This window comes from Antechinus flavipes, chromosome 3, assembly GCF_016432865.1.
Source record: "Antechinus flavipes isolate AdamAnt ecotype Samford, QLD, Australia chromosome 3, AdamAnt_v2, whole genome shotgun sequence".
In the NCBI taxonomy this organism is placed as follows: Eukaryota; Metazoa; Chordata; class Mammalia; order Dasyuromorphia; family Dasyuridae; genus Antechinus; species Antechinus flavipes.
Window position 1 is genome coordinate 574,871,931 of NC_067400.1, and position 260,131 is coordinate 575,132,061.

The 260,131-nt window shown below is 37.7% G+C and overlaps 2 protein-coding genes across 21 annotated transcripts; one reads left to right on the plus strand and one right to left on the minus strand.

Moving 5' to 3' along the window:
- Positions 1-7,317: 7,317 nt before the first annotated feature.
- Positions 7,318-11,604, plus strand: TMEM200B (transmembrane protein 200B). 2 transcript variants are annotated; one of them, XM_051988025.1, is made up of 2 exons: positions 7,318-7,547; positions 10,560-11,604. In XM_051988025.1, exon 2 carries the CDS (start codon positions 10,580-10,582, stop codon positions 11,504-11,506), a length of 927 nt encoding a protein of 308 aa, XP_051843985.1. In that variant the 5' UTR covers positions 7,318-7,547; positions 10,560-10,579; the 3' UTR covers positions 11,507-11,604. The 2 variants fall into 2 exon arrangements, with proteins under 2 accessions (XP_051843985.1, XP_051843986.1); XM_051988026.1 differs by lacking the exon at positions 7,318-7,547 and adding an exon at positions 8,405-9,982.
- Positions 11,605-12,376: 772 nt separating this feature from the next.
- On the minus strand, positions 12,377-222,533 carry EPB41 (erythrocyte membrane protein band 4.1). 19 transcript variants are annotated; one of them, XM_051988017.1, is made up of 22 exons: positions 222,376-222,533; positions 121,387-121,847; positions 118,520-118,732; positions 104,415-104,519; positions 95,157-95,199; positions 94,526-94,601; positions 92,232-92,450; positions 82,068-82,155; positions 80,818-80,970; positions 78,204-78,301; positions 76,028-76,200; positions 65,032-65,243; positions 60,899-60,955; positions 60,691-60,732; positions 59,715-59,777; positions 53,805-53,981; positions 30,561-31,019; positions 29,197-29,325; positions 24,913-25,014; positions 21,812-21,892; positions 16,923-17,026; positions 12,377-15,608 (listed from the first exon to the last, which is right to left on the minus strand). In XM_051988017.1, exons 3-21 carry the CDS (start codon positions 118,571-118,573, stop codon positions 16,928-16,930), a joined length of 2,430 nt encoding a protein of 809 aa, XP_051843977.1. In that variant the 5' UTR covers positions 118,574-118,732; positions 121,387-121,847; positions 222,376-222,533; the 3' UTR covers positions 12,377-15,608; positions 16,923-16,927. The 19 variants fall into 19 exon arrangements, with proteins under 19 accessions (XP_051843977.1, XP_051843966.1, XP_051843979.1 ...); XM_051988006.1 differs by having other exon boundaries at positions 121,387-121,864; positions 222,376-222,529; XM_051988019.1 differs by having other exon boundaries at positions 222,324-222,444.
- Between the last annotated feature and the right edge of the window lie 37,598 nt (positions 222,534-260,131).

The following is a 260,131-nucleotide window of genomic DNA, read 5'->3' on the forward strand; positions in this document are numbered from 1 at the left end:
GAGCGCTTGCCATTGGGGGAGGCCTGCAGGGAGGGGAAGGGCAGCTGGCATTTTCTCTCTCTTACTGGGCTAGCTGAGAATCTACGAGTGATCTCCCAGTGGTGCTCCCCATCTCTTCCTGGGGATCCTCCTGCTCACTGAACATCAGGCACGTGGGGGCTGGACCTCCCATCCCTGCTTACTTTGGAGGTGAAACCCACTTGTTTCCAGTCCCTTGGGTCCACAAGTGTCTTGGGAACAGCTGAAACACCTCTCCACCCAAGCCATCACATGCCCTGGTTCACATCCTGTTTTACCGAGCCCTATATAGGCTAAGGGAATCAATGAAAGCTCAGAGGTAATAAGTAAAAAAACAATTACCAAGATGAACATGTCCCAGGCCCTGGGCTAAGGGCTCAAGGTCACCCAGGTAAGCTGGGGATGACCAAGGCTCGGAGTCGGCTAATCTGATTCCCATTCTCAGCTGGGGGAACTGGCCAGTGGGGCAAACCCCTTTTGTCCTTCATCTGTTCCCTGTGGGATCCCAGGTTCTCTGTCATCCACCTCCATCACACTCTTGGGAAACACTCGTGGTCTTCACTGGAGAAGGAGCAGGAAGCTCCATTCCAGGGAAGGAGTGGAAGGCGGCTGGAGGAGCGGGGCCGACTCTGCTTTCCAGACTGGGTCGCCGGCGGTTCCGAGGCATGGATCAGTTTTAGTGTTTCTGACATTCCATCTCCAGCAGGGAGTTTACTTTAGAAACTCCAGTCTTGCTTGGGGGGAATCCAGGCAGAGCACAAGCGCATCAGCCAGGATCACACCGCAGGGTGTGTGTTTTCTGGCTCATCAATCTTTTCCTCTGGGTCTATCTTTGTGAAGATGAAGGGGTTGACATCTCTTTCCTGAGTGGCCACCGGGCCTGGGTGACCACAGATAGGACTCTATGTCCCGGGGACATGGGATGCCAAGGCTTGGGCCTACAGTTCCCCCGAGAGGCCCATCCTCTTCTGCCCCTTCTCTCTACAGGACCCAGCCCAGAGAAAGGTTCACCACCCAAGCCTATTTCACATTGGGAGACTGATAAATGTGCAGGGCCAAAGGATGATTAGACAAGGCCTGTGTCTTCCCCTCAGACCTGACACTGCTGCCTCACCGGCCTAAGGAAGCACATTCAGAGCATCCAAAGGAGGGTCCTAGAAAATGACTCAGCCCCTGATTTTAGAATTAAAGAACAGAGAATGACAACCAGGAGAGACCTCAGATAATGGAACCTCAGAGTTGGGATTCAGGGCTGGGAGGGCCCTTAGAACCCAGATTGTCAAAGCTGGGAGGGCCCTTAGAACCTGGATGTCAGAGCTGGGAGGGCCCTTAGAACCTGGATGTCAGAGCTGGGAGGGCCCTTAGAACCCGGGATGTCAGAGCTGGGAGGGCCCTCAGAACCCAGGATGTCAGAGCTGGGAGGGCCCTCAGAACCCAGGATGTCAGAGCTGGGAGGGCCCTTAGAACCCGGGATGTCAGAGCTGGGAGGGCCCTTAGAACCCGGGATGTCAGAGCTGGGAGGGCCCTTAGAACCCAGATTGTCAGAGCTGGGAGGAAATGGAATAGGGTGGGAGTGGTAGGAAGAACCTTAGAATGAGGGTTCTTAGAGACTTTTCAAAGTCTTTTTCTTCATTATACAATTATACATTATACAAACTATACAAATATACACTATACAAAAAAAACAGATCAGAAGAGAAGCCGGAGAGAGCCTTAATCCAAGGTCACCCAACCAGTTAGAGGCAGAGCCGAGGCTCAGGGTCAGGTCTCCTAAATCCTAGCCCTGAGTCTTTTTCATTATTCCTCACTACCCCCGTGCCCCCCCCTCAGGTTGGAGGGCTTCTATCTGGGAGGTGGCTCTTTGACAGAGCTGGAGATTTGTAAGGGGTGGAATGAAGGCAGGAGGGACTGTGTGTGTGTGTGTGTGTGTGTGTGTGTGTGTGTGTGTGTGTGTGTAAGACGAGATTACTTTTTCTGGGAGAAAGTGGGTGAGTAGAGGAGTAAAGGCCCAGAGAGAAAGAGGCAGGTCTAAGGCCTGGGTGTGTCTGGGGGTGACTTTGGGCGTATCCCGGGCTGTGTGGGAGCCAGTTCTTCCCGGATCCCTAGAGTGAAGGTTACCTTTTCAGCATCTACAGCTCAGAAGTTGGCAAACACTACAAATCAGGGCATGATTTATTGCTTTGTTGATTGTCTAGACTTAAAGTGATGGAGAAAATGCTAATTGTGCAGATGAAACAAACGTGCGCCACGCTCTGTGCAGAACTAGTTGTTACCCGCTGACCAGCACGGCTCTGCCCTTCCTCCTCCTCCTCCTCTCTAGATCTTCTGTGTAAAAGTAGGAGCAGGGACTGGACGGGGGGCGGGGGGGGGGGGGGTCAAACACTCAAACACTGACCTGGACCAGATAAAAATGTAACTAGAAAATATTTACAAGATGAATAATACAATAAAACTTAGCTAACTTTACATATTAAAACCAAGCCAATGTGCCCCCCACAGGGTTCTCGGGCAGGGTTTCTGAGGCCAGATCAAAGTTCTGTCTCCGATAGAAAAGCCTCCCCTCTTCTCCCCACCCCCCAATTCTGGGCACTCTTCCTGAAGTCTCTTCTGTCTCTTTGGGTTGGGGTCTTCTCAGTTCTGCCATTCCTTTTCTGGCTTGATCCAGTCATTCTACCCTGCCCTGCTCCTCCTCCCTTTTCCTTTTCTTTCTCCCCTTCTTTCAACTCGTTCTCTTATTCCTCCTTTACCTCCTCCTCTTCTTCTTCCACCTCTTCCTTTATCCTCTTCCTCCTCTCTTCCTTTCTACTCCTTCTCCTGTTCCTCCTCCTCCTTTACCTCCTCCTCCTTTTTTTCTTTTTCTTCCTCCTCTTCCTCCTCCCCTTCTTTCTCTTCCCCTTCTTTCTACTCCTTGCTCCTCCTCCCTTCTCCCAGCCTATAAAATACATATTGGGGAGAAGGGGACAATCTGCATGTTTCCGCTGGGTATGGCTTCTCCCTTGGTATCCCAGGGGAGAAGGGGCTTCCTTGGTGCCCTAGAACCTGAAGCTTTCTCCTTTGTAGAATTTAGGTAGCAAAATGCTTGAAGATGAAGTTTGAGGCAGGGGATGCAGAATAGGATGTGATGGAGGAGGGGAGGGGGGGACGGAGAGGTTTAGAAGAAACAGAAGCCCCTCCCCCAGAGGGCAATCTCTCTACCCATAATGCTGAGGGTCCGTCCCCTGCTGAGATCCACCGGCCTCCACCCGGAGTTCTGTGCCCACCGTTCCCTCCCCCAACCTTGCCTCTTCTGTCCCCTGTCCCACCCTGTCCTAACGGCTCCCACCGCCATTCTCTGGCTCTCTCCCTCTCTCCTAAACCTACCGTTTCCCATCCCTATTGCTTTCCACCTCCTTCCCTGCTCTTCCCTGTCCCTGCCCCCAGGCTTGGTCTCTCTCCCATGTCCTAGAGGCTCTGCCCCATCTCTAGAGTTCTCTGCCTCGCCCTCTCCCTTCCCCTTAGAGCTCAAGTTCTCCCCCCCCCTCATCCCGAAGCTCTGGGGAGCCATGCCCCCCTTCACCTAATGAGGCCGCTTACATAACAACATTATCATATTTTCCATTCCCTGCAGCTGCTAATTGAAACCTTTCTGGGTCTCCCAGGCTCAGAGAAAGTTCTCTCCCCCTCCCCCTTCCCGCCCTCTCCGGGGGACAAGGGGCCTGGCTTCCTCTCCAAAGTTACTTTGGGGGAAAAACTTTCCTCTGATGTGCTGGGGGAGGAGAGCACACTGAGCAGGACTCCTCCTCATGGTCCCAGCAGCCTCTGATGATCTTCAGGAAGCCCTGGGTACCTACCCCAGTATTCGGTCTGCCCCCACCCCCAGTCAGAGCCTCCTCTCTGGTTCCGTGTCAAAGCAACAATGCACTTTCTATGGAAGATGGAAGCCAGGGCTGGGGAGCACCTCTCCAGGGAGGAGTAGTTCCTCCCTCTACTATTCCAGAAAGAGGAAGGGGCCACTTCTGGGGTACCTGGGTTCTCTGAGTACCTGAGGGCTCACATCATGTAAGGCTCAGAGAAAGCCGAGACCCGAAAAGTGAATTGATTGGCTGGAGATCGCTCGGAAGCAGCACTAAAATCCAGGTCTCCCGATTCAGTGAGCAGAACTCCTTCCACCGCTGCCTTCATCCTTCACACCTCAAAATTGAAGGGGGGGGGAGGGTCCTTAGGAACAGGAGTCAAAAGGCAGCTGGGTGGTGCAGGGGACAGAGCCCCTGCCCTGAAGTCAGGAGGACCTGAGTTCAAATCTGGCCTCAAACACTTAACACTTCCTGGCTGTGTGACCCTGGGCAAGTCACTTAACCCCAATTGCCTCAGGGAAGCAAGCAGCAGAAATGATTCCTGTTGGACAAGAGGCACCGGCTGGTGCCCGTTAGAAAGACTGGCACACCCTCAGAGACAAGGAAGGCTGGGAAGATCTTTTGGGAAGACCCTAAGGCTCTGCTGTCCCGGGCTCGCTCTGGACGCTTTCCTGCAGCTGGGCTGAGGTGGCTCTTTCCAACTTGTCCCCAAAGGTCAGAGCCGGGCCGGACGGGTCCCCGATGGGCGGCTCCCGGGCTTCCTGCCTCGAAGGCTCAGCTCCTTCCCTAGCCCCCGCCCCCTTCTCCCCGCCCCCAGCCCCGCATCATGGAAACTGGGCTCGGAGCCCGCCGGGGCTGCCTCTGCATTCCTGAGCCCCCTCCCCTTCCTCCCGGGATTGGGGGGAGGGGGACAGAGCCTGGGAACAGGCCGAGGGGCGGGACAGGGGAGGAGAGCCAGAAGAGGAAGAAAGGAACGGGCAAGTTCCAGAGCCAGGACAAGGGAAACCCTGCCCCATCCCCCAGATTCCCCCTCCCCACCACACACACCCAGAGCAAAGTGGAGAAAGGGGGCAGCCCAAAGGTCTTCAGTCCCTGTCCCACTAAATCTCCCCCACAACCCCCTCCCAGATAGGGAAACTGAGGCTCAGACAGGCAGGGATTTCTCTGAAGTCACGCAGGAGAAGGGTCTTGTTCCCAGCTTTATGGTGAGTTCCTTGTATCACCTCAGACAAGCTGCTTTCCTTCTCTGCACCTCAGTTTCACTCTCCCTAAAAAGAAGCAGTTGGTCTAAATGGACTTAGGACCTTCTTCTTCCCTCTCTGGCATTTTGTGGTCTAGAACAGGGAGGGTGTTAGCCTTTCAGGTGTCACAGACCCCTTCGGCTGGGTGTGGTACTATGTGGCTTGTTGCCTATGCTCAGAATAGAAGAAGCCTCAATTAGGGGTTAGTGACAGTAAAGATCAGCTTTTTCTCTTTCAGGGTTCCAGACCCTGATGAAATTCCCATTAAGAGCCCCTAGTCTGGAACAGCAGCTATCTCTTGGTGGGGAGTAGCTAGGGGGGACAGAGGAAAACCCGGTAGTCCCACAGGCAGTGTGTGGACACAGTAGGACCCTAACCCAGGTCTTTTAACTGACTCCGGGGCTGGCTCTGTAGCCCTCCCAGCTGTCTGTTAATTGCTGTAGGGACCAATTAGAAGTAGGGCCAGTAGGACCTGTGGGGTAAGGGAGAGAGAAGTCTATGCATCTCAACCCGGGTTACCTGCAGTCTCCTCTGAAGCCAGAGGACGGGTCCCCTGGGGAGGGCTTTGGAATTAAATCCCGTGTGTCTGTGTGTGTGTGTGTGTGTGTGTGTGTGTGTGTATGAGAGAGAGAGAGAGACAGAGACAGAGACAGAGACAGAGACAGAGACAGAGACAGAGAGACAGAGACAGAGACAGAATGAATGTGTGTGTGATATTTTGGCCACAACTCCATTCTTACCACTGATAGGATGAGGCTGAGACAGAACGGGGATTTATTTACAGGAAGCACTCTTGAGTCTACAGTCAGCACATAGAATGTGCTTAATAAATGTTTTGTTGTTTAATTGAATTGAGTCTGGGTAGAAGTGTACAGGACTGGCCTGGATCAGTTCTCAGAAACGAGATATTCATGAGGCTTCCTGATTTTTCACCCCCTCCGGTAGGTCTCCCAGATTCTGAATCAGACTGAATCCAGACCCCTTCATCATCACTCAGTTCCCTTTTTGTCCTTTCCTTCCTTCTTTTAAAAGGGTTCGAGTCACCGAAGCCCCTTTGTGCAACAACAATCGCGGGCTTCGCAAGATAAAGGATCCGAGTCCCAATCCCAACTTCTCTATTCTTGCTGATGCATCCTGGAACAATTCACTTAATCTCTTCGAGCCTCAGTTTCCTGGTTTGTAAAATGAAGTTTGTGTACTAGATGAAGTCGAAGTTCCTTCCAAGCTTTAAAGCCGTGACCCTCTGTTTCCCAGTAGGTTCTGAGAGAGGCTGGGCTGGGCTGCTTTGGGGAGGGGAGAGGGTTTGAGCAGGAAGGGTAATGGTCAGGCTAGAAGGCAGAGGCCCAGCCCAGGCCTGGAAGGAGGGGGAGGGTACGGGCTCCTGCCATTAGCGTTACTCACTGGCTTCCAATGTTTGCCAGAGTTGACTGGGGCCAGATGGATGGGGCCCGGGTTGAGTGGTTCCCACTTAGGCAGGAATGCATACCCGCTCCAGCCAGGCTCATTCGAGGAGCCAGCCAGGAAGAACAACATCCCAACCTTTAGCCTCGAAACCCACTTTCTCCTTCAGATTGCAGGGCACCCTCTCTTTGGGCTCCGGGGCCCACTCGGCCTTGGCAGCTCGGAGGCAGCAGCAGTGCTAGGAATAGTTCTTACCTACTTCCCACGCACCCCTCTCACCACTGCACCACCCACTGCTCCCCCCCTTTCTGAGGGCCTGGGGGAGGGAGAAAGTGTTCCCCAGAGGAATCCTTTGCCCCCCTAAGACCCAGGCCTTTAGTCCTGTGTGTTGGGATTGGCAGGTGAGGATCTGGGGAGCCAGGAGTGAGGGGCTATATATGTATACATATAAGGAGGTCCGACATGGGGGTTCACAAGGAAATCCCCACTCTTGCTTTCACAACATCCTTCCCCCAATCTGATTCTAGGGCTTGTCCTGGTCAAGGGAGTGGGTCGCCCTCCTATCACATCCATGACTTCTCGCCCCCTCCCCTTACTCCAACCCCTTCCCAGGTCCGAAGGTGGGTGACAGGGAATACTGAATGCAGCTCCCATCTTTCTAATGAGGGGACCTTCGGCCGGGCCGGCGTCTCCCATCCCGGCAGCCTCAGGACTAGGCTGAGGTGTCCTGAGGTTTGGTGGTCCCCCACTGGGGGGGCTGGGGGAAGCGGGGAAGAACTGAGATTCCTAGGACCATCTCACAGCCAGCTTGAGAGGTTGGGGGCGGGGGGAGGAGGGGCGAGGCCGCGGCGGCCCCGGCGTTTGCCTGGACAGGGGGTGGGGATAGGGAGGCAGAGGCGGAGCTGGGGGACGGGGCAGACGGGAGGCGGAGCCCTCGGACTGCAGGGGGTAGCGGGGGAGCGCTTCGGAGAGGCCCTAGAGTCAGCGATGGAGAGGAGGCGGCGGGAGGGGAGCGGGGCAACTGGGCCCAAGCGGGAGGAGCCCGCCTGACCAGGTGAGTCGGGAGGGGGCGGGGGCGGCCGGCGGGAGCCTCAGTGCGGCAGTGGGCCGGGGAGGGCTAGCAAAGGCCCCGCTTACGTCTCCCCCATCCCATCTTCATATGGCAGCGTCCCTCGCACGGAGGGGAACCGGGTCCGGAAACCATTCAGGAGCCGAGGCCCAGGGAGCGGCCGCCAGCCCCTCAGCCTCCGGACTTCCCAAACTTTCTCAAACTTTGCCCCTTTCCCTCCAATCCGGCCCATCTCAACCTGGCTCTGACCGTCGCCTCTCCTCTCCCCCACCTCCCCGCCTAGAGAAGCCCCCGCCGCCGCTTGGGTTCCAGCGCCCCTCGCTCTGAGCTCTGCCTGTCTGGGCCCAGCCGGATTCGGCCCGGGATCTCCCTGCCAACTTTTGCGAGTGTCTCGGACACTTGGACCCACATGCTATTATCTCGGGCTGATTTGGGGCAAACTCGGGTCCCGCCCCCGTCGGCCGAGCTAGAGGGAGGGCCCGGCCTGTGGGCGGAGGAGGACACCTAGCCAAGCCTACGGCCTCTGCACCCGCCCCCACTCTCCAAGCTTGGAGGCAAAAGGGGAGGACCCTGTTGTCTTATCTCTTATTCTGTCTCTCACTCTCATCTCTGCGTTTATCACTGTCTTACCTTGACTTTGCTGGAGCCCGGGGTCTGGACGGGATGGGGGGTGGGGGGGAGTAGGCGCTGGTCTCTCCCTGTCCGAGCCACTGGGCTGGGGGGCCCTAAGGAAGTCGTGAGACTCCTAAGAACTCCTGTTCCTGGAGCTAGGGAGTAAAAAATGTGCGTGCGTATGAGCGTGTGTGTGTGTGTGTGTGTGTGTGTGTGTGTGTGTGTGTGTGTGTGTGTGTGTGTGTGCGCGTGTGTGTGTTTGTATAGGGAGGAAGGTTCTTTCCATATTACAAGGAGGACACCTATTAGGGAGGAGGCCCGTAGTTATCATTAGATGTCTAGAGCCAGGTGTTTGTCTACCCGAAGGCAGATAACAATCTTAATGAAACTCATCAGTAAGATAGTTTAGTGGAGAAAGCCCTGGATAAAGCAGTTTAGGAATCAGCCATCACTTTCCAGGCCTCGGGCCTCAGTTTCTCCTCTACTACAAATCGGGCTGCAGGAACCAAGGCTCATTACAGATAATGGTTTATGTTAGCTTTTTTCACCTTAAATGGACTGCGGGTGGGTGGGGAGGGTGTTCATGGGCATCTATCGCTCTAGCTGTGTGTGAGTGTGAAAAGAAACGACTGCTTTCAACCCCAAGTTAGGCGCTGATCTGCAAGAAGCACTAACACCCTGGGGTGGTAAGAAGAGAGGTTTGAGTAAATAAGAGTTCCTATTGGACACCCAGCCCGTGGCACCCTGGAAGAGACATTAATTAGCCCCTGCAGCCCAGAAAGATGTCAGCTCTTAAATGGTGGTGGAGGGGAGCAAGAGGCCCCTTAGTTCTCCTATAGACACCCCGCTTCCTGATCCTTCCTCACACTCCTTCCTGCCCTCCAAAGCAGCAGACCCCAGAGGACAGGAATGGGGTTATTCCTTACCCCTACTCCTACTTCCACCCTGAGGTGATTTCTCCCTAGCTTGAGATGGACTCTGCAAAGCAGCGATGACTACCAGAGATGACAGCTGTCAGTGGCAGGATGGGGTAGTCCATGATAGGGGAATGATGGGGAGAGGGATAGGGACAAACGTGACGCCTGAGGGCTGGAGTGGGGGGGGGGGGAGAGTGGTGATGAGGAGTGGAGGAAAGGAGGCCAGGGAGGCAGGAAGAGGGGGGATGATTCATCGAGAAGGAGCCTGAATTGGAAACACTGCAATGTGGGGAAGTGTCCCGGAGAGGCCGGGGAGGGGAGGAGGGGGAGGAGGAGGAGGACGGGATGAAGAGGCATCCCAGGGAGGAGCTAGGCTGGCTGGCACTGAGGTCCCCTCGGCCGTTCCTCCCCCCTCCCAGGCTACAGCGCTCAATCCCAGTTCTCGTTCCTTTCCCCTTCCTCCCTTCCCCTGCAGTCTCTCCATAGTACTCATACTCACTCACACACAGAGATGGTTGTTTTCCAAGCCAAGCTCCAGCCCGGGGGCAAGCAGGGCTTCCTCTTCTCATCTTAACTATCTCACTGCCTCCTTGATGTGTGTGGGGGGGAGGGGGAAAAGGGGATGAGGGTATCCTACCTTACAGATCCCTGAATTTGTAGAGATTCTCAAGTCTTCAGCTTCTCCCTCTAAGTACCTGGGTTAGAGCTGTGAAAAGCTCTAACCTGGATCTCTCCTACTCTATCAGCTTTAGTTCTGGCTGAGGATTGGTTTGGAAGGAAGCTGGGGGTGGGGGAGATCATAGTGACTGGTCCTCCCAAATACACAACGCCCCCCCTTCACCCCCCTCCTCCCGGAACGGAGACATGCGGGCCCTCGCCCGGGCTAACAAGGTTTGCCGGGCTAGGTTAAGGGTGGGCGGGAGGTAGGGGGAGAGCCCCCAAAGTTCTCCCTCCCGTGGGTCCCGGGAGCCACGTGCGCTGGAGGTGGGGGGTGGAGGGGGTAGGGGAGGCGGGGCCGTACTCACCCGTAGAGAATCTGCCGCTGCGGACACCTCGGGCCCTTGCCCCCCGCGCAGTCCTGCAAAGAATCGGGGGTTGGGGGTGCGTAGGGGGCGGCCGGAGTCAGCCCAAGCTGGCCCCGGCCCCGAGGAGCCTCCGGATGGGGCGGAGAGCGCGTTGCGGCCCCACTGCCCTCAGCCTCTCCGCCGCCGGCCCGGCCAACTCTGGCTCCCGCCGCGTCTCCCTGGCTCGGAGCTTCGCTGCGGAAAACCCGAGCGGGGGCGGCTCCCCGCCTGCGGCCCCGGAGAATCCGGGGGCGCCGGGAAGGGATCTCCAAGCGGGCCCTGAGAGCAGCACCCCATCCTACCGAGGCACATCCCCAGACAGACCGAGGCTCCGGGGCCAGGGCGCCGAACCCGGGCGTCCGGGCTCCGGGCCCCGTCGGCTGACACTCCTTTTCCCTCCGCAGAGAGCCCTGACGACGGGACGATGACTGCAGGGAGCCCCGGAGTGCGCGGGGAGGCACAGACCCCAGAGTCCCCCGGTCTGCCCTCGGCCCCAGCCCGAGCTTTCCGCCGCCTGGGCCGCCGGCGGCGCCTGGGCCGCCGCCGCTGCTCCCAGCCAGAGCTGCTGGGGCTCCGGGCTCGGCTGCGGCTGCGCTCGCCGTCGGGGGCCTTCGCGGCGCTAGGGGCGCTCGTGGTGCTGGTGGGCATGGCTGTGGCCGTGGCGGGTTACTGGCCCCACCGTGCGGGGACGCCGGGGGCCCGGGCGGCCAACACCACGGCGCCTGCAGAGATACGACGGTCGGGCCGTCTTTCGGGCCCCTCCGAGAAGCTGAGGCTCCTGGGACCCGTGGTCATGGGCGTAGGCCTTTTCATCTTCATCTGCGCCAACACGCTACTCTACGAAAATCGAGACTTGGAGACCCGACGGCTCCGCCAAGGAGCACTGCGGGCGCAGGCACTGCGACCCCCCGACAGTCCTGCCTGGGACAGCGGCTCCAGGACTGCCTTACCGCCGGGGGGAGTCTGGCAGCCCGAGAGAAGAGACTTCTCGCCCCTTCGGGGCGCGTCCCCCGTCCCGTCAGTGCGGAGCTTGCGTTCGGAGCCCCCGAGCCTCCGCCCAGCCCTGCCAGCGCCGCCGCTCACCAGGTGGTCGCTGAGGGCCCCGGGGCCTCGGGGGGAGCCCTCCCCACCCTGGAGCCCCCGGGGCAGGCTGGGACACGTAGTCATCGCCGTGCAGCCGCAGGTTCTCGCTGCACACTCCAAATCTCTGGACTTGGGCCGAGGAGGGGTGCTCCTGGGAACCCCGCCCGGCCGCGATCACGCCCATCGCAGCTGGCCCCGCCTGGACTTGCTCAGCCTGGGAGGTTATACCAAATTGGACGGCGGCGGGGACTTGGGGGCCCGGGTCTGAGGAGCTCCAAGCGCATACTTCTACAAGACTGCGGTGTGTGCCCGGCGCGGTGGGAGCAGGACCGAGGTGTCCGCACGCCATCGCAGAGCATCTTCCAGACACACAAGTCGGCATGTAGACCTTGAGCTCGTACCGGGGCTTCCATCGATCATTGTTCTCCCCGGTCCCGTCTCTCCCGGGTCTGACTAGTGGGAGAGGAGAGCCGGAAGCCAGACCAGCTGTTCCTGCTCCAGGCCTGTAGCAATACCTGGAGTACTTATTTCGGGTTCTGACAAGTTCTTCCTCTTGGCCCGGGTCATCCACTGATCTTTGATCTGCTAAGCTGCCTCCCCAAGTTAAGCCAGAGCTTGGTGCTGGTGGGCATGGTGACATTTTAACGAAGGTGGGGGGGGGGGGAAGGGGATGGGATGGAGAGAATGGATGACACACTGCAGTTCAGTAGTTATTGCTGGCACCTAGAAGTCCACGAGTCGCTGGGGGAGGCACCCCCAACTCTGTCATTGCAGAGTGCTGATGTGCTTTGGGGAAACAGGCCCAGGGTGCAGACCTCAAGTCTCTTCCTCAGTTACCCAGCCCACCCCATTCCCAGTTTATTCCTTAGTTCCAGAACTACAGTAGCGCCTCGGGGTCTCAGTCCTAGTCGGAGCTCCACCCCCCCCCCCCCAAGCACCTCCCGGTTCCACAGGGGCCTAGTTCCAGTTGGCCTGGGAGAGTGGCTGCTTCCCAGAAATCTTTTACGACTAACTTGGAAGCTGCCTTTTTGGCAAGGTAGGCGCCAGGACCCAGAACAAAGGCCCGATTTGGGTTCCCTTCCCATGATTCATTTTTGCTAAGGACATAAGAAGACCAAGTTATAGGAAATAAGCAGAATAAGTCTTTGTTTGAAATTTATTGAAAAAGTCATACAAGCAGCAAGACCGACCCAGTATATCTAAACACTATCACAATCTATCCTTCCTCTCACTACCAAAGTCCCAAATAGCAGATCTGATCATCATCTAATTTAATCTAAGGATTTTTCCAGTTTGATTCTGCTGCCATAGTTCCTAGTTCATCAAGAAATGGAAACAGCTATTCAATACAATACATAATTGTGAGGTTTTTTTTGTTTTTGTTTTTTAATTTACAAACCTTCATTTTTTTTTTCTTTGCAACTAAAATAATACATTTGAAACGGATTTGTAGAAAGGAAACCTAGACTGGGGACCAAATGGGTGGAACAGGATCTGGACAGAGGAAACCAGTTAGTGCTGGAATGGGGGCTTGGATTCCCCAAGTCTCTCCTTTCCTGCTCTCCCAACTGGATACTGAGTGGGCCTGATATGCTGTAAACAGAAGCTCTGGATAGCCTGCAGCTAGGGATGATAGCTGGAGCTGTGAAAGAGCCATCCCTGCAGTCTCATCTTGGGGTGGAAGAGAATAAAACTGTAGAGAAAGTTGTCTACGTGTGTCTTGAGTTGCTTTGGTCAACTTCCTGCTAAATTCCCAAATTTGGGAGGGCTGCCATCTTTTTCCATATTTTCCCTGGGGGTGGGGGACACAAAGAAGAGGGGAGGGAAAAGAGACCATCTCCTTTGCCTCTGGTTCTTTTCAGATTTAAAATATAACAGGCAGAGAAAAATCCAAATAGTCTCAGCATTTAATACCGAGTTCCAGTCAAGGGGAGGAGAAAAGAGAGGAACTATAGGACAGGGAACAAGGCAGGCCAAAGATCCCCAGTATGCTTGAAGAAGCAAAGAGACCCACGGGGGAGACAAATGTTTGACTAAGGCTGCACAGCTATTGAGTGAACCCCTAGTGAGCCACGGGTCTGGTACTAACTAGCTGGATGACAAGGGCCGAGCTCTTTAATTTCTCTGGTGATTAGTTTGCTTCAGTCATTGAGAGGACCCTGCTTTAAGGATGTATGAAGTTAGGATGAGGCCCAGCTCATGTTGGTGCTTTAAAAGTCATTATCACTCATGTTCCAAAAGTCACACCACAACTTGCCAGGGAACCTCAGTCCTCCTCCTTGCCCCAAAGAGTAGCCTCACGCCAAACTTCGTGGGCCCCATGGGATATTTGCTCATGTTCTCAGCTCTTGGCTCCTATCCTGTCTGTGGGAAGATGATACTGTGGGCCTGACCTCCACAGAAAGAGAAGCTCAGGGACATTTTCCCTACGAATGGTGATGGGCTCACAGGGAGCCTTCCACTCGCTCGGGCCCGATTCCCTAGGTGACAAAGGAATGTGCTTGCTTGGCCGAGCCTTCCCCCACCCTTCCTGGGAGTGAGTGAGCAGCTTCCTCTTGGGGACTGTGGGCTTTGCTATATTCTATACCTTGCTCCCATCACTCTCTTGACTGGGGGCTGTGTCTTCATTGGCTCCATCCTGGATTGGCCTTTGTGACTAAAGCACCATGTGGGGGTCTGCCTTCTCCCTAGCTCACTGAGGCTCACTTTTTTCCCTTGCTGAGATCAACTCCAAAGTAAGTGGGTGCTGATGGCCTGCACTGGCATCCCTCCTGGTCTATAAGTTCTAGGGCAGGGAGGCCACGGAATGGCAGTCTGAGGGAGGCGGCTGGCCTGAGCGAGCTGCCTTGGACAAGCTGTTATCTGCCTTTCTCGCCTCCCCCCCGTAGCTCACCTTGGCTTCCTCCTAGGAAGCCCCTGCTCCTTTCCAGTTCAGATTAGGGCTCTGTGGGATGTTTTGGGCTAAAGAAGCAGGCCAATGGGGGGACCAGTCACCATGAGAGAAAATCCTCAAGTCTAGGCCCCAGCCCTGGGATAGGTTAGGCAGGTGCCTCAGAGGCAGGCACAGGGGAACACTGCAATCATGAATCCTGAGGTCATTAGTTCTCACACTTCAAAACCAAATCCAGCAAGCCTCAAACAAGAAGAAAAGTCAAGCCTTATGAAGGAAGACATGCTCAGATGCCCAGGTCATGCTACAACCCTGGGGAAGGAGACAAAGGTCCCAGGCCCGAGAGGGCCTTGGTTTAGAGAGCGACCCCTTTTGGCAGGCCCTCATGAGGAGAGGAGAAGCGGCCAGGTCCGGGTGCTCTGACACTTCCAGATCAGTGAAGCTGTCTCAGGCTTCTTGGCAGAATCTGACGGTTCAAGGCCAATCCCAACACTGTCCAACACATGAGCAGCGCGTGGTCAGAAACAGACTGCCTCTCACACCTCATTAAGCCTCCCCATAATCCCTCCTGAAGCCATTGGGTAAGACAGATTTTCTGATGCATTCGCTGATCGTGTTGCTGGGTGAATGCTGCGCAGTCCACTTGGGTGGTCAGCAGCTGTTGTTTTGAGACTACTGTTCAGGGAGTTTGATCTACTGTGTTGGGAGGGGGGAAGCTGTTTCTGAAGGGGCCAAAAGGTTAAGGAGGTGGGTGACAGTTCCATGAATGTGCTTGAGAATTCACAGTATCATATATTTGAAGTTCCAGTTTCTTTGCTCTAAATAGCTACTGAAATCGCTTTTTGGGGAAAAAAAAAAAGTGTTAGAAAGAAAAACACTACATTCGCAGCCGAGGTCTCTGCCCATTATGGTGTGCATTTGGCTCCCTGCCCATGATTCACAGAGGAACACCCTTCTAATCAGGCACTGGGGAGATGCCTCCACTACTCTGGGCTTCAATCATGCGGATGAAGTGAACTCATTGGCTCCAGAGAGAAGAGTTGGTTTTTGTAGCCACGTCTGTCACGAAGATGGTACAATAAAGAACAGAGACCGATAACCTGCTTTTCTCCTCCAGCACAGTGGATGAGGTTCTTGTGAGGCAGCAAAGTCCATGGAATGGTCAATGCCTAGGTCTGAAACAGGTATGAAAAAGTGAGGAGTGCAAGCCACCCTGAAAAAAATCACCACCGATTAGCTAAAAAACAGTCCAGAGAGTAAAAAGCTGGGCAGTTTCTGACATCACAATCTAGAAAAAGCTATGGCAAAGGCTCAGTGGCATCTAGAAGAATCCCACGTCATTAACTCCAAATGCAAAAGAAGATGAATTTTCAGTGATTTTAGAAAAATCTTGAAAGTTCAAAGCCTGAACGCTGAAGGAAATTTCCTTATTGTCCTGTTACGTTTTCTCCAAGACTGAAAAAGGAGTGGGGTGAGATTCCTGGAGGAAAAAAAAGAAAGGCAGATCTGAGAGAGAATAGAGAGAAAGTCAAATCAGCTTATTGTGCTTTGACTTACAGGCACATGAGATTACAAGTGGCAAATTTTGGGGCTAAAAATCATAGAATCTCAGAACTCAGAAGTCATCTAGTCTAATGGTTCTTAATCTGGAGTCCATGGTCCCCAAAGGGGTCTGTGAACTTGGGTAGGAAAAGTATCTTTATTTTTACTAACCTGCAACTAAAATTTAGAATTTCCTTCAATTATTTAAAGACATTCTGAGAAGAGGGTGTTCATAGATTTCACTGACTGCCAAAGGGGATGGTGACAGAGAAAAGACTAAAAACCCCTGAACAACATACCCAACAAGTAGTCTCCAGTTTTCTTTGTAAGCTCTTTAGTGAAGGTCAGCTTACTGCCTATTGGAGCAGTCCATTCTTCTTTCAGACAGCTTCCCTAAATCTACTTTTCTACAGCAACAATGTGGCTCTGCTCTCAGGGCCAACAGACCAAATCTTGCCCCCCCTCCTCTTCCATGTGACAGCCCTTGCAATTCCTGAACAGACCCCAGTTACTTCAACTGATCTTATGATTACCCTCTCCTGGATACTCTCCAAACTGTTCATGTTCTTACTACAATGTGGGACTCAGAATTAAACAGGGGTCCCCAGGTGTGCTATGACCAGGGCAATCTGGTCACCTTCCTTGCTCTGGGTACCATGTTCCTCATCATGAGGCCCACGATTATCTTTGGCTGCCATGTTGTAGTGCAGACTCAGTGAGCATAAAGTTCATGAAAATCTCCAAATCTTAAAAGAGATGTAAAAGGGCAGTATTCATCTTATCTGTAAAGTCCTCAACTTGAATTTCTATAGTTCTTTCGAGAATCCTCCAATAAAATCAGCTGAATACTATCTCTACTTTACAGAGAATAATGCTAACAGTTCAAATTCCCCTAGCATTTTAAGATTAGCAAAGGGCTTTATGTCTAGTATCACACTTATAGATGCTAACCTGAAGCTCGTCACACAGCAAACACATTTTACAAATAGGGTTGGAACCTAGTCTCCTGAGACAAGTGTCATTTGGCCTATTCTAGAAGAGGAGGGCAGAGGAGATTCTGTCAAGTTGCACTTAAAATACAATGGCTTCCTACTCTATCCATTCCTCACTTCATTTATCCATACTCATCTTAGTCTTCACCTCCCCAGATCCCAGCTGGCTCATCCTTGCTGAACAGTGGTGATACACACTCTGAGGCACAGGTCAGTCTTCCTAAGTGATATCGTGGGGACCCTTAGGAACACCTTCTTACCTGAGTTACTCCTCAGCAATCTCGGTCTCCTGGTGGACAACAACCTTGGTCACTGACATGTCGGGATGCTGCTCCTTGGCTTCTTTGATAGCCTGAACAAGGACCTATGAAAGAGAGTTGAAGTAATTTTTAAAAAGTCTATCTGAGTCCATTTACAAGGAAAGAACATGGATTTAAAAGAGCATCTGGAGATTTTCATGAACTTTATGCTCACTGAGCCTGCACTACAACATGGCAGCTTTTCTTCTACCCTGAGGCCCTAACAAGTCTAGGGCAGCACGGATGCTAATCTAACCTGATTAGGTCAGAGGAGATAAAGTCCAGCTCCTGGCTAGATGGCAGTAACAAGTGGCAAGATCTGGTTGCTTTGGGGGAAAGGGGGGAGGGGGAGGAAGAGCTCACCAGATGCTTCTGAAAGGATTACAGAAAGTGAAGAAAAGAAGCCTGCACTAACAGCTCAAAAGTGGAAGAGGCTGGAGCAAGGAGCAGGTTAGCTCTCTATCCCTAAAGAGCTTTTATGACAAGACTGGCAATAACATGTTAGAAACACTGCACAGGTGATTCCTCCTCAGATATGTACTGGAATAAGATGACCTGTACAATAATTTTCCCCCTCAGACATGTGAAGCAACAGAATGGAAGAAATTGTAGGGTAGAAGTAGCTTGATGGAATCAAGTTAAGCAGCTGGGAAGGGAAACATAGGAAGAAAGAAATCTAAGGGAAAGAGCCTGGCCATATGAAGAAGAGGTAAGAGTAGATCAGAGAAGCTAGCAGAAACTAGAGAAGCAAACACAGAGAAGCAAATAAAAGATAATGTGAGAAAGGAGAGAAAACTAAAAAAAGGGTGGAATAAGAGGAACAGAGATTTTCTATAGGGGCAACACCTAAGTTAAGCCTTGGAAACAGCTAGGGGTTTTAAAAGTATTCCAGACATGGGATCAGTCTACACAAAGGAATGGAGGTGGGAGATGGAATAAAGAAAGAGAACACTCCATTGTTCATTTGGGCAAAAAACATGGAGTACAAGTAGTGGTAACATGTAAGGTTAGAAAGGTAGTTTGGAAGCAAATTATAGGGGCCAGAATAAGAAGCTTGTGTTTTATCCTTGAGGCAACAAGGAGCCCCTGAAGATTTTTATGGAAGGAAGTAACATGGTCAAACTTGTACTTTAGTGAGATTATTTTAGTAGCTATATGAAAGAAGGCTTAGGGAGGGAGACGGAAACAATAAGTGAGGAAGGGACAAACAGAAAGACAGATGGACTGGAAGTAGGAAAATTACTTTGGATGCCATTATTACATTTGGGTTCGAAGTTATGAGGACTCAGCTCAGGGAGCTGTAGTGAAGTCAGACACAAGCATACACCTGGGGAGCAGGTAAAGAGAGGTTAAGGAAGAGAGAACAGAGAGGGGTTAATTTAAGGGAGCAAGTTCCAGTAGCAAGAATACAAGTAGAAGAAACAATTTCATTAGCCCCCAAGGAGTTTACATTTTACTAGGGCATACAACGAGGTGATCTGGTGGAAGCAGAGAACATTCACAAGAGGAACAGAAAGACTGACTTTGTGCCTTATGAGCTGTCCCATGAAGGAATAATAAGGATTCTAAGACACAGAAATGAAGAGTGGGTACAAATGCATAAAACTGAAGCCTGGAATAGCTTATGGACTGTAAGCCAATAAGCATTTAAGGGTTTACTCTATGACCAGCACTGGACTAAGTATGGAAAGATAAAAAGCAGAAAATTAAAAAAATGATCTAATGAGGAAGACAACATCAATTTACTAGGTACAGACAAAATAGAGAAAAGGGAAGTGGAAGGTAATCTTAGACGAAAAGGCCCTACCGAGCAAGCAGCCATGGAAGACCAAGATGGGCCTCCTGTGGAAGAAGAAACTTGAAACGAGTCTTTTTCCTCTAATTTTTTTTTACTTTTTTGGGGTGACTTTTTGAGTTCCAAATTGTCTGCTTCCTTTCACCCCAATTCCACATTAGAGATGGCTACCATTTCATATAGATCTTTATGTGGAACCATATAGTACATAATTCCATATGTCAATTCTTTTTCTGGAGGAAGATAGCATCTTCCCGTATAAATTTTTTGTAGGTAATTCAAATGTTCATCTAACCTGAGTGGTTAGCTTAGTCACTCACAGTAACCCTTTGAATGTTATTGGTGTTACTGTACACAACATTCTTTTGGTTCTGCTCTTTCACTCTTCATTATTTCATGAAAGTTTTTCCATGTTTTTCTAAAATCTACCAGTTTATCATTTCTTACAGCAGAGCAGTATTTTATTCAAAACCATATACCACATATATACTATACATATAAATATACACAACCATATGCCACAATGTGTTTAGCCTTCTCCAATTGATGGGCATCCACTTAATTTCCAATTCTTTATCACCATAAAAAGAGCTGCTCTAAATATTTTAGAATATATAGGTTCTTTTCTCCCCAATTACTTTGGGGAGGAGACCTAATAGTGGTATTACATACAGTTTTACAACTCTGGACATAATTTCAGATTGCTCTACAAAATGGATGAATCTGTTTGAAGTTTCACCAACAATATATTAGTTTCCCATTTTTTTTTTCATTTCTCTTTCACAATCTAATAATTGTGAGATAGTAGTTCAAAAAAGTTTTATTTTGTATTTGTCAAACAAATAATGATTTAGAGCATTTTTCATTTGATTGTATATAGTTTTGAATTCTTCATCAAAAAACTGCCTGTTCATATCCTTTGACCCATTATCAATTGGGAATGTGCAGTGCCTTGAAGGAAATCAAAGAGACTAAGAAGTGGTGGTGGGAAGCTAAAGTTGTAGACATGGAGGACAATCCACTTAAAGGCACAAAATGCTATGTGGAGGAAATGTCAAGACGGCCTACGTAGTTGGACTGTGGGATCTGTGGAAGGCAGCTTTAAGTGCTGGGCTGGGGAGATGATGTTTAATCTATAAGCAACAGCAAACCAGTGACTTTGAGGAGAATGGGAGTGATCTCAACAGAAACAAGATAGATTTGGAGAAACAACAATATGGAGGAAAATGCAAGTTCCATTTTGTTTATGCTGAATTTAAGATGCTGATCAAGGCAAACATGCAGGCGAAATTTTGCAATGTGGGGAACTAGTGCTGTGAAAAGAGTTTTAGTCTGGAAACATACATTGGGAATCATCTACAAATAGATGTTTTCCTGACTAAACTTAGCAATTTGAGAGTCAAAGATCATATCTTCTGCTTTTTGTCAGTCAATCAGTAAACATTTATCAAGCACCTACTGAGTGCTAAGCGATTGGGGAGTGAGGGGAAGGAGGAGGAGATACAAAAAAGGTAAAACACAGTCCCTGTCCTTAAGGAGGAGACAACTACAAACAACTATATACCCATAACACGTACACATACACATACACACACACACACACACACACACACACACACACACACACACGATAAATGGAAAATAATCAACAGAGGGAAGGAACCAATATGAAGAGGAATCAGAAATTGCTTATTGATCTTCTGTGGCATTAGTACAAGCACAGGATTTGACAAAGAGAAGTATAGCAGGACACAATGTCCAGTTCTAGGCATCAGATTTGAGGAAATAGACCAAAAAACTGGAAGGTATTAGGAAGAGGATCATCAGGATGCTCAAAGTTCTTAAAATCATATTCCATGAAGACTAACTGGGACAAATGAAGCAGTTCAATGTGGTGCAGAAATGTGGTGGGGTCTGGGAAAAGGCTGCTATCTTCACAAAACTTAGTGCTATCTTTATTTGGCTGAGCCCAGGGCTGGTGGGCAGCAGTTATGGGGAAGTCAATTTTGGTTCCATATAAAACTCTTCCTAACAATCAGAGGTCTAGAGGACGAGTGGTCTGACCAGTCCCAGCTTCCCCGGCAGGACTGCTGCTTCCCATTGATTAAAAGAGGAAGAATAGTGGGATAGTTAAAGATTCCTTCGGGACTAGACTTATGTCCTCTCCCTTTCTCTGCTATCCTAGTTTCTGGGCCCTTTTTATTATGTGTCCTTTATATTTCAAACCTGACCCTAGCCCAGCAGTGCAGGGTCGGGGGTTTTTTGGTTGATTTGTTTCTGCTTTTTAGTTGAAAAATTATCTGTATCCTTAAGAAAAGAAAGAGGTCTAATTAGATTTTGCAATGTTGTCGATGACACCAGAGGCACAAACATGCAGCTTTTCCACCCTTGTTCTCTTTAAGCTTCGCAGCTAGTGAATAATCAGGAATAGTAAGTCTGACTTTTTAATCTCTGATTGACCAAAGCAAGCAAATCACATGTCAGAGCTGGAAGGGACCCCAAAGACACAGTGAGTTAAGGCAAACCCAGAATCCTTCCCAGGCCTCCCAGTGCTTTCCCCACCACACCATGCTTATTATGCCTCATGTGCCCAAATGTACAATAAACACAAGCCACTTCCCATGATATTGCCTTACCAAACAGCAGCAGGGCTAATTTCCTGAGTGCTGACTTTCCACCCTCCTAAGTGTGCACAAGTAGTATGGAGCTAAATCTTCTTTCTCTAGCTTGTTCTGCCTAATGTCCTTTCATCAATTAATTAGTGACAGAAGTTAGGGTAGGGGAAGATGTTCAGTTCCATGAGTCCTTTAGAAGAGGGCCTAGATCTTCTACTCTTGCATCCTTCAATACCCAGAGCTGTAGCTGAGTACAAAGCAGACACTCAATAAAGATGTCTATCAGATTGTGAACTCTCCACAGGGAGGGACGGTCTTTGTCTCTTTTTCTTTCTTTTTGTAGAGTTTAGCACAGTGGCCCGAACATAGTACATGTGCTTCAATATATGTTTACTGACTGATCCCTAACTGGGGCTTCACTAATCCGTTACCTTTCCTACCTGATCATGATCAATGTCGGCATCTCCTGTGATCACAATTCTTTTTTCAATCCGGGTCTCTGAGATCCCACCTTTTACGGTCTACAATTAAAGGGATATGGTTATTAGGGACTTTCAAAGCAAGAGAGAGAGAGAGAGAGAGAGAGAGAGAGAGAGAAACTTTGAATCAGCTGCTGCTTAACAATCGGATCTCTATTTTCATCCTTTTCTCCAAGATCTCGTTTGGATCTGTTACAATGATTGGAACTAAAGCTCCTTGGATACCTGAAGTCTACAATACAAACATCCTTTTCCTTTCTTTATTCCTATTCTTTTTCCCATTTCACTGATTAAGGAAAGCTACCATAGAAGGGGCAAGAAAAAGAGGGGAAAGAGCACTGGCCTTGGAGTCAGAACCTCAATCACTTTCCTCTCTGGGGCTCAGCTGTCTTCCCTGGAGAGGCAACATATCACGGCAGATGGAGAGCTGGCCTGAGAATCAGGATGATCTATAGTGCTTTAAGGCTTTAAAAACTGCTTTACATCTATTATCTGGTTTTGCCAACCCTCAAAGGCAAGAATTTTCATTATCTTCATTTTACAGATGAGGAAAAGTGAGGGAGATGGTGGTGATGTGATTTGCTCAGGGTCATAAATCTAGTAAATATCTGAAGCAGGATTTGAACTCAGGTCCCCTTTTTGAATTTAGATCCAATTCTTTGCTCTTTCTACACACTTTGGTCTGAGTTTAGAGGGGCAGGAAAAGAAATTGATGGTTCATATTTGTATCAATCTTGTGAGGCAGGCAGCGCAAGACTGTTTTGCAATAATACTGTAGACAAGTATGATCATTTCCAGTTCACAGATGACAAAACTGAAGCTCAAAGTCCTTAAACAACTAAAGCCCAACCTGGGTAAGTGATAGAGTCCAGCCTCTCAACCAAGTGCAATGCCAGAGAGCTGAACACTGGGGAAATGCATTAATGAAAAGCATTCATTAAGCCCAGGGCCAAATCCTATTGGAACAGAGAGGTACAAATAGAAGCAAGGATCTTCTTAACTTGGGGGGAACACAGTTCCACAGAACACAGTGGAGGCCCTCTGAGGAGTCACCCTGAGGGGAAGTGATGCCCTTCTCAGGCACCTACCCCCCAGCTGAGAGTGAACACAATACAACTGTGCAGCCTTTTCCTTGCATTATCTTGCCTCATAGGGCGAGGCATTCCTACCTCAATAAACATGTTTCTGGAAGCCTGGCTTGCCAAAATAGACTCCCACTCTTGGCAGCATGTGGTAGAATAGACTAGAATGGGGAAGAAACTTAAAACAGGAAGACCACTTAGAAGACTGTGGGAAGAATCCAGGCAAAACGGGAGGAGAGCCTAAGCTCAGCTGGTGGCTGTGGGAGGGGAGTGCCAAGACTGCCTCGCCTGGGATAGAGATCACAGAAGGTATCTCTACCCCATTTTCTTTGCCACTTGTAGAATATAGGTACAATTAGTGGTCCTAGTCAGGGAAATATCTTTAAAATGGCCTTATGACTTTGAATTTTCCACAGAATTCCCACCTCCATCTTTAAAAGGTCCTAGTAATGAAATCTCTACTTCACATTGCCACTGTTATTAACTCAGTGATGTGAATGGTTCCTTCCAACTCACCATTATCTGTCTAATTCCTCTGAATATATTACACTGAGAAAACTGGGGTCTCCAGGGTAGCAAACTGATTAAGATCACAGTCACACTACTAGGACAAAGACCTGTGGCTTCCAGCTCCCTTCTTTCAGTATTCCTTTCTTTACACTAAGAGGCCTCAGACACTGCTTTTGCCAGCTAGTCCACAAAGAACCCATCGGGAATTCAACAAATCAGTAACTTTAAAATGGACAAAGAATGTTAAGAACTCCCTCTTCCTGACCTTCCAATTTCTGACAGGCTCCACTATTCTTCCAGTTTCGGGTTCTTCATCTTCTGCACCCTCCCAGTCTCTCGATCATTCCATCCTCTGCCAAAATGCCATTTCTACCTTAGACAAAATCTCTCACTTCAACCCTTCACTCTGCTCACACAGCCAACATTTGAACTTAGATTCTCTTGCCTCCTGCCTTCAAGTGGCTTTCCCATTCCACTCTATTCTGTAACCTGCTGCCAAGGTCATTTTTCTTCAGTGAAGCCCTAGCTATGTGACTCCCCTTCTCAGCCTACTCCAGTGGCTACAGAATATAGCTACTGTTTAATTTTCAAAGCCCCACACCCATTCTGGAGCTTCACATGGCATTACCCCCCCCCCCCCCAATCCTCCCTCTGAGATCCAGCCAAACTGCCTTTCCTTGGTTCCTCTCTCACCACACTCCCCAGTCATTCCTCATGCCTGGAGGGCAGTTTCTACTAAACTTTATGGCACTGGGGATTTCTCTTCATTTAATATCCAGCTTAGGAGCTTTTTCTGATCTACCAACTGCTAGTAACCTCCCTCTTCTTAAACTACCTTATATTTAACTACTTTGTGTGTGGATACATATTTGACTTTGTATCATACACACACACACACACACACGTCCCTTTCTATTAAAACATACATTCATTTTGGGTAGGGACTGTTTCATTCTATGAACCTGTATCCCTAGTGTCAGGCACTGCAACAATTGATAAATATTTGATATTGATAGTTCTTTTTAGCTAATAAAGCACTTTTCTCATAACCAATGACCAGGGTAAGTAATGAAATTATTAATACCCCATTTCCCAGCTGAAAAAACAGACCAAGAGAAGATGTTATTTTCTCAAAATAAACTTTGTAGAAGGGACTTGAACATATGTTTGTTTGTTTTTAATATATCTAACACTTAAAACAACATTGTATCTATCACATTGTCTCCTCAGGACTTAAATTAGGAAGGGATCTTTCAGTGTCTCCTCCCTTTCTTCATAGGGCACTCAGCTTGCTATTGTGGAGATCAGTATTCAACTTCCAGGCAGGAAGTCGAGAGATTTGAAAATAATTCTGCTTGGGGACAAGGTGGAGCTCTACATCCTTGCCAGGGCCAAAGTATTTTGGGGAAGAAAGTAGTCAGCTCAGCGCTCCAGCACCTACCAACTTCCCTTTCTACAACAGTATGTTACCTTAGTAATCTGAGTCGTGGTGGTGCTACTTGTGGTCTCTGATGTAATGGTCTGAGCCGTCAGCAGGACACCAGGGTCTAAGTCACCATTGCCTTCATCAGTCTGCAAAGTCATATACCACCATTAAGCATCTTACTGGGTAAAATGACAGATTAAGAAGGATATAGAATCTGCCACTTCCTTGGCTCAGTTGCACATTTTAAAATAATAACCTAAGTCCTACAGAATGAATCTTGAAGTACCAGTCCCTCTGACAAAATCATCCCGAGTAAGGAAAGGTTTGGTCCCCTCTGTGGCTAAGGGGGCAGTGGCAGTCTAAGGCACAGACCTCTAAACGGTAGGCTGAAATGTGACCCTGGCTAATGGCAGGGCCAGTACTACTGGAGACCCATGGCCTCGTTGCATGGGCATGGGACTATCCTGAGAACGGCAGAAAACCACATCTCACGTGAACTGGAAATAGAGAAAGACATCTGATGGAAGATCAGGAGACAGGACCCACATCTTAGAACACATTTCTACACATTATATTGTTTCTACATTTATTAACGAAATTTATAACCATGAAACAAGGAAAAATTCAACCAATTCACTTAAAGGATAAGAGCTGAGAAGCCATCTTTTTTATTAACCTTTTTATGATGATGAAAGCAAGTTAACTCTGAAACTATCCTTTCATCTGAGAGATCTTTCATGTACATGTCATCTTCCTCATTAGAATATAAGTTCCTTGAAGGGAGGGGCTATTTTCGCCTTTTCTTTATTTCTCAAATGAACTGAATTACTCATAGATTACAGAAGATGAGGCGAGGAACAAAGAAAGAAAGGGAAGATGGAGGAAGGGAAAGGAAAGAAAGAGGGAGTGGAAAGGTGAGGACCTGACAGGTTAAATATGGGAAGAGAAATTAGGAGCAGCAGGTTGGAGCTTCCCAGTCTAGCAGCTGTACTAAGGGGGCTGCCCACTCCCATTCCTACCCCCACCCTTATGGGATGTGCTGTAGGAGGTTTGTTTTTCAAGTATAATTTGGACTCAATGTTTCGAATTTGCCCAGTGACAATATTCTGTGATTCTAGGCAGTCATTGGGCTCTGTTCAGTTTTGATCCTGCCTGTGGTTTAGTCCCTGTATTGGGGATATCTGGAAGGAGCACCCCCAACATTTTTCTGTAGAAAGGGAGGGCTGACATCAATGCCCCTGAACAGGGGAGGAAATGACTCTGCAGATTAATCCCCCTCTTCAGTGGGAATGCTGGGAAACAGCAGAAAGGGAGACAAAGGATTGGATGATAAGTAAGGGTGGTTTTGGCAATCAGTCCAAAGATGTACCTCATAGAGCAATGAACTAATAGGCAAGCATTTATTTAAAACTCATGTGCCAGATTACAGAAAAAATTAAGCCACCCCTGTGTTCTAGTAACTTGTGTTGTTTTGGGTGAGACAATATGCATGCATATAATAAGTAACATTTACATGGCACCTACTATGTGCCAGGCAACTGTGTAAGTACTTTATAATAATTATCTCATTTGTATCTGCAAATAAATATACATTTATAATTCATATATACAAAATAAATACGAGGTAATTTGGGGGGAGACAACATTAGGACTGAGCACTGAAAGAAACTAGAGATTCCAAGACGCAGAGGTAAAGAAAGAACACAACCTGAATGTGTAGGTCCAGAGATGGGAGACAGAATGTGGTACATGAAGAACAAGAGAAAGCTATCTCATCTGTATTCAAGACTATTCCAAGTAATGCATCATACTCCTGAGAAGGAGGGTTGGAGCCAGGCTGTGGAGAATTTTAAATGATAAAGGAGTTGATCCTAGAAATAAGAGAATATGATGATAGTTTTAAAGCCCAAAGGGACCTGAGTGTTCCCAAGTCCAGCTTCTTCCTCATTACAGAGATGATCATCTGAGAAAGTTGGCAGGGGTTAAGTGATTTGTTCAGGATCTCAAAGCTAGCACATATCCAAGGTGTAACTCCAGCACAGAAGAGTGACATGATCAAACCCATGCTTTAGCAGCTACATGGAGAATGGCCTACAGAGTAAGGGACCTAAGGCAGAAAGAAGCTGCTGCAATAGTCTAGATGAGCTGTGATGAGGGCCTGATGATGCTGGTGACACTATGAGTGAAGAAAGGAAAGATTGGGGAGATGGAATCAATAGAACCAGGCAACTGACTATATGTGGAGGTGAGGAAGAAGCCCGATTGCAAGGCTGCCAACCTTCTTGGGTCCCAGTCTGCTGCTCTGGGACTTCTGGTCTCAGCCAGCCACCGAGGCATAGAGTAATTGGTGACAGTCCCCTAATATTTTCCTGAAACAAAACATTTTGCTCATCATTTTCTTCCCCAATCCATCCTTCCTCCAAGTTTTGAGTTTTCTGTTGAGGACATCACAATCTTTTTAAGTCATCAAGGCTCAGTCTTTAAGTCAGATTTCCTTCTTGCCCATATTCAATCAGTTGTCAAGTTTTAGCAGTTCTACTTCCATCACCATCCATATCCCTCTCTTTGGTCACCACACTATTTCAAGCCCTCACCATTCCTCAAGTGGAATATGACCACAGCCTCCTAAGCAGGCCCAACCTGTCTACATATCTACCGAAATAATCTTCCTTTGCCATAACTCTGACCACATCATTCCCCTCCTAAAGTATTTTCAGTGGTTCCCTTCTGCCACTTTTTCAGGAATAAAATACTGATGCCTTAGCTTGGTATGTGCAGCCTTCACAAGTTAACTTCAGCCTACTTTTCTATGCTTTTAACTTAAATGATGGTTTTGGGAGTAGGAATGCAGACGTTAATCCATAATGAACTGTGAAAAATGCTGAGAAGAATTATCAATGAATTAGAGGTAGAAAAGGCTGAAGCAGAGAAGAACTGAACATCAATTCATGATCGTGAACCTAGGTACTTGGGGTGTTTATGTGGGATGGCTTGTGGTGCCTCTGAAGAAAGAGAATCAATCCCTTTTCACACCCTTTATATTCCAGCCAAACTGTAGTATTTGCTTTAATCTATATTGGTCCTCCAGCTGCTGCTTCCCATAATGTTCCTACAATACTGTCTTGTGCATTTCTGCTTCATTCCAGACTTACTTCCAGACCCTACTTTCAGTAGAAAAACTTTCCTGTTTTCTCCCTAATACATTTATCCCCTACATACTTATCTATTTACATATTGTATCCCACTCCCCAGGAAGAAGTACAAATTCTATGAGGGCAGGACTGTCTAAATCCCTAAGACCTAAAACAGCTCCTGAATCCTTGGCCAGGGAGATGAAAGTCTGGGGCAGAGTCCTCTTAATCAGCTTACAAGTTCCCCCTCCATGTTCCCTCATCTTCTTGTTATGTCCCTACAAAGAGAAGTGGGAATGATTTGCGTTCTGATTTCTTTCCTACATATACCTGCCCCACAGGCAGCAGCCTCCTTTCCTTGATCCTTTTTCTAGTACCCTGACCCAGGTTAACCTGTAAGTCATCTATTAATTCCAAGGATAACAATCCAGTTGAAAGGAAGTAAAATAAGAACTAAGAGACTTCTAAAGAATTTGCTTCTTTCTTCTAAAATATCCCTTGTAGCAGTTCTCCCCAAATCAGGTGAGCTTGTATGGTATAATATGGTAGTAAGAGACATGTCTGAAATGGACTTTGGGGAGCACACTTTTCCTAGTTCCCCAATGACACCTCAAGCCCTCTATTCCCCCATGTTCACAATCTTGAATTCACGGTCATCACATCTCTCCCCATCTCATTCATGTCACTCTCCCCTTTCTACCCCCGTCACTCAACAGCAGTTTATTACTGATCACTTCTTCCTTCCTACTTCAAAAAACATCTTCTTAGGACAATCTTCATCACCTTATTTGTGCCTGGAAGACTCTTGCTATTCTTCCTCCATTCTCACTGACTATGTCTTGTCAGTCCCTGAATATACTACTGTGACTCTCTAATGTCTATCCAATTCAAATTTTTCTGCCTAATCTTTAAAGTGTTCTACAATCTACCTGCATCATCCTTGACACTATTCTCACGAGTGTCAACTAGCCATCCCCATTTTTAAAATTTCCAAACCAGATTTGCTAACCTAGTTATCATATTGTCTATGTATTTTGCATCCAATGTAAATACATTGATAAACGAAAGGAAAATTTCCCACTTCTGAATCTACAAAAAGCAAGAACAATAAATAATTGCCACCTGCTTGAAATATGGAGAAGAATTTGATTATAAGTAACTGAAGATTTAGATTTTTTTAAAAAAATGACATCTTACCTGAGCGGCCTCATAAGTGATGGTCTTTGTCTCAGTGTGAACAATGGGAACATCTTTGGTTGGGATTTCACTTTTCCCAGCGTTAGCAACATCCGAGATGGTAACTGTTTGAGTCTTTACCAGAGGAGGCTACAAAACAGTGGAAAAGCAAAATTACTTATGTCCTTTCTGAGGGAAATAGCTGCCTAACCTTCTGACACTGACCTGATCAAAGTTTCAGGGCTTTAACAAACAAACAATCCAACTCAGAATCCCAAAAGTTGTTTGCACAGGACTTGCAAATCTTTCTGCAGTAGTTTTTGGTTAACAGAGGGCCAAATCATAAGGGATGGTAAAGAATTCCATTTTTACAGTAACCAGTGTATCCATAACGAAAAGACAAAGTAGCCTTAAAACTTTACAGTTAAAATGAATGATTTACAAAGCATTTTGTATTAATTCCTGATCCAAAATTCAAATACAAAGTTGTTTGCCAAATAGGAATTATTTGGTTTCCTCCTTGAGACTAGACTACTGCAATCAAGAAAATTGGCCATACATTTCCTCCCCTCAGCCCAAATGGTGCATGAACAACAGTGATTCTGGAATTCATTAACTCTTTTCAAATCAATGTCAGATGTTCACTTTTGAGTTGTTGAAAAGGAACAGTATTTGGAAAGCTGAAAAGAGGAAAAATCAGTTAAGCCACCACCTGCTGATTAATATCAGAAGAACAAACATTAGTGAAAGAATGGAAGGCCATCTTAGCCAAATCAGCTCACCTTCCCCAAGTTGATAAATCACTCTGAAAGGGCCTCTTGATTATGTAGAGGTTACATGGTCATCTACTTTAGCATAAAAGATTAGTACCAATGATCACTAGAACCCACTTCTTTTTCTCTCTGGGATGGGAGTGGTGGAGGGTAACAGAACAAAGTAAGTAATGAATATTAATATCTTACAGTCAGAATTTTCTAAGATATGTCTATCTTAGGTCTGAAATAAACTTGATGAGGAACCAACTGTTCTTTTTCAACAAAGCTGGTTAGACTTTGTGAGCAATTACAATTATCAAAAACATAGACATCTCACCATCTTACCTTTCTTTATAAATCTTAATTTGAGCCAAGAAAGGTAGAGTATCCTTTTTAAAAGCCCTTATCAGAATGTAATGATCATGATTGGGCTGATTTAGATGAGCCTTGCAAATTGAATGAAGAAAAAATCAATTCTTGCCTTAGAATTTTTCTGGGGAAATTCCTCAAGAGATAGACTCTAGAGTTCTTTAATCAGAAAAGCAAGAAATAAACTGCTCCCAAATCACCATCCCAGGTAGAATTTTAGCCCTCTCCCAAAGAGAGGCATTTGGCCTAAACCATTACTACCTGGAAACTTCGAATGAGGGTGGGGAACCCTGAGCCCACACGAAAGTCAGGATATGGTCCATTTTGCTTTCCAGGTAGCTCATTTGGTGTAACATGGTCTTCACTACCCTCTGCCTCTTTTTCACCAGTGTACAGCTGACAGGAAGCAGGTGTTTCTGAGAGCATGCACTTCAAGAGTATTAAGGCCCCAGCTTGCTCTTCTACACCTGTACATACCCCACTGAGACAACTTAGCATCTCCTTGGTACCAAGAAGACCAGTTGCCTTATGTGCCTTGTCTTCTACCTCCTTGCCATTTATGGAGACAGGACCAAAGTCATGGCTTTGTGAAGACTCCAATGGGGTTGTCATTTGGGTCCCACTATGAGCTACTGAATGCTCAAGGCCCTCCCATTCAGAGTCAAGGTTTGGTCTCTCTGTTACTGCATCCACTTCCTCTTTGGGAATGTTATTCATAGTCTACAAATGAATGAATATACACAAAGGCAAAAAGATAATATTAGGAATGAAGCTGGAATGAACTAACAGAAGCAGATGGTCTTAAAGGTCTTAAAGTCTCTTGTTAGTCCTGTGGATTTTTAAGTGTGGAAATAACAATAACAATGGCATAAGCCAAGAACCTGTAACTTTCATAGTTGTCAGAGGCAAGAACTCTTTTTAAGGATGATCTTTGCAGCCAATCATTCCAACTACTAGAAAGATGCTGTATCCTAATTTCAGTCAAGTAATGTAGACTTATACATAATTAGTATGAAGAATTTGAGGGATATGTCTTGTCTAGTATCAAGCACTCTCTGGGTTTTCCGACGTGAATTTTTTAGTGCCTGGAAAAATCAATTTGCCATTCCTAAACATTCATTTCCCAGGAAGGATCTGAGGAGGCTCCATCTCATTAAGGAATTCATAAATATACTTCAGAATGATTATTTAGATGAAAAATGGATTTCATCACCTAAGCCTGATTCACCATTTTAAAAGTTGAGTGACTAGTGTACTAGCTCCTGATCACAATATCAGGCTTATAATCTAGATTTCACTTTACCTGCCAACACCAGAGAAGCTGTATTAATATATGGATGCCCAAGCACTGATCAAATGCAATCAATGTTATATAACATCAATTTCAATATCAATTCTCAAATGGCTTTTTTCATTTTATTTTTAAGAAAACTGCCTAAAGAAGCTTTTCTGAAGATGGGCAAAAATACGATTTCAAATGATCCAACATCAGAGGAAGACTACTACCTGACAGACAAACTATGTAATATCTCCAAGAAATAGAGTACCTTAGGGATCAAGAATCTTAAGCTAGTGACTATATATCTTGTCATAAAAGAATACTTTAAAGTAATGCTGTATCAGTATTTTCTGCAGCAGCAGAGAGTAATTTAGCTAATCCTAAAATTCCAAAGAAGGTGACAAATGGAAAGAATTGGCTAGGAGAAAGAGACACAAGTGACATAAGCTAAAAAAAAAAAAAAAAAAGCAGGATTGGGCATCTGAGCAATGAGCAATCTTAAGAAAGCCAAAACATCATCAGAATCAGCTAGCATTGGTTTACTGGCAACATTCTGAAAAAGCATCCTCTATTAAAATGATGTCTGTAAATTAGTTTGGGAAAAGAGTCTTTTTAGCACAGCTCACATGACTCATGAACTTAAGACTAAAGTGACTATCTTTAAAAACTGTTAAAAAAAAAAAAACAGCTCAGCTAAAGGATTTATGTTTAGAAAACAATTTAACATTTTACTTCTATCACCAAGATGTGAATATGGCAATTTAAAAAAATGTTTTCTCATTAAAATGTGACAATTAGCCTGAACAGTAGCTCTCTGAAATTAAGAAACGGTGCTTATAACCTAGTAATGTCATTCTTCTTCTCCTCTTTTTAATGAGGCAATTGGGATTAAGTGACTTGCCCAAGTCATACAGCTAGGAGTTAAGAGTCTGAGGCTAGATTTGAACTCAGGTCCTTAGGTCCTCCTGAATTCAGGGGTCAGTACTGTATCCATTACACCATCTAGAATGTCATTCTTAAATCATATCTAGAAACCTTATACTTAACCATTTATTGACTTAACTTTAGGATAATTAATATTAGAAGAAATCAGGTTTAGATCAGGTTAGCCTTGCATTGGCCAAGACTGTCAAAGATGTAAAAGATAGATTTGAGAGGAGATAAAATCAGGAGCTATGAAGTCTGACTTCTTCGTCCCTTCTCCATTCTTTTTTTGATGGTTAAGACACTCTGACATAGACCCACTTAAGAAACAGAATTGCTGAGAATAAACAAATGAGTCCTAACAAAGCTGTACATCAGAGTCAACATTCTTGAATATACATGTCATCTTTCTATATAGATCAACATGAGAATTTTTATGCATTATTATGACTCTTTGTTAAATAGGAAATGATTTTGTTTGTATAACTGAAAAATATTCTAGGCAAACAAGTCTATTTTTTAAAAAATGATTTAAATTAACATTAACCTGAATAGTGAGAGACAGGTGGCAGTCTTATCAAGGTGCCAACTGGGAGTGAAATATCATTAGGGTACTGAAAATTTTTTTTCAATTTTATGTCTATGTACTTTATGTTTATGTATAAACATTCATATCATCATTTTTTTTTTCACATGTAGAGAGAACCAAAGATAAATGTGGTAACCATAGTAAAGACTTTGAAAGTTGGTACAGGATCAGTTTGGTTACTTTGAGAAATACTGCTTTTGTCTTGAACTACTCCATACAGAATGGGCATGCCTAAGAGAGGACATGAGAACATAGGAACTGACAGAATGATCTGTCCAGCTGAGCATTTTGTTTCTCAAGTAACTCTTAAGAAATAGAGAATCAAAGAATATCTGAGATGGAAAGGACTAGAGATAAGATAACTAAGATGCAAATAACAAGTCTGACAGGTACAGCAGAGCTTTCTCTTTGCCACTACTTCAAAAATACCCAGCATGTATTCAAACTAGTCTCTATTTGAAATTTGTTAGGGAATACAAACGATATCTAAATGATATCTCATCTAAGGATAATCTCTCCTAGGAGCTGACATTTTCTACCAGAGATCAGAAAGATAACAAACAATGGAAGGATCTTGACAGATGGAAGGTCTACAAAGCTTCTATGACAGAAGACTAATCAACAAGGCTGTCCTAACTAAAGATAATTAACAAGGTTCAATAGGTGACATGATAAAAGATACTATACATTGGTACATATTATATTAGAAAGTCAAGGAAAACTGAAGAAGCCTATATTATCAACATCTGAATCACTAACATGTGACAAGGAGGTGGATAAAAAAATTAATGTGAAAGATAACATGATTAAGGTTTATTGGCATGGGATAAAAATCAAGCAGTTTGGACCTTTGTAGTTGTTGATTCTTAAGGAAGACATACAAGAAGAACTTTGTTGTCACTGGAGAAGCTGTTGCTTATCCACAGTACTATAAAATAGATAAAAGGAATATTGAGGAGAACATTTTATAACATCATAAAAATGAGTTAGCTGAATGAAATCCTCAATCTCATAAAAATTCTAGCTGATTAAGAAAATTAAAAGCAGAAAGCATTAAGATTACCAAGTTAATTGTTACTGCTATACTTACAAAGGAAAAGTCTACTTATACTAGAATGTCCCTTAATCAGTATGATGCCTATGTGTTGTACTTTTTTTTGGTAGTGGGAGGCAGAGGTGTAGGCAAGGAGGGGGAAGGGTGGTGGTTGTTTCTTAGTAGAAGGAATAGGAAGGGAACCAAAGTATGGCTTTTTTTAAAGAGGCATTTTATTAAAACTATTTTTAAAATTATACTTTATGTCTTAAGACCATAACCCATATATATGCCTTTACAATTCTAAATTATCCTTCCATTGGTTTACTGAACTCTAGATAGCATTAATAGCAGGATGTGGGTGTTTTACTGGAGTTTTGCTGTAGCTCCATCAAAAGCAAACCTGATCTTCTCTTTCTTTTCAGGCTATTTTTGAAATTAAAGATTTACATATGTCAAAGGCTTGTCAAAGTAGAAAAATTCATGCTCAGATGTCTTACCTGAGAAGTATTCTAGAGAAGCTTTATCCAGAAAGGCTGAAGAGAGACATATTTTCCCTAGGTCTTAGCATTTCTACCACACATTAGCCATCTTGCAAGACCAATCTTACCCATAAGTGGAAAGAGAAAGGCAATATCTTTCCCTGGCTGAAGAAAGTCTTGTTTCCATCACATTTTGGTCTTATATTTATTAATATCTGGGACAAAGAGGTATGCAGTGGCTCTGACTAGTCTGCCAAGGGAGCTTAGTGTAGCATCTTTATCCAGTTACTCATACTTAATGTTGTGATGAAAAGAAAAAAAAAAAAGAAATAGTGATATCAAAAATGGAGAATTTTCCTAACAAACTGCTTTTCTTCCAAATTAAAATTTTTTCTTTTCTACTGAAGAACTGTCTCTGATTTAAATAATGATAAAAATCTTAATGTTATCCAAACTTGAGGATAAGACATCATTATTATCTGACCTTTGCATGGCACTTTAAAGATGAACAAAGTTTAATAGCTTCTACTAATGAAAAAATAGACAGAAGAGAAAATTAACTACTGAGAAGCTGCTCAGCATCATGGAATAAGATTTGAAATCAGAAGACCTGTCACTGAACCCCAGACTTATAACTTCCCGATTATGAACCTCTATGAGCATTAGTGTATTCCTTCATTTGTAAAATGGGGTTAAGGATTCGCACCCCAAACTGGCTTTAGGAAAGAACTTTGTAAATATGACATCATTAAACTTCCACCCGAGTCCTGTTCTGGTGCCACATGATGACTCAGGGCCCTTAGAGGCTATGTATGACAAAGGAATTTCATTTCTGACTGGTCCTGCTCAAACTGGAAAAGTTTTTTAAAAAGCTGTGGGCAACAGCAAATCTAGTCAAACGACTTCAGAGAGATTCATCACAAAGAAGGAGGGCATGAAAGGTACAATCATGATCCAACGGCAGGAAGGAGGTTAAGATAGATACTGTTGATGCCCAGAGAGATGAAATCACACATTTTTCAAAGGGATTTTTCACTAATAATAAACCAGAACCTAATGTGACAATCTGGTTTGAAAAACCAATTGTGCCGAGTTTAGTATGTTAAGTCAAGCCAAACACAGACCATCTATCCCCCATGGCTGAAGTCTCATTCCAGTTTGTTGGAAGTTTCCTAAACAGAGATGTTAGAAAGAAGACTGAATTCCTTAGCACATCTCCTTACATGTGCCTAAAAGTCCTGAGATGGTCCAAAATTATTCTGGTGAGTTTTTGAGACTCTGAAGGCTCATAAAGCTGTAGACCCAAACAAAGAACTCATAATGAATGAAACCACCAAGGGAGGTTCTGCAGAAGACAAAATATGATAAGTAAAAATTACAGCTCAGTAACATCATATCCAATAGACATATGATAAACATCCCCAATGCTTAAATTTTACTTTACAAAAAGGACATAAATTAAAACATCATAGAAATCCAATCTCCTTATTGGAAAGTGTGTCTAGAGCACCTGAATTATTTGGGAAGACTGGGCCAAACCAGTGGGTATAACCAAGGCTGGTGATAGGTCTTCCAGTCTGCTTGTTAGTAAGTTCTCAACTATATCTTCTCTGTACTTCAGGAAGCCTCTCTAGCCAGAACTTGGAGGAAAGGAACAATGACAGGAGAAAAGACAAGAATTAAAACACATAAAATACAAGAACACACACCAATTCCCTGCTAATCCAGATACCCAGGTAGGATATAAGAGATAATTGAAACTTATATAAACATGGTTTAGTTTTCTCCAAAGGCAGGGGTGCGGGGGATTTTCTGATTATATATAGATACACACACACACACACACACACACACACACACACACACACACACATATTTTAAACTTTACCAGACTTTTGATTTCCAGTCTCTACAAATGGCCTTTTACAAATTAGTAATGCTTTTTAGGGGGTAAGGGTGAGGAGTAAGGATAAAGGTGGATAGGAAATTGCTTGTCACCATTCCTAACTTAATTTTCTCCCAAAAGACACCCAAAACACATCCTCACGTTACATTCTTCACAGGCATGCCCCACCTATGTTGTTCCCACAAAAACTCACTAAATAGCATTTTTAGGCAACAGATAATTAAGGAAATCTTACAAATGAAAATCACCACACAGCAGGACTTTACAACATTTCCATGGAGTTTACTCATAATGCATCAAAGTCCTTACTATAAAATATCTTTAGTAAAATATCATCTCAGACAGGGCTATATACTGAAATCCCCAGAACCCATTATGCCCATCGAATTCTCACTGGTTTTCATATTATCTTTATTCTCTTCTAAGTTGCAGTGAACTAATACGGTCAGCCCAGTTCTCAGGACCATGCAATCTAAAAAATTACATGCAGTTGAAGATTTGGTTTATAGATTAAAATAAAAACACTTCTGGGAAAAATAATTTAAGGTTTTATCAGTTATTTACACATTAGTGAAGAGGTATTTATAAGATACCTTTCAGAGAACAGATTTTAGTAGAGAAAAGGAGCATCCTGGATACCTGATGTAATGAGGGCTAGGAGATTTGGGATAGGGGGTAGGAAAGAAAGGAGAGGGAAAATACTAAAAGGGAGATAGAGAAATGTATGTATGAATGTATCTATAAATACATACATATATACATGCATATATACTCATACATACATAAATATAAACACACATATATCCTATCATCTTTGCCTTTCAAATCCAAAAAGAACATGGTTTGTACTGCAAATGAACATAGAAGCAAGAGTTGATGTTATTTTGCTAAACACAGAAAGGCTTGAATACCCAGCTAAAGAGTCCAGTTCCTGATTCTTAACAAAAGTGAAATAATGTACATGTTACAGTTGCCACCATCACCACCATCATCATCATCATCACCATCAAGCATTTAAATAAATGAAAGCGCTCCTCTCAGCATTATCAATAACATGCAAACAAAATAGGGTGATCAGATCAGTTAATTGCGAGTGCCTCTTTGTCACTAACCCTGAGTTTCTAAATGAAATCTTTATATTTCAGCAAAGAGCTTTTTGGAGTCATCCTGGGACTGAGCACAACCTCAGGATCTGAAGACCTAGATCCCAGCTCTCAATCCCACCAGCCTGGGCACTTTTAGGCCACTCATCTGCTTTCCTTATCTATCAAACACAGACCCTGCATAAGGACATATAATTGTTTTAGATACCCAGAAGAGTGCTAAAAGAAAACCATGGGTATCTACATATCCACTTAGCTATACTGATGAACTTCTTCCCAGTTTAGAATGCAGATGCCATTGGTGCTGCCTTTTTGTGACTAAACATGGATAGAATCTTCAATAGGCTAATGACCCTTTATAAGATTTCAAGTCAAAAAAAGTTTGGATGGGCACTTGCAATAAAAGATAAATCAGATCTGGCAATAGCTTCTTTTGCAAAAGCTAAATGAGAAAAACACAGTGTACAAGGATGACAAGATAAGCAGCAGGTTCTGTGCATCCTACCCCCACCCTCTGTTATCCCTCTTTCTTCCACAGAAAAAAAAAAGAAAGAAAAAAGCAAAAACATTCATCCACATCTCTCTCCCCTACCCCCACCATCTCCATCCCAAGAAAAGAAGGCTATATGAAAATGAAAGTCTGGGTGCATTTCAGGAGAAAATAAAATAAAACAGGCCAACTTATAGTTTAAAAGTTATTGAAAGAAATTACAGGCTCACAGAGACTCAAGTTGGGGATAAACTAACAAGCACATATCTTTACAGCTGTCAGAGTGTCTAGGTAAAAAGAGATATCTCAGGTAACAAAAGATATGAAGGGAGGGTCCAGAAGGGGAGGAGGCAGTGGGTTTGAAATTAGAAGTACTGCTTAAGTCTATATGTCTAAACTTAAATAAATTCCCTTATCTCTATGAGCCTCAGTCTACTCCTCTGTACAAGGGAAATAATAATTGTCATTTTCTCACCTTTACAGAATTGTGCTTTCTACTTTCCAGAGAATTATGTATATTATTCAACATCCTTTGCTTTCATCAAAAAATTTCTTCCCCTAACTTCACCCTTTAGCTATAGCTATGCTCTTTTTTTTTTTTTTTCCTGTCCCTGACTTGGACTGTATCCAAGAAATATGGCTTTGTGGCCTTCACCATAACACTTGAAGTCATTTTCAGACTCCACTACCATATACATGGAATACAGCTTGGACTTTGGTCATTTCTGGGAAAAGGAGTTGATAAAATTACATCATATTGGTCCTTAATAAATTCTAAATGACCAAACTATTTTATGTGGAGACTTTACACCACAATGCAAACTTTACATATTGTGACTAGAAATGACTAATGGTAATTATATTCCAAAAACATTTTCTAATTAATAGTGTTATTAGATTATCCCCAATATAGGTGAATGCAAAAGCAAAAAAAGCTTTAAGATAAATGCCTGATGCAAAATTAGCCATTAAGAAATAGAAAATTTGGCCTTTCAGCTGCACTCACCAGACAGGGCTCCACAGGTCAAAGAGATGTTTTCACGCCTAAACAGAGCTGTAAATGTTAAAGTACTTGAGCAAATATTAGACATTAGACCAAAAGCTCCTTGTAGAGGAGATAGATGTCTTTGAGAACAATAATAAGTTGCCTCCTCCGGACAGAAGAATCTTCTAGGAGGTTCCACTTTCCCACTAATATGGAAACAGTCCAGGCCCTTAGTTTGTCTGTGATTTAAGGTTACTCATTCCAAAAGATAACAAAAAGAAACAACATGAAGGATAAGGAGGAAATCTAAAATCCATACTAAATTAAGCTTTGTAGACAACTACCTCTTATGGACTAAAAATAAACAGTATCTGGATTGAATTATGTTCAAAAGAAATTATTAGTCCTTTGCTATTAAAAAATTTCATTATAGGGAACATGGTTGTTAACTTTCTTGATAATCACCCAAAGTACTAAATTAAAGAAACACAATGTAAAATATTGTAGTTTTTTCTCCATATATAACTTTTATATTTCTTAGTCACAGTCCCCAAGACATATACGTTCAGCTAGCTATTATACCAAATGCAATGCTAGATTTGAATAATCACCTGAATAATGCAAGTGGAGGATGAAAGGTTCACCTTGGGTAGAATCCAAAGTCTGCTCGGAGATGAATTCATACAATTTCCATTAATGCCACATAACAGCATCAGTCTCTGATCTCACACCCACTCCCACACTCCCACACTTCTCCTTAGTGATTAGAATGCCAATGGTTGGATGGCTGATAACCATTAATCTGTGATGTGTTCATTTCAAACAAAAATGTACCACGTCAAAAAATGTTTCTCTTTGTAAAATGATGTACTTACTGAATAGATTTTTCTTACAAAAACCTCAACTTTTTAAATGCTTAATATAATTAAGGAAAATGTATTTCATATTTAAAACATGATTTGAAGAAATCTGACCTTAAACCCAAAGGATGTCTCAGTCTTATGGCTAAGTTCACAGAAATTACTCTCTCAGATTTAAGTCAGTAAAACTCTTATTAACTAATACACCGAAAGAAAAATATATGGGTTTAGCCATATAGAAAGTCTATCAAACAGGCTGACATGTTAATGATAAGTTGAGTTTAAGCAGGATGATGTAACATAGAGAATAAGAGACCTCTATCAGTCTGGACTCTAAAACTTACTGAGCATGTTGCTATCTTCCAAAGCTCAGTTTACATAGTTACAAAATGGCAATAACATTCATTTTTACCTACCCCAAAGAGGTTGTTGTGTGTAAAGTGCTTTGTAAATGGAAGCTATTAGTACTGGATAGTCCCCACCTCTTTCAGTGAACCCAACTCTATACAGAATTATTGCTTCCTATTTTCCTAATGACTAATAGAAACAGAACTCAGATTTACAACAATATTTATTTACAATAGTTTATATATTACAGAGCACATAATTTGAGAAAAATATCAAAGAAAATGTTCATGAAAGACTTTTCAGTAAAAATTTCTTCATCCAATTATCTTTAGGTAGCTCCATGCAGCTGCATGAATCAACTAAACCTCAGGATTGAGTAGCCTCAGTCACTGATAGATACTTCATGGAGCACAGAAGGCTTTACTGGAGAGCACCTTCCCAAAACAAGCTAAAGTTCAAGGAACCAATCATAACAGAGTGCTCCTCACCAAGAAACGAAGAGATTACCTTGAATCACTATCATAATGATCCTTACATTACACAGAGTGATGTTTCCCACTAACAGAAGAAGATTCTCTTAGATAGAAAGTTTCATTACAATTTAATAAAGGGAGCATTTCTTCTGGAACCTTTTTCTGGAAAATCTCAAATATAACATGACACCGAGTATGAAACTGGATTCCAAAGCTTGAAAATTATTTCTTTTTTTTTCCATCCACTGCCCATCCACCTTTGAAATTTACCTTTTCTACAAGGATTAGTCTAAGGTTGGAAAGTTTCATCACCAGAAATCTGGTCAGCAGGTAATGAATTCTGTGGGTCACAGAAACTCATAATATTTATTAAGGCATGGAGAAACCAAGATCTGTATCAGGATAGGACTTTCACCTACACTGATAAAACTTAACAATCTGAAATAGCATTACTTAATTACAAAGAGGAATGAGAACTGAAATTAGAGTAAGAAAGTCTACATTCCAGTCTTGGTTCTACTGCTCGTTATTTATAAGAAAATCATTTAATGTCTAAGGATCTTGGTTACCCCATTTGTAAAGTATAGAGAGGAAGGAGAGGATTAATTCTATATATAACACTACTGAGTTATTACTATTATTTAAAACCATTAATCTGGAAGATTTTCTGTATCTGAATATACGTAGCTAATATCAGCTGACTGTCATCATGAAACAAGATGTGAAAGATACTCAGAAATACAGTACTCTGTCCTTTTAATACATTGGAGTTGAGGAGACATCTTCAATGAATAGTTACAGTGCCTGACTTCATTGTTCACAACGAAACATTGAAAAGCAATGGATTTATGATCATTTACAAAAATGTATTGGTTGGAATAGAAAAGCCATGCTTTTCCTTTCCCAGTAGCTCCACAAACCATCTCTGATTTTAACAAACCTAAATGCAATGAACAACTAATATTATTCTTAGGAATAGTGGATATCAATCCCCCCCAGTAGATTTTGTTTTGAGGGCATAGCTTTTATTAAGGGAATAATCTTGGTGACATGGGGGGAAAACTAAATCTTAAGTAGAATGCAAAATAACTTTGAAATGTTTTTTAAGCAGCTAAGTGCTCAGAGTTTTCAAGTCTTCAGTATCCCAATGAGTGGGGATTTCATTATGTGAGCACTCCTAACCATGCAAATCACAAGTCATCCAGACTTGATCATCCTGTGGGATGTCTTTTCTACAGAGGATCTGCTTTGTGTGGTGTGACCTTCCCTACATTCGCATGACATTTCAAAGATAACAATGGAGCAGAACATAGACTGTCCACCTGTGTTCTCACTTTTGCCATGTGAGCCATCTTGCTATTTTGAACAGTATTTGTAAACTTCAAGTTTTATGCCACTTTCTCAAACATAATTACGATGTTTACAATATGACACAGCCTGCTTATGTATGTGTGTGCTTATCCATTACCCACTAGATAATACTCAACTTCAATTCTTCAGACACTATAGTATTCTATAATTCAACCTTCAGAAGAATAGCAGCATTTTTAAAAAAGGCTTTGCAAAGTTATTTTAATGACCCTAAATTTTTCTCTGAAACAATTTCCCAAAGACCCCTTCCTTTCAAATTCTGGTCAGAACTATTACAGTCTGTTTAAAGTCATATACATATGTTTATGTAGGTGTATGCGTCTCTCTCTATACATATATACATCATATGTGCCATATATATATATATATAAATGCCATATATGTACACATATATGTGTGTGTGTGTGTGTGTGGTTGATATCTCTATCAATACACACACACACAGATGGAGAAGCTATTTAGATTATGTATCCGATTGCATGTTATAGCCTAAATAACAGGCATTCCTCATTCACTTTGTTGTCCCTCTATAAGATAGTTATTTTTTAGGTCCTTTGCTATTAAAAAATTTCATTATAGGGAACATGGTTGTTTTAAAGGCACCTGATTTTGGATTTCATTTAGGAAGTTTTGTAATAATTGAAGACTTAATACAATGTAACACAAACAATAACAGCTGAAAGAGTTCACCATCCACAAGAAATCCTTCTTCAACTTGGATTCTTTGGTGGATCTTCTCCATGACAATGGTGAAAACATCTGGTGAGTATAGAGTTTCCTGTAATTTGCTTTGACTGAATAATCAGAAGGTTTAACAAAGTTCTGTTGTTCTTTTTTCAGAGCATCTTGTATAATATTAACAAATGCATTAAAGGTACCTTGTTGAAAGCTTTTCAGATAGCATTTTCCCCTACCAAATCAAAAGCTTTTTATAGTCAACAAATAATAAGCACTGTTAAATCTTGTATTCTCTGCATCTCTTTAGCAATTGTTATGTAGATATTATGTAGATGTAGTCTCTACTATGGAAAATAACTTTCAAAAGCCTACCTGTTCCTTTCTAATATCATTTTCAAGGATTCCTCTAAAAATGGGTAGATTATTTTGACAATTGTCACATTAGAAATAAAATCATTTGAGGTCTAATGTCACTAAAAGAGGAGTTAGGAGGATATTATAACTTCAATGTAAAAGCCCAGGGATACCTCTTCAAATAGGATGGAGAAACATGACTCTTTCTTACTAACAGACAACCATGCTACAAGAAATTTTCAAACTCTCATGTTTAGAGTTACCTCATACACTCGAATTATTCTCCAAAATGTTTTCTAACCTATCAGAATCCTAAAGTTGTTAAAGCCACTGAGTTTATTGTGTCAAAATGTGCTTTGAAGGAGAGTGAATCAGTGAGTAGAAGTTGAGATTCTTGAGAAGAAATGTGGTTAGATGAATAGGGTAGAAGGAATCAGAAGGCTGAACTAGAAAGAGTGAGGTAGGAAATGAAAACTAAAAGTGAAAGGGGAAGGATAGAAGAAAGGCTAGCATGTGGAAGAGGAATCAGAACTAGGATCAGACACTGTAGATCATAAGCTACTTAAGGGCAAGAGCTATATTTAATAAGGCTTTGTGTATATATCCTATGCTCAATAAATATGAACGAAATTATTGTTTAGGAACAGTATGTAAAGTCCTCTCTCCTTCCAGTCCTTCCAGCAGCTGCTCATATCCAGAGCTTTCCTGAGTTAAGATTTTCTGGTTCGTATATGGGTTATTGCTTATGTTTTGGGAGGCTCCTAATTATATCTTTGACTAGTTGTATCAGAGAAGAAAGAAGACTCGGAGCTTTGTCTAAATTTTCTTTAAAACTTCTGAACATAAGACTTGCCCCACAAGGTAGGCCCATTATTTATCCAGGTCAGAGTTCTGTCTCTGCCAAAGGCATCAAGGGATGTTTGTAAGAGCATGGTTGTCTAATGGTCCAGGAGGAAAGACAGTCTGGAGACCCAAGCTCCAGCTCTATTTCAAGGTCAGTCTTTTACCCCCTGTTTAATTCTGGTTAAGTCCTTTTACCTCTTACTTCCTACCCAACTATAAAGCAAGGGGGCTGAGAGTGAAGCTACATGTGTTATAGAAATCTCTGAAATCTGGAAGGCAATCATTTTCTTTAATAATAGATTATGGATGTTATCCATACATTTATCTAAGTTCTTTCCCAAATTACTTACATTTTTAGCCAGAACCACACAAAGAGGGAGGGGGTGTTATTAATGCTACTTACTATGAAGAAAGTAATACCTTTAATCAATCAATCAATCAATCAATTTGTTTTTGCTAAGGCAATTGAGGTTAATTGACTTGCCAAGGGTCACACAGCTAGGAAATGTTGTTAAGTGTCTGAGGTCACATTTGAACTCAGGTCTTCCTGACTTCAGGGCTGGTGCTCTATCTATTGCGCCACCTAGCTACCCCACTATCTTTAATTTATAGTAAAGCTCTCCTTTTCAAGCTGTAGAGTCCTGCCATATTTTCTATTACAGGACTAAAGAACAGGCATTATGTTTACCATAATGAAAATTTCTATGATTTTATTAATTGTCAATTGTGTCCAAAAGAGACTAGAATAAAAAGGTTCCCAGTTTGAGCACAGTTACCAAAGTAACTGTGAGTATGATGGGAGGGAGAAAAAAATTTCTGTATGAAACAGAAAATAATCTGCTACGGTCAGTTCTTAACAATACCATATAGAAGTCTAGGGTTTAGTACTTTACTATATAAGGAGGACAGAAGAAGCAAACTTTGCAAAATTCAAATATACCATCCTTAGTTTGATCAATACTCTGGGCAAAGAAAACCCAAGTACAGAGGCTGGGTTCCTTCTGGTTTTTCTCCCTGCTCTTTTTTTCTTGTTAAGTGACTATCATTGGGTAGCTAGATGACATAGTCTATAGAAATATAAGGATTAGTGTCAGGAAGACCTGAATTAAATCTTGCCTCAAGACTCTTATTAGCTCTGTGTTTAAGTCAGTTTATCTCTGTCAGCCCCAGTTTCCTCAGCTATAAAATGAAGATAATAATAGCACCTACATCACAGTGTTCTTGTGAGGATCAAAGGAGATCACATTTATAAAATACTTTGCAAATCTTAAAGTGCTACATAAATGCTTGCTATTAGCTAAAGCCCACCATGTCACTTTGGAAAGGAAATCAATCCTTTCACTCAAGTTTTGCTACAAGGTCACCTTGGGTTCCCTGAATGTATGCCAATGAGCACTAGAAGCCATTTTCTGTCTAGTTCTAGCAGGCCTTACACCAAAATGGAAAGGTTTCAAAGTATAGCTCAGACAGCTCTCCATGCCTATTGTCCAAATGACAGCTCAGTCAAGTTTGGAAAGGTTTTCCACTAAAATGCCAACTTCTAGTTGAAGACTTCTTTCACCTACAGCAACTCATGAGACTAAGTCATAGAAGGCATTGATGGTAAGAGCACCCACATGGATAAAATCACAGGCCCTTGAGTACTGAAGTAATTATGCCTCCTGACAGCTTGAAAATGACCCTGGATTCTCAAGGGTTATGCCCACAGAATTCAAGCTCTATAAACTCTTATCAAGGTAGAAAGGTTTTGAACATAGGCCAAGTGACTGTTTCTACTGCTTGAAAATCAGTCTAGCTAAGGGAAGGAGATTCATCTATAAGGCTGGTGAGCATTGTAACACTGGCCAGTAGGCACTGAGTTTTGGGGCCAGAGAACACAAAGTGGGGTATAATCCAGAGAGAGAGTATATATATGTCAAAGAAACCAAGAGATCTTTTGAAATATTTAAGAATTAAATTAACATCTACAAGCTAATTTATAGGAAAGAGGAAGTGACTTAGAAAAGTTAGTTAGCTATAGAAAAAAGAGGACAACAAATCTCAAATAATTAATATCTACAGCAAATCATCAAGTCTCATCTTAGTCAATAGTGTTAATCTCCTATCCCAACAGATCTTTTACCAGACATGGAAATAAGAAGGAAAATTAACAAATTTAAGATGAGCTACGTATACACTTCAACAGGGCAGTGAAAAAGCTATTCATGTCTTTGAATTTATGGTTCCATGATCAATCTCCAATGTGATACTTACCTAAATTTGTCTACAAATCTTTTACTAAAAAAAAGCCCATCCCACCAAAGACTGCCTTTTGATATTTTATCATTTTGTGGATCATATAGGACTATCTATCTTTTAGACAAGATTCTTGCTACAAGGCTAAGCTATCTCCTTTTCTAGTCATTACTGTCCTCCAATAGGGGGATGTAATAGGATATAGACATTTACTATGTCACATTTTGTCAGCAAATCATTATTGGTAGTATGCTGGAGCTCACATATAGCTACTTCACATCTTTCCATTACCTTTTCAATTATTTTTTTTTGAGATGCACTATGATGTCTCATGATTTGGGATTCACCTTATTAATTTCTCCTCCATATGCAGGGAGAGGGGTGTGTTTCTAAGCAATGAAAAGATAAAAATGATGAACAAGAACCGAGGGACACAAATAAGTCATTAACTGGCTAAGTTAAATTCTAAACTATAATATATTTATAAGGAAAACTAAAAAAAATTAAAAAATGCATTTAATTTTGGTAACTTTGAAGAAAAGAAATTAGAAGAAAATAAATTCTACTTCCACATGTGCAAATATTTCAATGGTTAAGTGAGATCACAGATGATGTCGATGTAAGCATCTGCTCCAATGGTATATTTCATGTCAATTTCATTCATATGTTTTCATGCATCCTCCAGATCTACTCAATAGGTTCAAAACATGTCTATATCTTCTAATATTGCCTGGCACTTTACAAGTGCTTGTTGATTTGACGCTCACAATTATCTCTTCATTCCTGTTACTTGATGTGCTCATCTCCTTCTTGGATCATATTATTTCTTTGACATCTAATATGTGACTTCTTGTGTTTAATAGAGCTTACTTCTAACTCAGCATGTGCATCTCCATTTCCTTCTGGATCACTTCAAATTTAGAATCTTTGGCAATTGTGGCTTAGTATTTGTTTTTTTAAACATTTTCAAATAGGTTTAATAGAATTCTCATAGTTGGTGAGATTTAATAAATATTCATCTTCCTTTTAGCTTAAAACAGTATCATTTAGCAATGATAAAACAATGCCTTAAATGGCTCTGTGGCATCAAGTTAAGTATATACAGACTTAGGACCATGGAATCTGGTTTGTCCCCAAACCACTATGTGGAAATTAGAATACCAAGTAGTTCTTACCACAGTTAACTAACGTATAATAGGCAATATAGAGAGAAAACTCAAATCTTCTACTTCTTTGCTCTGTGCTTAAATATGTGGCCCTCACTGCTCTTCTGCTTATTAACCAACAATACATCAATATTAAAAACTAAATCTTTCAAACTCAGACCATTTCACTAAGAAGTTATTTCAGGTAGAGTCCAGAAGCAATGATTAGAGACTCCCCTTCTAATACAGAGAAAATAAGAGGAAAAAAAAGGCTAGTTTCAGCTATGAAATATATAAACCTATACATAATCTTTAAAGTACAGCTACTGGAAACCCAAAGTCAATATGTTCAATATTTCACCACAATCCTAAAGATTCCATCTTCTAGGATTATTGTACTATTCTAAACAGTGACTGTTTGGTGGTGAAATTTTCTTCTTCAGGCTTATGATCAGGAAATGGAACCTCTTATCTGGTCAACAGGAACCTTTGAAGAGAAGTAGTGATCACTAGTTTTCAGTTTTGAGAAGCATATAAGATAGACAGTTTAGAGATTTAGCTTTTGCTGAGGATCCTAATACAAAGTGAAAGATGCTTCATGCAAACTTCAACAATAGGAAGCAACACCCAAAAAGAGAAACTGAAGATCTGATCCCAGATAGTTACAAAAAGAAAATTCTAAAAGTATTTTCTCTTTATTTCCTTAAAAAAAGAGATACTTTCCACTAAAATAATTTCTTGTCCAATTTGGCTAAGATCATGCCTTGTACACCTTCATAAATAATGGAAAAGACCATGACGAAAAGAATTAATCATCCTTAATTAGGGAAGTGTTATTTGATATTTTAGGCCAAACAGCTTTTTTGTTATTTCCCCTACACACACATACACACACACACACACACACACACACACGCAATGTTTAAGTTATAAATAGATTTATCCAGTGACATACATACACAGATCTATTCTCTGATACCAGCTTTTGTCATTCAAGTTTTTCCTCTTCTCTGCAAGTTTAGTGGGAAAATCTAAGTTGAAAAAATGGCAGGTTGCAGAAAATACTCTAGAATCACTTCTATATATCTCAAGAAACAACAACATAATGCAGATGGACGCTCTGACTTTTTTGTTTGTTTGTTTTAGGCAACAAATATCTCAAAGACAAAAAAGTAAAGCCTTTAAGTATAGAAATCTCTATGCATGAACTCAAATTTGGAAAACCAATGTTTGAAACTATCTTAACCAAATCATATAGATAAGTACATTTGGCACCCCACCCCCAAAAGCAAGCAGCATGCAATTTGTTCTAAAGTTAAAATAACTGGTGAAGCACCAGAATTATCATCTGAACATAGATTGCACTTATATTTACATTCAGAGAAACAACATAAATCAACGTGCAAACACAAGACAAAACTCATCACAATAATACTTCCTTTCATATTACCATCATTAAAAATACTTTGTGGATTTATACACAGATTTTCAAGAACACATTTGAAATTCATCAGGAAAATTAAATCTATAAATATAGATTTTTTAAGCTTATTGTCATGGGTATTGCTTCTAGTAACATCATTATTTCTTAAGTCATAAAGAGAAGTTCAACAGTTTATTCATTCCAAGAAGTGAAACACCCTCAATAATATTTATGAACAGAACTTAACTAGGGCAGGGTCTCATAGTAATAGTGGATTTCAGTACCATACCATTTTATGGAGGATAGGAGAAGAGGACTCTGGAAAATAAAGCCCTGGCTAGAGGTTAAAGGGCAGTGGCAGTTTGCTTTTTTCCCCCCTCCATTTTTAAACCATTAATCTCCTGTTAACTAAGAAACCGTTCAGTTCTCTTTGGCATGCTGGGCAGCTGGAGTAGTCTGTCCCTGACCATCTCTGAAATATTCAAAAGAAGGCCACAGATGTCAAAGCCTTTTTATTTTTATATTTTACAAAAAGGCTTTATATACTGGTTTGTTTGATTTCCCCCAGAAAAGGAGTGGTTATGGATCAGACTCCATTGTTCATTTTATATATATATATATATTTTAAGGCTTCTGAATAAACAGAAAGTCAGATTTTTTTTCTTCTGAAACCACAGAGCTCATGTCACATGAATAACTGTTGAAAAACAAATGAGAACCCCATCAAATATTTCCATAGAGTACTTACTTTGCTCTGTGTGCAGTCTTAGAGGGGGACAACATAGTAAGAGTAACCAGGACAAACATGCAGGCATAAGAATTATAACTCTTGGAAAAAGCACTGACCTGCCATATGCTTTTAATCTGATTTGTCTATGGATCGCAAAGGCTTGTTTAACTTCAGTGCAGAAAAGCTGGCCTGGTAATCCATTGCCACTCCTTTGTACCCTAAGACATATACTGTACTAAGAGGAACACATTTCACAAACAGAAGAATAGTGGCAAGAACCCTATGGCTGAGCTCCTGAGAAAGGAGAACATTATACAGGAAAAAAATGCAGGAGAGAGAAGCCAAAGACAAGAGTTCAAAGTTGTGGTCTTGAAACTTCAGGTGAGCACCCTGTTTTCAGGTCACAGAAAGACCAACCACCAAACAGCCAATGCAAGAACCACGAGAAAAGACATCATGAAAGGAATACGAGGAGATGGAAAAATACTAGAGTACAGGTGGCACTTTTTGAGGGACTTGTGTTCCTCGGGGATTGGAATGGAAACCTTGGTCAGAGTTTCTTCTTTTTCTTGCTGGGGCAAGGCTCTCTCAGTGGATCTCTTTTGCCTTTTTATTTTGTCTTCATCCTGTACTAACAGAGCACGTTCTTGTGTCTGCTTTCGTGGTAGAAGATCAAGAAAGACAGAGAAAGATGAACACAATGACAGATGGAAAATGCTCAAAAAATGGGACTTGGGGATGTGCAAAGTATTAACTCAGGCAGATATTTGGAACCTCTCCACCAATCTAGGAATTGACCCTAATGAAACCACTCATGAGGGAAGTGCTCAAGCATCACTCATGAGTGCTCTGTGTGAGCTTCAGAGCAGTCCTCTTCAGAAAATCCACCCAAGAGTCTGGGTCATTTCTGTTTTATGGACAGTGGACCAAACCAGCAATGAAGCATTTTTCTCACCATCAGAGAAGGTTATTTGTGTCACAAATAAAAATAACAGAATAGAAAAGGTTATCTTGGCATCTTCCCAAGAATGTATAGGTCAAGCCTAAAAAACTGTAACTTCTTTCACTATCATAATTACTTTTGTGCCAAGAAACAATCATCTTAATCTTATAAATTTTAAAGGTTCTACAAAACAAAAAAATGAAAACTTTATCTTATGCCTCCAAATTTGACTATGGACAGTACAGAAATAACATTCAGGCTACTGCAAATCTCACACACATATTCATACAACACCAACACAGACACAACTTTTCAGTAAACTACTTTTCAGATTGGAAACTATTTGGCAGTAACTTCTCTCTTTTCATGTATGTCTTTTTCTTTTCAATTTTAGGAGCTTTCTTCTTTTTTTAAAATAAATTTTATGATTTTACAAATCAAACATCAATGATGTGAAGCACTACATTGTTTAAACTTTCAAGGGAACCTGGTTGTTCAGATGAAAACTCTTTTTCCCTCTCTGTGTGCCTTCTGGGCATGTCAAGTGTTATCTAGGACAGAAAAAATTTAGCCCTAAGTTCTCTTAGTTGAGCCAGCCTCCTTTGGTCACTTTGGAAATTTGTCATTGGTTCTTTGCACACCCCTAAGTGATGTGTATTAGGGAGAAAGTAGCTGGGGGACTGATCAGCAAAAATGGAAAGAAAAAAAAAAAGGAAAGGAAAGAAAGGATGCAAAATTAATGTGAATTTTAAAAGAAAAGAAAACCAAAAGGGAGAGAAAGACAACATAAAAAGAATAGGGTACAATTAAATTGGGTTTCTTCTCTCCAAATACATAGTAACATCCTCATGCATCTTTCCAATCAGCCATGCACGGAGGTAAGCAAACCAAAAGCTGTCAAAGGTGCTCTCTGAGCAGATGGTCAGGAGTTTCGCTAGGAGGCTGAAGGATGGGAGTCTGCTGGTGGAGCCCAAAGAAAAATATTACTCAGCAGCTGCTGCGTGATCTGGGGCAGGGGATTCTTTGTTTAGTGCCATGACAAGAGCAAATCCTGCTTCAGCAGCACAAGTTCTAAGAGCAGCTTTACCTCAGGCCCACCAACCTTTCTCTCCGAAGGAAGGACAGAGGTTTTCTTCACCTGGGCATACACAAAGCATGAAAAAGTCAGTTGCCTTGCAATGCACCAAAAAGAGGGAAGAAGATTCCTCAGAAATTGGAACCATCATCCCAGGAGGTAAAGGAAATGAGAGAAAATAACTGCCAGAATGGGAAATAATTTCCTGTTTAAAAAAACTGTGGGATTTAAATTAAAGATGCGCTGATGCACCTGAGCACATAGGACAAAGTTTCAGAACTGCACTGCACCTACTTCAAGCCCCCCAACTCCAAAGTGTCACTTCTTCCTAAGGCTTTGAGTCTTCTCTGCAACATATGGGACTCAACACACTTTAAAACAAAGTTGTGTTTCCTTGCACTTATAAAAAGCTAACAGTAAAAAGAACAGTTCCCTGCTGAGCTTTGGGGCTGTCTACTCTTAGTGTGGATTTTAGTCTATTCTCTTTATTCTCTCTATATCTTCAGTATATCTTCACTACCAAATATTCAAGGGCCCCTAAGGGTGTGCCAACCTAGCTAAAAAATTTTCTTAATGCTCCCCCAAAATGCAATTTTGTTCTTCAAATTAGCTCTAGACAACTTCTAGAGGGAAATAAAATGTGTTGCACTTTGTAAATGGGTCCTGACATATTTACCTAACACTCAGAAAATAAAGTTCTAGATTTCTGGAGGAGAGGAACAGAGGTGGAGGGCTGATAATTAGGTATTTCTAAAGTATGGACAGGAAGTAACAGCAACAACCCTTATGGATGTTGAGTTTGCCATATAATGAACTTGAATGAGGATTGGATTAGTCCATACAAATGCTGGTTGTATCTTTCCAGCAAAAGTAGAGCTGGGGAAGGAAAGGGAGAAGAGCATATGTCTAAGGATTTCTAGGAGAAAAGAGAGAAAAGATTGCAGTGGGTGGGAGAAGAAGAATGAATGACTGGCAGTAGTTGCCTGCTACGCCCAGGAGCTCTGTACAGAGAGGCCTTTTATCCTGGTAGAGATAGTTAAAACAGATAAAGAATGTCAAAACTTATAAGGACCCAAAGAGATTGTATAATCCAACTTGTTTTAGAGGACTGTTTGCCTAACTTCACCATAGAATTTTGTCAAGAAGTAGCTTTAGACCAGAAATAGCTTTTGTAGGCTACTATTTATTTTAGTTTTATAGACTGTTACATTTAGACCCTTGCTCCTATGTTCTGATTATCTTTTAAAAGTTAGTCTTTAAATAGTTAAATCACCACTCTTAATTAGGAGTACTACTATCCCTTGGGAGAAAGGAAAAAGATATGGTTTTAAAAATATTAAATGTTGGTGAGCTGAATTACAATTTTTCCTTCTGCATCATTATGACTCATATAAATGCTAAATTTGTAGAAAATGTAGATTTTTAAATAAGTCTCTGGGTCAGTAACTTTCATTGCTCAAGGTAACCTTCTTAAGATTCTTATCATATGGAGCTATTTAACTGCATATATGACTTCTAAATTAAGTAATGACACTAGTAGGAAAATTAAGGACAATCCCTGCAGAATCTCTCTAATCTCCTGGGGGGGAGGGGAGAGAGAAGGGGGTAATTTGAACAACTACAAAGATTTAAGATTCTTCCCTACAAAAAAATTAATTCTAAACTGTTGATAGCATTTTCTAAAAATGAACTGCAGCAATTTGGATTTGATATTCAGCAATCTTTGAAGAATAAGGCCTCAGTTTATTAACAAAATTATAGGCATTAGTCCCCAAAGTTAACAGATTTCTCAGAAGTGCAAAACATGGCTAAAAATATCACCTTCCTCAATCCTTTTCAATTCTGAACCTGTTACTATCAGCATTATGTACAAGGTACAATGCCTTGTATATACTAGATACTTAATAGATGTTTGTTATTTTAGTGACTTTCTCTTCTTTCCTTTAGGATGGTTTAAATCTAACCATTTTGCTGACTGATACTGCATTCACTAATTCAGTTAAGAGTATACTGGTAGAAAGATTTCTCAGTGTCCAGTCAATTGTTAGCCTGGCACTGTTTCTTAGAGTCCATCTGAGTGGCCTATAAAATTTAAAAGTGTTCACCAGAAATACCTCGAAGCTCTAACAATATCATGGGACATAAAGAATATTTTATCTACACTTTCTTTTCAGTTGAGAATACAGAAAAATTTCATTTTTTCTCATGTCCTGACATCTTATTCCCCAGTACTCACTCCTTCTCCTGAGGGAATCTGCCCATTGAGGTTCAGGGTCCGGAAAGGGGAGTGAGTGGACAGGCGCTTGTCCCACTCGCTGGGCCGAGGCTCTGGGACAGATTCCATGAAGCTCTTCTTGAGCTCACTAATGCTGGCATGATGCTTCCTGATCTCCTCCTGGGTCTTGCCTAAATCCTGTAAGTGAGAAAACAAGAGTGAAACAATAAACATTTGAGGATAAAACCAGACCAAAAATAACCCATCAGAGGCAGTGGGCCCTGGCAGAAAACACGCCACATCCAGGAGATAGGTTGCCAAATCCATAGTTGCGCTAAAACTGAAAATATACCACTGGGGTATGTCGCCTTGTTTTCTTTTCTTTTCTTTTTAAAAACAAGGCGCTTTTCTTAGAAGCAGATAAGCATCATGACCAGAGGGCATCTTTGAACAATTTGATTTGATCAAAGATGTTGTCTCATTAATCTGGCAGCATTGGACTAGGACAATCTCTAAGGTCCCCTCCAGTGCTAAGTTCTAAGACTTGTCAAACACTCATAAAGAGTTCTTTTATTTATTTCACATCTCTCCTTTCTCCTATGATGTCCTGATATTGGAGAGACGATAAACCCAGCTCTCCATCACCCAATCCAATTAATGCGGATGATTTCTCAATTTAATCACCCTCATTCTGGGTTAGGTGACACTGAACTGGTATAAGCTCAGGCAGGATGGAGATGATGATAAAAGGAAAGTAGAGATTGTGGCAGGTTGCTATGACAAAGAATCAGGGTTCCAACACTAAAAGTGATAGCCATTTTTATCAGGAAGGTTGGCAACCTTGGGCTATCTCAGGATTTATAGATATTTCCATAGATCCCCAACAGCAGCTATAGTAATACAAGGTATGCCTTTGGCCACTAATTTTAAAAAATTATTTTTATTTTACAGACAGGTTGGATCCCATCTTTTCTGATATGATATAAAGTTCACCATAGTAATCCTTAAAGATGACCTTCATTCTAGACTCCTGCTAACCTTTGAAATTAGTCACAATCGCTACTGGATATAACACCTCATTTCTTTGGGTTCTGATTCACATGATACTGAAAAATTCTCTACCAATTTCTTCTTCCATTCTCTATTGATTTTTTCTTCACTTCCAGGTACAATTCAAGGTAATGAACTAAATTAAAATTTTCTGTGGATACAGCTGTGGCCAATAAAAGTTTATCTAAGATTTTGTGTGTCTCCCCAACAGTTTAAGGGTAAGGGGGACAAAGTTCATATGACAAAGTTTCATATGGAGATATGAAAGCTCCATAATCAGAAGCAGGGAACAGAAACCAGAGGGAATATCCTCAAGAAAGATATGCAAGATCTAATAGTTATTCATAAGAAGAATGAAGCTTATTTTGTTATTTTTATCATTTTATCCCAAGCAAAAACCACAATGCTCTGCATATAGTAGGTATTTAAACTAAATTGAAAGTAAGAAAATTGTATAACGAGCATTGGTGGAGGCAGGGATACACTAAGATACAGGAACTAAGAAGAGGCAAGAAAAATGGCTTTAAAAAGCATTCAGTTCTCCAAAGAAGGTCCTTAAAGAAAATACCTAGTAGCTACTTCTTGAAGAGAAGAATTTTGATGTTCCCTTTCTTTCCTTTTTCTGAAAAGAACTCAAAAGCCATGCTTGGGTTCAAAATATCTGGGAGGATCTATATATTTAATAGTTGCTAAAAATCCCAGGAATTTATTTCTTATCAGCATAGCTATGTACTCAGGAGGTGAATGTTAACTCCACCTCCAGGTTTAATGAACATGTTTCATTTGTTCCTTTGGCTTTGAAATGACTTTCATTTGGCTCCTTAGAAAAAAGTCTCTTTTTACAAGAGAAATGAAATTCATTTAAAACAAAATTTGTATGAAGCTCTTTTTAAAGGCTTTTGTTTTTAAAAATATATGTTTTCAAGAGCAACACTAAAAGAAATTAGCATTGGGATAGGGGAAAAAATCAGTAGAAAAACCCTAATTTTGATTCTGGATCTATAGTTTGCTTACTAAACTCAATTGCTATTCAATCCATTTATCCACTTACTTACATTAGGCTGAACTATGAATTATTGCTTTACAGTCAAAGAAAAGGCTGACCCAGGAGAGGAGATCCTGTGCCTCTTTCCTCAGAGTACTTCCTGAATGCTGGGATGAAATGTGGGTATTTCTCATGCATACATTGAAGAATGATCATTGGAATTTTTGTCTCAGTAAAGAGCAAATGAGATATATATTTACTAACTAAGGAAAAGCATAAATAAGCTGGAGCCCAGTAAGAATGTAGCATCTGATGACCTGGTTTTTGTTTAGAAATTAAAAGCATGAAGAAGAGGAAGAATAAAGGTGAAAAACAACTTTTTAAAATCAAAAGTATTTAAGTGGTAAGCAAAAAAAAAAAAAAATCCAGCAAAAGAAAAGCCCCCATCAAACTAGGATAGTACATAGAAGCTCTTTAATGATTAAAAATGTTGACTGCTATATCCATCCTGCCAAGCTTTCAACATATTTTGGGTCCTGAGATGATGAGGGCTTTCAATGGCAGCAAAATGGAAAGATATGAGATTTGGAGCTGGAGGCTTTGAGCTTGAATTCTGGCTACTTTACCACTCATATAATATTGGGCAATCAATAACCTTCCAAGCCCTCAATCTCTTAAGTTCCTTCCAAATCTAACTCTATGCTATGAAGCTAGGGGATTCTTAGTAGGTTAGGTAATTCCCTGGGAAATTTGGGGATGAAGGGAGAAGGAATATGGTACAGATTTAGTAAGAATGAAGAAATTTTGGAGGCAACCATTTCAAAGATATTTACTGTGTGCACTTATTTTGGAAGATGAGGGCAGAAGAGACAGAAGGATTTAAAAGTGAACTTGAATGCAGGAATAAAAATAGCAAATGGGACCAATACCTTGCTCAGTGACAGATAACTTGCAAGATATTTCTATGAAAGAGGGAAAACTTTCTCCTTAGAGGAAGCAGTGAGGTATAATCAGCTAAATTTCCTGAACAATCCAAAGGTTATTAAATTTTACTGATGAACCCAATCTCATAATTTCAGCAGTAATTAAACCAAAAAGCTTTATTAAATAGAAATGTTTTCAAAAGATGGTTAGTAATTTCTATTTTAAAACACACACAATTGTTTAGGAATCCCCTCTCATGACTATTAATGAAATGCTAGGAGGAAAAAATAAAAGCACATCACACACAGGAACACTGTCAATCTTGGAAGCCACAACACTCTATGAAACACGGGGTAAATATATGATTGGTACTGTAGGTTCTTGCTGGAGGAGGGATGAAAGAAAATAGTTTAGCAAATGCAATTTTGTTATCATCAGCCGCTGGAGCCTGAGCCAACTAGCCCATTCCTACACATATACATATAGGTTGGGTTGAACCTAGTGAATCTGCTAAAGTTTGAAATAATCCATGTGAAATGTTGAGTCATCCAATTGTATAAATTTGTATACATAAACATATACTTTAACATATTTAACATGTATGGGACTACCTGCCATCTAGGGGAGGGGATGGAGGAAAGGAGGAGAAAAGTTGGAAAAGAAGTGTTTGCAAGGGTCAATACTGAAAAATTACCCATGCTATATGTTTTGTCAATAAAAACCTAAAATTAAAAAAAAAAAAAAGAAATGTTGAGTCATCCCTGGTCCATAGGACTTTCATTTTATTTTATCTGGAAGGGACTGCTTGTCTGGGTATCTCCTAAACCTGTCTATGAGATTTCTCTTTGGAGGGTACTGTCAACAAAAGTGAAAATAAAAGAGTATGAATTAAAATTCTTAACAGTTTCTGAGAGTTAAATGGAGTAAGATCTCGAGCATGAAGCCTATCCTTCTAGATATTAAAAATGCACACAGAGCTGGCAAAGGGGAAGAGAATAATTTAACAAACTGAGATTGATGGTTACTATCTGGATGCAAGTAGCTTTTTCGCAATTCAGATGAAGAAACAACCAAGCAAGGCTAAATGAATTGACAGAAGCCATATATTAAGCCACTGGCAGATTTAAGAAAGAATTCTCATTCCCTCCAACAGCTCACAATTTGCCTTGATCATAGAACAGTGCTATATGAAGACTAGTATTTAATCTATGTTTTTGGAATGACTGATTCATTAATCTACACTCTCCCAAAATGGAAGAAAGGCAGTGATTTCACTTGATCAGACCTTTCCCAGTTCTCTGCTAAATGCACTTATCCCTTTGCATGTCTGATATAAATAATTATGATTTAGATAAATGTTTTATTCATTGTCTGCAAGTGTTTAGTATTCTGATCAACACTGTTTCAGATCATAAGCTCTCAAGGTATAAGAACTTTGTCTAATTTGCTCCACACAACACAGTATCATGCTAGTAAAATTTCTCTGTTTCTTTAATCATAGGGTCAGGATATTTTAGGTTAGGAAAGAACATGTCAGATTATCTCATTTTTTCCTTCAGTCAGAATTATGACAGTACAGGAAGCAGATTAGCTCAATATAAGAAATTCTTTAAAATTAAGGATATCTAACAATGGAATGGGTTGCCTAAGTAAGTAATGAAAATTCTCTATCATTGGAGATTTTAATGATCTAAAAGGTCAATGATCACATGTCAGGTACATCAAAGAAAGGATTCATATTTCAGGTAGGGGTTGAGGTCTATTTCTACTTGGCTTTATGGAAAATCCTAAAAAAAATAAAATAAAATCACCTCAAATTATCATTGATTCAGTTAAAAACTTCCAACAAAGAAACAGAATAAAGAAACTGATGCAGTGATCTATTCCAATGTTTAAAGAACCTTACGTGGGAAAATTCTTAACGTTTAAGCTAAACCCTTAATACTAAAATCAAACCTACTTCTTTTTGCTCTGTGTTTAGGTGATCATATGGTCATTAGCATCTATTTAAGAGGCATTCAAAAGCCTGAGGATAGTTAAAGTACCTTTCTAGAGAGTGAATAATAGAAGCTCTTTTAAAGTCTTGTTCAGGGATCTTAATAGCTGACTTTTGCCAGTTCTAGAATTCTTTGCTCAAATTTAAGCCTTGTTAAAAAATCTAGAATAGGATATAGTAGGTTAAGAGGGGGACTCTGATAACTACTAGGAATAATGAGATAGTTATCGTATCATTCCTATGTTATTCTCTACATTGTAACCTGATTTGCTTTTTCTTATTGTGTGTCTTTTTTTTTTTATTTTAAAGATGGCAACAGGTTAAGTATAATAGAAAGAATTTCTGTCTTGAAAGTCACAGGTCATGCAGTTTCCTAATGGATAAATGGGGACAACAGTATTTGTGCAATCTGCCTTACAAAAGCTATTATAAAAAAAAAATGGGGTCAAAAATTAAATAAATATGGGTTCTTAGTCTTCCTTCTTTTGGTTTCCAACACTATAAATTCAGTAAGCTCATCAGAACTCTGATCTTATATTTAAACGTATTTAATATATTTCCAATTTGCCCATCTTACCATTCCTCTGTCTCTTCCACATTGTCTCAGGTCAGCGGGGGAAAATAATACAACTTTTATTTGGGATCTATGCTCATCTTTGGAAAAATTCAGGAGACTTTGAGCGGTGATGTGAACTTACTGAGAATAAGCAAATGGTTAACCAATCCCCCATTTGAAATGGAGTAGTCCCAATCATATATTTTTCTGATAAATATGACAGATGAAAACTAAAAAGGCAGGAGAGATGGTTGCAAATATTCATGTTTTATCAACATGCAAAAGCATTTTTAAATCTAAAATTTTCTCATGCAAGTGCATGCAAAACCAAATGCAGCATAGGAGGAAGAAAAAGAGGCCAGCAAAGAATGCAGAAGGTTCCAGGCAACCAACTGAAATTAGCTTCAAGTTCATACAAACCTCCAACATTAAATTGCTATGTCTGATATAAATGTTTTCACCATCTAGTCTCTTTGTTTTTTTCTGTGAAAATGAAAGGGGGAAAAAAACAGAAAAGCACAAAAAATTAAAATGTTGTTCTTGCGGGAAAAATTGCAAATTGGCAAATCAAAAAATGTTTAAAATCAAATGTCTGGGACCAGCATATGGCACAACATGGAATGGTCATGGAACCACAAGGACAAATGGAGAAACAATTACCACTAAAAAAAAAAAAAAAAAAAAAAGGATGAATTTGTTTATGATTAATGGAAGAATGTGGTGATTTCATTTAAACAGACAGTGCTCCTTGTTTTATTGGCTTCTTTGACATCAAATTCCATGCTTCCCCACTCATATCTGAAGGTACACAGATCTTTCAAATAAGAAAAAAAATGCAAGTCATTTAAAAAGCTTTGAAGCTTATGGATATCTTAGAAAGATGCTCATTTCTTTTTCAATATCAGGTTGCAAAGTTTGATGACAAAACTACATGACAAACACCACTAATAGTAGAAGATAGGTATATAAGTTTACCTATGTCATATAATATTTCCCTGGAATAAAAATATTAATTACCTCACTTATATAAGCAAAGAGAGGATAGGTAAACAAAGCCAGTTTCTAGCAATGCTACTACTTCTGTAGTGATTTTGACAAATTTGAATATAATGCTGTCAATAATAACAAATAGGCATTTGCATCATTTTACCAAGTCATACCCCCTGGCTGATACATTTCATGAAAAAGTGAATAAAGGATTGTTTTTCCTTTGATCTCCTCTGCTGATCATTCCCATCATGTGAGAGCATGATTCATTACAAAAGTGAGTTATAGACAACCCTCAAATAACCAACAAGAAGCCAATGAAAAGAATGGGTCACCATCTCTTTAATGCACTGGAAGTGAGCATGGACAAAGTGACAATGTTGCTCTGTGAAATTGAAAAGAGTCTAACCTTCCTCATTCTTATCAGATCTTCTGTTTTTTCTGCAGGTTGCTGTTTTGCAGTAATTTAAAAAAAAAAAGAAAAAATAATAAAAAGTTGGCTCATTGAAATTTGCTAGGAACTTCATTTTACAACCTTTAAAAAAAAGAAGAAAGATGGAAGAAAAAAACAGGGGCAGAAAAAATTAAAAGGAGCATGAGCGACTGTCGGCACAAACCTGGATTTGGTCACCATTTATGGTGGGTGGTGTGACCTCGATGTGGGTTTTTTCCACCTACATTTAAGAAATAAAGTGGCAAAAACATTTCAGGTTAGTGGGTTTTTCAGGGATAGTTTTGCTCCAACATATAAGTTGAACATTTTAGCTGGCTGTAAAACACAATCTAATATATAATCATCATGCAGTCTTGAGGAAGGTATTACAGGAAAGGGGTTCACTCACTTCCAATAGAAATCTATTAGTTTAATTTCCCACCTTTGAAGTCAAAAGAGTCATTTAGAATATAGTATTAGGAAAGAAGATTTCAGGTAGTTATTCCATTTAGCTTAAGCTTATTTAAGTATGTTTCTTTAAAGGAAAAAATGACCCAGAGAATTACCAAAAATCAAAACCTTAATCAAATTGTCATTGTATCTATATAGTTGACTTTATATTTCTTTTGGTGATCTGAAAGCACTTAAGAAAATATCTTTAAAAATCAATTCATAGGTTTAAAAAAAATTGAGGCATGGTATATATTTCAGAGACAATTCACATTTGAATTTAACACACATATAACATGCAATATAATTTATAACCAAAAAGGGAAGCTAATTATATATTGAATCATAAAATTCATTGTTCTGAAATGGATCTATAATTATATCTAACATTGATTTAATAATAAGCACACAGAACCCAAAATAAGATTGATGAGAATAAATATTGTAAGCATTTTGAAATCCTGATCACTAGGTCACTAAAATTGGGATATTTAATGAAAGAAGTATAATCCATAGGCTCACTGATATAAGAACTGAAAAGGATCCTCTATGTCATCTAGTTCTATTCTCTTACATTACAGATGAAAAAGTTGAGACCTGCAGAGTTGAGATGCATTAGATTAATTCTGGTTGTTATTAGACAATAATAATCTACATGACCTTGGACAATATTACCTCTCTAGACCTCTTTCCTCATTTTGTTGAGGGGAGGGCTGGACCAGATGATCTCAAAAGTCAGTGGCAGCTTTAAATCTATGATCTCATAAAAACCAGCCTATGTAAGAAAAATGCTTTGTTAACCACAGTGGGTTATTAGACATGTAATTGTCTTTATTATTATCATTATTGCTGTTATTGTTAGCTATTCATTTTCAGTGTCTAAATTATTTATGCATATTTGAATAATCATGGCTTTTGCCTTGAGATCTCCAGTTAAGTATAGAATAAAAGTGAGAAATCTTTATTTTCAAGTAAGGTTCAAGTGTTAGCAATCAATGAGATGGATTGGGAGAATGGTCACTTGTTTATCAAGTTCTGCCTGCCTATGCATCGTTAAATGTAATGAAGACACACTATATACCCAGTGCACATGAGACCTCAATATCTGCAAACTAGGCCACACCCAATATTGCCCAGTGATAGACCACTTCCATGGATGACTCTATTATGAAGTATATTGTCCAAATCAGATAGATATCATTTCCCTTTATAAAGCAAAGTTATTTTGTTACTTGAATTATATAATAAATGTGGTTTTAAGTGAATGTCAAATTTCTCACTGCTACAATTCCAATTTGCTACAAACAAAATCAGAAAAGAGTTTATTGTTATTGTTAATATGGGGAGCAATTAAGATAATTGAAGATTATCAGAGATGCTTTCAACTGATTACAGTGAGATTACTTGAAGTACATTTACATAACGATTAATTAGCAAGAAGACTCAGTCCTATCACTCAAATGGGGGCACATACCAAGGGAAAATTCTTCCCACTTTGCTACAGTCACAATAGCAATGGGATGCTATTCTTAGACATAATTATGTCTGTCCTACAGGCAGGCAGAGAATAAGTAAATTAGCAGAAGGCCAGAGGAGTTTTAGCCATTGCCAACATAACATAGCTTTCTGCCAACTGTTATAATATTTTCCAGAGAGTCAGTGTAAAGGATGGAGGGGCAGAAGCACTGTCATCAGAAATGCCAAGCTGTACAATGAGCAAAAAAAAATAGTAGGCTGTGATCCTCTGTTATAAAGGCACTAGTGATACTGAACTTGAAGTTCAGTCATTTTTTGGTTATGACTGATTCTTTGTGATCCTATTTAGGGTTTTCTTGGAAGAGAAGTTGGAGTGATTTGCAATTTCCTTTTCCAGATCATTTTATGTAGGCAGAAACTGAGGCAAACAGGGTAAAGAGACTTGCCTGGGATCACAAAGCTAATAAAGTGTCTGAGGCCAGATTAGAACTCTAGCTGTCCCAAGACATTGAACTAGGTAGCCATAAAATTGTTTGCATAGCCAGTGTACATATATACATGGATATTCTCTCTTTTTGGATCCAAGTTAGAGACTCAAAAAGCACAAAAAATATCCCCCCCCAAAAAAAAATCCTTAAAATTAATTTTATCTTTTGAGATCCTATGGCACAATATAATCAATACTGAGTTTAGAGTCAACAGATTACAATGAGATTACCTGAACAACATTTACATAACGACTAATTGGCAAGAAGACTCAGTCTCATCACTTAAATAGGGGCACACACCAAGGAAGAATTACAGAGAATTGGTTTTGAATTCCAGACTTGCAAACTGTTAGTCAGGTGACCCACCCAAGTAATTTCTCTTCTTTGCGCCTCACCTTGCTGGTTTCTAGAATGAAGGGGATGAACTACTTGACCTCAGGACTAACTTTCTATGATTCTGAGTCTATAAAAGAAGCCAGTCTCATCTGCACTCCAGGTGATGGATTAGGATAAAAAGGACAATGTTAATTAAATTGTCAAGGGGATGCAACTTCCTCAGAGTCTACTGGATGTCAGATTTCTTAATTAGTTGATAAAATTTAAAATCTTTTCTTAAAAAGATCAACACATTCTTCTCTCAAATTTTATGTTACTCACAGTGGGATTTGTATTTTCTCCAATAAAGTGAAATGAAGACCTCAGGACTAATAAAGCTTAGACATACTTAACCAGCTTTGTCAACAAAGGTGATCTCATCTCCTTTAATGCATTACAAAGAGGCTATGGACCATCACCTCGGAGCCAGGAGAATGGCTTCTCTTCATTGCTAAGGCAACTCTTAAAAATTCAGCATACAAATGGACCTTGTACATATTCTGGAAGAATTGTAAAGTCATTTACACTTTACTACTTAAAGAACTTCCATTAAAAAAGTTGTGTATCATAAAAAATATTTTAGTAAATCAAATAATCATTTAGTTTTGTAAATTTGGACTTTTACACACTAGCTTTTTGTATCAAGTAGACACGATTTATTCTGGAACACTTGTGCAGACTTCAACTGTATAGGTGTTTTCTAGACTTAGCAAGACTTTTATGATAATGGGGAGATGCATAGATATGAATTCTGCGTAAAATCTAAAGTTTATTCTATGTATTGATTGATTTTGTCATTTTTTCTTGTTCTTATTTTTCTTTCTTTTTAAAAAATTCTCCATTATAAGGAATTTCTATCTGGGAAGGAAAAAGGGAAGGGATATGGAAAAAAATCTAAGATGTAAAAACAAAAGATATCAACACAAATTTTAAGGAGCCCTTTCTTTTGGTGACATAATTATGTCAAAAGAAAAGAACAAGAAAAATGAGAAGGGTACAAGTTGAAAGACCACTTGTTAGGAATCAGGACATTTGGATTCCAGTCCCAGCTCTGCCATTTACCAATAAAACTATTAGAGAATAGCTATGTAAAATGATGGAGTTATATGTAAAATGAAGAAGTTGGATTAGATTAGGGTGCTTAATTTGGGAACCAGCTTTAAATAAATAAATATATATATATATATATACACACTTTGATAATGATCTATCAATATAATTGGTTTCTTTCAAAACCTTATGTATTTTCTTTTATATATAATATATATGTATGTAAAATACAATTCTGAAAACAGGATCCAGGGCACAAAAAAGCTTCAGAAGCCCTGGACTGAATGTCCTCTAATATCATTTTCAAGTCTAAAATTCTGAATCAAATTCCTACTCATTACATATCCACTGATATAATTCTACCCCACCCTCATTACAGAAAAACAAAGGAAGTGGTCTGAAACCTCATCAGTTAACTAGAAACTGGTCCATAGGGACCAGGCACTCCAGAGAAATACCAAACTAGAGTAACAAATACCTTCCATACTTCAGTGGGTTCTGGTTCCACTTGTTCAGGTGCCACTTCTTCTTTTTTTATCTCTACCTTCACAGTTTCCTTCTGCACTTTAGAGGTTGTGGGCTTCTTGCCATTTGAAGTACTAGGGAAGCTGACTTCTGGACCATGGCTCTGAGCAATGGCTGGCGCTGAGGTAGGCCGAGGACTTCGGTCTGGTGTCTCTACTGCTCCGGCTTAACAGAGAGAAAAGAACAGGTGAAAGGAAGGCAAGATTCATAATGACCCATCTCAAAAACCACTGGACAAAGGAACTATGATCTTTTGTAGTCATACTCATGCTATGTATGTTTGTCCAAAACTTATCTTTCCACCTGAAATCTGGCCTTTCCTTCTTCCCCTATCTCTGTAATTGCCACAGGCATATTATATAGTCACTCAGGCCTAAAAACCTATTCATCATTGACTCTTCTTTCTCCTTTACTCCATATCTAATCAAGTTGTCAAGTCGTGCTATCTGGTTCATAATAAGAACTTAAAAATGACTAGATTATTATTGACTTTACCTCCCCATCTTTCTCATGTGTAACATTCATATTGTCATCACTAATTCAGGTCATTATTACTTTTCACCTCCACTACAGCAACAGATTTATTTAGAGTAGTCCAAAAGATTATCTTCCTGCCTTAAGTCTTCCTTCTCACTGAATTGCCAAAATTTAGTCATATTGGTTCCCAGAAACCTACAGTGACTTTCTACTGCCTAAAGGGGAAAAAACACAAATTTTCTAAGTTGGCCAATAAGGTCCACTATGATTTAGTTCTAATCTACCTTTCCAGCATCATTTCATCTTATAACTCCCATTCACATGTTCTGTGCTCCAGCTAAAAGGAACCACTAATGCGACTGTCTTTATTCTTTCGCTTCTATGTCTTCATTTAGAATTTCCTGAAATGCATTCCCTTATCATCTATGTGTGCTAATTTTTTTCCTATCTTTAAAGCCCAGCTCAATTGCTACTCCTTTTATAAAGAGATAAAGTGGAAAACACCGACTGGGAACTCAGGAAGCTTGGGATTGAGAGTTCAGATATTTATAACTGAATGACTACTGAAGGTTAGTTTCCTTCTAACTACCTCAAAGAGTTGTGAGAAAAGTACTTGGTATATCTTCAGGGACAACAGGAATACAGATTATTATTCTTACCCCTAGTTGAAAAATAATCTTCCTCATTGTTGATACATTGTTGGTGGAATTGTGAATACATCCAGCCATTCTGGAGAACAATTTGGAACTATGCTCAAAAAGTTATCAAACTGTACATACCCTTTGATCCAACAGTGCTACTACTGGGTTTATATCCCAAAGAGATTTTAAAGAAGGGAAAGGGGCCTGTATGTGCAAGAATGTTTGTGGCAGGTCTCTTTGTAGTGGTCAGAAACTGGAAACTGAGTGGATGCCCATCAATTGGAGAATGGTTGAATAAATTGTGGTATATGAATATGTTGGCATATTATTGTTTGGTAAGAAATGACCAGCAGGATGATTTCAGAAAGGCCTGGAGAGACTTACATGAACTGATGCTGAGTGAAATGAGCAGGACCAGGAGATCATTTTACACTTCAACAACAATACTATATGACGTTCAATTCTGATGGACATAGCCCTCTTCAACAATGAGAAGAACCAAATCAGTTCCAATAGAGCAGTTATGAATTGAATCAGCTACACCCAGCGAAAGAACTCTGGGAGATGAATATGAACCACTACATAGGATTCCCAATCCCTCTATTTTTGTCCACCTGAATTTTTCATTTCCTTCAATACTAATTGTACACTATTTCAAAGTCCGATTATTTTTGTACAGCAAAATAACTGTATGGACATGTATACATATATTGCATTTAACTTATACTTTAACATATTTAACATATATTGGTCAACCTGTCATCTGGGGGAGGGGGTGAGGGGAAGGAGGGGAAAAATTGGAACAAAAGGTTTTGCAATTGTCAATGCTGAAAAATTACCCATGCATATATCTTGTAAATAAAAGCTATAATAATAATTAAAAAAAGAAAAATAATCTCCCTGTCCCCAAATTTTCTTAGAGTCCCTTGTCCCTATCACATTCTACCACTGATTTCTTTTTATTTCCATGCATGAAATAATCTGTTTTACTCTAAGCTCCTTAAAGGGCAGAAGCTATAGAGTTTTTCATTGTTCAAGCAAACAACAAGCATTTTTATTAAGTAGATATAGTATTCCAGGCACTATGATAGATGTGGAAGATACAAAGACAAAAATGGTTCCTTTCTCAGGGAACTCAGTCTATCAGAAGAAATAATACGTAAACTACTAAATAAATACAAAGTCAATTTCCAGGAAGAAGTCTACTTACTATTAGCTTGGGAGAGGCAAAGGAAATCAGTAGGATGTGATGCTTGAGCTCAGGTTTGAAGGGAACAAGAGATTTAAAGAGAAAGAGATAAAGAGAAAGTGGATTCTAGGCTTGGAATAGAAACTAGTAACAAGGTATGAAAATGGGAGAATGCTGGGTGTATCACCAGCATTAAATCAGTCTTTTTGGAACACAGAATATGTGAAAGAAAGGAATATATAATAAGCCTAGAAAAAGTAAGTTGAAATCAGATAATTAAAGAAGGGTTTTAAATGCCAACATTTTCAACATGCTTCACCCAATTTCCTTATACATTTGATACCTAATAAATATGTGTTGAATTGAAATCCAGAATGAAATCCTATATCCCAATTTCTTTCAGAAACATTAGGGAAGACCTTAATAATCTTTATAGATTTAGGATCCTCTAGAAAGAATTGCTCTGCCCATTTTCAGCACTTAGGACTTACTTACATATTCTACTATGCACTATAGTTAGTATGTGTAGATACACTCACACGTGTGTCTGACTGTGTATCCAATGCCCTCTTGCTAGACTATAATCCTTAGGAAGATAAGGTTCATGTTTGATTCCTTTCTGTTTCTAGAATGTGTCAAAGTGAATTAGATTTCAGAAATTTCAGATTCTTCTAAATTCCTATTGTTTTTCAGTGTCTATAATTGCAGATACATAAACCAGATTCAAAGCCTCTTGAAATGCAACATCAAGCCCTGTTTTGTTTTAAAATAGCATGAATTTTAAACCTTCTAGATATCACTCCTCCAAAGGGATAAAAGGTCAAAACTGGTCCCATTTATCTCTTTCTGGTCTATTTTATCATCTCTAAGAATCAAATTCTTTGTACCCTGGACCATCAAACTAATCTGTTTTCAATTATACACAAGGGAGAAACTGTGTGGCATGGTTTAAAAAGGATGAGAAAAAGGTACAGGCTTAGAATAGCAAGATCAATAACTCACAGTAGCACAGAGGAGAAAGAGACCACATCTAGTCCATCCTCTATTTGATCAGGAGAGTCTTCTAATCTACAGACTTTCTGATAATTCTCTAACCTTTATCTGAAGATTCATAATGATGAGGAACTCATAATCTTCAAGAAAATCTAAAACATATTTAGAAAGCTCCCTTTTTTGGTTTGAGTCCTAGATTTTTTTTTAACCTATTATAATATCTCTTCCTTTTTTGAATTTAATTTCTAGTTTCAAGGACATAATTAAACATTTCCATATATACACATATGAAATATATATATATATGTGTGTGTGTGTGTATGTATGTGTATATATATGTATATATATATATAAAATGCTTATGATTGTGTCTTCTTTATCTTTAGTTTAAGAAAATTAAACACTGCACTCCTCATAAGTAAACTTTCCAAATAAATGAAATAATCCTTAAAAACTACAAAATTTGGAAGCATTATAGCTTCAGAGGGAATCTCAGACATTACATAATTTTGTTATTCCTTAAAAAACAGAACAAATGAAGCTGTTTATCCTTAAGAAATTCAAAATAATACCTTATAAAGGATCAGCTCAAGTCCATCAAGACAATAAGCATTTATTAAGAACCTACTATGTGCCAGGCATTACATGCAAAGCACTGGGGATACAAAGAAAGCTAAAAAAAAAAATCCTTACCATAAAAGAACTCCCAGCATAATAGGAGAGACAACATGTAAATAACTATGTACAAATAAGACGGATCCAGGATAAATTAAAAATAATCCCAGGGAAAGGGCATTAGCACTAAGGGAAACTGGGAAATTTTTCTTGCACAAGGTGAGATTTTTATTGATCTTTGAAGGAAGTGAGGAGGCAGGGATGAAGAAGAAGAACATTCTAGGGCTGGAAGACAACCAGAGAAAATGCTCACCATTAAGAAATGGAATGTCTTGTTAAAGGAAGTCAATGTCCCTGAATTGCAGAATATGTGTAATGGAGTAATATACTTTTGCATAAAAAGATAGCAAAGGGAGGAAGGACTTCAAAATATTCTGAAGGACTTCAAGAGCCTGAAAGGACTTCATTTTATATGGAGGAAACAAAAAGCTACTGGATTTCATTGAATAAAAGGTAACAAGGTCATATCTTAAGAAAGACCATTTTGGCAGCTGAGTGCAGCAAAAAGTGGCAAAAAATTGGAGATTGGGAGACTGAGCAAAAGGTATCACAATAATCCAGGCAGAGGTGAAGAGGGCCTTCACTTCTGATGGCAGTATCAGAGGAGAGCAGGAGGCATAGATCAAAACTTCTTAAACTGTAGGTTATAATCCTATATGAGATCAAGTAACAGAATGTAGGGGTCACAGAATTATGATTTGTTATCAGTAAATGTTTGATTTGTATACTTACTTTATACACTTATGTACCTCGGGATTGCCTAAAAACCTCTTGGTGAGAGTAAAGAGTTGAGGACAAAACTTAGGTTATGAGTATGAATCATAGGGGAAATTGTGGTGTCTTTGATACTGATAAAGAAGTTTGGAAGTGAAAAGGGATTGGATGGAAAAATAATGAGAGTTAAGTTTTGGACTGAGATAGCCTATAAATCTTTTAAATAAAGTAAATAAATCTTGCAGTTTTCAAGGACTCTTTCATATATTTGGAAAGTTACTTATATGGAGGATAGTATTTCATTTTCTTACACAGAAGATAAATAAGGCACCTGTGTATCTATGGTACAACTAGCTCAACATGTCTGAGAGGCACTTGGGAGACAGAACATAGATCAGGAGAGAGAGGCTAGAGCTGGATAAACTGATGTGACAATCATCTTCATGGAGATTTTAGTTAACTCAATGGGAGCTGATGTGATCATCAAGTAAATAGTATACATGGAAAAGAGAGGAAGGTCCATGTTACAGGAATCACCTGTGAGTGGCTGCTAGGAATCTAATTCTGACCAGCAGAACAGATCCCTTCATGTGAGTGGATGATAATGATACAAGGAGACTGAGAGGCAATTGCATTCTCTGATCTCTCTCCTCTTCCCTCTGATTTATTTCATTCCCAATTCACAAGCAACATCTGCATCAGTAAAGGCTGATTTGCGATTCTTTCAAGTGTGTTATGATTCACACTTGTGGGGGCTTTCAGAGAACTGACCAGCCCTTAATGGGGGTTTCTGGGTTAGGTGTGGTCCTCATCAGGACCAGTATAGCACTTGGGGGAACTACCCAGGGTTATCAAGTGTGATCTAGATGAAAATATAGCAATGGAGAATGAGGATATTGGAGAGGTAAGAAGAGAACCAGGAGAAAAGAATGTCACAAAAACCCAGAGAGAAGAGAATTTCAAGAAAAAGACAGTGATCAACAATGTACAAGGAGAAGAGAGGCCAAGAAGGATAAGGATTGAGAAAAGGCAATCAGATCTGGCAAGTAAGAGAAAACTGGTAACTTTGGAGAGAGCAGATTCAGCAGAATGATGAGGTACCATTGAAGAATTCATAGAATCTCAGAGGGTATTCATGCTTCAATTAATAGCTAAATTAGATAACTTCCAATGCTAAATTGATAAGTTAAAACAGATAAAGAGTAGTTAATAAAGCTCCTCAGTGATACAGTGGGTGGAAAAAAAAAACAATGGATTTAGGAATTAAAAAGGCCTGTGTGTGAGACTGTCTTACCATTCACTATTTGGTGTCCTGGGGCAAATTATTTATACTTTCTAAATCTCAATTTCTTCATCTATAAAATGCAGATAATATCTGAAGCACCTACCTACTATATCAGATTGTAAAGAAGAAATGAAATCATATGTATGTAACGTACATTATAAACCTTAAAGCTCTCTCTAAGTGACAGCTATTGTTAATTCAGAGAAAAAGAGAAGAATTTCATAAAAATACTCAGTGGTATAATAGAACTAGCAATAGATTGAGTTTTGAGTTCCCTCTATTACTTACTAGCTGCCTGACCATTGGCAAGCCACTTAACCTCTCAGCTTCCTCACTCATGAAAGTGACATGAGGATTGTTGGCATGGTCAAATGAAATAATAGATATACAGGTCTCAACAGCTACTAAATATTATGTAAATGTATGTTATTACTTACATCATTGCTACATGTACATAGCATCCAAAAGCAAATGAAAGAAATCTTTGTTATTTTCTTCACTCATCAAAGAAATAATCAAACAAATGATCAATCAAAAAGCTAGGACTCTATCGTGCCACTCAATGAGAGAGAACCGAGTTTTTACAAGTCCCTGTTACTCTTGGGTGATTGTCACTGCTGCTCTGAGCCAGACAATGTGGTATAAGAGCAGATGGCAGACCCAAATCTGTCAACAGAGAGGAGTGTGACAAAATATTTTGCTTCACAGTTGTGTTAAAAGCATCACCGTACATGTGTATCCACACCCCCTCCCAAGGTTTTAATTCAGCTCTATCTGGCATCATAGTAACATGTCCATGCTTTCACCATGTGTTATTTTAACACGTTGTATTTGGTTTTAATCCAGACAAATATCTCAGAGCCAAGTTCTTTTTTTTACATGTTCAGTATTACTATGTTCAGTATTACTACCCTAGTACTTAGTATTCTGTGCAGAAAGAAAGAGAGCTATGACATGGAAAGGGACATTTGGTCAAGATAAGTAGAAGCAAAGTTCAGAGATAAGAAAAATAAGAAAAGATTCAGAACTGGAAGAAATTTTACAGATAATCTAATCCATCACTCTCCCCTACCTGGATCATTATCCACTATAATACCTTAGACAAATGACTGATCAATCTCTGCAAAACTCCTCTAGTAACAGGGAAGTTGTTGCCCCTTTGAGCAGTTCATCATTTTACTTAGGAAGTTCGTATATATTTGCTCTCTGTATCTTCCCATCTATTGGTCCTTATCTTGTCCTCTACTGTAGTACATCTATTACAACAATAAGTCTAGGCTTGAGGTTATGTCCTTCCCTTGAGTTTTTTCCAGGCTATCTATTACCAGTTTTTTCAAACAGTTCTCATGATATAAGGTTTTAATCAAACAAATCAGTCTTCTCTGGATGTCCTTTAATTTGGTACTGGCCTATCCAAAAAATGGTTTCCAAATAAGCATAAGACTACAGGTGGGGTCTGAGCAGGGCAAAGTATAGCAACTATATCATCTCTTTCATTCTACACATTATGCTTCTTAATTAAATTTACAATCACATTGACTTTTGAGAGCTACATATTGCATTATTAACTCATGTTGAACTTGGAGACCATTATAAGTTCCAGGTCTTTTTTAATATAAACTGCTATGTCTCTCCCAGCTTATTATAGGTTAAAAAAAAAAAAAATCAACACACAAGTATAGGTCTTCACATTTAGTCCTGTTGAATGTCATCTCATCCACTATCTGCCAAAATTATCCAAATTCTTTAATCTCCTTATATTTTCATCTTTGAAGTACTAAGAAGTCACAGTAGTTATGCTTAGTTTTTCACAAGTCTCTTATATTATCTTCATAGCACTTCAAGAACATCTTAAGAGAAAATAATTAGATCAGAAATATCACCTTTCTTTTTCTAATCAAGAATCCTGAAGACTATAAATAACCTACACAAAAGAACTTTGTAAAAATCATTTACATTTTTTTCAGTTTTAGTTTTTTTTAAACTAAGCTTTTCCAAAATTTCCATGAATGAGGAAAGTCTTAATTTTTAAGATATATCTACAAGCCCATTTTCTCCAATATGTAGAGTTTTGAGGAAGAAAAAAAAAGTGTTAGGATATAATGTTTATGATTTCTACTACCAAGAATTCAATTCAGCATTTCAACAACTCCATTCAATTAAATTAAAACATCAGGTATTATTCTGAATACAAGAGGTGAGTAAAAACAAAAGTCTCTACCTTTATGAAATTTACACTCTGGAAAGGAAGATAGAAGATTTATATAATTAACCATAACACGGTAATAACATAAGTAGTATTAAGTGCTATGTTAAGTCTGAAGAAGGAAATATTACCAACCAGAAGTAGAGAGAAATGTGAAAAAGACAACATCTGGAAAGCATGGACTGCTTCACAAATTTATATCATTTCATGCATAGGATACCTTAAAATCATCAAAATGACCAACAAGTCAGAAATTCTGGGATATACTTAGTTGACACAACACTTAGTATCTTTGCAATTTAATTTCCCAATTTGTAAAAGGAAGTCTTGTTCTTCTACAGGCTTGTTGGAATTAAATGATACTATACACATGTAAACACTGTAAAAAACATAAAGTACCTTAACATTATTATATTGTTAGTAGAAGTTAGCCTTATGACTTACAACTATTCCAGAAAGTAGGTTCTGAATTGTAAAATGAATGTCACCTCCCCAGTTATTGAAACAGATACATTCAAGAAGTTACTAAAAAGATTATTATGTTATTAAACCAAAGCTCTTTAAAAAGCAATCCTAAAGTCTCATTTGCATGAAGAGCTATAGATTAATACAATATCTTTAATGTACTCTAAGTCAGTCTAAGTAAAACCAAGCTTAGTAACAAAAAAGTCTCTTTTCTAAAGTAGATGGGGAAGATTAAAGATCTAAATGATCTAAAGATCTTAAAAGCTAATTGTGTATAAACATAATCATCCTGATTGGGGGAAAATTAGGCAGTTAAAAATGGGGGAAAATATAGAGAGTTAAGGATGTGTGGGGGGAAACTTAGAAAATTTAAGGAACTTCTATGTCCCCAGAACATTAAATTACAACTGCAGACAACAAAATGCATAGTTTTAAGCAATTTAGTTATAGAACTTCATCGTATAATATAAGAACATTTAGGAAACATAAAATTCTTCCCAAATCCAATTCTTTCCATACATCAAAGAAAAGTCACAGCTTGGAGAAACATTTTAGAATGATTAAGATCAGGCACAATGGAGAAATCTTGGGGGAATAAAAGAGGTGCAATAGAGCTGTATGTCTGACCAAACGGTCCCTCAGTTTGAAGTTTGGAATTTCAAAAGACTTTTTTTTAAGTAGAAAAAAATAAAGAAAGAGAACTCCTATTTGGCTTACTACTTCCACATACATATAACCTCAAAAGAGTGAAGAGGTAAGAGCAGTGATCTTTAGGTTGTTCATGGCAATGTCTCACTCCATGGCACTCACAGAGAGACATAAATTGCCCACAAGCAACTAATAACTGACAGGAACAAACTAGAAATAAAATAAGGGGATTTTACAAAACCTAGAAAACTGAAGAGAATATGCCTACTCATACCAACTGATCTTTCTTCACTTGGAACTAACAGTGTTCTTGATACATATTGTTGATGTTATTTATTTATATCAGACTGCTACCTCTGTAATCTTGCTTTGTCTTGCCTACTTACAGATCTTTATATATAATCATCCTTTCTCTCGTCTATTTTTGCAATGACTGTCCTCACTGCTCAGAGTGTCTCTCAAAAAAAAAAAAAAAAAAAAAAAGACTCCATAATAGTAATCCCTTCAGATTGAAAACAGTAGGGAAACTCTAAGGCAGGGGTCTTCAAACTATGGCCCATGGGCCAGATGCCGCAGCTGAGGACGATTATCCCCCTCATCCAGGGCTATGAAGTTTCTTTATTTAAAGGCCCACAATACAAAGTTTTTGTTTTTACTATAGTCCAGCCCTCCAACAGTCTGAGGGACAGTGAACTGACCCCCTATTTAAAAAGTTTAAGGACACCTGCGAAAGGAGGATGTCCCTAAGAGGTGGGACAAAAATCCTCTCTGCCTTGGATAAACCTGTTTTCTACCCATGGATGACTCATTCAAAAGTGGTAGAACCAGAAAAGAGGCAGACAAGCCTCTAGGAGAAACTTCTCAATCCATTGTCTTATTACAAACGCTGTTTGTTCTGCCAAAGGTCTTCTAATCATAAGTAGGAATGGTTTTATTCTTTGCATTTGTGTCTGTAATGCCTGGTATATAACAGGTGCTTAATAATTAATTCTTGTTGACTAAATGAATGGATAGTTGTAAGGCTCTGCCTCTAAATATTACCTAGATCCTTTTTGAAAGAGTCTTGTTGAAGAAACCACTGAAGTATTCAGAGAGAGGTGCAATGATCACATATTCTGGCTATCAAAAATGGGCCATGCAAAGATTCTATCATATTGTAAAAGGCAACACACCTAGAAAGCAGGTATCTGCTGAACCCATTTTTCATAGTATTATTTAGCACAACATTATATATGAGCAGGTCTTTTAACAGTCTCTCCTATTCCCATTACTGCTTTCAGAATATAAAAAAGGAATTGGGGAGGGAGAACAGAACCACCAAGAATAGACAGGATTGCAGAAGTGGAGAGGAAGAACCCCTGGACTTGAAAATGGAAAAATTGGATTCTAGTTTCAGTTCTGGTTTCAGTAACTGACTATGTTATTATGGATAAGTCACTTCCTCTCAGGACCACAATTCTCAATTTGTAAAGTGAAAGAGCTGCACTAAGTGATGTATAAGCATTCTTCCAGCTCTGTGAGTCTGAATCTCTAAGATCTCTTCCAGCACTAAAAATCAATGATATCATGAATAGAGACAGCTGCAATCCTTTCCCTTTCCCTTAGTTAGTTAAGGATAATAAAGAAATAAAGAAAGGAAGAGCATTTCATACAAACCTCCATCAAGGCTCCGAGAGGCCCGTTTGCTTGCTGTGCGCTCAAAGTGTGGAGCAGGCCTGTCAATAAGAGCACTGGCTTGTCGGGTCTGGGCCTGGGTACGGCCACTGTAACGAAATTTGGATCCCAGGGCTAGGAACCTGCTCTTGGGAATGGTTTCGGTGGATGTTAGTCTGAAAGAGATACACACATGAATATACTACATTTAGTTTCCTGATTTTAAGACCCAACTGTTGTACAGGACACAATATTTCAAGAGAATAAATTGGTTCACAATATTTCTTATAACAACCCAAAGTAGAGTAAAAAAAAAATTATCAAAATAATTGTATTACTAATTCAGTCAGCTCTCAACCATGCTTTATTAGGAGGTTTGTAATATATTAAGATTATGAATAATCATGTTAAATACCTCTTGAATTCTTGTAATGTTCAAGATATTCTTCAATCTATCTGTTCAAACTTAGTAAAATCTTGTAACACACACACACACACACACACACACACACACACACACAAACACTTTCTGTATGATTCTTAAGTATTAATGATGCAAAAAGAGATACGATTTGAAAGGGCAGCATGACACCGTAGAAAAAACACTGGATTTTGAATCCAAAGCCCACAGGGAGCCTGTTTTTGTCATCTACCACCTGTATGACCATTCTACTCATTTAATCTCTCTAAGCCCCTAACAATTTGGAACAATAATACTTCTCCTAGGGAAAGCACTCCGTAAAACTTTACTATATAAAAGTAAATTGATGTTTTGGGGATTTTTCCATTGCAGAGCTACTTAAACTTTTTCTACTTGCAACCTTTTGGCCAAGAAATTTTTACATGACCCCAAGTATAGAGGTATATAAAATAGGTATACAAATCAAACATTTATTGATAATAAATGATCATTTTGCAACCAATACATTCAGTTATGAAAGAGCCTATATGGGGTCATGACCCAGAGTATAAGAAGTTGTGCATTAAGCTACCTTTTCTGACTATGGTTTAAATCAAATAATTCCCATATGGGAAAAATAGTTTAATTCAGCACATATTGCTCCACTTTCCATAATTTGAAATGAATAACTAAATTATAACATATGTATTGCCATTTACATAACAGACCAATCACCTATAGTCAAATTTCACATTATAATACATTCAAGGACATTATTTTCTAGTATTTTCCTTTTTCTTTTCTGAAACCCTACATTTTTCTTGGTTAGATTAAAATTTTAAAAATGGGAATATAAAGGAAAAAAATCTATAATGGCAATAGCTAATATCAGTCTGAATGGGTCTAATGTTTGCTTTCACAAATTATTCTGTAATGGAAATTCAAATAGTATTTTCCTCTGTATTTTATTTCTGAACATTCTTTCTATGGAGATAAATAGGATATGAAACATAAAATGGGACAATAATAGCACCTCCCAAGGTGGTTGTGATAATCAAATCAAATCAAATGAGATCGTATTTGTAAAGTGCTTTGCAAACTTGAAGCACCATATGAATGCTCACTATTAATAGTAGTAGTTATGTAGTAGTAGTATTAATAGTGATGTTTGAGGAGCCAAGTGAGAATTTCTCCCCACTAACTTGCCTACCAGCCTCTGTGACAGGAGGGAGACTTCCTCTGTGTGGAGAAAACTGCTAGAACATGACCTCATGAAAAGAGAAGAGGGGGAAAAGCTTTCCTGGCTTCTTCTGACTCTCTAGAGCAGCTGGTATTCAAGGCCAGAAGTTGTTTGAAGTCTTACTCCCATTATGCAGCCACAAAGCATATTTCAAAAGCCACCAGCAGGGGGGAAAGAAGTTAGGAAATAGAAACCCTCCTATTTTAATATACTAACTAGTTTTCAGTTTCCTATTGTTTTCTGGTCCTGCCTCTAGATTACAGAGAGGGCTACAGAGGTTCCAGGAAAGAAAAGGAATTGTCTTCTTCCACCCTCCCATAGATTGTGTTAATGTTGGAGCATGTCTGCTTGAGTCTGTTACCTATTCAATAGGGAGGATTTAGCTTATTATGGATTACTGAAGATGACCATACTCAAACTGGACAGAACACCATTCAATCTTACAAAGAAGCACTGTACTACCTGTCAAATGAAATTATACTAAGAGAGTTTAAAAGGAGAACATTTGTCCTTGAGAAATACTTAAGTAAGAAATATACCTGAAAAATGTATGATGTTCTACGCATACTTTCCACAATTTCTTAGCTGCCCGATAACTTGGAAGTTTGAATCCAATGGTACTTTCATATTGCTCATGCTATTAAAAAAAATAACAAACAAAAGATCAAATACTTAATGCTCTCATAAGAATAGTTCTGTATCCACAGAAATATAGACTTCTGAAAGTCTATACTACTCCAAATATAGATTATCCCAGAAATATAGGGCAATACCACTAGTCATACCAACAAAGTTGGAAGGGATCTAGTCTATCCTATCAAAACAATAATTCCCCATGCAATATCTCCAAGTAGCTCACTAGCCTTCACTTGAAAACTCCCGGCGATGGAGAATTCATTGCCTCCTAAGATAGCACATTTCATTTTTGAACAGCTTTTCTTCAAGAACTTTTTCTTTACTTTAGCCAAAATTTGCCTCTCTATAACTTCTACCTATGTCTCCTTAAAATGAGAACCCTTTGAGGGAAAAAATTGTATAAGTATACAGTAAAAAAAAAAAAAGTATTATTAGATGTTTTATTAAGGTTTTAAATCTTGGACATATTGGGGGTAGAGGGATGTGGGCTATATTCAGACTAATGTGACACTATTAAAAAGAATGTTAGCAATTTGAGGACATAGAACACCAAGTTAAATTTTTAAACTTCTGAGAAATTAAAAAATTTATAGAAGGGAAAGCTTTTTTCCTATTAAGATTGAATAGTTTCTCCCACAACTACAAAATCAAATAGCACACTTTATTTTTCTGTCCAAAGGGAGAAAGGAGAGAGATAGAAAGTCTCATCTATAAATTTTATTTCAGCTAATTCTTCGAAGTGGATGGGAAGATGGACCATTAAAACAAAACAATTGTAGTTCATTCCTGATTGATATAGAAGTGATCATTATCAAATATGTGGATTACCTAACCTCTGCATTTTTTTTCTCTCTCAGCCTTGTTTGTTTTGAGACCACCTGATTTCACACAATGACCAGTGCAGGAAACTCTAGGTGATTCTCAGAATCAGTTACAGTAATTACTCATTAGCAATTCCAATGATAGTATTTGATTAGGAAATTCAGAATAATGACCTAAACCAGGTTCTTTTATTTATATGTATAATATGGATATATAGCTATATATATATATATATCCCCTTGTTTCCATTAGCACATGTATTCAACAGCTGGCTATAATATTTTTCATTCTACTTTCATAGAAGACACGCATACCAAGCCTAGAAAATTGGGGGAAAAAAGCTGTCTAGTCTGCCTCTGGCTTCTTCCTTTTCTAATACATCTTATATAAAGAAAATCTTACGATCATCTGTCATTTTAATGATGAAACTCACCTTTTCAGAAAATTAAGGCTCGCAAAGGCCTAATTTACTGAAATGTTTAATTTGCCTATCATATATTTATCATATCAAAATATTTAAATGTGCCTATTATAAGTTTTTCATATCTTAACTGCTTACATAATTGTCTGCATGTTTGTTTTTTTACCTATTTAACAACATCTAGATACAGAAGTTTTGAATTAGGTGAAGAATAAATGCTTTAGTGACAACACAGTGTGTTAGAATAAAAAATAGCACTGGGCTTGGAGTTAGGAGCTCTGGGTTTTGGTCCTGGCTTGGTCATTCACACTGGACAAGTATAGGTCTTTTGGGACTTCATTTTTCTCACCCATAATATAAAAGGTTGGATTAGATTCTTCAAATCCCCTTGTGGCTTTTTAACATTCTATTTCTTTATCTTTTTCAGTGTCTAGAAGTGCTCTCTTTTTTTTAATTGTAGAAACTTTTAAAATGCTTTAAAATGTTTCCGTACTGCTTAACAAATATAAAAATGTTTATGGTAGACCAGTCTTCACCAGCAGGTGGTGGTATACACAAAAGAATGAATCATTTACACCATAAACTAAAAACTGCCTACAAAACCAGGTCATTAGGTATGTGACTTGACACATAACTATATCAAAGCCAGCAGCCATATGGTTCTAGAACTGGGTGATTCTTCTTAAGAGTTCAACAGAGATACTAGATTTTAATTACTAGGAGAAGACTCTGGAGTACCCATGAAAATGGAATGAATAGATAATTGTAATTCTTAAGTAATTCAAACACAATTAACGTCAGTGTCAAATTACTTTCCTATTGTGTTTTTACCAGCATAAGCAAGAAACAAAACTGACTAATCTGTATTTCTTAGAACAGTATCCGCTACATAACAAGCCCTTAATAACTGCTTATACACTTGACTTGTCTGAGCTCCTCTACATGGTAGTTGACAGTTTTCCAACTAGTAGAACAGGCTAGAAGCTCTGAGTTCAGATCCTAACCCTGCCACTTTTTATTTCTATTGTTTCTTTGCTTCTCTTCTCTGGGTCTCAGTTTCTTCAGAGGATCCCTAAAGTCTATTCCATTCCCAGTGAGATAACCTAGAGGCCAGCAGCAAGGTCGAGGAATAGACGCACCAAGGATCTAATCACCTAACGCACAATTAGCTCTTGAATAACGAAGAGGGGGCAGCCATCATGAAACTGGAATAGAGAAGCATTGTCTCTGCTGAGACTATAAGCAGTCTGAGGGAAAACCCAAAGACCTCATACCTCTCCAGGTCGAATCTTTATAAAAAAACTGCTACGCTTATAGGAAATCTTCAGCACTTTTGGCCAAGGAAAGCGATTAATTCTCAGCTTGTCTTTGTAAACAAGAAGGCCACTGGAACACACTCCCAGTATGATGTCCACTCCCTCCAAATCCTGAAAGAGCAGCAAATATAACATCTCAATCTTGCACAAAAAACCTTTATTTATGTTAGTGATTTTCCTAAAATGTCAGTTTGATCACGTTGCCCCATCTCTACCTCCAGAGGTTCTCTATCACTTTAGGATCACATACCTTTGTCATTTAAACTCATTCACAACCAGGTCCCATCTCATTTTTTCAGCTTACACACCCACTTATCTCCTCTACACACTCTTAACATCCAGTCCAACTGACTTTCCTGCTGCCTTTTCACATATACCACCATCTCCCACCTTTGTGCCTTTGTCCCAGCTGTACTCCTTACCTAGAATATGTTTCCTCTTTGGCTCTGTCTTTCAAAATACCTGTTCTGTCAAGACAAAGCTCAAGAGCTGTCTTCTTCTTGTCATCTCCTGACTTATAAGATAATGGAATGAGAACTATTATCAACTTTGTACGTTTTTAAATATATCCTTAATATGTGTATGCTATCTCACCCAATAAAAAGTAAGCTTCTTGGGGCAGAAACTATTTGGGTTTTTTTCTTTGAAACCCCAGTTCCTCATCAGAGCCTGGCACGTAGCAGATTCTTATGTGTTTGTTGATACAATGGTTTTGTAGGGTTGCATTTATTATGTATATGTTTATATGTATACATGTTAATTTCTCAATGGATTGCAAGTTCCTTGGGACAAGTGCTTAATAAATACACACTGATCTATTAATATAAATATACACTTAATTAATTAATATATACACACTTCCCTATGTATATTTCCCTATTAGCTGTAGAGAGCTATCCCATAAAAACAAATAAAAAAAGGGGAAAAGTAACCAAGACATCAAACAAGTTTGACTGTCTATGCATTAAAAGCACAATCATATTAATAATGCTATTTAAACAGTATATGACTTAAAACCTTATTCCTCGGGCATTATTATAGTAAAAGGCAGGGAGGACATATACATATGGAATCACTCTCCACTTAGATATTTGATCTCCTTTACTACATTGCAAGTTACTTGAAGGGTCATCTTATTCCTTTTCATAGCTTACACAATTTAGGCACTTATTAAAACATTTGGTGAGTAAGCTCAAAGTTATCATTACCTTTGCTTTATGAAGATCAACTCCATACATGGACAGCTTTTTGGCATTCTCAAGAAATTCCAGATCAGCCTGGGCTGGAGTCATAGACCTTTAAAGAGGAAAAAAAAAAGGGGTAAATATTATCATTTACCTAATGAATAATAATAGCTTGCATTTATATATTGCTTTTAGGTTTGCAAATCACTTCACAAATATTATCTCTTTCAAACCTCACAAAACTCCTGTGAGATAAGAACTATTTACTGTCACAATTTATAGATGAGGAAACTAAGGTCCAGAGACGAGACTGACTTGTTCATACAATTAGAAAGTATCAGAATCTACATTTGAACACAAATCTTCTTAAGTCCAACTTAAATATTCTATCCAGTACAGCAATCTGTCTTTCAAAAGAGCTCTTTTTTAGGTAAAGATACCCAAATGTAGATGTCATAAATACATATATACATACGTACCCTCTCCAATGAAACCTACAAAAATATTCTGCAAATCTTAAGGTTCTCTATGAATATGAATTATCATTATCATTGCTCTAGTGCATCAAGGTGGTATGGAAGTGACCCCTGGATTCTCAAAAGCTATGTCCACATTAAGTACTAGTAGTTCCTACCCCAAGCTGACAGAGGATGAGAAATGAATTGCCATCCAAAACCAGCCTAGCAAAGTGTCCTGAGCTCCAGCATAAGAAAGCTGTGTGCCAGGTGAGGAATTTCTAAATCTCAGCAACATACTGTGATGGCAATACTAAGACAGGGGTGTGTTATAATGCTCATCAATGGATCAATAGTGGAGATAGCACCCACATTGGTAGAGGTTACCTATCTTCTGAAGTACTGGAGAAACAGATAATGAAACCTATCATAATAGTATATGATACTATGAAGTGGTGGCTTCTTAGAAAACAGGCTGAATTCTATAAATGAACTTTTGGTAATTTCATTTTCATGATCACTTGTATACCAACACCTATCTCCTCCTTCTCTCATAATAAAAGACAAATAATTTTATAAAACAATCAGTACATCAAAAAAGTTTGATATTGTATCCATTATCCCACACTTATAGTTCTACATTTCTAAAAATAGATGGAGAAGAGATATCATCTGATATCTCCTCTATGGGTAGAAAGTCAGTTATAATTTCAAAGCATTCAGTATTATTTTGTTTTCTCCATTTACATTACTCGGATTATTATAGATATGCTATTTTCCTAACAGTGCTTACCTCACTTTGCAGGAGTTCATGTAAGTATTCCCCGTGTTTGTTTTTATTCAACATGCCAATCCTTTCTTGTAGCACAGTGACAGTTCATTACATTTATGGCTCAAACTTACTTAACCATTGCCCAACTGATGAGCATCTACTTCAGTTCTTTGCTATCACAAAAGAATGCTGCTATAAATATTTGAGTTATATCAAATTTTTCTGGATCTCATGGAGGTATATGCCTAGCAGTGGCATCTAAATTTAGCTAACTGGAATTTTCATTAGGAGGGGATCTTTAAAAAAAAATGGTGACAAGCAACTATCCTATAAAGATTCTTTTTTTTTTTTTTTTTTTAAAGATGATACCTACTAGAGGATTTCCTTAATGCTTATTTATCCCTATTCATCCTGGCAAAATCTCTACCACACCACCTTCCAGTAGTGTAAAGAAGGCAAGCAAATTGAATCCACTGAGGACATTGTGCAATTTCCAATATCCTCTTAGTTGCCTTTTATCTCAATACTCCTGAATTGAGCTATTCTGGGAATTAAATGTAAGGGCAGCTGAAGTTACTTAACAGGACTCTTAATGGGGGCAGGCTAGATGAAAGGGAAATTTTCTGGTAACAGATGGTATCCTGCCCACTGATCTAAACAAAACAACTCTGGTTAATAGAAGCATCCAAATAATGGGGCTCTCTCTTCTTGCTATTAAGATGTCCTCATTAGCAGGCAAATGCTGAATTAGATTTGTTTGAAAACAATCAGTGTTATTGTATAAACACTCTACTTTGACAGTCTTTGCTTCCCCTTTTGTCAGTTTCCTCTCAGCTGCAAAGTGCTCAGGAACTGTTGTGATTTTTTCCCCCACTATTATGACAAAATCATTACTCCAGTGCACTGCAATTCAAACCAATCAAATATAATTTCTTCATAACAATAATGTAGCTACATCCCCAAGGAAAAGCTATGTAAATGCCTGCTTCCCATAGGACTGCCCCAAGCTACATAAAGCATCTCCCTTTAACCAGACAGTCTCTACAATCCATCTGTCTTAACCCTCATTAAAAACAACAAAGTGTCACCAGAGAAGGAAAATTAAAATAAAAATTAAAAACTCAGGAGAGATGCATCAGATTTACTAATGATTTGGCCACCCCAAATGATCTTCCACCACATTCTAAGAAATTATATCTAGATTTTATTTACTTATTGACTATAGATAAAAGATGCAGAAGAGAAAATAATATGTGTAAGAACTGTGCGGCCACAAACTGTGGCCAAAAGTGAAAATACATATTTTTGCTGGTCAAAGTCAAACCGTGAAAAGCAGCATGATGCACAAACCCCTGTTCCTTAAAACCCACATCCAGGTCTTTGTTCTATTTGCTAGCTAGCTACCTGACCTAAGGATTAACAATACCAGTAAGTATCTTTGTCCCCAGGACTAGGGCCTCTCTAGCTAAAGGGGTAGTTGGGATGCCATTGGTGCCATCTAATAGATGGAGAAAGCAGAAGAAATGCTAAAGCAAATTGTGCAGTTATGATATAGGAAGAGTAGTAGGGAAAACTGTGCAGTGACTTGTACTGAGTGTGTGATGTTTATATTTTTATTACCATTGAGTGATTGTCATCTGCAATCTCATTTCTGAATTCAGGGAAGGGACTCAAAGTTGTTAAAGTTGTTAAAGAGAAGAGATTCAAAGTATACCTCTCTACTCTCATGTTGTTAAAGAGAATAAGTGTTCTAAAAGAAAAACAAGCTTTAGATGAACAAAAAAAGGACCTAAGGTGTAGGAAGTAAGACCTGGCCCTTATCATGATTCTAGAAAGTAGAAGATTACACATAAAAGAAAAGAAAGGAACATCTGTGCAAGTAAAACCTCTTCCTGAATTAGTAAGAGTAGCCAGATGCTCTGAGGAAGAAGCAGCTTCCTAACCTCCAAAGAATGACTCACAGAAACTATCAAGTAAGAGATTATCCAGCAAGAGTCCAGTCTTGACTCATCCATGAACTGGATTTAAGTAAAACTGAGTTGTACAAAGTCATCAGCCTGACTCTCTTCCAGAGTCATTGAAGTCCAGAGGCAGAACAAGAGTCAAGAAGATTGGAGATGGCTCAGCATTCAATGGATAACTGATGTTCACCTAACAAAGGTTGTTAATAATCTATTAGTTGAGTGTCTTGAAAATGCAATCAAATGGGCTTTAATTAATATGAATGAGGCTGGAAAAAGATTGTGTTTAACCACAGAGGGAAGCTACATTGAAACACATAGACATTCACAGGAAGAAAAATCCAAGAAAAGAACTAGTAGTAAAATCCCATAATCTTAAATTATGCTTATATTATACATGCTATATATTTATGCTTACACACAAATGCCCAAAGATTAGACAATAAGAGAAATGTAAGGGGGAAATTTTGATGTTATAGATATCACTGAAGCTTGGTGTAATGAAAAGAAATAGATAGGTAAAAGGGAAAGGATAGATAGCACTGAATAGAAAGAAGGGATATTCATGTGAGAATATCCAGGAGTCACAGGAGGAAGCATCGCAGAGAATATATGGATGGAGGTCAATGGAGGGAGAAATATTTTGTCAGAATTATATCATAAACTACCTGGATTGGAAGACAAAACAGATAAGAAGTCTGAGAAATATCTCACAAGCCTGGCACTGTCATCTGCTGATGTTATCTCGTTGCCAAAAGAACAAAAGCTAACAACTTCTTTACTGCTCCTTAGTCATAATATCTTCTTTCAGAAGGTAGAGGAAACAATAAGTATGACTTCTATTCTGGATTTGATTCTTCCGAAGAGAGAGTGAAACTGTTTGCTGGAGAAGAAATGAATGGGCATAAGTGGCTATTCCCTCTCAGAGTGTGTGATTGAGGAGAAAAAATTCAAGCATAGTCCAACATGCAACCATTTAGGGAAAACAGATTCAGAGGTCTGATATGGTTATATATGGAATTCACCAATCAATTTAAAGATTTTAAAAAAGAAATCTAAGAAAAATGGTAGCAAGTTTCATCCTAAAGATGAATACAAGAGCATCCATAGTTCTTGTAAAAAGTGCTAAAATTCAGGTGAGAAACCCAGGACAAAAAAAAAAAAAAAAGATTTTGTTTTGCTTTTTGGTTTTTGGGTTTTTTGTTTTGTTTTGTTTTACAAACACCAATTTCAAAGAAAGCACAGCGAATTTGCTTAAGTAGATGGGATGGTGATAACTGACAACAGAAAAAAGACATAACTAATCAATTCTGAAGATTTTTTTTTTTACTTCTGTTTTTTCTCCCAAGGAAAATAGTCTTTATGCTGAAAATAACAGGGGGGAGAAGATCAATAAAGAGTTCATACCCAAGATAATAAATAAGAAAATAGTAGAAGAGCGCTTAGTTGCCCTTGATAAATTTAAGCCATTTGGTATAAGTGAACTACATCCTCAGGCACAAGATCTCATAGAGCATTTATTTTGCTCCTTTTAATGAATGTGTTACTTTATATTAGTATTTATTTGTAAGAATATATACATTCTATATGTGTCCTTGACCAAAGGCATAAAACATACCACTCTACAAAGACAACAACATTCTGCAAAGCAGATCAAAATGTAATTAAAGAATATTAAATAAAAATACCATAGAATATAGTTAATATGTGGTTTTCTAAAGCAATGTGCTTCCCATAGGGAGTCTTACCTATGGATTAACAGTACCCCATCCTCCTAACTCTGATAAGGTCTAGATTTAGAGAACAAAAATGAAAATAGGGTTTCTGACAGTCAGGGAGTTAAATGATAAGGTTTAGTGGCAGGTTCGAGGTTCAGGGAACCAAATGGAGAGGTTTGGCTCCCCTGCAACCCTTGGAATTTGGTGCAAGGGTAGGGAATTTTGGGGACTCCCTTCTGGAGGTGCAGGGATTCTCTGTAAAGGAATTTACAGACCCAAAAACCTAGATTGATAAAAGAAGTTTATTATAGGGAAGGTTAGAAATCCTGTCAGAGAGGCATAAAGTCTGGTTAGGGAAATAGGTGAGGGTAAAAAGAGGGTGCACTGGAAAAGAATATTCCAGTGGACAGAGGCTCCTTGGCATAGCAAGCATGGCATAACTGGCATGTTTGGAACCTCTGCAAAGAGAGGATTTTAGTTTGTCTCGTTTATATTGAATATCTTAGTGGGGGTTGGGGCATTGAGCAGGTCAGACCCCGTGGGGGTTGGGGCAGCACAAGCAAGTAAGACCTAGTGGGGGCTGGGACGGCACCAGATCTCCTATTGGACTTTAAAGGGATGCTTTTTGACCAGAATTTGTAATTGAATAAAAAGTTCTGGCATCCAGGAAAGATAACTTGTCTAGGGAGGATATGCCTCAGCCAGAGAGCCTGAGAATCTAAAAGAAATCACAGATCAATAGGAAATACAGTTTCTTAAAGGGACCACAACCTCTTCAACCCCACCCCACTTCCCCACCTGAGGCTATTTTTTATTTGAGTATCACACTACTGAACTAGACTACTCTATTTAAACTTTCTGATGGACTTAATATTTATTACTGTGTTCTATATATGATAATTATCTAAACTGAATAATTAACTTTTAAAATGTTATTTATTCTAAACTATCATTTTTTTTTATCTATTACTAACAGTATCTTAGAACTGGAAAGAACCAATAGAGATCATTCAATCTGAACCTATCATTTTTTTAAAAATTTTATTTTATTTAATAATAACTTTATATTGACAGAATCCATGCCAGGGTGATTTTTTACAACATTATCCCTTGCACTCGCTTCTGTTCTGATTTTTCCCTTCCCTCCCTCCATCCCCTCCCCTAGATGGCAAGCAGTTCTATATAGGTTAGATATGTTGCAATATATCCTAGATACAATATATGTTTGCAGAACCAAACAGTTCTCTTGTTGCACAGGGAGAATTGGATGCAGAAGGTAAAAATAACTTGGGAAGAAAATCAAAAATGCAAATAGTTCACATTCGTTTCCCAGTGTTCTTTCTTTGGGTGTAGCTGCTTCTGTCCATCATTTATCCATTGAAACTCAGTTAGGTCTCTTTGTCAAAGAAATCCACTTCCATCAGAATACATCCTCATACAGTATTGTTGTTGAGGTATATAATGATCTCCTGGTTCTGCTCATTTCACTTAGCATCAGTTCATGTAGGTCTCTCCAAGCCTCTCTGTATTCATCCTGCTGGTCATTCCTTACAGAACAATAATATTCCATAACGTTCATATACCACAATTTACTCAACCATTCTCCAATTGATGGGCATCCATTCATTTTCCAGCTTCTGGCCACTACAAACAGGGCTGCCACAAACATTTTGGCACATACAGGTCCCTTTCCCTTCTTTAGTATCTCTTTGGGGTATAAGCGCAGTACTAGCACTGCTGGATCAAAGGGTATGCACAGTTTGATAACTTTTTGGGCATAATTCCAGATTGCTCTCCAGAATGATTGGATTCTGAACCTATCATTTAACAGGAAACTGATGCCCAAGAAGTGACTTGCTCAAGTTTTCATGAGTAACTGACTCACTAAAATTAAGTTTACTGGCAAAGACAACACTGAACAGATCTTCTAACTTCAAGTCCCGGAGTTCCTTCCAATATACTATGCCCTCTTAATTATAGAGACTATAATTTATCACTATTGTAGTAAAAATTTCTTTTCCTGGTTATAGCATTAATTTTTAAAAGATGAAGTTGACTCCTAAGATTGGAAAATAACATAGCCTGGGAAGAGGTTAGATGCCTCTGGAAGATTTCAGACCACCAGATGTTACATTTAATAAGTTAATATCTCATTCTTTGTACACAGGAATTGAAAGCTCCAAAAGTACCTAAGGAGGGAATTTTGGCACATACTATGGCTCATTAAATATTAGTTAAAATTATATCTCACTGTATTTATTTATTTAGTACAAGTGGGGTTAGGATGAAGTCACTTCAAGGTATCCAATGTTTGCTGACAGCCTTTTAGCAAGGTTAGTTGATATTGATTAAGGATTTCACTTCAAATAATTAAGAAGAGGCAACTGACAAGTTTACATATTTCCCTAGTTCTCATAAATGGAAAGCAATTAATTTTAAAGTCTTATTTGCTAGGGTAAGTTTGAAGTGTTAATTATAGTTCCAAAGTGCCCCCTGGGCATAAAGCCACTAGTAAAGACTGGCTCCACTTATATAGGCTGAAATCTCTTTTCCCTGGAAAAGAATTGTATTTTTCACTGCAGAATAAAATGCTTCTTGTAGAGTCTTTGCTCAGGTAAACATTTCTATGGGCTAGTAAAATCCTGTGTGTTCTGAGATAATTGAAAGTTCACAGAATCCTACAATTTAGATGTTGAAAAGGACCTTAGAGATCATCTGGTCTACTTCCCTCATTGTATATCTGAGAAAACTGTGGCCAAAGGGAGAATATAATTTGTCCAAGGTCACAGAATAAGTCATGAAGCTAGGATCAGACCCTGGGTCTATTCTCCTTATAGTCCAATCCTTTCTTCATTATTTTCTGTTTGTCTAGAAAAGGTAAGAGCCAGAGAGCTGGCTGCCTCCTCCTGATCTTTTTTATTCTCCAGTCAAATTGGGCAACTTGCTGCCTTCCTCAGGAATCTATTCCTCTCCCCCATGCTAGGCTTTCTATATCTGCTCATATTGCTCTTTATAGTTAGGATTCCCTTTCTCTCCCACCATAACAATTCCTATCTTTTAACAGATAAAAAAAAATTACATTACTGACAAGATACCAATGGCCCTGAACACAATCAGTAGAAATGTGATTTTATAACTCATATCAAACCACTGACAAGACTCTAGTAAAACCCAGTAATCCCAGACTGCAGGTTTCCCTCAGGTAATATTAGTAGAGAGATCAAGGAGAAAATAGTATTTTAAAAAAGAAAGAAAAGGTAATAAGTTAAAAATAGCCAAGGAACAAAATACAATTCAGTTGCCTTACAACCTTATCCAGGAAGGAACACTTGATCCTTCCTGAGTCTAAAGTTATTGTCTCCATTATGTCACAAAATTAATTGTTTTAGTTAAAAAAAAAATTCTTTAGTCTATCTCTAAATGATATAAAAAAATATTTTCAAAGTTCCATCTGCATGCTAAAAAAATTCTGCAGTCTACTTTGCAGGTCTCTGATATCATTTATTCATTGGCACTTTTCCAGAATGCAGATTACATATAAAGCACTATAAGTGAATATGCCGAAAAGTGCTATGTAGTAAGCTCATTTTGGAGAGCAATCAATCTTGGCAGTTCACTTTGGAAGCAGCTACTTAACTAGATTTTGAAGTGATCTGATCAATGCACTGTTTGGATGATCTTTTAAGATATCTGTACCCCGGGTACCACTTAAAATGATCCCATTTGGACCTCCAGTTTTGGGTTACATTGTTAACTGGGAGCATTCCAGAGAAGGTCCCCACTAATAAAGAGTATTCAAATACATTTCATTGAAAATACTTACTCCTTATGGCAGTTAAGGAGGATAAGTACACTAAGGTTGCGCTCAGAGCAATTGCAATTGAGTAACTGGTCACTTTTTGATGATGATGGTTCCTTATAATTTAGTCACTTCAACTCATACCCACAATCTGTTATCCCAAGTCCAGTTATTCAGACTCGGGTTAAGACAATAACAATAATTCAATTATCAATTCATTCTAAAGAAGGGACCCCAAAATTCTAAAAATCCTTTAAGGAGCAAATCTCCTTCAACTCTGCCTCAGTGAGGGTTCCCACCTGAGGGAAAGCAAACAAGACAGTTTCATTTTGTTATTTAGCAAAAGGAATTCCAATCCTATTGAATTGAAGAAACTCATTGAATTCCAGCTCAAGCTGAATCCCAGTGAGTAGATGAGCCAAGTTGGGACTCCATCCACAAGTTCCCTTCAACTTGTAGCCAAAGCTCCTATTATAAAAGAGCCAAACTAAAATCCTCTTTTTGCAGAGGTTCTAAACATGCCATGCTATGCCATGCTAGGCTATGCCATGGAAACCTCTGCCCACTGGAATAATATTATTTTCCAGTGCCATCCTCTCTTTATCCTCACCTATTTCCCTAACCAGACTTTATGCCTCTCTGTCAGGATTTCTAACCTTACTTCCCAATCCCTATAATTAAACCTCTTTTATCAATCTAGGTTTTCAGGTTTATAAATTCCTTTATAGAGAACCTCTGCACCACCAGAAGAGAGTTCCCCCAAACTCCCTACCCTTGCACCAAATCCCAAAGGGTTGCAGGGAGCCAAACCTCTCCATTTGGTTCCTTGAACCCCGAATCTGCCACTAGACCTTATCATTTAACTCCCTGACCACCAGAAACCCAAATCTCATTTTGGTTCCCTAAATCTAGACTTTATCATTTGGTTCCCTACTAAAGGGAACCCCAAAACCTAAAACTCATCAATCCAAAAGCAAATCACTCATAGAGCATAGCACAGAATTTGGTGAAAGGAAAAAAGCCGAAATAAAATGGATAAACTTAATATTCCCAATATCCTTAAGATTTAGTGAAGAGGGTGGGAGGTGTTAGTAGTGGCATCAATGAAATAAGAGTTAAGAATATTTGGGATATGTTAGTGATTACTGAATTTCTGACTCCTTCAATAATTTTGGTCTGTTACAAAGTCACTGGCTAAGAGGGAGGAAGTTTGAAAGAAAAGACAGCAGTTTCAGTAGAGAAGTCAGGAATTAATAAAATAAAAAAGGCTCCAATCTTTCTTTGTGAAATAGATTAAAGATACTAATCATCCTGTTAACATTTGAATAGTGTTTTTTCTCTATGAATACCAATGCACCAAGTAAGACAATTTCACAATTTGAAAGAGAGATAAAGACATCAAACAAATAAATAAAATGAGTCATTGAAAAAGCTAGAATTCAAATTCTAGGAAATAAAGATAAGATCTTGTGGTCATATTTACCTATATGACTTATGAAGTTCCATGACTTTCTCTTCAAGCTCTTTGGTCTGATTTGGGGCCAGTTTGAATTCACTAACATAATCAGCACCATGAAGTTCTGGGTCATAGTCTCCCAATTCAGACTGGACAGTGTAAGAACTCAGCAGAGCTAAAGTGGCAAAAGAACAGGGCAGCCGTCCTGTAACGATGTCCTGCCGAAGCTGAAGACATAAGTAATACCTGCAGTCAAGGGGGAAAAGCAATATTACTTTAGACTACTTTACAGCAAGAAAACAATCATTTGGAAAAATTTGGGAAAATTAAGAAAAATTATTTTTATTAAATAGCCACACATTCTATTTTATGTGAAAAGATATCACCAGTGTCGCAGTCAGGAAGCCACACCCTTGAGGTGACTGGGCACATGAGTGCCAGGTGTCCCTTATGCCCAACAACAATCTTCCTCCCTACTATTCCCCATCCTAGAGATGACTAGTGGCACAGAGGAAGGCCCATGCTATAGGCTGCTACATAGAAAGTCTCTCTGCATAAATACAAGTAATAGGCATGTAGATCTAACCCAATCTCATTTACTTTGTTAGTTCAGAATTCTCATAAGGCTGGCTTTGTTAATACTCCCTAAACCAACTGGGGATAACAAGCAACTGATATTAATATCATCTGTGGAGCTCCTTATAATTCATAAAATGCTATCCATACATTATTTATCTTCATCAAAACCCAATGACATATGCTAGACAAGTATTATTATCTCTATATAAAATATGAAGAAACTCAGGCTCAAAGTTGGGCATATGTATGTATGTCTCTGGGTATATCTATGTATCATGTCTATATAAGACCATGATCCTAGAGCATGTTTTGCTCAGGGAAAACAAAAAGTAAAAAGAGGATCTACAAATCAGCAATAGACTTTGTTAATTTAAAACCAGTTACTCCCAAATATTTAGAAAAATACTGCCAGGTCACTGAAAATTCAAACCAAACCTCTCCAAATTGAAGACTCTAAAAAATGATTATATTAGAGTCTCTTTGAATTTTGTAGACACAGAGTAAAAAGATGCACTATTGTTAAATTATGAGGGTAACTACTCTCCAAAAAGAGATATCATGAATATGGGTATGGTACACTACGAAATGTGCACATTTTATAGGGTAAAAGTTATATAATGACTGCATAGTTTTATAGAATTTCCACAGAATATAAAGTTGGGAGTTTTGGAGCTGAAGGCGAACTTTGAGAATGGTCTAGTCCAAGCCTTTCATTTTGTAGATGAAAAAACTGAGGCCCAGAAAGAGGAAAAGACTTGTTCCAACTCACATTGTGAATAGCAGGATGAAAAAAACAAGTTTTTGAATTCAAGTCCATGAATTCTCAGTCCAGTGTTCTTAGCTCAATATTATCTAAAAAATCTCATCACTGCCATCACCTTTTTTATTTTAATCCCTGGGAAAGTCTTTGGTGAAATCTTAGAAATCCAATAAAAGTCACTTTCTAAATTAAAACAGACAAATCTCCTGAAATTAATCAGGCTCTAAAAAGTAATTACAGCAAGTTTTGTAATGGCAGGTGCAATCTTTTATCCAGTTGCAGACTATTCTCTCTCCTTAACTCCAACACAAGGCTTTTTTTAAGACAGCCCAAATTCTAAGTAAGGGGATATTCAGAAAGTTAAGAACTAAAATTCTGAACCTACAGAATATCAAAGACTGTAGAAGAAAAGAGGGTGAAAGAAAAGTTAGAAATTTACCTCTACAACTCTTATGCCCAAGTCTCTCAAACTCTAGAATATAAGGGTACTTGGACATAGCATCTGGATTAGTTAGAATTATAGCTGAAATATGCCAATTTATCTACTGATCACCTATATTGGGGTTCTCAAACTGCGGCCGCAGGCCAGATACAGCAGCTGAGGGCATTTATCCCCCTCACCCAGGGCTATGAAGTTTCTTTATTTAAAGGCCCACAAAACAAAGTTTTTGTTTTTTACTATAATCCAGTTCTCCAACAGTCTGAGGGACAGTGAACTGGCCCCCTATTTAAAAAGTTTGAGGACCTCTGTTCATCTTTCCTACCCCAATCAGGCATTTGAGGCCTACATAGCTATATATACACTAAACTACCTCAATATATACCAATATATACAGGCATATATCCAGTATATATGCCTCTTTTATCTTGAAATCTCTACTTTAACAGCTCTTTATTCTTTCCATTCTGCAGATAGAAATTCACAGTGCTTAGAATAATATAAATTATTTTTAATTAATTTAAGTAATAATTCAAGTATTACCTTGTTATATCTTCTGATAACTGTGCTGGGTCAGGTGGATAAAACTTCACATTGAATGTAAAATTCCAAGGGGCCCCTGTAAACATACAAAAACATTTTATAACTTACACCACATAACACAGGAAAAACTGATTCATAGGTCAAAAGGATCTATATCAATAATGTTCTAGGTATATTACTTGGTAGGGTGAAGAATGTCAACCAAAAAGAAATAATATGAATATAAACCGAAATATGACTTAAAGTAAATAGAGTAGGACAGAAGTAATAACAAGCAAACAGGCCAGCTCTGAAATTAACAAGTGGAATTTTCCTTATATTTAAAAAGAAAAGCAAGCTATCTATAATAAAGATTTAAAGTTATTGCAATTTATTTCCTTCTTCAGACACAGAAACATCTTAAGTGAAAATACCATGTCTGGGCAGAAGTGGCATATCTCCAATTTTACAACGATCCATCTCTTTTATCTTGATGTAGCTTCCCATTTATCTTAACCACTATTAAAGAATTACCTACTTTGATGGCCTTGACTCATTCTAAAAATGTAACATTAGGGATTCTAAAGTTACTCATAAGTACAGACAATAAGATCAAAAAATACTACTAAGATGGATAATGATTCCCACTTACCATGAACTTGCTTTTTTATTTCTTTGGCAGAATCCAACCAAGTCTATGAAAAGAAAAGAATAAAAATAATTCAAACAGAATTCTACAAATGTATCACAGGAAACAATAGAAAGTAGAGAGTCAGTTATGTGGAAACATTCAACATTTTTGACCAGACTCCTATGTCAAACTTAGAGAAAATGAGAGTATTACCCTTACTAAGGATCAATCTAAAATAACTGCTTTCCTTTTAATTGAGGAATAAATTACAGTGGGGTCAGTTCATTTTTTCTAGTTTTCAGGAATGTAAGCAAGTCAATACAAAAGTTTCATTCCTATCTCAATTAATATAATCACAGAAGGCATGGATTTCTCAATTGAATCAAAGTATGGGGTAGATGTAAATAAGTTCTTGATTAATATGAGAGAATTGCTTTAAGCAATGGATGAAGGCAATTGACATAGAAAACATGAATGTTTTAAATAATCAAACATCTTCCTGGGACTATTTATAAAATTAGTGTCCTCTTCTACAACAGGGCCAAAAAATAATTTCTGTGAGTAGAAGCAGGAGCTGTCCCACAGAGGATTCAACTTGTAATTGGCCAATTTCTTTTCTTTTCTTTCTCTTCCCTTCCCTCTGTCCACAATGGGTACCACATCCTTATCTTTTTTTTAATTTAATTTAATTTTATAATAACTTTATATTGACAGAGTCCATGCCAGGGTAATTTTTTAAACAACATTATCCCTTGCACTCGCTTCTGTTCTGATTTTTCCCCTCCCTCCCTCCACCCCCTCCCCTAGATGGCAAGCAGTCCTATATATGTTAGATATGTTGCAGCATATCCTAGATACAATATATATTGGCAGAACTGAACAGTTCTCTTGTTGCACAGGGAGAATTGGATTCAGAAGGTAAAAATAACCCGGGAAGAAAAACAAAAATGCAAATAGTTCACATTCTTTTCCCAGTGTTCTTTCTTTGGGTGTAGCTGCTTCTGTCCATCATTTGTCAATTAAAACTCAGGTCTCTTTGTCAAAGAAATCCACTTCCATCGGAATACATCCTCATACAGTATCGTTGTTGAAGTGTATAATGATCTCCTGGTTCTGCTCATCTCACTTAGCATCAGTTCATGTAAGTCTCTCCAAGCCTCTCTGTATTCATCCTGCTGGTCATTTCTTACAGAACAATAATATTCCATAACATTCATATACCACAATTTACCCAGCCATTCTCCAATTGATGGGCATCCATTCATTTTCCAGTTTCTAGCCACTACAAGTAGGGCTGCTACAAACATTTTGGCACATACAGGTCCCTTTCCCTTCTTTAGTATCTCTTTGGGGTATAAGCCCAGTAGTAACACTGCTGGATCAAAGGGTATGCACAGTTTAATAACTTTTTGGGCATAATTTCAGATTGTTCTCCAGAATGGTTGGATTTGTTCACAATTCCACCAACAATGCATCAGTGTCCCCGTTTTCCCGCATCCCCTCCAACATTCATCATTATTTTTTCCTGTCATCTTAGCCAATCTGACAGGTGTATAGTGATATCTCAGAGTTGTCTTAATTTGCATTTCTCTGATCAATAGTGCCATATAGGTGCTCTGTGCAATAGACATTTTGATTGCTGAAATCTCACAAGATATCTTGGGATTTAAGAGACAATGCCTGAAATCCAAATTACTTTGGCTCTTATAGAGTGACCAACAATGGGCCCCCAGCCAAACCTCCCTTGGGCATTCTTTGGGCCTTGATTGACTTAGAATAAAAGTAAAGAGCAATTGTTTCTGGTTTGGCCAGAAACTCTGAGAATCTTCCCTTTCCCAAATTGATACTTTTTTTTTTGGAACAGGTAAAAGAGGTCACTCTCTGCCTCACTTCTTACAGCCTCCTAATCACTGATTGGGAATTGTTTCAGTCAATGTGACTGTCAAAAACTTTAGCTTAAAAAGGCCAAGATCTCCCAATGCATCCAGGGGCCATCTCCACTCATTCTAAGTTATATCTGGTCACTGGACCCAGATATTTCTGGAAGGGAAAGTGAGGGTGGTGACTTTATCAGCCCTATCTCACTTCAATTCAATTTACTTGTATATTATAAAATCACCACTCTGATATCCTACTCCTCTTCAAGATCAAAGGACAAATGATATAAACTAGCCGAGAGGCCAACAATTCCTCTCTATCCTTTCTTCTTTCTTTGCCACCTGGACATCTTAACTGAAAGACTACATCAGTAACCAATATCAATTCAGGTGAGATTAATAGTGACTAGGAGAAAGGCAGCTTCAGAGAGTCTGGCCTATGATGGAAGAGAGATTTGCTGTCTACGGACTATATAAAAACCAGAGCTGGGCAGAGAGTTACAACTAAGAGGAACTTCGTGAGGTCTCAACAAAAGGAGTGACCAACTTCCAATACCAGGATCTATAAGTTACCTTAACCCCAAGAGTTCAACACATACATGCTCACTAAATTTGTTTCTTAAATTTGTTCTCACCATCCCCATGGATACTATGTATGTGTATCTGTGGGAGCATGTCCCCCAGACTTTCAAGATACATGTTTTTATTACATACCATCTTAATAAATACCTTTGCTAAAAACTATGTCTGGCTGATTTTTTTCTTTTTTTTAATATAGCTTTTTATTTACAAGATATATGCATGGGTAATTTTTCAGCATTAACAGTTGCAAAACCTTTTGTTCCAATTTTTCTCCTCCTTTCCCCTTCCCCCTCCCCCAGATGGCAGGTAAACCAATACATGTTAAATATGTTAAAGTATATGTTAAATACAATACATGTATACATGTCCATACAGTTATTTTGCTGTATAAAAAGAATTGGACTTTGAAATAGTGTACAATTAGCCTGTGAAGGAAATGAAAAATGCAGACGGACAAAAATAGAGGGACTGGGAATTCTATGTAGTTGTTCACACTCATTTCCCAGAGTTCTTTCCCTGGGTGTAGCTGGTTCAATTCATTACTGCTCTATTGGAACTGATTTGTTTCATCTCATTGTTGAAGATGGCCACGCCCATCAGAATTGAACATCATATAGTATTGTTGCTGAAGTATATAATGATTGCCTGGTCCTGCTCACTTCACTCAGCATCAGTTCCTATAAGTCTTTCCAAGCCTTTGTGAAATCATCCTGCTGGTCATTTCTTATAGAACAATAATATTCTATGACATTCATATGTCACAATTTATTCAGCCTTCTCCAATTGATGGGCATCCCCTCAGTTTCCAGTTTCTGGCCACTACAAACAGAGCTGCCACAAACATTCTTGCACATATGGGTCCCTTTCCCTTCTTTAAAATCTCTTTGGGATATAAGCCTGGTAGTAACACTGTTGGGTCAAAAGATATGCACAGTTTGATAACTTTTTGAGCATAGTTCCAAATCACTCTCCAGAATGGCTGGATATATTCACAATTCCACCAACATCCCCTCCAACATTCTTTCCCTATCATTCTAGCCAGTCTGACAGTGTGTAGTGGTATCTCAGAGTTGTCTTAATTTGCATTTCTCTGATTAATAATGACTTGGTGCATCTTTTCATAGGGCTAGAAATAGTTTCAATTTCTTCATCTGAGAATTGTCTGTTCATCTCCTTTGACCATTTATCAATTGGAGAATGGCTTACTTTCTTATAAATTAGAGCCAATTCTCTATATATTTTGGAAATGAGGCCTTTATCAGAACCTTTGACTGTAAAAATATTTTCCCAGTTTATTGCTTCCCTTCTAATCTTGTCTGCATTAGTTTTGTTTGTACAAAAACTTTTCAAATTGATATAATCAAAATTTTCTATTTTGTGATCAGTAATGATCTCTAGTTCTTCTTTGGTCATAAATTCCTTCCTCCTCCACAGGTCTGAGAGGTAAACTATCCTATGTTCTTCTAATTTATTTATAATCTCATTATTTATGCCTAGATCATGAACCCATTTGACCTTATCTTGGTGTACGGTGTTAAGTGGGGTCAATCTGGCTGATTATTAATAGCAAACAAATGGGACAAGGAGCTTGTGAAGGACCCTAAAGGGTACTCAGGATCAAATGACTAGGAATCTTCATCTTGTTAACCAGGAAGAAGAGGATCAGAGAAATTGAGATGATAATATTTGCCCTAGAGCTAAAAGGAACCTTAGAATCCAACAATCTAGGCAAACTCTTTCTTTTACAAATGAGGAAAATGAAAGAGAAAGATTAAATTACTTGCCCAAAGTAAGTGGCAGAAACAGGACTGGAACTCAATTCCTCTGACTATTTTTTTACTATACTCAGCTTTAAGGTACACAAGTAGTATGTACATATGTACATGTACATAAGAAGTACTTGGTAAACTGCAAACTGTAAAATAGTTATTAATTTAGTAAAGGAGAAGGGGAATTTAGTTCTACTTCATTTCCTACTTTCATTTTTATTTTCTGATATTGATACTATTTATGCTTAAATTCTTTTTTTCGGGGGAGAGGGGGAAATAGGGACAAAGAGAAGAGGGAGAATGCACAAAGTGGCTTTTCCACCAAAGAAAATACTCGTTTTACTCATAAGCAGATAATTTCTAGTAGAAATAAAAGCTAAGCAAGCAGCTATTTAACTCCAACAATTTTGGTTCAAAGTAGCAATAAATCTTTCATGGGGACTATAGAAGTCAGTTACTGATTTCTTTCTCTCTCATCTAACCAAAGTGATAGAGGCTTCTGCTCTATTATTATGTAAAAAGAGGGGAAAGAAAGTAAGTGTGCCAATTATAATTTGTGGAAAATACAATTCAATTAACTTTTCATCCAGTAAAGAACTGTCTCCAATGAATGTAACAAATAGAACACACACATGCAGTTTTTAGGCAGGGAGTAAATTACAAACACCAAGAACAGAATCTTCTATATATCAAAGACGAGGGCCATCTCCTGGTTAACCACCTTGTTCCTAGTACAGACACCATGCCCAGAAAGACTTAATCCTTTCATTTCTGGCAAACCAAACTAAGGCAACTTGTTTTCCACTGTTTTCCAGTGTTTGCAACCAACATTTTCATAGTGGGATGGGAAAGGATAGATAAGAAAACTGCAGGTAGGCCATGATGACAGAAGGGAGTCACTAAATATCTTATGAAAGGCTACTGATAGAACTGGAACATCAGCATGCCAAGTTTTGGTGGACATTCTGTTGGACAAGACTCCTGGATTCATTTTTGTTCCAAGAAAGGGAAAGGGAGAGGTAGAATGGGATAAATTATCTGCCATAAAAGAGACAAGAAATAGCTTTTAAAATGGAGGGGTAGAGGGAGAGTAGAGGGGAAGTGGGCGAATCTTTCACTAGAATTGTCTCAAAAAGGAAATAACATACATACTCAATATAGGTACAGAAATCTGTCTTATTCTGCAGGAAAGAAAGAGGGGAAGGGGATACAAAAAGGGGGGAAGGTGATGACACAAGGCATATTAGGGAAGAGGATGGTCAGAAGCAAAACACTTTTGAGGAGGGACAGGATGAAAGGAGAGAAAGAATAGAATTAAGGGGGGATATGTTTAGCAATAGTAATTGTGGAAAGAATTTTGAACAAAGTTTCTATGATGAAGACCTCTTTCTCAAATATATAGAGAATTGAGTCAAATTTATAAAAAATAAAAGCCATTCCCCAATTGATACATGATCAAAAGATATAAACTATGCCCAAAGGGTAATCAAATCATGCATATCCTTTGACCTAATAATACCACTACCACTGCTAGGCATGAATCCTAAAAGAAATTTAAAAAAAAAAAAAAGAAAAGGGAAAACTATTTATAGCAGCACTTTTCTCAAGGCAAAGAATTGGAAATTGTGGCAATGTCCATCAATTAGAGAATGGCTGAATAAATTGTGTTATATGATGAAATATTACTGTTCTATAAGAAATAATAAACAGAATGCTTTCAGAAAAAGCTAGAAAAGTCCTCTTTGAGCTCAAGCAAAATGAAATATACTGTGTACAAAATAATAGCAATGTTGTGGGATGATTATTGTATTTTCAGTAATACAATGATCTTACTCTGAAGGATTTATGATTAAAAAAAATTGGTATCGATACCCTGAGAAAGAATTGACTATATCTGACTACAGAATGAAGCATACTGAAAATCTAACTTTTTTTTTTCTTGAGGTTTTTTTGGGGAGAATCTGTTTTCTTTAACAGACTTTTATGCAAATGTTTTGTATAACTTCTCAATGAATGGAGGGTAGAGAGAAAGAGAGAGGATCCGGAACTCAAAGTTTTAAAAACAAATGTAAAAAATTGTTTTACATGTAACTAGGGAAAATAAACATAAAATATTCAAAGATTTTTGCTCCAAGCTTGAAAACATCTCAAGGAAACCAAAGTGGACCAGATGAATTATGGGGAGGGGCAAGTGTAACTGGTTTTCCTATCTTTGATAACAAAAAGACACTAATTAGTTAGAAATTTGGAAATGTTATACAGGAAATATTGGTAATATTAAGAATATTTCCTATTTCAGAAAACAGGCAGGTAGAAGAGATATAGTATTGTACACAAAAGAAAACAAGGCTAGGGAAAAGAAAGTATGTGACTGAAGGGATTTTGTCAATTTTGACAACAGAAGAATCAAAAGTGCTACCAAGGAATTCAAGTCCAAGTGAAGTGTGGGTTTAATGACTAAAAATTATCAGACTCAGATGAAGCAGGCCCCAGAGTACAAAAAGAACCAGTTGCTGGATAGCATTGCTGGGCCACTCTCCAAATTCTTTGTAAAACAATAATAACAAAAAGCAAAGAGGAAATAGAGCTGCTACAAAACTTGAGAAAGCCACCTTTAAAAAAAAATTGATATTTTTCTATGTTCCTCCTCTATTTTACCTCTACTAATATGTAAATATATTCTTTTGTTGACAGAATATTTTGTTTTTATATTTGTATCCCCAATGCCTTGTGCAGTACTTAATAGCCCACAAAGCTCATACCTAATAAATACATGTGGATTTAAGTCATCAAATGCAAGACAGAGTAGTACCTTAAGCAGTTTTAAGTTTTAACTCTTCTACTTACAAGTCTCCACCAGCTGAGGATCTGACCTAAGTAAGGCCAAAGATTGGTTACTTTAAAATAAGAAAACATGCAATTCAACATTTATCAAGCACCTGCTAAATGCAGAGCAATGATGTCTAGTACCATAAAGACAAAGGAGATTCCAGGTAAATGCAGAGACAGAAAATAGTATATGGAGGTCAGGCACTGCTACTAGTCTGGCTTAGTTAAAACAGAATGCTTGAAGGGAAGTAATGCAAAATCAAGGTAAATATTAGATTGGAGCCAGAAGGTAAAGTGCCTTAAATATGAGATCAAAGAATTTATATTTTATGCAAGAGGAACAGAGCAGTCACTGATGCCTATTGAACAAGGGAATGTTATGGTCAGACCTGTGCCTTAGGAAGATTACTTTGGCAGTAGAGTGAAGAATGGGTTAAAGAATCAAAAGACTGGATAAAGGAAAATAGTCACAGGTTATTTTAATAATACAAGTCCAAAGAACCTGACTTAAGGTGATAATAATATGAGTGAAAAAATACAAAATAACAGATATGAGATATTACATAAGCAAAATCAAAAGCATTTGGCAACTTGGAAATGAAGAACAAGAAAAAGAGAGAAGAGCCAAATAAGTCTCTGAAGTTTTAATCTCAGAGGCAGCTTTGGTTATGGACTACTCCCAAAAAAAATGGAAAAAGAAAGGATGGGTTACTTTGTTTCTAAAAAGAGGTTAGAATTGTCCTTTTTGTTATTATTAGAATTGAGACCCTCAAAACAACTATGACTTGCCAAAGAGCTGCCTCACAAGAAACTGGATGGTTTGCAATTTTTATATAATGCCATATATATATATATATATATATTACCTTCTGGAGGGCAAATATTTGTTCAACTTGTCTGGACAGTATAAATAAATTTTCAAAAATAATATGCTATCCTTGGGAAGGGCTTCCCAAGAGGTAAAGAAAGATGATTCCCAAAAATGTAATCTTATATTGAATGCAAAATATTTAAAAGGTCTATTCTATTACTCCACAGATCAAAACTTGCTTACATGAACACTGAGGGTTGGCCCTTTTCTGCTCTCATTTTCAAATTTTCATCTTTTGTATTTATTCATTTTCTAATTTTCAAAATGGCATATAATTAATCCTCTCTTTTTCTACTCTGTTACTCTATTTTGGAATATTATTTGTTCTCAAGGCAAATTGCTACACCCTGGAAATTTTGGAACCACTATTTTGCCAATCCCATTGTCTTTCATATAGTTCTTAATCATTTATTCATAATGTTTTCATAAGTTGTTCTTCATTGTTTAGGATCTCATTATTAAGTCTCCATTTGGTCTGTCTTTCACTTGTATTTTTTATATAGATACTAGTTTATTGCACTATGGTCCATTTCTGATACTTTACATTTATTTATAATTGTTTTATTTAGTGTATGGTTTGCAAAGGTGACATATAGTGCTAAGAAACTTCAATAATCATTAATATTCCATTTCAAAAGATATCTTTTACATTTCCCTTTTGATTATCTTTTTGTTATTCTTTCTCTTACTGTTATCTTTCTGTTATTCTCATCTAAAACTGAAAGGACATTGAAATATCCTGACACAATTATATTATTGTATATGTCTGCCTCAAGGCAGCTAGATGGTAGAACAGACAGAATTCTTGGTCTGCAGTTAAGATAATCAAAATTCACAGAAGATCTTAAACACTAGTTACCTTATGTTAGACAAGTCACTAAACTTCTCTGTTTGTCCCAGTTCTTTCAACTATAAAATGGAGATAATATTACAAAAGACATGATCCTTAGTCTGAAGTTACTTACATAGTCTAGAAGAGGCAGATTTATTTATCCAAATAAATGCCATACTGATTTTCAATAAGTATTTAAAAGAATTCTAGAGTACTCTGAGATCAGATAAGAAGACACTTCCAATTAAGAAAACCAAGGAAAACTTTAATGAAAAATTATGTCTGAAAATATTATATAGCTATTTACCTTTTAAATTATGGTTACATATACCAGTATATTCACAATAGCAATGAAAAGTAATTCTGAAAACAGAAAATGACTGGAATATCAAAGAATTAAAAAATAATTCCTAAGAATATCATTTTTACTTTTGGGAATTGAGTGTACATATATTCACACTAAATAATAAATTTTTAAAAATTTCTAGATATTTCCATATACTGTAATTATCTCTTTACCTTGGAAGTTGCATTATCCCATATGGCTAGACCGAAGTAGTCCTCTTCCAATAGATTGAGATGTTCACATACTTTCTTTATCAGGTCTTGTCCTTTAGCGTGTTTCTGTAAATACATAACATTTAAGATGAGGTGAAATGCATTTAATTCAATTAATATTTACTAAACTTGCACCTATAAGACACTGTATTATGTGCTTTGGGAAAATATGATGATTACCTTTCTAGCTTTTCATGACACTGCCTCTCCTTGATTTTTTCTAATCACGCTCTTTAAGTCTCATTTGCCTGTTATCTCCCATCTAGAACATGCCCATTAACTATAGCTGTACTTCTTGGCCTGACCTGGCACTAATTTCTTCCCCCTCTGCAGATCCAATCTTAACCTCTTCCCACCTCTAATCTTGTGCCCTCAAATGCCTACTGAACTTCTCAAATTGGAAGCCCCTAAGACATTTCAAGTTCCATATTTCTACAACATAATACATTATTTTTCTTCTCTTCTTAACCAAACTTCCTTATTACCATCACTTCCCAAACATGCAGGCCCACAATACAGTTATCTTCAAATCATTATTCTCTCTCACTCAACATATTCAATCTGTTGCCAAGACTTATTTTGTATCTACTTTCATAACCTCTCTCAGTTATTATGAGACAGACACAGCAGAAAAAATTCTAGATCTGGAGTCAAGAAAATATGAGTTTTATTTTAGATACTTACTAGCTATGTAATCCTAGACAAGTTATTTACCTTCTTTCTCTCCAAGTAAACTGGAAATAATAGTATAAAAGCACCTACCTACCAGAGTTATTGTGAGAATAAGATAAGGTACTATTTGTAAAGTGCTTTGCAAATTATAAAATACTATATAACTGTTATCATCATTATCATCATCATCATTATGTACCCTTGACTCCATTCAGATAGCTACCTAGGGTCTGAACTACCCTCATCAACTTTTACCCAGACTACTATAAAAGCCTTCTAACTGATGCCTCAAATTTCTCCCCATTCCAATCTATCCTTTATTCATCTGTCAAAGTGATTTTCCTATAGTGCGGATCTAAGCATGTCAACTAGAAAAAACACCAGTGGCTCCCTTCACAATCAAATATAAAATCATCTCCAGAAGCAGCTACACCCAAAGAAAGAACACTGGGAAATGAATGTAAACTGTTTGCATTTTTGTTTTTCTTCCCAGGTTACTTTTTACCTTCTGAATACAATTCTTCCTGTGCAACAAGAGAACCTCGGTTCTGCACACATATATTGTATCTAGGATATACAGTGACATATTCAACATGTATAGGATTGCTTGCCATCTGGGGGAGGGGGTGAAGGGAGGTAGGAGAAAAGTCGGAACAGAAGTGAGTGCAAGGGAGATTATTGTAAAAAAAATTACCCAGGCATGGGTTCTGTCAATAAAAAGTTATAATAAAATATATAAAATCATTTCTCTAAAGCACTTTGATACCTGGTCCCTTCCCATTGTTCCAGTTTTCTTCTTTACTTCCCCCCTCATCCTATCCTTCTCGCTGTTCCTTGAGCAAGATACTCTCTCTCTCATCTCCTGATCTTTTCACTAGCTGTTCTCCAGGCCTAGAATGCTCTGACTCCTCAACTCTAACTCCTAGATTCCCCTTACTTCCTTTAAAACTCAGATCAAATTCTATTTTTGGCAAGAAGCCATTGCAAGTTTCCTGACTGCCAATGCTTCCTTCTAAGAATACCTTCCCCTTACATAGTGTATACCTTAGATATACAGAGTTGTTTGCAAGTTATGTCCCTCATTAAAATGTGAGTTCCTTGAAGAAAGGGCCAATATTTTTTGCTTTTTTCTTTATTTCCTTAGCCTAGTGCCTAGCATGTAATAAGTTTTTTAAAATTTCAATAATAGCATTTTTTCCCAAATATATGAAAAGATAGTTTTCAAAACCTTCTATTTCCAAGCCAATGTACAAACAAAACCAATGCAGACAAGATTAGGAGGGAAGTAATAAGCTGGGAAAATGTTGTTATATACAAGGGTTCTGGCCACATTTCTAAAATATATAGAGAAATGACTCAAATTTATAAGAATACAAGCCATTCTCCAATTGATAAGTGGTCAAGGGATATGAACAGACAATTTTCAGATGAAGAAATTAAAGCCATTTCTAGTCACATGAAAAAATTCTCTAAATCACTATTGATTAGAGAAATGATAATTAAGACAATTCTGAGGTACCACTACATATCTCTCAAATTGGCTAAGAAGACAGAAAAAGATGATAAATGTTGGAGGAAATGTGGGAAAACTGGGACACTAATACATTGTTGATGGAGTAAGCTGTGAACTGATCCAACCATTTTGGAGAGTAATTTGGAACTATAACCAAAGCACTATCAAACTGTGCATACTCTTTGATACAGCAGTATCTCTACTGGGTCTATATCCCAAAGAGATCATTAAAAAGTGAAAAAGACCCACAAGTATAAAATGTTTGTAGCAGTCCTTTTTATAGAGACAAGGAACTGGAAACCGAGTGGAATCCCATTAGTTGGGGAATGGCTGAGTAAGTTTTGGTATATAAATGTTATGGAATATTACTGTTCTGTAAGAAATGATGAGCAGGCTGATTTCAGAAAGTCCTAGAGAAATTTACATGAACTGACACTGAGGGAAGTGGATAGAACCAAGAGAACATCGCACACAGCAACAACAAAATTAGGTGATGATCAATTGTGATGGATGTGGCTCTTTTCAACAATGAAATCATTCAGGTTTATTCCAACAGACTTGTGATGGAGAGAGCCATCTGCATCCAGAAAGAGGGCTGTGGGGACTGAGCATGGATCACAATATAGTATTTTCACCTTTTTTGTTTTTGTTTGCTTGCTTTTTTTTTCTTTCTCATTTTTTTCCTTTTTCATCTTGTCTTTCTCATGCAACATGATAAATGTGAAAATATGTTTAGAAAAATTTCGAATGTTTAACCTATTTTGGATTACTTGCTATCTAGGACAGGAGGGGAAGGAGAGAAAAAAAATTGGAACACAAGGGCTTAAAAGGGTGAATGTTGAAAACTGTCTTTGTGTGTATTTTGAAAATAAAAAGCTATTATTTTTTTAAAAAAACAACCCTGTATTCCAAATTTTTCTCTCTCTTCCTCTCTTTTCCCCCTTGCCAAGACAATAGTAATGTGATATAGATTAAACATATACAATTTTTCTAAATATATTTCCATATTGATCATGCACAAGAAAAATAAGATCAAAAGGGAAAAAAACATAAGAAACAGGAAAAACAACCAAACAAATAACAATGTAAAGGTAAAAATACTATGCTTTTGATCTATATTCAGTTTCCATAGTCTTCTCTCTGGATATGGATGGCACTTTCCATCACAAGTCTATTGGAATTGGTCTGAATCACCTCATTGTTAAAATGAGCCAAATCTAGCAGAATTGATCATCACATAATCTTCTTGTTATATACAATATTTTCTTGGTTCTATTTACTTCACTTAGCATTAGTTCGTGGAAGTTTTTCCTGGCTTTTCTGAAATCACCCTACTCATAATTTCTTATTGAATAATAATATTCCATTATATTTATATACCACAACTTATTCAGCCATTCCCTAATCGACTGGTATCCACTAATTTCTAGTTCCTTGCCACTACAAAAAGGGTTGCTACAAACATTTTTGCACATATCAACACATAATAACTATTTAATAAATGTCTCTTGTCAATAACAGTGACATTGTCCTTGTTCTAAAAGGTTAGGAATTAGTTCCTCCAGGACTAAGGAATAGTCCAACTAGGCTCTGCCCTGGTCAGCCACTTTGTTGCTCACCTACCATCTTTTTAGTCATCCAGGTTTGCAGCACTGGTTGCAGTATCAATTCTGCACTTTCAGTTACCCTAAATATTCAATCTGCTTCTAGATCTTGTTTCTATCTCAACAACATCCCTCCCTTAATTCCACTAACACACACAGAATCTAGGTTAGGTCCTCAACAACTTTTGCCTGAACTATTACAACAGTTTCCAAATGTATCTTCTTGGAATTTCTGGCTTTATTCAAGACTCAGCTCAAGCTCAATATTTTGTTTGAGAGCTTTCTTGATCCCCTAGCTACTAGTGTCTTCCAATCCAAGGTTAATTTGTGACTGTTTTGTGTATTCTTCCATATGTATGGTCTTCCATAAGTATGTTTCATTCCTTGATAGAATATAAGCTTCTTTTAGACTAGGTCTGATTTGCTTTTGTCTTTCTATCTCTAGCATCTTTCATAATTCTTGGTACATGATGGATGCTTAAAAAATACTAGTGACTAATTTTAAAGCTTGAGAGCATCTAGAAGAGGGGATCCAGAATGGTAAAGGAATAAAAGACCAGGCCACGTGATACAAGCTAGAAGTACTAGGTATGTTTTATCTGAAAAGAAAAGACTTGGCTGAGATGAGTTTGTGGGGATGGGATATGAAAACTATCCTAAAGAAAAAGCTGTTATATAGAAAAGGGATTTGATATCTTTTGTTCAGACCCAGAGGGCAGAACTAAGGTGGAAATGGCAAAGAAGCCAATTTGTGCTTGATATGAGGAAAAACTTAGGAAAAACTTAGCATACAAATACAAAGGACTAAAATAAAGCAAACAGAAACAAATGTCTGTGTATATGCACATGCATGTATACATGCATGTGTTGTGGACATACACATACACACACACACACACACACACGTCCTTGATCTCAAGGAACTCATAATCTTTCGCGGAGAGACATGCAAACAACTATGTACAAACAAGATATACAGAGGATAAACTAGAAACAAAAGGGAAGGTACTAAGATTAAGGTGGGCCAAGAAAGGTTTCTTGCAAAAAGTGGAACTTTAGCAGAGACTTAAAGGAGGCCAAGGTCAGAAAAGACTTCAGGAAATTTAAGGTTGACTTTGAAGGATGGATAGGGCCAATATGCAAAGAGAAGAAAGATGGAAATAATAGGCAGACAGGGGATGGGGCAGATGTTTCATGTAGAACAAAAAAGATGAACAACTGGTACACTGCCTCTGCACTTAGCATCAAGTAAAAATTGTTTCATTTGGTCATTTCTCTTACCTTTAATATTAAAAAACCTTCAGATAACTAATCCAGGACATATCTGAAAAATCAAAGTTCCATGCAATGTCACTATGAATGACTATGCACAACTGGCACAAAGTGACTTGGGAGTAATGCCAGAATTAGAGATGTCTGCTGTCTATAGTGCAAAGGAGATTTTATACTGTCCACTGTCTCTTTAGGGCATGATTTCCTTGAGCAAGCAATGGGCTATTGTCTGTACAGCCACTGAATTAATTGGAAGCAGCTGAATACATTGACAGCTAATTGTGGTTGCTGAGATTCAATCTCTTCACTATCCATTATCCATTATCCCAGGAAAAAATGTCTCAAGATGCTGAAGCAGACTCTGCGTAATTTCCTTCAGTAACAGTCCAAACTCAACATAATATACAGAGATGACCTATCTGAATGGTTCTTACAGGGATTTTACCTATTATACCATACTTGATCATCAAATTAATTAGTAATATCAGTAGCAATATTCAAACTGGGTTAAGTACCTGTTTTTTGAAGCTCACATGTAAAATGTTACAAGATAATTAATAATAAATCACTGTAAAGCTTCTATTATATGAAATGATTCTCTGGGAGGTGAGAGGAGGAAGGATACAGGGGAAATTCAAGGTGATACAAAAATAAAATATCTCAATCAATTTTTAAAAACAATAATATTAGAAGCATTTAAAATATAAGGATGACATTTCCAAGGTTATTTATCTCAGAATTAAAGTGGTTTTATATATATTTCAAATATTTGGGTTTCTGATAACCTAACTAACTTCAGATAGGCATAATGGAAAGATCATTGACCAATGAATCCAATGAGTTTTGCTCCTAGCTCTGGTATTAACTCTCTAATTTTGAACATGGCACATAATCTTTTTAGCTTCAATTTCTGCATTTATAAAATAAAAAGGTTGGAATAGATGATTTTTAAAGTCAATCTACAATCTCCATTAACTTTGCTGAAAAAAATTCTCCCTCCAATCTTGATTAAGTTATTTCTATAAGAACTTCTCATATGTGCATATTCTTATTTCAGTGGTCTAAATTATTAATTCAAACTTTCATTAAAATTATTTTCCAGGGGGTGTAAGGGAAGGAGAGAGAAAAATTTAGAACACAAAGTTATACAATAAAGAATGTTTAAAAGTATCTTCACATGTATTTGGGAAGATAAAATACCTTTAAAAAATAAAAAATAAAATTATCTTCTGATGGCTCTTGTTGCTGTGAAAAAGGCACTTTACAAGTAACCTTCCTTCAGTGCCTGGGACCTTCTCACCTTGGAACCTTTCTTCACCAGGAGGGTCACCTTCTCCTTGGTGGATGCCTCCCAGAGCCTCCATTCAGAGAAGGAGCCCAGTCTAGCCTGCTTTCATTTCCCTCTTCAAAACCATGCTCCTCTGTAAAACTATTTTCTTCCACCACCACCATCACTCCCTTTTTACTGCTCCCTTTGGCATGCTGTCTTTCTCCATTAGAATGTGCTTGGACTTGCCTTTCACTTTGCTAGTATTTGTATCTTCATCACTTTAGTCAGTGCCTAGCACACAGAAGGCACTTAATAAGTGATTGTTGCTGGCTTACTTGGTTGCCTAGTTCAACCCATGCTGTACAAGCGGAACAAATTATTTCAACTCTCAGGGTCTCAGAATCCTCAGCTGTAAAATAAGGACAAAGTGATCTTTCAAGTTCCTTCTAAGCATAACCTTATGATCATATGATCTGAGATAAGGACAGACTGCCCTTTAGGTTAGAAGTAGCTATGCCAATTGAATCAGAGATCACTGAAGTACTGAGACAAATGAAGTAATACATTTGGATCCTGCTTTATTTCTGGCTTTCACAGAGTTGCAAGATTACACTTTTCTCCCATTACCTATATTTCCACTGTTTCATGACTTGTTATAACCAAAAATGACAGCAAGCTTTCTGGTGATGGAATTAACTACATGACTTCATGGTCAACATGGTTTTCATTGTTTTTCACTGGACTCAAATTTAGTCTTTCCACTCTAATAGCAGCAGACAGAGAAAACTGGCGCTCCCACTGAAAAAACCCTTAAGAATTCAGGGTCACATCCATACTGTGATTAAGAATTAAAGAAAGATTCACAGGTGTCATGGAGGAGTAACAGAAACACAAATGTAGAGCTGGCAGCATCTTCCCAAGTAACCTAGTCCAACACCCTCATTTTACAAATGGAGAAAGGAAAACTAAGGCTCACATAGAGGTCAAGTGACTTGCCCCAAAATAATGGAGTCAAGTTCCCCTGACTACACATTCTATTATGCCGTGCCACATCCAGATTATCTATACCAGAGATGGAGTGGCCATGAAAGTAACTAATTTCATCTTTGAGAATTTCAGCCTTGGGGAAGTTGATCCCTTCATGTCCTGTTGGAATCCTTACAAAGTGTTAAGTCATTAGAATTGATAGAGACAATAATTATCTAATTTAGCATGGTTCAGTATGATTGATCTGATCCTACAAGCAGATGTTATGGGCCAGAACTTGGAACAAGGTACTAAGTGAAATTGAGGAGACAATGTTTAAATCTAGTTTAGAATTGATTTAATCCTACAACAAATAATGGTTTCCCAGTGATATAATGATTGGTGTGTACTCAGTGTACAGCATATAAACAAGAAGCTCTCAGAGCCAAAGAGCACTCTGGGAGATTGAGAGCCAGAGTGAGTGGAGGCATCAGTTGAGAAGATTCAAAGAGAGCTGGAGGTAGAAGCTGGCAGACAAGCTGCAAGAGCTCTTGGAACCAAGGAGGGAGAGAGGCCTCTAAGAAAGCTAACCGGGCCCAAGGAAAGAGACAAGACTTGGAAGGAGAAAATAAACATTTGGATTTTATTAACTGGCTGTATTTGGAGTGATTATTACTTTGAAATGAAACTAAGACTGCCTCCAGAAAACCTCCCCAAGAAACCTGCTCCCAGAGAACGATTATATATTATAAAAAAGAAGAGAACACCACAATGTCCTTTCCTCTTATTATCCTCTTAACTGAGGTCTGCCTTACAACCTCAGTGTTCAATGAACATTTCTCTTTCCAAAGTTGCTAATGATTTCTTAACTGACAATTTTAATGGACTTTGCAATTCCTCTTTGATTTCTCTGCAATATGTAACACTATCAATCATTCTGTTGTTTCTCTCTTGTCCTAGGTTGTTATGACACTGCTTTCTCCTGGTTCTCCTCTTACCTCTCTGGTTACATTTTCTTTGTTTCCTCTGCTAGATCTCTATCTACATCACACACACACTAACTACAGGTATCCACCAAAGCTTTGTTTTGGGCCAACTATATGATTTGATGATTTCTTCAGTTTGCATGGCTTCAATTACCATCTCTATGAAAATGACTCAGATCTACCATCCAACCTAACCTCTTTCTGATCTATTGGACATCTCAAATTGGATGTTCCATATATATCTTTAACTTAACATATCCAAAATAGAAGTCATTATCTCCCATTGTCACCTTCCTCTCTTCTTGCTTCCTAGATTACTGTCAAGGAACCAACATCTTCTTAGTCACCTTGGCTGGCAATCCTGGTCCAGGTTCTCATCATCTTCATCATTATTATCATTTTAAAAATTATTATTTCTATGATTTGTTCTTTAATAAACTATTCTTTAGGATTATTTAGTTCCTAATTTTTTATCTTTTTTTCAAACATTTTTATTTGAATGTAATTTTATTGCATGATGGTTAGTAAAATACACATTTAATTTTTCTGCATTTGTTTGTGAAACTTTTGTGCCTTAATATGTGGCCAATTTTTGTGAAGAATTGGTACACTTACTTTTTTTCTAAAATTCTATCACTTTTCTAAAATTCTATTCTGGTCTTTAACCTCTTTCTTTTGCTATTATTATAAGATTTATCTAAAAGGAATTAAGCCAGGGCCTTCACTATTATATGACTTTGTACTATTTGATGCATAATGTTTAGTAGTAAACAAGTACAAAGTCATATAATACTATTTGATGCATAATGTTTACATTATTCATCAAATAGTACAAAGCCATATAATAATTTGCTATTTTAGCAAAGCATAGTTTCTGTATTTAATTAGGTCTATTTTTGCTTTTGCTTTGCCTCAGATCATGATTGTTATCACTGCCTTTTAAAATTTCAGCTGAAACAAAGAAGATTCTGTTTTAGCCCCTTATACTAATTCTCTGTATATCCTTCTATTTCAAGTATGTTTCTTGCAAATGACATTCTTTTTGTATTCTTATGTCTAATCTAGTCTGCTGTGCTCTTCCATTCCAGAATAATAAAATAAGAAAAAGAAATTGGAGGAGTAAGCATAAGCAAAAAGTAAATAAAACTATCATTTTTGTAGATGCTATGATGATTTACTTATATAATCCTAGAGAATCATTTAAAAAACTAAATGAAACAATTAAAATCTTCAACAAAGTTGTAGGATATAAAATAAACCCTGACAAATTATCAGGATTCCTACAAATTACCAATAAAACCCAGCAGGAACAGATAGAAAAATCACATTTTATATGGCTATAGATAACATAAAATACTTGCAATTATACTTTCCAATTCAAACACAGGAACTATATGAACACAATTACAAAGGACTATTTACACAAATAGAGGTGGATACAAATAATTGAAGAAATATCCATTGCTCATGAGTAAGCTGAGTCACCATTTTAAAAACAACAATATGACCTAAAATAATCAACTTCTTTACTGCCATATCAAATTATCAAAATATTACTAATAAAATTTATCTGGAGAAAGAAAATGTCTAAAATATCAAAGGAATCAATGAAAAAAATGGAATAGGAAGGGACCTAGTCTCCAACTACATTTATCCTTTCTACACTACTGTAGTTAAGAGCACAGCACCCTCTGAGTTGGAAAATCCACATAAAAGTTTTTGGCCCTCCATTCATACCAGAGAAGAAGTCTGAATCATTGTGGTACTTAAAAAATATACTGGTGTTATACAATACTATATTTTATGCATTTCTGAGTTTCTAAACTTTTTCTGTATCATCTGCTGGCCTTTGTGTGACATCTGTGGCTTCTTCAAAACTCCCAAAAAGTTCCCATTTAATTTCTTATGCTGACCTATGATATATCAACACCATGGTGAGGAAGTGACAATGTCAAAGGGATAACTGGATACTATAAAGCTGTGATTATCAAAAAGATTTGGTTGTGGGTAGGAAATGGAAAGGTTGATTATGAGAACAGAAACAGAAATAGATTAAGATACACAAAATATGGAAGCAAATAATCACAGTGTTTGATGACCCTAAAGATTCCAGCTATCGTGTCAAGAATCTGATATTTAACAAAAACTAACAGGAAAACCAGAAAGCAGTTTGGTAGAAACTAGACAGAAATCAAAATTTCACACTATATGCCAACGTAAGTGATTTAAATGTGAGTATATGATTTAAATATAAAGAGTGACCTCATAAGCAAATTAAAAGGAATACTGAAGAAACTGTCATATTCATGAACAATCAAACAAGAGATAAGAGAGATCTGCAGGAGGCAAAACGAACAATTTTAATTACCTAAAAATAAAAAAACTTTTACACAGATAAAACTAATGCAGCAAAAATAAAAGAAGCAGATAAATGGGGGAAATTTTTTGGAGCAAGTTTCTCTGATAGTCGATTAATAAGATTAATAATAATTCAGAGAATTGCACAAAGATAGCCTGACAGGCTTCAAGATATCAATTCCTAGAGATATCATTGAAATTAAGATCACAAATCCATTTGATTATCTGAAATAGATATTTGTATAGTAGAATTTTTGATAACAATGGTATCAGAATAGAATTTAATTCACTTGTTTAGATCCTAAAACAATATAATGATAATAATTTCAGAGTCCGAAATTCAATTCCTATATGGATTACAGCATTTCTTTAGGAAGACATCTAGTGTAAAATCAGGATTCTAGAACTGTCTTGGCCTTCTAGACCTATCTTGGTCTGTTATGCTCTAGAAGACATGATCTGTAATCTTTACGTCAGGTCTTATATACTCAACACCCTTCCAACTCCCCCAGCATCCTCACCCCTATGATTGAAGGGCTGGAGGGTAGAGCACTTAATTCTTCCAAGTGCCTTCCCTTAGAAAGGGCAGGACCTAGAATTTCTAACTCATTGTCCACATTCCATCTGCACCTCTGCTTGATTTGAATTCCATGAACAGGTAATCCAAATAGCTCCACATTCCCCTCTTTCTGGCTTCCTTTTATATACAGTCTCCCTGCATTAGATTTTAAGTCACTTGAGAGTAGGGACTATCTATTTTCTAACTTGTATCTCCAATACTAATCACAGTGCCTGGCACACAGGAAATACTTAATAAATGTTCATTCAATTGACATGGCATTTCTAAAAAGACTTAAGGTTAGACTAAATACCACTAACATGAAGAAATTAAGGGAAACCTTGTTTCCTCTAAGTAGAACAATCAAGATCTGTGCTATTTGTTTATATAATTCTTGATAATCTATTAAACATTAATATTTCACCTCTCAGAATACTCTGAAATCTACAAATCTAATATTCAATATTACTTAGAACTATTAATTTTGTGAGTTTAACTCCCAGACTGCTCTGCTCTATTCTCCCTCGTATCATTTGATTCTATCTACCCTTTGATTCCATTTCTTCAAGATTATAGAAAGTTTTGCTTTACTCCCACCTATTGAGAGATTCTTGCTATCCAAAACAGATTTGGAATTTGCATTATATTTATCTTGTGAATAATCAATAAAGGAAATATGCCTTGATTGTACATCAAGCAAAGTATTGATGGATTTTTTTAATGTGTTGCAGGTCAGAAATTCTTAACTTATTTATCAGAGACTCCACTGACATTAAGATGCCTATGAATACCTCAAAATAATGGTTTTTTTAAAAATATTCACAATAGGAATATACGTTAAATTTCATTTAAGGAGACTGATAAATAATAAAGCCATAATTTTTGTTCCTCTAGCCAAGTTCATGGACCCTGGTAATCTATTCAGAGCTCTCAAGTTAAAAACTCTTAGTATAGTAAAAAGAATCTTTGGGATAGAAGTCAGAAGACCTGAAATAAATACTTATTCTTACAATCCTTATTCCTACTACAAAGACTAACTGTATTATTCAATTAAACAAACCCTTATTAAACACTGACAGCATACTGTGCCAGGATCTCAAGATTCAAAAAATAAAAATAAGGGTCTCTACCCTTACAGATTCAATTTAATGCTGTCAGTCTGCGGTGCATCATCTCATTTAATCCTCAAAACAGTCCTAGAAAGAAAGTGCTATTTTTATGCTCATCCCCATTTTATAGATCAAAACATTGAGGTTGAGAGAGAAGGAGTATCTTGCCCTTGGTCAGCCAGCTAAGAAGTATCTAAGACTGAAATGAAACCTAGAGAGGCTTCCTAAGTCCAGACCCCATGTTCAGTGCACTGCCCAGGAGAGGTACATGGAAAGAAAATAGAAGATAATGAATGGGTCACAGAGTTAAGGAAACAGGTTAAGGATTCAGCATGGCAGAGATGGAGGGGTACAAACAGGGTAGTGAACAGAGAAAGGGAAGAAGAAAGGGGAAGAGAAAGGAGAGACAGATAATAAGGGGGAGAAAAAAAGAAAGGCAGTAGAGACAGAAAGGAAGGGGGGAGAAAAAGACAGAAGGGGAAAGAGGTGGAGAAACAGACAGGTAGACAGAAAGGGACTGGAAAGGAAGATTAGAGTTACCATGAAAGAATATAAAAATTAAGAGTGTAAAGGGACTTTAGAAATCAAGGCCAAAGGGTTTCCCTCAAATGATTTGACTACCTATCCCATAGGTGCTAAAAGGGCAGAGGATTTAAACTCAAATTCACATTCTAAATTCTGTATAGGATCCTTCCAATATGTTTAATATTTTTTGAAGCCATAGAGACTTCATAAAATGGTAACATTAAAGGTAGGATATAGTTGGACTATTCCCTTTTGTAACTTGCAGCAAATAATTGCAAATACCTCAAGAATATTTTAAAGTTAAAAATAATCTAAGTCAGTTTAAATTAAGTATTCAAAGGAAGATAAAATGCTTCATCACATCATCAAGTCTCTGTGTCAGAGGTGTTTAAGAATGCTTGAAAATCTCAGATTCTAAGGAAAACAGATTCAACAAATATCAAAATGCATTAAGAAAAAAAGAGGCTTTCTCATGAAACAAGTACTTAAGTATTTATACATCATGACTAACTTCTATGAACCATGACTCAAAGGAGTAATTGAATGGCAAACTGCACAAAAATAGATGGCAAAGAGCATAATATATAATAGGAAGATGGAGATAAAAGAAGATTTTAATTTAACCACAATTAGATATTGTAAGCTGCCACAAGAGCAGCAGAGGAACACAGGACCTGGGAATCTGAAGAATGGCTGTGCCACTAACTAGGTGAATTCACTTCATTCTTTCTGAGGATAAGTTGAGAGGAGTGGACTAGATGCTCTCCAAGTTGGTTTTAAGTGCCCAATTTGGTAACAGATGATTTTCTGAAAAGACAACTACTCTGTGGGTCCTCCTACATCCTTGCACATGGACTTTGACGGTTTTTTTAGTGAGAGGCATCAACCTATTGCTAAAGGAAATGAGTAAGAGAAATTCTGAATACAAATTGGATCCAACTTTAAAAAGATGAATTTCTTTTTGGCAGTCATCTTGCTATCTAATCCTTTCATTTCCAAATCCAATTTTATACATGTCACTCAGCTAGCTCTACAACCAGTAGCAACCTGAACACCAACCACAAATCCATAGGCGATTCTCATTAAACAGAATCTCTTCTTTGGGTGGAAATTGTTTACTTAACCCTGCAGCACTGCAGGATTTCTGATCTCCATGGAATTAAGAGTAGGTGAGGGTTGGGGGAGGGGGGGAAGGGGAAAAGGGAGAGAGAAAAGAAAAGACAAGGACCCACCTCCACAACACACTCATAAACTGTGTCATCTAGCAAGGACACCTTGCAGTACATGTTTCGGTGTTTTCTGAGAGCTTTCTGGGAAGGCCCCAGCTCCTTCTCAGTTTTTGGTTCCACACTTTCTTTTTTCACTTCTGTGTTGGCGTCTTCCTCAAGTTCTTCTCCTTCCTTAGTTTCAAACTCTAGATCTTCTCCATGTTCTTCCTGGGCAGGCTGCAGAACCACAACATAACCAAGTCAGAAAGTGAGATCATTCGTAAAATATACTGTACTATTACTAAGAACAACGCTTTGAAGAAAGCAGGAAAGAAGACTACAACAAGACACAAGACTGTAGTGTACAGACTAGAACAAGCCATCTATCATTCATTATAAAGCAAGCACTGACTCTGTGCCAGGGTGTGGAAAAACAAAGACAAAGAAGTAGTCCCAGCTGTGGAAAAGCCCATCTTCTAATGGAGAAGAGAGATCATATACCTATACAAGGATCTATGTAACGAAATAAAATTTGACTGAAGTTTCTAGTAACATACCTGGTCCTCATCAGTAAAAGCCTATAGAAATTGGCAGAGAACTCTGTCTTAAAGCAGCCTATGAATGTTTGCCCTGGAATGCAAGATTCACAAGATATACTATCTCCTGTTTCTACCCCAGCCATCAAGAGAAGAAGTGACTGTAGAGGGAGGCCCACCTTCCTCACCAACCCACCACCACCAACTGTTGGCCAAAAGTCACCAAGAAACTTAGAGGCACCCCTCACAATCAAAGGTCCTGATTCCACCCAGCCCTTGAAACCAACCTCCTGGGAAGCAACTGCAGAGGAGATACAGCCTAGCTTTGCAAGACCCAGGAAAGAAAATTTTTCAGAGTTCAAAATTAGAAACTTATATGTATGAAGAAAACAAAGCAATAAGCATTTAGTAGAAGACTACAAAATACCAGGCACTATGCTAAACATGTTATAATTATTGCTTCATTTGATCCTCACAATCTCAAGAGTAAGTGCTATTATTATTCCCATTTTACAGTTGAAGAAACTGAGGCAGACAGGGGTGAAGTGATAGCTAGAAAGCTGCTTTGCCTCTGCACCCTATGGTTCATCAGACTTTTCTTTCTGACCTGCAGCTGAAAGCTTTTATATGTGTTGTCTCCACTATTAGAATACGTTCCTGGACAAGGAGCTGTCTGATTTTTCTGTTTAAATTAATTTGGTACTAGTACACAGGAAGTGTCACGATGCAGTAAATGGTTTTTTTTTTTTTAATAATAGCTTTTTATTTTCAAAATATAAGCAAAAATAGATTTCAACATTCACCCTTGCAAATCTATAGATAGCTATCAATTAGCTCTTTCCTTCCCACCAAGTATGCTACCTGCAATCAAGTGTCAAAGAAGAACAGGATTTCAATTAAAACTTCCTAGGTTTCCTAAGAAAAGCAATAAGCCACTTCCAAGTTTTTCAATATAAGTTTACCTACATAAAGCAAGGATAATAATGTTAAGGATCCCTGCCTTTGAACATAATATATGACGAAGAATTTTCCCTTTTATATAACTTTACAGCTCATGATACATTTTCTTCATAACAACCTCTCCCCAACTGGTTCATATTTTAAAATACACTTCATATGTAATTTATATTATTTAACCAATGTTCATGTTCTGTCCCTTTCAAAAAATTCCTGAGGAAAGAACCTATTTCCTTGGTCTTTGTAGCCATAACACAATGCTGGCATATGGAAAACCCTTAATAAATGTCTGGTAAAAGTGCCGTTCATTGGTTGGGGGCAGGCATGAAGGATAGGGAAACAGTCAAAAATAAAGGTGATTCAAAAGCAAAATATACCAATATAATCAGTGAGCACAATAAACAGATGCATACAGGCTCTAAAGATAATATTCATAATATTCTCATATCCTGAAAAGGGAAGTTCTCAGAGTAATTTCCAATTTATAAAGTTTTATATATAAAGTTTTACAAGATGAAGAATTAGAACAAAAAGAGGTTTAAAAAAGTGTAATTTCCAGAATATAATCTGGATTGTCCCCATTTTATTGAACAAATAAGCAAAAACATACTCACTGCTCTAATTTTATGCTATTATATCAATGAGGTCTTAATCTATGTTATAAAAATGAGAGCAGAAAAGAATATATACAAAGGAGGGAAATATGGATTCTCCAAGATGATGTAATATTGGCCTACATTCCAAATGGGGAAAAAAAGATAAATAAAGGCATCTCACCTCTTTTTAGGAAGACATGACACTATTCTAATATCTTTAATACATTTTACTAAAAAGACCATATTGTAAGTATCCCATTTTCACAATCTTCAAATAACATAAATGCCAGATCATTCATGTCAAGATCTAGGTTGGGCTTTATTATCTCTGAAGAAGCATTTTATAGCAATAGGTAAAGATTCTTAATAATATTTGAGAAAAATGTATTTCTTGATGTTATTGAATTTCCATCAAATTATATTGTATTTAATTTCTACAAGATAAAGCCTCAAATATTTTAGATTATTCTATTTAGTGTCAGCTTTATCTGGCTAAGAAATAGTCAGTAAAGAATATTAGACTTAGAATTAGGAAAAAAGTGAATTGAAATGGGCCTCAATTTCCTTATGTAAGACAAGGTTGTTACTAAAAAGCAACACCTGCTCCATCTTGGCTTATTCTATTTCTTGTGATGATCCAAATGAGCTAACAAAGGTTAGCTCTGAAAATTCAAAGCACCATAAAAATTCCAGCTATGATTATTAAGTTAATTAAGAAGTAAGCCAAACAAGATGCTTCCAGATAATGAAAATCAATGACATTTGTTATTCTCATTGTCCCTGACTCTTCCCCATTTCTTACCTGTGTTTCTGCACTGCTCAAAGAATGAAGATCCAAAGATGGGTCTGTTTTAAGTTCAGGTTCAGGGGCAGCAATGGGGGCCTTTAAAAGGATTTCTTCATCAAGACCAGCTCCAAACTCCGTTTCTTTCTGACTCCCCTCTCTCTTATCCTTAGCTAATTCTATTTCTTTGCCTTCATCTTCAGAGACTTGAGATTTAGGCCTCTTGAGAAAAGAGGAGAACAGTCGGGACAGGCCTCGGCTTTCTGATGGCCGCTCTTTGTTCTTACTCAAGTCCTCGTGGGGGGGAGTGTCACCATTGGAAGCCTTCTGCTTCTGTTCAGAATGATTAATCCCCTCAGTTGCTTTCTGCGATGACTCCTCCAGCTGAGCCTCTTGTGTTCCTGCTCTAATGGCTCCTTCACCTTCTTCCTTCTGCTGTTGGTGTTGTGGATTCTCGGCCTCAGCCACTAGGCCTTTCTCTGTGGTCATGATGGAGCTGTTAATACAAAGTATGGGGAGAAGGGAACATTTAACAACAAGTTTTAAGTAAAAGATGCTACTATTGTTATTCTTGTTACTATTACTAATGGCCAAACCTCAAATAAAATCTAAGCATCCAACTCCAATTTGTTATGTATCTATTATTATCAACAAGTCACAGTATCTAAATATAAATTTTTGCTTTGAATCATATAAATAAATTCTCATCCATGCCTCTTATATATTAAACTAGTATGCCTCAAGCTGGTAATGGCACACAGAAGGAGAGGGTCACTTAAAACCAGATTCAGATCACACAGGATTAGAGTTGAAAAGACCCTAACATCAACTACAAGTCTCTCAGAAGTAAAAAAGACCCTGAGAGACTGGGTAGCATGCACAAAGCTAAAGGGAAGCCATTGGGACAGCTGAACTTAGTATTTGTACTCAGTCCTTTGGAACTCCTCGCCACTAGGCACTTTTCATTATTAGCTTACTCTCTAAGTTCCTTATATACACATTCTAGGAAATTAAAATACACCTATAGGAAGATTTTTAACATTTTGCAGCAACTCAGTTTTCTCAAATTCACACCCCAAAGAAGTGGTATGCAGTTACATAGTTCCTATTTCTTCAATTATCACTTTGTATAAATTTCTTAGAATAATAGCAAGAAAACATCAACTACTATCATTTAATATCAGATTTGCTAACAGAATGATGCAAACATAACCTCTGCTAGGTAAAAATACCAACCTTTAGCCACTTTCAGAAAGTACTTAATTTTGATGTTTTTAGAATGTAAAATCCTTTGTTTCCAACAATTTTATTTTTAGGATCTGATCTATACTAGATAAGAATAAAATCTAGAAGATAAATGTTGATACCTCCTCCTTTTAGGAGGGACAGTTTTTACATTTTACACATAACAAACTTGTGGCTTTCTAGTTTCTTGATTTTTGGATTACCCAGGTATCATAAAAATTTACAACAAATACAGTAGGGAGGCAGAGAAGGGGGTATAGAAAATAAAGGATTAGAAGAAGATAAAAAAGAAAAGATAGTAGTGATTTCTAACCCTCTTTCCAGGTCTGAGATACTATCAATCTACCAAATTTGTAATCTGATCAATGAAGATAGAATTTATAACAGCCTCTAACAACTTTTACCTGCTTATCATCCTCTAGAGAAGATAAAAAATTGGTTTTAGACTTTTGATTAAAGTTGGTACATTGAGAGAAGGCAAAGGGCATAATGTGAATAGTTTTACTCCACCCTCCTAAAAACAATGTTGTATGACAAGCACAACTGTGCTTGTAACAAGCAATACTTTTGATAGAGTATCATTTTATGACAGCAACTGTCCTTTTCATAGACTCGGGTTGACTCCATATCTGACCTTGCTCAAATGGAATTGGATTAAACTATTTTCCCCCTTTTGCTAGTCACTAATCAGGTGAGTACTTGATTTTATGCTACACATAGGTGGGTCATTGTTCTCTTCTGTTGTGTTTTTAAAGAATGAATGTCACTTCCAAAAATGTGCAAAACTATAGAATTTAAAGAGCACAGTTCAATAATGATTAGAGGTATTACAGCATCTATTGATGTGGGGAAGTAAAGAATTTCAAGAATTATTCAAGAATCAGTAATGAAATGGAAAGAGGATCAGTAATGTAGACCTAAGAAGTGATCAAGCACTGCTGTGAAACAGCCCAACTAAATACTGAAAAAATAAGCAAAGGCTTCTAAAGAGAATTTACAGCTGGATGATTTGTTATTGATTCCTCAACACTGCTGCACAGGTATCTTGAAATTAGAAGAATAGTAAGATCATTAAAAAAAAGCAGCTGCTAATAGATGCTATGAAGACATGTAACCAACAAACAAGCATTTACTAAGCACCTACTCTGTTGCAGAGTTAGAGATTAAGAACAGGTAATTTTTTTTTTCTAATGAACGGCACTTTTTAATTCAGTTATATTCCGAAACTAGTGTCTGAACAAGACCAAGGAAACTTATAGGAACTAGCTATGTCTTCATCAGACTACAAAACTTGTACCCAAAAGAAGGTTTTGAGTTTTATTTTCAGTGGAACGAAAAAACTTTTCCCTTTGGAGAAAATGATGAACTGATAAATATGTTGGTATACTAAGAATTGTTCCATTATTTAGAAATTCTGAAGTGGAGATAGGCTACTTGCTAAGCACCAGAGATACAAAGAAAGTAAAAGAACTGCTCCCAATGAGCTCATAGTTTAGTCGAATGAGGAAAACAACAAACAACTGTATGCAGACAAGATAATATAGATATATAGATATAGAGTAAATTAAAGGCAATAAACAGAAGAAAAGCTCTAGCATTAAGGGGATCCAGAGCAAGAAAATGTAATTTTAGCTATAACTTGAAGAAAGCCAGGGAAGCCCAGAAGTGAAGATGGAGAGAAAGAGGGTTACAAACATAAAATACAGTAAGTGAAAATGTTCAGAGTTGGGAGACTGAACTACTTTGCCTGAAGAAAACAAGGAGGGCAAGTTCACTGGATCACAGAGTGTGTAGAAGGAAGTAAAGGTGTAAGAAAAAGAAGAGGCCAGATTAAGACAGGCTTCAAATGGTAAACAGAAGATTTTATATTTAATCCTTAAGATACTAGAGAGGCACTGGAGTTGATTAAGTAATTATATGGCATGGTCAAACTTGACCTTTTAGTAAGATCACTTTGACATGAGTGGAGGATGAACTGAAAATGGGAAAGATATGAGGCAGGAAAACAACCAATAGTCCAAGCATACCTCTGGGGAAAGATGATAAGACTAGAAGTGCAGAGCAAGACATATATATAACATACAGACAAACGCAACTGGTGTAAGGATTTAAATTTGCTTAAGTGTCTGCTACAATACAATCAATACAATACAATATGTGATGGAATGGATTAGTAAGGAAGGACAGATAAAGTAAAGAACAACAAAAGAAAAATAAAAACAAAAAGTTCAGAAGGAAAAACAAACAGAACAAAAGTAAAGTTTTTTGAAAAATTACATGCAACAGAAGTTCACAGTTTAAAACACAATCCTTTTTTTTTTCCTGAGGCAATTGGGGTTAAGTGATTTGCCCAGGGTCACACAGCTAGGAAGTGTTAACTGTCTGAGCTCACATTTGAACTCAGCTCCTCCTGATTTCAGGGCTGGTGCTCTATCCACTGAGTCACCTAATTGCCTCCATAATCCTTTTTTTTCCTCTATGTATTGGAATCTTTGTGAATATGCTAACCTCATGCTTTAAACCCTTCTTATATAAATGACTATATGGTGGGGAGTTTTTTTCTTAATGCATGTTCTGGAAGATATTTACTTAGTTTTTGAGGGTTTTTTTTTTTATTTCAGTTCTTCATAAAAAAAGAACCTTCATCAAGCTCCAACTCATTCATAATTCTCTCAATCCTAGAATTATATCATATGTGGTAATAAACCTACAAATGTTTCTAACAGTGAGATCTTGGTGACACTAGTCAAATAAGTTTTACAAAGCCAAGAATTGAGTAGGGTAGGGTATTTTATTTCTTTCCTTCCCCTCCAGAACCTAGTATTGTAGGATGCTCAATTAATGCTTGCTATTTAGCATGTTATAGTTTCCCAAACAGCATTACTGGCACCACTAGAGGCTATTTCTTTAAAATCTACAAATTCTGAAACTACTATAATAATTTTAAGGCTGTTGAAAGCTAAGTAATTTGTCATAGCTTACTGAATATTCACTTAATAAATAATTTACTAAGCAACTACTCTATACTAATATATGTGAAGAATATAAAGAGTAAAAAACAAACAGTCCCTCCTCCTTTCAAAGAGTTTCCAATCTATTAGTAAAAATAAGACATACACACAAATAACCATGATAAAAGGAAAGATAATATGAATGATTACAAATTGAGCTGGTAAATGAGGGCTAAGAAAAGAAGGAATTTGGAATTGGAATCAGAGCTGAGTTCAAAGTGCAACTCTGATACTTAGTTGTGTGATAGTGAGTGAGTCAAAACCTCTCTGGATTCCAGATTCTTCTTTTGGAAAAAAAAGGGAAAAAAAATCTCTTAAATACCTACTTCACAGGGTTGTTTTCAGGATCAAATGAGATAATGCACAGAAATTGTTTCGCCATTCTTAAAATGCTATACATCTGCTTGACAAGATTGGGGAAAATATGATCAAAGAGATGGTAAAGGAGGGGTAGGATTGCCAAAGAAGGAAATAGGGACAGAAAGACAAGACATTTCAGAGGTAAGAAGATTCATGGAAACAATTAGTGCAAACTTTAATTTTTATAGATGAGGAAACTCAAAACTTGGAAAATTCAATCTTAAGATACAATAGATAGTTAAAAGCTGAGCTCCCTCTCAAAAGCATGTTCTAAAACACTTGTCATCATAATTCCCCAAGGAGAAGAAACATTTCTTGTTTTAAGAGAGGTGGAGGTAAGGGAAGGAATTTTACATGGGAATAAGAAAAGGAAAAGAGTGAAATATAACAACCCTTGCCATATGCAAGAAGAATTCCATTCAAAGTGGAGGACTAGGTATAAATATGCTCTCAAAATTAAGAAATCTTGTATAATCAGGGATGAACCAATATCCATTTTCTACATTCTTCTAATCAGTTTCAACAATGGCAACACTATAAAGCAAGTGTTTATGCATTAGGCAACCAACTTTCATGTTTGAAAATAGACATTGATCAGTTAGTAAACATTAATTAAACACTTCCTATGTTCCAGGTATGAGGGAGAGCCAACGCACAGGCACTGAGTTTGGAGTGTCATTAAATTGCAAGTAGGTCAGTGGAACTAGATCAGAGAATACATGGAAAGGAATAAAGTGTAAGAATGTAAGAAAGGTAAAAAGGGGCTAGGTTGTAAAGATGCATCAAATGTCAGAGGATTTTCTATCTGATTCTGGGAGTAATAGGGAACTACTGGCTTTAAGGGGGTGATAAGGCCAGATCACTGTTTTAAGGAAAATCTCCCTGGTAGATTGTTTCAACTCACATTATGGTTGTATGAGTAGAAAGTATATGAAAGATGTGAAAGGAGAAAAAAGATTTGACAACACACTGGATAGGTGGGATAAATGAAAGTAAGGAGTCAAAGATGAAACCAAGTTCATGAGCTGGATAACTAGATGAGAATGGTGATTTTCTTAAGTAAATAGAGGGAGAGTTTGGGGAGAAAAATAATGAGGACATACTAAATTTGGTATGCAGTTCAAAAAGTCCAACAAGCAGATGGAAATGGAAAAAATGGAGTTCCAGAAAGAGTAATATAGGATTTATAAACCTGGGAATCATCTACAAGAAATCATTTAACATTTATGAGAGCTAACAACATTGGTACCTACATAAGTGATTATAAGCAAGAAAGAGTCTAGAAAGACAACTGTTGGTACAAGGTATAATAACTATAAGAAACCACTAAGGAGATAATGAAGCAGCAGTTAAGACAGGTAGGAGGAGAATCAATTAAATAAAATATATTTAAATATAAATATATATTGATAACTATATTTCAACATAAATATATATTTCAAAACATTCTGAAGATGTCCACAAGCTTTACTACACAGCCAAAAGGGTCTAAGACACAAAAAGAGATCAAGAATTCCTGCACTACAGACATTCATAAAGAGGCTGGACCACCAGTATTAGAGGGGAACTCCCATTCAGCTAAAATTGGACCAAATGACAATGGAGGTCCCATCTAGCTGTCAGATTATATGATTCCATAAGTGATAGACTTTTTTATTTTATTTGTGACATTGAGGCATGGGGTAAGAAATAAATATTTACACAGCACCAACTACATAGCAGGCATTGTGCAGAGTACTATACAAATATGTCATTTTATCATAGAAATTTTTTTTTAATATAGAAATTTTTCTAAAATGTCATGTTCCTCCTAGATGACTTAGAAACACTTATTTATTCAATTCAATCAACATTTACAAAGTACCTATTATGCAATAAATATTTATGGGGAAAACAAAATCTGTTATGTATAAGGCATTATTTTAGTACTGTAGGGAAACAAAGACAAAAAATTTAGCTCCCAAAGCTTTCAAAAACCTTTTATTTTCCTTGGAGGGAAGAGATGAAGGAATGGAGAAAGAAGAAATTAGGACAAGCATGAAAGAGTGTACAATAGACATACAAGAAAATGTTAAATTAATGTAAATAATAATGAAACAAAGCTGGAAAAGTAGATTGAAGCCAGATAGACATTAAAATTCTCTACTAAACTCCTCTATTGTGACATAGAGATTAACAAACACTCATGAACATCATGCCATCCAAACATGAAGTCTGGCAAGTCCCACCAAGCTAGAAAACTTTAAAAGTGTGACTTAGCAATGTACTATGTGTGTCAGTCATGGAAAGTAGCTTAGCTAAGTATAGAGAAATCCATAGCCTAACTGGCAACAAAATGAGGAAATATTTAGTTACAACAGCTTATAAGACTATGTACCAAAACAGGGAGAGATTATAATATGTACTTGTAATGGGGGAAAAAAAAAAAAGAAGAAACATTTCTATGAAATAAAAAACCTTTCTATTGAAGAAAAACATCTAAAGAAATATTGCAGTCTTTTTTAAAGTAGGGTTCTCCAACCATGTCAAAAAGTTAAGCATCCCTCCAAGTCATTATTTATCAGAGAAATGCAAATTAAGACAACTCTGAGATACCACTACACACTTGTCAGATTGACTAAAATGACAAGGAAAGATAATGTGGAATGTTGTAGGGGATGTAAAACTGGGACACTGATACATTGTTAGTGGAATTCTGAATACATGCAGCCATTCTGGAGAGTGATTTGGAACTGTGCTCAAAAAGTTATCAAATTGTGCATACCATTTGATCCAGCAGTGTTACTACAGGGCTTATATCCCAAAGAGATTTTAAAGAAGAAAAAGGGATCTTTATGTGCAAAAATGTTTGTGGCAGCCCTTTTTGCAGTGTCCAGAAACTGGAAACTGAGTGGATGCCCATCAATTGGAGAATGGCTGAATAAATTGTGGTATATGAATATTATGGAATATTATTGTTCTGTAAGAAATGACCAGCAGGATGATTTCAGAAAGGCCTGGAGAGACTTACATGAACTGATGCTGAATGAAATGAGCAGGACCAGGAGATCATTATTTACTTCAACAACAATACTAAATGATAATCAATTCTGATGGACAAAGTCCAATTCTTTTTGTACAGCAAAATAACTATATGGACATGTATACATATATTGTATTTAACTTATATTTTAACATATTTAACATGTATTGATCAACCTGCCATCTGGGAGAAGGGGTGGGGGAAAGGAGGGGAAAAGTTGGAACAAAAGGTTTTACAATTATCAATGCTGAAAAATTACCCATGCATATATCTTGTAAATAAAAAGCTATAATAAAAAAAAAAAAAGTATCCACTATTCTGAATGATGTACATCAGAAAATCCAACAAAATCTCATTGAGGACAGTGCTACTTCTACCTCCCTCTCTTCTAGAGGAAAATCAGTTCCTGTATTCATATTTCAAACAGAAAGACTATCTAGTCAACAATTTCTTCTGATAAAATGATTTTGACTTAACTTGAACCAAAAGTACAGCAGAAAGTAACCACCATAGAGAAAGTATCTAAGAATATCATCAATATTTTAAGATCAGCACAAATTAAATCTAATGTTTTCTGTCTATAAAGGAGGTTTAGTCAAAACTCTGTGAGATACTATTCTTATCTTACCTCCTTTTTATTTTCATTCCATTACTGAAAAGCCCAGAATAGTTGGAGAACCACCTTCTAGCTGCCTGATTAACAGGGTTTAAATGGTCATTTTAATTTCTTTTCATTCATGTTTGCTATCAGAACATAAAACTACACTTAGAAGATAATTTACTCTGAGGTTTCTTACCCTGAGGTCTGGTTTTTGTTAACATGTTAGTAACTTTCTTTCAATATAAATGGGTTTTTTTTTTGGTAAATCTTTTGTATTTTATTGTTCAATTTAAAACATTATTCTGTGAAGTGGGCCAGTCTTTACTACTCTACCAAAGGAAGTCTAAGTGAAGTAATTTAATCCAAGATCACATAAAGAATCAAATAACTCATAGCCAAGCTTGGATTGGAACTGGGGCTCCTGGCTTCTAATCTCATGATACTTCTTTATTATAAAGTCTATTCCCTAAACTATTATGTACCCAGAACTTTTAACTCTCTTGAGATAGAGAAGGTTAGGAAAAGAAAGGTGATTGAGGGAGATAATCAATAATAAGTAAATGAATGAAAAATGTATTTTTTAAGGGTTTACTAAGTACCAAGAACCTTGAAAAACAAAGTGCAAAGACAATTCCAGGGCCCTAGAATCTTATCTTCCAAAGTGAAAAACAAAATATAAGCAATGGCCCTGAAAGAGCACTGTGACTCAGACAGTTTCAAAGATGGTGAATAGGGCCATTGGTAAATAGATATCAGCTCATTCAGGAACCATAAGTAGAGCTGATTTTTTTCAAGCTTCTGGTGTCAGAAAGGGATATGGGATAGAGTAGGAAGTATCTGGATAGCCTACATTGTGAAGTATGGCCAGGATTTCCTGAAACTGCTTCTACCAATCAGAAGAGCAAGGTGCTAGGTGGGAAATTCCCCCAGGCATGCTCTGGGGAGGACAGGGGAACAAAGAGAGAGGAGGTGAGTAGGGGAAAGTTATAGAGGAAGTAGTAGTGGAGCTAGGGACACATGTGGAACACTCTTCACATAACTGAAAATATAAATTTTAGTCATGTTCTAGCTGTGGCTCCCAAAAGTCACAAGTGAAGTTCAATAGGCAATGCTTAGTTTTTGGAATAATAGGCAAGACATGGTTCCCAGTTTAAAACCTCAAAAAGTCACCAATTAGCCCCTGATTTTCCTGTTCCTTGTTCAGATCAACTGATCTAGATCCATTTAGAAGACAGCACTGACCCAGACATCTTTACATAAGAATTATAATTAGATCCTTGGGCGGATTAAATCATTAAGTTTCTCAGTACTCAGTACTTCCCCTAAGCCCTGACAGTTAAGTGGCAAAGTAAATTGAATGCTGGCTTCAGAGTGAGAAGACTTGTATACAAATTCTAAGGCACTTAATAGCTATATGACTCTGAGCAAACCACTTAAACTCTTGTGTCTCAGTTCCCTCATATGTAAACTGGGGATAATAATAGCACCTATTTCAAAGTATTGTTGTGGGAATCAAATGAGTTAAACTATGTAAAGAGCTCTGCAAACCTGTACTATATAAATGCTAGCTATTATTATCATTAGCAAATGCCCATATCTGGTCCCTTATAATCCCTTTGATCTACTATAACCATTTGCCAAGGTAATAATTCTTTTTCCTCCTGCTACTGCTTTTTGAATTACTATTTCAAGCCAGTTCTGTCCTATCTCCTTCCTATTCCCTATCCACTGAAAATTCCATTACACTGTTAAATTAACTTCCAATTTAGACTCATCTTTTCATACTTTTTTTTAACATCTGGTGCCCAAGAAAACCTGGTTTTCTCTAGAAAACCCATCATTTCTTGCCATACTCTCCAGTCCTAGATTCTCCTTTTCTCATACTCCCTAATTGTGGTAGGAAGAAGAATCAGCATATTCCTGAGTCAGTACTTTTGGCACTAACATTCTATAATCTCTCTTCCATTGACTAAAAAACGACAACAAAAAGTCTTCAGTGGCTCCCTATTGACTCTGGAATGAAATAACATCTCTCTAATTTGGCTTCAACTTACCTTTCTAGCTTTGCTTCATATTACTCCCCATCATACATTCTACATTCCCACCAAATCAGATGGATTACCAGCTATTCCCTCTATTTGATATTACAACTAGAAACTAAATCTCCTGTCAAATGAAAAATGGCTAAATTAATTATGGTATATGAATGTAATGGAATACAACCCTGTTACATAATAAGTGATACAAGAGATAGAGTTAAAAGAAACTTGAGAAAATCTGCATGAGTTGATGCAAAGTAAAATAAGCAGAACTAGGATAGCAATTTATATTGATACATTGTAAAAACAAAAAAAGACATAAGAACTTTGATCAATGTAATGACCAACCATAATTCCAGAGGACTAATTACCACCATGCTATCTCCTGACAGAGAAGTAAAAGATTTAAGATGCAGAATGAGATAAGGATTTTTGTAGTGCTGAAAATACATACATTTTCCAAAAGAAGGTTATTTTTTTTGCCTTTAAATTGAAGTAATGTTGCAAGAAGAATAAATAAATATTTGCTAATTGAAAAATAAAGTGAAAAAATAACAAGAACCAGTATCTTATAATCTAGAGAAGAAAAAGTTTCTATATGGTCCAGTAATGGCTAATGTTCTTCCTTCCTTTCTTCCTTAAAAAAAAGTACCATCAATGACCTCTTCTAGATTTTGAAATCTTCCACTCTGAAATTCTGAAAATCAAGCTCAAAAGTTTTCTTTAATGTGCCATTATTAACATGGATTTCTTTTATGCTTATTTCAATCAGATCCACTAACTTTTCATATCATCACTTTAAGAATCATATGTCCACTTTTTCACATAGTATGTTGGGTAACGAGATAGTAAAGTGCAAATACAGTGAGTCCATCACCATAATATTGTGCAAGTGATTCTGTGATTTAATTGGCTGCATTGGTTAATAGAATTACACACAGAATTACAAGCTATTTTAGGTTTTTCCCCCCTTCTCAGGGATTGCCACAACCAAAAAATTATTCCTTACTGGCCAAGTTTCTGGTGATGAGCCTCTCTGTATTAGTTAGGCCAATTTTTGGACAGCAGACAATGTCACACTAGGACTTCCTTAAAAAATCTTCCCAGTTTTGAAGAATCTTACAGGACTTTGCTTAGATTTGCTGACATGGTCTTAGGAAAACACCAGTTTCCTATGGAGATTACTTTAGGGAAAAATTTGTTGTAGGCCAGACATTCAGATATTTTCAAAAACTTATTTTACTAAAAAAAAGCTCTTTCTACAATTCTGAGGTTTCATCTCACAATTCATCATATTGTCATAGAAGATAAAAGATGGAAATAGTTAATGTTAGCGGAGATATAGGAAGGCAGGTACACTGATATACTACTGGTGAAGCTACTAACTGGTCCACACATTAACAATTCCAAATTTTGTGAATAAAGTCCCTGAAATTATTCGTACCTTTTAACCTAGATATCTCATTATCCCAAGGAGATCAAAGATAGAAAGAAAGGTCTCAGTGATAAAAAAGGAAAGTCAACATATTCAGAACAACACTCTTAGTGGTAGCAAATAACTGGAAGCAAAGTGTTTGCTCTTCAGTTGGTGAATGGCTGAACAAATTATGGTATATGAATGTTAAGAGAAAAAAAGGATCCCATATACCTGTGCTTTATAGATTTTTCATGTGTTATTGAAATGTAATCCAATTAGACTAAAGAGACAATGAATGAAAAATTCAAGGAATCAGGAAGATCTGCATGAACTGATGAGTAAAGTAAGCAGAATGAGAACAAGATGACCAACGATTATAATAAACTAAATGAAAAAAGCATTAATCAATCAATAAACTGACAATCTTCTATGTGTCAGACATGTACTTACATAAAAAGACAAAAAAGTTCCATTTCTCAGGAATTTTATAGTCTAGACAATTAAATTAATCAAGTTAGCTAAACATTAAATGATTCTAATAATCAATCATGGCCTTAGTGAGCAAATGAGAAATTCACTTTTCTGATTTTGCTAGAGAAATAAAAGACTACAATGTTGTCCAAGGAGTTAAGTCTTTGAATAGGCTTTCAACTGTTTTCCATGAAGGGTATGGAGAGATATGTGCAAATATCTGGGAAAAACTTATGCGAACACAAAAATCATCCCCCAAAAAATCTTTTAAAAAATATTTCTGAAAGGCTAAGAATCTAACTTTAGTGAAAAACTAGTTCCTTCTTGAAATCCTTTCATCTCCTTTTTTAAAAACTTACATATTTTATATTTGATTCAGCAGTCTTAATAGTGAACTCTGTATTCATTCTCCACAGCTTCCCGTGGCTTTTAAATACTCTTTACTATATTAAGAGAGAAATATGCCACTGTAGAAGTCTTTTACATTTTAAATTAAATGAGCATGATATAGTGTGAAGAGTAATGACTCTGGTTCAAACCCAACCTCAGACACTTTTACATGTGTGACACAGTAAAGTCATTTATTAGCTCTCCTCTGTTTCTTCAACTGTGAAATAGAAATAATAATAGTACCTGTCTCCTAGGGTTGAATCAAATGAAGACAATAATTCTAAAGCACTCAGTACAATGCCTGGTATAGAAGAGATGCTGTATCAGGTCCCATCTTTGCCTTTTACTTCCAGTGGGATCTTGGCCACGTCACTTATTAACCTCTCTGGGCCTTAGCTGCCTAATCTATAAAATTCAGAAGATGAGCAAGATAGCCTTAAAAGCCCCCTCTGTTCTAAATCTTTGGTTCTATAACCATACTATCTAGTAATACAAGGAAAGAAAATAAATACCCTTTTTAAAAGTCAAGATACAAAAAAAAAAAAAAAAAAAAAAAAAAACTCCTTAAAAATATTCAACCCTATGCCAAACAAACATGGGCTTGTATCAAACAGAAAGAAAATAACAACAATCATCTGACCCAAGGGGTAAAAAAAAGAACAGAAAGATAAACATTAAAGCAATGAATGACCTCACTCTGCGGGAGACTACTCAGTTCTGGGTTAGCTCCCAAGGGGTCTAACCCCAGATACAGATATCCTAACCTCAGACCATCTCTCAAAGAGATCAAATTACCTCTATTTATTTTGTATATATTTTACATGAAAAAAAAAAAAAAGACAGAGAACAAATAGGTGACCTCCAAATCAATAAGGCTTGGGTTCAAGTCTTGCCTCTGACACTCACTGGGCAAATCACTTAACCTCTCAATGCCCAGAAAACTAAACATTACAAAGCAGAGGCTGACCATGAGTTTCCTCATGGGAGTTTTCTATACCAATGAAAACACAGACCCATAAATAATAAATGTTTTTGTCTATACATATATGCATATATATATATCCTCAGCTAGAATACAAGTTTCTTTAGAGCATGGACAATTTATTTTTTGTTCTTTTATCCTCAATATTTTACCATAGTGCCTTACATAGCAGGTATTTTTAATTTTTTTTTCCTGTGGTATGCATGTACAATCATTTTTTAAAAACACAATTCCTTATGAATCATGTAGGAAAGAAAAATCAGAATAAAAAGGAAAAACCACAAGAGAAAAATAAAACAAAAGAGAAAGGAAAAAAGTGAACATAGTATATACTGATTTACATTCAGTCTTCATAGTTCTCTCTCTGGATGCAGATGATGTTTTCCATCCAAAGTTTACTGGGATTGCCTTGGATCACTGGCCCTCTGAAAAGAATCAAGTCTACCATAGTTGAACATTCTACAATCTCGCTGTTGCTGGGTATAATGTTTTTCTGGTTCTGCTTGTTTCGCTCAGCATCAGTTCATGTAAAATTTCTAGTCCTTTCTAAAATCAGTGTGTTCATCATTTTTTATAGAACAATAATATTCCATTACATCCATACACCATAACTTATTCAGCCATTTCCCAACTGAATGAAATCTACTAATTTTCTAATTCTTTGCCACCACAAAAAGAGCTGCTGCAAATAGTTTTGCAAATGTGGGTTCTTTTCCCTCTTTTATGATCTCTTTGGGTTACAGACCCAGTAGTGGCACTGCTAGTGATCAATATAGCTGACACTAGAATTCAATGGTTCCTAAAATTCATTCTAGCTAGTTCTCTTTCCACTATACCTTGATTCTAAGATTCCCTCCTATGTGCATTTGGGCTAAGTTAAAAATCACACAAACCAAATGGGATTTAGTTGTCACTCCTCACAGCTTGTGGCTTCCTGTTTTCTGGAACAAATGGTATGCCATTTGTTTCCTATTTGTGCTGACAGAATTGGCACTTAAATTAACCAATGAAACCTTCAGGTAAAAGAAATAAGATTTCAAATGAAATTTTTGTATTTTAACTTTTATTCAAATGTGATATCATTTGGCTACAAATAAGGACTTGCTAAATTCCATGAACACATTCTTAGTAAGATGAAGATTTGTTTCCATATATTCATACAATAACATTCCGGATATATAGCCCTATAAATGAAATAAATACTTGAATCTTTTGCAAGTGGCTCAGTGCCCATCACACCCCCCCCCACCACAAATTACTTTGTATTTCCTTATTTGTGTTTTTATTGTATCATCCCAGGAGTGTTAACCATCTTAAGGGTAGAAACCGTTCCATATTTTTAATCACTAAACCCTACAAAAATCCCAGCACTAACCAGTGAGTATTACAATAAATGTTTGTTGAAATAACAGATTTAGGAAGCATTAGAACTATACAGAAAGCTTAGGCAGATTTTAATACTATGATTCCTCACAACTTGGTTTTTGTATATGTTCTGAATTTATGCTCTTTCCTTGTAAATGAACTTTTTAATACTAATATCTTAAAAAGGGACAAATGACAAAGTTTGAGGGCATCATACCTGGGGGAATGTAAACAGGTCATGAAGTCCTAAAACAGTTTTTACCTAAAAGGTAAGACTCCCAGTTCAAGGTTTTATTTAAGGATAATCTTTAATACCCAATTCTCTGTTTTTCTTATTTCTTATTAACATGGATAATCATGAATTAGTTCTGAGTTAACATATATTTTCATTGGTAAAAATGGAGGAAAGAGCAGTCATTTAGCTTACTCTCAAGTAGCAACAACAAGATAAACATTTTCTACTTACATTATAATAAATATCCCTGATATCACTCAGCACTATTAGGAAACAAAACTATTCTAAGAGTGATCTTCTCACCTTTCTGGCTATCTCTGGAATTCTGAAATCTTTGTTTGAGAAGGAAGAGGGTTAGGGTTAGGGTTTGTTAAGAGTCTAAGAAGAAGGCATTTAGGGTTAGAGTTAGCATCAGAAGCAGTGTTAGGGTTAGAATTGGGGAATGTTTTCTTTTTTTTTAAGTCCTCTTTCTCTTTTTCAGACATTACTTTTACAAAGTGATTACGTCTCAGAAACTAAGAGAAAATAAAACAAATGTCATTTTTGTTATAAAATATAAACATCACAACTAGGAACAACCTAGGAATTCACTTCCTAGCTTGATTTTTCTTAATGCCTTATAAAGTTAAACATCAATACAACATGGATCTTTCATAAAGATGCTATATTATTTTAAGGTAGTATCTAAAATAGACAATACTGAAAAGGAAACAGACTAAGGAAGAGGAGTATTAAGGAATGATTTTTTAAAAACTTGGTAGGAAAGGCAGAGAAAGAATAAACAGTTTCCAAAATGTATCTCAGGATTTTTTGCTTTTTTGGTCTAACAAGATGGAACAGGTCATTTACAAAGTCTGCTCTCGAAAAGAGCAGGATAGCATTGTGAAAACTTAACTAATGTGTTTCTAATGGGTATTCAAAGTTTGAATTAATATTTTGAAATGAGAGCCCATCTTAAATTTTAAAAGATCTGAGATCAAATATGTAGCTAAACTTCTGAATATCCCTCAACCAACTATATGTCTATAAATTACAGAAGTTTTCATACATAAATTAAATTATAGATCCAGAAAAAAATAATTCAATCCTCTCAATCTCAGCTTCTATATGAAAACAAGTATCTTACTTTTAAAGCAACAAGTCACCAAGCAAAATATTACAAAGTAATGGGTGTCGATGATTATAATTCTGGCGAGTACATAGTATTAAACAGGGTACTCCTTCTTAAACTCTCACTATACAGTATCCTGTCACAAACATAATTGTCCTATCACACACATTTTCAGCCTAACTGAAAAAGTTAGGCCCTCATATGCCACTTTTAATGTGTAGACTTGGCAAATTACTTAACCTGTGCTAACCTTAGTTTCCTTTTCTGTAAAAAGAGGAGGCTGGATTATAAAACCACTGAGATTCCTTCCAGTTTTAAACTTGACAATTTCATCATAAACAATCACATCTATAAGATAACAGTTTCCTAGATAAACATCTTAAGGCTGCCTTAGAAGTATTGAATTCTCTCTCATTAATGACCTTCAAAAAAAGGGGTTAGATAATCCTTTTTAGTGGATGTCTAGTCACTTTTTTTCGGCATATGTTGAACTAGATAGCTATTGTGCTCTCTTCCAATTCTTAAGTGTTATTATTTTATTCAGTCTAAACTCAGCTCCACCACAACCTGTCCTGCATTCCATTGCCAGATTAATCTTGCTAAAACACAGTTTTCACCATGCTATTCTCCTGTTCATAAGTCTTCACTATTTGCTATATCAAATCTAAATTCTATTACTTGGTTTTCAACTACTTTGTAGGCCTTGCCCTACCTTATGTCCCCACATTATCCAGTTTAATTAGCCTTTCTTCTATACTTTCCCTCATCTCCCCAACTTTACCTAGGATGAACTCTCTTCGGTATCCAAAACTTTTTTCAAGGACTAGCTTTAGTCCTGTCTCTTCTATGATGCCTTTTCTAATTACTCCAGTATTTATTAAATTCTTTTCTATAATTAAAAACCTAATTTTTCCATATTGCCATGTCCTTCTATGTATTTGTATCCCCAAGGCCTGGCACACAATTGGCATTTAATAAATGCTTGCTGGCTATTTACTTGCAGCATGTCTCATTTAAGCTAGAATTATGTGGCCAAGAAACAACACATTTAGTGTCAAAAAACAAAACAAAACATTAGATTTAGATTCAGAGAATCTAGTTTGTGACCCCTATCTTTTCTATATGCTATTAATGTGACAGCAGGCAAATTATCATCTCTCTTGTCCTCAATTTCCTCACATGTGAAATGAAGATATGGAAACTTTCAAAATTTATGAGATTCAATAAATTCAATTCCACAAAAACCTAGTTATCCAATCAATCAACAATCCTTTAATAACTGTCTCCTAGATACTAGACATTGTACTAAATGCTATGAATACCAATACAAAAAATGAAACAATATGATATTATCTATGTTAAGTTAAGGGGCACTAAGCACAACTTGAATCCAATTAGATGCAGAAATGAATCTGAGAAATGATATGCCAGACAAGTGTACTCTAGTTTCCTAAGCAATAGTTTCTTGTTCAGAGACCAGCAACATGTGTATGCTGAATGAGCCAGAAGTTAGTCACTTTTGGTTCTTCAAAAAACTATTTTTCCTATACAGCTGTGTTTACTTACACCATGTCTCATTTTTGCTAGAAGTGCAAAAATAGCAGAACATAGATCTCTCCCTTTCCATACACTTTCCTTTGTCTGTTAGCTGCCTTTTTGTAGTTTGCAAGCCAGAGCTGTAATTAATATACCAGAGTACTCCTCTAATAAGAAGCAGTCTACTCACAATATGGCATGTACACACACACACACACACACACACACACACACACACACACACACACAAAACACCCCAAGTATGTTCTCAAAGAACTAAGAACATCTGAGCATACATAAAGGTTTGAGGGTAGCTAAATAACTACATCTGTTTTGATTAGGCCAGAATTCTTCCAAAACTTTTCTAAAAGGAAGCAATCACTCTGAGAAGGAATGAAATAAATTAAATCATTCCCATAATAAACATGAAAAACTGAAACACATTTGCTTTCTTAAATAGTACCATAGGCTTTATATTTGTTGAATTAAATCAAGGATTTTGAGTAAAACAGAGTAGTGCTTAAGACTATCTGTTCATGGTGGCAATTTTGATATAGCAGAAAGAACATGTCTGGTAGTCAGAAAACCCAAATCTAAACTCTGACCCTGACTGATATTTGCTAGCTCTATGACCCTGGACAACTCACAACTGTTCTCAGTTTTCTTTTCCATTTCCACATCTGTAGTCAACATCTCCAGGATTACAACAAGCAAAGTCCCTTAAACTTTAAATCATTTTATAATAGAAATGTCAATTATTAGTATCACTTACAAATCACTATATATCACTGACATAATATAATAAAACTATAATTATCAGTATTACCCGTGAATCAAGCTATTATAGAAGCTTTTGTTATTAAGATTTGAAATTATAGATAGGCCTTGGTTCTAGATTATATCCTCATGAATATCTAGTTTAATTTTTTATTATATATTTTTGGTCTACTTTCCCCTGGCTTTTTGTTGAATGTAATTTTCAATGCATCATGGTCTGAAAAGGATGCATTTACTATTTCTGCCTTATTGCATTTGAGTTTGAGGTTTTTATGTCCTAATATATGGTCAATTTTTGTATAAGTTCCATGGACTGCTGAAAAGAAGGTGTAGTCCTTTCTGTCCCCATTACATTTTCTCCAGAGCTCTATCATATCTAATTTTTCTAGTATTCTATTTATCTCTTTGACTTCTTTCTTATTTATTTTGTGGTTTGATTTATCTAATTCTGAGAGTGCAAGGTTGAGATCTCCCACTATTATAGTTTTGCTGTCTATTTCTTCTTGCAGCTCTCTTAATTTCTATTTTAAGAATTTAGATGCTACACCACTTGGTGCATATATGTTTAATATAGATACTGCTTCATTATTCATTCTACCCTTTAGCAAGATATAGTGCCCTTCCTTATTATCTCTTTTGATTAGATCAATTTTTGCTTTAGCTTGATCTGAGATCAGGATGGTTACCCCTGCTTTTTTGACTTCACCTGAAGCATAGTAGATTTTGCTCCAACCTTTTACCTTTATCCTGCAGGTATCTCCCCGCTTCAGGTGTGTTTCCTGTAAACAACATATTGTAGGATTCTGGCTTTTAATCCATTCTGCTAACCGCTTCCTCTTTATGGAGGAGTTTACCCCGTTCACATTTATGGTTAGAATGACCAATTCTGTATTACTTGCCATCTTGTTAATCCCGGTTTATACTTTTCTCCCTTCTTACTCCCTTACCCCCCTTCTCAGTATTAAGCTTGTGAGCACCATTTGCTTCTCACAATCCTCCCTTTTTAGTATCCCTCCCCCTCCCTTAGAGTTCCTCCCCCTATCTTACCCCTTTCCCTCCCAATTACCATATTCCCTTCCAATTAGCTTATTCCTTCCCTTTTCACTTTTCCCTTCTCACTTTTCAATGAGGTGGGAGAAGTTTCACCATAGATTGAATATGTCTAAAATTTTTCTCTTAAAGCCAATTCTGAAAGCAGTAAAATACTCACTATATTCATCCCCCTCCATTCTTTTTCTCAGATATAATAGGTTTTCTTTGCCTCTTCATGAGATGTAGTACCCCCACTTTACCCTTTTTCTGGTACAATGTCCTTTCCATATCTAGTTTCTAGAACAAGGTATACATGTATTCTTTATACATCTTTATAGCCGAAATATAGTTCCCAAGATTAATCTTTACCTTTTTAGATTTCTCTTGAGTTCTGTACTTGTAGATCAAACTTTTTGTTAAGTTCTGGCTTTTTCATCAAAAATAGGTGAAATTCGCTTACTTCGTTGAATGTCCATCTTCTTCCCTGGAAAAAGATGCTCATTCTAGCTGGGTAAGTTATTTTTGGTTGCATACCAAGTTCCTTAGCCTTTCAGAATATCATATTCCAGGCCCTTCGATCCTTTAATGTGGATGCTGACAGATCCTGGGTGATCCTTATTGTGGCTCCTTGATACTTGAATTGGGTTTTTCTAGCCGCTTGCAATATTTTTTCCTTTATCTGAGGGTTCTGGCATTTGGCCATTATATTTCTTGGTGTTTTGATTTTAGGATCCCTTTCAGTAGGTGATCGATGAATTCTTTTGATATCTATTTTATCCTCTGTTTCTATGACTTCTGGGCAGTTCTCTTTGATAATTTCCTGGAAAATAGTGTCCAGGCTCTTTTTTTTCATCATGCTTTTCTGGGAGTCCGATGATTCTCAGATTGTCTCTCCTGGATCTGTTTTCCAGGTCTGTTGTCTTCCCCAGAAGGTATTTCACATTCTTTTCCATTGTTTGATTTTTTTGGATTTGCTTGACTGATTCTTCTTGTCTCCTCGAGTCATTCAATTCCATTTGTTCGACCCTGATTTTCAGTGAAGTATTTTCTTCACTCACTTTTTTAAAATCTTTTTCTAATTGTCCCATTGAGTTCTTTTGTTCTGTGGAATTTTTTTCCATTTTGCCAATTTTGTTTTTTAGAGAGCTATTTTCTGTTTCCAGTTCGCTAATCCTATTTTTCAAGGATTTTATTTCTTTATCCACTCTCTCTTTAACTGACTTCTCCAGGCTCTTTTGCCAAGCCTCACTCTCCTTTTCCCATTTTTCTTCTAGCTCCCTTGTGAGAGCCTTTTTAATTACTTCTATGAGGTTCATCTGTGCTAAGGAACATATGATCTCCTCCTTTGGGGATTCACCTGGAGACTGTCTGTTTTTAGTCTCCTCAGGATTTAGAGTCTGCTTTCTATCTGTATAGAAGCTGTCAAGGGTTAAAGTCCTCTTCAGTTTCTTGCTCATTCTGTCTAATAATCAAAGACAAACTAAGAAACAGAAGAAAAAACCCTTGAATGGAGGCTGCTTTCTTGGGGGAGGGGCTGGGTGGTGTTACCAAGCTTCCTCTACAGACTGCGGGGGGGGGTGGGGGGGTGAGGGGGGCAGCAGTGAGGCACTAGCAGGAATGTGCTGCGCCTGCGCTCTGAGATCCCAGAGTGTGCTGAGTCACTGGGGGGGTGGGGGGGTGGCCAGGTCCCGAGAGACTCCAGCTGTTTGGGGTTGTATTCTTCACCCCCGGTGTTTTTAGCTTCTCCACTGGGCTGCTGACTTGCTGCCGGAGCAAAGTATCCAGTCCTGTAGCGAAGCTCTCCCCGCAGAGACTGCTGCGATCACTCCCCACCCCCTCTCCGCTCTGCTCGGCTCTGAGCCGCCTTCCGTGCTCTCACTGCTGCTGCCTGTCTGCCCGCAGTCTGCTTCCGATCTAATAACCGTCCCCACCCTCGCGCAAAAACAGACCTTTCCTGACGAGTCTCAAGGATGGTTTCTCTTGGTAACTAATTGTAGGTTTTTTTTCAGTAGAGCATTAATTCAGAGACATGAAATGAAATGGATAGTAAGAGAAAAACGCGGAGGTTACACAGCTATGTGCCTCCTCTCCGCCATCTTGGCTGGAAGTCCTCTTTATTATGTATTTTTAATCAACCAAAATATGCCTTTTCATTCCCCAATTCCACTCCAATTAGAATCCAAAAGATACAAAACATATTACAAGTTATGTATAATCACTGAAAACAAATTTCCACATTGGCCATATCCAAAATAATATTTGTCTCATTTGGCATTCTGAGTCCTTTCGCTCTCTATCAAGACAGGGATAGTAGTCCATCATTAGTCCTCAGCCATTGTGTTTGGTCATCATACTGTCAAGTGTTCCTAATTCTTTTAAAGAGGTTTGCCTTTATCATAATGTTGTTACAATATAACTTATTCCCTTAGTTCTCTTCAACTTTCTCTGCATCAATTCATACAAATCTACTTGTGTTTCTCTGAAACATTTCCTTCATCATTTCATATGGCACAATAGGGATCCATTGTGTTCACATACTATAATTTGTTTATAAGCACCCTTCAAATTCCCATTCTTTGTCACCTCAAAAAGAACTATAAACATTTTTGGACATCCTTAGAGTTGTTTTGCTTAGAGTCAAGCCCTTCCTTAGCTCACCCTCCCTCTAATTCCTTTTCCCACTTATTCTCTGTGGAGTGAAATTAATTTCTATAGCCAGTTGTGTGTGTGTGTGTGTGTGTGTGTGTGTGTGTGTGTCTATGTGTATGTTCTACCTTCCTTTAACAAATTCAGATAAAAATAAGATTGAAGGGTCAGCTGCTCTCCTCAATCCCATCTCATTTATGCAGATGTCTACTTGTCTAATATATATATATATATATATATATATATATATATATACACACACACACACATATATAGATATATATAGTAACTTTCCCTAATCTTCCTTTCCCTTCTCCCCTACCCATTCAATGTACCCTTATTCCCCATTCTTTCCTTTTTTCTTAAGATCATCAAGACACTTCACTTCAAAGAGTTTGTCTAGTAAGATTCCTTCTATGAACACTGCTGATGATGGAGTTCTAAGGGGGAATATGTATCATTTCTCCAGAGTTGAATGTAAGCAGTTTGTCCTTGTTTAGTTCCTTCTCACTATTCATTTGTGTTTACCCTTTAATATTTCTCTTCACTCTTTAATGTTCTATTGAATATTGAAGTTTCTGTGCAGCTCTGGTCTTTAAGTCCTTTCTTTCATTGAGGATCCATTTTTTCCTCCCTATTTATTATACTCAATTTTGCTAGGTAACTTATTCTTGGTTGACGTCTATGTCCTTTGCTTTCTTTAATAATCTTCCTATAAGTTTTCATTTGGGGTTTCTTTCAGGAGAAGACAGATGGATTCTTTCTATTTCTAATTTGGTCTTAGGTTCTAAGAAATCTAAAACAATTTTAAGATTTCATTAAATATGATGTCTAGGCCCTCTTTTTCTGTCATAGAATCCAGATGGTCCAATGATTCTTAATCTTGCCATGAGGAAACTCAGGCAAACAGGATTAAGTGACTTGCACAGGATCACACAACTAGTAATATCTAAGGCCAGATTTGAACTCAGAAAGATGAGTATTCCTGACTTCAGGCCCAGAATTCTATTTTTCCACTGCACCATCTAGCTGCAACTACATTCCAATCAGGAGATATAAAAATAAATTAATATAGAGTAGATAACATGTATATGTATATATCTATACACACACACATATATATATATATATATATGATTATCAGACCATGAAGAAAAAGAAAACATTTTACTTAAGAAATAATTTACTATAACTATATAAATTCAATATAGAAAAAATAAATTTCCCTCTCCCTCCAACACAATGAGTGAGGAATGCTTTTCTTCAATTTAAATATGAATTATATTCAGCTTACACACTTGTATCAGCAATTGGCCAAAAAAATTCTAAATGAAGATATGCTATTTAGCATGATGAGACAGACATGTGAAGAATCTTAAACACAACAGTACCAAGTAAGATTACATAATGTAGATTTGGATGAAACTAATAGAACTACCTCATTTTACAGATGAGAAAACTATGACCCTGAGAAAGACAATTAATATATTTTGACCAAAGTCTCATCAGAAATTCATAGTAGGGCCACAATCCAAATCCAGGTCCTGCTAACCCTAATTAGTATCCCCTTTTTTTATTACACCAAAATTCTCTGCAATTCTCTAAGGGGAAAAAAAATTCTAACCTTTTTACATGGTCTAAAAGTCTAAGTAAATGTGGACCATTTTATCATGAGGCCAAAAACTGGATGAAACTAAAGCCTAATCATAGAAAAAAATCATGAAAAACTGGAAATTTTTGTTTCAATTATGACTACTAGGTCATAGTAATTGACTAATAGGTGTGCTTAATTACATAAGATTTTATTTCTCCATTGATTGAAATTTCATCTCTTGCCATCAACTGATAAAATACTGGGTAAGGAAAAGTTCAGAATCTAAACAAAGCAGTTTAGCAACTTCCCTGCAGTCAAAACTGATTTCAATCTCCCTTTCTAGAATGTGTATCATCTTGAAGTAAAGTCATGTTATAAAGAAAAAAAAAATGGGGGAGTTGCAATTATTTTTTTAGAATGCCAAAGGACTGAAGATAGTTCTTTCACCTTCATTCTTTTACCTGGTCATCTTCTAAAGGAAAACAACAGAATGTAAAACATTAAATCCTTCAAGTGGAATACTTTGCCAAGTTTTACCAATCTACAAATTTAAAAACTAGAAAAAAAGCACTGAAATTTCTTGATAACTAAGAAAGGAAAATGAAGAGAGAAAGGAAGGACTTTCCTCCACCAAACAAGACCTAAGAGGTTCAGGAAGTGCTCACAAAGACAAAAAAGCTCAAACTCCATTTTGGAAAAGGAAAAGAGAAAAGAGAAAGGAAAGGTGTTTTTATTCAGCAAGATTAGCTATATGGATATTTATGGATAGGGTGAGTTTGAACAATTCTACACATTCTCAATTCTTGTGAAAGACCTGGGATTAAGAATATAAGTCTATGGATATGGGATAGAGACTCTAACTAGGCCTTTTAAAAATTAAAACCATAAGACAATGCAACTCCATAAGGACCATAATTCAAACCAAAGGATATTAAAAAAAAAAAAGATTTCCTACAATCTTAGAATATTAGAATATAAAGGGACACCATTAGTCATCTAGCTCAACACTTATTATGATAGAATGGATAGATTTGGAGTTGGGAAGTTACTGGGTAACTTTGGATAAGTCACAACTTCTCAGGGCCTCTTTCCTCATCTGTGAAATATCTGGTTGAACTTTCAGCTATGAAACCATGATGCTATAAATATGACTTACAAAGAAGAATCCCATCTATAATATACAATTTATCAAAAAATTTTTGTTGAAGGCCTTTGGTAAAAGAGAATCCACTATTTCCTAAGAAAGCCCAGTCCATTTTTGGACAGCCTCAATCATCTTTGTTAACTATCCTACCAAGGTGGTTGGGTGGCACATATAGATACAGGCATACCTCATTTTATTATGTTTCATAGATATTGTAATTTTTATTTACTTATTTATTACAAATTGAAGGCTTATGGTAACCCTGCATCAAGCAAGGCTATCAGCATGTGCTCACACTGGGACTCTGTGTTACATTTTGATAATTCTCACACTGTTTCAAACTTTTTCATTCTATCTTTTATGGTTATCTTTTCTTCTAAAATCTAAAATTTCCAATTTTCCCTAAATGATCCCTATATAATGATCCTTATCTCAAAGGTTTTTTTTTAACCAGTATTTGCTTTCCTTTTGACGTTCTCTAGCTTATTATATATTTTTCCTAAAGTATAGCATACAAAACAGAATAAATGGGCTCTTGTCAGTGTAAAACACAAGAACAATACCTCCTTAATCTGGGCCTCTCTTGATACAGCCTAAGATTACATTAGCTTTTGGAGCTGCCCCATCATCCTGACAATTCTCACTTACCTTGCAATCCACTAAAATCCAGATCTTTTCAGATGAACTGCAATCTAGACGTTTCCACAGTTTGTCCTAGCAAAATTATTTTGTTTTTACATTCAAAAGTAAGATCACATGTATCTGTATTATCTGTATTACATTTCACATTAAGAGATTAAATCCTATGTTCTAACCTTTTGAGATCTTTTTAGACCCTAATTCTGTCATTAAGTAGATGTGGACTGTATACCTCCTTATATATAAAGAGACAACTTTTATACTTCTTGTCTCATCTTATCCTCAAAATCATTTTGTGCAGGAGATTGAGCAAGTACTATCACCACCACCCCAATCAAGAAACAGTCTCAGAAAGATTAAGTGAATTGTCTAAGTGAAAGCTAGCTTATGATATGACTCAGAACAAAACCCACATTTCCTTATTTTAGCCTGAAGTATTTTCTACAAAGCTATGTATTTAACATATTAAAAAACATTTTCAAAACAATTTGCAGAATTAAAAACTAGTTCAGTTTAAACAGTCACAAGTGTGCTAATCAATTGAGTGCATTCAAAGATTAGGAATTCAAGTCAAACACTAAAACATGAATAATAAATAATATCTGTAATGCTTTGAAGATTTGTAAAATATTTTATACATGTGATTTAATTTCATCTTTTCAGAGGCAGCATAGTTTAGAGACAAAAATGTTAGCTTTGGAATCAGTGGACCTTAGTCCCAATTCCAGCTCTGCTACTTATTATCCACCTGTATGATCTCTTGGGTAATTAACTGGAGTGCTGTGGGCTTCAATATTCTCCATTTGTAAAATGAAGGAATCAAGCTAGATGATCTTCAAGGTCCCTTCCAGGTACATATATGATCCTATGATACTCAAAATCAGTAGAGGTCAGTTTAAATTTCATGTGACAGCTATATAACATGAGAGCAAGTAAACACGTTAACTGCAACCAATGGAATAGCAAAGTTTTCTGATATTCTCCGTTTTCTTTTGAAAAACTAAATGTTTTTGTATAATTGATACCAAATTGCTTGCCTTCACAGGAATGAGGGAAGAATAAAAGAATTTGAAGTTCAAAAATTTTTAAATAAATATTTTAGAATTTTTAGTGAAATTTAGGAATATTTATAGAAATAAAATACATTTTTAAAAATATAAATGTCTTAATGTAACAGGACATGTAACTATGACAGAGATGGTTTTAGAGAAACATGGGAACACTTGTCTAAACTGATACAGAGAGAAGTGAAAAGAATAATTTACACAATAAAATATATAAAAATTGATAAAGACAGTCAACTCTGAAAAAATTTGTGATGATCAAATTAGTGTCCAAACACAATTCAGGATAATTGATGGTGAAACATGCTATCCCCTCATGAGAGACAGATGATGGACACAAAGTGCAGAGACATAATTTCTTTGAATATGGCCAATGAAGCAATTTGCTTTGCTTGACTATACTTATCTGTTTACAAGAATTTTGTTTTTTCTTTTTTCATTATAGGGAAAGAATTGCAGGGACAGAAAATAGATTTTTATTAATTGAAAAAAATGTTCTAACATATTGCTAAAACTATAAAAGCAGCATTGTTCTCATATGTTGTCTGAAATAGTAAACCTTTTAGAATAATCAAGATATGTCCTATGAGGACATTTAATCCTTTTTTTTTTTTTTTAAAGATTAAGTACTGCATTCAATCAGATATGTTTCACTTATCTCCATAGAAGCTACTCAGCTGACAGAAAAGAATGATAGTCCGACAGGCATTTTATTCATCTGATGTCTGCTCCTGACCCAAGAAATGGTGCAGATAGCCTCAGCTGTCCATGGAACCATCACACTATTAGTGGATGTACATGTGTTCACTCTTGTCTTGTGCCACTTTATCAACTTATTCCTAAATGGGCTGATGGAGTAAACACAGCTGAGGTCCAGCATGAAATCTGTTACACAATGTTCCCAGGCAGAGATGAGCTCAGTCTATATTAGCCTTCCAATTTATATATGCCCTCAGAAGGAAGAAATAAGGAAAACAGGTTAGAGAAGCTAGTAACTTCCTAAATAATAGGACTGGTCAAACCAAATTCATCTTCTAAAATCAAAAGACTGAAGAGGATACTTATTTGTTACTCCTTGATAGAAAGGTAATGAATAACTAAAAGTAAGAAGTCAAACATGTATTCTCAAATACAGTCAATAAGTTATTTATTTATATATATTTACAGATATATATATAAATATTATTTATAATATTTGTCATAAAAGATTACTTTAACTAAAGGGTAGGAGGGAGAAATGTGGGTTGGTCAGTAGTAAAAATGAAAAGGAGGGAAGAAAAAAGATAGAATACTTTGTGTAATTAAGTAATTTAACAGTGGCCCTGTGATTGTATATTTAAATACAATCAATTTCAAGTTTTCAATACTATTCATATTCTATCAGAATTACTGTGAGTTTAGAATTGTAAAAAACCAGATCATTAAGCTAGAGTAGACTTATACCTCAGCATCACAGATACCCAATTATACTTTTTTTAAAAAGTCACACGGGCAGTTATCTACTTCCTGGCAGAATATATGACACACAAAATGCCTAGAAGAATTTTGAAGAATAATCCTTTACACGTATATATGACACTTTGCTTTCACTCTCTATGTATAAGTGGCAATGATCCTGGGAAGTTTACAATGTAAATGTTATTATACCCACTTTATAGATGAAGAAACTGAATCTCGTTCATTCTATAGTTATTGTCTGCAGATTCTGACCCAAAAAAACACAGCTAGCAAGATACCAAGTCTATCTCCAAGGTGAGTACTGACTCCAAGATATTATATACTGTCTTTATCATATTAGTCATTTTCACTGACCATACCATATTACTCTTGTTTCCTAAGCTTAGAGTGAAATACTTAAGATCACAAGTTTATTGTACATGCAACAATACCACTGCTATATTTGTATCCCAAAATGATTTTTTTTAAATTAGGAAGATCTATTTGCACAAAATTATTTATAGCATGGTGAAAAAGAATTAGAAATTAAGGGAATACCCAACAATTGAGGAATGGCTGAACAAGTTACAGTATATGATTATATTGGAATACTGTTGTGCTATATGAAAAAATGAGCAGAAAAACCTGGAAAGACTTAACATGAACTGATGTAAAATGAAGTCAGCAGAACCAGGAGAACATTGTGCACAGTTGCAGCAATACTGAATGATGATCAATTGTGAATGACTTAGCTACTCTCAACAATACAAGACAGATAAAAGACAGATGAAAAATGCTATCTACCTCCAGAGGAAGAATTGATGAAGTCTGAATGCATAGCAAAACATATTTTTATAATTTTTATCAAAAACACTTTATTTTTTCCCATGGTATTTTCTCTATGCATGTGTGTGTATTTTATTTTACAAATGAAGATATGTTTTACATGACTGCACATGTATGACCCAAATCAAATTGCTTACCATCTCAGGAAAGGAAAGAAGGAAGAAAGGAATGATGAGAATTTGGAACTCCAAATTTTTAGAAAACAAAGATTAAAAACTGGTTTTACATGTAAATGGGAAAAAAATTAATTTTTCAAAGATTGCAAGTTTATGACTTACAGAGACCACTCTCCCCAATGACACAAAAAAATATGCTATGGTTAAAAGCTCATAAGAAACTGTTGCTATTACTTCACAAAACAGTTTTTATGTCAAACTTCTCTCAATCCAACAATTTCACTTAACTTGAGGCATACAAATGATTTCTAAACAATATTATAGTTTTGTAAGCCTTTAAGTTATGGATATTTTTGCATGATTTTCAAAGAAAATTGTCAAATTTGATTGAGTCATTTGAACTAATAGCAAATTAAAATGCTACTTAATAATTTAGCATAATAAAAAATGACCTAAGTGGTTGGCTAGTTAATAGTAGTATGAAATGTCCCAAACCCAACAATAAGATCAACAATTCCATTTACTATTTCAAGTTAACTTGATTTATAGCAACATCCAAACATTGAAAAAGCAACTACGACCTTCCCCTATCCCCCACAGTTGTACCAATATTACAAAGAATCTTTCTCCCCAGGGCTCCAGGTCTTATAATTAAGCATAGAATTTGAAGTTGAACTTGTTCATTAATTTAGTCCTTTCCTGCACACCCACAGCTGCTCATTCCCACTCCTGGGTAATTATGCACCCCTTTGTTCTCCCATCATTCTCTGCACAGGACCTTTGCTTTCAGTCAGAGGGCATCTAAGCTGTCCTCTCTCTCTTACTACTTTCCCTCTGAAAAGCATTTGTTTCACTTTGCAAAAAAAAAATACTTTGAGTTATTTACTTCCAACTTCTTAGTCCTGTAAATTTTACTTAAATATACACAATGGCTCAAAAAAAAAAGTAAAAGTTAAGACTAGGAGTCCTGCAACATCACTTCAAGATTTCAACCAGCTATTTTCTTCCTAATTTGTCTTTATTCAATATAAATTACCTTTCCCCAGCAAATTAAAGATTAAATAAAAGATAAAAAAGTTAATGTAGGATTTGCATGTCACCCAATATAAAAATCAAATATATGTCTAGTCAAAAAGTTATTGATCAAAACCATCAATAGATATGGAATGAAGGGCTTTAATACAATTCAAAAATAAAATTTCATCTGGGGGTGATGTTCAAAAACATTTCTCCAAATTTTGACATATTTGGATTTTTCTTGAACCCAACTGATTCAGATATGGGTTTTAAGAATGCTATAGAAGGAAGTTTCATGAACTCTTAGAACTTCTAAAAAGCATCTTTGTGCATAGGATGTTAGAATACAGAACACTAAAGAGATTTTGGAACACAGAATATCAGAGCTAAAGGAAATCTTAGATACCATGTTTTAAAGCCTAAGAGGTGAAGTGATAACTAAAATTATACTGTAAATAAGTAACACTGCAAGGACTAGAACCCTGGTATTCCATTTCCCAAGCTAGCACACTTTCCATTATACCACACAACCTTCTGACAATTGAGTAAGAAGTTAAATACAAAGAACTCAAGAAAATATGGTTTCAAAGCCCATATCTGATACTTATATGTGATTATAAGCAAATCATCTAACTTTACAAAGTCTCTTGATTTTTCAATCCGTGAACTGGAAAAAAATAATGTCTGCAGTACCAATACAAATAAAAATTAATCAGGGCACACATTTTGCAAACATTTAAATGCCGTCAAAGGCATATAGGATAACAAGTTTAAAACTAAAGAGATTTTAAAGATCAGTACATTCAACCATTATGTCTGTTATGATTTTTGTTGTTCAGTCCCATGATTTCAAGTAACTTGTTCATGGTCACTCTGTCAGACAATGTCAGAATCAGAATTTGAACTCAGATCTTCCAGATTCCTAGGCTAATCCTGTTCATCCACTGTGCCACTGCTCAGTAGCAAAAGCAGCATTACTACTTTGGGCATTTTTTGAGCCTGAGTTTATACATTTTTTAAAAATCAAACTCTTTTGGGGACATTTATCCAGCACCTATCATATGCCAGGCACTGGGTAGGACTCAGGGGAAGCCCAAAATAAAATAGTCCCTGAATACTATGAACACAAAAAGAACCTATACATCATATTTCAAAGAATCTTCAAAGAAAATTGCCCAGATTTCTTAGAACCAGAGAGCAAAGTAGAAATAGAATTATTGATCATTTCCTGAAAGAAATACCAAAATGAAAACACACAGGAACATCATATCCCAAACCCATGCTTCAAGGTCAAAGAAAAAAAAAAAACTGTAAGTAGCCAGAAAGAAAAAAAATTCAAGTACCAAGGAACCATAGTCAGGAACACACACATTTTAGCAGCCACCACTATAAAGAAATGGAGAACTTGAAATATAATATTCCAAAAGGCAAAGTACATAGGCTTCCATCAAGAAAAACTTACCCAACAAAACTGAGTATAAGACTAGTGGAAGTCTTGAAAAGACCTTTAATGATATAAATGGCTTCCAAGCATTCCTGATTTGGGGAGAAAAGCAAAGGGAAAGAGTTGAAGAGAAATAGTAAAGTTCAAACACAAATGGAAAGAGGAAAAAGAATACATGGAAAAAGGGGAAGGTTAGGAAAGAAGGATAGGGGAAATTATGTCACATGATCAGGGTATATAAGAAGATAGCTATATCAATAGGCTGAGGGGTGCCATCTGACACAAACTCACTCTCATCTGACCTGGTCAAAGGAAAAACACACACACACACACACACAGAGCCAGGGATAGAAACACATTTCATTCAATAGGGAAACAGGAGAGAAAGAGGAAATGAGGGGAAGGAGAGTTAAAGGGAAAGTAGATTAAGGGAGGATTAGTCCTAAGCAAAACAAACTCTACAGATGCACAAAATATCTACAGATAGCAAAGAATGGAAATATGAGGGGGGCAGACATAAAATGGTGAATGGCTGAACAAGTTATGGTGTATTATATATTATAGATACACACACACACACACACATATATATATAAAAAAATGTGACAGAATACTATTGTGCTGAATTCTTATCATTGACCAACCAGAATTCTAGAGAATCTGCTATCCACTTCCTGATGAACTTGAAGGACTCATAAAGCAGAATGAGACGAATAGTTTTTGGACATGGCCAACATGAAAATTTGCTTTAACTATACATATTTGTAATAGGTTTTGTTTCTTTTGTGTTCCAATTTGGGGGTGAGGTGTTGAAGAGTTTATAAAGAGGAATATGAGAAGGTGGATCATGGATCATTTAAGTAAAAAATTTTATCCTTTCTAAATATAATTTCAAATATATATATATACCTTTTAACATCTATTCTCTTGCTGCAGAATATCTGTAGGACACTATAATTGATTCTCAGGTCCTAACAGCCTGAGGCTTCCCTGCAAAACCAGGCTATATAAATCAGCAGCACCACACATCTGGCATGTCTCAACTGATTAATTTTAAAATGTCAACCTGATTAAGTCAATGTAGCAAGATTTGATCCTCTTGTAAAGGAAATTTATCTTCTCATTTTATTACAAGATCCATTCACAGACTCTTCAAAAAATTAAATGTTTGATAAGGAAGAAAAAATTCCATTTGCCACATACAATAGTCTATAATCATCCATATTTCCAAAACCATTTCTCTAATTTTAAAAATGAGAAAGATCTTTTTTGTCACATCAAAGAACTGGAAATAAGGAGAATGTCCATCAATTAAGGAATGACTGAACAAAATATGGTGTATTAATATATGGAAATGTTCTTCTGTTGATGATACTATTAAAAAATCTTTTTTTAAAAAGGTGATGAATTCAAGATACAAAATGAATCCTTTTTTTACTGCAAAAGTCATTTCTTGTGGCCTGGAGAGACTTACATGAACTGATGCTGAGTGAAATGAGCAGGACCAAGAGATCATTATATACTTCAATAACAATACTATATGATGATCAATTCTGATGGAAATGGCTCTCTTCAACAATGAGATGAACCAAATCAGTTCCAATAATGCAGTAATGAATAGAACCAGCTACACTCAGCTAAAGAACTCTGGGAAATAAGTATGAACCACTATATAGAATTCCCAATCCTTCTATTTTTGTCTGCCTGCATTTTTGATTTCCTTCACAGGTTAATTGTACATTATTTCAAAGTCTGATTCTTCTTGTGCAGCAAAACAATTGTATGAATATGTATACATATATTGTATTTAACATATACTTTAACATATTTAACATGTATTGATCTACCTGCCATCTGGGGGAGGGTGTGGGGGGAAGGAGGGGAAAAATTGGAACAAAAGGTTTTGTAATTGTCAATGCTGAAAAATTACCTATGCATATATCTTGTAAATAAAAAGCTATAATAATTTTTTAAAGTCATTTCTTGCTTTGGAAAACAAATTTAGAATTTGTTTTGCTAGGTTATACTTATTCATTACAAGGATTCTATTTTTCTTTTTTCCAATTTAGGTAGAATTGCAGATAGAAGGGCTAGCAATCATGTTTTCAAATTAAAGAAAATCATTGAAGTATTTTTAAATGCAAAAAAAAGAAAAGAAGGAAACACACAAGTAGAACAGGTTTAAGTTAAAGCTTTTTTAAAAAGCTATATCTTCATAAATAATCATATTTTTTCTGTTTTTAAAAATGTATCTGAAAGTTAAAAGAGGAGGGGAGAAGAGAAGAAAGAAACCAGAAAGAAAAAAATGAATATATGATATGAATACAGATATTCTAGAAAACAATTCAGAATCATGCACCAAGAGTTACTAAATTGTGCATAACCTCTGATCCAGAAATACTACTACAAGGTCTATACCCCAAAAGGACCAAAGAGGAAAAAATGAGCAAAAATATTTATAGCAGCTCTTTTTGTAATGTCAGAGAATTAGAAATGGAAAAGTACTCATCAATTTGGGAATGGATCAACAAATTATGATTAATTTATGTAATGAAATACCAATACGCCAAAAAAAAATGATAAAAGAGGTAACTCTGGGAAGACAGATGCAGAATAGATACAGAAGAACTGACGCAGAATAAAATGGGTAAAACCATTTCTTTATCACAATAACACTGTAAAAAAGTAACAACTTAAAAACTAATGATCTCATTGATCAACAAAATAACCATGCCTCCAGAGGATCTATGATATAGAGTGTTACATAACACTTGATAGAAAAGTAACAGATTCAAAGATGCAGAATGAAGCTTGCATTTTCGGAAATAGTCAACGTGAGAATTTGTTTTGCTTAAATGTAACTGCTTGTTCACAAAAAAAAAAAAAATTAATTTAAAAGATCTATCTCCACTGTATCTAACTTGTTTGGAATACCAAGAAATCATTCACATATAATCCTTGTCCTTTTCCCTTTTTATAAACTATGCCTTCTTGGATCTATTATCATTTACAATATTTTGTTTGATTGGGATAAACACTTGCTTGAAAAGAATGTTATTTTTAAATCCCTAAAATATTTAAAAAACCCAAAAGACATCATCAAATATTTAAGGAACATCTATTAAGTACAATTCACATACATGTGGAAGTTTTTTTCAGTATGACAAAGAAAATCCTCAAACATGTCCCAAGTTCAGCATCTTCCTTCCAGAACCAAATTATCCAAGAGCCAGTATCCTACCACTATTAACAGTCAATAGATAACTAATTAAATACCTAGAAAGAGTTCATAGCTGTAGGGTCAACTAGAGCAAAATCAGAGCTGATGTACATAAAGTGTTTCAATGCTGTTAAACTCTACATGAGAAAAAAGTACAAAGCATAAAATAGTTAACCTAACTATATTTACAACTGCATGTTCAAAATATTAAAAAGTAATAAGCAAAGATATCGTTGACAGCTGTAGTATCTACAGAATGTTAAAGACATAAAGGAAGGCTTTAATCAAATTGAACAGATAGTGACAGATTTCTGCAAGGACATTAACAAGAATCATAAGATGAGGACATGTAGATGGGATGCTATGTGTATAGCTGGAAGAAATACATGAAGTATGCTTTAAAATATATCATTTATTTTTTATAACTCACAGTCAGTATTGGTTGTTTAAATATGCATTTTAAAACAACTTGAAAACCATTCTTCTCAGAGAAAAGTGGAAAAATTTTGCTCTGCAAAACAGTTTTTAATCAAACTAATAATGATAAGGATGTTCACTTTTGTGTTAAAGGCAGTTAGTTAAATCTGTTTTTAATACATATGTTTAAAGAAAACTAGCAAAACTTCTCTTTTTGGTAAATTGAGCTGTTATCCCTATCAGAGCTAAATCTAACACCAAAAGAAGCATTCCCAATAGAAGTAGTAAAGAATAAAAGGAGTAGTTCAGACTTTCTCATCTGGACTACTACAATATATTCCTTCCTAATCAGTTTCTCCGCTTGCAAGTCCTTTTCCCCCTGCAATCTAGATTTATCTTCATAATGAAAAAATAACCATGTCTCTCTATTGTTTGAAAGCTTTCAACAGTTTCCTATTACTTTACAGATAAAGTCCAAACTCCTTTTAATAGGTAATGGATAAAGTCAGGGGCCTAGAAATAAGAAAACCTGAGTTCAAAAATGAGCTCAGACATTTACTGTATGACCTTGGACAAGTCACTTCACCACTATCTGCTTTATTTTTCTCAATTATAAAACAGGAATAATAATCGAATCCACCTCCTAGGGCATTGTGAGAATTAAATGAGCTAATATTTGTAAAATGCTTAGAATATCTGACATAGTAGATGATCTATAAATGCTAACGATTATTATTGTTAAACTAAGCATTCAGAGTCCACCCAATTTATCTTTTCACTATTATCTTTCATTACTGATCACCATCCCTCTCTCCCCCTTGGTCTGGGTTCCTGCTAAACTGAACTCCTGGCCACCAGACCCAAAATGCCACCACTCTCTTTCACATTAACACCCTTATAAAACCTACAACAGATTTTGGGATAAGAATTCACTATTTGACAAAAACTGTTGGGAAAATTGGAAACTAATATAGCAGAAAGTAGATATAGACCCACACCTAACATTGTATACCAAAATAAGGGCAAAATGGGTTCATGATCTAGACATAAAAAATGATATTATAAACAAATTAGAAGAACATAGGATAGTTTATCTCTCAGATTTGTGGAGGAGGAAGGAATCTGTGACCAAAGAAGAACTAGAGATCATTATTGATCACAAAATAGATAATTTTGATTATATTAAGTTAAAAAGTTTTTGTACAAACAAAACTAATGCAGACAAGATTAGAAGGGAAGCAATCAACTGGGAAAGTATTTTTACATCCAAAGGATCTGATAAAGGCCTCATTACTAATATATATATATATATATATATATATAAAATTGACTCAAATTTATAATACTTCAAACTATTCTCCAATTGATAAATAGTCAAAGCATAAGAACAGGCAATTTTCAGATGAAGAAATTGAAACTATTTGTAGTCGTATGAAAAGATGCTCCAAATCACTATTGATCAAAGAAATTCAAATTAAGACATCTGTCAGATTGGCTAAGATGACAGGAAAAGATAATGACGAATATTGGAAGGGATGTGGGAAAACTGTGATGCTGATACAGCATCTGGAACTGTGGAACTGTGAACGAATCCAATCATTCTTGAGAGCAGTTTGGAACTATGCTCAAAAAGTTATCAAGCTGTACATACCCTTTGATCCAGCAGTGTTTCTACTGGGCTTATACCCCAAAGAGATCTTAAAGGAGGGAAAGGGACCCACATGTGAAGAAATGTTTGTGTCAGCTCTCTTTGTAGTGCAAGAAACTGGAAATTGAGTGGATGCCCATCAATTGGAGAATGGCTGAATAAATTGTGGTATATGAATATTATGGAATATTCTTGTTCTGTAAGAAATGACCAGCAGGATGATTTCAGAGAGGCTTGGAGAGGCCTACATGAACTGGTGCTAAGTGAAGTGAGCAGAATCAGGAGATCATTATACACGGCAATAACAAGATTATAAGATGATCAATTCTGATGGACATGGCTCTCTTCAACAATGAGAGGATTCAAACCAATTCCACTTGTTCAGTGACGAAGAGAGCCATCTATACCCAGAGAGAGAACCATGGGAACAAAATGTGGAACACAACATAGCATTCTCACTCTCCTGATTATTATTTGTTTGCATTTTGTTTTCTTTCTTGGTTTTTCTTTTCCTTCCTTCTTGATCTGATTTTTCTTATGCAGTAAGATAACTATAAATATCTATAACATATATTGGATTTAACATATATTTCAATATATTTAACATGTATTGGATTACCTGCCATTTAGGGGAGGAGGTGGTGGGAAAGAGAGGAAAATTTGGAACAAAAGGTTTTGTAAGGGTCAATGTTGGAAAAATTACCCATGCATATGTTTTGTAAATAAAAAATTAAATAAATAAAATAAAATAAACCTACAGCAGAATCACAGAGTTAGAAGGATCTTAGAGGCCATCTAGTTTAAACCTTACACAAAAAAGGAATTATAACATAGTGAACATATAACACACTATAAATAGTAGTTTCCAGCCTCTGCTTAAAGCTTGCCCAGGGAGGGAAACCTACCATTTTTTAAAATTAGCTCATTTCACTTTTAGACAGCTCTGTTAAAAAGTTTTTTCAGACAACAAGACTGAATTTAACTCTTTGCAATTTCTTAAATCCTCTGAGGTTAAAGAGTAAATCTTTAGAGAATGATAGTCTTTCAAATGCCTAAAGCTCAGCTTTCTTTTCTCCAAGCTAAATATTCCCAGCTACTTTAACTGAACTCCATATGTGATGAACTCAAGATGTTTCATCAACCTGACTGCCCTCCCCTGAATACTCTCCAAATTGATAATCTTGGCACCAAGAACTGAAGGCAACATGTCAGATGACAGAGTACAGTGGAATTATCACCTGAAAATTTGTCCCTCTTAATTCAACCTAACATCACATCAATTTTTTGGGCTACCACATCATATTGCTGGCTTGCATTAAGATAAAAAACCTCACATCTTTTTCAGAAATCCATATTTGATTTTTCACCCAAATGCAAGACTTTATATTTCAGCTTAATATAAGCATACAATTTCAGCTTAATGCTCTTGATTATCACCTAGAGAGCCAGCTACTTCTCCCAGTTTTACAGTAAATTTGATGGGACTTATCACCTTTGTCCAAGTCAGTGACAAAAATGTTCAACAACACAAACCTAAGCATAGATCCCTAAGGATCTTCTCTTTCCAAGGAAGATCTTTTAGCACACTAACATTAAATCATTAAGAACTACTTTTTTTCATCTGGACATACAACCAACTCCAAAGCTATCTAATTGTTACTAAAATCTAATTCACCTCTTTCAATTTTCTCCATGAAAATGAAATATTTTACCAAAAGCTTTGCTAAAATCTAAGTGAACCTTAAGCATAACATCTACTCCATAAGCCTAAAAAGTATCCCACTCACTTCCACTTAATCTGCTCTTCCTTTATTTTCAATAAAAAATTTTCCCAATTCCCCTAGTTTGACATGTTTCATCTTCTTTAGTTCCCTTAACACTATACATGCCTATCTAATGCACTTATATTCCAATTTTTTTTAAGAAAAACTTACATTTATTCTTAATTTCCCTTACTGGATTGTAAGCTCCTTGAAGACATGTTTTTTGTATATACAGTAGATAGCAATTAAATGTGCGAATGAATGGGAAGAGGAGAAGAATAAAATGTAGGATCCCTTTTAAAAGTTGTCATCTTCATTAACCACCAGAGAAAACAAATCTTAGCAAGAAAACTAAATTTGTACCTTTTGTACCTTTGTACATGAGCTATCCTCATGAAAGAAAGCTGAGATGTTTTCAACTTATAAACTTATTAGGATTAAAACGAATCTTCACAAATATTTCTGGCTAATAGCTTAGTATGAACAATAAAAAATAATGAAATGATTCAGAAATAAATCCTTAATTGCCATATCACTTACTGATAGATCAAATGGAACTATTAGCTTATTGTAATTTCTTATTGTTGAAATAAAATGAAAAAGAATATCCATTTTAAATAAAAAGAAAACTCTAGACAAACTATACATGACTTACTATGAACAGATATGTGTATCCCATAAAAAGATGCCTCAAAAGCAATAAAGTAACTTGGGAAAGATCCTTCCCCAGGAATGTTCCCTACCAAGATTTGCCTGTAGCAATGCACAATTGATTCTTCGTTATCCTTAGTGTATAGAAATTTGGTGGTATATTCCATGAAAACATTTCTAAAAGAAAAAAAAAATCTGTGATTTGCTACATCTCTTCTGTTTTCCCTACCTGAGGAGAGCTATGGAAATTTAAGAAACAATATTTGGGGAATATCCTTCTCTCCATAAGGTAATTCAGAACTCATATATATTCATCATCACAAATGAGATAATCTTGGAGTCAGTACCTCAGGTCACCAAATACAACCTCCATTTGAAGCATGACACCCTTCTTATCCCCAAAAGTGATCATCCAACCCTTACATTGGAGGGAAAACAATAGGGGCAGTGAAAGACTAACTACCAAATTTAACTCTTTGCGGACTTTTTCATTGTTAGGACAGCTCTAAATGTGAGAAACTTTTCCCCAGACTAAGACAAAATCTACTTCCCAATACACTTACTTGGGCTCATTCTGCTCTCTAGAGTCAAAGAGAACAAGATTAACTCCTCACTCCACAAAAAACCCTTCAAATATTTGAAGAAAGCAATCTTATTGAAAGCCTTTTCTCTTATTATAAGGTTCTGAGAAGTTAAGTATCATGCCATGTTCACAAAACTCATTCACACAGGTATTTAACTGGAGCAAATCTAACCCCAAATATAGCATTCTTTCATATTAAAACACTAACTACATTTTTCAGGAAAAACAAATTATTTTTAAGGCCCATTATTTTTCTCTATTACAATTTCATCTACAGTTTTTCCAATACAATATCAATCATGACTGACATTTAATAGTCAAAGTAGAAGTCTGAAAGCCAAGATATCTAAATTCTATTCTCAATTAAAGTACTAGTAATCTAAAATCAACTCAGTTTCTAATTTTTCAGTTCCTTTCCTTTCCAGCACTTCTAACTAGAAGCATGAATGTAATTCTTACTTAGTGCAGAGGAGAGGTAGCTGTGGCTTACTGGATAAAGATATGGCCTTAGAGCCAGGGGAATCAAGATTTCACTACCTGACTGGCACTAAAAAAGAGCACCTCTCAGTGCTCTTAGCAGCTCTTTTACCCATAAGCTACAAAGAAGGACTGACTGACCTATTTTGGTAGAGGGAATTTTCTGACCTGAAAGTTCTCTAGCTCAATAAAATCAATCCTTATTCCTATCTCTTGATGGGAGATTTCCAATGAGACATGTAATTTTTATTACTTCTGAAAAATGCTACATATACAAAAAGTACAGTTTTTTTAAAAGTACAATAGTGAATCATGATACTTTCACTTGTTGTTTGAGAATATGCCTATGAAACATGTAAAATTTACCTAACTATGAAGTAGGGTTTTTTTTCCTTAAAAAAGCTTCCAGGTCAATTTTTATAGTATTAATATATTTTACAAAATCAGTCCTTTAGGACAATTATTGCTATTTGTTTTCTAGCAAATCTAATTTTAGTATCTGACATTAAAACATCAGGAATATTATAATAAATGTTTTTATAACACTTTGGCAAAATAGCTAATTGTTATTTTTTAAAAACTGCTTTGAATCCAAAATGTAACATTTTTATGTTAAATGGTGATTAATACAACATTCCTCATTGATGTAAATAAGAAACTATTTAGATAGCATAGCATTTTTGTACTTGTAAATAAAATTTATATAAATATAGGCAATTGTTATTTTATTGACCATATGAGTTATTCTAACATGACACCAGTCATGAATATAAACCACAAAAGGCAAATTTGGAAAGAGCACTTTCAAGGCTCAGTAGGCCAGGTTCTAATTCTGTCAATTTATAGATGAAATATTTATTTCTTATACATCTAATCTGTCATTTTGTGACCCTGGGCAAGTCCCTCTGCCTCTCTGGGCCTATTTCTTCCTCTCTAAAATAAGGAGGTTGGCTAAATGATCCCAGCTCTAAAATTCCTTTCTGTTAAGATTTTAAGTCTCATTAAAAAACAAAATATGCCAAGTAAAACTAAATCTATTTCCAGACCCAAATTAAGCATGGACTTAGCTCCCTTGAGAGAGCCAAATTTAAATAGACAAGATACAAAAAGACAAGAATAAAATAAGCTTAAAGTAGAAATGTGAAGGTTATCACAAGAAAAACAGCTGATATACACCTGCCTCATTGGTTATACAGTATGTACAGCACTTTAAAATTTTATACAGCTCTCCAAAATATGAAACCTTTGAAATGTAAAGCAAAAATTAAATGTCTTTGGCAACAACAAGACTATATTATGATCAATTCTGATGGACGTGGCTCTGTTCAATCATCATGAGATGATTCAAACCAGTTCCAATTGTTCACTGATGAAAAGAGCCATCTCTACCCAGAAAGAGGACTGTGGGAACTGAGTGTAGACCACAAAAGAGCATTTTCACTCTTTCTATTGTTGTTTGCTTGCATTTTGTTTTCTTTCTCGGATTTTTTTTCTCTTCTTGATCTGAGTTTTCTTGTGCAGCAAGATAACTGTATAAATATGTATATATATGTTGGGTTTAACATATATTTTAATATATCTAACATGTATTGGACTATATGCCATCAAGGGAAGGGGATGGGGAAAAGGAGGGGAAAATTTGGAACTGAAAGTTAAAAGCTTTAATAAAAAAATTTTAAGTGTCTTTCTACCAACATAAAGTCTGAACTTACTCTAACTTTAATAATTAAAATTTTCAGTCAAGGCATTTAAAAACCCAAAGATATCAGGTCTCAATCTTTGTATATAAGGGCCCATACCAAATAAAAGACAAGAAAACAAGGAGAATTTGTTTTCGTTCTCCAAAATTCTTCAGCTTCTCCCATCTTTTTACCTCAGCAATTTGTTTTCCCCACATCTACTTCTTTGAGCAACCAAAATAAAAAGCCAAATCATCAGAAGTTGCCATTGCCATTGCCAAATTACCATAGAACAAATTTGCTTGCAAGCAATCACACAACTAACTGAGCAGCACATACGCCCTTTTGATGTTTGATTTTCATTCTTCCATAACAAAACCATAAAGAAAAAGAACAAAGATGCTGTCCATGATTATAGTACATATGTAGAATGACTAAATTGTAGCATGTAAGCTTAAAAGAACATTGTTGCCTTATGATAGATATGAAGAATACAAAGAAATATAAGGAAACACAAAGTAATGCATATTTAAGAAAGAAAATATACACACTGACAATTCTAGGGGGAAGGCAAAAACATTTGAAAATATACAAAAGAAAATTAATTTTAAAGGAAATGTAGAAGAAAACAGGATATTTTTGTTCCATATTCTGAAATTAATACATTTTAAACAAAGTAATATAGTTTTACAACAAAATCTTATGATTTTGTAAATTTCTTTAAAAAAGTGAAAAAATAAATATCTGGTCTGCTTTTAAATGAGAAGAAAAATGTACTACACTCAGATTTACCTTGTTTCTCCTTACCTACTTTATTTATAGTATATAGTTTATGGAAGATAGCTTTCTGCTTTATCTGTCCTAAAGGAGTGTTATGGTGGAGAAGGGAATCTAGCATACAGCAATGGTAAGAAACATCATGGAAACATATATAAATAAGCTAATACTTTTCAACTGCATATAAAGAATCTCTTTAAAAAGATTTATCTTAGAATGGAAGCCATAAAGAATCATAGAATTTAGAGTTGGAAGTCATATAGTATACAACCTCCACCTTATACCAATGAGGATATAAAGGCTCACAAGAAGAAAAGTGACTTGTCCAAAATCCCTACGGCCATAAGTTATTGCCTCTGGATACACACAGCTCCAGATAGCCTCAATCCAAGCAAACACCATGAAAGTTATTCTATGGGTCCTTGCATCTGCCCAATAGGCTAAAACTGGACAGAGGCTTCCCAACCACCCCATTCCTCTAATTAAAATACAGTGATTGAAACCAAAAGTTTCAAACTCCACAGCAGGGGTGATGGAAGGGAAGGAGAAGTGTGGTGATTTCATGACTACTAACGGGTGGGATACATTTAAAAATTCTCACTTCTTGTTTTGTATTTTTTCACTGTATCAAAAAAGGAAATTACATTTTATATATTTATGTGTGTGTGTGTGTATTTCTATATATATGCATGCATATATATACAAAGTGAATGCATCTAGAACAAAAAAGAAATTATTAAAACAAATCATCTTATATAATATTTAAAATCCACAAGAGTCAAATACTAAAGACATACCATGTAAAATATGTATTTCTCCAGAGGATTCCCTAGTCATTTTACTTTTACTTTTTTATTTTTGATTCTACATCTCAGTCCCTAAATTCAAGTTTTGCCAGTGACTCTTAAGTCATGAGCTATTTTCATTCTACATATTTTTGATTCATTTTCTATACAAAGCATTTCCAAAATTATTATTATAAAAACACTTTGTGAATTTATCTTTAAAAGCTTTCTATTCAGGGCAGCTAGGTGGCACAGTGGATAGAGTACCAAGCCTGAAGTCAGGAGGACCTGAGTTGAAATCTGGTCTCAGATACTTCCTAGCTGTGTGACTCTGGGCAAAATTACTTAACCCCTCAGCAAAAATAAATAAATAAAGCTTGCTATTCACCAAAAATTGCTGAGTGGAAATCTGCCCTTGGCTGCCTAGGGGAGCAGGCCTAGAAACTCTTCATCCAGAATTTCAGAAGAGTGAACATGATAGCAGCAGCTCCTTAACTCAGAAAAAGATATTTGTGAAAAATTAAAATACAAGACAAAGGCAAAACCCTACAGAAACTTTCTTTTTCAGCTTTTATCTTACTTTTTGTGAGGAGTAAACAGAAAAAAAGTGAAGCATGTGTGGGAAAAAGAATACAACAAAAGAAGATGGGTCACATGGAAAGAACAAGAGCTAACAGGTGAATGCACAGAGTATTCCACTGGTACCCATGTGATGCCAAAAAAAATGAGAAAGGTTTCCCCCAAGTTGGGTGAATCTTTGGGAGGACACAAGGACATTAGGACACAAGGACATAGACAAAATTTGCAAAAGATACAGACATGGATAGGTTCTGATATTCATTACTGGCAGGAATTCTAATCACTGATGTATTTGACTATTTTTCTAGAAGTAACAAGCAAGACCTGAATATAATATAAATAATCTCTTTTTAACCTGGCATCTATAGCTCATCATCACTACTACCACTGTCTTCACTACTTCAAATTCAGATTATGTAACCTCTCTCGTCAACCTTTCAACCCATATTCTCTTTTTAAAATAGAGAAAAACATGTTTTAAAATTTAAATTTTTTAATTGTCTTTTTAAAATTCTTTTTAAAAAATGGTTTCTCCATATATTGGATTGCTTGCCATCTGTGGGAGGAAGTAAGGGGAAGGGAGAAAAAAAATTTTGGAACACAAGACTTGTACAAGAGTGAATGCTGAAAACCATCTATGCAAATATTTTGAAATTAAAAAGCTATAAAAATTAAAAATGAATTTCTGAAAATCACTTGAAACAATGGCTACAAAGAAAGAAAGGAAGGAAGGAAGAGAGAGAGAGAGAGAGAGAGAGAAAGAAAGAAAGAAAGAAAGAAAGAAAGAAAGAAAGAAAGAAAGAAAGAAAGAAAGAAAGAAAGAAAGAAAGAAAGAAAGAGAGAGAAAGGAAAGAAGGAAGAGAAGAGAGGAGGAGAAGAAGAGAGAGGAGAGGAGGGGAGGGGAGAGGAGAGGAGGGGAGAGGAGAGAGGGGAGAGGAGAGGAGGGGAAAGGAAGGGAGAGGAGGGGAAAGGAAGGGAGAGGAAGGGAGAGGAAGGGGGAGGAGGGGAGAGAAGGGGAGAGGAAGGGAGAAGAGGGGAGAGAAAGAGGAGAGAAGGGGAGAGGAGGGGAGAGGAGAGGAGGGGAGGGGAGGGGAAAGGAGGGGAAGGGGAGGGGAAAGAAGGGAGGGGAGAGGAGAGGAGAGGAGGGGAGGGGAGAGGAGGGGAAGGGAGGGGAGAAAAAGAAAAGAAAGAAAGAAAGAAATTCTCCATTATAAACATCATGTAAAGATGTAGAACTTAAATGTATATACAAATCCAGGAATTCATTATGATATAAAAACCACTTGCTTTTTTTATTTTTTAATAACAAGAAATAACAGTATACAATTACTACAAGTCATGAAGATTCAAAGCATCTAGTTTTCAGGCACTTTGTATATAAACACTTCCCTACAAACGAACCCCCGAATCAAATGCGCCCCGCCTCTTCCTGTTTTCCAACTGTATATGTTTACTTTCACATCTGCTGTAAAAGATAAAAGCAACTCTAGAGAACACCAACCACAGTACTGTGCTTTACCAACCCAGGAAGTGAAACCCTACTAGCTGTGAAACTCAAAAACATCCATACAAATTTCTGTTATATTAAAATACACCCTAAATCCAAAAAACAAAAACAAAAACAAAACTACTGACCAAAACACAAAAATGAACAACTTAATTAGGAAACCTAACAGGGTAAAAACACAAAAGTTGTCACTCTTGGCCCAAAGGATCTAGACCCATGTGAGAACCTAGAAAAATTGTATTCTTTCAGAAAAAAATATTCAACAACAACAACAACAAAAGTTGATTATCAGGTAGCCTCTCTTCAGAACTTAACCTATGAAAAAGCCTTTTTCTGAGGAGCAAATGAGAACTTCCAGTTTTACTTTATATTACTCAACCCACATAAAATTGTAGCCCAGACCAACTGAATTACTCAATAGCACTCCATAAGCAACCAGTCTCTATGCTTTTGGTTAAACAATATCTTCGGGTCTTCCCTGATTCTCCTGTACATATCCACTGAGAAATTACCTTTCCTCCCTCAAAATCTGGTATTTTTCCTTAAGCAATTAGAGTCTCTTTTATAGTATACCCATTTGTATATGAATTACCTTCTTCCTAGGGAGAAAACTACAGGAAAATAGGGATCATGTCCCTTTCTTGGAATGTTCTCTCATCACACCTCCTCCTTCTTGAGGTTCATGATTCAACTCACCAAAAATTATTTTATATTTACTTATCTTTGTGTAACTTTCTAATAGAAAGTAAGCTTCCATTCTCATTTTTTCTTTATATTCCCAGTATCTGCACACACACATTAGACTCTTAATAAAAATGCTTTAAATTGAATTATTTCTGTATTCATCCTCTCCTCTATCAAAAATCCTTCCACATTAGTTCCATTAGTGCTTCACATATCAGCATACATTTTCTTTTCCTTCCCTGTTTGAAGAAGACTAGCTCTAGTACTCCTGAAAGCTAACTCCTTGACCTGTTTACTCTTTCAGTTGCCCCTTCTCTTTCAGCATTTAATACATTAACTGGCACAACAGAAACTTAATAAATGGCTTCCTTTTCTTCCTCTTTCCCTTTTAACCTAAAAAGTTACTGCTGCATCCTTTAACTCTCCTTCACTTGCTAAACTTGTTTGGGGAAAAAAATATTTATGCCCAAATGTTTCTATTCCCTCACTACTCTCTTAAACCTCTTGCAATCTGCCCCAACAATTTTACTAGAACTAGTCTACCACATATTACCAATAATCTCCTAATTCCCAAATCCAAAAGGATTTCTACAGACCTCTCCCTCTTTCTTTGTAACTTAGCATTGTCTTACCCTCCCATATTCTTTAAAACACAACTAAAATGCTACCTCCCCTCTATAAAGTCTTCTCAATCCTTTGGGTCAGTAACTACTTTCCTCCTTTGGATTTTCCATAGCATTTTGCTTGGGAATTCCCTAATGCATATTTTAAATATTATGCATTACAGTTATCTGTGTGTGTATTTTACCTTGTTAGTAGATTCCATGAAGATTATACTTTATCTAAATTATGTACATATCCCAGCTTTTATGTAATGCTCTGCATATTGTAAGTATTTAATAAAGGCTGAATAAAATGAAATGAACTCTTTATACACATACTCACTATAGCCTGAAGAAGTTTAGGGCAGTTTACAATTTAGGACAACAATAATTTGTTCACAAATTCTTTCTTATGCCCAGATAAAATCTGTCCCTAACTTCTATTAATTATTCCTAGCTCTAATCCTTCTTGCACATGACAACATAGCAGCTGATTTTATAATACATGGTTTCCTATCCCTTCACTAATCAGTTGTCCTCTACTTTGTCAATATTTTCCCCAAAATATGCCACTCAAAACGCAAACAGAATAGTCTTGGTACAATCATTTCTCTTGTGGATTTGAAGCATCCTTAGCCTCAGATCACAGGGTTGTTGCCTGCTACATCATATTGTATCCGTTTATATAATTTCATTGCTGATTGGTTTTCACTTTAACACTAATTATAGAATCTCCAAGATGAAAGAAACCTTAGCAATCATATATAATTCAATCCTTTCATTGTGAATGTCCAGTTAGTTCAATGGAAGGCAGCACAATTGACCAGAATTTAGACTGGTGTGAAAGAACATCTCAGTTTCAATTCCAGGGGCAAAAATCCTAATCCAGTAACTATAGACTTACTTCCCCTCTCTATGCTTCAGTTTCCTTCCACTGAAACTAGGAAAATAACACTCATATTGAGTATCTCACCAGCTTGTTATGAGGAAGGCCTAGTTAAAAGCTAGGACTACAGCCTGTCTGCTGACTTGTAGCTCATATTTGTTCTCAGGGAGATTCTGCTCCTGCACTTACTGAACTAGAGGCCTTCTAAAATCATATTATTCTGATTTGCCCAAAGAATAAAGTTCAAAATTTTGGTATTCAAGTCCCTCTACAACCTGTCTTAAACTGCCTTTCTAAATAATATCTCAACTTGAAACTGATGTTTAAATCTATTTGCTATTTCCTATAAGTCTAATACTTTCTTATCTACATAACTTCATTCATACTTTGAACTATATCTAAAATGTCCTTCCCTACATTTCTGCCTGGCTTTGAATATGTTTAATTTATATTGGATTGGGAAGTGATGGGAGGTAGAGAGGGAGAAAAATATGGAACACAAGATTTTACAAAGGTTGAAAACTATTTTTGCATGTATTTGGGGAAAAAAATCTATTTTAAAAGATTTTTTAAAAAGAAACTACTCTTCAAGGCAAAGTTTCAAGGGCAATCATCTTCTTAAACCCTTATAGCCAACCCAGCTCCAGCCAAAGTGTTCTCCCTCTTTTACACAAATAATGGACATGAAAGTATTAATGTAGGTTAATAAGACCAACATTTGCACTTGAGGTACTTGCTAGACTAACGTTTATACATGCAAAATCATAATCTCCTTGAAGGCAAGAAATGTTAACATATACCACTATATTCCCTGCAATTGTTTGCATAAGAAGTATGGAAAACTTTATGAGCACTGGCATTTATAGAATACTTTTGCATTGATGAAGTACTTTACATATGTAGAAAATTATAGCAATAACTTAAAATGATACAGGATTTTTCCAACTCTGTGAGTCCAGTAGTGTGAGAATTACATTCAATTTATCAATTATTACACTCATTTTATCAATAAGAAAAGCAAGGATCTGAAAGATGAAAGTTTTACCTGCCATTGATCACATGCTTCCTAAATTCCTAAGATGGAATTTTAATCAAGTCTTCCTGAACCAAGTCCAGCATTTATTAGGCATGTTGACTACCATTCAATCACCACAATGGCCCAGAGAAAGAGGCACCATAGGTATTATTGCCTCCACTGGAGTTCAGAGGGTGTGATTAATCAGTGAACTAGTCAGAGAGAACCACTGCTGATAAGTAAAACTGCAATCCAGTATTCTTTCCATTATGTCATGTCTTTCAAATTCCTGAAGCTAAAAATTTAAGCAGGAAAGTTTATAAAATGAAAATGTATAGTTTCTAGCACAGTATCTTGCATGTAGGAAGCTCTTTGTTGACTGGATTGCAGAAAGCAATTATTTCACTAGAAATGTAAAGACCTAAATTCTATTTCTAATTATACAAAAAAATACATCAAATAACTTCTGGCAATTTTGGATTCACACCTACAAACTACAAAATGATGAAATCCAGATTACATGGCAAATTTTCTTATGACCCCCAAGTACTAATTTCAAAATAATTATCTAAATATTTACTAGTTCCTTGAGCATATACAGAATGAAAATAATTAGGCCTCACAAAGATAAAATCACATATTCTCCTGACTCACTGAACAGACAGAAGAGGAATCTTCTTCCCCTCTCTTTATTACATTCAAGCTCTAATCATTGAGGCCTGACTCCTCCTAACCTGATTGATGAACTACATAATCTTAAATTTGTCCCTAGTTCAAATATGGACCCCTCTCCCCATTCTTCTAAATCCTTTCTCTCTTTATACACTTGGATTTCCTTTGCCTATCACTGACTTGAACCATATTATAGGAGAAACAATTGAAAGAATTACTGATATTTACTGAGGAGGAAGGAGTGGGAAAAAGCACAGGATAGGCCCAAGGAAAGAGATATGGTAACAGTCTTCATATAGCAGAATGGCTGTCTTTCTGCTTAGACTTATTTTGCATTGCTTTATAGAATAGATCCTTTTATTCATCAAATATTACACTTTATTTTAGCAACTGTTTATTAATCATTTACAATATTCAAGGGAAGAATTTAGCTCAATATAAGAACTTCTTAATTACTAAAATTACTTAAAATGGGAAAATGCTACCTCATGATATATAATAAGAATTAACACAAAGTGTTCGCTCAAGAAGATACCAGATAATTATCTGTTAAAACTATAAAAATTAGATTCCTGAATTCAGAGAGAAGTGAGATTTTAAGGCATCTTCCAACTTGAGAATTCTATGGTCTTAAGTCCTAAAACTGTGTAAGCCCAGCTTTCTAGTAAAAGTGATTCCCACCACTTAACTGACCAGCTTACACTCCCCAATACTTTTCAGAGGATATGCACCATTTCTACAACTGGGAAGTACTCTTCTAATCCAGGATTGTTAAAACTTTTTCCATTCATGACCCCTTTTTGCCAAAGAAATTTTTACATAATCCCAAATATATAGGCACATAAAATTGGCATACAAGTCAAATACTGACTGAAAATAAATCATAATTTTGCAACCTCCAAATCAGTTACATGAGCCCATATGGACTCAAAACCCACAATTTAAGAAGCTTTGTTCTAACCCATTGACACCAATGGTGAAAATTATGTGAGCCAAATATTGACCAACTAGGAAGCCGGTACAATAAAATCCAACATTTATTAAGTACTTAGTATATGCAAGGCACTGTGCTAGGCCACAGGGATTTAGAAATAAACTGCAAAAATAAAAAGTATGACCTGCTACATCCCAAAGAGATGATAAAAAAGGGAAAAGGACCCACATGTACAAAAGCATTTGTAGCAGACCTTTTTGTGGTGGCAAGGAATTAGAAGCTGAGTGGATGTCTATCAGATGGGGAATGGCTGAGTAAATTATGGCATATGAATGTTATGAAATATTGTTCTATAAGAAATGATAAGCAGGATGATTACAGAAAGACTTGGAGAGACTTACATGAACTGATGCTAAGTAAACTGAGCAGAACCAAGAGACCATTATACACAGTAACAAGAAGATTATGTGATGATCAACTGTGATAGACTTGGCTCTTTTCAACAAGGTGATTCAGGTCAGATTCCAATAGACTTATAATGGAAAGTGCTGTCTGCAACTATAAAGAGAACTATGAAGACTGAATGTGGATCAAAGCATAATATTTTTACCACTTTTATTGTTTGCTTTTTTTCTTTCTCATTTTTCCCCTTTTCATTGATTTTTCTTGTGCAGCAGGATGAATATGGAAATATGTTTAGAAGAATTGCACATGCTTAATCTATATTGGATTGCTTGCCAACTTGGGAAGTGAGGAAGGGGAAAAAAATTTAGAACACAAAGTTTTACAAAGGTGAGTGCTGAAAACTATCTTTGCATGTATTTGGAAAAATCAAATACTATTTAAAAAATAATTTTAAAAAATGTTAAAGTCTGGCCCAAGGAGCTTTTATTCTGCTGAAAAGATAATTTTTTTAAAAAAGTAAATAAGTGCCTACATGATATTTTCAGGAAGGAGAACACTAAAAATTAGAGGAAATTAAGAAAGGTTTCCACTAAAAGGAAGTTATTAACTATTTTCGTACCAAAAACAGTATCAAACAAGAGACGAGATATATAATTAGTGAATAAAATTGTACTGTGGATTAAATGCAGTCAGAATTTCACAGGATTATCAATGAAGGATTAGAGTAGTTGTCAAAGATTTCATGATTTTTGACTTTACTTTGACTGCTGCCTCCCACTAGTCATCTATTTTTTTCTTTCCCCACCACTATAAAATTAAAACTTTTTTACATTTTTATACATTTTCTTTTGCCTTTTCTACATTTTCTTAGTCGTGGCTGTTGATTTCTAGTCTTCAAATGGCTTAAAAAACGTAGTGACTATTTAAATATATAAAGTAAAAATAACCTGATATTTACAATTATGGCTATGGTGTTACCTTGATTTAAGCATTATGTAAAATTATTTAGGTTTCAATTCATAATATTCTTTGTAATCCATGTGGCATTTCTCTATCCTGCACCTTAAACTTGATTCAAATACAAAAACAATTTCATTCAAATGTGTCCAATTCTTCCTGTCCCCATGTCAGGGTTTCCTTGGCAAAAATACTACAGTGGGTTGCCATTTCCTTCTCCAGATCATTTTACAGATGAAGAGCTGAGGCAAACAGGGTTGAAGTGCCTTGTCCAGGGCCACACACCTAATAAATGTCTTTGACTAGATTTGAACTCATAAAGACAAGGTTTACTGATTCCAAGTTCAGTGTTCTATTCATTATACCACCTAGCCCCCCAAAAGATGTCATTAGCAAAACAAAACTGCTATTCACATTCACACTGAAGAATCACAAATACTTTATGGAATTTCTTACATTCAGAAGCAGTGATATTACTTCAAGTAGAGAAGATGCCAGGAAGCTTGAAGATTTAAAAATAGCCTCACAAGAAGCTCATCTCTAACACCAGATGGGGAGAAACTACTCTATAAAGATACATGCGTGGGAGGACACATACACAACATCACATGATACTGTGTAGAGGACTTGCGTAATTACATAATGCTGCTGAGATTAGCAGGACTCTGCAGGTAGTAAGCTTGCAGTGGTGTAGAAATTCTGGGTCACTAACTAAAAAGAGAGGAAAAAACAATGAGGGAGGAAAGAAAGGCCTAGGGAGAAGGCAGTAGTCTGAAATTATAATGAGGCTTCATCTTTAAAAGCACTATACATATCCTTTCTTAAAACTGAAATAGATGATGGTAAAATCTGACAGTGTCTGCTTTTGTGTCTCAAAAGTAGTCCATTATGATTTTCCATAACCTGTATGCCAAATTTATGGATCAGTAAAATAGCCTTCCATTTAATAAGATCTTGGTACTTTAAATCAATCAATTAAATGTATTACACACACACACACACACACACACACACACACGTTATAACACAGAAAATTATACTGATACACAGTTTAATAGAATTGGTACTTTACTTGCATTATGACCTGACAATATTAAAAGAATTTTAATAAGATTACTTAAGAATTCATGCAAGTATTTAACAATAGCTATATGGCAATTACAATTGAACCCTGATAAAGTACTGCATCTTCATAAATTACAAAAGATATGTATTACCATTATACATATATGGTAGAGTTCTAAATTTAAAAAGATCTTTTAAATAATCTATTCATTTGTATATCTCACTCTATTCTTCAGAATCATAACTTTTAATGATACCACAGAGATTTCCAAAATGACACATGGAAAGGTTTGCTGATTGAATATTAGTTAACAAAATTAACAATTCTTTATTAAGAGAAGTAATTTTTTTTTTAAATTTCTATATCAATCTGAATCTATCACACCACATTTCTCATGTAATCCACTTAACAAGCAAAGCTAAACAAGCAGTCTGAATGAAAAAAATGCTTAATCTATCCTTTACTAGGGTACCAGGCACACAGGAAGTGCTTAAGAAACATATATTGATTTGGCTTAACCCAACTTACAGATTCAAATGAATCCTGGTTTGTTCTTACTGTCTGACAAATCACTTAATCCTTCTGAGTCTTAATTTCCTCATCTTTAAAATGAAGATAATATCTAATCTATCTACCTCACTGGACTGTTTATGAGTATTCAAATAAGAATGAATAAACAAATGAATTTTAAAGCATTTATTAAGAATTTACTATGTATCAAACATTAGGCCACACTAAGCCCTGCATACAATTACCATCTCCATGCAAATAATTTCCTTAACTATTTATCCAGCCTTAGTCTCTTGCCAGATGTCCAGTCTTGAATCTCCGGCTGCCTGTTGGAATCTTGACCTGTTTGTCTCATAGACATTTAAAAAACATTATGTCCAAAGTAGAACTCATTATCTTTCCCTCCAAACCCTCCCCTCTTCCAAAATTCCTTATTACCATTAAAGGTACCACCATTCTTCCCAATCACCAAGACTTACAATATAGTTACCATCTTCAACTTCTCACTCTCTTGCCCCACCATATCCAATTAGTTGCCAATTACTGTTTTTATTTCTATATCTGTTTCCTCTTCTCTAAGACAGCCACTACTTTATGTCTAGGCCTGCACCACCTCTCCCTGGACCATTTCAATTGTTCTTAAAAGATCTTCCTTCCTTTAGTTCCTAAAAAGTCTATCTTTCTTTAAGTCTCTCCCCACTCCAACATCCTCCCCACATCTGCCCAAATGATCTTTCTAAAGCATAGGTCCAACTATGTCAATCCCCTATTCAATAAATGACACTGGTTCCCTATGGACTCTAGAATAAAGCATTATTTTGGTTACTCTAAACCATTTTAATTCCTATTTTTGTCTGCTTTGTAATGTACATTTTGGGTATGGGTAGTCACCAAGCAATCAAGTGCCTCTGTAGCAGACACTGTACTATGCTGGGGTTACAAGAAAAGATAAAATTAGTCCTTTCTCTCAAAGAACTTACAGTCTAATGGGGAAACAACATGTAGATAAATAGGTACAGATGAAATACATACAAAATAATGCAAGGTATTTTTGAAGCAAAGCCTACAGGCTCTGGGAAATGCCTACTATAGAACATGACATATGATCTAAGCCTTAAAAGAAATCAAAAATACTAAGAAATAGAGGTAATATACTAAGAAGCAGAGGTAAGATTTACAAAAGCACAGAGGACCAGAGATGGATTGTGGTATGATAAGAATAGCAAACAGGATCAGTATAGCTAGATCCAAAAGTACATGGAGGGGAGGAGCATATAAGAATTTTGGCAAGGCAGCATAGGATTAGGTTATAAAGGACTTTAAATTTAAAACACAGAAGTTTTTATTTGATCCTGAAAATAGTAGGGAGTCTTTGAAGTTAACTGGGTGGAGGGGAGGGAGTAGTAGGGTCAGGCACATTCTTTAGAAAGTTGTGCAAAGGATGGATGGGCGTAGAAGAGACCTGAGGCAAAGAGTCCAGTTAGAAGTGGAATAGAGCAGACAAGAAATGATAAGAGTCTGAACAAGAGTGGTGGTTGCATGAGGAAAGAGAAGGGGAATTAATATAAGAGCTGTTGTAAAGGCTGAAATGACAGCATTTGGCAACTCATTACATATGTGGAGTGAGAAAGAAGGAGCAGCAAAAAGTTATCAAACTGTGCATACCCTTTGATCCACCAGTGTTTCTACTGGGCTTATACCCCAAAGAGATACTAAAGAAAGGAAAGGGATCTGTATGTGCCAAAATGTTTGTGGCAGCCCTGTTTGTAGTGGCTAGAAGCTGGAAAATGAAAGGATGCCCATCAATTGGAGAATGGTTGAGTAAATTGTGGTATATGAATGTTATGGAATATTATTGTTCTGTAATGCATGACCAGCAGGATGAATACAGAGAGGACTGGCAAGACTTACATGAACTGATGCTAAGTGAAACGAGCAGAACCAGGAGATCATTATATACCTCAACAACAATACTGTTTGAGGATGTATCCTGATGGAAGTGGATCTCTTTGATAAAGAGAGCTTTAATTGATCAAAGATGGACAGAAGCAACTACACCCAAAGAAAGAACACTGGGAAATGAATATAAACTGCTTGCATTTTTGTTTTTCTTCCTGGGTTATTTATACCTTCTGAATTAAATTCTCCCTGTGCAACAAGAAAACTGTTCAGTTCTGCACACATATATTGTATCCAGGATATACTGTAACCTATTCAACATGTAAAGGACTGCTTGCCATCTGGGAGAAGGGGTGGATGGAGGGAGGAAAAAAATCGAAACAGAAGTGAATGCAAAGGATAATGCTGTAAAAAATTACCCTGGCATGGGTTCTATCAATAAAAAATTATTTAAAAAATAAATAAATAAAATAAAATTTAAAAAAAGAAAAAGAAAAAAGAGAGAGAGAGAAAGAAAGCGCAGTTCTCAGTAACATTGAGATTTTGAAGACAGATGATTTTGAAGAATAGTGTTGCCCTAGACAGTAACAGGGAAGTTTAAAAGAGAGGTGAGTTTTGGGGGAAAGATAATTCAGTGTTAAACATGTTCAGTTTGAGATGCCTAAAACACAACTAGTTCAAGATGTCCAATAGGCAGCTGGTGTTGTAGTTTCAGAAGAGAAACTAGAACTGGATATATAGATCAAGGATGCACCTAAATAGAAACAGTAATTGAACCCATGGGAGCTAATGAGATCACCAAGAACAGCATCAAATCATACCGTTTATGTGTAATTATGTGGGTTCAGTTCTGAGATAATTAATGGGAGATTGTCATAATTAGAAAGTTGTTCTTTATGGAAGCAATTTAAAACACTGTCCCTTTCTTCAACATGTTAAAAATATTTCACAAGTGCTACCAAAATCAAAGATAAGACCAATAGATAAACCTATGCACACCCTTTGGATCGAAATATATTTTATATGTATACATATGTATGTGTATATATATATATATATATATATATATATACACATATATATATACACACATACACACATATATATGTAAAATAAGCAAATCAAAAAAGACCACCATAAACTTCCACTCAGATTTTTTCCAAGAGCAATAATTTTCACCATAAAAAATTTGTTAAGATGGTTTGAATATTACATTATCTATCATTATTCAGTATTAAAACTTTCTTCCTTAATTCTACCAATTTATATGTACTATTTATATAAAACTCTAGGTATTCTTCAACTACCTCATTACATACATATTCATTAAATCAGTGTAGACTGAACCAAAATAGTAATCTAACCCAGTAGATTTGCAAGTATATTTATTACACTAAATAGTATTGAACACACCATGAAACAAGTTATAACAATTACTATGTTACTAATAATATAACATCAAATTTAAACAACAAAAATTAATGATATCATTTTGACATCCAAGTCTAATTCAAGAATTATTTATTGTAAATGAAAGAATACATTTCTCTTTCAATAGCTATGAATTCTCTGCAACTGGATCCTTTCAAAAATCAAATTTTGAAACTCCCTGCCCAAGGAAGAAAAAAGTTATTCATAAGAAAAAGTAGGTAGGATAATCATATCACGAAAGTAAAAAAGGTAAATCTGTGTCCAGGTCATATTCTGAAAATCCATTTAAAACACAATCTTCATCCAAAAGATTAAGAGATCAACAGTGGGCTTGCTGATTAAGAGAATCTATAGGAAACATACCAGTAGAAAACAGAACTACAATTGTGAGAAGTTATCTTCTCAGATAACAAGAAAATAGAATGGTGGCTTGAATTCACTGATTTGATTTTTTTACAAACAACTTCATCTCTTTTAAGATTGCTTCTATTCTGAAGCTTATAAGATTAGATCATCAATAGGCAGCTGAATAGACACCTTCAAAACAACTCTATGAGCAAGTCTTGTGTGTAATTCACATTACAATTCACAGGCCATATATTTTAGACCAGAATTTGCTGGTTAATATATCAAAGTACCTGCAGAGCATTCAAGAGTCTTGTGGCTTTTAGGCAGCAATTCTGACAAGCTCATTCCAAAAGTAGGGAAGAAGTACAATATGGGAATCTAATTTGCCAAGAAAGCTCATATTTTCATAAAGATATGCCAGTGAACATTATTGTGGGGCATGTAAAGTCTTACCAAAAGAAATACTATTTTTAAAAAGGGCTATGTTTTGCGGAACAAGAAGGCATTAGAGGGAAGAGGGGAAAGAAAGCATCAACAAAATATTTTTCTACATATTCTCATTTGATCTTTATGACAGTCTAATAACAGAATTGTCTAATATTATTCTCATTTTATAGATGCAGAATAAGGTAGTAGCAAAGGCTAATAAAACATAATACAAGGTAATGGTAGAAATTATGAATTTTGTACATATTCCTTTAAAGAATGATTTAAATGCCATCTTCTTTAGAAATCCTTTTCTAACCAATACTGCCTAGGCCACAATTACTATTTCTAGTCTAAAGTGATTCTTTCTGGGACTTGTATGTGCACGAATGTTTGTGGCAGCCCTCTTTGTAGTGGCCAGAAACTGGAAACTCAATGGATGCCCATTAATTGGAGAATGGCTGAATAAATTGCAGTATATGAATATTATGGAATATTATTGTTCTGTAAGAAATAACCAGCAGGATGATTTCAGAAAGGCCTGGAAAGATTTACATGAACTGATACTGAGTGAGTGAAATGAGCAGAACTAGGAGATCATTATGTACTTCAACAACAATATTATATGATGATCAATTCTGATGGACATGGCCCTCTTCAACAATGAGATGAACCAAATCAGTCCCAATAGAGCAGTAATGAACTGAACCAGCTACACCCAGTGAAAGAATTCTGGGAAATGACTATGAACCACTACATAAAATTCCCAATCTCTTTATTTTTGTCCACCTGCATTTTTTATTTCCTTCATAGGCTAATTATACTCTATTTCAAAGCCCGATTTTTTTTATACAGCAAAATAACCGTTTGGACATGTATACATATATTGTATTTAACTTATACTTCAACATATTTAACATGTATTGGTCAACCTGCCATCTGGGGGAAGGGGTGAAGGGAAGGAGGGGAAAAGTTGGAACAAAAGATTTTGCAATTGTCAATGCTGAAAAATTACCCATGCATATATCTTGTAAATAAAAAGCTATAATAACAAAATAATAAAGTGATTCTTTCCTCCTCTGACCTACCATACCATTTTATATCCCCTGATCATTTCCTTATTCCATTCTGAATAACAGTTCTTGGAGAAAAGCACCAGAAATGGAATTAGAAAATGGGGTCCTGTGAGTTAGGAAATCTTGGACAAATCTCATGTTACATCACTATGTCTGACCTGACCTCTAACTTATCCAACAAGATTTGGGGAGCACAGAATGACTCTATGAGGTAGTGCAATGCAGTAGAAAACAGGATGCGCTGGGGAGTCAGACTAGCTAAGTTCTTTTGCTGGTTTTCCTATATATATTTGTGTAACTGAGGAGAGCAGTTATCCCCTCTAGGTCTCAGTTTCCTCTGAAAAATAAGAGGTTGGACTAACTAATCCTATGCTATAGTAAAGCATTTTGTAAACTTTACAGGCTTTTTATAGCCTCAGGGTCACATTCTAATTTCATCTGTATTTCCAACAACAGAGGAATCAGCCAGTAGCATTCCTGAATGCGGCCTAAAAGAGATTAAAATGTAATTGGGAAATAACAAAATAAGTAAAACATGACAGAACATAGATAATATATGGACACAACTGTCCCATATCACCTATCATAGTCTTATAACTAATGATTGCTCAATAAATATCTGTTGAATCTGGAGGAAAAGATATCTTTTGGAGAAGATATGAATTGTTATTACATATTATTATATTAAACAATTAGGATTATGAAGGTTACAAAGTTATCCATACACTTTGGCTCAGGAAATCTCATTTTAGGTTTATAAAATAATGTTATTAACCAGCAAAAAAGACTTCTGTATAAAAATACCCATAGAAACATTAAAATTATTTATTTATAACTATGTAACTGCCTATTAGATACTTCAAATTTTGTTTCCTGGACATCTTAAACTCAACATGTCTAAAATTAAACTTTATTTTTCAAAAAAAAAAAAAAAAAAACTACTTCTCTTTAAGCCCAATTATCTTACAATTACCCTTCCAGTCACCAGGTTTGTAACCTCACTGTCATTCTCAAAATTGCAATCTGTAACCTATATATGCAGTCAATTGCTAAATCTTGTCACTTCCATCTCCATACATTCCCTGGTATCTATATCCTTCTCATTGCTCACGTAGTCACCACTCTGGTCCAGGTTCTTCTAACCTGGATACTGCAACAGTCTTTTCATTGGTGTCCCACCCTCAAATCTCTCTTCTTTCCAAGCCATCCTTCATAGATGCCAAGAAAATTTTCCTAAAGTTCAAGACTGACCAGATCATCCCACATTCTAGTCAATAAATTCCATTGACTCCCTACTGCCTCTAGGAGCAAATATAATTATTCTATTTATTTTTTAGAGCTCTTCACAACCTGGGCTCAACTTATGTTTCAAATCTTATTACAAATTAATCCCTTTTCCATATTCTATGATCCAGTCTAACTGGCCTCTTTACTAGTTTTAAGCCATTTCACAAAGACAAGGACTTTGTTGTCAAAAACTTTGTTTCCTGGGTCTTCAATAATTATGGATGCTGACAGGGCAGGAGTAGGAATTGCAATTTCCAGGTCACATCATCACAGGTGCTCCTTCTCAGAATAGTGACTGCAAGAGGCCAGTTGGCTCCTAGGGAGCTAGAAAAGAAGGGGTATCTATTCCAGGAGATTTGGGACTCAAGGGTTCTAAGCCTACCTCCACAAGGGTCTGAAGTAGGGGTGTGGCCGAGATTGTGTGGTGGCCATGACTTGGCTTCCTTGATACATGCTGTCTGCCTCCTGAATCCTTCAAAATTTACACTGCTTCAATAAGCTACTTGCCTCCTCACACAACATAAGCTCATAAGTTTCCTGATGATAGGGATTGTATCATTTTTGTCTCTGTATTGCCCAGTTCCTAGCATGACAAGTGGAATATAACTGGTGCTAAATAAATGTGTGCCTTGCTAATAGCAAAAAGTGGAGGGGAAAAACTGTATCAGTCACCTGGGCAATGGCTAACTGTGGTATATGGAAGTAATGAAATATTAGTGTGCCATAATAAACGATGAATATTTCAAAGAAGTAAAGCAGGACCGAAAGAATTAACATAAATAAATAAATATAAACAATTACTACAACTATGTACAATTTTAAGTGGCAAGATTCATCAGAAACATTGGATGGTGTTGGTACTAATTTATGAAGCACACAACAGTTCTTTCTGCAAAGAAATAAAAATATTCCTATGTAAGTATGTAGTAAAATCAGTTGCAATTATTGCTTTGTGTCATTTTATTTCATTGTTTTCAGGGATTGCACACTGTACAAGATTCAGTCAAGAATATGCTGGGGGCAGTTGTCTAAACAGTCTGGTCAAATGAAATTTATCAATACAAATATTTAAGAAAAAATTATGTTTTAAACAGGTGTTAAGTATTTTCTAATCAAAGAGGTTCAATACACTGAAAAATTTAGGATTATTCCTAAAATTTTAAAATGACATAACAAGAGGAGTTTGATTTAGTTGTAAAATAAACCCTAAAGAAAAATTGTCTCTTTCAACAACAAAGAGCAGGTGTAGACCACATGCAGTGTGCCACCTGGAAGGGCCTGCCTCCCTCCTGTTAGACCAGTCTATCTATTTGCTAACTGCTGAGTCCCTCAGCACTCAGACTGGGAAATGGTAGAGTTCATAACTAAATGTGCAACCAAAGAGGCAAAGATTTCCAGAATTACCAATAATGCAGCTCCTCCTTTCATCTCCAAAGCAGAAGGCAACCAGGAGAAATTTAGCTACTTGAATCTTTCATTAACCCAGGATTAGCTCATTAAAGAAAAACTGGACAGCTGGTGCTACTGATAAAGCTCAAAGTGAATGCAAGACAGATAACAGATATCCAACCAGGTTTCTTTCAAGTCATTCATTTTTTGCCTATAACATCTTCTACTCCTATTGATCAGATATAAAAGCTATTTGTGCAATGAGACATAATATTTTTTTTGAGACATAATATTTTTACATTCAGTATATTAAGGCAAAAAAAACTTCATAAATAATACAGATGACCTACACTATTCCAGTAGGAATTAATGTACATGAAAACATGACATACATAAAGATGATTTATCTAATTTTCAAAAGTAATTTTTTTCCCAATCTAACTTTGACAGTTGTCTTTCTCCCAAAGTTCCTTCACTCAATCTCCTATTTCTTAAATGCTTATGAAACATATTCCTCCACTTCAGTCCTATTTGGACCTTACTACAGTGGAAATGAGATGGATTCTCCATCAGGAATACAGACACTAGAATCATCTACCAAAGAAGAAAGGCTTGGGTTATCAGCCTAGCTAAATTCTGGGACACTCATCACCAAAGGCTAAATGACAGCTAATGATAGTTTTTTGAACACTGAAATTCATATGAGGGGTGATATTAGTGATAGGAAAGTACTAGTGAATCATGGGTATTTTGAAATACAGGAAATGTACTTTGTCAGACACTCAACAGATATGCAAAGAAAATAAGATTGTGCCTCTGACCTCATGGAGTTTATAATTTAGCAACAAACTGGCTAATAACGTCCTGACAGATTAAATACTACCTGACCAACATATGATTAAGTATTTCACAACAGCATTTTTTCAAATGAATCAAATACTTTATAGTCATCAAACACAGTGGAATCTTGTATTCTCTACAAATTTGTGATTGTAAAGATGGGTTGTGCTATAGAATATCATTTGCAAAAGCCTGCCTATTGCTTTTCTAATATTCTTCTGGTGATGCTATATGATTGTGGATCATGAATTACTACAATCTTTGAGGAATCACAAATTGCAGGTCACCCAATGGGCAATGGAGAAAGGCATGGTGGGAGTAAATAGGATGAAACATTCCCAACAATGAACTGTGGGCACAAAAATTGCAAAAAAGATATCCAAAAGATGTATGATTATTAAGGGATGTGAGCCAGTCATTTAACAAGAGAGAAAAATAACAGGCTATATTAGTAGTTTAAATTAAACCAAGATACCTAGGCTTTAAAATATGGGGTAGATCACTTTATCAAGGATTTACAGGAAGACATGGACAAGAGACTAGAAGGATGAGAAAGCCTAGGTGAATTTTGATCTGCAATAATTAGAGGAGTACCCACACTGGACCAAAAAACATGAAAAATCATGTAAGACCATTTCGTAAAATTTTACAATTGCTGATTTTCATAATAAACTATTATGAATATGGATTTAACTCTATGGAAGTAAGTTAGTCATTGCATGTTTTACAATATGTTCCCAGTTAAAAGACAAAATCCCATTTCCTCTATAAGCTGGAGAAATGAAATACAAGAAAATGAAGTGTTTTGCTTTGGATTCATGTAATATTTAGTAAGCACTTACTAAGTGCCAAGGGAAATAGATATACAGTTAAGAAAGTCCCTGTCCTCAAAGAATTTACAATCTAGAAGAGATGATAAAACAATATAAATGTTAAAGAAATATACTTTATAGTATAGTTACTTATATATCTCGTCACTCCTGGGAAATGGCAACTTCTAAAGGCAAGGAGCCATTTCTAATTGACAAAATCTCCGAGTGAAATGGGACCACAGAGGACACCTAGTACAGCCCAGACACCCACAAAAATGCCCTCTCTACCAAACATGATAACTAATTAACAAGCATTTATTATCTAATTCACTCCTAAGATAGTCCATTTCACTTCTAAATAGTCTAACCTTAAGAAAGAGTTCAAGGCCAAAAATGTAACTACACCTTGCACTTGTTCCTCCTACTTTAATCCTCTGTACCAAGCAGAACAAGTCCAATCCCTCTGCGGTGGAACAGCCTTCCAATTCTTTCCTTAGTTCTCCAATCCTTGTTTCCCTCCTTGCAACCTATTAAAATAGCATTAACATTTTTTGGACAATTCTATGTGGTTACACCTCTCACATACTGTAGGTGAGTTTTTAAAAATCAGCTTCAGAAATGTCAAGTTTACCTTTTATATTTACCTAATTTCACTTTATTCTATTTGACCTAACATTTCAGACAGCTCAACTTTGCATTATTCACACATTTAAGGCATAAACCTGAAATTTGACTTCTTCATTACAAGAGGACCCAGACTCATGCCCATTAAAAAAAAAAACAAAACAAAACAAACACAATAACAACAAAGGACATGGTGCTTTATAAAAGAATGAATGTCCCAAGGAGATGGCAGTCTTGTTTGGAACTTTTTACATGTATTACCTATACACCTGGGCTCACAGTCTCTTTTCAAGTCCTTTACCTTTAAGCTTTCAGTAAACAAACCAATCAATCAACAAGTAACAATAAAGTGCTTTGTTGTTGATGTCAGGTTCTATGGGGCTACAAATATGAGTGAAATAATTCCTGCTCCCAACTTATACACTAATAGGCTGAGAGTCCTTTCCATATGCAACAGAGCTGAACTGAAGATCAAGATCTTTCTTGTGGGAAAAAAAGATCTTGAGAAATTTCAGGGGAGTTTCACTAAAAGCTTATATTGTATTAATATCAGAATTCCCCTTCTCATCTCTGTGCTTTGTATAGGCTACCAACCTCATTTCCTTCCCAACCCTACACCAGTTGTCTCTTGTTTCTCCTCCATTCCTTGGAATTTCTTAATTCTCTTCAAGGTTGAGCTTCAGTGCTATCTCCCACAAGAGCATCTTCCTGATTCCCACTGTCTTCCTCCACTAGGCAATTATTTTGTATAAATTTTGTATAAATTTAAATTTTATTTAAATACTATAAAGACTCTAGACCACAGGACAGAGAAAATATAAATCCCTCAAGGACATAGACTTTTTTGTCTTTGTAGATAACACCAGCACATAGCACAAAGCAGGCTCTTAATAAATGTTTGTTGTATTGAACCTAGGAAATTAAATTTCTGTTATTTGCTATATTCAATCTTCTTGACTACTACTAGAATACTTTCTATTGGCTATCCTCCTTAAAAAGACTATCAATAAAATTCTATATTAAATATGTCTCAGGACGCTTGGAAAAGAGATATTGTGTAAATATATTACCTGTTAATAATGATAACACTAACAATACAATCAATTTCCATATTTCTAGTTTTCAGTCACACAGCTGAAGAAATTAGCTCCTAACTCATTCATCATATGTGACTAATTCTAAAACTTCTGGATTACATCTTGAACAAACTTAAAAACCTGAATGGAAATTGCATATAGTTTTTAGATTCCAAAGAAAATGTTAGCATCCCTCCTGACTAAAGAATCTATATTAATTATAAAATTTAATTTCAAATAAGAACATGTACCAATTTATCTCTTTTCCTTTCCTTGTGATCTAGACCACTGAGAGGCCAAAGAGTTTTTTTAATTTGAAACATGTAAATTGAGAACTGGAAAGAACTACAAGAAATTGCCAACCTTTGCTAAAGAATTAATTTACTGTATCACTGTTTTAACTAAAGGAAATGTAACTCAAACACAAATATGTCTGAAATACAAACACTCTTGATTTTTCACTCATGGTTAGCTAGTTAACAGGGTTGATTGAGTAAAACATTATAAGGAATATTTTCTCCTCAATAAGAACTAAATTTAGCTCCCCCCCCAAACAAAAAAGTCACTTCTAGAATTCTGAGTAGGAATAACAGTAAAAGCTTCCTTATAGGGCAGCTTGATAACCCAGTGGATAGTGCATTGGCCCTGGAGTCATGAGGACCTGAGTTCAAGTCCCACCTTAGACACTTACCACTTACTAGTTGTATGACCCTGAGCAAGTCACTTAATCCAACTGCCATACACAAAAAAGATACCTTATACTTCAGAAATGGAAAACAAACACTATGAAAATAAGATCAAATGAGATAATAATTGTAAAGCCCTTAGCATAATGTATTGTACATAGTTAAGTGCTATGTAAATGTTAGCTATTATCATTGGCTTAGATTTCACAGAGAAAACTATTTTCTAAAAATGCCAATATCCAATATCCAGAATGGAAAGAGGGCCATTTCTTCATGTTTCAGTAGGGATTTTTATTGCAAGAGCAGAATTTGGATTAAATGGGATTAAAAAAAAAGAAAGAAAGAAAAGAAAAATGTTGGCTCAAAGTAAGTGGTTAAACCAACAAAGGTTTCAGTTCAAATTCAGACAGGCAATGAAAAGAGGGAGAAATAAAAAGAATTGCCATATATCCTCATGATGAGCCATAAAACCCACTATAATAATACTCAGAGCATAACCATTTATTTCAGTTTTCCCTAAAAGCAGAAAGAACAAAATAACAGCTGTGAAATCACTCAAATTACTAATAAAAAAAAATTTTAAGCTTAGGATCTTTGAAAAAATCTTCAACACATGCCAAAGAGTCTCTAAAGACTATTCAATTATGACCGAGTTCAGTCAAGAAAACAACAGCATGACAGTCACTATCATGTGGCTAGAAACCAATCCATCAGCAATTTGTTCCACGTGAGATCACTTTCTCTCTCAAGAGAATGCCTGTTCCTAGGAAGAATAAACGTGTTTGGATAAAACCTCACCAGGAATAATAGTTTGATGATGAAATACTGAGAATAAGCCTAGTATCCAATATCTGCATAAGTAAGGTAACAATACAATCTTTAGTAAATTCTACAGGATATGTACATAATATATATAAAATGTGTCTATATAGTCATAATAACAAAAATAAAAACCCTCTGATTCCAGAGAACCCTAAAAACAAAGAATAAAAATATTTAATCTCTCAAATTGAAAAACTGTTATAATCATGTTTTTCTCAAATGCCTCAAACCAATTAGGAAATAGCATATAAAGTACTATGCACTATGTTAGAAGTTAACCCAATAATGAAATAAGCCCCTGTTTGAATCTGAACTGTGTCACTATGAATGAATCATATGACCTCTAAGTATCTCAGTTTCCTTGAACAAATCTGCCAAGAGGAAGGTGCTTTGTAAACTCTGAAGCACTATATAAACTAATATCTCTCAAATGGAATGCCTATGGCATTACAAAGTTTACAATCTGCTCTACTCCCCCCTACACAAATGAAAATATACACACAAGAACAAAAAGCATGTTATAATCAATTATGGAGTGATAACCTTTGCAGAGTTACAGCTGGAAAACTAATCGTGTCATCTCTCCTGAGTCTCATCTTCCTCTTCTGTAAAATGGGAATTATTCATAATAATTGAACAGGATTGAGATGAAGAAAACACTCTGTAAAGATTTACAGAGACAGTGTAGGCAGTGGGAAAGGAAAAGTGCAGGACTTCCTAGTCAGGATCTAGGTCCAAATGGAATGGCCCAGGTGACCCTGGGCAGGTAGTCTGTCTCCAGCAATAGGAGGTGGTTGCACTACATGATCATGGAAGTGTCCCTTCCAGTTCCCAAGCATTGTATCTGCTGAGACAGTACTGGACTTGGACACCCCAAAATCTGAGTTCTAATCCTGCCCCTGGCCCTTAGTGGCCAAGTCAATCTGGACAAATCACTGAATTTCTCAGCCTCAGTGTTCTCATCTGTCAAAAAAGGATAATAAGAGTGCCCACCTCAAGAGTAGTTGTGAGATACAGTGTGTAAGGTGAGTGCTGACCCTTGCTACTGTCATAACAAGAGCTACATTGTTAATTAGGGTTAACAACATCATCTAGCCATCTAGGAAAGGGGGGATGCCAGCTCCGGAGTCAGTCCCTGCCTGGGCCCTGCAGGATCCGCACACCAGGGGAAAGAGACAAGGAAAAAGGAAAAAACTTTTTGGAAATCTTCCTTGCCCCTGCATTCCTCCCCATCCCGGGTTGCACCCCAACATCCGCAAGCCTCCAGAAACCCCCAGGGGAAAACGGGGGCTCGAGCTCCAGCCCCAGACCCGCCGCCAGAGGACCCGGCTTTGAACCTATGGGGTGACCTTGGGCAAGTCCCTCGCCTCTTGGGCCTCAGTTTCCCCAGCGGTGCAAATCACCAGGTTCCCTGTTGTCCAAGAGGAAACCCTTCCTGCAGCGGGGCCTCGGGATTCCGGGGCGCTGCCGCAGACAAAGGCTGCGCTGGTGGCGGCGCCAGGACCGGCCCCTCGGGGACAGCTCCGCGCCCGCCCGGCCCGGCCCGGCCCCGGCCCCGGCCCAGCCCGGCCTGGCCCCGGTTCGCCTCGCCTCACCTCATCTTACCTCACCTCACCTCACCTCACGGTGCACGGCTCGGGATGCTCGCGCCGCTCCCGCTCCCGCCGCCGCCCGAGGAACAATGGCAGGAGGCGCCGCCGCCTCGCGGGCTGCCCGCCTGACTGACTGACTGACCAACCGACCGCCAGAAGCAGCGAGCGAGCAAAGGCAGGGAGGAAGGAAGGAGCGGGCGGCCTGGCGCGCGCGCCTCCCCCTGCCGACGGTCCCCGGCGGCGCCACGGCCCCGGCCCTCGCGGCCCTCACGCGCGCCCGCACGCCTCCCCTTCTCCCTCCCCCTCCCCCAACTCCTCCTCAGTTCCCCCCCACCTCCGCGCCCCACAACATTGTAGTAAACTCCGATTGGACCGCGTTCGAAGGAAGGAGGGGGCCGGGCCCGCGGGCCCCCAGCCCATTGGCTGAGGCCAAGCCCCGGCTGCGCCCTCCCGCCCCCCCTTCCTGAGACCAGTAAGGAGGAAGAAGGGGCGGGAGGGGAGAGAAGAAAAGGGGAGAGGGAGGAAAGGAGCTGGTAAAGCGTGCGCACGCGCGGGCCGAACCCCAGCTCTAAACCCGGGCCGGGTTCTAGCGCTCGCGCCGCACCCACGTGGGAGGCGAGCCCACTGGGATCCAGGCCCTCCCGCCAGGGGAAGGGGGCGGGAGGATGTTCTAGCCTCAGGAGAGGGCGGCAGGCAAGAGGCAGAGAAACAGAAGGGGAGCCAGCTGGAAGCAGGGATGCCAAACGCGGTAGCCCCACCCCTGAGCCCTCCTCTGGAGTGCGGCACTTTTGCCCATTGGCGGAACATGGAAGGGAGCCTGGCACCTGCATCTAGCACCTGGCACTCGCTCCGGCTGGCGCTGGGCCAGACCCGCCGGGGCATCTGGCATCTGATTCACTAGGGTTCTGAAATCTCCCCGGACCTCAGTTTCCTCTTCGGTCATTCGAGTTTGAAACACATCTTTAATCATCCTGCCAACTCTGACTTTCTAGCACTGTCCCCATCCCCTCCCAAAGGGACACATTACTCTCTCTTCCCCGCCCCCCCCCTGCCCTGTCCTGATTGCCTTGTGCTGACAAGTCTCTGGAAGGGAAAAAAAAAGTGTGCATGTATGTATATGTGTGTGTGTATGTGTGTGTCTATATATATAAGTACACAAATACACATATAAATAAATATATATGTATAGATACACATATACATACACAAATACATATATAAATAAATATGTGCATATATACACATATACATACACATATATATGCACATATACATATATATGTGCTCACTACATAACTTTCACGGTAATCTGCATTAACATTCTCTCCATCATTTTCTTGATAATCCACCAAACAAATTGAGCCCCTGTATAATCAATCACTTATAAGGATTATTGATTTTCCAGGCATAGAGGTGAAATGAATGGAAAGCCTGGCCTGGAGTCAGAAAGGCTCTGATACTAACTCTATGACCCTGGGCAAGTCACTTCATCCTGTTTGCCTCAGTTTCCTCATCTGTAAAGTGAGCTGGAGAAGAAAAATGGCAAACCATTTCAATGCCTTTATCAGGAAAAAAAAAATCCAAATAGGGTCAGAAAGAGTTGGATACAACTGAGCAAGTGCTCGTGAAACTTTAACAATTGGCATGCCCAACAAGCATCTCAGATTCCTACTTAAAGCCTATCTGATTCTTAGCAGAGTACCTTATTACCAACCTAACAACTAACTAGCTTACTAGAAGTCTCACACATTATTCCTCTCTCACTGTGAAATTATAGCTGTCGTAGGCCTAATTGCTGCTTACCATAATTCACATTCTATCTCCTTTCCCCCTTCCTTTTGCACAGGCTAACCTACTTCTTTCCTAGAATGTACTCTCTTTTTTGTCGCAAACCCTCAGAATTCTTGGTTTCCTTCAAGACAATTCAAATTGCTGTTGTCTTTTTTAAATCGTGTTTGATTCTTCTTGACCCCATTTGTGGTTTTCTTGGCAAAGATACAGAAGTGGTTTGCCATTTTCTTTTCCATCTCATCATGACTTGCTCAAGAACACATAGCTAATAAATATCTGTGGCCAGATTTGAACTTATATTCTCCTGAATCCAGGACTAGCACTCTATCCATTTCAACACTTACCTGTACCACTTTCTAAATAAAGATCTTCCTGATGCCTCATCTCTTCAAACCCTTCCCCCAACCAAGCTAGTACAGTGATTGGAAAGTTGACCAATAAAACCGGGAAGACCTGAGCTCAAATCCTGACTGACAGATACTACCTCTGTGATTCTGGCAAGTCAAATAATCTTCAGAGTTCTAGACAGCTCTGCAAGACTAGAATTTGCAGGTAACATATTTACCTGCACTCACTGAGGGAATTCACTCACCTGGACAATAACAATATAAAACCAGAGAATCATTCTCATTTTCTCCCTCTCCCTCTCTCTCCCTTTCTCTTTCCCTCTTCTCTATGTCTCTGTCTCTCCATCTCTTTATATCTCTTTCTCTGTCTCTCTCCTCTTTGTGTCTGTCTCCTTTCTTTCAGTCTCTGTGTATGTCTCTCTCTCTCTCTCTTCTCTCTCTGCCTATTTCTCTTTCTCTCTCTCTCTCTCTCTCTCTTCCTTTTCCTCATCTTTCTTTCGTTCTGCCTCTCTCTTTTTCTCTTTCTCCAGTGCTCTGTGTCCTTCTATTCCCAGCATTAAGCATTGGCATAGATAGTAAATAAAAATAAAGGAGGATGGAGAGGACAGTTTTGGACTATGATTTCCATGGTTCCTTCCAACTCTCTGAGCACAAGATCAGTCATTGAGTTGGAAAGTAACTTCAAAATCACTTGGTCCATCCCCCTTACTTTATATATGAAGAAATCAAGTCCCAGCGAGGGGTTAGTGACTTGCTAATAAGAAACACCCCAAAACCTATCTTCTAATTCCCAGCCGAGAACTCTGTCCTACAAAGGTCTTAGAGACTCCCTTACAGGGGATTTAATAACTAGGGAGGATTTTATGTGGTGGGTTTTTTTTTTTGTTTGCTTGTTTCTGGATAAGGAAAGAGGTTCAAAATGGTATGAATATAAATTTTTCTAGGTATCTTGGTGCTGGACATTTTGACCCAGAACTTTTCTTCTCAACATTGAAAGGACTAGTAATTTCCTAGTTGTATGTACAGTAGTCTGTGTCTGGTATCATGGGACCTACACCATGTCACTTCTCTGCTAAACAAATGTCAATGACTCCCTCCTGCCTCCAGGATAAAATAGAAATTCTGTTTGGTATTTTACCATCTGCCTTCAACCTACCTTTCCAGTCTGAGTGCACATTGTTTTTATACACACTCCAAATCCCAGCAAAATTAGACTATTTGTAGTTCCCCAAAATCAACTCTCTGTCCCCCAAATCTCTGTTTTTGCACCTCCCTTCCCTACTGCCTGGGAAACCCCCACTTCTCAGACTCCCTCACTTCTCTTGAGACTCAGCTCATGAGCCACCTTCTAATGAGAAAATCTTCCAGGGAATTTCCTTATCTAGCAATTGTTTTCGTTGCCCATTATTGTACACAGTAGGTGTGTCAATCAATCAAGAAATATTTATTAAACACCAGCTACTACAACTAAACAGATATTATGCTAGGGACACAAGTACAAAGAACAAATATATATGTAAAAATACATATAGCATAAATATAAAGGGAACAATGCAAATATATAGAAAGAGTAGTTAAATGCAAAATTAGAAAGACAAGCTCTATTTGTCAAATTGGTGGAGGGGAGGAAGGAAAGAAGAAAAAGATACAATTCCTGACATCAAGAAGCTTATTCTGGTCATCACAAAATAAGCTTAAAATTATACTAAGACTTTTGGAAAGTCTGTGTTATTCCTGTGAAGGAGAATGTTTTCAAGGCCTACTACAAGAGAATATAATATAAGCAAATTAGAGGAGAGTGGAATATTTTGCCTGGCAGATTCATAGAAAAGGGAAGAATTTAAGACCAAACAAGAACTAGAGACCATTATGGAATGTAAAATGGATAATTTTGATTATATTAAATTAAAAGGGGTTTGCACAAATAAAACCAATGCAGCCAAGACTAGAAGAAAAATAAGAAATTGAAGAGGAAATTTTACAGCAAGTTTCTCTGATAAAAGCTTGATTTCTCAAATATCTAAAAATCTGAATCAAATCTATAAGAATATTAGGCATACTGTAATTGACAAATGGTTAAAGAAAATGAATAGACAGTTTTCAGAAGAAGAAATCAAAGTTATCTATAATTACATGAGGGGAAATGCTTTAAATCACTGTTGGTTAAAGAAATGCAAATTGAAACTACTTTGAAGTTTTTGTTTTTGTTGTTGAAATGGTCCAGTCAGATCCGATTCTTTGTGACTTTATGTGGGGTTTTCTTGGTAGAAATATTAGAGTGTTTTACCTCTTCCTTCTCCAGCTCATTTTATAGATGAGAAAACTGAGGCAAACAGGGTTAAATAACTTGCCTACGGTCACACAACTAATAAATGTCTGAAGCCAAATTTAAACTCAGAAAGATGAGCTTTCCTAACTCTAGGTTCATTGAGGTAATACCTCACATCTATCAGACTGGCTCATATGACAGAAAAAAAAAATGACAAATGTTGAAGGAGATGTAGAAAAAGTGGGATACTAAGGCATGGTGAACTAATCCAGTCATTCTGAGTACCTGTAGGGCACAGGGATTCAGAAATCCCCTTTGACCCAGAAATATTACTACTAGATCAGTATCCCAAAAAGAATAAAGGAAACGGAAAGGAACTTGTAAATACAAAATATTTATAGCAGCTTTTTTGTGGTAGCAAAGAATTGGAAATTGAGAGGATGCCTAACAATTGGGGAATAGCTGAATAAGTTGTGATATATAATTGTGATGGAAGATTATTGTACTGTAAGAAATGATGACTTCCATAAAGGAGGGGAAAAGATTCATATATTCAAAAATCTTTGTAGAAGCTCTTTTTATGGTGGCAAAGAATTAAAAAATGAATAGATATCAATCAATTTGGGAATGGCTGAATATAAAAGTTTATGAAAGTAATGGAATGTTATTGTTCCATAAAAAATGATGATTTTAGAAAGACCTGGAAAGATTTACATGAACTGATGCTGAGTAAAACAAGCAGAACTAGGAATACATTGTATGCAGTAACAGCAAGATTATATCATGATCAATTATGAAAAACTTGGTTCTTCTCAGTGGTTCAGTGATCCAAGATAATCCCAATAAACTTTGGATAGAAAATGCCATCTACATCCTGAGGGAGAATTATGGAGACTGAATCTAAATCAACACTTACTATGTTCACTTTTTTCTTTTTCTTTTTTTTTCCTCTGGTGGTTTTTTCCCCTTTTTTTCTGACATTTCTGTCCCAACGTATATAAATGTGTATAAAAAATGAATATATATGTATAACCAGAAAAAAATAAAACAATAATAAAAAAGAAATGATGATGTCAGAAAAACCCAGGAAAACTTATGTGAGCTGATACAAAGTGAAATGAGAGAATACTACACAGAAACATTGTACAATAATCAACTATAAATTTAGGGTTAGCTATTCTCAGCAATACAATGATCCAAGACAATTCCAATGAAAAATGTTATGCACCTCCAAAGGAAGAAATGATGGAATTTGAATGCAGATCAAAGGATACTAATTTTTTAACTTTCATTATTTTTCTAGGATTTGTTTTCTTTTGCAATGTGGCTAATATGGAAATATTTTGCATGTGCTAATATTTTTACATGTGCAATATTTGCATATGTATAATCATAGTAAATCACTTGTCTTCTCAAGGAGGGGAGAAGGAAGGAAAAGAAAATTTGGAACTCAAAATTTAAATAAATGAATATTAAAAATTGGTTTTACATATAATTGATAAAATAAAATAAAATAAGCAAAAATAAGTAAATATAATAAAATGGATGGAAGAACAATGCCCCAGTAATCAATTCTAAGGCAATCCATCAAGTGGAGAGGGAGGAGGTATGAGAAATGCCTAATGCAGCCCCCAAAGTGTTACCCCATGGCTGCAGGCTAAAGGATAACCCATACCCTGTACAGCTGTCTTCAGTCCCCATAAGTGGCACTCAGAACCAGATGTCATAGCCCACAGAAGCTCCCCTGAGAACCTGGAGTCCGGGACCCTAATCTGCCCTCTAGGGCTCTGGGAGAATGGTGGTTCAGCTCCCATCTGTAGTTTCTCTAACACCAGAACTTGACCTCTCATGGTTTCTACACCTGCCAGCTGAGCCTCCTCTAGCCTTCCCACTGATATATTGCCCCCCTTCAATTCAATACCATGGACAGTGACTAAGTATTTCATGACTTCTGCCTTCCAAACCCTATGTTGGGGCAGGGAAAAAACACAGTGGTAAGTTCTACACAAACCCAATTCACAAACCCCTCTAATTTAAGCTCCTAGCACTGAAAGCTAAGAGAGACCCCCAGAAGACATTTTTTCTTCAATTTCACAGATGAGAAAAATGAAGCCCAGAAGGTGATTTACCATTGTTACACAGGAAGAATTGAACGAGGATTCAAACTCTGACTCCTCATCTACGGCTCTTTCCATTGGGAAGATGAGAACCGAAATAACTGGGATACTAGGGAGAATAATATAAGCTGGACAGAAGGATTCCATATCCCTGGCAATATTCCAGAAGAAAATTTGGGATGGAGTTGGAGTAGCTAGATCAGAAAGAGCTTTATGAAGGAATTGGTATCTGAGCCTTGAAATCTTTCCTTCTGACCTTAAAGTCTGTAACTTAAGATATTTCTCAGTATGTGAAGAAAAAAAATTAAAAGCCAGTCCTAATTTTTCTGCTCCATAGGGGTAAAGAATAGGAGAGATTCCTGCAGAAGAGAAGGTTTATAGAGACCTATATGGCATGATAACATAAAAGAAGTATGTGGGACACCTCTAATTGAGAGAATTAGAACAACAAGTGGCTAACTGGGAATTGGGTGAACCACAATGACTCTATCTTGTGACTCAATTTCGAAGCTAGCTCAGTTACCTTTCTATTCAATTGTAGCTTTGGTTCAATTTCTTTCCTGTTAAGATTTTATTAAATTGCAGAAATTGTGAAAAAAAACTTTATGCACTGTTTTTGAACCCAGCCCACCTATTGTTTAGAGACCCTTAACTAAGGATCTAGGTTATGTTGCCCAGAGACTCAGTCAGATTCCAATTTTGATACAAAGAGTTTCTCACAATGCTACTTTTCAAGCAACCCATATGTCTTATCTTAAGTGGTCAATTAATTATTGTTTCCATGTTCCTTTGATGGAACACAGACATTTGGGGGGGGGGGAGAGACAACTCTTTCTGATTTCAGGAAATTGCACCTGTTCATTCCCACCCTCCCAACTTGGAAAGTCCCTTATCTTTCCTTCAGTCAGAAATCAGATTACTTACTCTTGAATACTGGTTAATTGTATCCTCTTAATTAATTGCTCTTATTTGATTAATTGCTTTAATGCATAAAATCTGTCTCTTCCTGCATTCGGGGTCCAGCCCTACACTGAAGAGGTCTGGTCCCAATGCACTGTTTAAGAAATCAATATGCTTGGAAGCTCCAACCTTTGTTTCCTTACTCATTTCATGTTTTACTTGATGAGGATGAAAGGGGGCAGAGAAAGATTGAATATGACCTGACAGATTCTGAATCCAAAGGAATCCTTCCAGAATCTGGGACACAGAGAGATTAGAGGCCCAGCTGTTCCTGAACTTGTAGGGGAGGAAGGGGGGAAGCAATGCTATTTGCATTGTGGAGACTACAATGGCATTAAGCTGCCTTTGCCCTTTTTTATGTATACCCAACACTTGCCCAGTATCTTACATACAGTAAACACTTCATAACAGTTTGTCCATTGGTTGATTAGAATAAACAATGACCATCTCCAAGTCTGCTTAGGTAGAGAAGAGAAGGATGTTTACATTTATAGAGCAGATCATAAGATGCCTATTATTGGCTGCTAATAACCTCTTCTGGACACAGAGAAAATAGAGGAAAGAGGGGAAATTAAGAAAGAGGAAGGGGAAACAGCCTACTGAGCCTTAGAAAAGGGAAGAGAATTCAAGACTCCAAGAAGAAAGTTCTATGGCCCTTGGTATACAGAGCAGGAAAAAGCCTTAAAAGATCATACACTAGTCCTATTCTGCCCCAGTTTTATAAATCTGGAAACTAGGTTGCCAAGAAGTGAAGAACTGGTCCAGAGTCCTATCAATTTTTGGCAAGGCTGAGTTACTCCCTCAGTATCCTGACTCTCTGGCCAGCTCTTCCCTCCATACTGACCTAAGCATATCTGGCTTCCTAAGCCCCAGTCAAGATTAATGCCACTGCACTCTTGGACTCCCTCACATCAGAGAGGAGGATACTTCCTAAGACCATGCATTACAGGTGCTCTCAAATATGCTCAATATGTCAGATATTACTGGTTCATTGTGTTATCTTGAAGCCTCGGAAGCTTCAATTTTGGGGGGAGACTGAAATAACTATTATAAAGACAAAAAATCAATAAACTTTTTTAAAAAGCAAATTGAAAAAACAGGAGAGAATCAGACAGTCATTCTGAAAAATCAAAGTACCCAGGTCACAATTCCACTTATAAGGGCCTTGCTTGGGTAAGTTCCAACAACCTTGGACCTCAAATTTTTCCTGTGTTAAATGAAAGATTGATGACCCTCAAGATCCCTTCTAGCTCCAGATCTCTGATCTGTGATACTTCTGTCCCCAGGGAAGAACTAGGGAACAGATTTCAGCTGAAGTTCTAGGGCACTGAAATCAGAGGAGGGAACAGAAATGCTAGTCTCTGGGGATGAAAAGAGGAGGGATGAGGGGAAGAAAGGACTTAAGGAAGCTATAACCAGGGTACCTGGCTCATCTTTGATTGGTCATTAATTTCCAGACCACAATTTCCTCATCTATCCAATGGGGATAATTGAAGTCCTAGCTTCTTCACAAGATGGTTGGGAGGATCAAAACAAGCTAATGGATATAAGAATTCTCTGGGAATTAAATCTCTAACCAAATGAGTGGAAGCAGGTCATCCTCACCATTATTTTAATCTTCTTTTAAATAAAAAATCAAAGGCACAGGAAAAAAATTATCATACTATTTTAAAAACTCAGGGCAATCAACTTCTCTTGTCTCCTTGTGAGGGTTCTAGTACTGGCCTTGTCATTGCCTAGTTTGTGTGACCTGGGAAAACTTGTTTATCCCTAAGGATCCCATCTTGGCTCTGACATATAGGGCCCTCCCAACTCTGACATCCCGTGTTCTAAGGGCCCTCCCAGCTCTGTCATCCCATGTTCTAAGGGCCCTCTCACCTCTGCTCTCCTGGGTTCTAAGGGCCCTCCCAATTCTGATATCCTGTGTCCTATGGGTCCTCCCAGCTCTGAAATTGTGTTCCAAGGTCCCTCTCAGCTCTGACATCCTGTGTTCTAAGGACCTCCCAGCTCTGAAATTCTGTGTTCTAAGGTCCCTCTCAGTTCTGACTTTTTATCTTCTAAGGTAGTCCATAAAATAAAATTCTATTCCAATCATGCCATTTCCACTCCATCCAACATCTCCATCCACTGCCTCCCTATTAGAAAACTGGACTTTTCCCCTGAACCGCTATTAATTAGTCCATTTAATAAAAATACCAAAATGGCTTTGATAGGCCAGCTTCAGCCTTATCTTGCTCAATTTCAGGCCTCCACAGCAGTACTTGATATCTTCAGCTATACTACAAATGTGTAACTCTACCTTTCCTTTTAAGCTCCCTTTTATATATTATCTTCTTCTATTAGAATGTAAGCCTTTTTTATGAACAGGTTTTCAGGTAAAGAAATCAAAGCTACAGTCACATGAAAAAATGCTCCAAATTACTATTAATTAGAGAATGGCAAATTGAAACAATTCTAAGTACCATATAATAACTAACGGATTGGTTAATATGACGAAAGAAGAAAATGACAAATATTGGAAGGGATGTGGGAAAATCGGGACACTATACTACTGGTAGTTGTGAACTTATGCAACCATTCTGGAAAGCAATATGGAATTATGCCCTAAGGACTTAACAATATCAATATCAGCTCCATATCCCAAAGAGATTGAAAAAGAACAAAAAAAAGGACCTATATGTACAAGAAAGGGAATTACTGAATAAGTATATGCCTGTGATGGAGACCATTGTACTATAAGAAATGATGAGTATGGGAAGACTTATGTGAATTGATGCAAAGTGAAATGAGCAGAACCAGGAGAACATTCTACACAATAACATGAATATTGTATTATGATTGTGAATGACTTACTTTTCTGATCAATACAACGATTCAAGATTATTCTGAAGGACCTATGATAAAAAATGCTATTCATCTCTAAAGAAAGAACTGGTGGAATCAATGCAGATCAAAGCATACAGAGTTTTTTTTTTAATACTTTCTTTACTTTTCTTGAGATTTTTTTTTTCATATTTTCTTTCACAACATGGCTAAAATAGAAATATGTTTTGTATAAGTATACATGTATAACCTTTATCAAATTTCTTGCCTTCTCAATGATGGAAAAGAAAAAGGAGGGAAGGAGAGAATTTAAAACTGAAAATTGTAAAAAAAAAAAAAAAAAAAAAAAAAAAGAAGGTTAAAATTGTTTTTACATGTAATTGGGAAAAAATATTAATTTTTTTTTAATTTAAATTAAAATTATTTTTTAAATGTAAGCTCCATGAGGGTAAAGACTCTCTTGATTGCTTTTCTCATTTATATCTCCATAATGAATACTTCATTGCTAGAGTCTGACATTTTCTGTTCTAGAAATCCTTCAGCTCTGACCCTCTCTGGAAAAGCTTCTTAAACTGTGGGTCAAGACTCCATATAGAGTCATATAACTGAATGTGGAGGTCATGAAAAATTTGGCAACAGTAAAAGGTATCAAATATTCTGCCAAGATTTAATTCTTTGTGTAAAAGTAACAAGTACATCTACCTCATTAGCATACAAATTTGCCTTTGTCTTTAATAAATGGAAAAATTATATGTATACCAAAAGATTATTTTAAAATAATTTTCTTTATGATTTATCATTAGTAAATGTTTGATTTGTAAACCTACATACCCAGGTCAAAAGGGATCACAAAAGGAAAAAGTTTAAGAAACCTGTTCTGTGGTATCACCTTTGCCATTTGGAGTCTACATAAAAGCAGACAGATAGGGCAGTGTTGTGAGCTGAGCAAACCGTGGCAAGGCAATCCCAAAAGTCTCTCCTTCCCCTTCCTTTTCCACTCTCCTGCCTCCACCCACCAAAATCGTCATTTCCTATACAACACTTCAGGACTTGCACAAAGAGTGGGCGGGGGCCATTCTTTCTCCAAGCTTATATATTAATAGAGTATGGTCCAATTACTATTTAGCCTCATGTGCTTGGGACCTCAGTGCATCAACTCAAGCCTCAGCCCATTACACAGTGTTGATAATAAAAGATGAGCACTTCAGCCAGAGGAGGGAAAGGAATCTGCTAGTCACCCCTGTGCCCCATCCCCAGGGGCAGTACCCTGCTGGCTTGGTCCTGTCTGTCTTCACTGGGAAGCAAGGCATGGTGTTCCTATTAGACAGGCCTTTCTATGAACAGTGGACTTAGAAGCCCAGCATTCTTGAAATGGTTTTTCTTGAATGAAAATTCTTCCCATCAGCATCACCTCCTCTTATCCTGTCCATGGCTGGAAAAATATCCTTGGGACTTCTCCTCAGAGAAACCCATGGAGGTTTCATAACCAGTTGTGCCCTGGAGTTCCCCTTGCAACTGGGCTGATAAAATCAGGGATTTCCTGGGCATAAAGCTCAAAATCAAGAGACCTGTTGCCCAATCCCAATTCTATGTCCCTCAATGATGTTGAGCAAGTTACTCCTCCTTACCCAAACCTTTAGATTATCTCTAAATCCTTTTAGTGCTAGTGCTAAAGACCTATGACCTAAGCCTCAGAAAAAGAATTGTAAAAAAAAAAAAAAAGTACTGGATTTAGAATGAAAAGACCAGGTTCAAACGCTGGCCTGGCTCTCTTGAACAAGTGATTTCCCTTGTCTAAACTTCAGTTTCTGTTCTTTACTTGTAAAAAGAGGTCAAACTAGATGAGCCCTAAGGTGTCTTTTAAGCTCTTAGTCCATGATGATGGCCCATAGAATCAGGTGAGAAGAATGGAGTGTTGGGGAAAGTGGGAAATCTGATGGAAAAGGGGATAAAGAAGTAGAGATAAACAGGCCAGAGACCCAGAAAGTTGTGGAGACAGCAGCAGAGACGGCACCCGGACATCCCTGGCTTTTAGCCATTCCTCGCTTTATGCTCCCAAGCAGCTGCCTAATTGACTCAGTGTTGCCTTCCAACTTTGGCTGGGGGTGGGGACAACAAAAAATTGTAATAAAAGGAACAAAATCTTGCTTCTGCTGAGCATATTTTCAAAGCGAACACTTGCCGGGTGGGTGCTGTCTGCCAAACACCACCGCAGCATGGTTTTCTGCTGCTATTTCTGCTGCCATACAAAAGGGCCTTGTCAGGGTAACCCTGCTGTCTCTAAACGCTAATTACAAGTAATGATATAATAACTGTTGTGGGCCCAGCAGTGGAACAGCACTGACTCAAAACGCTGTATGTTTTAGGAACAACAGATCTGGGACTCCCATTGAAATGGAAGGTTTCCTAGTAGCTCACCAAGAGGACACATGTCAGAACTAGGAGGAAAGGTTATAAACCAAAATGTCAAGGCTGGAAGGAAGATATCTTAGAACACAAGATGTCAGAGCTGAAAGGGCCCTTAGAATACAAGATGTTCTGACATCTGGGAGACTCTTAGAACCCAGGAGGTCAGAGCTGGGAGGGCCCTTAGAACCCAGGAGGTCAGAGCTGGGAGGGGCCTTAGAACCCAGAATGTCAGAGCTGGGAGGGCCCTTAGAACCCAGGAGGTCAGAGCTGGGGGGGGGCCCTTAGAACCCAGGAGGTCAGAGCTGGGAGGGGCCTTAGAACCCAGAATGTCAGAGCTGGGAGGGCCCTGGATGTCAGAGTTGGGAAGGCCTTAGGATATCAAGCAAAATTGTTCTAGAAAGAATACTGAACTCTAAGTCATGGGACCTGAGTTTAAACAGCTTTGCTCCTTAATAGCTGTGTCACCAAAAAGCCTATAGTGAGTGTAGGGGCCCAAGGAAATATGGAAGTAGCCTTGTTCCCTTTTACGGCCAATCTTAGGGGAGCCAGGATCTTCCATTCCAAACTTATTGAATATGTTCAACAATGACACACAATCTTAGGAAATGTGAGTTCCAGTCCAGAATCAAAATATCAATGCATTTGTTTGTTAAAGCTCTTCACAACCTAACTCCTTCCTCTTTCTAGTCCTCTTACCTTTTATTCTTCTTCCACTACTACCATACCATGCTCAAGCTTTAATGACCTACTTGCTGTCCCTGAAAATGATAAGCTATTTCCAATCCCTGTACTTTTATACTATGTACATCTCCCCCATGTTTGTAATATTCTCCATTCTCTTATAGGAAATTGCTAGCATTGAGCACTGTTAAGAGTTACTTTTGAACCTCACAACAATCTTGGTAGATAGATGCTGTTATTAGCCCATTCTACAGATAAAAAAGTAAAACAGTAAAGTGACTTGATCAGGATCACACAGTTAGTAAGTGTCTGAGACCATATCTGAACTCAAGTTTTCTTGCTTCCAGACCCAGAACCACACCATCTAGCTGTCTCTTGATTTCCCTGGCTTCCTTCAAAAAATCAGCTCAATAGAACCAAGAGAACACTGTACAAACAAGATTATATAATCAATCTGTCAATATAAAGTAATTATTAAATAAAAATTTAAAAAAAAAATTATATAATCAATTCTGATGGACATGGCTCTTTAAACATTGAGGTGATTCATGCCAGTTCCAGGGGCCTTGTGATAAAGAAAGCCATCTGCACCCAGAGAGAGGACTGTGGGAACTGAGTGTGGATCACAACATATTTTTTTACTCTTTTTGTTGTTGTTTGCTTGTACTTTGTTTTCTTTCTCATTTTTTTCCTTTTTGGCCTGATTTTTCTTGTGCAGAATGATAACTGTGGAAATCTGTATAGAATTGCATGTTTAACAATGGGGGAGAAAATGGGGAGAAGGGAGGGAGGAAAAAATTAGAAAACAAGGTTACCCAAGGGGAGATCTTGCCAAGCTGAAAGGTCTTCAAGGATGGCCCGGTGATAGACAAGCACATCTACTGCCTGACCTAAATTTGCTGGACACCAGTCCAAGTCATGAAACTATTTCCTGAAAGAGGGGGGCCAAGCCGTGATCTGAATGGATAAGGACACCCCCTCCTCCATGAAACCCCAGATCCTTGTGGGGAGGGGTTCAGGGAGGAGAGATGTACCAGGAGCTATTTTAGATGGGAGCTGACCAAGGCAAGCCCAGTATTTTTTTATCAGGGAAAGTGGAGAAGGAAAACTCTGCCCCCCTGTGGCTCCCTGTGGGATAGACAGATGCAGACGGGAGCCCAGAACATGTAGCTCATGTCCTCTGAGAAGAAAAGGCATGGCCACGGCCCACCAGCTTCAGAGGGAAGAGGAGGAGTGACATATCTCAAGAAATCACAAAGTCAGAAAAAGTCTGAGAACAACAGGGCTGGAAAGACTCTTAGAAAAACTGGTTTCTCCATCTAGATTAAGCCCCTCATTTCACTGATGGGGAAGCAGAGGTCCAGAGAAAGAACAATAAGAAAACTGTATACGGGACCACAGAACCGTAAGGATGAACACAGAGACTCTGAGTCTATATCCTGGTAAGGCTACCTGTCTCACCTTGACAACTGGGCAAGGGTCTCATGGCTGTCACTGCCCTTCTGATGCTGTCTGCACTTCCTGGGCACCTAGCTTGGCGCACTCTTTTTTAACCTTTTCCTTCACCCAGAGCAATAGTTCTCTTGGGATCCTAATGGAAGGACTGAGAGAGGAAGAAACTCAACTGTGATTGAATCATAAGCTATTAGAGCTGGAAGGGCCCTCAGAACACAGAACATCATTTAAATGTGCTAACCTCAGTTCCTCATCTATAAAATGGGGGCAAGATGTTGAACTTGACTCATAGTTTCAAAGTCTTTAGAGGCCAATTCTGTCATTTGACAAAGACAAAAACTAAGGTACAGGGAGATTAAGTTACTTGCAGCACACAGACAGTTTAGACTCGCAGGGGTCCACAAACTATGGCCCACGGACCAGATGCAGCAGCTGAGGACGATTATCCCCCTCACCCAGGGCTATGAAGTTTCTTTATTTAAAGGCCCACAAAACAAAGTTGTTTTTTTTTTTGTTTGGTTTTTTTTTTTTTTTTTTTTTTTACTATAGTCCAGCCCTCCAACAGTCTGAGGGACAGTGAACTGGCTCCCTATTTTAAAAGTTTGCGGACCCCTGGTTTAGAGACTGAGGAAGGATTGGAATCCAGGTGTCCTTAACTCTTGGCCCACTGACCTATATATTTATATCACATTGCCTCTCAAAAGCTATTGTCAGAAGTGAGACCACCTCTTTAGGGTTAAGGCAGGGAGCTATCCTGCTACCAGAAAGACCTTTTGGGGGCAATTGGCCAAGAGTCTTATGGCTGTCACTGTCTTTCTGATGCTTTGTCTGCCACTTCCTGGGCTCCCTAGCTGAGCACACTCTGCCAAGCTCAAAGCTTCTTAAGCTATGGGTCACAACCCCATATAGGGTATCAACTCAATGTAGGATCACAGAATTATAATTATTATTATATGTTTGAAAAAAGCTCAAAGCTTCTTAAACTGTGGGTCACAATCCAATATGTGGTCTCAACTGAATGTGGCATTAAATGTTTAATTTGTATATCTATTTTATATACCCCATATACCTGGTTATATAAAAATTTCTCAGGCAAAAAGAGATTGTGAGTGGAAAAAGTTTAAGAAGCTTTGGGTTAGTTCAAAATCTATGATGCCATGAATCTTTGTGAAAGTTCATTGTGGGACCCAGAATAGAACAGAGGTCATCTTATTCCCAGAATTCTGCACTTTATTTTCTCAGGCTACTTTGTCCACACCTCCTAGGGAACTCTAAGCATCTTTGCTCAATGGGTAGCTGTAAGCAGGAAAAGGGCCCAACAAAAAGCCCTGACCCCTCAGTTAAATTTGAGACAAACCAGTTTCAAAGGCCCTGGGCCATGGCTAATGGGAGGAGGTACAGGTTACTAAGTACCAGAGAGGCTCAGGAATCCAGTCCTGCTAAGCTTAGTGACACATGGACATAACCTTCAGAGGTCCTTCATAAGCTTTCACTGCTTCCTTCACATGGTTTTCACCAAGCTACATGAAAAGGAAGCTACAAAGACCTTTTTCTCAATATTTCTTTCTCTTCCTGGAAGCCATACTGCACCCAGATTCTACTCAGGAAGGGAATCTGAAGACATAGGGTATGTGGGGATTAGGAAATTGTCCTACTACCAGGCAGACTTTTTAGAGACAATTAGCTAAGGGTCTCACGGCTGTCACTGTCTTTCTAATGCTTTGTCTGCAACTTCCTGGGCCATTTAGTTTGGCACACTCTGCCAAGCCCAGGGCTTAATGGGGATCTGGGGGCTTCTTCCTTAACCTTTAGCTTCTCCCAGACCTGTAGCTCCTTGGGACTCTAATAGAAGGACGAAGAAACTCAACTGTGATCGAATCATAGGCTGTTAAGAGCTGGAAGGTCCTTAGAATACAGAACATCAGAGTTGGAAATGACCCTTGAAGATGGAACATCAAAATTGAATTGTCAAAATCAGAAATGATCTTAGAACATGGAATGTCAGAGCTGGAAAAGGGCTTCAAGAACAGAGAGTGTCAGGATTAAAAATGATTTTACTATATGGAATGCCAGAGCTAGAAGAAACTTAGATTAGGGAATGTCAAAAAATGAGGGAGAGATGTCTAGGCTGCTTCCAAACTGATCAGACTCATTGATTTTATAAGCAAGAAGGCCTCAGATTATCCTGACTCCAGGCTGGACACTTTATTACTTAACTACTAGATTCACACTTTTTCTCCAAGCTTATTGGAGAATTCCAATACAGAATTCCTCTGTATTCAGCTCAGGTCAGAGATACAGACTCATAGACTCTGGTAATCCCCTGGGTTGTTTATCAGGTTGGGGGTAATAGGAAGAAAAACAAACTTAATGAAGAGCAACTAAATGATGAGTGTATATAACACCAGCCTTGATGTCAGGAAAACCTGATTTCAAATTCGACCCCAGAAACTACTACCTGTATGATCCTGGGCAAGTCAACTTTCTCTAAAAAGAAAAGAAAAGTTTAATAAGGGAAGCTCCATGCAGTGTATTGTGTATGTCATACATCTCCCTTGTAGAAACTAAATTCCTTGAGAGCAGAAGCTGTTTCTTTTTGTCTTTTCATCTCCCAAATGTAGTAGCTCAGAGTATGGTTCTTACAGTCAACAGATCTAGATACAAATCCTTCCTCTTAATCAGGGGTCTTCAAACTACAGCCGCACGGACCAGATGCGGTAGCTAAGGATGTTTATCCCCCTCACCCAGGGCTATGAAGTTTCTTTATTTAAAGGCCCACGTAAGAAAGTTTTTGTTTTTACTATAGTCTGGCCCTCCAATAGTCTGAGGGACAGTGAACTGGCCCGCTATTTAAAAAGTTTGAGTTCCCCTGCATGTGGGACTCTATGCATGTTACTTAACCAGTCTCAGTTTCCTCCTTCATAAAATAAAAATAAACATTCTATTCTCTTTACCTCACAATGGAGTAAATGAGCTCTAAAATGCTTTATGTTTCTAAAATATTCTGCAATCTAAAGCACTATAGAAATATGAGCTATTATTATTATCATTATCATCATTAACCTGCATAAAAAGTTTATTGCCTCATCTGTTGGAGCCTGCCTACTCCCTATGGATGAGGCTGCCTCTCCTCTGTGGGGTGGAAGACTTAGCCTACCTAACAAAGTGGAACAAAATTTTTTGGTGACTATGACCATAATTATCTGCAATTACCACCCTACTTCATTGCCAAGAGTACAGGATTCCCCTCTCTAAGTGAACCAGGAGGGGCTAAAAGAACTTAGTGTGGTCAGATCAAACAATGCTAAGGTCAAGAAATTATTACCATTTCCAGGAGCTTCTTCTGGCCAAGATGGAGACTTTAGCTCTACCCCTAACCCGGTATTTCAATCAATGATTACTGAGAGTTAATGTTTATATCACATATTTAAGCTTTATAAAAACATTGGTCTAGAGCTGGAAGGTATCTTGAAGAACATCTCATCCAATTCCCATTTATAAGACTGGGAAACTGGAGCAAAGAGCATTTAAGTTACTTGGTCAAGATGACAAAAGTAGGGAAGGGCAGAGGCAGATCCCCAAGTCCAAATTTAATGCTTATTCATTGCAATGGATCTACAAAACATTTGGACCTATGGACATCCCATAAGGGAGGTACTATATTATTATCCCCCACTTAAAGGGAAAACTAGATGGCACAGTCAATAGAGCATTGGACTTGGAGTCACAAAAATTCATCTTCCTGAATTAAAATCTGGTTTAGATACTTCCTATATGATCATGGGCAGGTTGATTAACCTTGTTGCCTCAGTTTCCTCATCTGTAAAATGAACTGGAGGAGAAAATGGCAAACCACTCCAGTATTTTTGCCAAGAAAAGCCCAGATGGGGTCACAAAGAGTCAGACACGATTGAATAAGCCTTTTAGAGATGAGGAAACAGGCAGAGTTAGTGATTTGTCCATTGTGCTGAGCATGTCATTCCACTGCTCAAAAAGCCTGGATTACTCTGTTGAAAGACAGTGGTGCTATAGAAGAGGAAACATTTGAGTTAGATTTAAAAAATTGGATTCATGTCCTGTTCAGTCACTAAGTTACTTACTTGAGTACAAAAGTTTCTTCATCTGTAAAAACAGGTATCATAAGATTCCTCCAACAAAGTAGGTGTCCATCAATTAACTAAACAAAATGGGGTACATCATGGCAATGGAATATTTTGTTGTTGAGTCATTTCACTGGGTCCAACTTTTCCTGACCTCATTTGGGATTTTCTTGGCAAAGATACTGAAACAGTTTGCCATTTCTTCCTTCAACTCATTTTATGGAGGAAATTGATACAAAAAGAGTTATGTGACTTGCCCAGGATCGCACAGTTAGTAAGTATCTTAGAGCAAGTTTGAACTCAGGAAGAGTCTTCCTGACTAGATCCAGTCATCTATGCATTATGGCACTGCCTAGCTGCCCCCAATGGAATATTACTATGATGTAAGAAAAGACAAAAGGATGAATACAGAAAAGCTTGGAAAGATGTACATAAATGGATGCAAAGTGAAGTAAACAGAGTCAAGAAAACAATATACACAATGACCACGACAATGAAAATCATGGAAAAAATCAGAAGTCAATACCATAAAATTATAATGAACAGACATGTCTTGAAAGAAGAGATATAAGAAGTCATTCCCACCCACCCCTTTGCAGAAGTAGGAAACCTGATGTCATAGATTGCACAGATTGTCAAACTTTTTAAAAATATATTTATCGGTTATGCTAAATTTCCTCTCTTTTTTCTGTTTTTACCTTTTAAAATACTGTTTTTTTAATGGCTCTCTGGGAGGAGGAAGGAAGAGACCTTAGAGAAAACTATGATGATATTAAAAATATAACAATAAAAACTGAAAACAATAATAATAATCATCCCCTTATCTAATTTGTCAAATGAATAAATGAATGATAAATAAATGAAGGAATTTATAAATTGATTGTTTATATGTCAAGCACAGATAATGTAAATAGAAAAGCAAAGACAGTCCTTGTCCTTACATTTTAATAGGGAGAGGGCTTTGACAACTGTTAATTGCCCAAAAAGTATGGACTCCCATTTCTCTGCCTTTTTCTGAATTCCTGCTATACTTATATCTGACCCAGTGCTGGCTACATATTTAACAGCTTGATTATTAATGGTATGACGATTTGGAAGAAAAATATTTTGCAAGCCAATATGCAGTATCTACTCCTGCCCTATCTATTGTGATTTTGCCTTTCTCTAAATACCTGGCATAGTGTGAGGCACCAGGAGAAGTTTCTAGTTGGCAGTTGTATAATTCAGTTTATTTCAAAGAAGTGTATCAAAAGTGTACTTTGAGCCAAGAAAACAATATACACAGTAATTACTGTGAATGTGAAAGGAAAGATCAATGACACACCAAAAAAATCAATCTAAAGTAAACGTATTAGGGACAGCTAAATGATGCAGCAGATAGAGAACTGGGCCTGGAGTCAAGAGTCCTGAATTCAAATCAGGCCTCTAACACTTACTAGCAAAGTGATCTCAGGCAAGACACTTGATCCCAAATGCCTCCAAAAACAATAAAGTAAATTTAACAAAGTTATCAGATGAAGACATGTGAGAAGATAGGTCCAACCTGCTCTTCACAGAGACATACAGGTGTTACGCATTACACCTTTTTTGGGACTTTTTCAATGATGACTTTTTCTTCCTTTCAAAAAATACTATTTGTCACTAAGAAAAAGAAAATATCAATGAACATTTAAAAAGTTACCAAAATGTTCACACTACATCAAATCCTTACCACAAGAGCTACAAAGTTGCACAGCTGCAATTCACATGCACAATTAACAATAACACAAAAACAAGTTTCCTTGGCTTTTTTAAAGTCTCAGCTAAAATCTTCTACAAGAACTCTCTCAATGCTATGCTTTCCCTCTGTTGATCATCTCCACCTTACCTTTTTGTGCATAGTTATTCGCATAGTGTTTACCACCATGAGACCATGAGCTTCTTAAGACTTTTTTGTCTTTGTATTCTCAGAGCTTAGCACATCTGCTGACACATAGTAGGCACTTACTAAGTCACCTTGACTGACTGAAACAATATACAATAAATGCACAAGGTAGGAGAGGAGAATGATGTTTTTGTTAGATCTGAAGGTGGAAGGAAGGTCCTAACTGACCAAGGGAAGCAGGAAATCACAGACTCAGAAGACTCTCAGGATTAAAAGGAACCTCAGATGCTTTCTAATCTTACTCATCCATACCTGACCAAGAATTAATTCCCTCTATACCACATCCTTTCCAAAAAACTTCCAAGGAGAGAGAACCTGCAATCAGAGAAAATACTGTAGGAGTGGGGAGGTGAAATCAAAAGACCTGTATTCAAATTCTGCCTCTGCAGATTAATATGTGTTTGAGCCTCAATATATTCATGCGTTTAAAAGGGGGGAGAGGGGAGGTGCTGTTATCTTTCAAGCTACCTCCTATTTTCATCTGGGATCCAATCATCCCCCAGGCAACCCATTTATTCCACCTAAGATAGCTCTAATCATTAAGTAATTATTTTTCCAACACCAAGCTTAAATCTGTCTTTTTGCAATTGCTACCCATTGCTCCTAACTCTCTCTTCTGATTCATCAAAATCATTATCATCATCACTTATAAATATCATCTTATGCCATCCTCAAAACAAACTTGGGGGCTAGATGCTATTATCCCCAATTTTTATAAGTGAGGAAACAGACAGAGTTTAAATGACATATCATGATTATACAATGTTAAAGGACAGGTCAATTCTCCAAGAGCCTCCATAGTTGTGGATCATAGCATCTGAAGGAGTTGCAGGGCAGCCTTTGCTGACATAGGTATTACAGACTAGGAATGAGATAAATTGGAGGTGGAGGGAAGAGGAGAGAGGTCAGACAATGCAACAGCTTCTCAGTCTCCTCATAGCATCCTCTCATAAGAGGAGATCCATTCTGGGTTAGATCTCCAGCAGCCACTGTCATGTGGCTCCCGTGTATTTCAGCAGCTCTCTCATTTATTCTAACAGCACAATATCTAGTGTTTGATGCAGAATTTGAACTAAGATCTTCCTGACTCCAAATCCAATGCTCTATTCATTGCACCACCTAGTGTCCCCTGGTAGTATCTGCCTAATGCTTCTTCTGCCTGACAGCCCTTAAAGGTAGTTATGGTATAAATTCCACTCCCTAAGCCTTTTCTTCTCCAGACTAAATATTCCCTAATTCCTTAAATATGTACTCATAGGACATAGACTTCTGGCCCTTCCCCATCCTACTGCCCTCCTCCAGATGCCCTCCACCTTATCAATGTGATTCAAAAACCGTGGCATCCAGAACAGAGTGATTCCTCCCATTGTGGGCTGGCCAGGACAAAGTACAACAGGACCATGGTCTCCTAATTCCTAGAAGCTATGTTCATCAGACTAGGCTTTGTAGAGAGTGGCAGTTGAATCAAGTATGATAAGAAAGGTGGGATATCATTAATAGCAAGAGGGAGGAGAAGGGAATGGGAAGAGGAATAGCAAGGAAAGAGCATAACATAGAAAATGTAGGGGGAAGCATAGAGTTCAGAGAGAAGCAGCTAAATGGTATAATAAATAGATTGCCAGACCTAGCTAAGGCTGAGATTGAATGTTTCATCAGCTCACCTTCCTGAGTTCAAATATAGCTTCAGATACTTATTAGCTATATGATCCTAGGCAAGTCACTAAACCCTGTTTACCTCAGTTTCCTCATCTACAAAATGAACCTGAGAAGGAAATAGTAAACCATTTCAGTATCCTTGCCAAGAAAACCCCAAATGGGGGCACAAAGAGTAGAACACGACTGAAAAAACTGAACAAGCTCATGACTCCAGGTCCAGGATTCTATCCCCTATACCACCTTGCTGCCTCAAAATTCTATGTAAATGCTAGCTATTATTATTATTAGAGAAGAATAGTTTGAGGTATGGATAGAAAGGTAAGTGGATTCAGATTGTACTTGAATGCCAGCCTAAATCGTTTACCATTTTTTCCAATAAGCAACAAAGAGTCATTGAAGATTTTAGAGTAATCTCTGTGATCCATTCCCACATCACTGAAGAGGCAACTCAGAGCCAAGTGGATTCCTGGCAGTAGCAGAAGGGGGTCACTTCAAAGTATGAAGGCAACATGAATGGAATAGCTGTTGAAGATATTTGGAGATGCATGGTATTTAGAATGCCCTTCTAAAAGTCCCTATCTTGTACTGTCTTGCATCCCTAACAGGAATGTAATTGGACCAATCACACAACCAAACCCTCAATCAAAGGCCCTGGAGCAGACTAGATAGTGAGCACTTCCTCACTGGAGACATTTACACAGAGACTAAATGACCACTTAAGACCCAGCTTAGATACTACTTCCTCCAAGAAGCCTTTCCTGGTTTTCCTAGTTAACACTCATCTTGAAATTACTTTTTATTGACATTAAGTCATACAATATCCCCTACATGTAATGAACCCTAGTGAGAACAAAGACTTTTCTTTTTTACTTACAGAGCTTTACACTTAATAAATATATGTTGGGCCAGGACTTCTGATATTTCATGTTCTAACTTCAGTTCAGTTTACCAAGAACTCTATTCTCCGTTGTTAAGTTGCTCATCACTCAAAGAGGATACTTGTCTTTAAAAAGCAACAATAACAGCAGCAGCAGCAAGAACAAATCCTTGTTGGGAAACTCAGGTAGTGTTTGACTTATCTAGTGTTTGTAATGTATTACCAAATGATAAGCATGAGGCTAAGAAAAAAAAAAAAACACCTCACCAATGTTTTACAGATAATAAATGTAAGGAATGAAATCCAGAATCCCAGATTTTTCTTGGAACTTGGAAATTCAACCATACGACTTTACAGGAGACAGTAAAAAAAAAAAAAAAAGAAAAAAAAGAAAAAAATGATAGTTTTATTTTTTTCAATACACAAGAATGGACAAGATGAAGAAATTTTCAAAGATAAATTCCACCAATGATTCAAAAAAAAAGCTGTGAATAAGTTAAAAATATTTAAATTTTCTTGTGTTCTTACATGCCATTTGCTAATATGAATCATATTATTGAAATGAAATAATTTGGGGGGGAGGTGTTTCAAAAATAAATAAATAGATAATACATATGTTGGATTGAATTGTGATGTTGTAGATCTGTCCCAATCTGGTGTGCTCATCTCCTTGGGAGGGCAGGGGGGCAGGGAGAGAAATAACAAAAAAATTATTAAGGGGGCATAAAGAATATATGATAAATAACCATATTATCTTCTTGAAATATTACCCAAGGAACTGTTCGGGGGGACGAAACTGAGAAGTTGAACAAAGAAAAATTTATAACACCAAAAACGCCATATATACAAAAAAGTTTTCTTTATGAAAAATTCATCTCTTATATGCATGGCAAAGTAGAACATATTTACTTTCATGTAGAAAAGAGGGCAGGAGAAGACTTAGTGAAAGTAAATGAGTGGATGTAAAAATCTACACACACAACTTAGGACCCTTCTCTGTTCACAAGAGAATTGGGGAAGGAAGGGGGCTATTGGAAAGTGGCAGTTATACCAGAACAAATTTTAAAGAAAATAAAAGTGAGAAGGACCCACAAACTCTCCACAACTTGAAAAGGCAGATTTTTAAAAACCTAGACACCCCTCCCACCTCCTGGCACTCTTTCCCCCAAGCAAACCTGTTAGACCAGGCTGCTTTTGGCAGTACCCCCTTGCCCTGCAAAAGTGACCAGGCACCTGGTCTAGTTACCTCTTAAATGGAAAGAAAGCCCATAGTCTTGGCCTAGCCCCAGGATTCAAATGTCTGAGGCAGGATTTGAACACAGTCTTGAAGACTCTCAGCACACTATTTGCTATGACCTATAAGGAGAATGTAGACTGTGCCTGGAACATTGTATTATTCAGTGGTGACTGACTCTTTGTGATCCTGTAACCCAACTGTCTATGGCAGTGGTTCTCAAACTATTGTTTTCAGTATCTTTATCCTATTAAAAATTATTGAGGATCTCTCCAAAGAATTTTTATCTGGATTATATTTGTAGACATTTACCATATTGGAAATAAAAACTATTTTTGAATTTGTAGATCCTCTAAAAGGGTTTCAGAGATCCCTAGGATTCTCTAGACCATACTTTGAGAACCACTGGTCTATGGGGTTTTCTTGGCAAAGATCCTGGAGTGTTTTGCTATTTCTTCTCCAGTTTTCAGTCGTTAAATAACTTGTCTAGGGTCACACTGTCATACTTTTTTGCTTTATCCACTGTGCCATTTAGTGTCCCCCTCCCCCCCAGCACATAGTAGATGCTTAATAAATATTGATTGATTGGTTAATTCAAATCAAGACCCCCTAGGTACCAAAACCAACTACAACTGTGTATGGCGTTAGTCAAGTCACTTTCCCACGCTGACCCCCCCAGTTTCTCTCATCTGCAAAATGAAAAGATTTGGACTAGTTATAGGATTTAAGTCAAGAATAAACCTTAGAGATCATCTAGATTATTTTCAAGATGAGGAAACTGAATTCCAAAAAATAAGACAATAACTTATTCTAGGTGAGATAAGTAATAAGTAAACCAGTTCCACCTTCCTTTATTCAATGGCTATTGTGTCCTGGTCACAGTAGATACAAAAACAAAGGAGTTTACTTTTTTACAGAAGGAAAAAAAGAGATAGAGAGATCAGTAACTACAAAATAAATTCAAAGTAATTTGGGAAGCAGGAGGAGGGGAAGGAGAGAATGGGCACTAAGGGCAGTGGACTGAGGAAAGGTTATGAGGACCTGAGCATGGAAGGATACCAAAGAAGTCTAGAGCCACAGGCCAAGAGTCAGTGCTCCAGGTTATGGTGGAAGACAGCCTGTATAAATAATAGAGAAGGAACAGAGACTAACCCATGTCATTTGACCCCATATCTGTATTCCTTTTCCTTCATTTGGTCAATGGCTAAGGTTCCTTCACATCTGCCATTTTACATCTTGGAAGGTAAGTATATGTTCCTATTTCTCTAGGATGGTCCTTCTGCCTTTCCTAAAGTATTAGAAAAGGAGGAAGTGAGGCAGGTGACTTTGCCCATCTCCCTCATTTAAATTCAATTCATTTTCTTGTCATGGCATCACCTCCCTGATGCCATTGTCCTTTTTGAGAAATAACAATGTTATTGGAAGACCAGTTTTTGTACTGGAATTCAGCCCCAGATCTATCCCACCATTCCTCTGAAGAAATTCTTTCTCACATCTCCCCAGAGTCTAGAAAAGCCATCAGGCCAACAACTGGCATTCAGTGCCCCCAGAATCATGGAACCCTAAGTTTGGAAGAGGCATTGGAATTTATTTAGTCCATCATCCACCTGAAGAATGAATCCCACCAGAGTTTATGATGTGACCAATCAACATCTACTTGAACACTCATTAGACAGAGACCTCATTAACTTTTGAAGCATTTCATTTCATTTTTAAATGATTTTACTTGTAAGAAAGGTCTTCCTTATAATAAATCCCAAATCTGCCTCCTTAAAACTTCCCTCCGAATCCATAATTCTCTCTTCTGGTGGCAAGGAAAAAAAGGTCTATTGACTATTCCTCCAGATGACCCTTCAGGCATTCCAAATAGCTATTATAGCTCCTCAATAGATCAATCAACATAAGCCCCCCAAAAAAGTCAAGCACTCAAAACTGGTTCTGTATCCCAAAGAAATCATAAAGGAGGGAAAAGGACCCACGTGTACAAAAATGTTTGTAGCAGCTTTTTCTGTGGCAGTAAAGAACTGGAAAATGAGTAAATGTTCATCAGCTGGGGAATGGCTGAATAAGTTAAGGTAAGTGAAGGTTTAAATGGAATATTATCATGCTGTAAAAAATTTGATGAACAAGCTGATTTTAGAAAGGCTTGGAAAGATTTACATGAACTGATGCTGAGTGAAACAAGCAAAACCAATAACACAATGTATAGAGTAACAGTAAGATTGTGTGATGATCAACTATGAGAGACTTGATTCTTCTCAGTAATTCAGTGATCAAAGGCAATTCCAATAAATTTTGGATAGCATAACACTATCTGTATGTAGAAAGAAAACTATGGAGATTGAATGTAAATTAACAAATGCTATGTTCACTTCATTTTTGCTTTTTTTCCCCTTTCCTGTGGTTTTTTTCCCCCTTTGTTCTGATTTTTCTGTCTCAACATGATTCATAAAGAAATGTGTATTTTAAAAAGTAAATATACATATATAATCAGAAAAAAATAAATTTAAAAGTTTTAAAATAAAATCAGGACTGACATACCAAAAAAATAAATAAATAAAAATAAAAAAATAAAAAAAAGTCAGGCATTGTGTTAAGCTCTGAGAATACAAAGGCAAAAATGAAAAACAGTCCCTGGGCAGGAGTTTACATTCTAGAAGAAAGAAAAGTGAAAGGGAAGGGAATAAGCATTTATATAAAACCTACTATATGCTAAGCACTGTCTTTAGCACTTTTTACAATTCCCAACAACCCAGGAAGATATTATTCTCATTGTACAGGTGAGGAAATTGAATCCCAGGAAGGTAGTCTTCACCTAAAGTTACACAGGTAGCAAGTAAACCTCAAAGGCAGGATTTGAACCCAAGTCTCTGACTGCAGAATTCTTGATCTTTCCAAGGTACCATGCTACCTTTCTATATCAGGAGGTTCCTCCATAAGTAAAGCCTAAGATTAAATAAGCAAGCTCTGGAAGGAGGGGAAAGCAGCCATCACCTCCTAGAAGGACTATGGATTATAGAACTAAGTACCAAGCCCCAGAACAGAGTACAATCATTTCGACTCTTCCTTTGAATAAATTCCTTTTATATGGTATTTTCTCTCCCTATTAGAATGTAAACTCCTCAGAGTCAGGGACTATTTTTTGCTTTGTTATTTCTACTCCTAGTGCTCAGCACATAGTAACTCCTAAATTAAGTGCTGGTTGACTGATTGACTGGTATGGGGGGAACTCCCAGGTGAAGAAACTTCCTTCACCTGTGTAAACTGGTACCTCCTCCACATTTTGATTTCAAAGAATTGCCTCCAGCACTGAGAAAACCAGACTTGTCCATGGTCACACAACCATTAAGAGTTAGAGGCTGGACTTCAACCCAGGTGTTCCTGGTTTTGAGGTCAGCTCTCTGTATAATACAGAATGCTGTCACCCATGCAAGATAGATGGATATACAAACTCTATAAGAACTCGGCAGAAATGAAATATTCCCCAGCTAGTTGTTCAAACCCTCTTTCCAGAGGTTCAAATGTTCCTCTAGGTAGACAAGAACTAACAGTCACTGGTTATGCTAGAGTCCATGACCAGCTCCAGAGCAGAAAAGCCACGAGTTTAGTCCTCTCTTCCTTGTCTTTTGACTCCCCTCCCTCCAAGTTCAGCCAGTATAAAGTCATCTCCCAAGGTTGAGCCTACAGCAACACCTCCCTCCTGCCCTATATCTGGATTAATTAAGCTGTTTAGCTTAGCCAGTACTCACCCAGAACCGAGGCAGCGAGGTCACAAGGCCCCAAGAAGGGAGATGTAGATCCATTGAACAATCACAAAAGCACATGAAAAAGAAAAAGAAACTGGTGAGCCACCCAATACACAAGTCATTTGTGATACCCACCCTTAAAGTCCACGTTTACCCTCCCCGGAAAATCAATTAATATTTGATCTGAATATAGGCTGTCAGCCCTAGGGGAAAAGTAAACTCCAAGAAGTCAGGAAAAGATATTATTTGCATGTTTATCACCAGAAGGGTGTCAGGTACACAGTAAGGATTTATTAAAGGCTACTTAAACTGGGTTGAATTGGATTAGGATTAGATAGAGGTGATTTATGATTTAGACCCTCACCAACTTCTGGGTTGGGTAGCACATCTTTTGGACAATTTGTCATCCTCTTGGCATGGAGGAAGGGCACTGAATTTGAATTCATAGCACTTAGATTCAAATGCCAGCTCTTCTATTGACCCCCTTTGTGCTCATGGAAAAGTTCCAACTCTTCTCAGTTGCAGCTTCACTTGTCAAATGACAGAGCTGGACTACTAGACCAATCAATGTCTCTCCCAGCTCTAAAACTTATATTAATCTTCCCAGAGTCTTTGATAATCAAATATAGAGTTAGAAATGGCAGGTAATTCTCTTCTAAGGGAAATCACCAGGGGCATACAATATCATGAGGTCTGGGGGTCTGCAAACTGAGATTCTGGTCTCTCCTGGTCCTCACTTTGCATTTGTTTTTCTAAACCATAAAATGGAATGATTCCTGTTCCAAGATCTTAAATTCTTCAAAAGAAATTTGACACCTGTTTAACATTCCACTTGGGAAGAGGTGAGTACAACAATTAGCCTCTTGCTTATAATAGCAAGTGCTTTCTTTGTCAACAAACCCAACAAGCACTTATTAAACACCTACTATGTACCAGTGTGAGAGGCAGCCTAAGGTTGAGGAAAATCTAGGTTTAAATCGAACTTTTGACACATGATGGCTGTAGACAAGATCACTTAACTCCGCGTGCCTTACAGATAGCCCCCATTCCCCAAAATTCCACGTGTTTTGCAGAAAGTCGAGATTTTCGTTGGTATCAAATCAACAGAAATTTCCTTCGCTTTTCCTTTCCTCAGACCTGTTCCCCAACTTCAAGCTATTTCCCTAAATCCCAATCGGGTCGCAGCCTTTTTTTCTTCCCCCTCCTTTCAATCATGCTAATTTCCTTCCTCCAACCATCACCCCAAGATAGAGTCCCTGGAATTCCCCTGCCTGATCCTGCAGTTGAGACTGGGAGGGGACAGCCCTCAGCCCCGAACTTCGCCCAGCTTCCTAATGAGACACTGCAGCAAGCTTGGGCAGGCCAGACAGAGGCGGCAGAGAGGATCCGGGCAAACCCAGCTGGGGACAGGTGTGGCAGAGCGCCCAACCCGTCCCCGCCCCCTCCGCTGGAGAGAGCCTAACCAGGTCGGTCAATCCAGGCCGCTAGGGGAGCAGCTCCCAGCTCTCGGACAGCAAGCGCACCAAGCGGTGCCCAGCTTTCCACCCCCTCCAGACCCCGCCCCTGACCTCCCAGAGAGAGGGCGTGATGGGCCCCTAGGAGACTCCCAATCAATCCCAGGACTGCGACAGAGCGCGGGAGGGCGAAATGGGGCTGGCGGCTAAGGGCTGCAGCGAAGAGGGACCCAGGGCTCCGAGGGCACCAGTCCTTCCCCGAAAGAGCGAGCTTCCTCCTTCACCAGGGTTGTCCCGGGTTCCCCCAGCGGGGACTGCGTCAGAGCCGCGCCCCAGCGCCGCAGGAACTGGGCTTTCGAGAAGAAAATTCCCCCCAAGATGCAGGAGCCTTAGGGAACTCCTAGGGAAGACTAAGTACACCAAGAGCTAGAGTCCCTCCCCATCTTACCCCCACTCCCTTTCCTGCTGGATCTCCCCCATCCTAGAGTTTCTAAGCTAAGAGTTGACTCGGAGCAGATTCCTTGAGTCGCGTTTGGAGCTGGGGGAAGGGGAGGGGCGGGAGAGAAGAGAACGGAAAAATGATGGAGTTGTAGGAGAAGGAGATGCTGAGTCCCTGGGGAAATCCTTCTTTGGAATCACCCTCACAGTATGGAGAGGGCTCCCCCAGAGAAGGAAAGCGAGTTTCACCTCCCCAGGAGAAGTAGAGAAGTTCCACTTCCCATTCCTTTCCTTCTTTTCCTCTCCCCCCCCCCCAACAAACATTATACATACAAACACAAACCCTACCCACATTCATAGTAAACCCCGGTTTTCCTTTTGTAAGTAATTCAATACTCTACCCTGGGGAAAGTAGACGGCCCCCACCAAGATCAGGAAAACTTGAAAGCACTAGACTCCTTCTCTGCCACCTAGAATCCACCAGGCTCTGACCATTCTTCGGTTTAGTGGATTGCCAGTACCCTGCTGACTTCACATGGTCAGTGACTATCCAGCCTCAGAATCACCAGTGCATGGCAGTTAACTGGCCCCAATCCAATCTGCAATGGGGGAGGCCACAGCTCCTCCCATGAGGCTCCACCCAGAGTGGGCAGGCAAGGAGGGGGTAGGATGCTTTGGCATCTTAAACTGAACCTATAGGAGGCTGTAAAGCTGGCAAAGACTCAGTAATGGGATCCCACAGAAACAAAAAAGAGGGACAGGAAGCCACAAACAAAGCTGGAGGGAGGCACTAGATGAATTGAGAAGATAAACTTAGTTTTGCCCTTACTAGTTATATGGGCAGGGGAACAAGAATCAGGGACCAAAGAATCAAAGAAGTGGATATGCCTATTTGACCTCCAAGAGAGAATTGGGAAACCAGTCAGGAGAACCTGTCTCTGCCCTGCACAATCAGGCAGACCAAGCAGAACCCCACCCTGCCTCTCCAGAAGCTGCCAGGGGAGGGAGTGAGGAGAGGGGAATTGATAATGTCTCAGCGTTAAAGACTGCAAATTTGAAGGAAGGGGGTGGAGTCCCCAGAGCTTTCCCCTTTTGCATTCACCTCAAACAAAAATGTAGAAAGCTATATTTAACAGCTTCTAGCTTCTTCCCATTATGCCCTCTAGATTCCCGGCAGCAAACAAAAAAAAATTCTTCCCTCTGACTGCCAATCTCTTATTCACCTTCTTCCCTCTCCACTGCTAGCAAGCCCCACTCCTAGTGCCTCTGCCTTCTTTTCATATCTTAAAAATCATAAGATACCAGAACTAATATTTGACAAAGAAAAAGTCCAATACAAATCTTTCATTAGAAAGGGGAGTAAACTGAGGCCCAGGGAGAGAAAACCCAAGGTCGCAGAAGGACAGAGCTTAGCCTTGACTTATCCCCTTATTATTTCACTCTGCTCCATCCTTCTCCCCTCATGTTAGAGTACTCTTCCTCTATCATGCTACCTCTAAAGTCCAGTTAAATCTCAATTCCCACCCAAACCCAGTCCCTCTAGTTATCTTATCTCCAAGTTGTAAGGAAATTTATAGGCTGACCAATAATTCATCCACAGAATCCTCAACAAATAGTCACCTAGTTTCTTTTGGAAGACTTCTAGTAATGGGAAACTCACTACCTTAATTCAAGACAATTTGTCCAGTTCTAAAGATTAGAAATTTTTTCTTTGGAAGAAATTTTTTTCACTCGTTAGTCAGGAGTGCGGTGTACCCTGGAGGTGTTTAATAAATAGGAACTAACCTGATTGGCTACTGAGGAGAGAGGTGGTTAAAGGTTTGATCACTGATTTCCAGCCTCAGCCCCACCTATCCCGAGACTCGAGAAGGAATTCACAGATACTCCAACACCCAGTTTTCCCCACTCTAAGCAGAAACCCTGATGAAAAGTGATCGAGGGATTGCCAAACTGATCCGGGCCAGCAACAGGGAATGGGCAGAAGGAGCTGAGGGAAGGGGTAGATTAGGGACCAAAGACCTCAGCCCTAAAAGGTTCATTCCTCTGATCAGAACAATTCCAAGTAATAACTCTTAAGCCCTTCCGACTTTTCAGTCTGGTTGATTCAAGGTTAATTTGTGAATAGTTGGAGATGTTCATTTTCTCCCCATTTTCAGGACACTCTCTCAGGAACCCTTAGCCTCTCCTCCAGGCCTTATTAAGAGACGGTGATCCTCAAACCCCGACCAGGGAAAAGATGTATGTTTTCTCCATGGCTCCACAGCGACTCCCTTAAATAGGGAAGCCCTGGGGCTCAGTGCAGCTTCCCAACACCCATTCCGCCACCCCCGGAATTTTCAAAAGTCACTCTTAAACGGCCCCTCCCCACTAACAGGCCCTGGCCTAGGAGCTCAACCTTGAACTCGGAAGGGTCCCGACCCCTACGGAGAGAGAGTGAAAGCGATCTCCGGGTCCAAACTCGGACCGTGCAAAGTGAAAGGGGCGGAAGTGTGACTCCGGGTGTGGAGACCCTAGTAGAGAGAGAGGGACTAGCAAGGGCGAGCAGAGGTGCGCTCCCGTTTAGTTTTGTCCGTAGCGGCAGAAGGAGTGAGCCGTGCGCTCTATCTCCCCCCACCGCTCCCACATTCCCCAGACTCAAAGTCAGTTACATAAGCCCAGGGAGCACGGCAGCGAGGAGCGGGGTAGGCTGACTCTGGGGCCGGATCTACCCCTCCGGACCTTCCAGCCTGCCCTGTGGAGACTAAGTCCAGGAGAGGCGGCTACCCGGTGCACCATTCCGCAGGGGTAGGGAGACAGCAGCCAGCTGCGCAGCTCCGCCCCTTCCCCCTCCAGCTGTTCCCTCATTCCGTTCAGCCCTAGCCTGGGTTCCCCGCCCCCTCTCCGGACTCCCGGACGCCCTTCAAGCCCCCTGCCCCTAGGCTCTGCCCTCCAAGCGCCCGCATGATCCGGCTCTGAACTCCTGACTCTCCACACACCCTGGGGCCCGCACCCTCTCCCCTCTTACCCACCCGAGGACTCCAAAAGCTCGCCACCATCCCAACCTAAGCGTCCTGGGCTCACCTGGCCCGAACAAAGCTGGGCGAGGCTCGGGGGGAGCCGCGCCGGGCCGACCCGGGCCGCGCTGGACTCTTAACTCTCCGCACCGTCTCCCTTTAAGAGTCGCTGGCCACTTTGCCCGAGCCCTGGGCCTCCACCTGCACTGACGGGGCAACTCTGACGTTCAGACTCCGCCCCGGAGCCCGGAAAGCTCCTTGATTGGCCTAAGCCGCTGCCTATCGCCGGCACGGCTGGGAAGGTGGGGCGGAGGAGCCAGAGCGCTGCAGAGGGGCAGGGTTTTGGGGCCTCAGGTGTGGCCCCCGCCCCCTTCCTGGTCTAAGAACTCTCTGGGGGCAAAGGGGCAGCCTAGAACTGGGACAGCCAAGAGGGGAGGGGGGAGGAAATCTATGTCAAGGGTCCTCTGATTGGCCAATAACATCTTTGATAGGACATGGCGTCACGGTGACGCCATCCGCCACATGGTGGTGTCCCAATGACTACAACTACTTAAAGAGTGGTTGATTTGGAAGGCCAGGAGGTCAGTGCAGTTTTGGGACCAAGGACGCCAGACAGGCTTTAGGACAGTATTGTTTTCATCCTGAGTAACGGGTGCTCTTAAGCATCACTCCTTCCTTCGCTCTTGCTGCTTCTCACAGCCCTGATTTCTACACTCTTGCGAGACCTCCCCTTACCTTCTTCTTCACTCCAATCTGTATTCCTTTCCACCGCAGGGGTCCTCTGTTTCAACTTTTGCCCAGATATTCAAGTTGCCTAGGTTGGTTCAAGGCTAATTTGTGAAGCAGCTGAAGATTTTAATTTTTCCCCCGTATTCAAGACGGTTCTACTTTTTCCCTGGAGTTTTGTGCCATCGCTTCCCAAGCCCCAGATTCCCCATTTCATTGCCCCATCAGGGCCTGCATGGCCTCTTGCCCTTGTCGATTCAATAAACATTTATTAAGGACCTATTGTGCACAGAGCACTCAGCTAGACACAGTCTGAGATAAAAGAGATGAATTGAGCCTCCCCTAATAGAATGCAATCTAGTAGGAAGCATAACACAAAGGCAAATAAATTCGTTCTCCTTTCCTTCCAGTCTGTCTATTCCTCCTAAGTCTCCTTTGTTCAGAACTTTTTTCTCTTCTCTTTTTACAAGGTCTCTCTTAAGTAATTTCATTAGTTTTATGTATTCAATTATTATCTTAATGCAAATGATTCCCAAATCTGTATATCCAAACCTCCTAAGCTCCTATCCCTCCTCACCCACCACCTACTAGACATCTTTAATTGGAAGAGAGTGCCAAGTCCAGTACTACTGAGATGCTATAGATTTCAAATAGAACTCAAAATTCCAAATAAAAAAGGACTCATCTTCCCTCCTAAATCCATTTCTCCTCCTCCTTTCCCTATTTCATTTGAGAATATCCACATCCTTCAAGGCACTCATTAGCAATATCGAAACAATTTCAACTCTTCTATCTCTCTCACATCGACTCCTCCATCATTTGCCAAGTCTTATTATTTTTGTTCCCTTGTATTAACTCAAACAATCACAAGACTGATTCAAACTCTTACCACGTCCTGCTTAAACTATCACAGAAAGCTCCCAATTCATCTCCCTACTTCAAATTCCTCCTTTTTCCAATGTATTCTTCATCCAGCTGCTAAATAACTCTCTATGGGCCATAAAATAATATCTAAAATCCCCAGATTGACATGAAAGCCTTTTTCCATCTAGCTTCCTTTCCCATCTTATTTCCTATTTCTCACCTTTACATAACTCAGTCAAACTATAGTTCATCAAACATAGTTTAATCAAACTAACCTATTAGCTGTTTCCCATACACTACATGACATAGCCAGACTTCCCAACCTTCATCAGGTTGTCTTTATTGTCTGGAATCTATATTCTCTTTATCTCCTCATCTCAACCTTTAAATAATAATTGCTAGCATTTACAGTTTGCAAATTTCTTCACTCCTTGTAAGGTGTTATTATTATTATTCCCATTTTATGGACAAGGAATCTATAGTCCAGAGAGGTTAAGTAAATTGTCTAGAATTGTACAGTTATTGTGTGTCTGAGACAGTCCACACCCAGAAATCTGAAAGACTCCACACCTAGAATATCATAGAGCTTCCTAAAATCCTTGAGCTTCTTTCAAAGCTCAGCTTAGATGCCATCACCTCCAGAAGGGACTGTTGTTAGTACTGCCCCCCTCTTGAAATTACTTATTCGTACATAAAAGATCTGCCCAGTAAAATGTAATGTCTGTGAGTACCTTGACTGTTTTTGCCTTTGTATCTCCTATGCTTGACACATAATAGGTGTGAATATTTGTTGAATTGAATTAAATTACCTAGTAAGTTCTTTTGTTGTTGCTGTTCATTCAGTGGTGTCCGACTCTTTATGATCCCATGGACCATAGCACATTAAGACCTTCTATTCTTCATTATCTCCCAAAGTCTGCCCAAGCTCATGTTCATTGTTTCTATGATACCATCTCATCCTCTGCCACCCTCTTCCCTTTTTGCCTTCAATATTTCCCAACATCACGGTCTTTTCCAAGGAGTCCCTTCTTCTCATTCTGTGGCCAAAGTATTTGAACTTCAACTATAGTATTTGATCTTCCAATGAATAGCCTGAATTAACTTTTTTTTTCTGTGATAAAGCTGTGCCAATTTAATGAAAATAAAAAATTAATTTACATTTTTATTAATTTACAAATCTATTATGATATCAGTTAAACTACCAAAGGGCTGCTTTATGGAGTTAGACAAAATAATAACAAAGTTCATTTGAAGAAAATAGAAGCTCAAGGAAAATAATGGGAAAAAATAGGAGTGACTAGATTTCAGCTTATATGGTAAAGCAATAATTTTTCATTAATAGTATAATATTTTTCCAAATACATACAAAGATAGTTTTCATCATTCACCTTTGTAAAATCTTGTATTCCAAATTTTTCTCCTTCTCTTCCCTCTTCTCCCTCCCTTAGAGAGCAAGCTATCTGACATACGTTAAATATATGCAATTCTCCTAAACATATTTTCATACTGAATTAATTTCTTTAAGCATTGACTGATTTTATTTCCTATCACCATTACTGTTCAATAGTACATTAGAAATGTTAGCTTTGGCAATAAGAGAAGGGAAAAAAAGAGATTATAGGAATTAGAGTAGATAATAAAGAAATCGAATTATCATTCTTTGCAAATGATACGATGGTATTCTTACCAAACCCTAAAGAATCACCTAAAAAATTTCTAGAAACAACTTTAGCAACGCTGCAAGATACAAAATAAATCCATATAAATCATCAGCATTTTTATACATTACCAAAAGGTTCAGTGGCGAGAGGCAAAGAGAAATTCCATTCAAAATAACTGTAAATAGTATAAAATATTTGGGAATCTGTCTGCCAAGGGAAAGTCAGGAACTATATGAACACAATTACAAAACACTTTCCACAAAAATAAAGTCAGATCTAATAAGTTGGGAAAATATCAAGCGCACAGGGATAGGCCGAGCAAATATAATAAAAATGATAATACTACCTAAATTAATCTACTTATTTAGTGCCATACCAATCAAACTCCCAAGAAATTATGTTACAGATCTAGAAAAAAATAATAACAAAGTTCATCTGAAAGAACAACAAAGTTAAGGATTTCAAGGGAATTAATGAAAAAAAAAATTCCAATGAAGGTACCCTAGCTGTGCCAAACCTAAAACTATATTACAAAGTAGTAGTCATCAAAACTTTTTGGTACTGCCTAAGAAACAATGTAGTCGATCAGTGGAATAGGTTAGGTTCACAGGACAAGAAAGTCAATAATTATAGCAATCTAGTAAACCCAAAGATGCCAGCTTTTGGGATAAGAACTCACTATTTGACAAAAACTGCTGGGAAAATTGGAAACTAGTACAACAGAAACTAGGCATTGACCAACACATAACATCACATACCAAGGTAAGTTCAAAATGAGTTCATGATTTAGACATAAAGAGTGATATTATAAGCAAACTAGAAGAACATAGTATAGTTTACCTCTCAGATCTGTGAAAAAGGAAGGAATATGTGACTAAAGAAAAAAACTGGAACTCATAACTGAACACCAAAGAGACTCTCAAAAGTCTCCTTTAGTACCACAATTCAAAAGCATTGATTTTGTAAAGTTTAGAATTCTTTATAGTCCAACTATTACATTGCTACTGGAAAAAAAAAAAAAAAAAACCACAGATTTGATTATATGGACCTTTGCTGACAAGGTGATGTCTCTGTTTTTTTAGTATGCTGCAAAGATTTGTCATAGCCTTCCTTTGAAGGAGTAAGCATCTTTAAATTTCATGGCTTCAGTCTCTATCTTTGAACCTAAGAATATAAAGTCTGACACTGCTTTCATTTCTTCTCCCTCTATTTGCCAAGAAGTGATGGGACCAGCTGCCAAGATCTCAGTTGGTTTGTTTAGGTGTTTTGTTTTGTTTTTTAATGTTAATCTTCCAACTAGTTTTTACACTCTCCTCTTTCACCCTTATTAAGAAGCTTCTTCCTTCTTCACTTTCTGCACCAATGGTATCATCTGCATATCTGAGATTGTTGATATTTCTTTTGGCAACCATAATTCTAGCTTTTAGTTTATCCAGCCTAGCATTTTATATGTACTTTGCATTTAACAAAATTCTAGGATCAGAGTGGGAAGTTTGTTGCTGATGGAATATCAAGGAAGACTCTCTGAAGGATGTGAAATTCTAGCTAAGTTTTAAAGTCCAGATAGGAATGATGACTGGTAGGCATTCCTGTTCTAATCTGCCTCTCTCCTCTCCTTCCTCCAAAATTTACCCCCTTACTGTCCTCTCCAACTCAGGCTCTGCTGTGTTTTCACTCTCAGTGTAAAAGAATCAGTATCTCTTTGCATTCTCTCACCCCCAGATCCTTCTCTTCCCCAAGAGGTACATTCTTATCTCTATTACTTTCCCTAATCATGTCCTCCTTTCTCCTTTCTACTTACTTAGCTTCTGTTCATCTTTCAAGGCCCAGCTTATAGTAAGGTCCATCTCTTCTGGAAAGTTTTTCTTATTACTCCATCCTCACTGAGGTTCCCCTCCTTCTCTCAGTTGCTCATTTAAACACTAAAAGCATATCATAGTATTTAAAGCTATGAGAGACTACATCTAATCCAAACAGTACAGACCAGGAAAGTGAAGGGACAAAGAAAGTTTACAGACAAGGGAGGCACCTAACCACATACTGTCTTGTATTGTTTCTTTAATTTTTTTCTGTTTTCTCATTAAATATTCTGTTGGAAAATTAATACAGAGTGATGGAACACTCAGGCTGTCGGGGATGTTAGCTGGCATCTGGTCTAATTCTCATTTTACAGAGAAACATACTGAAGTTTAAAGACAGAAAGATAGTAAGTCATTGAAATAGACTTTGACCCTTGGTCTTCTGACTCCAAATACAGTGACTTGTCTCTTATCCTTTCAGATTGCCATGAGTATGCATGTTTTGAGTAGATCAGAAATTCACGGAGGATGATATGATATGTTACACTTTCTTGTACTCTACCAGGTCCAGGTACATAGTAACTACTCAATAGGTATTTGTTTGAATGAATGAATAAATGGAGCGGAAAAATGAATGAATCTTGAAGACCTTAACCCAAAGTTATAACTAGAAATTTTGGGCTGGGGCAAAGCTACATAAAATATATCTTCAAATAACATGTTAGAAGCAAATATTTTGAGGATAGGGGGTCATGGGTACAAGACACAGGATCTTATTTGGGAGAATATGGCAATCTTGTTTCATTGGCCAGCATGAGTGAAGTGGCCAGGATATTGTTAGATTGCTACTAAAAAAGCTATTGTGTAGCAATAAGGTGAGAGATAAGAAGTATGATATAGCTGGTAGTTTCCTCCTTTGACTAACTATTTTTGCTTAGTCTGCAATGCTAAGCACAGTTGTTTCTCTGCTATGGAAGCAAAAGCGCTCTCAGAACTCTCTAAATTTGGTCTTGTAGAACAGGCTCCATTATTCTACCTTAGTTACAACTCTAATTTTCTGCCCTTTTTTCAGTTCCCCCAAGAATTTCCATCTTAGAATAATTGTTAACTCTGGGTACATTGGGGACTTAGAGAGAAGAGGATTCTCTTACCCTTTTTTAAAAAAAATCTAGAAAAGGCACTAAAGGAATGGAAAAATGTATATAAATCCATATTTAGAAAACCTTACTTTCAGCTGCATGTGCTCTTCTGGGCTCTAGCTAAAGGGTGGGGATAGAGAAAGAGCCTTGGTTCCCTTCCATAGACCATGCTGTATCTTTTCCTGACCCAAAGGACATCAGGGTAGAAGTAAGGAAGCTGGTATGTCAGAATTCCAGTTCAGCCTTTCACAAAGTGGGTACTTGAAAAACTTTCACAAGCTGCTTACAGGCACTCAAAAGTTGGCACTAACAACAAATAGGGTCATTCCTGCCCTCTATCTCAAACTGTGATCTCCCGTGTATTCTCTGAAGGCAGCATGTTGAGCTCCAGATTTAGGTCACTGATTGGATGGAATGGGAACCAACTCACAGCCTGGCTCCCAAAAGAGGGGAATTTATTTTAGGGAAAGAACATTGGATGAAGAGTTTGAACACTTAGCTTCTAGACCTAGCTCAATCATTTACTATTATGGAACCATTGGCAAAATATCCAAACTATTTGAGTTTCAATTTCTCCATCTTCAAAATGAACTAATTCAAGTGGACTTTAGATGACTTTGTTATGGATATTGCAGAGGAGGTTTCTGTGCTGTTATATATTGAACTAGATGGCCTAGAGTTGGTCACTACCAACTCCAAAATTCTAGGACTGGATAATCTTGAAGGTCCCTTTCAGTTCTAACAATCTATGGTACAAAATCCTTTGAACTCAGACCTTTTATAGTTTTTATTCCAAATCCTATTGTATCTCTCTTAATACTTTATGATTTTATGTTCATTTGAGGAAATTGAGGCAAACAACGCTAAGCGACTTGCCCAGGATCACAAACTGGCAAATGTCTGAGCTGGATTTGAACTCCTGAAGGAGTCTTCCTCATTCCATGCCTAGAGCTCTATCCACTGTGCCACCTAGCTGCCCTATGTTCTAGATCTATAATGCTATTTTAAAATTCTATCAGTTCTGACATTCTATGTTCTAACGATGTTCCAGTTGGGTTGTTCTATGTTTGAAGGGCCTATCCAGCACTAAAATCTGATGATCTGATGCTCTAAGGATCTTCCCAGCTCTGGCATTTAATTAAGTGGCATAATGGGTAGAGTGCCATCCTTGAAGTCAAGAGTTTAAAGGCTGCTTCAGATGATTCATAAATCTGTGGTCCTGAGGGAAAAAAGTCAGCTTCTCTCAACTATCTACAAAATGGGGAAAATAATTAAACCCAGAATTGTAAGAATTAAATGAAACTATCTAAATATATATTATATATTAATTCTTATAATTACATATGACATTATTATATTACATATAATGTTTTGCAAACCTTAAAGTGATATTTAAATGCTATTATTATCTGTGATTTAAGGTCCATTTCAATTCTGACATTTTAAGTTTTAAGGGTTTTCTCAACCTAACAATTCTATGGTTCTGTGGGCTGGAGGCACTACCTGATGTTGGGAGATGTTATTGTAATCAACTAAACAGCCCTAATGCTGAGTTGCCATTGACCTGACTAGTCCAGTTCTTCCCTTCCCCACCCCCACCCCCATCTTCTCTCCTCTCTCGAATTAGGAGCAGAACAGTCTCTTGTTTAGTTTCAGTCTATAGGGCTGCCTGTGACTCAGCACCCAATACATTCCTGCCTGGCCCTGATAAGTTTGAGGAGCTGAGAGCTGACCTGGAGTTGTGGGTGGGAGGAGAATAGAGAGGGAAGCTGGGCTGGGAGCCTGGAGGATTTTAAATGTGCATCTCTGAGTGTATCGATTTTTCCTCTATTCCTAGAATCCTTTAAGTAAAAGTTCATTTCTGGGGACATTGAAAAGGGGAGTCCTGGTAGAGGTTGTGCTCTAAGTTCCTTTCCAAGACTGAGTTTCTGTGATGCTGAGGATCTATCCACATTTACTTCCCCACAAGTAACTATCAGCTTTGATCGACCTGTATATCAATAAACACCTACTATGTGACCAGCCCTGTTTTGGGGAAGACAAGAAAGATAAGAATGAGTAATTATGTCTACTTGTTTGTGTTTCTGAGTCTGGCAGTGCCTTTGGGGATCTCTGTGAGCTCATCTCTCCAGAGTGTGGCTGTTTGTTTAAAGTGAGTGGAAATCTGTTCGTGTGCTTATAGGACTGTGTCTATGTTTATGTCTGCTTGTAGCAGTGAAGGCTGTTGTCATCTGGCTGGCAGCCTGTTCCCTCCCCTCCTTAGCCTACACTCCATCCCACCCCCTTAACCCACTCTGGGGAAACTCCTTCCGTTTTATGGGGAAGCTCAGGTGATGGCAGGAAATAATATAAAGGAAACAGAGAAGAAGACAGTTTGCTTTTCTAGCTTTCCTGTTTCATCTTTCCATCCCCATCCCACCCTGGGGAAAACCCCCTCAGCATTATGGGGAAACTCAGATGCTGGCAGTAAACAATATAAAGGAAATAAAATAAGGCAGCTTTCTTTCCTGCCTTTCCTGTTTCACCTCTCCATCCGCACCCCTAATCCCAGGCTCTCATTCATAGAATTAAAGCGGTCTCCAAAGAACTCAGGCCTGTGGGGAAATGATAAGCTGGGCCTGGCCTCCAAGAACCTGTTTGTGTCTCCTTCACATTGTCCCCCACCCCCACTCCAACGATCAGGCCTCCAGATCACCTCCTTATCCTGCCCAGGCCCAAGGGCATACCCGCCCATGTCCAGAGCCCCATGATAAGGAAGCTGATGGCCAATTGGAAGAGACTCTGGCATCGGACAAACATGAAGACATAGACGTGGAAGGGAGGAGGAATGCAGAGATGGTGGCAAATTCTGTATGGGATAGAAAACCCCCAGAATTGAACATTTAGACTCTGAATCGGAGATCAGAAAAAGCCTTTATTCTTTCTCATGAGAAAGGCCACAGGCCCCCTGTTGCTCCAACAGCTACAGCCAGAGTTTTCTGGGGGAAAAGAACAAGGAACAAAGCTTTTATAGCCTTCCACTCCTCCCCAGCCCCTTCTCATCTTACCTTTTGCTAAGAGAGCTCACAATCTGTTTAGCTAATCCAAGCAAGACAAATTGCCCCATTTGTTTATGTCCCCTTTTGAACGTCTCTCCTGTGTATTTTTTTTTTTTTTTGGTGTTTTATTGATACTCTCCTTTAAAAAAAAAAACTTTTATCATCACTTTCTTTTTTTAATTTGCAATCATCTTTTTTTATTATAATATCTTATAAAAATGCTTTGGCCTATCAGAACACTTATTTTCTACAGATCCTTATTGTGCATTTCCTTTCACCAAATTTAGAAGCATCCAATTGAAAGGGAGCTAGTATAATTCCCTTTTGCAATTGACCTCATTTTGAGTTGTAAAGCTGAGCCTATATGGCTATCTATCTATCTATATCCATATCTATATCTATACTCTTATCTAAGAGTGCAGTACTGAGGAAACTTCACTGGAGGTCATATAGCACACAGATGGTCATGTAAGAATGTGAATGTTTTGCAAGGATGTTCTGCATGTTTCCTGAGGGAGCTGCACTATTGAATATTCCACTCAGTTCAAACTTCCACGTTTACGATGAGGTCCAGAGGAAGTGAAATAATTTGACCAGGGTCACACAATTTAGATGGGAAGCAGCCCAGACAGATCTTCCAAAGCCTATAAACCTCTTACTACTTCTCATAATATCCCTATATAAGGGACTAGTATGGAAATGTCGACATAGAGGTAGGCTCAGGGATGGAAGCATGAAAAACAACCTGAGGGAAAAGGAATATAGGAACTCAAACATTTGGGAAGAGGTGGGTGAGGGTTTCATTCTTAGACTTAGCAAGATGCTAAGGAAGCTTATTTTGCATTCAAACACCCTGAGGTTCAGGGAAGGTTAGTGCTTTGTGCAAAATCACACTTAGAGGAGCTAGGAGAGCAGAGGAGATGACAACATTGTTTTAAAGTTTAAAATTAGATTTATTATAGCTAATCCAAATTCTTAAAGACAGTAGGTCCCCCTAGTGGCCACTGGCTGTCACAGCAAGGAGCGAATATCTCTATCCCTCAACTGTAACTGAATGCCCAAGTGGAAGTAGAAATAAAAAGGTCCCAAGAGAAAAGTTCTGTCTCTCCGCTGAGACACTGGAGCATGTTTAGTATGGGAAGTGGAGAGAATGTAATTCACATTGAAGCATTCTTTGTAATTAAAAAAAATTAAAACAATAATCAACGAACACAAATTTTCTGATACACAAAGAATAAAAAAGAGAATTATATATAAAATGGGAAACTTCTCTTATAAATAATTTTCCTTTTAAAGGGAATATTCAACTTAATTTTTGTTGTTTAATCGTTTCTCAGTCTGATTCTTCATCTTCTGATTCTTCATGACCCATTTGGGGTTTTCTTGGAAATGATAATAGCCACTCCCTTCTCTAGCTCGTTTTATAGATGAGAAAACTGTGGGAAAAGGGGTTAAATGATTTGCCCAGTGTCACATAGCTAGTAAGTATTTGAAGTCACGTTTTAGCTCAGGAAGACTCATCTTCCTAAATCCAGGCCCAATATTCTTTGCACTGCATCATCTAACATGCTCATTCAACCTAACTAGGTAATAATAAAATTGCCCCATTTCTTTGTGTCCCCTTTTGAACATCTCTTCTGTGTTTTTTTGTTTGTTTGTTTAATTGATGCTCTTTGCTTCCTTTCAAAAAAAACTTCTATCATCATTTTCTTTTTTATGTGCAATCATTTTTATATTATAGAAATACTTTTCATTCCATAAATTAAGAATGAAATAAATTTTTTGTGGTTTACCATTTTATTTGTTTATTTATTTTGTTTTTCCAAATGCATGCAAAGATAGTTTTCAACACTCTCTTCACAAAACTTTACATTCCACTCTTTCGCACCACTTTACATCTCTCAGATTGGCTAAAATGACAGGAAAAGATAATATTAAATGTTGGAAGGGATGTGGGGAAACTGGGACACAAGTACAATGTTGGTAGAATTGTGAATTAATCCAACCATTCTGGAGAACAATTTGGAACTATGTCTAAAAGGCTATAAAATTTTGTATACCCTTTGATCCATCAGTGTCTCTACTGGGTTTGTATCACAAAGAAATTATAAAAAAGGGAAAAGAGCACATGTGCAAAAATGTTTGTAGCAACCCTTTTTGTAGTGGCAAGAAATGGAAACCCATCAATTCAGTGACCAATCATGACTTCATGGATTGCCCATCAGTTGGAGAATGGCTGAATAAATTATGGTATATGAATATTATGGAATATTATTATCCTGTAAAAAACAACTAGCAGGATGATTGCAGAAAAGCCTGGAAAGACTTACAGGAGCTAATGCTAAGCGAAATAAGTAGAACCAAGAGAACATTGTATACAGTAACAATATTATGTGATGATCAACTGTCTCTGATGGACATGGCTCTTTTCTGCATCGAGGTGATTCAGATATGTTCCACCAATGGTGGTGTGATGGAGTCATCTGTACCCAGAGAGTATAGATCACAGTATAGTATTTTCACCTTCTTTGTTGTTGTTGTTTGCTTGCTTGTTTTTTCTTTCTTATTTTTTCCCTTCTGAGTTGATTTTTTTTGATGCCAACATGATATATGTGGAAATATGTTTAAAAATAAAAAACCTTGTGTTCCAAATATTTCTCCTTCTCTTCCCCTCTTCTCCCTCCCCAAGACAGAAAGTAATCTGATATAGGGAAAATGTGTGCAATTCTTCTAATGTCCCTTCCTTTTTCTTTTTTTTTTTTCATCATTTTCTTTTTTAAAAATATTCTAATCTTGCCAAATACCCAATAAATGAGCATTTCTACATTCACATTAAAAAAAAAACTGTGAATCTCTATTATGTATAACTTGCTTTTTAAAAGTTTATGATAAATTTAACATGTAATTTTCAGTTGTCCCACTTGTCAGTGATTCCTTCTGTCCTCATTTGGAGAGGAACTTTGTCCTTAGCTACTAGGTCACTTTTCACTATTTTGCTCCCTGAAGCCTTGCTTTGTAATAAACAGAAAGGTAAAGCCAAATAAATCAACTCATTGGCTTCCTGAAATCATATATCTAGATCTCTACCTCTAGTTATACCTTTCTCAGACAAGAGGTGGTTATCATTAATTTTATGAAGTCATGATTGGTCACTGAATTGATCAGACTTCTGAAATCTTTCAAAGTTGTTTTCTTTGACAATATTTGCATTACAGTGCCTGGCATATAGTTGGTATTTAATATTAATGCTTATTCTCTTCCCCTACCTCACTATGGGTTCATACAGGTTTTCCTAAATTCCTATAAATCCTTTCTATTCATCATTTCTTAGGATACAATAATATCCCATTAAAATCCAAGACATTTCTAAAGGACTTATTTTGAAAAATATCCATCTCCAAAGAAAGAATTAATGAAGTCTGAATGAAGATTGAAAAGGACTTAAAAAAAAAAGTTTCTTTATTTTTCTAGGGTTTTTTTTTCTGTCTGTGTTTTTTCTCACAGCATGAGTTATATGGAAATATGTTTTACATTTGTACATATGTATAACCTATGTCAAATTGCTTGCCTTCTAGTAAGAGGGGAGGAAAGAGAGGAGAGAAAGAATTTGAAACTCAAATTTAAAAAAAAATGTTTTTACATGTAATTTGGGGAAAATAAAATATTAAATAGTTTTTTTTTAATGATATCCTTAAGCTCCTTCATCATAATTTGTTTAGTCATTCCCTAATTGATGAGCCCTCATTTTGTTTCCAGTTCTTTACAATAGCATAGGCTTGTTGCAATGTTTTTACAATAGCACTCATTTGTAATTCTTGTATCTTTCTAGCTCTTTTAATAAATTTTTCTTTGGTTCATTATAATTTATACATAAGGGATTGAAGCCATATGCAAGGCTCATCAAATACGAGATTTCCTCATTTTGTGAGAAAGAAAATGTTCTCCAGCTTTGTTCCAGGGTCTTTGTGCCATGGATTGTACAACTATCTCACTACCTGACACAGAGCAGAGAAAATCCTTACTTACAATCTTTTTTTAATAGTTTTTTATTTTCAAATATATGCAAAAATAGTTTTCAGCATTCACTCTTACAAAACCTTGTGTTCCAAATTTTTCTCCCTTCCTTCTCCTCATCCCTCTTTCTCTATCTTATACCTATTTAATTGAATTGCTTGCTTAATTATCTGCTGCATCTTAGTGGTATGACCATAAACAATTCACTTAATGTCTATCTCATCAGTAAAACCATGATGATAACTTCACTTATCTAATAAGGTTGTTGTGAGGACTGAATGAGGTAAAGCAATTAGAATAGTACCTAGCACAGAATAGGCATTATCCTTTGACACACTCACCTTCCTTCTCATACATCTATTTGTTATTTAAAAACCTATGTATAGGGGCAGCTAGGTGGCGCAGTGGATAGAGCACCAGCCCTGAAGTCAGGAGGACCTGAGTTCAAATCTGGTCTCAGACACTGTCTAGCTGTGTGACCCTGGGCAAGTCACTTAACCCCAATTGCCTCAGCAAAAAAAATAAATAAATAAAAAAAATAATAAAAAATAAAAACCTATGTATGTATACACCGAGTAAATTCAACTTTTTTTATAATCTTGAGAAAGTCATTTAAAATTTCTGGAAATCAATTTCCTATTCTGAAAGGAAAGGGAAAAAACATTTCATAAGTACCTACTAAGTTTCCAAACACTATGTTTTACAAATGAACAGCTGGACTTCACACCACTCAGATTGGCTAAGATGACAGGAAATGATAAATGTTGGAGGGGTTCTGGAGAAACTGGTATGCTAAAACATTGTTGGAATTGTGAACTGATCCAACCATTCTGAAGAGCAATTTGGAACTATGCCCAAAGGGCTATAAAATTGTGCATGCACTTTGATCCAGCAGTGTCACTACTGGGTCTGTATCCCAAGGAAATCATAAAGGAGGGAAAAGGATCCACTTGAGCAAAAATGTAGCAGCTCTTTTTGTAGTGGCAAAGAACTGGAAACCGAGTGGACGCCCATCAGCTGGGGAATGGCTGAATAAGTTATGGCATATGAATATTATGGAATATTATTGTTCTATAAGAAATGATGAGCAAGCTGATTTCAGAGAGGCCTGGAAGGACTTACATGAATTGATGCTAAGTGAAGGAAGAAGAACCAAGAAAACATTATACACAGTAACAACAAAACTATGTGATGATCAATTGTGATGGACTTGGCTCTTTTCGGTGATGCAGTTAGTCAAGACTTGGGCTGGAAAATGCCAAATGCATCCAGAGAGAAAACTATGGAGACTGAATATGGATTAAGACATTTCACTTTTTGTTTGTTGCTTTCTTTCTCGTGATTTTTTTTTTCCTTTTGGTCTAATTTTTCTTGTACAACACGACAAATACAGAAATGTGTTTAAAAGAATTGTACATATTAAACTGATGTCAGATGACTTGCTATCTTGGGGGGGGGGGGTAAAGCAGGAAGGAAGAAAAATTTGGAACACAAAGCCTTACAAAAATAAATGTTGAAAACTGTCTTTACATACATTTGGAAAATAAAATATTATTGAAAATTAAAATAAATTTTAAAAAGAACTTTTAAAAAACCCAAACAAATAAACGATTTAACTAGTGTCACTATCAGCTCAAAATCCTATCATAATATGATTCTAAGATATCATATATGAAGAAACACACATGTACACACTCACTCACACACACATATACCATGTGTTCCCATTAACAAACATGATTCCATAATCGCAATGTTGTACAAGTACACAGTCAAATATGAGGACTGGAAGAAATTCTGAAAGATTCTGGGAGAATACTGTATTGTTGCAGGACATTGTTACTTTTTGCTCCTTATATCCAGGAGCCATAGCCCCAATCCTTTTCTGCGGGTCCATCACCTTATCTTCTTCTTATCACTGAATAAAGAAAGAACTAAGAGTTGGAACTAGCTTTGGAGAGGGGCATTTGCTTTCTTCATTGCATCCCAACTCCTGGGGCATAATAAGAGCTCAAGAAATGCTAGTTCAATTGAACATTATATATAAAGTCCTTTGCCTAAAGACATTCAGTTGAAGGTGAAGGGAGATCTCCCCTGGGAAGGGAGCCCAGAGGGTCCAACCACAGCCAGCTTGGGGTAGCTGATTATTAACTTTTCATTGTGAACACCTTGAAAAGGTGATTTTACACCTTGGAAATCAGCAAATGCTAAAAACATTTATCAAGGGCTGATTTTTTATTTTGTTGATTGTCTAGATGTAAGAAAACAATGAATAAAATATTAATAATGCAGATAAATATAAAAGTGGGTCATACAGTACATTTTTCTCCCAGAGAGTTAAACATTTGCCAACATAGCCCTAGGCCCTCAATCCCTAGTAAGATAGGAAAGTGAACCCATAAGAGTACAGAGAGAATAATAAGCACTTACTATGTGTCAGGCTCTGTGCTTAGCAATGGAATTACAAAGACAAAAACAAGACAATTCAAATTCTAAATTATCATAGGTTCTGAGATTCCCCGGGGAACTGGTTCTGAGGCCCAGCTCCTATAGAGGAGGCAGCAGAGTAGAAGGAAAAGGGAGGCAGAAGAAGACTCCATCATATTCTCCAAAAACTCATAATTCTTTGAGAATCCAAATCATAGGGTCTCAGTTTAGAGAACCGAGAGACCATGTGAACAAGAATCCCCAGGATAGCATCCCCGTGCAGAATTTAAGCTTCTGAAGGATAGTTTTCATTTCCTCCCTCCACCTTTGCATCCTCAATTCCTGGAACATAATGACGGCTCAATAAATGCTAGTTCAATAGAACATTATATATAAAGTCCTTTGCCTGAAGACATTCACTTGGGGGTGAGGGGAGATCAGCTGCCTCCCTTGGCTTCTCATTCTACTTTGGGACTTCCCATTGTATATATTACTTGGAAATTTTGACTTCCCTCTACATCTTTACTACACAAAGTAGTACATTTCTGCTACTTTGTGTAGTAGAGAATTGGCTTTGGAGTTAGGAAAATCTAATTTCAAGTCCTATTCTTTCAGTATCCCAAGCAAATCTCTAAGAGTGTAAATAGTGTGAGTATTTGCTGATCTGGAATGATAGAAGGATTTCCACTCCTGGAGATTCCTACACCAAGATGACAAATCAAGAGCCAAAAAAATCTACATCTATCTCATCATAATTTCTCTCCATTGTTCCTAACTCTTTACTCTGGTTTAATCCTTTTTTCAAAAGCAAATTTTTATAAAGAAAATCATTTTTAAAGGGAGAAAAACAAAAAAGAAAAAGAAAATCCTTCAAATACTTGTTTAGAATGGCTCCTTGTTGGCCATAAATGATTTATATTAATGCAGGACTTCAAGTACACAGAAGAAAGGAATACTTTGCCCTCAAGGCTTACTTGTGAAATATTTGGGGCACTTAAAATCTTGCAGTCATATCTTTTTTGATAGAACCCCTATGGAGCATGTTTGGGGAAAGTGCTAGAGCTAAGTTAAACTGGCTTAAGAGAGCAGATTGTTTAAATTTTCATTTACACTTCAAAAATTGGTAAATCCTACAAAACAGGGATTGATTATTTAGACATCATAAAGAAAAGAGAAATGTTAATATTACAATCTAAACTTAAAAGTGAATCCTGCATAATTTTTTTGGAGAGCTAGTTTTTTTTATTATTATAGCTTTTTATTTACAAGATATATACATGGGTAATTTTTCAGCATTGATAATTGCAAATTCTTTTGTTCCACTTTTTCCCCTCCTTCCCCTCACTCCCTCCCCCAGATGGCAGGTAGACCAATACATGTTAAAGTATATGTTAAATACAATATATGTATACATGTCCATAAAGTTATTTTGCTGCACAAGAAGAATCAGACTTTGAAATAGTATGCAATTAATCTGTGAAGGAAATCAAAAATGCAAGCGGACAAAAATAGAGGGAATTCTATGTTCACACTCATTTCTTAGAGTTCTTTCACTGGGTATAGCTGGTTAGATTCATTACTGCTCTATTAGAACTGATTTGGTTCATCTCATTGTTGAAGAGAGCCACATCCATCAGAGTTGATCATCATATAGTATTATTGTTGAAGTGTTTAATGATCTCCTGGTCCTGCTCATTTCATTCAGCATCAATTCATGTAAGTCTCTCCAGACTTCTTTGAAATCATCCCGCTGGTCATTTCTTACAGAACAATAATATTCCATAACATTCATATACCACAATTTATTCAGCCATTCCCCAACTGATCTACTCAGTTTCCAGTTTCTGGCCACTACAAAAAGGGCTGCCATAAACATTCTTGCACATATGGATCCTTTTCCCTTCTTTGAGATCTCTTTGGGATATAAGCCCAGTAAAAACACTGCTGGATCAAAGGATATGCACAGTTTGATAACTTTTTAAGCATAGTTCCAAATTGCTTAGAGAGCTAGTTTTTAAACATTTACCAATATACCTCTAGATTGTGGATACAGAATCTTCATGAGGCAATTAAAGGGCTACAAGAAATTTCTGTTCATAAGTCAGAAAAGAAAATTTGACACTGTCCTGGATAAGTACGACATTGAGTTTGTTTGGGTTTTTTTTGGGTATCTATACTTTTTTTAAATTTTTTACTAAAGCTTTTTATTTTCAAAATATATACATGGATAATTTTCAGCATTTACCCTTACAAAACCTTGTGTTCTAATTTTTTTCTCTCCCTTCTCCCCACCCCATCCTCTAATCAGCAAGTGATCCAATATATGTTAAACACGTGCGATTCTTCTATACATATTTCCACAGTTATCATGCTACACAAGAAAAATCAGATAAAAAAGGAAAAAATGATAAAGAAAACAAAATGCAAGCAAAGAACAACAAAAAAGAGTGAAAATACTATATTGTGGTCCACATTCAGTTCCCACTGTGCTCTCTCTGAGTGCAGATGGCTTTATTCATCCATTGGATGAAGACCATTGGAACTGGCCCGAATTATCTCATTGTTGAGGAAAGCCAGGAACATTGAGTTTTTAAAATATGCTTAAGCCTGGTGCACTAGTTAGCTGGGATTGTTCTGTTTTCCAAAGAATTTGAACTCTGGAAAGAAAACATCTATCATATCCCCGTCTCTCCTACTAGGCAGTTCTTCCTGGTGAGAAGAATAGCTGAAAAAATAACTAGGTGGTACAATGGATGGAGTGCTGAACTTGGAGTGGGGAAGATTTCAGATATTAGATGTATGACTCTGGACAGGTCACTTAAACTTTGCCTCATTTTCCTTATTTGTAAAATTAGGATAATAATGACATCTACCACTCTTTATTGCTCTGAAGATAACCTGAGATAACTTTTGTAAAGCACTTTGCAAACTTAAAGTGCCATATAAATGGCACTTAATTTTTATTATTTTTATTTTTATTATTTTTTTTCATTAGTCCTATGAGTGGGTAAGTGAGATAACTAGCTACCTTTCCAAGAGAGCTATCGCAAAACAATTTCTGAGCTTTATGATAAAAATGAGAAGACAGGGCTCACTCTCTGGTTATGGGGAAGAAGAATCCTAGATGAGAAGTCCTGGTGAAGTCAGAGGGTAGAAGTAGAGAAAAATAGCCTTAACCCTCTGTGACTCTACCAACGCCTAGAAACAATCATCAATGACTACAGGACTAATAGAACACTGTTAAGCAATGACCATGAAAGGCTATCAGGAAATAATATGAGTCAAAGGCTTCCTTCCATAATGAGATTCCCAGATGAGACTGGCTGAGAATAATAAGTCTTTTCTTGTGCACTTCCTAAATCTTCTTTTCTTCAGGCTATCTATCTTTATTCCTTCAACTGCCCATGGTAAAAGATCAGGGCCCCTTGCAATCCTGCTTGTCTTCTTGGGATGTTTTTCAACTTGTAACTGTCTTTTTAAAATGTGTTTCTCAGAGCTGACTGCAGAGCTCCAGAGGTAGTCTGCCTAGGCAGAGGATGCTTAGGGCTGAATGGAGCAGTGAAGGCTGGACTAGTCTGGAGAAGGCTCTTGGAAGATGGACTCCCAGAAGCATTAGATTTTGAGCTGGAAGGACTCAGTCCAATGGCCTTACATGTCTGAAGAGGAAACTAGGGCCCATGAAGAAAAGTACATTATGCAAGGTGAGTTCTAATGCTGGAGCTGAGGCTTTACTCGCTGTGACTCATGGTAGGATTTCTAGAGTAGGGAGAAGAGGGGGGAAATATATCAAGTTGGGGCAAATGGGACTGTTTGGTGAGGGGAGGCAGCCTCCAGAAGGACAATTTTATTTCTCCGGGACGGAGACTGAACCCTCAACTCTCTGGCCTTACTTTGAGTCTCTACTCCCTCCTTCAGACAAGGATCCTCACAAAAGCTGGGGTCCTTGGGAGGCTCAGATCTTCGGCTCCAGATCTAGGTCCTGCCTCATCTGAGTGGTACAGTCTCTGCTAGACACCAGCTCAGCCCCAGAAGGCTCGTGTTCTCTGCATGGCCGAAAAGAAAGAGTGCCTTGCATCTGTCTGGAACTCAGGGGCTCAAACTGCAGCCCTGACACTTACCAGCATGGCACAGTGCCTTGGAATCCAGCCTTAGACCGCTGCCAGCTCTGGGACCACAGGGATCACCTAACCTCTTTCTGCATCTCATCTGTAAAATCATCTTTACAGACAGGGGGCTGCTCTCGATGGCCTCTAGAGTTTCTGCCAGCTTTAAATCTATGTTGATGTAATTTTGGGTAAGTTCTTTAATTGGTTTGGGGGTAAGAAGAAGGAGGGAAGGAAGAAGGGAAAGAGGGGGAAAGAGGGAGGAAGGAAAGGAAAGGAGAGGGGAGAGAGAGAGAGGGAGAAAGAGAGAGAGAGAGAAGGAGGGAGAAAGGGAAGAGAGAAAGAAGGAAAGAGAGGGAGAGAAAGGTGAAAAGGCAGAGGAAGAGGAAGAGAGAGAGGGAGAGACAGGGACAGAGACAGAAGCAGACAGAGAGAAGGGAGAGAAGGAGAAGAAGGGAAAGAGAGGGAGAGAGAGGGAAAGACAGAGAGAGAGACACACACACACAGGCACAGAGAAGACAAAGACAGAGAGGAGAGAGAGCGAGAGAGAAAGAGAAAGGAAGAGACAAAGAGGGAGAAAGAAAGGGAAAGGAAAAGGAGAGAGGGAAAAGGAGAGAGAAAGGAAGAAAGAAAAGAAGAGGAGAGGGAGAGACACAGAGAAGACAGACATAGAGGATCAAGACAGAAAGAGAAAGGCAGAGAAAGAAGAAAGAAATTGAGAGAGAGAGAGACAGAGACACAGAGAGACTCAGAGACAGCGCTGCTTCTTTGCTAAATTTCTTTCTGATTCTATGTACTTTCTTTCACAACCACTAGGTAGCGATACAAACCAGTCAATCTACTACTCTAAGCCAAACTATCCTGAAACAATTGGTTTATTATAAGACAACGGGCATTGATGTAGCACTTTAAGGTTTACAAAACACTTTGCAAGCGTTAATTCATTTGATCCTCATAACAATCCTGGGAGTCAGGTGCTGTTATTATCGCCATTTTACAGAAGATAAAACTGAGGCTGAGAATTTTGATAATTTGCCGAATAATTAGACACCTCTTATGTACTAGGCCCTGGGGATATGGAGAAAAAAATGAAACAGCCCTTTTCTTCACAGAGCCTCCATCACTTAGCGGTAGGCCATATGCATTCCTGACCAAGAAATCCAGTTTCTAGCCCAGGTTACTCCACTTTTTTTGGAAATACAGGAAAATCACTTCACCTCACCTGTTTCCTTAACATATGATGAGGATAACAATCCCTCTGCAAGTGATGGTGGTTCAGTGAGAACCAGAAGGTTCTTGAAAGATGAGGGATAAATGTGTAAGTTGGATACATGCTAAAAAACAACAACAACAAAAAAGGTGGAAGTTAATTGAGAAGGATGGGGACTCTGGGAGGAGTCTGGGAGCTAAGTGAAGGGATGAAGGATAATGGGTCTTGGTGAGGAAGAGGGGCTCAGTGAGATAGATGGAGTCTCAGGAAAGGAAATCAAGCTTGGATGATCTTATGGGTCTCAGTAAGGAGGATGGATGTTCAATAATGGAAAGAAGGAAAATAAATGTCAGTGAAGACAATCTTTATTGAAAGGAGGTGGAGTTAGAGAAATAAAGGCTCAGTGAAACAATGATGACCCAGCAAAGGGACAGGATTCACTAAGGAAGATGGAGGCTCAGTTAGAATGATAGGGGAATAATAAAGCATCAGGATCAAATAAGCATCTACTAAGGGTGATGGAACTTGGTAAGAAAATGATCACTGAAGGAATGGGAATTCTGAAGCAATGGGGTAGCAATTGTGATGTATAAAAAGTATGAGAGATACAGTTTCTGGGTAATTAATCATTTTATTAATCATGCTAGCAAATAATTAATAAAAGGTAATTAATAAAAAAATGCCAAAGACACTTCATAGTACCCATTCAGGACTAAATACCCTTGGCAGAGTGGGTGTTCTAGAGAGTAACAATCAGCTCTGATTGGTTAACAATTAATGAGAAGAACAAATGTTATAACTAGAGGCAGACACATTCTAATGAGGATTTAGGGAACTTGACTTTGATCACTCTTATTCCTAGATCACTCCCACCTTCCTGCAATATAGACAAAGGATCTATCCCACTCAAACCTGAGAACAATAGAGGAGCCAGAATCCATCTTAGATTAATTCTTTAGTTGGATGAGGTCTCCTACCCAAGATAGAAAAGGATGAATGATGGGGATTTGGGCTAACCCATTCAAATGACCTTCAAAGAATGAGCAACTATAGGTTTCTGGAAAATATTCTGATTCTAATTTAATAATTGATTATTAATATAAAATGGAAATAATCATTTCTCTCACAGTGATTGGGTGGTATCCCCTGATTACCCTAAGGGATGATAACATTTCCTCCCCTTAGGACTTAGTACACTGCCCAAATAGTTTGCATATAAAATTATCAGTAAGTTTGTTATATACCCCTAACAGAATATAAATTTCATGAGAATAAGGATTATCTCATTTTTATATATGTATCCCCGGTGTCTAGTATAGTGCCTTGCACATAGTGGGTTCTCAAGAAATGCATGTTGATTAATTAATTGAAGGAAGGATAAGTAAGGGGTTGTAACTTAGTGAGGGGAAAGGAGGATTAGTGTGAGGATAGAGGGACTCTACAAGGGAAATAGTGACAGGATAAAGTATCAGGAAACGGACAGTTCAATGAGAGCTTGGAGGTTCAGTAAAGGAAATAGGAACCCACTGAAAGAATAGAATAGAATCTTTAAAAGGGAGATAGAGCTCAATACACAGATTAATGTCACTGAAAAGATGGGGTTCAATTGGATGACTAAGTTTATGGAAGAAGAGCTTACTTTTAGAAAGAATGTAAGCTAAGTAATGGATATGGGGGTACAAAGAGAAGATAGAGATAAAGATAAAGAAAGAAGATAAAAATTAGGTGAATTGAATGAGATGCACTAAGGGCATTAAGATGGAGGTTCAATGAGAGAAGGATGCTCAGAGAACAAATAAAAATTTAGTAAAGTCGATGGAGGCTCAGTGGCCATTATGTAGCCCAAGGATAGAAGTGGAGACTGTCAGGCAATGTGACCAAAATGAGGAAAAATGGACTCAATTAATGGATGGGATTTAATGATTCAGTAGGGAACAGGGACTAATTAAGGGCATTTGAGCCAGTATGAAGATGGGGGGTCCATATGAGGGGTGAAAATTGTTGATGAGTCCATGAGCAGGTTCTGTGATAGGAAGAGGTTCATTGAGAAGAACTGGGGATCATAGTTATAGATATAGAATTAAAAGGAACCTTAACTTCCATTTAGTTCAATTCCCTCATTGTACAGATGAGGAAACTGAGACCCAGATAAATTAAATAGCATGCCCTGGGTGACCCTCCTAGGAAATGTGTAAGGCAGGATTTGGATTCAGGTCAAGCCCAACCTTCTGTTGTTGTGCTTCCTACAGCAAGGAAATGGCAACTCAGGGAATGAACAGAAAAGCTCAGTGAAGGAAAAATGAAGTCTTTATGAAGTGGGCGAGTGGGTGGAGAGGTTAAAAAACCATGAGAGATGACAATACTCTCTAAACTAATCTATTTATTTAGTACTATACCAATCAAACTCCCAAGAAACTATTTTACTGAACTAGAAAAAATCACAACAAAATTCATCTGAAAGAACAAAAGGTCAAGAATTTCAAAGTAATTAATGAGGAGAAAAGCAAATGAAGGTGGCCTAGCTGTACCAGATCTAAAACTATAATATAAAGCAGCAGTCATCAAAACCATTTGGTACTGGCTAAGAAATAGAGAAGTTGATCAGTGGAATAGATTAGGCTCACAGAACAAAATAGCCAATGACCATAACAATCTAGTATTTGACAAACCCAAATGCCCCAGCTCTTGGGATAAGAATTCACTATTTGAAAAAAACTGCTGGAAAAATTGGAAACTAGTATGGCAGAGAGTAGGCATAGACCCACACTTAACACTACATACCAAGAAAAGGCTGAAATGGGTTCATGATCTAGACATAAAGAATGATATTATAAACAATTAGAAGAATATAGGATAGTTTGCCTCTCAGATTTGTGGAGGAGGAAGGAATTTGTGACCAAAGAAGACCATTATTGATCATAAAATAGATAATTTTGATTATATTAAGTTAAAAAGTTTTTGTACAAACAAAATGCAGACCAGATTAGAAGGGAAGCAGTAAACTGGGAAAACATTTTTATATCCAAGGAGCTGATAAATGCTTCATTTCTAAAATATATAGAGAATTGATTCAAATTTATAATAGTTCAAGCCATTCTCCAGTGGATAAATGGTCAAAAGATATGAACAGATAATTTTCAGATGAAGAAATTGAAACTTTTGTAGCCACTTAAAAAGTGCTCCAAATCATTAAATTGATCAGAAAAATGCAAATTAAGACAACTCTGAGATACCACTACTCACCTGTCAGATTGACTAGAATGACAGGAAAAGATGACGAATGTTGGAGGGGATGTGGGAAAACTGGGACACTGATACATTGTTGGTGGAGTTGTGAACCCATTCAGCCATTCTGGAGAGCAATTTGGAATTATACTCAAAAAGTTACCAAACTGTGCATACCCTTTGACCCAGCAGTGTTTGTACTGGGCTTATACCCCAAAGAGATACTAAAGGAGGGAAAGGGACCCACATGTGTAAAAATGTTTGTGGCAGCCCTTTTAGTGATGTCAAGAACTGGAGAATGAATGGATGCCCATCAATTGGAGAATGGTTGAGTAAATTATGGTATAGGAATGGTATGGAATGTTATTGGTCTATAAGAAACAATCAGCACGATGATTTTAGAGAGGCTTGGAGAGACTTACATGAACTGATGCTGAGTGAAATGAGCAGAACCAGGAGATCATTATACACAGCAACAACAAGATTATAAGACGATCAATTCTGATAAACATGGCTCTCTTTAATGAAAGGATTCAAACCAGTTCCACTTGTTCAGTGACGAAGAGAGCCATCTACACCCAGAGAGAGAACCGTGGGAACACAACATAGCATTCTCACTCTCTCTGTTGTTATTTATTTATATTGGATTCAACATGTATTGGACTACCTGCCAGCTAAGGGAGTGGGTGAGGGGAAGGAGGGGGAAATTCGTAACAAAAGGTTATGCAAGGATCAATGTTGGAAAAAATTACTCATGTTTTATAAATAAAAAGCTTTAATTAAAAAAAGCCATGGGAATTCAACAAGGAGTGTGTGTGGTCATCAAGGGGAGATGGATCGATGTCAGCTTTGTGACCAATTTCTATGTGAGACCTTCACTTATCTCTGGGCCTGCCAGTGTTCTCTTCCTCCTCCAATTACCTCATGATTACTCACTTGTGCAAATGGTGTGGCCCTTAGCAAAATGTAAATAAGGGCAGGCACTGCTTTTTTATTTTTATTTTTATTTTGAATTCCCAAACTCAGTGTTTGGCAGACAGTAGGAGCTTTGTAGAATTTTGTTATTGAGTGGAGGAACAAAGCGTGAAATGAGGATTCAAAGACTATTCAAGGGGTCAGTGAAGTGAAAGAGGCTTACTGAGAGGATGGTGAAAACCCAAGAGCTCATTGGAAATGTTAGCATTTATTAAAGTCAATGGAGTGGAGCAAATAGACAGCATAGTGAATAAAGCACTAGCTTGGAGTCAGGAGGACCTGAATTCAAATCTGGCCTTAAATCAGGAAAGTCACCTACCTCCTATTGCCTCTCCCCTACCCCCAAAAAAAGTGAATGAAGTGAAAAGATAGAAGTTTAATGTTAAGTATGAAACTTCCTTCCAAGCTCAGGTAACCCTTGATCATGTCTCCAAATTGTATAAAAAGGGCTGAGTGCTTGGATTTCTGGGAGAAGGCAATGACCAATGGGATCCCATCTTATACAAGACAGTTAATGCAGTGGTTATTGCTGGGCCTAGAGTCAGGAAGAGCTGAATTCAAATTTTACCTCAGGTACTTATTAACTATATGATTCTGGTCAAGCCACTTTACCTCAATCTGCCTCAGCTTCCTCATCTTTAAAATGAAGATAATAATAGCACCTCATTGTCATTGTTCAGTTATCTTTGCTTCTTTGTGACCCCATGGAAAACAGCACACCAGGCCCTTCTATTCTCCACTATCAAAGTCTGTCCAAACTCATATTTGGTTGTTTCCATGACATCATCTATCCATCTCATCCTTTGCCATCCCCTTCTCAAGGAAACCTATCATATATGAGGGAACTTAGAGATTATTGTGTGAATCCTACTTTCATCAGAGTTGGCTCAAAGAGGAAACAATTGACATATTTGTTTTACACAGATTCTTCTCTCACTGCCATCCCTTTCTCCTTTTGCCTTCAATCTTTCCCACTCTCAGGGTATTTTCAATAGTCCCAACTTCTCCTGATGTGACCAAAGTATTCAAGTTTCTTCAGTGTCAGTGTATGACCTTCCAATGAACAGTCTGAATTAATTTCTTAAGTATTGACTGATTTGACCTCCTTACTGTCTAAGGGACTCTCAAACATACCATAGCTCCATTATTTAAAATTGTTGATTCTGTGGTAACAAACTTTCTTTATACTCCTTCTCTTACAGCCGTACATTGCTGGAAAAACAGATCTTTTTCTATATGGACCTTTTGTTGGCAAGGTGATGTGTCTCTGTTTTTTAGTATTCTATCCAGATTTTCCATAGTTCTCCTTGCAAGGAGCAAGAATGTTTTAATTTCGTGGCTGCAGCCTCTGTCTGCAGTGATCTTTGATCCCAAGAATATAAAATCTGACATTGTTTCCATTTCTTCTCCTAGTATTTGCCAGGAAGTGATGGGACCAGTTGCCAAGATCTTGGGTTTTTTATGTTAATTTCAAGTCATTTTTTTATACTCTTCTCTTCCAGCCTCATCAAAAGGCTTCTTAATTTTTCTTCTTTTTCTGCCATCACAATGGTATCATCTACATAATTAAGACTTCTGATATTTCTCTCAATACCTTAATTCTGGCTTTTAATTCATCCAGCCTGGCATTTTCCACGATGTTCTTGGCATATAAGCTAAATAAATAAGATGACACTATATAGTTTTGTTATGCTCCTTCCCAATCTTAAATCAATCACTTGTTGCATATTGAGCTCTAACTTTTGCTTCTTGGCCCACATACAGGTTCCTCAGGAGATAAGTAAGATGATCTGGGACTCCCATCTCTTTGAGGACTCGACACATTTTGTTGTGATGCACATAGAAGTTTTAATGTAGTCAACGAAGCAGAAGCAGATATTTCTGGGAGTCCCCTGCTTTCTCCATAATCCAGTGGATGTCAGCAATTTTGTCTTTAGTTCCTCTGTCTCTTCAAAAACCAGCCAGTTCTTTGGGTAATTTTTGGTTCACATATTACTGAAGTCTATGCTTGTAGAAGCATAACTTTGCTGGCATGTGAAATGAGTGCAATTGTTTGGCAGTCTGGATCTTTGGCTTTGCCCTTCTCTAGGACTGAAACTTAAATTGATCTTTTCCAATCCAATGGCCACTACTGAGTTCTCCAAATTTGCTGGCATATCAAGTCCAGCACTTTTCCTGCATCAGCTATTAGGATTTTAAATAGCTCAGATGGAATTCTGTGACTTCCACAAGACTCATTTTACCAACATTTTCTAAAACCTATTTGACTTCATTCTCCAAGATACATGGCTCTACATCATTAATCACACCGTTGTGGTTATTGTCCCATATTGGTATATGGGAAGATCTTCCTTGGATGGGTTGTGTGCTCTTGCCACCTCTTCTTAATCTCCTTTGCTTCTGTTAGATCCCTACCATTTTTGTTGGGATATAGGGTGTGTTCAGGGAAGACTGGCACCTCTAGTGTGGGGACTTATGGAGCCCTGTTCAGGGCTGATTTCCACTTTTGGTGTCCACCTGACTCACCTGACTCTCACCTGTGACAAACCTGAAAGAGCTTTTGCTGTGAGAGAACTCAGCAAGTATCACACACAAATAGCGGTCCCCAGTGAAATAAGGCTGGCAACATACCAAAATCAGAGTTGGGTGTGTGTTTTTCTGGAGTGGCTGCAGTGATGAGCAGCAGCATCAAGCTGGTTTATGTTTAACCAATCTAGTCAGTAAGCATGTATGCCTCCAAAAAGAATGAATGAAAGGCTCATGACAATATGATTGCCACTTGCAGGAAAATGTCATTCCATCATCAGTGTTTGTGCTCCCACCATGACACCCTGATGAGGTCAAAGAAAAATTTTAGGAAGACCTGGAAACTCATCATCAATGTGCCAAAAGATGATAAGCTTATAATTCTGGGTGACTTTAATGCCAGAGTACTGAGATGAATGAAAAATCTGAAATCAAGAGTTTATGGGTAATTAATAATCAATTTATTAGTTAGGCTAGCTGATAATAAATTAATGGTCAGTGGTCTTTCTTGGTAACCAAAGACAAACCATGGGTGCCCTGACAGGTAAAAATCAATCCTGATTGGTAAATATTTAATGAGGGATAGGTTTTCAAATAAGGAAGTGGGTATCCTTTAGCTACTCTTATTAACAACATGGCTTGATTATGGAACACAGCTGCTTCCAGCAATCTGGATAAAAGAATGCATCTCTACCAAAATCACTTTGGTTTGGTTTTCTTCTTCATGATATGGGTTATACTAAACTCCAATGAAGGGATACAAGAACATAGGTTTAGTGCTTTGGAGGAGGAATTCATCTAGAATTCTGTTCATATATTCTAAAGAGCAGAAATGTTTTCTAGTTGGGTGAAATCTAGAGCAAGATTGAAGAGCACATTCCCAAAGAATTAGAGCAATCTTATTTATCAGCACTATTCTTCAGAGACTGACTGACTGACAGGGTCTGGTCCCTGAATAGACAGAAATAGAAAAATCCTTAATCCTCATTATTAGAATAATAGAAAGTAACAATCGCTCTTAGTTGGCATAGACTGTCACCTATGGAAGGGAGACTTTGTGAGGAATGGATCTGAGAACAGCAACATCAATGATCATTTATTATCAAAGACTTGTGCATCTCATGACCTTATCAGGAACATTGCCCTCTGTTTATCTAAACAGCACCCTAATAGCAAACATTGGCATTTAATAGATTGTGTCATTGTAAGGAGAAGAGATAGATGGGATATAAGACTAATGAAAACTACGTGGGGTGCAGAGTGCTGGACTGATCATAGACTTATCTTCTTTAAGCTAAACATTCACATTCACAAAAGTAGTGGCTCCAAGACAAGATGAATACCAGAAGACTTTACTTTAAGAGATTAAAGTGCTTTTCCATGAACCAATAATTTGTTGCTAACGTAGAGGGAAAATTGAGCCAACACTGTTTTTTTTTTTTTAATTTTTATTTAATAATTACTTTATATTGACACTCGTTTCTGTTCCGATTTTTTTTCCCTCCCTCCCTCCACCCCCTCCCCTAGATGGCAAGCAGTCCTTTATATGTTGGATTTGTTGCAGTATATCCTAGATACAATATATGTTTGCAGAACTGAACAGTTCTCTTGTTGCATAGAGAGAATTGGATTCAGAAGGTATAAATAACCCGGGAAGAAAAACAAAAATGCAGATAGTTCACATTCGTTTCCCAGTGTTCTTTCTTTGGGTGTAGCTGCTTTTGTCCGTCATTTATCAATTGAAACTCAGGTCTCTTTGTCAAAGAAATCCACTTCCATCAAAATATGTCCTCATACAATATCGTTGTCGAAGTGTATAATGATCTCCTGGTTCTGCTCATTTCACTTAGCATCAGTTCATGTAAGTCTCGCCAGTCCTCTCTGTAATCATCCTGCTGGTCATTTCTTACAGAACAATAATATTCCATAACATTCATATACCACAATTTACCCAGCCATTCTCCAATTGATGGGCATCCATTCATTTTCCAGTTTCTAGCCACTACAAACAGGGCTGCTACAAACATTTTGAGCCAACACTGTTAGCGATAGTACAGCAGAAAAGGAGTAAGTAGCTTTCATAGATTTAGTGTATAGCACTGAATTTACTCATTTGAGCCAGATTATGATGCCCTTTTATGATGTCTATTTATAAATCAAAGACTTATGGTAAAGTCCGATTCTTCTAATGCAGCAAAATAACTGTATGGATATGTTGTATTGTATTTATTGTACATATTATATATTATATATTGTATTTGTATTATATTGTATTTAAGATATACTTTAACATATTTAACATGTATTAGTCTACCTGCCATCTGGGGGAGGAGGTAAGGGGAAGGAGAGGAAAAGTTGGAACAAAAGGTTTTACACTTGTCAATGCTGAAACATTACCCACGCATATATCTTGTAAATAAAAATCTATAATTTAAAAAAAAGGCTTATGGTGCATCTCAACTACTTAGCACTGACCGAGCCACTTTGACTAATGATAAGGACATGATTCTGTAGAGATGAGCTGAATACTTCCATAGTCAACACAGTCAACATAGTCAACTCCAGAAGAAATGCCAAAAGAACAGAGCTCTATAGACAATTTTCATTGATTTGGCCAAGGCCTGAGGACTTGTGAAAAATCATGATAAAATTTGGTTGCCCAGAGAAATTCATCAGTATTGTAAGTCAATTTCATGACAACATGTTCTGGATAATAGGTGATGCTCTCAAGTTTTCCCAGGCACCAATGGAGTGAAGCAAGACTGTGTGTTTGTTTGCTTGCTTCCGATTTTTTTAGCATGATGTTTTCTGTTATGTTATCAGATGCCTTCAGCAAGAATAAAAAAGGTATTAAGGTCAGCTACCGTGGTGATGTTAATTATTTAGCTTGAATTAGCTTGAAAAGGATACAAGACAAGACTAAAGTGGAGAGAGAGTTGGTGCACCACTTTTTGTCTGAAAATGCTTGTGTGGGAACAGCTAGGTGGCATAGTGGATAGAGCGCCAGCCCTGAAGTCAGGAGGACCTGAGTTCAAATCTGACCTAGACACTTAATACTTCCTAGCTGTGTGACCCTGGAGAAAGAAAGAAAGAAAGAAAGAAAGAAAGAAAGAAAGAAAGAAAGAAAGAAAGAAAGAAAGAAAGAAAGAAAGAAAGAAAGAAAGAAAGAAAGAAAGAAAGAAAGAAAAAGAAAGAAAGAAAGAAAGAAAGGAAGGAAGGAAAGAAAGAAAGAAGGAAAGAAAGAATAAAAGAAAAGTCTTGCATAATTAGAGCACTCTGAGATTTGATGCAACAGATTATGGATCGATTCTCTTCTGCTTGTGCAAATTTTGGCTGGACTATTAACAGTAGAAAAACAGAAAGTCTCCACTAACCAAAATCATCCCATCCATACATGGAACCATTGGTTAGGGGGAATGGAGAAATTTTGAATGTTGTGATGAAGTTAATTTACTTACTCAGTATAATTACCCAGAATGTCCTCAGAGGATGAGGTTGATACACACATTGCTAAAGCGAACCCACTGTTTGGGAGATTCTGAAGGAAAACTTTGGAGAGAAGAGGTGTTAGGATGCTTACCAGAGGTGTACAGAGCTGTTATGCTGGCTGACATTGTTGTTGTGGGCCAGCACCATATTAGGAAACTGAATCATTTCATTTGAATTGGAAAATTCTGAAGATCACCTGACAGGAAAAAGTGCCAGATACTGAGGTTTTTTCTCAAGCTGAACTGCCAAACCTTCAAATTCTACTGCAGATAACACCACTCTGAAGGGCTGATCATGTTCATTGTTCAAATGCCAAATGTATATTTGCTTAAAAGACTATTTTATAGAGAACTTACACAAAGCAAGCATTCTCACAGGGGTCAGAAGAAGTGATATAAGGGCACTCTCAAGGTCTCTCTGAAGAACTTTGGAATCAATTGTGAGACATGGAAGGCTGCCCTAGGACTACCCAGCATGGTGTACCTGCATCAAAGAAAGTACTGTGTGCTCTCTGTGCAAAGCAGAATTTCAGAAGCTCAAAAGAAACTCAAATTGAGAAACATTTCTATTTCAAATATGGACTATTTGTGCCTGTCCTGTGGTACAATCTTCCAAGCTTATAATGATCTGATCAGCCATAATTGGAAACACTGCACTTTGACCCCGACATTGTGATTTCATTTTGGTTCTCTTTAAGCATGAAGAACAGCAACCAAACATTTTTATCTTTTATCATGCCCACTTTTGCCTGAAACATTCCCTTGATATCTCTAATTTTATTGAAGAGCTCTCTTATCTTTCCCATTTTATTGTTTTCTTCTATTTCTTGGCATTGCTCAAAGGAAACCTCATCTCTCTGCTATTCTCTGGAATTTTGCATTCAGCTGGGTATATTTTTTTCCTTTCTCCTTTTCCTTTTGCTTTCCTTTGTTTCTGGGCTATTTATAAAGTCTCATCAGACAGACATTTTGCTTTCTTGCTCTTCATTTTCTTTGGAATGCTTTTTACTGCTGCCTCCTGCAACATTGCAAACCCCTCTCATAGTTCTTCAGAAACTCTATATATCAGGTCTAATCCCTTAAATCTATTTACCACCTCCATTTCTTATTCATAAGGGATGTTATTTAGGTCATATCTACACAGTCTGATGGTTTTCCCTGTTTTCAATTTCAGTCTGAATTTTGCAATAAGAAACTCATGATCTAAGCCCACAGTCAGCTCTGGATCTTGTTATAACTGATTGTATAGAGCTTCTCCACCTTTGGCTGCAAAGTATACAATCAATCTGATTTCTATATTAACCATCTGGTGATGTCCATGTGTAGAGTCCCATTAGGCACTTAATGAATGCTTATTCCTGTTCTTTCCTTATCGTCGCTCAAAGATGAGTAAGATTTTTCCCAATCCTTCCTTCCCTCTGCCTGCCCTGTCTTTCCCATGCCCCTTGGCTAAGTAGTTCTTTACCATCTTTGCCAGAGAGTAGGGGTAGGGGTGAGGAGGAGGTGACTCTCCCCTCTGTTCACCCTCCCTTTGGGATGACCATGGACAGCAGAGCTGGGGATGACCTGGTGCCAGATCTCCCTCTCCCCCAGGGCTGGGTCTTTGAGATTTGCCAGAGGAAGAAGGGAGAAGGACATGGGAGGCAGGATCCTACTGTCAGTGAGTCACCCCAGCTCCCTGGCCTTAAGCAGGGGGCAGAGACTAAGGTCTGGGCATCTGTTCTAGGCAGGCAGCCCTGGCATGAGAGAGGCGACATCTGGAAACTGGGAGAGAGAGGAGGCCCCAGAGCCCAAGGGAGGTTAATTTCCTCTAATAGGAGCTGATTAGGAGCAGTCAAGGTCTGGCTGCTAGGGGAAAGGAGGGGCTGAGTGTAGGAGGCAGCAGAATCCAGAAAATATTTCCTTGGCAATCCATCTTCCAAGGGAGCCAAAGAACTTTAAGGAGAGAAGCATGGACTAGCTAGGACCAAACCCCAGATAACCCCAGCCAGAAAAAACTACTTCAGGCTAGAATGTCCCGGGCACTTGGGAGGATCAACTTTCTTTTAAAAAATTATTGCATTGGGATGAATATAGGTCATGGCCCCTCCCTCTGCCTCTTTTAATTATAAAATTATTATTAAAATAAATTCATACTTATCTTTTGTTTTTATATCCCATAAATTTCCCACTTTAACTCTCCCTCCTCTAGAAAATCATCCTATAGGATAATATTTTTAAAGGAAAAGAAGAGAAGAAAATCAGCGAATCTGAAGAAAAACATGAGAAAATTTGACAATCTGTGCAACATTTAGAACCGAAAGACCTCCTAGGTCTACAAAACAGTTGGGTGAGGAAGAGGAGTCTGCTTATAGTTCTTCTTTATATATGAGAGCTCTTTTATGTCTTCCATGAAGGGATGGATGAGTGGAGGAGATAATAGAGGGTCAACAGAGGTCAAATTTGTTCTTAAAAATCTCACCACAACTGGTCAGTTGTTCTGTCAGGGATTTTCTTTCCATTTACATTGCTGTAATCCTGGCATATATTGTTTTCTGGCTCTGCTTCCTTCCCTCTGCACTAGTTCACGTCCATCTTAACAGGCTGCTCAGCAATCATCACATTTGTCATTTCTACAGCACAGTAATATTCCATTATATTCATGTATCACAGTTTGGCCATTCCCAATCGACCGGCATTTACTTTGTTCCCAGCTCTTTGCCACCACAAAAAGTGCTGCTATAAATATTTCCTGCGATGGTTTTTATAAATCCTGCTTGTGTGAATGATATATGCTTTGGTGCAAACCTATTTATTTATTTTATTTTTCAAAGACATCCCATCGTAAGTGGTCAAAACCCAAACTATCAGTGATGATATTTTTAAATGCTCTGAATCACTAATAATTAGAGAAATGAACATTAAAACAACTCTGAGGTTCCATATCACACCTATCTGATGGCAAAGATGACAAAAAGAAACATGACAAATGTTGGAGGGACCGTGGAGAAAAAAGCACTCATGTGCTCTCTTGCTAGGCTTGACACCGTTTGCAGGTGATTAATAAATACTAGTTGAAAGAGTGGCCATGAATTGGTTCAGCCATTCTGGAAAGCCATTGGAACTATTCCACAAAAGTTTCTGAATTGCATATTACTTTTGACCCAATTATACCACAACTAGGTCTATACTCCAAAGATATGAAAGAAAGAAAAGAAGGACCCAAATGTACAAAAATGTTTTTGTAGTAGTGGAAACTGAAAGAATGCCTGCCATTTGGGCAAATTATGATATGTGAATGTAATGGAATATTATTGTGCCATAAGAGATGACAAAATGGATAGTTTCTCTATGAATTGATGCTAAGTAAAGAGAATTGAACTAAAAAGAACAATTTATATAATAATAATATTAATTTGTTGTTAATGTTTTGAGTGATATCCAATTCTACATGATCCTATTTGGAGTTTTCTTGGCAAAGACACTGGAGAGGTTTGCCATTTTCTTCTTCAGGTCATTTGGCAAATGAGGAAACTGAGGCAGAAAGGATGAAGTGACTTGCTGAAGGTCACACAATTAGTGAGTTTCTGAGGCTGGATTTGAATTCACAAAAAAATACTATCTAATTCCAGGCCCAGAACTACACCACCTAATTACCTACAACAATATTACAGAAGGAAAAAAGTTGTTTGTTTGGTTTTTTTTCTGAGCACTATTATAGAGAAAAATGACTTTGAAGGACTTTAGAACTCTGATTTATGCAATGAAAAATCCTGAGTCCAGAGAACTGATGATGACTCATCCTACCTATCTCCTGCCATAGAGGTGATGAATTTAAAATCCAGAATAACATGGATATTTCTGGACCATCCCAATGTTGGAATTTGTTTTGTTAGATTTGCTTTGAAGGATTTGATTTTTCAATTTTTAAAAATTATTTAGTTGAGGAGACTAGCGGCAGGGAAAAAACAAAGGTTTGTAAAAAATAAAAAATAAAAACAAATAGGTCTCATCCTAAAAGTATAATATTTCTTTATAATAAATAATTTACTGATGACTTTTTTAAAATACTGTCATTTTCCAATAATAATTACAGCTAACAGTCATATAATGCATTAGAATTTACAAAACAAAAAAAAATATGTTCTCTCATTTGATCCTCACAAAAACCCTATAAAATAGGTGCTATTGTTAGCACTCAGGGAATCAAAGAGATTAGATGACTTGCCTAGTTTCACACAGTGAGGGAGTGTCCAAAGAAGAATTTGAACTTCTGACTCCAGTCTAGTACTCATAGATTATAGCATACTCAATTCCAATAATCTTGTGATAAAGAGGGCCATCTACACCCAGAGAGAAGACTGTGGGAACTGAGTATAGATCACAACAAAGCATTTTCATTCTTTTTGTTGTTGTTTGCTTGTATTTTCTCTTCTTTCTCATTTTTTTCCTTTTTGATCTGATTTTTCTTATGTAGCATATTTGTGGAAATATGTATAGATGAACTGCACATGTTTAACATATATTGGATTATTTGCCATCTAGGGAAGGGGATGGGAGGAAGGGAGGGAAAAATTTTGGAAGACAAGGTTTTACAAGGGGCACTGTTGAAAATTATCCATGTTTATTTTGAAAATAAAAAGCTTTAATTAAAAAAAAAGATTATAGCATACCAACCTCCAAATAATTACCTCCTCCCCTACCATCACCACCACCAGCCCAGAAAGGAAGCAGAATTAAGATAAATCCAAAGCTTGGCCATGTCTAACAAAATATGGGCAACTAGGTGGCACAATGAATAGAATGCCAGGTTAAGAGTCAAGGAGATGTATTTTTCTGAGTTTAAATCTAGCCTCAGAAATTTCCTAGCTGTGGGACCTTGGGCAAGTCACTTAACCCTATTTGTCTCAGTTTCCTCATCTGTAAAATGAGTTGGAAAAGGAAATGGAAAACCATTTTAGTATCTTTGATTAGAAAAACCTAAATGAAGTCATGAAGATGGACATGAAATGACTGAACAACAGCAAAATGTACCTCATTCCATGTCTGAACTCTGCTTGTGTAGAGGATGGTTTCCTTTAGTCCTCTAGAATCAAGATCAGTTGGTGAGTGCAGTTTATATTTAGGGAAGTTGATATTTGGTATAGTATAGTACAGGGTGTCCCAAAACTCTTAATGGCTAAAATTACTTATTAGAGACTCATTCCTTTTAGCTTACAAGTTTGTTTCCCATTAGAATGGAAAATCCTTCCTTTCAGCAAAGGTAACCTCTTTAGCTCTTCTGAGTTATTAGTACCTCACAATGTATGAGTGTTAGATCCTTTCCTCGGAGCAAATTTTGGTAGGGAGAGAACAGCAGAGTGAGAAAGAGAAGAAAGGTCCTGCCCTCATATGACCACAAAACCACCCATTGCCCAAAGACTTCATTCATAGCTTTCATAGCCCCTTCAGCATGGACCTTCCAAAGGAGAGAGGGCTTATTAATCAGGGCCTTGATCCTGCCTCTTGCTTCTTACTGTAAAGTTAGAGGTTTGTATTTTTTTTTTATTTCGTTGAGCTTTTTTTTTTTTAATTGGTAGAGGGGATAAAATGGTTCAATAAGAAGAGGAAATTATTGCCTAGAAGAGGTTCTGCTGATAAATGTTCAACAATCAACTCTTCAAAAAAATGCAAGCAAGACCTAGTTTCATATTTGCTCTGCTATTAAAATTTTCTCTGCCACTTTCTACAGTCTAGACATTAGACAAAGCAATCAATTAGGCTTGGATTTGTAGCATTTGCTGATTTCCTAGGTGTAAATGCTCCTACTGAAAATTAAACAGTTGGAGAGCTGGTAGGAGCCAGCTCCAGAACACTTATGGAAGTCAAGGTCAGACAGCAAGTCAGTGGCAGAGCCAATGCAGTATTTCTGGAACAAGTCCACGAAGTAATCCCCTAGGGAGAGGGGCAGGCTACTCCGCCGAGGTAGGGAGACATCAGCTAGGGAGGCTGAGGTTGGAAAAAGTGAAGACCTTGTCTAACCTACCATCTAGTAGTTTCTGATTTTAATTATTTTTTCTTGCTAACCATGCCTCCAAAGGATCGAAAACGTTGGCAGTGCCCTCTAAATTCAGCATACACCCCCCCCCTTGACAAAGTCCTCACTATTCTGCCCTGTGGGAGCTACAGTTAGAACTTAGGTCTTCCAACAACTAACCCAATGTTTTTCCCAAACAATCTACCCTTGTTGTCGTGGAGTCATTTTTCAGTAGTGTCAGATTCTTCATGATCCCCATTCAGGGTTCTCTTGGAAAAGTTACTGGAGTGATTTGTCATTTTCTTCTCCAGCCCCATTTTACAGATGGGGAAACTGAGGTCAATGGGGTTAAATGACTTGCTCAGGGTCACACAGATAATAAGTGTCTGAGGACAGATTTGAACTCAGGGAGATGAGTCTTTCTTACTCCAGCCGCAGTACTCTATTCACTGCACTACCTAATTTCTTTTTTGAGATCAAGTTATTTTCCCTGCTCCTTAAATCAAGAGATCACTGATTGCAGTCTTTGACTAAGGCATGACTTTGGTATCTACTCCCCTTGTTACAGAAATGCTCAGCTCTGCCTCAAGGAACATTCATGACAGGAGCTGAATATGCCCAGTCCTAGGACTG

Excerpts from the sequence above, each read along its gene's own strand:
- EPB41 (XM_051988006.1), bottom strand. The coding sequence starts at position 121,857 with ATGACCACAGAGAAAGGCCTAGTGGCTGAGGCCGAGAATCCACAACAC. Across the intron at positions 118,733-121,386 it reads TGAGCAGTGCAGAAACACAG|CCTGCCCAGGAAGAACATGG; the intron begins GTAAGAAATGGG and ends GTGGTTCTGCAG. Across the intron at positions 60,956-65,031 it reads AACCCACTGAAGTATGGAAG|GTGGAAAAAACCCACATCGA; the intron begins GTATTTGTTACT and ends TCTTAAATGTAG.
- TMEM200B (XM_051988025.1), top strand. The coding sequence starts at position 10,580 with ATGACTGCAGGGAGCCCCGGAGTGCGCGGGGAGGCACAGACCCCAGAG.